The sequence below is a fragment of the Planococcus citri genome, chromosome 5 (genome assembly GCF_950023065.1).
Source record: "Planococcus citri chromosome 5, ihPlaCitr1.1, whole genome shotgun sequence".
Classification (NCBI taxonomy): domain Eukaryota; kingdom Metazoa; phylum Arthropoda; class Insecta; order Hemiptera; family Pseudococcidae; genus Planococcus; species Planococcus citri.
The window spans coordinates 27,894,909-28,138,701 of NC_088681.1; the positions used below are offsets into that span (position 1 = coordinate 27,894,909).

The 243,793-nt window shown below is 33.5% G+C and overlaps 18 protein-coding genes, 2 long non-coding RNA genes and 1 other non-coding gene across 23 annotated transcripts; 16 read left to right on the forward strand and 5 right to left on the reverse strand.

Moving 5' to 3' along the window:
* The first annotated feature begins 41,860 nt into the window (after positions 1 to 41,860).
* Positions 41,861 to 45,608, forward strand: LOC135847996 (maltase A2-like). Its single transcript, XM_065367760.1, has 9 exons — positions 41,861 to 42,056; positions 42,842 to 43,021; positions 43,092 to 43,255; positions 43,366 to 43,500; positions 43,590 to 43,783; positions 43,912 to 44,569; positions 44,696 to 44,894; positions 45,008 to 45,148; positions 45,347 to 45,608. Exons 1-6 carry the CDS (start codon positions 41,906 to 41,908, stop codon positions 44,123 to 44,125), a joined length of 1,038 nt encoding a protein of 345 aa, XP_065223832.1. The 5' UTR covers positions 41,861 to 41,905; the 3' UTR covers positions 44,126 to 44,569; positions 44,696 to 44,894; positions 45,008 to 45,148; positions 45,347 to 45,608.
* Positions 44,407 to 45,467, forward strand: LOC135848344 (maltase 2-like). Its single transcript, XM_065368242.1, has 4 exons — positions 44,407 to 44,569; positions 44,696 to 44,894; positions 45,008 to 45,148; positions 45,347 to 45,467. Exons 1-4 carry the CDS (start codon positions 44,407 to 44,409, stop codon positions 45,465 to 45,467), a joined length of 624 nt encoding a protein of 207 aa, XP_065224314.1.
* Positions 45,609 to 48,132: 2,524 nt separating the features above from the next.
* On the forward strand, positions 48,133 to 51,182 carry LOC135848345 (maltase 1-like). Its single transcript, XM_065368243.1, has 10 exons — positions 48,133 to 48,283; positions 48,384 to 48,563; positions 48,655 to 48,826; positions 48,975 to 49,107; positions 49,201 to 49,394; positions 49,515 to 49,710; positions 49,893 to 50,121; positions 50,253 to 50,451; positions 50,569 to 50,712; positions 51,062 to 51,182. Exons 1-10 carry the CDS (start codon positions 48,133 to 48,135, stop codon positions 51,180 to 51,182), a joined length of 1,719 nt encoding a protein of 572 aa, XP_065224315.1.
* Positions 51,183 to 52,921: 1,739 nt separating this feature from the next.
* LOC135848956 (maltase 1-like) lies at positions 52,922 to 56,035 on the forward strand. Its single transcript, XM_065369065.1, has 10 exons — positions 52,922 to 53,141; positions 53,244 to 53,423; positions 53,519 to 53,682; positions 53,802 to 53,936; positions 54,016 to 54,209; positions 54,319 to 54,514; positions 54,747 to 54,975; positions 55,097 to 55,295; positions 55,394 to 55,534; positions 55,796 to 56,035. The coding sequence occupies exons 1-10, from the start codon at positions 52,991 to 52,993 to the stop codon at positions 55,914 to 55,916; spliced, it is 1,710 nt and encodes a 569-aa protein (XP_065225137.1). The 5' UTR covers positions 52,922 to 52,990; the 3' UTR covers positions 55,917 to 56,035.
* A 1,427-nt stretch (positions 56,036 to 57,462) lies between these two features.
* LOC135848346 (alpha-glucosidase-like) lies at positions 57,463 to 59,392 on the forward strand. The gene is made up of 7 exons (XM_065368245.1): positions 57,463 to 57,517; positions 57,626 to 57,805; positions 57,899 to 58,062; positions 58,438 to 58,666; positions 58,784 to 58,866; positions 58,980 to 59,086; positions 59,293 to 59,392. The coding sequence occupies exons 1-7, from the start codon at positions 57,463 to 57,465 to the stop codon at positions 59,390 to 59,392; spliced, it is 918 nt and encodes a 305-aa protein (XP_065224317.1).
* A 3,004-nt stretch (positions 59,393 to 62,396) lies between these two features.
* LOC135848347 (maltase 1-like) lies at positions 62,397 to 65,245 on the forward strand. Its single transcript, XM_065368246.1, has 9 exons — positions 62,397 to 62,640; positions 62,742 to 62,921; positions 63,033 to 63,196; positions 63,324 to 63,458; positions 63,763 to 63,959; positions 64,087 to 64,282; positions 64,453 to 64,681; positions 64,813 to 65,008; positions 65,101 to 65,245. Exons 1-9 carry the CDS (start codon positions 62,490 to 62,492, stop codon positions 65,243 to 65,245), a joined length of 1,593 nt encoding a protein of 530 aa, XP_065224318.1. The 5' UTR covers positions 62,397 to 62,489.
* Positions 65,246 to 69,989: 4,744 nt separating this feature from the next.
* On the forward strand, positions 69,990 to 72,999 carry LOC135848348 (alpha-glucosidase-like). Its single transcript, XM_065368247.1, has 8 exons — positions 69,990 to 70,091; positions 70,566 to 70,700; positions 70,882 to 71,078; positions 71,261 to 71,345; positions 71,804 to 72,032; positions 72,143 to 72,221; positions 72,452 to 72,592; positions 72,891 to 72,999. The coding sequence occupies exons 1-8, from the start codon at positions 69,990 to 69,992 to the stop codon at positions 72,997 to 72,999; spliced, it is 1,077 nt and encodes a 358-aa protein (XP_065224319.1).
* A 557-nt stretch (positions 73,000 to 73,556) lies between these two features.
* LOC135848349 (maltase 1-like) lies at positions 73,557 to 76,040 on the forward strand. Its single transcript, XM_065368248.1, has 9 exons — positions 73,557 to 73,647; positions 73,738 to 73,821; positions 73,926 to 73,989; positions 74,040 to 74,092; positions 74,213 to 74,376; positions 74,468 to 74,602; positions 74,792 to 74,988; positions 75,071 to 75,260; positions 75,753 to 76,040. The coding sequence occupies exons 1-9, from the start codon at positions 73,557 to 73,559 to the stop codon at positions 76,038 to 76,040; spliced, it is 1,266 nt and encodes a 421-aa protein (XP_065224320.1).
* Positions 76,041 to 77,939: 1,899 nt separating this feature from the next.
* On the forward strand, positions 77,940 to 83,561 carry LOC135848639 (maltase 1-like). The gene is made up of 10 exons (XM_065368590.1): positions 77,940 to 78,340; positions 78,939 to 79,118; positions 79,202 to 79,365; positions 79,452 to 79,586; positions 79,826 to 80,022; positions 81,776 to 81,971; positions 82,225 to 82,453; positions 82,591 to 82,783; positions 82,973 to 83,116; positions 83,315 to 83,561. The coding sequence occupies exons 1-10, from the start codon at positions 78,190 to 78,192 to the stop codon at positions 83,430 to 83,432; spliced, it is 1,707 nt and encodes a 568-aa protein (XP_065224662.1). The 5' UTR covers positions 77,940 to 78,189; the 3' UTR covers positions 83,433 to 83,561.
* Positions 83,562 to 85,861: 2,300 nt separating this feature from the next.
* On the forward strand, positions 85,862 to 87,571 carry LOC135849526 (uncharacterized). The gene is made up of 5 exons (XR_010559558.1): positions 85,862 to 86,008; positions 86,127 to 86,322; positions 86,553 to 86,781; positions 87,135 to 87,327; positions 87,437 to 87,571. It is a non-coding gene; the product is annotated as an uncharacterized LOC135849526 (long non-coding RNA).
* Positions 87,572 to 108,682: 21,111 nt separating this feature from the next.
* On the forward strand, positions 108,683 to 114,667 carry LOC135847988 (uncharacterized). The gene is made up of 5 exons (XM_065367750.1): positions 108,683 to 108,891; positions 112,000 to 112,150; positions 112,260 to 112,469; positions 113,547 to 113,780; positions 113,882 to 114,667. Coding segments are annotated over exons 1-5 (1,062 nt in total). The 5' UTR covers positions 108,683 to 108,890; the 3' UTR covers positions 114,348 to 114,667.
* Positions 114,668 to 116,628: 1,961 nt separating this feature from the next.
* LOC135848274 (mpv17-like protein 2) lies at positions 116,629 to 117,668 on the reverse strand. The gene is made up of 4 exons (XM_065368154.1): positions 117,438 to 117,668; positions 117,113 to 117,348; positions 116,882 to 117,010; positions 116,629 to 116,799 (listed from the first exon to the last, which is right to left on the reverse strand). The coding sequence occupies exons 1-4, from the start codon at positions 117,580 to 117,582 to the stop codon at positions 116,779 to 116,781; spliced, it is 531 nt and encodes a 176-aa protein (XP_065224226.1). The 5' UTR covers positions 117,583 to 117,668; the 3' UTR covers positions 116,629 to 116,778.
* A 2,394-nt stretch (positions 117,669 to 120,062) lies between these two features.
* On the reverse strand, positions 120,063 to 121,860 carry LOC135847458 (mpv17-like protein 2). The gene is made up of 4 exons (XM_065366990.1): positions 121,621 to 121,860; positions 121,313 to 121,548; positions 121,050 to 121,191; positions 120,063 to 120,930 (listed from the first exon to the last, which is right to left on the reverse strand). Exons 1-3 carry the CDS (start codon positions 121,769 to 121,771, stop codon positions 121,057 to 121,059), a joined length of 522 nt encoding a protein of 173 aa, XP_065223062.1. The 5' UTR covers positions 121,772 to 121,860; the 3' UTR covers positions 120,063 to 120,930; positions 121,050 to 121,056.
* A 6,241-nt stretch (positions 121,861 to 128,101) lies between these two features.
* Positions 128,102 to 191,474, forward strand: LOC135847454 (uncharacterized). Of its 3 annotated transcripts, none has more exons than XM_065366984.1 (8): positions 128,102 to 128,500; positions 161,612 to 161,742; positions 171,247 to 171,374; positions 185,373 to 185,542; positions 188,194 to 188,384; positions 188,705 to 188,815; positions 188,910 to 189,127; positions 191,277 to 191,474. In XM_065366984.1, exons 1-8 carry the CDS (start codon positions 128,434 to 128,436, stop codon positions 191,329 to 191,331), a joined length of 1,071 nt encoding a protein of 356 aa, XP_065223056.1. In that variant the 5' UTR covers positions 128,102 to 128,433; the 3' UTR covers positions 191,332 to 191,474. The 3 variants fall into 3 exon arrangements, with proteins under 3 accessions (XP_065223056.1, XP_065223057.1, XP_065223058.1); XM_065366985.1 differs by having other exon boundaries at positions 128,104 to 128,500; positions 185,373 to 185,539; XM_065366986.1 differs by lacking the exon at positions 128,102 to 128,500 and adding an exon at positions 143,434 to 143,456.
* LOC135847455 (uncharacterized) lies at positions 191,181 to 192,546 on the reverse strand. The gene is made up of 2 exons (XM_065366987.1): positions 192,028 to 192,546; positions 191,181 to 191,896 (listed from the first exon to the last, which is right to left on the reverse strand). Exons 1-2 carry the CDS (start codon positions 192,439 to 192,441, stop codon positions 191,648 to 191,650), a joined length of 663 nt encoding a protein of 220 aa, XP_065223059.1. The 5' UTR covers positions 192,442 to 192,546; the 3' UTR covers positions 191,181 to 191,647.
* A 3,926-nt stretch (positions 192,547 to 196,472) lies between these two features.
* IntS11 (integrator complex subunit 11) lies at positions 196,473 to 212,302 on the reverse strand. The gene is made up of 3 exons (XM_065366983.1): positions 210,644 to 212,302; positions 210,311 to 210,568; positions 196,473 to 197,204 (listed from the first exon to the last, which is right to left on the reverse strand). Exons 1-2 carry the CDS (start codon positions 212,173 to 212,175, stop codon positions 210,322 to 210,324), a joined length of 1,779 nt encoding a protein of 592 aa, XP_065223055.1. The 5' UTR covers positions 212,176 to 212,302; the 3' UTR covers positions 196,473 to 197,204; positions 210,311 to 210,321.
* A 160-nt stretch (positions 212,303 to 212,462) lies between these two features.
* Nup205 (nuclear pore complex protein Nup205) lies at positions 212,463 to 222,981 on the forward strand. Its single transcript, XM_065366982.1, has 32 exons — positions 212,463 to 212,669; positions 212,772 to 212,920; positions 212,989 to 213,157; positions 213,224 to 213,442; positions 213,515 to 213,695; positions 213,767 to 213,903; positions 213,980 to 214,156; positions 214,229 to 214,626; positions 214,697 to 214,881; positions 214,967 to 215,106; positions 215,181 to 215,419; positions 215,487 to 215,696; positions 215,767 to 215,949; positions 216,020 to 216,267; positions 216,357 to 216,537; positions 216,618 to 216,774; positions 216,851 to 217,093; positions 217,170 to 217,349; positions 217,432 to 217,553; positions 217,673 to 217,822; positions 217,893 to 218,075; positions 218,143 to 218,604; positions 218,682 to 218,864; positions 218,940 to 219,067; positions 219,145 to 219,274; positions 219,364 to 219,496; positions 219,566 to 219,759; positions 219,832 to 219,949; positions 220,026 to 220,195; positions 220,280 to 220,505; positions 220,599 to 220,714; positions 222,611 to 222,981. The coding sequence occupies exons 1-32, from the start codon at positions 212,663 to 212,665 to the stop codon at positions 222,692 to 222,694; spliced, it is 5,802 nt and encodes a 1,933-aa protein (XP_065223054.1). The 5' UTR covers positions 212,463 to 212,662; the 3' UTR covers positions 222,695 to 222,981.
* Positions 222,982 to 225,496: 2,515 nt separating this feature from the next.
* LOC135847197 (uncharacterized) lies at positions 225,497 to 231,969 on the forward strand. Its single transcript, XR_010559107.1, has 3 exons — positions 225,497 to 225,922; positions 230,834 to 230,923; positions 231,004 to 231,969. It is a non-coding gene; the product is annotated as an uncharacterized LOC135847197 (long non-coding RNA).
* On the reverse strand, positions 227,773 to 227,964 carry LOC135849565 (U2 spliceosomal RNA). The gene has a single exon (XR_010559580.1). It is a non-coding gene; the product is annotated as a U2 spliceosomal RNA (small nuclear RNA).
* Positions 231,970 to 234,160: 2,191 nt separating the features above from the next.
* LOC135846632 (uncharacterized) lies at positions 234,161 to 236,087 on the forward strand. Its single transcript, XM_065365834.1, has one exon. The coding sequence runs from the start codon at positions 234,435 to 234,437 to the stop codon at positions 235,743 to 235,745; it is 1,311 nt and encodes a 436-aa protein (XP_065221906.1). The 5' UTR covers positions 234,161 to 234,434; the 3' UTR covers positions 235,746 to 236,087.
* Positions 236,088 to 236,202: 115 nt separating this feature from the next.
* LOC135846634 (trypsin-like) lies at positions 236,203 to 242,633 on the forward strand. The gene is made up of 7 exons (XM_065365837.1): positions 236,203 to 236,566; positions 237,151 to 237,265; positions 237,548 to 237,710; positions 238,405 to 238,619; positions 239,351 to 239,553; positions 239,957 to 240,017; positions 242,132 to 242,633. The coding sequence occupies exons 1-7, from the start codon at positions 236,510 to 236,512 to the stop codon at positions 242,251 to 242,253; spliced, it is 936 nt and encodes a 311-aa protein (XP_065221909.1). The 5' UTR covers positions 236,203 to 236,509; the 3' UTR covers positions 242,254 to 242,633.
* Positions 242,634 to 243,793: the final 1,160 nt, after the last annotated feature.

Below are 243,793 nucleotides of genomic sequence, written 5' to 3' on the forward strand. Positions count from 1 at the left end.
TGAACTTACGAGAAATTGCCACCGAAATCGACAACTCCAAATATACAAAGAAAAATGTTTTGATCTCGCTCGGCGACTACGAATTGAACAATCAATACATGAGTGTTAAATTTGTCGAAAAACTACTCGATAAAATACTCAGTATTTTAGTCAACAAAAAATTCAACGACATACTTGTTCTCTTCCCAGTCACCAAGCCTAGAGCTGACTCGACATCGACAATCCCAGTCAACCGCTGGTATGAGTTCCTGTGCGTATTCAAAACAATCTGTGATAAACATCATGTTCGGTTTTTAATCAACGTTGCACTGAAGTTTTTGTATTACGACTTAAATTTCAAAGAAGGACATCAACTTATACTCGCCAAAGATACCGACGATATGGTTATTCCGGATATGGACTGTTTTTATTTCAGTAACCCTGAAAATACACCGAAATTCAGCTTATACATACGCAACGCCATCTTATACACACTGAATGAATATTGCAATCCAGATTATCGACTCAACATCGAACGGGAAGCTGTAAACATACCAGAAATAACGGAAAAAGAATTCGATGTCTACGTATCGATTCCGCAAGGAAACACCCATCGAATACCAGTCAACTCTATGCAGATTATACACGACATACTTTCGTTACCGGATAAGGAAGCTGCGCTGCAGTACATGGAAACAGTCAACCAAACATCGAAGGATGAGTTAATCAAATTGGTGCTACCACTTGAAATTAATGAAATTCCAGCCTCCGAATCACCTGATACCGACTTCTTATCAATTGAAGAAATTTCATCTAATCTGTCATCGCTAACAATCGGCTCCGAAGATGAATCTCAGCGACCAATGGTTTTAAATACCATAAACATCGTCAATCGAATCGACACATCGACAGCTGAATCATCTAATAACCTCGACCTATCGATTTTACCGAAACCACCTACAAAGGAAGCAGATGCCGATATTAATGTAAAATCTCAATTATTTTCACCGAAAGAGAAGCCATTTACCTGTGTGATTCCCTTGCGCCTTGGAAAAGTTCGTTATCCTGCCCAATTGGACTCTGGTGCTACGCTGAACGTCATCTCCGAGAAAACTGCTCTCCAAATTATTGCAGACCATTCCGATGAAATCACCTATATTCAACTTGATAATCCAGTTGTTTGTGTACTTGCGAATAACATCGAAGCCAAAACGGAAGACTACGTCATCGTTCCAACTTTATATTTCGGAAGTCATGCGCTAAAGATTCCATTTTACGTGCTGAAAGATTGTAATCAAACATTCTTAATCGGAACTCAATCTATGCGATACTTGGGAATTGACTTACGTATGAAAGAAAATTTCGCACTTTGTCAGCCTCATAAGGATGCAGAAGTTGAAGTACTCGAATTTCTCAGCCCAGATCAATATAAAGACAAATTGATCATTTCGCATGCTCATATGAAGAAGGAATATCTCGATGAAATGGATCACGTTTTACGACGCACAAACACCTGGATTAAGTACGATAAATTACCTAAAGGAGTTCATGATGATGGACCCGAAATATTCGTCCAACGACTAAAGGAAGATCTCGCCGAAGCTGTCACCGCTAATCGACTATCTCAAGCTCAGGCCAACGAAGCTTTCGACAAACTATGGGTTTTCAACGACGTATTTTCGAAATTTCCTGGAAGATATACCGGAGATAAAATCGAACTACTTTTTAACATCCCAACCGACGATATACGCTATCGAGGGGCAAAATACAACCCTTCCAAGAAGCTAATGGACGATTTACGAAAGGAAATCCAAGTTATGCTTGCCACCAACGTCATCGAACCATCTAATAGCACCTATATCAACCCGATCGTCGTAAATGTTAAAAAATCCGGAGAAATCAGAGTTTGCCTCAATCCAGTCGACCTCAATCCAATCCTAATGGAAAATTACAACGAAGCCGGATTACTCGACAGAATCATCACCGATGAACCAGATGCTAAACTATTCAGCAGCTTGGACTTCGTAGCGGGATTTTGGCAACTTGTACTGAAGGAAATTTCGAGAAAATACTGCGCCTTTCAAGTGGACGGAAGAGTCTACCAGTTTATACGACTACCCTATGGTTTGAAAGTTTCATCTGCCTATTTCGTCAATATGATCAACGAAGTAATACCTGACACTCCGGGGATAACGAAATACGTCGACGATTTACTCTTGCGCGCTGCATCATTTGAAAAAATGTTGGAATTGATAATTCTCGTATTATCGATCTTACGAAAGCACAATTTACGATTGAACGCGAAGAAGACGATGTTTTTCAAGGACAAGACGGAACATCTCGGATTCGACCTTGGACCAGGAAAAATTTCAAAGCAATCCTGCAAAATCGAAAAATTCAACAGTTACATTGCGAAACACACGTCCAGGGGAAAATTCAAGTTGAAGAATCGCATTGAAATATTGGAATTCATTGGACTCACCGGCCTATACCGCAGATTCATTCCAGCATATCAACAAATTCTCGCACCTCTATACAAATTAACATGCGAAGATGTACCCTTCGAATGGGGCACTGAACAGGAGGAGGCGGTTGAACAGCTACGAATCGAATATATAAAGAATTTTTCACTTCATGCAGCAAGAGACAAGATCGACCTATATCTCGACACCTATACTTCAGTCGACGCAATGAACGCGGTATTATATCAGAATTACGAGAATCAAGACGAAATTGTGATGTTTACGAGTCATAGTTTTAAACCTCATCAAAAGAAATACACTCTTTTAGAAAGGGAGATGTATAATCTTGCGAAGAGCATCAAGAAATTACAGCTATGGCTACACGGACGAACGATTCACGTGCGCAGCGATTTATTGTCGATAGTAAATAAATTCGAAGCGATAGCAGAAGTTTACAGAAAAGCAGCCGGTTGGATAACTCTGTTCAATTGTTATCATCTTATCTACGACATTCGAAAACGACACAAGAAATGGTTCGGAATACAAGCTCCCGAATTGACGATAAATTCAATCACCATATCCAGCTCTGTAAATGAAGATGACGATTTACCAACACGCATCAAGAAGCAATTACACGAATATTTACAGAAATTGGATCAGATTCAACGTCGAGATGCCAGATGTACAAACATTATGCGCCGCCTGAAGACACCTGATAATGAATTGACGCAAACAGCTAGAGCTATCAAGAAAAACCTAGCTAAAAAATTCTCGATCGACAAATTCAACGAACGCGAAATTCTGATGTATAAATACCTAGACGACACGAAAGTACCAGTTATCCCAGACGAAGTATTCAAAGACTTGATACTATTTTTGCACGAAATATATGGCCATGTTGGAGCGAACAAACTTGAGACGATTTTTCGACGATTGTACTATTCAGCTAATGCAAAATACTACATACGATTCATCACCGGTGAATGCTTACATTGCAAAGCGAACAAATCCTATTCGGAGAAGAAACCATTAGAATATGCGCGAATAGTATCCTATGGACTTGCTGACGTTGTATCAGTCGACATACTTGGACCAATAGCGAACTATTCAGATCAACCTCGATATCTGCTCGTTTCCAAAGACGTTTTGACTGGAAAAACTTGGATCAGCGCTTTACTCGACATCAAACAGGAGACTGTTGTCATCGCCATGGAGTCAGTGATTTCCTATATAACATCAAGAGGATTAAAGATCAAACGAATTGTTACCGACAATGCTACACAGTTTACGAATGCCTTATGGAATAATTTACTTATGAAGCATAAAATCAAGATTACTCACTCCACAGCTTATAATCCACAGTCGAATCTGGTAGAACGAGCAATGAGAGATATCGGTCAGCGACTTCGAATAAAAATGAACACGAACTCAGACGGAGCATATTCTCATCATGGTTGGAGCGCTTTCATCGGTGAAATCGAAGCTGAAATTAACAATACTCCGAATGACGTCAACGTTCCTCCAAATGAAGCCTGGGGCATAGACGATTTTGACAACGAATTACCGGCTGAAAAATATACGATTAATGCGAAACACGAACTACGCAAATTACGTGAAACGAAGAATCAGCGGAAATTACCTTCGGTGACGAGCGACGAATTATTCATCAATAAACTCGACCTTGTAAACGACGTATATACTTCTCCAGATGGATTCATCCACATCTCGATCGATGGTGCCTGTGCTGATAATGGATCACCGAATGCTATTGCTGGTATTGGGATATGTTTTCATCCTGAGGGACAGAAAAACATCTCACAAAGAATCACGAGTTCAAATTATCCATTAACAAATAATTTGGCTGAAGCTGTAGCTCTACTTACCGCAATGAAGATAATGTTATTTAACGATATTCGGAAGCTGCGCGTAATCTCGGATTCTTTCTACCTGACATCGTCGATCAATGACACTGTTGCGAAGTGGTCTGAAAACAAATGGAAAAATTCAGCTAATAAACCGGTTCACCATCAGGATATTTTCAAAGAAATAATCGACCTAAAGAGCAAATTTGAAGAATTTCAACTTATACATGTATATGCTCGACAGACGGATTTTGGAAATTTCACAGCCGACGAATTAGCCAGAAAAGCTGTATACAATGATGACCTCGACATTTCCCGGATTGACGTATTAACCAATCGACAAGCGCTGATTAAATTAATCAAAGAGCGGAAGAAAATAAAACATCAATCAAACGAACAGAGACATAACAAACGATACGGCGACCCTAGAATATTTCAGCCAGGAGAATTGGTCATGATTACCAATCATCAGCAATCATCAAGCGATAAAGGAACCTCAGCGAAACTCTATCCGAAGCGATATGGGCCATTTGTTGTTGTAAATCATGTTGGTAGAAATTGCTACGAAGTGCAGAAAGTTGGTGATAAAACAGACAAGCGTCTGATTAATGTTCGACAAATCACAACTTATTTAAATCTCTACCACCTGAAGATTCTACGCAAGGAGCCGAAACTGCGATCCAAATTCGACGATAGATCCTTACGTAGAAGAATTTATCAATTTGCTGAACACAAGGACATCCTGGAGAAATACCTAGAGGAAATCGAAGCGCCGAAAAAGAAGAGAGTTCGTAAGTTTGATGAAATGAACGAAGGCGAAAAGCTGGAAGAATTTGATGAAATTCGCAAGAAATATCGCAAACAAGCTGATGAAAATCAATGCAAACAATTCAACATCGTTCTATCAAGAGTAATTCCAGATCAATCAGCACGAGAAGAACTTGAAAAAGAAGCTGACAACAGGATGCGCATGCGCAAAAGAAGAAAAAGGATCGACTATAACGAGAATACCGACCTACCTGAAGATACGACAAAGGTTCCGAAAAAGAGATTCAAAAGCGTCAATTTCATCATTTTGAACATGTTGAATTTTGCAGAGCGCATGCGTTTTACTCAATTATTCTCTACACTTCAAGATTGGTCTGTCGATTCTCCCACCACTCAAGAATTAGTTTGTAAAAATCATTTTCAGAACGATATTTCAGCGAATATTCATTACTATTTCGGCTCTGAAGCAGTTCAATCATTTCTTCCGGAATCATCAGCGCAACCCAATTCAGCTGAATCCAACTAATACGATCGAGCTGAACTTTACCGATTTTGACAATACTATCCTGGACAGATTTATACTTATTATTTCAAGAAGATTTTTATTATTTCAACTTATATTTTTCCGAGAGGATTTTATTTAAACTTATAATTTTGAGAAGATTTTCCATTCTCAACATATAATTTAGCAACTTATAAGAAGACTACATCTTATAGTTTTTACACGAATTTCACCGATTGGGAACCCCGTCGGGTGTATATAGAAACACCCACCGAAATTCGTTTATTTTAATCGACATGTTTCATCGAATTGCACCTAATATGGAATTACCAGAAGTTCCTGACGTGAGAGTTATCAATGAAGCCGAGAATTTAGTTCGTATTCGACGATTCGACGGTACCTACCAAGATGTCATTTTGCCGATCAATTTTGAAAACATCGAAGACAAATTGAGAGAAGAAGGATGTCGATGGGGACCAGCTCTACCTGCCAGCGTACCAGAATATTTCCATTTCGTCAATCAGCACTTATTTATCAGTCGATATCGCTCAATCTCTCGATTTGATGGCACTAACATCGTACACGCATTTATCAACGGATGGTGGATAATCGGCGACGGAGTTGCACATGGAATTATACGTGAATTTTTCAAGAACGACGCTCGACTTAGAAATGCTTGGGATTATTCGAAAGTATCCGGTTCCAATTTATCGGCACGAAGACTTCTATTCAACCTACGTCGACATAAGATAATCATTCCACCAAGGATTATACTCGCTATGGCTAGCCACGATTTGCTAAAAGAACCATTTCAACGAGCTTGTCATAATACGAAAGAGCTAGTATCATACCTGATTAGCGAAGGAGCCGAAGAAATTCTCATATTGCCGAATATCAACTCATCTATGATTCCAGACCGAACGTTGAGAAATAAATACAGAAAATTCCTACGACACGAATTGCCGAAAATCGACCCGAATACCGTTGAATATGCACGTACCTATTGCGAAGTGATGGATAAAGCTGATCCTTGTTACAAAGACAGATTTGGGAACTATTATTGTCATCCTCTGATCCACGCTGAACTGGCTTACCGAATTGTTCGTCATACGCAGGAATTCTCACCATACTATCGACAAGCTGAAGATGCCTACGAAGATCGACATTGATTAATAATCAATAAATTATCATTGTTTAACTCTCACATTAAATTGAACTTACCCATTTTTATAGAGTTGTATTCGTGTATTTTTCCATCATGTACTTGAAAGTAAAATTTCACTCCAAAACTCGTAGTTATTTACTCGGTCGAAACACACAGCGCTTGCAACAAAGAAACCAAATTCATCGAAATAGCACCGCAGCGGAGAGGGGAATTCAACACATCACCCCCGCCTACCCATACGCTCGCTCACACAAAAGCCAACTCCTTATCTGTTCCTGGAACTGACTGCGCAGATTTCATCGATTAAACCGATTGCGACACCGCTGCTCATTATTACTGTGCTTTTAATATGAGTATGTTCGTATTTGCTATTTGCTTGTGTCTCGTGCGCCTTTTCTGACTTTAATTTGCGGTTTATTCGAATTTATTCGAAAGGTAAGGAGTTCAACTTATAATTAAAGCGTATTTACATCTTATATAATTTCGACGACCTCGATTAATTGAATTAATCCTGATTATTTTTGTTCGATCGAATAGTGCTATTTTCGTTCCGCCATCTTTGAAGGGAGAAGAATTTTATTCAATTGGTTTCTATTAGCGTTGATTTTCGATTTGAGTAAGTAATTCGATTTATATTACAACTTATAATCACCTTATATTCGGAGTGTTTATTTTATTTATCGATTGATGGAAATTATTTCGAGTTAATTCGACACATGTGTGTTTTCGAGCTGATTGAAATTCTCGCCTTTGTGTTTTGATATCGACTTTCATAAACACCCTGTGTTTACATCGACTATCGAAACCTATTTTCTGTACATATTATTCTAATTATTTGGCGATTTTTTCGATTCGAAATCAAACGTGTTGTGTTTTTCATCTCATAACCAAATGATAGTTCGATACTCAGTAATTCCATATACCTGCATGAAACCTACGTACGTGTAATTCGATATAACTAGTGAAAATGCCGATTCCTAATCGATATGTTATTATAGGTCAAGATTGATCCATCTCCGGAAATCAATCATTCCTTAGAGCTTTTGTTCGAATACCTTCGCTTAAGAAGACGACGTCCTGTTAATCCACCTCCAGCAGCGTGAATTTTTCGTATTTCAACTTATAACCCAGCTTATAAGGTAAATTTCGACCACTCTATCGACCTATCTCATATCGAACCGGGAATTAATCGTGTTTTCATCTCATAATAGTTTGCTGTCAATTTTGAATTTTCGTGACCTGCTCAAGTGTTCTTGTCGACGAGGAAGGTATTTTCGGCGTTGTTTTATTCGTTGGAGGCTGTACGTCTGATAATTGGTAATTATTCATCTCATAACTATTATCTTATAGTGTATTTGTCATGTTTACTTTCGATGGTACCGTTTATACGTATAAACGTTTACCATACGAAACAAATACTATGAATTTCCTACGTACACCTGTCTTTACGACTAAGAAACCCGTTAAGTCACCTCGTCAGCCACTCTCGTCTGGGTATTCGTTAGTTTCATCTTGTTCGACATCTTGTGAAGACATCATTATTCGACCCGACAGTCCTGCATCTGATACGACATCTAATAGCTCGGTTACTTTATCGGAAAATTCATACGGTCATCCGAATGCTGATCATTACAAAGAAGTTCGACAACGACTCGAAGAACGTGGACGCAATCGACCTTATTCATTCGACCAATATTGCTACGACTACTGCCGGAAACTGTATGGAAGAAAAGAAGAAGCGGAGAAGAACAAAGCACTCGCTCTCGAAGAAATTATGAAATTTCCAAAGACTGAATACGACATGCCAACGACGGATCAGTATTTCGACATTGAAGAGAAGTTATTTAACGCTAATATTGACATCGACTACGAATATGAAGATTATCACGATGACTACCTCCGCCAGCATCCATTTGATAATAGAAAAGTACTCAGTCGACCAGAATCACCAATTACGAATGATATTTTGGAACAAAACCAATGGTATCTCCCGAATAAATTTACGCATGACAGAATCTTCCAGAAGTTGGATAAATCTGGAGATTTATCTCGTGGCAATTTCGCTAGAATCTACAATCAAGAAATGGGACGCTATGGACCAAACGATATCGATAAACCGCCACGTGACCGACCTGTTTCGCCCAATTCAATCGACTTTAATTTATCCGAAGGAGAAATGCCTACCGAAGTTACATTTGATCGACTTATTCATCAATGGTGGCTGCGCGGATGGGATCGTGAATACGACATCGATACCTACTATGAGCATCATGAAATTCGACATCCTGAATTATACGAACACGAAAGAGAATGCAGAGAAGAAACTAGAAGATTGGATTTAATGTATCGACTTAAACAACTAGCGAAAATTCAACGTCTAGAGAAGATGGGCTGCCCACTAGCTTGTCAGTTCCCAAGTTGTATCGACAATGATCATTTCTGTCCTCGGTTCCAGCTCGATTACCAGAGACTTATGAAGCTCGATCGAGAAAAACACGATGAATTCAAAGAAGGCTGGCTAAAATTCGAAGAAAGAACAATAAATGATCGTCGAGAAGGTGCTTCAATGCCGATGCAGAAAAAATACGACAATTTGATGAAGAAGAATTATCCTGAAATTGTACGAAAATGGAAGTCAAAATCGAAGAAGAAACCATCGATTCCAACACCATCGAAGAATCGACTCCTGAATTGTGCAGTTTCTGGCTGTGAAATCGACGACGCGTATTTTCCATCTCATAAACATTCATGGATTGATATTTTCAACAGTATCGAGAAATCTCATCGACGACATCTTACCAAATCAGATCGTGAATTTATTCAAGAATGCGAAGATCTTCAAATCGACACTTTTCTATCTGAAACCTATCCCGATGATGACAATTATTCCAACGAAGATGCGATGAGTATCGACACTTCGCTCAAGATATTTATTGAACTACTCGAAGACAATAAGGTTCGCGAAAACGAACCTAGCAATTTTGAAACTGTTCCTGAAGTATCTATTTTGAATCGCGAACTCGTTGAACCTACTCAACAGCCTATTCAATCAACTAATAATGATACGTCGGAAGCTGTGAACAATATTGCAAAGTCCATCAAACGAACGAGAGGAATTTCTGACGAAATTTGGAACTCTTTTCTGTCTCATATCGAACGTAAAGAGAAAGCCATGGAAGATACTACGACGTCATCACGACCATCTTATAACTCAAATAATACGACTATTGGACATGCTACGTCGATTACATCGCTTCCCAACATCATGATATCAGCGGCGAAGGAAGAACTAAGAGACGCTCTCGAAAAAGTTGATAGTGACTACTATACAGTTCGAATGTTAGCTCGTGGACATTTTCTCGAAGGTCTGTCAGTATATGATTGTTTGAAATCTGATTATAACGAACATTGTACCAATGGAAAATCCAATCCAGAATTACTCGAATTTTGCATGAAATCCAGAGACGACCTTCATGAGATGAATCAACAACGACAAGAAATTCTCAACAAACTTCGACAAGTATATCACTCGACTATCAGACCAAAGATGGAGAATTTGAAGCTGGCTTCCATTACTGGAATATCAGAACTCATCAGAATTTACAACCCTTCACCGTTTCCCAGCGAATACGACTTCAAGCGTGAAGAATGGTTTGACCCAGACTTAGATGGCGATTATCGTTCTGTCAAGATTCGTACCGACTCTCCAGTTATAATGCCTGAAGAATTATTGGAATTTTCATCGATATGCAGAAACGCCATTCAAGAAATTCGAAAAATTGAAATTCGACATCGACGAACTTGCGAATCAATAATCAACAAATACGAAGAAAATCTATGTCGACGAGCTGAAGCTAAAAAATTGGCTAACGAAGAATTGACTTTAGAAGAAAAATCGGCATTACGAGAAAGAGAACTCCAATCGACTTCGACTCACCCGCTGGAAACATCTCATACTTCAACAACTCATAACTCATCGAACAACAATAATCCAAGTACATGTTTACATTCTCGTTCATCTAATAATTTTTCATCTGATAGTTTGGATTCGTCTCAATCGACTACGATACCTAAAATTCGACTTATTCCTGTTAATTTAGACGAATTCGTTGCTGTTCCAGCGAGAATGTTTGACGACACCTTAAGCTACCACTCCAGCGAACCGGAACTTGAAGAAATATTCGACCCAGATGAGCGAACCTACTGTTGTTTAATCGAAGGAAACCCTGACGAGAGGTGGCAACCCGTAGACTCCCCCTATGCTTGGAATGAATATTTATATCCTAATTCTAACTCTATTCTTAATCTTTATAATTCCAGCAATATGGAAGTCGACAATCCACCCCAGCTACGTGCCATCTGCCAATTCTGCAGCTTACCGTTCGCTCATGACCACCAGACGCTGAGAAATCCGACGTGTCACCATGTCTATCACCGTGGGTGTCTTCGTAGCTTAGTGCTAGCACCGGACTTTCGTGGTAACATCAAGAAGACCGGCAATCGCTGCCAGCACGCGGACTGTGATGCGGTTTTGGAATTCACGGAAGAATTCGTCTTGGAATTTAGATACGAGCCAATCGACACCGACCCTCATCGTGATGAACGTCAGCAGCGGATCGCTGTACTTGAAGCGCACGTGACGGCATTAACCGACGAAAGAACCGTACGGAACCGCGAGATCGACAACTTACGAAGAAATATTGATGGTACTCGACGAGCTCATAACGAGCTGTACGACGAATCCGAGCAGCTCAAACAACGAATCCTGGACCTTCAACGTGATCTCGAAACTGCTGATGCCCGCGTCAATGACTATCAATTTATTCAAGCACAGGCTGACGTCTCAGAAAGAGAAATCAATCGACTCCAACGCGAGAATCAAGACTTCACTCAAGCGCGTGAACATAATTATCGACTGACACGAGAGGTAGCTGATGCCAACAATCGCATACGGGAGCTAAACGAAGAAATGGGTAAGCAACTAATAACATCTTATAATAAAAACTATACCAATTTTCCATCTTATATTAATTATCATCTTATACGTTCCCTTAATAAAGAACACCGAGTCGACGAAGCTGTTTCCAATCGTCTTCGACAGCTTGAACGAGCAAGAAGTAACCGAGGTCAAGTTACTCAACGTTACGTACCCGAACCCGACTGGCCGCTTGACGACGACGATGTAGCTCCTGTTCCGGTGTTGCAACAACCTCATCTCGGTGCAGTCGAACCAATCCGTAGCCGAAACGACCCTCGACTAAATCGAACAGCTCATGTCCCTATTGGCCGTGGTTTCGCAGTTGTCTTACCAATAGTACAATACGACAATCGACCAGCTGGTAATCCAAATGAAAACCAAAACGTCCAACGAAACGAACCGATGGCTATTCGTGGTGCTTCTAGACGACGACTTAACCAACCTGCTAGACAGGATGTAATTCTTGGACACGATGACTTACGACGAATCGGCGGTATTAACCCAGTTGACGACGAAGCCCGCATGGTGGTTGATCAAGCTATTGACGAAGTAATCGACGTTCCTGATGATAATTCCGACTTCGACAATGGGTATCAATCAGACAGTTCGAATTCAGGTGTAATGGTTATTAGTGAAGAACCGATTCCAAGCGACGACGACGTAATTGAAGTACCTATCAACAACGGTGACGTAATGCAAGTTGGAGCTCCGATCGCCGGCTCATCAAATTCGACCATCGACAATGCCGTCATTCCAACAAACAATGGAACAAACTATCGTCTAGTCATTTCAAACATTGTAAGTCAAGCACCATCTAATCGACCTGAAATTCTACCAGCAATCGTCGAACCAGCGAATGAACCGATCGTCGACCATCCAAATCCGATACCCGCCATCGAGCCGCAGGAAGATCCGATTGTCGCCGATATACCAGCTGCCAATGTTGCCGAAGAAGTCGTAAACGTACCAGCCGCCGATGTCCTCGAAGAAATAGCCGATAACGATGATATAGCCGATCAACAACAGCCAGAAGCGCTTGCCGACCCTGCTCCTGCTGCCAATGCGGCAAAAGAGGAAGAAAGGGTTATTATAGTCGACGAAGATAGGCATTTTTGGCGCAATTGGAATATTTTGAATTTCAGAGACGACGATGATTTTCCCGGTGAAAATTTCACTGATCGCCGACCAATCCTACGCTACGCAAATCTAGACGATGAACCCTACCAATATGGCGTATTCCCACATCGACTTACCAACACGATGGACGATTTACGCGAGCTAGGATACGATTTTAACACCCCATTAAATCGTGAATCGGCCCGACATTTTGAATTTAGATTCCAATTCGACTACACGTCTGTTTTCCGAACCCGTTCTAAAGACAAGGATGAACCCAAGATGTGGATTTACTGTGCCTTTCTAAACGACTATCTAGTAATCGGTGACGGTGCGGCGCATGACGTCGCCGGAGAACCGCTCCGACACCATGAAGTACATCAGAAAAGCTGGGATGCCAGTAAACTTTCCGGATCTTTCATGTCGGAGCAGCGTTGTCACTATAACATCTTGACTCATCTATCGTATTTACACGACAAGATGATAGTTTCATTCGGCAATCACAACATCATCAAGAAAGAGTCAGAGGAGACCATTCGACTTCATACGACATATATCTTACGAAACCTGCTCCGACAAAACGTTATTTCGATCCTTATCCTACCACCAATAATCGCTCCTCAACGTACGGCCGATAATGAAGTTGAACGACGTCAGAATTTCCGAGAATGGTTACGAACCGAAGCTCCATTGATCAGCAAGCAGGGAGTAATCCGATATTTGCACGAGGCCGAAGAAGTTATCGACAGAATGGAGCCCTATAGAATCGACCGTTCCGGCACTGTTTACTTGCATCCCTTCATAAATTTCGACCTGATCCATCTGCTCGCTCCCATCCTTCACGACGATGAGGAATCTGACGACGAAAACGACCAAATCGACAATCATCCCGAAGAAGACATCTAATCGACCAATATCCACCTTATATCGACGAATTCGACCCAATACCTAGTCATCGACCTCTCGTTCTCAACATCGACTCAGGCTCTCGATATATGCCTGCAGATTTTCAAGTCGACGAAGAAATTTTCGATCACCGGCTGGACTTCGCCTGGAAGCAGCCAATTCATCTTATAACACCGACGAGAGGTCAACAACCTTTGTAAATAATTGTTATCGTGAATTTTTCGTGTTTCGATTAGGTTAAATTTTTTGTTTTTTCGTGAATTTTTCGTGTTTATATCGCTCTGTGATTTGTTAGGATTAAGTTATCGCCCTGCGATTAATATTAGTTAGATTAGGTTAAGAATTTATCGACCTCTCTAGTCTTTTGCCCACTCTGTGGATGTATATAGTTTAGGTTTAGACGCTTATTTGCGTATTTTTTGACAGTCTTTTCTTGTATTTTTGACTTTATTTCTATAAACCTAATTATTAATAAGTCGACCTGCGATGTAAAGCTTCCGCAGGAAATTTGACTTAGAATTAAAATTTTGAATTTTTGGTTATAAGTTCAATAAACTAGGTTTTTTGTCTCTTTTCACGAAATATAAATAATACAATCGTGTCGAGTATCAATCTTATTTACATCTTATAACCATCTCATAATACAGGTTTCAACTTATAGATATATTTGTGATTTCGAATCAAAATATATTAACCTGCAAATTTTACACGAATTTCATCGATAGGCAACCCCATCGGGCGCTCATAGAAGTACCCACCGAAATTCGTTTTATTCCAAAGTTCACCTCAAGAAGAAGAATTTTGCGTTAATTTCAAGAAAGAAGAATTTTCGATCACGTAAGTACCAGTGCATGAATATTTATTCCAAAGTGCTCGATTTCAACTTATATTTCCATTTTCGACCACAAGTATTCATGATATCTACGTATTTCGACAAACTTTCCAATTTCGACGACTTTGCAAAGTTATACAAGTTTCAATTATTGAACGTAGAGCAGAGTGCGCAACTGTCAATTTGGCAACATTCGACCTTTTGTTGAACGTTCCGCCATTTTGTATCGACCATTCAACCCATTCGCCTAACGACGCGCGCATATCAGCTATTATGTAACTATTTCAACTCATAACCGGACGATGCGCTATTATTATATCGACTTCTTTACGAATTGGTTCTCTCTGTATACTTACGCAACTGTTAAGCGTTCAAAATACTTACGTGATCTCGACTTATAAATTCACCTGAATTAATGCACTCAGTTCTCGCCTAAGGTGTTACTTTCAACTCATATCTCAACGAAGACTTCGCTCCTACTCATCTCATAATGACTTCCAAAATGGAATATACGGGAGATCTAGCATTGACGATTCCAGCTTGCGTTGGATGTCAGAGTTCATTGGCTGAATTACCGAGCAAGAATGCCAGCACGAAAGCCGTTGTTGCACTACGATCTTGTCGACATACCTATCATCTCGTCTGCCTGAAACTCATGATACACGGTAAGGAAGAAACTTTTATTCCGACATGTATTTACGTGAACCCAGATACGAAAGTGAAGTGTGATTCACCAATCAACATTAAGAAATCGATCCCGATCTCGATCTTTCCGCAACCGATCAGCGACTCACTACGACTAATGGTAAATAATTCAATTCGACAGAAAATCATTGAATTACAAGAAGAGAAATCGTTTTATTTCAATCAGAACCATAAGTTACATAAGTTAAACTTAGAATACTTAAAAACTATCGACAAATTGGAAAACGACGTTCTTCGCAGTAATGGTATCGTATGTGAATTAATCGACAGCTTTCATACTAAGCCAGAAGTGCAGATTTCATCTAATATTCTCGAAGATAAACCGGACGAGTACGACGACCCTGACACTATCGATCTCGACACTTCATCCCTCGACAGCGACGATGATTCAGCAGTGACAGTAATCGAAGCATTTTCTAAGATAACGACGACTACGAATGCAGATTCAATGTCGACTATCTCGGATCTAGCATCATCTGATAAAACTCCGAACGTGACAGCAATTATGAACGATGGCACTCAACGTACGAATATTGTCGAAAAGATCACTGATAGCGTAGTTACTGGCAGCGTAATGATCCATAACGCGACGATTGTAAATGAAAATAACGTTAATCACAATGTTACTCATCATATTCCGGAACCATTATCGTCTGGGACTTCTGAAGATCTTGATACTCCTTATACGGCAGTTTGCGATTCAAAACCATCAACCAGTTCTCGCTATGTGATTCCAAAAGTTCGTCGCGATGAAACCAGTAAGGATAAAAAGTCATCTGATAACATTACTCCGAAAATTCGACGCGAAGAAGCTCGTGAAGATCGACGATCATCTGATAACTCATTCATTATCAAAGGAGTACCTAAACACGGAGATTTTGTTAAATTATCGACTCGTGATAAAGCCATGCTGGATATCGCTGAATATCATCAACTTTTACCGTACTTACCGACTTTCATCGATCGACATGTTCCAGATGAGTTACGAATTCATTTAACTGAAGTCTATGATGCCGAGTATGCGTTAGCTGCGACTTTTAATCAAGAAAAGACGACGAATACAATTTTAAACGAACCAGTCTTCTTCATTCAGCAATATTTGGTTGTTGGCGACGGTATGTGTTTTGATCTTGTGAACCATATCCCCAAAATCAACCTCAAGAAACGACCCAGCGTATTCCTAAATCAAACACACACCGCATTATCGATATTGGAAACATTCGACAAACACGTTGTTACATTTCCGAAGTTTATATTACTATCATGCGAAAACATTGGAATTGCTAGCACTAAATCAATTTCATTGATTAAAATTGAAGTAATGAGACTTATCAACTACTTACTCGACGCTGAAGTGAAGAAGATCGTCATTCTACCTCCTTCATCGACTTCAAAATATCTAGACCGATGCATCCGTCTTCGGCAATTCTTCCGGAAAGAAGCTGTAACTCTCAGTAAATCTGGGAAGGTGACTTATCTGCGAGAAGTTGAAGAAATCATCGACCGACAGAAACTTGCTGAAGACGTAGACTCTATACCGACGCATTCATTGCATACTATACTGGAAACTGCACTTGGTTTGATCACGAGTTTAGGTTCAAATCTGGTAATCCGACGACGCTGTGTTCCAGTTCCAAAATCATCTCGACGAAGTCCAGCTCATAGTTCTCGACCACCATCACGACAAGTTCCAATTTCATCTTCCATCAAACGAATTTTGGATTCGAAACCGACGGCACCTGTGAAAAGACAACGAAGAAATTAATTCACAAAGTATCGACATCGACATTCACTATATCATCGGCGAACAAAGCTACTTCCCGTGTATTCCATCTATTCGATCAGTATCATTTTGACTGCCACGCGGTAAACATCTCATAAAACCTGAAACAGAAAGCAGATAAGAATACGATTATTCATCAAGAAATATCAAATTCTTCTTCTTCTACCTAATCGATTCGACGTCACAATGAACCAGACCAATCACATCGGCATCAGCTCATAAGGAGATTTTGTTTTTTATTTTATTTTAGTTCCTGGAGAATTATTCTTATTTTTTAAGAATTAATTATCGTTGTTATATTTGAGCAGTATTATATTTTGTTGAGTTGAATTATATTCTTCCAAAATGAATGTCATCTTATATCATGGTATTGCACATAAGCTACTCCTAGCTGCTGCGAATGAACAATTATTGATTTGGCACCAGAATTCGGCGATGGCGATTTGGAAAGCAAGTGTTATGCACTCTTCCATTTCCCATAATCCAGATTTGATTTCGTCGATTCCAAAAACATGTACAAATATCGACTTAGGAATTTATGATACCAGTGCTCGAAGATTTATCGTCTCACCTAATAACTACGATCATAAATATGTACATGATGGCGTAAATCTGATACCATTCGACCAAATCCATCTAGACTCGTTCCAGCCACAGTCGAAAATAGTCGTTGTTACTAAAGAAACTCAAGTACTTGGTGACTATGAATTATACTTTACGTGCAAGACTTTTGTTCTGGATTTCGACCGCATACCATTCATCAAAGTGGTCCAAGGAGTTCCCGGATGCGGCAAGACAACTTATATTTTGGAGAACCTTCACTATACCAGTTTAGACTTGGTCCTATTTCCAACACGTGAAGCATCAATCGACTTTCGCACACGATACTGCGCCAAATTTGGAGTTTCACCTGATACTGCCTGGCTGAAATATCGCTTCCGTACCATCGACTCATATTTAATGGGTACTGACAAAAACATCTATAATCGACTATTTATTGACGAGGCATCGATGTTGCATTTTGGGCAAATAGTATTTGCAATGTGCAAAAGTTTGGCGAGATTCATCATCATGATTGGAGATACCCATCAGATTCCATACATTAATAGATCACCGATTCCAGCGATTTTTCACAGTTCGATTCCAGATAACCTAATAAATGAAACTGAATATTTATCAATTTCACATCGGTGCACGGCGACGGCTTCATTTTTACTGTGTCATTTCTACAAACATGGAATGTTTACGACATCGACAGTCCGCCGGGAAATGAAAGCTCACCCATATGTAAATATTCGACAACTTCCACTTATCGACGGAGCTCATTACCTGACATTTACCCAGCAAGAAAAGGAATTTCTGTCGAAACATGGATTTCCAACGAATACCATTCATGAATTCCAGGGCAAGCAAAATGAACATATCATCGTCGTGCGTTTCATCAAGGACAAAGTAGCTGTGTTCGAAAGCCTACCTCATCTAATAGTTGCGCTAACACGACACCGGGAAAAACTGGATTATTATACCTCCGACTTCGAAGATCCATTGACGACATTCATTAAAACATCTTACAACTTAACTGATGCTGATTACGATGCAGTCCAGATACGAGTCACGGACTCTCTTTAAAAAAAAAAAAAAAAAAAAATATATAATTATCAACAATATACAGTAAAAATCCTTTTTATTTTTCATTTAATTTGGACAAAATTAATGTCATGTATATTTTTGGAAGCTCTTAATTCACAAACTTTTCATTTGTAAATTTTCAATTTTTTCTTTTCATATTTTTCATAAGATTTATACTTATTCATAAGATTGTAATTTTTCACTTACTATGTACGGAGGTTATTTGACACATATTTTATAATTGTCCTTCCTACTTCTCTACGACATTAAAGGTCACTCTTCGTTCCTGAAAATACGATACGAAAATCGGGGCAGGGGTCATACATCGGGTCATTAAGGTCATTAATTCATCTTATAAATATTTCGATTATTCAACTTATAATCAACAGATTACGCCGATTCGACACATATCATCGATTTCAACTCAGACTTCACCGATTCCAGTACGTCCCATCGACACCAGTATAGACATTCAACTTATAAAGGATATTTTCCCGCTGTTTCCGTTTGGATTTACGATACCATATTTTCTACACTCATATGTCACCCTAAATCGGGGCATTTGTAATGGGAGAAAATTATCACTTTTAAGTCACCTATACTGGGAGAAAACTAATCAATTTCTCCCACTTATGTTGACAGAAAGCTGTTAGAATTCTACTGCCTATACTGGGAGAAAACGTAATATTTCATCTTATACTGGGAGAAAAATATGGCTTTTCTCCCACATACACTGGGAGAAAATATCGACCTCGAAATAATGGAATTAATTGTATTTTATGCCGACTACGTGGGAGAAATATTATGTCAGAATCTGTCAACTTATACTTGGGAGAAAAAACATTGTTATTTTTCTCCCTCCATACACAAAGAAATATTTTGCGGATCCCTGAGACATCGAAATATTACGCGATTTTAATGACCATTTAATGTACATTGACCCCGTTGACCTCCCTGCCTACCTGCTTAGTCGATTTACCTACCTTTAAAAAGATGACGCAATTCTCGGAAATATTACATAAGATTTCCGTATATGATGCAATCGTACGTGAATATTGCGTCATTCAATCGACTTCCTATCCATTTCTGGGGGTAGCGCTTTAGCCAATCACAACATTCGGCGCGCGCACAACTTACTCCTACTCTTTTCCTTAAAAATACACATTTTATGTTAACAAGCGGCCTGAAAAACTCTAAAAAGTCAGTCTTGTTGCAGTTTCTCATTTGGCTTAGTCTAGTCTTAGTACATTCCTTTTCCTGTAATTCGACTCCCGATTCGTTATTGACCCCGGGGAGAGGCACCTACACTCATGGGCAAGTAGCAGTCGGTAATATTGGATCCTGTGTTGTTTTATATGCTGTCGTTTCCAGAGCTATGCTTGGGACTAGCTCCCAACATAGCAGGCAGTTCCGTTCCGGTTCTTTTCGACGCCGAAATATTTTACTAAGCTTCAGTTTTCTAAACTTAGTAAAATTTCCAGATCAAGTTGATGTATTCGACCTCTCATCTTATAGTAACGCAGCTTATAATGGACCAGTCCAATTAGGAATTGTAAACCAAATTCCATTCGTGAGTGTTCCCTCGGGGGTCGTTGGTGTTTTCTTTATGTACTCAGATCACCTTCGTATATTTATTGTGGAGTTCGTCTTATTAGTTTCCTTATCCTTATTATTTCCTTATTGACCTAAGTATCCTCGTGTTATTTTCCTAAGTTTATTGACCTAAGTTTTATTGACCTAAGCATCCTCGTGTTATTGACCTAAGTAATCCAAAAACCAGTCCTAGGCTTATTCTGATAAGTTTCCCGTGTTATAGACCTAAGTTTTCCAAAATCTATTTTTCCACAAAGTAGTCAAATAACCTTCAATTAACCTCCCTTAAATGGTGAGAAAGAATTGGTATTGCGATGCGTTTCAAACCAATTAAATCGTGTGTTACGAAGTTATTTGTGTGTTCTCGATTTATTCCAATCGTAATTAGTTCGAGTGTATAAGCCGAGTAAATGATTTAAATGTTCAAAATGATTATTTTGAACATCGAATCGTCGAAGTATTTTCACCTTATAATGGTATAAAACGTAAGTATAAAAGTCGAAAATCTTTATTTTCGACCTATTTTCCAGCAATTATCACTGATTTCGGCCGACTCAAGACATCTTATAGTAATTCATCTTATAAAAACACGCCCAACTCCATTTAATTATTTTTATGTCGTACCAACAATATCTTAAATCTGTCTGCGATCTATCACGACCCTGAAGATTCTATGAGCTAGTTAACAGATCGCAAGAGATATCACCTTATAATTCACAAGCTATTAATTCATCACAACCCAGTGCTTAAAAAGATATCCAGAACAGGCAAAGTGGTATAGATTAGTCTATATTTCTATACTTCAACAGATATCTCGAAATTATTAACCAAAAATTACTATTTTTGGTAATTACGCAATTTCGATGGTTTATTTCGTACGCTTCAATCCCTGAAGAGGACGTATTTTCAGATCCAGATGGTTACGCCAGAGTAACAGCTGATGGAGCTTGCTCCAAAAATGGAGACGAAGATGCCGTAGCAGGCATAGGTATTTGTTTTTCACCAGATTGCACTAAAAATATTTCACAGAAATTAGAACTAGATGGTGAATTTAGCCTATCAAACAATTACGCTGAATTAAAGGCAATAATAGTAGCACTAGAAACAATGCTAAGAAATCACTTCAAAAAAGTGAAATGCTTTTCGGATTCAAATTATGCGATAAAGGCATTAAACTATACCGTCAAAAGATGGCAACAAAATAATTGGCTAAACTCACGCAAAAAGCCAGTACACCATAAAACTCTATTCGAAAAAATTTTGAATTTAGTGAAAAAATTCACAAGTGTACAATTTATACACGTATATGCTCGCAAAATAGAGTACACTAATGTGATCGCAGATCAATTAGCTAAGAAAGCAGTATATACTGTCGACCATATGAAGTCCAAAGTTGACTCGATGACACCTTCTCAAATTATTGAGAACTACATACGCGAAAGGCGTAGACTACAACGTATTGAAGAGGAATACAAATACAACAAGGAGCATCCTGATCCTACAATCCTGCAAAAAGGAGACATGGTTCTACTAACGAACCACAAACAATCCAGTAAAGATAAAAGTACTGGAGAAAAATTCTATCCTAAAAAAGTGGGTCCCTACCTAATTATAAAACGAACAGGAATAAATTCCTACCTAATGGAGCCCACAGACGACTCAAACATTAATAGAGTAGCCAACATAAGGCAACTCACATTATTCCTCACTCAAAAGGAAATCGATAGAATGCAAAGCGATGATAAGTTGCACTCATACATAGACCAAAGAGACATGATCACGAAGATTAAAGATTTCTTAAATAAACATAAAGATGACGATAAAAAATCAACCACTGATTCGGAAGAAGACATGCTGGAAAGGATTCAAGGTATACCATTGGCCACAGATGCTGATAAAAAAACATTACATGAAGGATCGAAAATGGTCATCAAAAAACTCATAGATGTTGCCAGAGAGCAACGATTACAATTACGAAATAAAAAGAAACTTGAAGCACAGCTTCAACCTAAGCAAACACAAAATGAGGAAAAAGAAAGCACTCAAGACAAAGATACAACAGACGAATCAACTGGGGCACAAAAAGCCCGTAGACTTCGTAAAAAACAATACAAAAAGCGAAAGCAAGAGAAATCAGACTTAGAGAAAAAGAAAGCTGAAACCAAACCCAAAAAGCGAGTAAAACTCGCAGCCAACTTTACAAACAAGCCATCTAAGGCAGACGACGAAGCGAAAAACACAGAGGTAAAAACCCCAACAAAAAAGGAAGTGAAATTACCTACGAACACACAAACTACAGGGGCACAGCTCCCCCTACCCTCCACAAGTGGAATTCACCTGAGTCGATCAGAACGTATGGCTGCCTACAGGCAGAGAATGGGCCCTACAAAGCCTAAAAAGCTCAAAGCTTTACGTGACGTCATTGATGTAGACGCGATTAACGCGGTTGATTACACAGATGGAGAATACATCAACTATTTCGCACCAGACCCAAGCGAACTACTAAAAAATGAGACGGAAATCTCATCTGACGAATCTGAAATTGACTGGAGTAGCGACGATGGTCAATCGATTATAATGTCACTCACAGATGACGACGACGAAATTCAATCAATCATCGAACAAGAGAAAGTTTATGACGCATCTTCGGACAGCAGTTCTGACTCAGATTCATCAAATAATAACAATAAGAAACGCAGTAAAAAAGATGCTGACCTAAAGAAAATTACAATATTAAAACGACCTTCACAGAAGGAAATAGAAAATATGATTAAAAGAGATCTTGACTTTGACCCAACAGAGGTCTACGATAAAGCTAATGAAGCTGAAAAAAACAAAATTAAGCAAAAGTTTATCGAAAATTATACAAAATTGTCAAAGAAGATGAAACCACGCCTAAACATGTGCGTACAGAAAATAGTTGGCGATGCATCTATGAAAAGATACTTTAAAATTCAGGAACAACTCGAAAATTTAAAAAAGAAGGAAAATCACGAAAAATTACGCCAAGATATGGCAGATAGACGAGAAAAACGAATTCTAATGGAAAAAGCTAAGAAAAAGTTCGAACAATTACAAAAAGATGATTCAACGTAATTTATTACGAAGAAATCGGTAAATTTTCGACTAAATAGGTACCATACCTACCTAACATAATTGAGAATAAAAAATTTTCTAGACAATTTTCATTTATTCTTGAATTCAAAACTTGACTAACACAGTTGGAATTTTTCAAATCGGATAATAATTCGCAAAGTTAATTTTTCCCTGTAAATTCCCTCAAGGGAAAAAGGGAAAAATCTTATCTATCAGCTTTATACAGACGGAAAGCATTTCAATTTTGACTAGATTTTTCGTGAAAAAACGAAACGTAAACTTTAAGTAACCAAAGTGACAAAGTGCGATCGCGAGTAATTCGAACTATTGGTAAAATTTGGCTAGTAAGCTATACGTACTAATTAGTGTGACGTAAAATTTTCCGATTACGTGAAAAATACGACAAAATGGCAAATCCAGCCCAACAATTTACATTACGAGTGCTCAGACGCCGCCAAGAAGGCACAATTCGAATCAGTTTCTCAAACAACGATGATTCTGCCATAGAATCCATACCGATTCCAATGTTTTTACGATGGACCAAAAACCTTCGCATCTTCCATGAAACAGAAATTTCCAGAAGTGGAGGATATTCCATCACGATCGAATACAATGATGATCAAAATGAGGACTCAATTCCGATTACGGTAAAAATCGACGGACAAGTACGCCGAAGACTACGAGCTCCTATCACGACCATCCGAGAAATTTTCCTAAATTTTGGATTTGAATGGATCTGAGTAAGTAAGCGAATCCCGAATTTTGAGATATAAACTCAATGCATAAGCGACAACTCTATATAAAAAAAAAAAAAATCAGCCGCAGGCTTAGCTTATGTAGTAATAAATTTATAATAACTAGACTTTAAGTTGTGAATTTATTTCCCAATAAAAAATTCTTGACACAAAAATAGACTTGGCTACTTATTAGGTAAAGAACTTAGAAATATGGTAACTAAAGGTAACGTAATTTGACTAGAATAAAACCGAATTTGAAATTCGCCTCAAAACTACAAGTTCCAGATACGTAAGTATTAGGTACCCAGAGGTAAGTACTACCTACTAAGCTACAATTATCGCATAGCGATACTTAAATTCGAAATGAAAAATTTTGAAACACATTTTGAAACCCAAATTCATGTACTAAATTTGCTACAAGCATTCGTATTCGAGTTCAAAGTCAAAATTTTCACATTTTAACAAACTAGCAAAAACAGACAGGATTTTTCTAAGAACTTGTCGATCACGACGAATACCACACTTGGCAACATAGCCAACAAAACACATATGCACTCGAGCTGATTATATCAGCCGATTTTTTGACTAGATTTTTCACATAAAAACAACAAAAAATAATTAAAACTAGACAACATTAGAAAAATATTCTTATACTAAAATGATCACAGATTAATTACGAAGACATCTATCGAAGCAGAATTTGAAAAAATTGCTTCATTCTATTAAAATTTACGCAAAAATGTGTTCAACAAGCACAGTTTGACAAGTTTTCGATTGAAAAGCAAAAATTCCAAGAAATCAAACGTAGTTACAACTACAACGACATCACTTACACGAACGGCTTGCAACCAGCCGCCTGACCGGCGCCATTTTCGCCAACCGAACGCTACGAACGTAGAGAGAACGGGTGGTGGGGTACAAAGATAAGCCAACACAACCGGCTGCATCGAGCGACACGCCGTACAAATCGAGCCATTAGTATTCGTTCTCTTGTGTGCGTCGCATCGAATTTTTACGCCTGTGCCTTTTTTCGGGTATTTGTATGGGAAATTTATTTTCAAAGCGTTTAATTTGTGCGAATTATTGCAAATAACAATCGTGAATGTGAAAATTCAAACATTTTCGGGTAATTTTCCGTAGAATTTTTCATTTTTTCATGATCACGTGGTCGTCGGTAGTGTATCGTGCGATTCAAGTCACGAACCGATTTTTTTTGGTGAAGTGCGATTAATTTTTTACTTTTGAGCTCGAAAGCTCTCAAATCAATCGCGAGTGCGAATGTCGGAAGGTGAGAAAGTTTACGAATTTCCACCTATTGAAAAGCGACTCGCGGACATAGACCCACAGTGGAAAGTATCGAAAGATCCTAACGTACCGGATTCTGACGTACTAGCCACTCAGGACCGCGAATTCTGTGCCTATCACACACAACGGTTCGGGCTTGCCACTAAGCCTGGTGATTGGATCAAGGTATCGCGAAAAATCGTGAAAGAGGCCAAACCTGGACCAGACGATCCAACTTCGAGTACTCAAGGTACAGATAACGACAAAAAAGGTAAGCTTTAGTCTTAATACGATTACTTTGCTTTTAAATTGCATGAAATTTTTCAAAAACCGATCGTATCGTGTTGAAGTGCCGTTCTTATCGCAAATTTTTTTTTTCTTTTGTTTTTTGGCTATTTCAGATGTCAGCGTATCCGGCTCTAACTTGCGAAAAATGCAAAAAGGTAATCTACCACCCGTCGCCGTCCGGAAACCTTCAAGTTTCAGCCGCCGCACAGTGGGCCACAGACCCCCCAAAAACGGCGATAATTCGGATTCAACCCTCATCGATGTGCAATACGTCGAGTAATATGTTTTCGAGGTCGTAGAATTCGAATCTGCGCTTATTTTTTTTTGTAGGGGTGGGGGGTGAGGCGTGGGGAGGGGGAATTTCAAATTTTGCTTATATTATTGTGTGATATATCGATTGATATGTTTTCGAGGTCGTAGAATTCGAATCTGCACTTATTTTTTTCGTAGGGCTGGGAGGTGAGGCGTGGGGAGCGGGAAAATTTCAAATTTTGCTTATATTATTGTGTAATATATCGATCAATATGTTTTCGAGGTCGTAGAGTTGGAATATGGAGTTACTTTTTTGGTAGGGATTAAAGGTGAGGCGTGGAGAGGTGAAAAATTCCAAATTTTGCTCATATTATCGCTTAATATGCCGTTTGTCATGTTTTTGAGGTTGTTTATATCGTTGATTTGAAAAAATCATTTTGTATCTCAAATAATGTATTTCAATCAAAATTGAATCGATTATATCATGTTTCGATCTTAAAATTGCGATATATCCGCAATTGTGAAGAAAATTGATGTATTTTTAATAGAAAAATGAACCTGCAAAGTAATGGGGCAATTTCGGGCAAAAAATTGCTAAAACATAGTATACACTACTCCCAAATACACATCACTATGCAGAAGAGAACACACGATATTGCGCGATTATATGGGTTTTGTTCCAAAATGTGTTCTGATTTTGTGTAAAAAACTGTAAACTTTAAAAATCATTGGTATAAGAAAACACCAAAAAGTAAATTTGGAATTTTTCACTTCCCCACGCCTCACCTCCCACCCCCACGGAAAAAATAAGTGCAGATTCGAATTCTACGACCTCGAAAACATATCAATCGATATATCACAGAATAATATAAGCAAAACTTGAAATTCCCCCTCCCCGCGCCTCACCTCCCACCCCACCAAAAAAATAACTCCAGATTCGAACTCTACGACCTCGAAAACATATTAATCGATATATTACACGATAATATAAGCAACATTTGAAATTTTCCCGCTCCCCACGCCTCACCCCCCACCCCTACAAAAAAATAAGTGCAGATTCGAATTCTACGACCTCAAAAACATATTATTCGACGTATTGCACATCGATGAGGGTTGAATCCGAATTATCGCCGTTTTTGGGGGGTCTGTGGCCCACTGTGCGCCGTGCTGTCCGTAAGTGACTGCAGTCACTGCTTTCACAGCGATTGTGTCGACGATATGTTCGTAGAAGCTCGGGCAAACGGATCGATGATGGTAATTTGCCCACACAATCGATGCTCTACGCGTCTATACAACAGCCAAATCAAAGTGTTGCAACCTTCGCTCCAGGCGATCGATTTACGTACACTCGCCGATTCCACCGTGCAATGCGAAGCCCAATATTGGGAAGACCTGCACAACGTTGAAAAACAAACCAACGTCACTCTCGAGAGCCAACTTACGCGTTCGAATCAAGAAATCGAAAGATTGAAAACTGCACTCGCAAAAAGCGAGAAAATGTACCAATTTGCCCTAACAAAGGACAAGACCGACCGCTCTCAATCACGATCTACAGGATCGAATAAATCAGCGAATATTGCTGCTCAGAACGTAGTTCCACCAACCGGAAGTTCAATTCCAGCATCTGGCGCAGCCAGCATTTCAAATGTAAACGCTGGTGCTTTGACGTCAGCAGCATCTACAGCATCATATGCAGCGGCAGCTGCCAAACCGCAAAACACTTTCGAGGATATCGCGAGGCCGAACCATGAGTACCGTCCACCTCTAAACTCGACGCAAAATCAACCATCGGGTTCGACTGGGCGCCCAGCGCCAAATTTCACACCGAATCCAGCGATTCGCGGTCCACCCCCGACTCAAACTTACTCATCTTGGCAACAAATGCCACCGCCTCCGCCACCAAATCAATCAACTGGACCTCGAATGAGCCGAGCATCATTATTTCGTACTCGGCAACAGCAACCGCAACCGAACGACGATTTAGCGGCGATGAGACCACAACCTGTACCGCTAGGAGTACCTGTATTGGCGCAACAGCCACAATACGATGACCAAGGTGCATTGCTAAATCCACCGGAAAATGCGCCGCCGGCAGCCGAACCACCTCAAAATCGCAGTATTTTTAGAACAAATACGCCACAGGAGCGTAATCGACAAGAACGAAGAGGACCGATGGAGCAAAGCGCTCGCGGTCACAACAGATTTTTCAGACGATACGGCATCAAATCGACAATTTTTAAGCCATTTTTCCCACTAACGTTCTATCCGGTTAGATATACCCTACTCGGTATATTTAATCGTCAAGGTGGCACGAATACGGCGATAGCCGCTCAAGATATTTTAATGATGGGTGATGGGTACATTTTCGGAATGACTCAATATATCCTACGACTACGAGAAGAAGCGTTAAATGCTTTAAACCCAAATATGTACAGACGTAATCTCGACATAGTCGATCTAATCACGTATTTGACATTGCTCAAAATGCTACCGCCTCGTATCATGGTATCAATTGGTACCTGGAATATGATAAACTGCATGACAGCGGAAGTATTCCGAGCTCACTTTACAACATTCCTACGACTAATACGTAAATACAACGTAAGAGAATTATACATTATGCCGATGGTAGTGTTCCCAGAACAAAACCCACAACTTGTAAGAAATTACACCAAGGTCTTCACAGATTCCTGGTCACGTACTTTCAATGGTATTATCGAAGTTCTCGCTCCAGAGAATTATTTCGGCTCAGTCCGACCTAACATGGATGGACATGGTCCATATTTTAACATTAACATTTTCGAAGACTATGTGATTGCACTACGCAACGAACTTATCATGGTACCAAAAGATGCGAAAGAACGTCAGCAAGAAGAGGAGGATGAAGACGAAGGTAATGACTATTACGATCGATACAGCGACACAGCTTCGCATCACTCAGAATCATACGAAAGAGGACCTGGAACCGGAGATGAAGGATACACTACGTATCAAAATACATTCGAAGATGTAACGCCGCCAGGATCCAAAGTTCAACAAGAACAAATTGATATGGAAACAGACGAACACGTTAGCCCAGCTAAAAATCAAACTGTACAGCGTTCGGTACCTGTACCAGGAGGAGCAGTGTTAATGAATGTTTCCACGAATTTGTTTAATAAAGCATACGACGATTTAGTGCAAACAAATGCGCAATACGCGAATGTAGGAGATTCATCACAGATGAACGTACCTGCAAATCAGCAGCAATTGTTACCACCGATCATCAAGGCACCGGAAACAATTGAAACTCACGAAAATAATACATTAAATAATACTGACGGATCAATTCCGAATACTTCGACTCAAAACTTGCAACAGCAAGAGCAAATGGAATTTCAAACGTCAGAAAATACGTCTCAAATTGGATCTACTTCATGCCCACCGTTGACGCCAGGTACACCGCAGGCGATTGACAATTCACGTTTGCTACATGCAGCAAATTTTGCAAATAGCACACCGCTTCCTCAGCGCCAACAAGGCGCAGCTACCACCGACGATAGCAGTAGTAATGATAGCTCAAAAGTCACCATTACAAACGACGTCGCCGAGAATGCGAAAAACTAACTCAATTACAATCGTAAGTTTTTAAAATCAATTCTATTTTCTAAAACTGGTGAACATTTGAAAAATTGTTACAAGCAAACGACTCACAAAAAAAGAAAAATCATTTTGGCCATTTTGAAACACAGTTTCAATTCCAAAATTGTAGGTACCTATCTGAAAAAAGTAGGTACTGAAAAATTCAAAAAAGGTTTGAACCTAGGGCTAAAATCACCAGTATAAAATTTTCTAAAATAACCCACTCGAAGTCTATTTCATTTTTCGTAGTTTCGATCTTGTTTTAATTTTAAATTTTTCAAATCGAGTGGAATAACGTAAATATTTCAATCACGAGTCTGACTACTTATAACCAAATTTCACAGTGAATTCCAATTTTGACATTTTCGAAAAATTTGAATAATTTTACCCACAGGGTATAATTTAATCTACTTATTAATCTTCTTTGTGTTCAACAGTGAAAGCGAACGAGTATCAGCGAAAAATCAGCGGCTATTCGGCCAGAGTGTCTTATGACTGGCGCATCGATACCAGGCGAGGCAAAATTCCGCCGATCTGATCATTTTCCATTGTCGTCGTCGTAATTTCTCGATTATCAACTTTAACACTCGACGTTATAATGTGGTTCGATGAATATCTGATTACGTTGTATTTTTCTGCTTGATGTTTTGTACCGATTCATTTGTTGTTCGTAGAGATTAGCATGTTGTTTTCGGCCACAGGCTGCATTTTTGTTTATTTTTCATTTTTATTTTTCGTTGGACTGATTATTTTATAAGTTTGAATTTTGTGTTTATTTTTAGTGATCGATGTGATATCGAAAGATTGTCCAACTTTTATGTTTATTTTTCTATTTGTAAATTTTGCATTCTTTTTATTTTATATATTGTTTACCCGATTATGTACGAGACATGCTACTACAGGTAGCCACAAGCACGCGTACTCATTGGTTCACAGTAACCAGGCGTTCGGTTCGCAGCTCGCTCGCGTCTTGTTCAGTGTGAAGTCTCGTAGGTGATTTTGATCGGGAGTTTGAAAAAATTGTTAGATTAGGGAAAAGTCTTTATTTAGATTACTTTTGGATTTTTCGTACGTAGTTACGCAATACATACCCGATGTCTGAGCTTCGTGTATGTTGTACTTATTGATTGTACGTATCTTCGGATTCGGCAGTGGATGGTACGATGTAGCGAAGTGAAGCATTGTGGGAGTGTTGCTGACTAGGTACGAGGGGCTAAAATGTCTTACTCTGCCTCGATTATTCCCACAGTGGAACACCACGGGGGGCAGACACTGTTCCCACAGGGACCAGCCTTACAGTTCCGAAATATCTTCTCTATCTTTATCCGTGCTTTCCCCGACTGGTTCTACTCGTTGAGTAAAGCCACGAAGGGGCATATGATAGAGGGGAGATATGCCAGACCTGTAAGGGAATTGTAGGGCTTAATAGTAATTGGTAACACTGACGAGCGTCACGATTAGGGGCTACAAGCCCAAGGAGCGGCGCTGCGGCCGATGTTATATATTTTGAGTGCGAAGCGTACGGTCGTGTTCGGGTATATAATCGTGGTGAATGTATAATAGCCATAATTGGCATGATAAAGTATAATATAGTTTTAGAAGTTTTATATTAATTTAGTGATTAAGTGGAAATTGTGTACGTGTATAACGTAAGTCTTATGTAAAGACATTTTTGATATTGTTTTATATTATTTGTGTTTTCTTGTAATACATCTTGTTACACACGTGTCTTCGCGTATCATTGAATCTCTCACACTCGTGATATTGTGATCCTTGCCGGGGTAAGTCTATGATCTTATAGTTAATAGCTTTTGCCATACTACTGAGAGGTATAGATCGTCATAATATTTACAGTAGTACATTCAATGAATACACAGTAGTACGTATATTAAACCTTGAAAGAGCATTAAAAGAAGTCACATGTTTAAGAAAAAAGTTCACAAAAAAGTTGCGCCTTAAGCTCAAAAAAGCTCAATAATAGATGTTAACTCTATACTCAAAGCCTTCAACGTACTATATAAAGAAGTACGTACTATATTATATACTTTGAAAGAGCATTACAAAAAGACAAATCTTGAAGAAAAAAAGTTTCAAAATGTTCCAGGTCAAAGCTAAGTGAATGCTTGAAAGTTTTGAATTATGACCTGATTCTTTTGTCTGTGAGATCTTAGCAACTGCTGAACCAATTTTGATAAATCACATATCGAGAAAGGCTTTGAAGTGTAGATGTGCAGGTTTATGTTGAAAGTTCAAACAGTTACACTATAAGCTCAAAAAAGCTTATATTGATTATGCCATATTTGGTGGGTACACAAAAGTACCTAGATTGTACCTCAAAAAGTCTCCGCGGAAAAAAAACTTATGACAAAAAAAAACTTTCAAAAGTTGAAAGTTGTGGTCATGCAGTATTTGATCGTATTTGATGTGTAACAAAAATATACAGATTGTACCTTGAAAGAGCACAGTGAAAAAACCATTCTAGACTGTAAAAAGCTTTTAAAAATTGTCGGCAAAAGTTCAGTGAAAGTTTAAAAGTTCATTATGAGTCAGTTTTTTTCACAGCAAGATCTCTGCAACAGCTGAACCGATTTTGATAAACAGCCGCTTGATAGAAAGGTTTTGAATAGTACATAGATATGCAGGTTTATGTTGAAAGTTCAACAATTTTCACCATGAGCTAAAAAAAGCTTGAAAACCATTTACTAAATTTTGAAATGTGAAACGAAGTTGCGACAAAAAGTTGATTTTATAATAAAAAAACATTCAGGGTGCATCGTCAACATTACCTCATGTCATGAACTTTAAAGCTTTCACTGAACTTTTACCATAAACTTTTGAGAGTTTTTTTCTGTTAAAAATTGTTCTCAACTTAGATCTTTCAGGGTACAACATAAGTATTTTTGTCTGCCCATCAAATGTTTTTACAGCTTACTACACAATTTTTTGTACTTTCAACATAAGCTTGCACATCTACACTTCAAAGCCTTTTTACTGAGAGGTTGTTATTTTAGGTCAAATACCACATGTCAAGAAGTTTTGAGCTTTCGCTTAGCTTTTTTTCAGAAATTTTCAAAAGTTGATGGTAAAAGTTGAGCGAAACCTCAAAATTTCTTGACATGAGATATTTGACCAGATCAAGTCATATACATATATGCAAGATTGAAAGTTTTCACCAATTTATGCAGAGGGTGCAGCAGATTGAGTCATTTGAGTCGAGACTTTGATAATCTTAGCAAACAGAAAAAAACTACTGAAATTTTTGGTAATTTCTGATAAAAAATGATTTTTTCAAAACTAAAAAACAAAACATTTTTGTAAATTTAAAAGAAACAAGATTGTTGATTTGGTAAAAAAAAAAAGAAACTCTGAATTTTAGCAAAAAGTAGCAAGTTTGGTAGTTATCGACAAAAAAATTATGTAGTTTACATTTTTTGCAATTATTTTTGTTGCTTTTATTAGGTAAAACTATAGGGTAAAAATCAAGTTTTTTTTTGATATTTTTGGTAAGAGTTTGCAACGTTGCCAAAAAGTTTTCATTTTTTTAGACTTTTTAAGAAATGAAACCAGGACTTTTCGGCAATTGTTGGAAAGAGTGATAATACTTTTTCGCAACTTTTATTGAAAAACTGGACATTATTTTGATTTTTGATGAGTTTTTAGAATACATTTGGGGAGAAAGCGACGCCGACACTTTGGGGTAAATTTTGGACTTTTGGTGATAAAAGTTGAAATTAAGTACATATTGGAATTTTTTGCGTTAAAACAATATTTTTTTCTGTTAATTTTTAAAAAAGCCTCATCAAGAATTACAATGTTAGCCAAGAGCGGAACTTTTTGAGAATAAGATATAAACAAAGAAAGACCCTTTCAAAACTTTTCAATAATTATTATATACATTGCGAAAAAAGTAGAACTTTTTAGTAGGTATTAACAGTTTCTGGCAAAACAGGTAGATTTTTGAACAATTTTTGGAAAAAAGGTAGGCCGCAGATTTTTTACATAATTTCATTAAAAGCAAAATTTTGATCTGTACTTAAGAGGATATTCTCAATACATGGTAGTATATCTGTCCACCTGCCAAACTTCAAACACATAATTCAGAGCCATTTGTGCATGGAATAGCTTCAAATTGGGTATAATACGTTTTTCAAAACATTTTGAACAATCCTGTGCATGCATTTGTCGATACGTTGTGTACTTTTTGAAAAAATACGATTTAATGAAATGTTGGACTTTTTGAGAAAAAAATCAACGTTTCTTAAAACTGTATTATTGAAAAACTATTCAACGTATTGACAAATGCATGCACAAGATTGTTCAAAATGTCTTGAAAAACATGTATTTCAAATTTGAGCCCATTCCAATGTTCCATGCATCCGCGGCTCTAAATTATAACATTAAACTTTGTCCCATAAGACCAATGTAAAATAAGGCATTTTGGTTATACTACATACATACTACTATGTATTGAGAATATCCCCTTAATAGGAAAAAAACAAGGCTTTTTGACGATAATTGTCAAAAAAATTATACCTTTTTGCAATTCTTTTTGAAAAAGTGAAGCTCATTTTTTTGAATTTTCCAATAACTAACAGTGAAAAAATTGTGATCATTCTACATATTAGCTAATGAATTTTTAAAATGTTCATTGAGGTTTTGAAGAATCGCGCAGTATGCGCGATTAACGGGTTGGCTAGTTATAAATTAAAATTGCCCCAAGCAAAATCTGTTGACCATTTCTTTTCCATGATTACCTACTACATCCAAAGTAGGTATCCGCGTTCTTCACTGAGGTCTGTGAAAATTGCTTGTTCATTAGACATACCTACAGATAATAATATTCAGAAAACCCTGCAGAGTATTGAGTAAATGCTACATTTAGAAAGCTGCGTATGCCTATACCTACAGAGATTTCTTCAAAATACATAAATAAGTACATATCTATTCGTACCTATACTTTAAAGTATTTGGATCTTGCTCTAAATAAATAAAAGTGACTACACGGAAAAAATTGTTAACAAAAATTTCCAAGTACACGTATACATAGAAATTTTCAAAAATATGGAATATTCAACTTGCAAAAAATATACCTACAAGTTTGAACTTGTCACCTCCGATTTGAGATTCACCTTGAAAATATTGAACTCATGATACCTACCTATAGGATTACATTTTAAGCTAGTGAAGTTGATTACATTAGGGGTGTTCGAGCACTCTTCAGCAAGTTACAGAAACCTGCAGCAAATACAGAAAACGTTAAATTTTTTCACAGTTTTTAGTTCTATTGCATTACAGCAGTCTATAGTCCATTTTGAGTCTATCATGAGCGCTCAAAAATCCTAATTTTTTACGTTTTCTGTAAATTCTGCTGCGTTCTGTAGAGCGCTCGAACACCCCTATTGCCTTCTGAAGCCTACTTCTGGAGCAACTCCAGTGAGCTGGAGGAAAGCAAATTTCTGCTGGATGCTTTAGATCTACTCGGAAACGTTCGCAATCAATTCGAGAGTTTGATTTTAGATATAGTATACCTACTTGAAACCAAATTTCAGATTTTTATATAGGTACCTACCATTTTCCTTTAATTTTACAATCTAAGTTTAATGTAATACCATTTATCTATTTTAATAAAACTATCCCAAGGCAAATAATTTTCAATTTCCTTCAATGCAGTATTTATTTCTCTCCCCTCCTCCTTATCAAAAAGGAAATTTATTAGGTTTTCGATTTTCGAATTCATAATAAAATTGAAATAACACACACATTGCTAATTCATGGAAGTTTTGATTTCATTTACTTGTACCTACACCTCCTTGAAAAATTAATGTGAAATTTAAAGCATTGCTATGCGATGACAAACGAATATATTTTTTCAATGCCCCAACTGTTGACGTGTACCTACTCATAGCGCGAGTGGTCAGTATCCCCATGGCCCATTATAGGTAGTTAGGTGACGGATTTTTCCTAGGAAATGATGAGCAGGAAAAATTCGGAGCGACCATCATGACGATGTTGCAGGGAAAAAAATGAAATTTGAACCCTCCTTAAAGTTAACCCCTCATTTTAATTTTTGAAAATTGAGTTTTTAAATATGATATCATTTACTGAATGAATTTTTATTTTATTTATTGGAATACTTTCTACTATACCTAGCCATGAGTTTTACGCAATTGGATCATGTCATTTTTACTATTGGCATAGTAAAATTTATTAAAACTGGATAATTTTTACCATACAATTACCTACAGTAAAAATTATCATAATCGGACAGTGAGAAATACTGAGTTTCGAAACAAATTTTAACATATTTTTGAATGGGATCCGGTATACTAAAATAATAAAAATTACCTATATTTTTTTTCCGTACATAAATCATCAGACGTCAATGCATGAAACATCACAATATCTTCAAGTACCTACAATGATGCCCAGTGAACCACTTACCTACTGCAAAATTATAAGATAACTTCCCAATTGGTTAATGGCCACTCGTGCTCACATTCGACTACTTTGACCTAACAAACTACCGGTACGTATTTTAATTTACTTCAATTCAAATGTTGTGTAATATTTTTTCAATAAGTACCCTACTTACCTGTATTTTGAATTCACGATAAATTCCTATTTTCTAGTAATTTTATGTTTATTTCATGTCAAATATTCGAAGAACGAAGAAAGTACTTTTTTTTTCAGAGTTCCAAGAAATTACCTTAGGTAGATCAACATCTGAGCACATTCAAGTGGGAAAATGTAATGAAACATCATTATTTATAGATATTTCAATGAGTACACATACGTTCATAATAAATAAAGAAGAAAATTTTAATAGCACCCAATTAATTTTCAACTTGGTTGTGATTTAACTAAAGGTGGTTTCACATCGGGAAAATATGAAAATATTAACGTTGTATCTTTTCTTTTATTTTTATTCGAGTAGTTTTGCAAAACTAGATACAGAATGGTGGAAACATACGATAATTTACGAAATTATTCCGCATACTTTCAAAGATAGCGATGGGGATGGAACTGGCGACTTTAAAGGTAAGTAAAATTTAAGTTAACTATATTCACGAGTGATGAAGCATTCGTTCATTTAAGCTTTTATTGTTCATTTGTAAGTAGGTACTCATTTATGGCACAAAAAAAGTATCCCAACCCTACGAGCAAAACAATTTTGAACCGTAGAAAAAGGTCCAAAGGTTGTCAAGAAATACCCCCTTTGGCAAAATTTCAAGCGGCGAATTTCTTTTTTTGATTTGAATTTTTGAAAATTTAAATTTGTGTAATTATAGCTTTTTTTCATGAAAAAAAAAACAACAGAATTTAGATCAAAGTAAGGTAAAAAGCTGAAATCTCATTTATACATACTTACCCTATTTATGACCTAGAACATCGTTGTTGATAGTAATTCTGAGCCGTAAACCTCAAACGAGCCTGAACAGTTGGGAGGCCGATGAATGCGAATTCGTAAACATTTTCCGGAGGCTTCAGAACAACTCAGAACTAACATCAATCGATTTTGCGGGTTAAATATGGGATATACAGTAGGCACCTAGTCCTACATCCTAAATATGAAATTAAAAAAATGCGTCAAAAATCGAAAAATGAAATTCAGTACGGTAACTAACCATAGGTACTTGAAATTTGCCCTTTTGGTGTATTTTTGGATGCTCTTTTGATTTTTTTTTATCATCCAGCCTGAAATCCCTTTGTCTGTGAGGATACTGCCATTGTTAAGTAAGCACTTAGGCTACATATGTCACCTACACCCACCCGAATGAACAATTTGTTTTTAAATTATGTCACAGGAATCACATCAAAACTGGATCACCTTGTCGACCTGGGTATAGAAACAATCCATCTAACACCAATGTTTGAAACGTCAGAAAAAGACATGGGATATGACGTAACGGATTACTATAAAGTTGATCATAGGCTTGGTACAATAAGCGATTTGGAAGAACTCATCAGCGAAATGAATAAAAGAAGTTGGTGTCCAGGATTTTATGTTGAACCAGCGCATTTTCAATTTTGATTTCAAAATTTGTTCATCTTACAATAATTGATGACTGATATATACGAAATGATCTTTTTCAGATATGAAGTTGCTTCTAGATATGGTGATCAACCATAGTGGTCATGAACACGAATGGTTCCAAAAATCCATCGATCGAATCGATCCATACACTGATTTCTACGTTTGGAAAGATTCCAAAGGCTTTAATACTAAAACTAACAAAGAAATACCACCAAATAGATGGGTAAGCAGAAGAATTTCAATATTTACATAACCCATAAAATTATTCTGTGAAAGTTGTATGAGATACGTAGGTATACCATGAAGGCCTGAGCACGTTTCACAAATAAAAGAATGAGTCTTCCTCATGGAAAAAATACTTGAATTTGTTTCAGACAAGTTTCTTTAAAGGTAAGAATGGTTATTCTGGTTGGGAATGGAATGAAAAAAGAAAACAATTTTATTTGCATCAGTTCTTGGCGGAACAACCTGATCTTAATCTCAGGAATGAAATTTTGAAGAAAGAATTATGGGTTTGTAGATCTACCTACGTAGATTTTAATGATATCTATGAAAATGTAACTACCTACGGGTTCAAGGAATAAAGTTTGCAATATCTATATTACTTACTAGAAAATAATTGAGTTTTGGCTCAACAAAGGCGTAGCTGGGTTCAGACTTGATGCCACTCCAAATTACTTCGAAGATAAAGAATTTAGGGACGATGACTACAGGCGCCAGTATGATCTACCTGAAGTTTACGAATTTATACACGAATTCCGGACGTATTTGGACCATTATAATAAGGAGCATGGTGGTTTTGAAAGGTAGGTACCTATCATGTGTTCAATATACAATACAGGAGTTTTGATTTTGTTTTAATAATGATGGGGGTGATACCTAATATTACAAATTCAGGATTTTCATTGCCGAAGCACATACCGATTGGAACACTGTGATCGAATACTATGACAGAGAGGATTATCCAATCACACATTTCCCCTATATGTTTCTACTCGAATATATCGATGAACCTTTGGATGCAAAACTTTTGACTCGTTATCTTTCCTATTGGATGAAGATACTACCGAAAGGAAAGGTATCAGCTTGGATGGTATGTGTTTGAAATTAATAACGCAACTTTCTTCCCCACTCCTTCCCTAAATATGTACATAATTGAAAAAATTACCGTACCTATAATTTTGAAAGTTTTTTCCTTCAAGATAAACATAAACTCATCATAAGTAGATACTCCTATTCAATTTGCATTAGACTCAAGATCACGATAATCGGAGAGTAGGATCGCGAATTTTACCAGAATATGGTGATATTTTTACAATGATATCAATGATGCTACCTGGAACGGTATGTGTGTATTATGGACAAGAGATTAATATGATTCATGGTTTTGTCACCGAAGAGCAAATCAAGGATTTCTCAGGTAAAGGTACCAGAGATCCTTGCAGACTCGCAATGCAGTGGGACGATTCCATTAATGCTGGTAATTTTTTTTAAAAATAGAAATAGGTGTAGGTATCTAATGAGCAAAGTTTACTAATAAGTAAGCATCTATGTATGTACATCTATCGAAAGATATAGGCTTTTACTATTTCTTATATGTAAATGACAAGAATTTCAATGTTTTTAGGATTTTCAACCAACATTACAACGACGTATCTACCAGCAAATTCTGATTACTTTGAACGAAATGTTGAAATGCAAAAAATACAGTCAGTCAGTCATTATAACTTGTTGAAGGATTTATCAACGTTAAGGCGAACGAACACTTTTAAATATGGAAAATTTAAAAATGGTGCTTATTCTGAAGATATCTATAGTTTAACCAGGTACATTATCTATTGTATCATACACAACATAGGCTTACGGACATGTATGATTATTTACCCACTTTTAATATTTTCCCCCGTTTTCCAAGTTTGTCTGCTAACATTTTTTCCCTCTTGCATAGATCATATGAAGGTCACGCGCTCACAGTGGTAGCCAATCTTTATCGTACCTCGTCGTTTCGTGTAAATTTAACCGAAATATTGAAAAACCATCCCGATGAGATTATCATAGCTGCTGCATCTGTAAACTCGGGATATATAAAAGGGTTAGTTTTTCAGATCACATGCTATTGTACTTAAGCCTACAATAGGTACTTATTATGCAGCTGAATCCATTATTGAGATGTAAATAAAGTACCTTTGATTTTAGAGTTTCTATATAAAGTCGTGCTGTAATGTAATGTACCTACCTACTAATTCGTACCTATAAATAAATTTAAATTCCAATTCATTCAGTAATTTTTTAATTACCTACCTACAAGGCTCAGGAAAGAAAACGCACTGTTATTTCGTGACTTTTAATCAAGCAAACAAAAATCACAGTCCCATTCAGGTATTCTTGAAAGTGATGAAAGTTTATGATTTTCATTTCAGGTTTAATATAGAACATGAATCACGAGAAGAATTCTACATGAGACCATTAACGAGTGTGGTATTGGAAACCTATCAACCTCATACTGAAGATGAAGATAGCAGCCCTGTCTTTTAGAAAAGGTATAATATACGTTATTGGATTCAGACATTTGAGGCACTTTTGTGTTGAAAAACGCCAATTTTTTAACTAAACTGTATGTATAAAATGAAAAATAAAATTTGTCACCCTTCTCAAATTTAAAAGACTGTGGTATATTTATCGAAGAGCACTGTTATTTAACCACCGAGATATACAGCAACTACGTAGGCACCTACTAATAATACGTATCTACTACTCATGCAATATTTGTAAAAACCAAACCTTTTTTTCCCCAAGAGTTCTTTTCGTAAGTAGGTATGTTGTAGATAAACTGATGGTGAGTTTTTTTTCTGGTTGAAATTGTTTTAGGTACTTACCTACAATCTACATATTATAATTCCCAAAATTATGAATTATAATTATAAATTAAAATTATCCTAAGTAAAATTTTTTAATCATTTCTTTTCCATGATTTTTACATCCAAAGTAGGTAGACTATCCAAGTTTTTCACTGAAGTCAGTAAAAAGTACTTGTTCATTAGACATACCTAATACAAAATAATAATTCAGAAAAATCTGCAGAGCATTAAGTAAATGCTACATTTGCGAATGCTGCGTAGGACTTCCTAATGAAAAGCAGTAAAATAAAAATCATTATTCGCAAAATTGTTAAGACTGTTTGTTAGGTACTTACCCTATCTTCTACACCTGTTTGCAATTCTTGAGGGAAAAAATTGATATTGATTCAGCGCAATCTTATTGAGATTTAAACTGATGATAAATTTTGTTGGCCACAAAAATGTTTTTGAAATCTTCTTTCTATTTTTCAGGTACCTACCTATCCACCTACCTATTTAAAATTGTCCTCAATCATTTGGACTTTTCAGTTTTCTTATTTAAAATTGTTTTTAAAAATGTGTGGAGGAATTCATAGTTGATATTGCAATTTTTGACTTCGGTTCTTTCATGAAGAATTTTTTTTCAAATTTGGAGAAATCTTGTTTTCTCACCGTGATAATTCGGTAGGTAGGTAGGTAGGTAGGTAGTAAGTATTCGAATGTGAAAGAGGCACAAGCTTATCTATAGGAAAATTTCTGAAGCGAAATTTTAAATCCAAAATTCTCAACTTCCACTCCACATATTTTCCAAACACTCAAACTAGTCAAACTCAATCTTCATTCATCACGAACCTTCCTATTTTTTTTGGGAAGGGGAAGGGGAGGGGGCTTCAACGTTTAAAATTTGTCTGACATATAGTCTTTATTCTCGAAAATTCAAGAGAACTTACACAATATTTATATAAATCATGAACCTGATGAACCACGCTTCCATCAATTTCCAGATTGAGATTTCCAAAGCAAAAAATTGCGAAAAAAAAATTATAAGCAAAAATGATTAACATTTATATAGCCGCGCAGTGCACAGACACGCTCAAGTACATAAATGTAGGTATGTACTTACATAATTTAATAGGTATGTATTTGAACATTTAGTGACTCAGTTGTTTTCAATTTTGAAAATGGTTCTTCTTGTTAAACAAATGACATGTGCTTGAGTATAATAATACATAATACGAAAAAAAAATCCACGACTTCCCAGAACCTACAACGTGGTATTTCGACATCTGGACACTTTGAGAGTGAAAAAGTAATTGAGGCATGTCACACCTGGTACTTACCCACATAATTTAAGTAGGTGGGTATTAAAAACAACTAGGTATGCGATAAATAAAGAATAAAAATCACAATTGAATCCATTTCTTTTCTGTGATGGTAGGTAATTAAGTATAGCCTACGCCTGCAAAGTAAACAAAATGAAAATATTGGTGTTTTATGTTTGGTTTCACTTTTGTTGGAGCTGTTTTGCAAAATTAGATACAGAATGGTGGACACATACGATAATTTACGAAATGATTCCGCATACTTTCAAAGACAGCGATGGGGATGGAATTGGTGACTTTAAAGGTAGGTGCAGAATATAAATCTATAACTAAACTGCTCATGAGTAATGAAGGATTCGTCCATTTAAGCTTTTATTGTTCATTTGCAAGTAATACTGATACTTACTTATGGTACCTACCAAAAAAAAATATTCCAACCAGCAAAAAAACTTTTGAACCGGAGACAAAAGTCCAAAGTGTATCAAAAAATACCCCCTTTGGCCAAATTTCAAGCGGTGAATTTGTTGTTTTGAAAATTAAAATTTTTTACCAAGAGTTTTTTTTTTTTTTCATGAAAAAAATCAGAATTAGATCAAAGTAAGGTAAAAACTCAATTTGGTTTAGGTATACTTACCATATTTAGGACCTAATACATCGATGTTGATATCTAGTAATTATTCTAAGCCGTCAAACGGCCGGCCTGAACACTGAACAGTGAATGTGAATTCGTAGGTGCTGATGCTGGATAACATTTTGGCATTTTTTGCGACAATTTTTCAAAAACTGAAAAATTTAAAAATCTTGTAGCAGTTTTAGAACAACTCAAAACTAGCATCAATCGATTTGGCAGGTTAAAAACATGGCACATTATACAGTATATCCAAAATCAGAATTTTTAAAAATTCGTCAAAAATCGAAAAATGAAATTTAGTGTTTGAAATTTGGCCTTTTGGTGTACTTTTGGACGCTCTTTAGATTTTTTTACATCTGGCCTGAATTTCCTTTATCTGCGAGGATACCTTCATTGTTAAGTATTTTACCCTACACTTACATTAATGAACAAGTATTCATTTTCAAATTACGCCACAGGAATCACATCAAAACTTGATCACTTCGTTGACTTGGACATAGAAACGATCCATCTGACACCGATGTTTGAAACGACAGCGAGGGACATGGGCTATGACATCACAAATTACTATGAAGTTGATCATAGGCTTGGCACAATGAGTGATTTGGAAGAACTCATCACCGAAATGAATAAAAGAAGTAGGTGCCCAGGGTTTGGTGTTGAACTGACATATTTTCACTTTTAATTTCAAAATTTGTACATTTGCAGATATGAAGTTGCTGCTAGATTTGGTAATCAATCATAGCAGCCATAAACACGACTGGTTCCAAAAATCCATCGATCGGATCGATCCATACACTGATTTTTACGTGTGGAAAGATTCCAAAGGCTTTGATAACGAAACTAACAAAGAAATACCACCAAATAAGTGGGTAAGCATGATGAGAATTTCAATATTTACATAACCCTTGAAATGATTCTGTGGAGGCGTAGCATATATTTCACAAATAGCAAAATGAGTCCATGACAAAATCTGTTTCAGGTTGGTCTCTTTTTAGGTTTGCCGGGTTCTGGTTGGGAATGGAATGAAAAAAGAAAACAATTTTATTTTCATCAGTTCCTAGCAGAACAACCTGATTTTGACCTGAGGAATGAAATTTTGAAGAAAGAATTATGGGTTTGTTCTTTGTGTATTATATCTACGTAAATTTCAATGATATTACCATGTATAGATTCAAGGAATAAAGTTATTGGTGACATTTCCAGAAAATAATTGAGTTTTGGCTCAACAAAGGCGTAGCTGGATTCAGACTTGATGCTACTCCATTTTTCTTTGAAGATAAAGAATTTAGAGATGATGATTATATGCGCCAGTATGACCAACCTGAAATTTTCGAATTTATACATGAATTCCGGACGTATTTGGACAAATATAATCAGGAGCACGGTGGTTTTGAAAGGTAGGTATCAATGTGTTCAATATATTATGTATGTACCTACTTACAATAAATACTGGAGTTTCGTTTTTGTTTTAATAATGATGCGCTAATAATACGTCTTACCTAATTATTTTTTATAATCAATTCAGGATTTTCATTGCCGAAGCACATTCCGACGATGACACTGTAATCGAATACTACGACAGAGAGGATTATCCAATAACACATTTCCCCTATATGTTTCAACTCGAATATTTCGAAGGGTTTCTTAGAGCAAGAACTTTGGCTTATTACCTTTCCTCTTGGATGATGATACTACCAAAAGGAAAGATATCAGCTTGGATGGCATGTATTTGGAATTAATATTGCAACTTATTTTTTCAACTTCTGTGACGTAAATACGTACCTTTACGTACAATGTACGAGTATCTAAAGTTTTATAACACAAAGACTTATTCTCACTTGATTTAAATATGTAAGAACCATGGGATTGAAAAAATGACCATTTTGTAAAAGTTTTCCTTTAAGTATAAGATAAACTCACTATAAGTAGGTACACCTTATTCAATTTTCATTAGACCCAAGATCACGATGGTTCGAGAGTAGGATCACGATCTTTACCGGAATATGGTGATATTTTCACAATGATATCAATGATGCTACCTGGAACGGTGGGAGTGTATTATGGACAAGAGATTAATATGATTAATGGTTTAGTCACCAAGCAGCAAATGAAGGATTTCTCGGGTGAAGGTACCAGAGATCCTTGCAGACTTTTGATGCAGTGGGATGATTCCAGAAATGCTGGTAATTTTTTTAAAAATAGAAATAAGTATGAGATGATCAATTTTACAAATCTGTAAGCAACTACATCTATCGGTAGATAGGCACCTACTAATATTTTTATAAATGACAAGAATTCTGATGTTTTAGGATTTTCAACCAACATTACGACGTATCTACCAGTAAATTCTGATTACTTTCAAAATAATGTTGAAATGCAAAAATTACAGCCAGTCAGTCATTATAACTTGTTTAAGGATTTATCAACGTTAAGGCGAACGAACACTTTTAGATATGGAAAATTTAAAAATGAAGGTTATTCTAGTACAAATATCTATAGTTTAACCAGGTACTTATAATATCGATCATACGTATGCAAAATAGGCTTACGGACATATAGACTGTACCTTACTTACCTACCCACTTTTTGTCTGCTACCTAACATTTTTCCCTCTTGCATAGATCACATGAAGGTCACGTGCTCACAGTAGTAGCCAATCTCTTTCGTACCTCGTCTCGAGTAAATTTAACTGAAATATTGCAGAATCACCCCGATAAGATTACCATAGCTGCAGCTTCTGTAAACTCGGGATACAAGAAAGGGTTAGTTTTTCAGATCACGTGCTACTCATATCTTAGATTTTTAAGTTTTTAGATCTACCTACCTACCTACCGACCTACCTACCTTACCTATACTATAAATTTCAATTCCGATTCATTCGGTAATTTTTTACTTAGAACGTTCAGGAAAGTAAACGCCTTTTTCATAAAACTGATGAAACTTTATGATTTTCATTTCAGATTTAATATAGAACACGATTCGCGGGATGAATTTTACATGAGACCATTAGCAAGTGTGGTTTTGGAAACCTATCAACCTCATACTGCAAATGAAGATAGCACCAGCAGCCCTGACTTTTAGAATTGGTACTTTATTGAATGCAGATATTTGAGGCATTTGTGTTGGAAAACGTCAATCTTTTCATTACTTAAACTGTACATATAGGCCCTACATATGTATGAAATTAAAAATAAAATCTGTGATTCTTTTCAAATTTAATAGACGGCGTATTACAAAATTCGACTTTTTTTCCAAGAGTTCTTTTCATGGTAGATATCTAGTTGTAGATAAATTGAATTGTTGATGAGATTTTTTTCCTGGTTGGAATTGTTTTATTAATTCCCAAAATTATGAATTATAAATTAAAATTGTCCATGGTAACATTTTTTATCCATTTCTTTTCCATGATTAGGTATTACATACATCCAAAGTATGTAGGTATCCAAGTTTTTTAGCGTGGTAAGTAAAAAGTGCTTGTTCATTAGACATACAAATAATAATTCAGAAAAATCTGCAGAGCATTAAATAAATGCTACCTACATTTGAGAAAGCTTCGTAGGCTTGTACGAGAGAGATTTTTTCAAAATAAATGCATCCTTTAAAATATCTGGATCTTACTCCAAATAAATGAAACTTGATTAAGATGGAATTTTCTTAAACGCCGCCGCACAATAGTCCGGTAATTCGAAAGCTAATTTCAAATTTAAAAATACCTACCTATACCATTTCAGTCTTTCATTGGTAGGTCATTTCGCTACTACATATTTCACGACTCTTTCTTGGGAGGATTATAGAGGTGGGGAGGGGAGAGATCAACATATACTCGTATACTTTTTTTTTTTTTTTTTTTTCCTGCATTGTTTTCACTGGTTTTGTGTAACTGCGGCCTCCTCGCTCACCTTCGTTGGTATAGAGGGGCATTTAATGTATCTAAATATTGTTTGTAAAACACAAAAGCTAAAAATATAAATATTCTGTTCTGTTCTGTTCTGTATACCCACATTACAATTTTTTGTTTCCCCGACGTCTTCAAATAATCCAATATTTTTTTGGAAGGTACGTAGGTACGAGTAAAATATTTTTACAATTTTTGATTTTTGGTTTTTAAAAATTTGAACTTCTTTGGAACAATTTCAATGCAATTTTCGAAAAAACGAAGGAAATGCTTTTTCACGCGAGCGAAATAAGGTATGTACTAAGTATTAAGCTATTTTTTCAAATGTTCAGTCTATTGTCAAATCAAAATAAGGAACACTTTATTATCATACTAGGTATTTAAAATGATTTATTAACAAACAAAAAAAACAACAAATGATGTTGGCCTTCTTCTTCGAAATTAATTTGTAACGTGAGAAAGGAAAGTTTACAGAAATTTTTTTGTAATTTTCCATTTTGTCACACCAGAATGAAGTTGTACTGGGAAATAGAAAGATTCGCAATGAAATTTCTTCAAAATCCTTCAAAGGGGAGGGGGATATGAATTTTAAAAAGTTCAAGTTTGATGAAAAAAAGAAAAAAAAAACAGAATTTTCTGATGAAAAATAGTACAATAAAAACCATTATTCGCAAAATTAGTAAGATTTTTTGTTAGGTAGATCCTTACCCTATCTTCCACACCTGCTCTCAATTCCGGAGGGAAAAAAATGATGTTGATTCAGCGTTCATTCCGGAAATTGAGGAATTCCTCAGACCGAGTTATCTCATTTTCACGATGAAATTTGAAACAAGAAATCGAGAACCACAATTCACATTGAGATTTAAACTGATGATAAATTTTGTTGACTGTAAGAAAGTTTTTGAATTCTATTTTTCAGGGATTTAAGAAATTGTTCTCAATTATTTGAACTTTTCAGTTTTCTTATTTATTTTTTATTTTTTTTTAAATGTGTGGAGGAATTCAAAGTTGAAATTGCAATTTTTGAGTAGGTGCCTTCTTGAAGAAGAATTTTTCTTTTCAAATTTGGATACCCATGCTTATCTTGTTTTCTCGCCGTGATAATTCAGTAAGGTAGTGTTCGAATATGTACGAAAGATCTTTTTGCTATGGGAATTTTGATGCTGAACAGTGCAATTTTCAGTTGAATTTTTGAAGCGGAATTTTAATTCAAAAAATTCTCAACTTCCATTCCACATATTTTCCAAACTTTCAAACTCAATCTTCATTCTTATTTATTTTTTGGTGGGGAGGAAGGGTTCCAAATTTTAAATTAGTCTCACATTGTCTCGATCCTCAAAAATTCAGGAGAACTTGCCTTAGATTTATTTGAAATCATGAAAACACACTTTCATCAATTTCCAGATTCAGATTTTCACAGCAAAAAATTGAAAAAAAAAACTATAAAAATGATTAACATTTTATAAAGCCGCACTAGCTGTGCACAGACACACACAAGTATGTATGTAGGTGTAGGTACATACTTACATAATTCAATATTTGAACATACCTAAATAATCTCAGGTATTTTCAATTTTGAAAATGGTTCTTCTTGTTCAACAAATGGCATGTGCTTGAGTACAACGATGGCTAATACGACGAAAAATGTTCTCATTTTCCTAGAACCTATAATGTCATCGTATTTCAACACTGGACACATTCGAGAGGTAAAATTAAATTGAGGATTGTCGTGCCTGGTACCGATTCGCATACCTTAAAAACAAGCGTGCAATAAATAAAGAATAAAAATTACAATTAAATCCATTTCTTTTCTATGACGATAAAAGTACGATTGCCTACAAAGGGAACAAAATGAAAATATTGGTGTTTTATCTTTGGCTTCAGTTTTGTTGGAATTGTTTTGCGAAATTAAACACAGAATGGTGGACACATACAATAATTTACGAAATGATTCCATGCACTTTTAAAGACAGCGACGGAGATGGGACTGGTGACTTTAAAGGTACCTAAGTAAGCAGGAGAGTAAGTTTAGGTTGTATAGCCATGAAATTAGAAAAATATTTAAAACTAATGCACCATAATTTTTAAAATCATTAATACAGGAATCACATCAAAACTTGATCACTTTGTCGACCTGGGCATAGAAACAATCCATATGACACCGATGTTTGAAACAACAGCAAGGGACATGGGATATGACATCACAGATTACTATAAAGTTGACCATGGGCTTGGGACAATGAGCGATTTGGAAGAACTCATCAGCGAAATGAATAAAAGAAGTAGGTTGATGTTGAACTAACGCATTTTCAATTTTTATTTCAAAATTTGCCATTTATATACGATGATTGACGTATGGGGTGATTTATGCAGATATGAAGTTGCTGCTAGATTTGGTAATCAATCATAGTGGCCATAAACACGAATGGTTCCAAAAATCCATCGATCGAATCGATCCTTACACTGATTTTTACGTGTGGAAGGATTCCAAAGGCTTTAATAACAAAACTAACAAAAAAATACCACCAAATAGATGGGTAAGTAAGTACTTAAGCACGACAATTTCAATCTGTACAATGTACATAGCCCAATGTTATACTACACTGTATGAGATACACATACATGCAGAACTGACAATGAGCATGTTTCACAAATAGCAGAATGAGTCTTACTCATGAAAAAATCTGTTTCAGATCAGTATCTTTTGGTTCGTCTGGTTCAGGTTGGGAATGGAATGAAAAAAGAAAACAATTTTATTTCCATCAGTTCTTGGCGGAACAGCCTGATTTCGATCTCAGGAATGAAATTGTGAAGAAAGAATTATGGGTTTGTAGATATCTATATCTACGAGTATGTACGTAGATTTTAATGATATCAAAATGTAACTACCCACCTAAATAAAGTTTGCATTATTACTAGAAAATAATTGAGTTTTGGCTCAACAAAGGTGTGGCTGGGTTCAGACTTGATGCTACTCCATTTTTCTTTGAAGATAAAGAGTTTAGGGATGATGATCATTCTCGCCAGTTTAATCAACCTGAAGTATACGAATTTATACACGAATTCCGAACGTATTTGGACAAATATAATCAAGAGCATGGTGGTTTTGAAAGGTATGTAGGTATATTAAGGTATAAAGTGTTCAATACACAATACCTACTGGAGTTTCATTTTTGTTTTAATAATGATGGGGTAATAATAATTACCTAATTATTTTTTTATGATAAATTCAGGATTTTCATTGCCGAAGCACATTCTAAGGCGGAGACTGTGATCAAATACTATGACAGAGAGGATTATCCAATAACACATTTCCCCTATACGTTTCTACTCTCATATCTCGGGGGGCCTTTGAAAGCAAATAGACTGATTTATTGTCTTTCCTATTGGATGACGATACTACCGAAAGGAAAGGTATCAGCTTGGATGGTATGTACCTATATTTGGAATTGATAACGCAATCTTACATACCCCCCCCCTTTTCTCACTTAATTTGAATAAAAATCAAGTGATTGAAAAAATAACCATATTATTGTTAAAGTTTTTTTTTTACGTCGTATCCATAAGAAAAACTCATTATAAGGTAGGTAAACCTATTAAATTTTCATTAGACTCAAGATCACGATGGTTCGAGAGTAGGATCGCGAATTGTACCAGAATATGGTGATATTTTCACGATGATATCAATGATGCTACCTGGAACGGTAGGAGTATATTATGGACAAGAGATTGCTATGATTGATGGTTTGGTCACCAAGGAGCAAATCAAGGATTTCTCAGGTGGAGGTTCTAGAGATCCTGCCAGACTCACAATGCAGTGGGATGATTCCATCAATGCTGGTAATTTTTTAAAAGTAGAAATAAGTACTTATCTGATGATCAAGTTTACAGATAAGTAAGCATCTACATCTACAGGAAGATAGGTAGGTACCTACTAAATCTTATAAATGACAAGGATTTTTATGTTTCAGGATTTTCAACCAACACTACAACGACGTATCTACCAGCAAATTCTGATTATTTTGAAAGAAATGTTGAAATGCAAAAAATACAGCCGGTCAGTCATTATAACTTGTTTAAGGATTTATCAACGTTGAGACGAACGAACACTTTTAGATATGGAAAATTTAAAAATAATGTTCATTTTGAAAATATCTATATTTTAACCAGGTACATATGTATCTATCGTACGCAACATAGGCTTACGGGCATGTAAATTATTTACCAGTTTTCGTTTTCCCCCCGTTTTCCAAGTTTGTCTTCTAACATTTTTTTCCTCTTGCATAGATCATATGAAGGTCACGTGCTCACATTGATAGCCAATCTTTATCGTACCTCATCTTTTGGTGTAAATTTAACCGAAATATTGAGAAACCATCCCGATGAGATTATCATAGCTGCAGCTTCTGTAAACTCGGGATATATAAAAGGGTTAGTTTTTCAGATCACGTGCCATCGTGCTTACATTTATATGTAATACATCTTGTTATGTACCTACCTAGCTTAATCCATTACCTATTAATATTTTTACAAAAGTAGATATCTTTGATCTTCAAGTTTTTAGATCTACCTTGTACATACCTATACCTACCTTACTGGTATATTAATAATTTCAATTCCGATTCATTAGGTACATAAGAACCTAATTTTTTAATTAGAACGTTCAGAAAAGTAAATTCCTTTTTTATAAAACTTGTAAAGGGAGAACCACGTAAGGTGACAGGAATGGAGTAATTTTCTCCCACTACAAACTGATGAAACTTTATGATTTTCATTTCAGATCCAATATAGAACATGATTCGTGGGAAGAATTCTACATGAGACCATTAGCAAGTGTGGTTTTGGAATCCTATCAACCTCATACCGAAAATGAAGAAAGCACTAGCAGCCCTGACTTCTAGAATGGGCATTGAATTCGTACATTTGAGACATTCGTGTTGAAAAATGTCAATGTTTTGACTAAACTGTATGTACTACCTACTTAATATAAAGTGAAAAATAAAATCTATAATTTTTTCAAATCGAAAAGACGGTATATTCACTGATGTCCCTATCGGGTGGGGGGGCGAATGACAATTTTTCGCTTTTCCAACGTCTTTATATATTTCAATATTTTTTTGGAGGTTAGATATAGGTAAAATGTTTTTACAATTTTTGATTTTTGGTTTTTAATATCTGTAAACTTTTTTGGAGCAATTTCGAGTCAATTTTCGAAAAAGAGAAAAACGTGTTTTTTCAGTATTGCAAAATCGAGCCTCGTGAAAAGTTGGCAATTTTTTGAATTTAGAGATGCGTGCTGGGAAATAAAGAGTTTCGCAAAGAGAAAATGATATCAATTGAAAAATTTCAAGTTCGATGAAAAAAAGAAAAAAAGCAGGACTTTATAAAGAAAAGCAGTACAATAAAAAGCATTATGTATTTGCAAAATGAGTACCTAGCTGACGGTTAGGTACTTACCCTATGTTCCACACCTGCTCACAATTCTTGACGACAAAAATTGATGTTGGTTCAGCGTTCACTTTGGAGAATGAGGAATTCTTCAGACCGAGTTATCTCATTTTCGTTGTGAACTGTGAAGTTGAAAGAAGAAATGAAGAGTCACGAATCATATCGAGATATAAACTAAATAACTGATGAAAAATTTTGTTGGTTGTAAAAATGATTTTGAAATCTTATACTTTTCAGCGATTTAAAAAATAGTCCTCAACCATTTTGGACTTTTCTTATTTAAAGAATTTTAAAAAATTGGAGGAATGTACTTAGGTACGTAGTGAAAATTTGTAATTTTTGAATACCTACCTACTTGAAAAAAAATTGATTTTCAAATTTGGAAAAATCTTGTTTCTCACGGTGATGATTCGGTAGTATTCGTATATGAAAAATGTTTTTGCTATGGGGATTTTGATGCTTCATATTTCAGGATTTGGTGAAGGAGGTACAAGCTTAGATATGTACTATGTATGTACTTTAGTACCTTCGTATTTTAAATTTCTGAAGCGAAAATTAAAATCCAAAAATTCTTAACTTCCACTCCATACTTCCAAACATTCAAACTCAACCTTCATTCATCAAGAACCTTCTTATTTTTGGAGGGGTTTCCAAGTATAAAATTATAGTCTCGCGTTATCTTTATGATCAAAAATTCAAGAGAACTCACCTAAGATTTATTTAAAATCATGAACTTCACTTTGATCAATTTTCAGATTCAGATTTCAAAAGCAAAAAATTATTTTTAACAAAAATTAGGTATAAAAACGATGAACGTTTAAAAGCTGCGCAGTGCATAAAAATGCATAATTATGTAGTTCTAGGTACATAGGTATCTACTTTCATAATTTAATATTTGAACATTGTGGCTCAGGCATAAAACAAGGTAATAAGTAATAACTAAATAAACTCAGGTATTTTCAATTTTGAATATCGTTTTTCTTGTTCAACAAATGACATGTAGGTACTTAAGTATAATGATGGATAATACGAAAAAAAAATCAAAGACTTCCTAGAACTTATAACGTCGTATTTCGACATCTGGACACATTTGAGAGCGAAAATGTAATTGAGTCATGTCAAACCTGGTACCTATCAACATAATTTATGTAAGTGGCTATTGAGTAAAAACAAGTGTGCAATAAATAAAGAATAAAAATTACAATTAATTCCATTTCTCTTCTGTGACGGTAACAGCATTAGTGCTTGCAAAGAAAACAAAATGAAAATATTAGTGTTTTATCTTTGGTTTCATTTTTATTGGAGCTGTTTTGCAAAATTGGACACAGAATGGTGGACACACACAATAATTTACGAAATGATTCCCCACACTTTTAAAGACAGCGATGGAGATGGGATTGGTGACTTTAAAGGTAAGTAAGTTGGCTGGAAAATAAGTTTAGGTTGTAGCCATTTATGAAATTTAAAAAATATTTAAAACTAATGCACCATAATTTTTAAAATAATTGATATAGGAATCACATCAAAACTTGATCACTTTGTCGACCTGGGCATAGAAACGATCCATATGACACCGATGTTTGAAACAACAGCAAGAGACATGGGATATGACATAACAGATTACTATAAAGTTGATCATAGGCTTGGTACAATGAGCGATTTGGAAGAACTCATTAGGGAAATGAATAAAAGAAGTAGGTGCCCAGAGTTTAGTGTTGAACTAGCGCATTTTCAATTTTTATTTCAAAATTTGTCATTTGATGATTAACGTATGGAGTGATTTATGCAGATATGAAGTTGCTGCTAGATTTGGTAATCAATCACAGCGGTCATAAACACGAATGGTTCCAAAAATCCATCGATCGAATCGATCCATACACTGATTATTATATGTGGAAAGATTCCAAAGGCTTTGATAACGAAACTAACAAAGAAATACCACCAAATAACTGGGTAAGCATGAGGATTTCAATATTTTTCATGATCCATGAAATGATTCTGTACAGCCTCAGCATGTTTCACAAGTAGCAAAATGAGTTCTACCGTCCTACCCATGAAAAAATCTGTTTCAGGTTGGTCTATTTCGTGGTATTCCTGGTTCTGGTTGGGCATGGAATGAAAAAAGAAAACAATTTTATTTCCATCAATTCTTGCCGGAGCAACCTGATTTTGATCTTAGGAATGAAATTTTGAAGAAGGAATTATGGGTTTGTATAGTAGATTTCAATGATACCTATTACCATGTACACGTACAGGTTTGAGGAATAAAGTTGGCAATATTTCCAGAAAATGATTGAGTTTTGGCTCAACAAAGGTGTAGCTGGGTTCAGACTTGATGCTACTCCATTTTTCTTTGAAGATAAAGAATTTAGGGATGATGATCCTTGGCGCCAGTATTGCCAACCTGAAGTTTTCGAATTTATACACGAATTCCGGACGTATTTGGACAAATATAATCAGGAGCATGGTGGTTTTGAAAGGTATCAAGTGTTTGATATTCGAGTACAATGCTCGAGTCTCTTTTATGTTTTAATAATATCAATCGGCGAGTAATAATTATCCACCTATTTTTTTTAATGATATATTTAGGATTTTTATTGCTGAAGCACATACCTCAGATGACGATGTGATCAAATACTATGACAGAGAGGATTATCCAGTCACACATTTCCCGTATATGTTTCTACTAGAATATTTCGATAAGCCATTGAATGCACAAATGTTGTATTTTTATCTTTTCTTTTGGATGATGGCCCTACCGAAAGGAAAGGTATCAGCTTGGATGGTATGTACCTGTTTTGTATTTAATAAGTAACACAACTTTCTTCCTACCGTCCATGACGTGTAAATACGTGTGTAGGTAAAGGTATTAAAGGATCTATAAAGTTTAATAACACAAAGGTTTATTCTCGCTTGATTTTTAAACAAAGAATCAAGGGATTGAAAATAACCATATTGTAAACGTTTTTTTCTTCAAAAAAAGCTCATTATGTACGCCTATTTATAACTTTCATTAGACTCAAGATCACGATGGTTCGAGAGTAGGATCGCGAATTGTACCAGAATATGGTGATATTTTCACAATGATATCAATGATGCTACCTGGAACGGTAGGAGTGTATTATGGACAAGAGATTGCTATGATTGATGGTTTTGTCAGCAAGGAGCAAATCAAGGATTTCTCAGGTGAAGGTGCCAGAGATCCTTGCAGACTCACAATGCAGTGGGATGATTCCATTAATGCTGGTAATTTTTTTTTCAATAATAGGTATCTGGTGATCAAGTTAACAGATAAGTAAACATCCACATCTATAGGAAGATAGGTACCTACCAATTCTTATAAATGACCTGAATTTTGATGTTTTAGGATTTTCAACCAACATTACAACGACGTATCTACCGGTAAATTCTGATTACTTTCAAAAAAATGTTGAAATACAAAAAATACAGCCAGTCAGTCATTACAACTTATTTAAGGATTTATCAACGTTAAGGCGAACGAACACTTTTAAATATGGAAAATTTAAAAATTATGCTCATTCTGGAAATGTATACAGTTTAACTAGGTAGGTATCTAATTATCTATCATACGCAACATAATGCTTACGGACGTGTAGATTATTTACCCACTTACTTTCCATATTTTTTCTATTTTCTTGCGCAGATCATATGAAGGCCACGTGTTAACAGTAGTAGCCAATCTTCATCATACCTCGTCTCGAGTAAATTTAACCGAAATATTGAAAAACCACCCCGATGAGATTACCATAGCTGCAGCTTCTGTAAACTCGGGATATATAAAAGGGTTAGTTTTTCAGATCACGTTCTATTGTGCTTACTTCTATAATATTTATTAGTTATGTATTACGCAGGTAGCTTAATCCATATCTACTCAATATTTTAAAAAAATCATCTTTGATGATTTTCAAATTTTTTGATCTACCTAGCCTACCTACCTTATATTAATTTCAATTCCGATTCATTCGGTAATTCTTCAAAGTAGAACCTTCAGGAAAGTAAACACATTCTTCATTAAATTGATGAAACATCACGTTCTTTATTTCAGATTTAATGTAGGACAGGATTCGCGGGAAGAATTTTACATGAGACCACTAACAAGCTTGGTATTGGAAACGTATCAACCTCACACCGAAGATGAAGACAGCACTAGCAACCCTTTCTTTTAGAATGATTAGTGATTACTTTATTGAATTCAGACATTAGGGGCATTTGTGTTGAAAAATGCCAATTTTTTTACTAAACTGTGTGTATGAAATGAAAAATAAAATCTTTGATTCTCCTCAAATTTAAAAGACTGTGGTACATTTATCGAAGAGCACTGTTCATTCAACTAGCGCGAAATATCAAGAAACTACGTAGGGACCTACTAATAATACTACTCATGCAATATTTTGTATAAAACCAATTTAAAATTGCCTTACCTAAGTGAAATTTTTTAACTATTTCTTTTCCATGATTTTTACGTCCAAAGTAGGTAGGAATCCAAGTTTTCCAGCGAGATCAGTAAAAAATATTTTTTCAATTTTTGATTTTTGGTTTTTGAAATCTTTTAACTTCTTTTGAGAAATTTCAATGCACTTTTCGAAAAAGAGAAGGAAACGTTTTTCCGCTCGAGTGAAATGAAATATAAGCAGAAAATAACATTTTCAGATTGTAATTTTCCATTTTGCCAAACTGAAAGTTGTGAAAAAGTGGGAACTTTTTGAATTTAAAGATGCGTGTTGGGAAATAGAGAGTATCGAAATGAAATTTCTTCAAAATCCTTCAAGAGAAGAATGATATGAATTGAAAAATTTAAAGTTTTATGGAAAAAAGCAAAAAAAGCAGGACTTTCTAAAGAAAAGCAGTACAATAAAAAGCACATGTAAAATTAAAAGAATTGTTACGTACGTACTTACCTCATCTGTCCACACCTGCACGAAATTCTTTAGGAAAAAAATTGATGTTGGTTCAGCGTTCACTTTGGAAATTGAAGAATTCTTCAGACTGAGTTATCTCATTTTCATTGTGAAGTTGAAACAGGAAATCAAGCATCATAAAAACCAAATTGAGATAAACTGACGATAAATTTTGTTGGCCGCAAAAATGTTTTTCAAAATCTTCTATTTTTCAGGTACCTATTTTAAAATTGTCCTCAATCATTTGGACTTTTCTTATTTTGGAAATTCAAAAAAAAAATGCGCGGAGGAATTTGAAATTACAAATAGGTAGGTAATTGAATACTTGAAGAAAAATCACATTTTTTTCAGTGCGCACACAGGACATACACACATTAGTCATAGTTACGTAGGTGGATACTTAAACATCGAGTTACCTAAATAATCTCTGGTATTTTCAATTTTGAAAATGGTTCTTCGTGTTCAACGTATGACATGTGCTTGAGTAAAATAATGAGTAGGTAATACGATGAAAAATTTCTTCGACTTCGTAGAACCTAACGACTTATTTCGACATCTGGACACATTTGAGAGGTAAAATGAAATTGAAGATTGTCGTACCTAGTACCTATTCACACACCTTAAAAACAAGTGAGCAATAAATAAAGAATAAAAATCACAATTAAATCCATTTCTCTTCTATGATGGTAAAAGTGGCAGTGCTCACAAAGGAAACAAAATGAGAATATTGGTGTTTTATCTTTGGTTTCACTTTTGTTGGAGTTGTTTTGCAAAATTGGACACAGAATGGTGGACACACACGATAATTTACGAAATGATTCCACTCATTTTCAAAGACAGCGATGGAGATGGGATTGGCGACTTCAAAGGTAAAAGTCAACTGGAAAATAAATTTATTTTATAGCCAATGGTAAAATTGGAAAAATACTAATTTTAAACTAATGCACCAGGATTTATCAAATCTTTAATACCTACAGGAATCACATCAAAACTTGATCACTTTGTCGACCTGGGCACAGAAACGATCCATATGACGCCGATGTTTGAAACAACAGCAAGGGACATGGGATACGACATAACTGACTACTACAAAGTTGATCATAGACTTGGTACCATGAGTGATTTGGAAGAACTCATCAGCGAAATGAATAAAAGAAGCGGGTATTCTGAAAGCTTCTGGTTCATTTTCTACTTTTGTTTCCAAATGCGTGTTTCTCGTTTCATAATCGATATTATTTTTTCAATTACAGATATGAAATTGGTACTAGATTTGGTAATCAATCACAGTGGACATGAACACGCATGGTTCCAAAAATCCATCGATCGAATCGATCCATATACTGATTTCTATGTTTGGAAGGATTCCAAAGGCTTTGATAACGAAACTAACAAAGAAATACCACCAAATAACTGGGTAAGCGTGAGAATTTCAATATATTGATACATAACCCATGAAATGATTGAAATGATTCTGTGAAAGTTGAATAATGAGATACGTACCTAGGCTACAAGCAGCCCTGAGCACATTTCACAAAAAGCAAAATGAGTTTTACTCATGGAAAAATCTGTTTAATAACGCAACTTACTTTTTTTCTTCTACTCGTATGACGTATGTTAAATATGTACATACCTACCTAAGGTTTCATAACACAAAGATTTACTTGATATAAACAAGAATCATGTGATTGAAAAAATAACCATAAATTGTACCTAAAAGTTTTTTTCTAAAAGAAAAATTCATTACCTATACATAATATGTAGGTAAGTATATGTATTCAATTTTCATTAGACTCAAGATCACGATCGTTGGAGAGTAGGATCGCGAATTTTACCAGAATATGGTGATATTTTCACAATGATATCAATGATGCTACCTGGAACGGTAGGTGTGTATTATGGACAAGAGATTAATATGGTTAATGGTTTTGTCACCGAGGAGCAAATCAAGGATTTCTCAGGTGAAGGGCTCAGAGATCCTAACAGACTTTTGATGCAATGGGATGATTCTATGAATGCTGGTACGTAAGTTTTTATAGAATGAACGTGAACATCGAAATGTACATATAAAGGCATCTAACCTACAGGTACTTACTTTAAAATTCCTATATCATTTGAAAAAAACTTTTTTGTTTTAGGATTTTCAACAAACGTTACAACCTATTCACCTGTGAATTCTGATTACTTTCAAAGAAATGTTGAAATGCAAAAAATACAGCCAGTCAGTCATTATAACTTGTTTAAGGATTTATCGACTTTAAGACAAACGGACACTTTTAAATATGGAAAATTTGAAAATGATGCTCATTCTAGATATATCTATACTTTAACCAGGTGGAAACTACTGCATCCGTTAGAGTGAATTTAACCAAAATATTGAAAAACGGACACGATGAGATTACCATAGTTGCAGCTTCTGTTAACTCGGGATATATGAAAGGGTTTGTTTTTCAGATCACGTGCTATTGTTCTTACATCTATAATACGTACCTACTTATTATGTAGTTGAATCCATCATAGAATTGTAAAAAAAAAGTATCTTTGATTTTTAAGTTTTTATGAAAATCTACCTACCTACTTAGATTATTTCAATTCCGATTTATAAAACTGATCACTGATGAAACTTTATGATTATTTTTCATATCAGATTTAATATAGAACATGAATCGCGGGAAGAATTCTACATGAGACCGTCAACAAGTGTGGTATTGGAAACCTATCAAACTCATACCGAAGATGAAGGTTGAAGGTTGCATCCCTGACTTTTAGATCAAGTACTCGTACTTTATTGAATGCAGACATTTGAGGCATTCTTGTTGAACAACGCCATTGTTTTGACTAAACAGTATTATGTATAAAATGAAAAATAAAATGTGTAATTCTTTTCAAATTAAATAATCGGTATAATTATGTCTACTCATCGAAGAGCACTGTTTATTGAACTGGTAAAAAATCCAGCAACTGTAGGTACCTACTGATGAATAATAACTACTCGTGCAATATTTGTAAAAACCCAAACAAATTTCGATTTTTTCCAAAGAGTTCCATTTTTGTGCTTGTAGTTGTACATAGATAAACTGTCAGTATGGGATTTTTGTTCATGTGGGAATTCTTTAACCAATTCCTAAAATTGTAAATCTGTAAATTAAAACTGTCCTAAGTACATATAATTTTTCAACAATTTCTTTTCCGTGATTTTTATACCTATCCAAAACACCCAAATTTTCCACTGAGATGAGTAAAAAATTGCTCGTTCATTCTAGACATAAGTACACATTATAATTCAAAAATCTCTGCGGAGCATTAAGTAACTGCATTGCTTTATTTGAGTAAGCTGCGTATGCCTATGAAGGAGATTTTTTCAAAATAAAGACCTATGTACTCTAATATATCTGAATCTCGCTCTAAATACTTAAATGAAAGTCATCAAGTTGGAATTTTCTTCGATGATGGGTAACAATAGTCCGGTAACTCAAAAGGTTATGGTTGTAGGCGAGTCCATGGAAATTTGAAATTCAAAAATACTTACCATTTCAATCTTTCATTTTTAGATTATTTTGCCAACATTTCGTGACTGTTTTTTGGGCGATAGGGGTTGGGATAGGTCAGCATTTTACACGAGGGTCATTCCACGTCAATTCGACCAAGAAGTGGTAAAAGAAGGGGGGTATTGGAGATTTTTTTGAAATTTTTCTTGTGGAAAGACCTTTTAAAACATGAAAAAAAGTTTTGATTGGTGAAGTTGACCCATTTGACCTCTATTTATACGTATCCGTTGAAGAAGTTGAAAACCCCTATCACTCGACGATAAAATAAACTCATCACAAAAACATCAAAATTCAAAAATTCCAAACATTAAAAAAAGTTTGAATTTATTCTGTTGTCTTATTTGGACTTCTTTCTGACGTATTTCATAAAAAAGTTGATAAAAATTTACACTCGTAGCAAAAAAATTAAAGTTGTTTTATTTTTTGAATTTTGATTTTTTTTGTGGTGAGTTTATTTTATCGAGTTAAACGTTTCATTTTGTCCTTCCACAGGAAAAATCTCAAAAAAATCGCTGACCCCCCTACCATTTCTTGGTCGAATTGACGTGGCGTAACTACCCACGACATTTTTTCACTTTTTCTGCGTCTTTAAAATAGGTAATAATTATTCCAATTTTTTTTGGAAGGGAGATACAATATTTTACCACTTTGATTTTTCGTTTTTAAAATCTTTAAACTTCTTTTGAGCGATTTCAATGCAATTTTTATTATAAAATTATGAATTAATTCTTCGAAAATTACTTTCGAAAAAGAAAGAGGAAGCGTTTTCTCGCCTGAGCGAAATAATTTATAAGGTAATATTTTGAAATTGTCAGTTTATTGCCAAATCCAAAGGTACCAAAAAATGTGGTCTTGTCCTTCGAAACTAATTTGAAACATGAGAAAGGAAAATTTTTAGAAAATGTTTGTAACGTTCCATTTTGCCTAACCAAAGGTTGTGAGAAATTGACAACTATTTGAATTTAGAATTGCGAATTGGAAAAAAAAAGTTTCACGATGACATTTTTTCAAAATTCTTCGAAAGAGAAGAAATAGGCATTGAAAAATTCAAGGTTTGATGGAAAAAAGAAAAAAAGCAGGACTTTCTGATAAAAAGCAGGTTAGGTACCTACATTACATACAATAAAAAGCATGATTATCAGAATTTGTAGAACTGATAAATACGTACTTACCCTGTCTTCCACACCTGCACCCAATTCTTGAGGAAAACATTGATGTTGGTTCAGCGTTCACTTTGGAAATTGAGGGATTCTTCAGACCGAGTTACTCGTAGGTATCTCATTTTCACAGTGAAGTTGAAACAGGAAATCAAGAATCACAAATCACATTGAGATAAACTGCGTAAATAAATTTCGTTGGCCACAACAACGTTTTTAAAATCTTCGTTTTTAAGACACTTTAAAATAATTGTCCTCCTTCATTTGAACGTTTCTTATTGGGGAAAAAAATGACTGGAGAAATTTAGTTGAACTTGCAATTCTTGAACACTTGAAGAAAACTTACATTTTTCCAAATTGGAAAAGTCTTGTTTTCACACCGTGATATTTATGTAGTTCGGTAGTATTCGAATATGAAAGATTTTTTTACAATGAGAATTTTGATGCTACCTACGTTTTTTAGGAGTTAGTCAAGGAGACGCCTGCTTTGTACCCTATTCTGAATTTTCGTATCTAAATTTCATATCCAGACGAAATTCTGAACTGCCACTCCGCACTTCCATCAAACATTCAAACTTATTTTTTTGGCGTTCTAATTTTAATATTAGTCTCACGTTGTCTTGAACATCACAAGTTCAAGAGTAGGTACTTACATACTTACGTAAGATTTCTATAAAATCATGAAACCACAACTATCATCAGTTTCAAGAAGAATTAACGTTTTGTATAAAACTGCGCAGTACACAGACACACATAAGTACATACCTACATAATTTAATATTTGAACGCAGTGACGCAAGTATAAACATCGTGTTACCTAAGTAGATAATTTCCAGTAATTTCGAGTTTGAAATGGTTCTTCATCATGTTGAATAAATGACATGTACTTGAGTAAAATGATGGAAAATACGAAAAAAAAACAATCCTCGACTTCGTAGAACCTAACGTCATATTTCAACATCATGGACACATTTGAGACCGAAAATGTAATTGAGTCATGTTTTATACCCAGTACTTCTAATTACCTAATGTAGGTGGGTATTAAAACGAGTGTGAAATAAATAAAGAATAAAAATCACAATTGAATCCATTTCTCTTCTGTGATGGTAAAAGTATTAGTGCTCCAATAAGGAAGCAAAATGAAAATATTTGTGTTTTACCTTTGGCTACAGTTTTGTTGGGGTTGTTTTGCAAAATTAGACACAGAATGGTGGACACACACAATAATTTACGAAATGATTCCACACACTTTCAAAGACAGCGATGGAGATGGAATTGGTGACTTCAAAGGTAAGTTAGCTGGGAAATAATGGTTTAGTTTGTAGTATTGGTAAAATTAGAAAAATATTTTAAACTAATGCACTAAGCTGATTTATCAAATCATTTTACAGGAATCACATCGAAACTTGATCACTTCGTCGACTTGGGGATAGAAACAATCCATTTGACTCCAATGTACGAAACGTCTGCGAGGGATATGGGATATGACATAACAGACTATTATGAAGTTGATCATAGACTTGGTACCATGAGTGATTTGGAAGAACTCATTAGAGAGATGAATAAAAAAAGTAGATACCTATTGGCTATTCTGAAAGCTTCTGGTTCACTTTATGCTTTTGTTTCGAAAATTTGCCTGTTTCTCGTTTCATAATCGATATTATTTTTACCTATAATTACAGATATGAAATTGGTACTAGATTTGGTAATCAATCATAGTGGCCATAAACACGAATGGTTTCAAAAATCCATCGATCGAATCGATCCATATACTGATTTTTATATGTGGAAGGATTCCAAAGGCGTCGATAATGAAACAAATCAGGAAATACCGCCAAATCAATGGGTACGTAGGTGTACTGTTTTCTCAAAAACCCATTTCATTTTATAATCTATTAGATGAGTATACGTATTCAAGATTTTAAAAATATCAAATCAGCCCTGCATGTAAATTACACATGTATTTGTCGCAGGTGAGTCTGTTTTTCCGTAAACCTGGTTCGGGTTGGACATGGAATGAAAAACGAAAACAATTTTATTTTCATCAGTTCTTGATAGAGCAACCTGACTTCGACCTGAGAAATGAAGATTTGAAGAAAGAGTTATGGGTTAGTAGACATAATTAACTATGTAGATACAAATACTTACTGTACTACTGATATGTAGAAATTAGGAATTTTTAAAGCGTTTAATTTTGAGTACCTATCTAGCTACAATTCGAACATTTTTGGCTAAAACGAGAATCGATAGGTACCATAAGATCGAATAGGTAAGAAATAAATTATTGTGTCATCAACTGGTAAGTATGTAAGTCTAGATAGGTGCTGTCGTTTTTTTGAGCATAGACCTATTTTGAATCCCATTTTTTTCCTATGAGTTAATCTACTTTTTTTTAATCGTAAAATTTTTCAGAAAATGATCGAATTTTGGCTCGATAAAGGTGTGGCTGGATTCAGACTAGACGCTACTCCTTTTTTCTTCGAAGATAAAGAATTTAGAGACGATGATATATATTTGCGACAATTCAACCAACCAGAAACCATCGAATTTATACACGAATTTCGGACGTACTTGGATAAATATAATGAGAAACATGACGGTTTTGAAAGGTTTGTAGGTTGAATATTCATTACCTATTGAAAACATTAAGATGAAATTTATTTTTCTATGTACGTAAGAAGTTAGTTAGCCAAATAGGTATTAGTCATAATTTATTTTATGTTCTAATTGATACAGAATTTTTATTGCGGAAGCACATGCTCCAGATGACGTTATAGTACAATACTATGATAGAGAGAATTACACAGTAACACATTTCCCCTACACATTTTTGTTTGAATACTTCCGTCGACCTTTGGATGCAACAACATTGCAATTTTATCTCCTATTTTGGTCGTTTTATCTACCTAAAGGAAAAATATCAGCTTGGATGGTAAGTGTTTTAAATTCACCATGAATATTATACTTATTATTTTCGGGCCAACAGTGGTTCAACATCAAGATTTTTAAATTAAAATGAGCGCAAAAAAGAAAAACATACCTGGTCTAAAAGTTTGTTACCATTCAAAGAAAAACTTATAGAAATCTTTCGATTTTCATTAGACTCAGGATCACGATGGTTGGAGGGTAGGATCACGAATTGTTCCAGAATACGCCGATATTTTCACAATATTATCGATGATGTTGCCCGGAACAGTAGGAGTTTATTATGGACAAGAGATTGCCATGATGAACGGGTTCGCTACAGAGGACCAATTTAAGGATTTCTCTGGTCGTGGAGGCAGAGATCCTGGCAGACTTTTGATGCAATGGGATGATTCTTTAAATGCTGGTATGTAATTTTTTAAAGAATAAACGTGAACATCGAAATGATATGAGAAGTAGTAAAATAAGTACCTATTGTAGGTATCCTACTGTGTACCTTGAAATTTTTATCATTTAAAAAAAAACTCTTTGTTTTAGGATTTTCAACAAACGTTACAACCTATTCACCTGTGAATTCTGATTACTTTCAAAGAAATGTTGCTGTACAAAAAGTACAACCAGTTAGCCACTACAATTTGTTCAAAGATTTAACTACGTTGAGAAAAACAAACACTTTCAGATTTGGAGCATATAGGACTGATGCATATCCTCCCAATATTTTCTGTTTGACAAGGTCTCTATAACCTATCTCAAAGAACCTATTAAGAATTTGATAGAATTTTTATTAGTAATCTATTCCAACTCGTGAATATCATTCAATTACAGATCATACAAAGGCAATGTCCTTGCAGTAGTGGTCAATTTCGACAAAGAATTTTCCAGAGTTAATTTAACCCAAATATTGCACAATGGTCCGCATGAGATTTCAGTTGTTGCAGCGTCTGTGAATTCCGGATACACAAAAGGGTAAAATAAAAGTATAATTTTTTTCTCTAGGTACCAATGCATTGCATCATTATGTTCCCGGCAATAAATATATAATATACATGTAAAAACCATACATTACGAGATCCGTTTTATATAAAATCGGGCATTGCGAGATCCTGAGATCCTTTTGCCGGATCTCGCAAGTTCTCTCATATGCCATGGTACTTGTGAGATCCGGGGGACCCTGTACACACATTTTCAGCCGGATCTCGTTTTGCCTACTATTTATATACTTATATACAATTTTTGAAAATAGATAAACGACGCATCTTGCGAGATCCACCCCCAAATCACGTTCGGGCCGTTAGTGGATCTCGGTTTATGCGGATCGCGAAATTGATGGCGGCAATGCATAGAAAGGCACTGATTACACACTGGAACGTGCGTTCGAACGAAGTTGTAGGGTTATTATTTGAGTTTTTAGCATTTTTCGAAATTTTTTGGGTCGGATCTCGTAATGCCTGTGTATATGTCGGATCTCGCAATGTACTTTAAGACAGTATAATATAAATATTCTAGGGGGTAAACTCGTAACTTTTTTATAGATTAACCAGCAAACTCATAACGTTTTGGCAAACTCGTAACCTTTTTAGGACGTGACTTTTCGATGAGGTGCCATATGAATCTAGAAGGTGTGGGGAGTCTACTGGCAAAGTTTGAGCAGGGACGTGAGATTGCTGTTTATACACTTTCTCTTTTGACTCAATTTTCAAATGAGTGCATAGCCTAATTATTATGTACTAGGACATAAGGAAAAGGTGTTTATTGCCAAGAATGCCAATAATCATTTTTTAAGTTCTGTTTGGTGATTCTGGTGGTTGAAGGTCTCCTCTTTCACGTCGCGTGGTCAAAAATCGCCTAAAATGAATTTTTGACTGCTCAATTTTAATTTAGAGCTGATTATACAGGTCCGAATTTTCGTGTTTTTCAACATTAACATGGATTTTACGAGGAAAGTATGAGCATAAAATTTCCTTTCTGCTCAGAGCTGGTTATTTTTTTTTAGGATGCTTTGTTAAAAAGCTATTTGCGAAAAACAGAGATGTATGGGACTTTTAAAAAAAAAGCTTTTCTAAAAAATTGATGTTTCGGCAATGAGATACCTCTCCACAGCCTCCACAGGTCACCCAAAAATCAAGTTAACGAATATAACGCGGCCTAACATCGAGTACTATCAGGCCTATGGGGTGACGCGTCGAGCGCATGCACAGCAACGAAGTTACAGGTGGGACGTGAGTTTGTATTTTATACAAAACGTTATGAGTTTACCTGTATGCGGCTATATATATATATATATAGATATGCAAACGGTACCTCTATGTCACCTTTTATATACTCACGCGTTCTCTTGGTCACCGAAATCGGTGACGGAGGCGTTTTGCCGGTGACGAAGACGTTTCCCTGTGTATACCAAGTCCAAACGGTTTGTTTTCCCCTGAAACGTAAAAGGGGAAAAGTTTGTCTGGTGACGAAAAGGTCATGTATACACCTACTGTATACAGATTTTAAAAATTTTGTTCCATCAACACTGACATACCCTCGACGTCACCGCATATAAACAGTACCTTTTGGTCACCGCTTTTTAAATGCTTCCAGTTGTGTTATATTTTCGTATTCGTAGCCAGTGTAGTTGTAATCTATTAGGCAAGGCAGCAGGTGACAATTTGGTATAGTCAATATCTTTTTAAATGCACAAGGTCACGGAAGAGATCAGTTTATAATCGGAGGCAAATTGGTACCATTCTCGTAAATTTTTTTTGTATAAACTTAAAGCATGTAAATCAAGTGGGGAAAAGAGTATAAGCACTATTACCACTGTGCTGGTTACGAATATGAAGTAAATACACCTCCGGAGGCATTTAAAAGCCTGGTGACCAAAAGGTACTGTTTATGTACGGTGATGTCGAGGATACTTAGGTCCATATATATATATATATTTGCTTGCGACCAGACATGTCAACTATGCTTGGCATATATGCAGAAAAGTGAACAAAATTTTAAAATTGGTATCATTTCTGTTCTAAATCACTTATTAAAATTTTATTAGCAGATTCAGTCTAATATTAAAAAAATCTATGTTTTGAAAAAAGTAATCAGATTTTTAGACTAAATTTTGAAGAAAATTTTTGAAAATGGAGTCTAAGTAATTTGAATTTTGAGAAAGTTAAGACACCAAAAGAAAGCTTAAACAACATACAAATTTTTGATGTTTTTAAATTTTCCATAGGCCAATAAAATACTGAAAAATTTCAAGTCAAATTTGTTGTCATGTACACTCAGGATCGATGTATTTGCATACATCTCCACCAGCACATCACATTCTACTCACTACAAATTGACTGTAGACCCTGCGTTCGTCCTCGCGCCTTAATTTCTAAGCCATGCGCCCTCTGGTGGAAGTTTCTGAAAACTCATAGTTGACTTGTATAGTAAAATTAACCCATGACTTGTCAACTATAGTTGACAAGTTGGTCAGTCCACTTGTATAGTAAAATTAACCCATTCAATAGTTGACATGTCTGGATACTAATACCTATATATATTATACTATTATACTATAAAGCTGCAAGAAAAATAAATACCCAAAAAATACCCGAAAAATTCCCAGCCCGATCTATGGCACCTAGAGAGCTAATTTTTTTTTTAATCGACAGCTTAACTTCTCCAGAATATAGGAAAAATACGCGAGGGCAAAATTTTTGGAATTAAAGGGCCCAAATTTTGAGTTTAAATGGGCTGTTTTTGCCATTTTTTCGATTATTCTCTTTTATCAAGAACGAAAAAAGCTAGAAAGGCGGTCAATATCTCATTTTGAAGAGGATTAAATACTGAACATTTCCCTCGAATTATATTACCACTCTAGGGTTTTTAGTTTTTGAGCTATTTTGAATCCAAATTTGGATTACCGGACATTTCCCCGAATCCACTTCCCCGAAAGACATTTTCCCGAATGACAAAATCCCGAATTTTTTTATCCCGAATCCATTTTCCCGAATGCCGTGTACCCGAATCTGTAACCCGAACGTCCAAAATCCCGAATGCCCTTAAACCGAATCGGTGTATCCCGAATAATAGTACATTTACCATGGAAATAGAAATGATGAGGTGTAATGGTTACCGTCCGGCATATGACAATAGGAGTAATTGCACCCCCCCCCCCGCCGATCCTCCGGGACAACTTTTTTCTTAAAGGGGACATCCTAAGGAACATTTTAAAGCAAAGTTGCCAAAAAAAAAGTTGGCCTTACTTACAAAATGGCGGCCATTTTGATTGACAGGTCAGCCGAAATCGCAGATTTTGCGTTTTAACATAGGACTTGCACGAACTTTTTCAAACTTTACAAAGGTGGATCGAAAGATCATGCAAACATTTATCACCTGTCAAAATTTCAAGTGCTAAAGTGCGTTTTTCGATTTTTGGTGAATTTTTGAAAATCGAATTTAGGCCAAAAATGAGGGAAAAAATCAAAATTTTACCAAATTGACTTAAAAAGCTAAAATTTGGGATATACCCTAATGTTTTCGACATGCCAAATCGATTGGAAACGGTTTCAACCCGTTTTGAGCAGTTCTGGAGCCTCCAGCAGATTTTTGAAATTCGAAATTCCCACAACATTCCATCAAATTGGAGTTGTAAAGCTGAAATTTATTCTAAAAACTAATTTCAATACGCTACGAAGTACTACAGGTGGGTTCAAGTCATTTTAGGGCCTCCAGCGACTTTTTTGGAAATCACTGGAGCCTCCAGTAGATTTTTAAAACTTGAAATTTCCCCAAAATTTTATCAAGCCAAGATGGAAAGTCGAAATTCATTCTGCAAACTAATTTCAATACGCTACGGTAGTTGACTGCTGGTGAATTTCAAGTCGTTTTGGAGCCTCCAGCAACTTTTTGAAAGGTTGTATGACGTTTTTTTGGAAAATTGAAATTTCCTAAAAGTAGCTGGAAGCTTCAAAACCATTTGAAACCACCATGTAGTCTGCTAAGTAAATTTCAGCTTGCCAACTCCATTTGATAAATTAATGTTGTGGGAAATTTCAAGTTTAAAAAATCTACTGGAGGCTCCAGTGATTTCCAAAAAAGTCGCTGGAGGCCCTAAAATGACTTGAACCCACCTGTAGTACTTCGTAGCGTATTGAAATTAGTTTTTAGAATAAATTTCAGCTTTACAACTCCAATTTGATGGAATTTTGTGGGAATTTCGAGTTTCAAAAATCTGCTGGAGGCTCCAGAACTGCTCAAAACGGGTTGAAACCGTTTCCAATCGATTTGGCATGTCGAAAATAGGGTATATCCCAAATTTTAGCTTTTTAAGTCAATTTGGTAAAATTTTGATTTTTTCCCTCATTTTTGGCCTAAATTCGATTTTCAAAAATTCACCAAAAATCGAAAAACGCACTTTAGCACTTGAAATTTTGACAGGTGATAAATGTTTGCATGATCTTTCGATCCACCTTTGTAAAGTTTGAAAAAGTTCGTGCAAGTCCTATGTTAAAACGCAAAATCTGCAATTTCGGCTGACCTGTCAATCAAAATGGCCGCCATTTTGTAAGTAAGGCCAACTTTTTTTTTGGCAACTTTGCTTTAAAATGTTCCTTAGGATGTCCCCTTTAAGAAAAAAGTTGTCCCGGAGGATCGGCGGGGGGGGGGGGGTGCAATTACTCCTATTGTCATATGCCGGACTATATGTTACTCATATGAAAATTGAATTTTCTATCAGAAAAAAAATGGCCGCCATCAGTGACGGGAAATTATTGTTGCAAGGGTACGTCTACGTGAAGTCAAAGAAAAGTCCAGATGGAACGAAAACGTATTCGGATTGCCGAAGAGTGAGGCTGCAAGAGTGCAAGTCAAGAGTGATAACTGCAGTTTGACGAAACGGGGAACTGCTTGTTCTAAAAGGACCAGATCAGTCGGCGCACCAGCACCCGCCGAACAAAGACGAATGTCGCGCTGAAGTAATAACATCAATCTGTAAGATTAAGAAATTAAAAAATTTTTTTACTCAATTTTTTTTTCAATTTTCGGGTGTAGGTCTTTCGGGGAAACGGATTCGGGGAAATGGATTCGGGATAAAAAAATTCGGGATTTTGGAATTCGGGAAAACGTCTTTCGGGGAAGTGGATTCGGGGAAGTGTCCGGTTACCAGATTCCAAAGGCATTGATAATGTAACTAACCTGGAAATACCGTCAAATAAGTGGGTAAGCAGTATGTAATACATAAGTACACTATACTGTCTCATTATATAATAAATATTCTAAAAATACAGAAATCAGCCTTGTATAAAAATAATTTTTCGCAGGTGAGTATTTTTTCTCATAAACCTGGCTCAGGTTGGACATGGAATGCAAAACGAAGGCAATTTTATTTCCATCAGTTCTTGGTAGAGCAACCAGACTTTGATCTGAGTAATGAAAATTTGAAGAAAGAGTTATGGGTTAGTAGATAGGTAGATTTTAAGATAGCTAGGTATTTTAGGTCGTTAAAATAATGTTCAGCTCCTACTTTGCTACGTATACTTTAAAGTAACATTTTAGGTTGAAATAAAATAGGTAAGATGGAACACCTATAGGTAAAAACGTAAGGTAACTTTTTAAAAAAAATTGTAAATTTTTCAGAAAATGATGGAATTTTGGCTCAATAAAGGTGTGGCTGGGTTCAGACTAGACGCCACTCCTTTTTTTTTCGAAGATAAAGAATTTAGAGACGATAATATATTTTTGCGACAATTCAACCAACCAGAAACCATCGAGTTTATACACGAATTTCGGACGTACTTGGATAAATATAATAAGGAACATGGTGGTTTTGAAAGGTTTGTAGTTGAATATTCATCATTAAAGATTTGAAGCTGAAATTTATTCTTTTCTGTTATAATTTATTCAGAATTTTTGTTGCTGAAGCGCATGGCTCTAGTAAAATTGTAGCACAGTACTATGACAGAGAGAACTACACTGTTACACATTTTCCCTAAACATTTGTTCTCGAATATATCAGCTTTCCTGTGGAAGCAATGACGTTAAAACTTTACATCATATTTTGGTCGTTTCTAAAGGATGAAGGAAAAATATCAGCTTGGATGGTATGCGTTTCAAATTAGATATACGTACCTACTTTACTTACGATTAGATAAATAAGTAAGCAGGTAGATATATTTTTTTTGTTGGAAATCATTCAAATTCAGAAATGAAGCCTTGAAATGCATATACCTACTTACTCGATTTCTTTTCATTTTTATTCATTGAAGCTGTCAGCTATGCTTTCATAATACCTATCCCGTCTGTTTGAGAAAGCATTCAAAAAACGTTGAAAAAATAGACATGAACTCTTTGAGTTTTGAGAAATAAGTCTTGATTTTGATAACTCACTCAATGGATTCCCTTTCCTTGAAAACTCACCACTTTCAAAACAATTCGCCATTTTTTTCAAACCAAATCATTTTAATTAAGATTAAGGCCCAATAGTACAGGTACATATACCAACCCATTGTTTAAAAGTTGACATCAAGAAGACTTGTGAAATTTTTTCAATTTTCATTAGACTCAAGATCACGATGGTCCGAGAGTAGGATCACGAATTAGTCCAGAATACGCAGACATTTTCACAATATTGTCGATGATGTTGCCTGGAACAGTAGGAGTTTATTATGGACAAGAGATTGCCATGATGAATGGGTTCGCTACAGAAGACCAATTTAAGGATTTCTCTGGTCGGGGTACCAGAGATCCTAACAGACTTTTGATGCAATGGGATAATTCTCTAAATGCTGGTAAACTATTAAAAGTAAACATAGATATGATATCGAAGTGTATGAAGGAATAAAATGCTACCCCACAACCTGAAAATTCACCTCCATTAAAAACGGTCTTTTTGTTTTAGGATTTTCAACAAACCTGACAACATATTCGCCTGTGAATTCTGATTACTTTCAAAGAAATGTTGCTGCACAAAAAACACAGTCAGTTAGCCACTACAATTTGTTCAAAAATTTATCCGCACTGAGACAAACAAACACTTTCCTATTTGGAAAGCATAAAATTGAGGCTCACTCCGAAAATATTTTTAGTTTGACGAGGTCTCTATTACTTACCTTATACGTTATACGAACCTTACTAGTACTTAAAAGCAATTTCTCTGAATTCTTATTATCAATCCACTTCGATAGTCATAAATATCCATCAATTACAGATCACAAGGCAAGGTGCTCACTGTGGTGGTCAATTTCGAAACTACTACATCTTCGAGATTAAATTTAACCGAAATATTGCAAAATCGTCCCAATGAGATTACAGTTGTTGCAGCTTCTGTGAATTCTGAATATTTGAAAAGGTAAGTTGAACGTACAATTTTTCTCTACGACAAGCAATGCGCCATTTTGCTTTCGCATAGGTATATAGGTACATATTACAGTCAAGTTTTGAATCAAGTTTTACGTTAGTGTGTAATGTAGATAAATGACAAATTTTTCAATTATTCTCCAATGAATTTGATTGTGTTTCTACTTCCAATTTTTTCAGTAAAAAATTTTGAGAACCATCAAAGAAAATTGATTTGAATTACCTAAGTATGACTGATTTGAAAGAAAAAATGTTTGGCTACTCACAAAATCTCTCGATGTTTATTTTAGATTCAATATAGAATTTGAACGGAGTGAAGAATTCTACATGAGACCATTATCAAGTGTGGTATTGGAGACAGATCAGCCTTACACTGAAAATGAAGATGTCATGCTTTAAAATAATATGTAGTACCTACTTACCTACTTGAGTTGAATGTATACAGTGTTGTGGATCAAGAGTTGATAATAAAATTTGTTTTCAACTGTAAAATCAAAACTGTAAAAATTGAAATTTGTGTTGACTAATCCGTGATAATAATTATTTCTCTCAGTTTCAAGTTATGTGAAATTAATTATTTTTGGTTAAATTTATTTACGTTTTAAAAATGAAGAGTGATATTCCAAAACTCGCTTTGTCCATTTTCACAACTTTTCAGGAGAGAGGAAAAACAGTTTCCCTTTAAACGGGTAAATTGGCTTTTTAGGCGAGTTTAGCACTTTATTGGGAACTGTTTGTTTCGCAGCGGACGTTTCGCCGCGGACGTTTCGCCGCCGCCGAAAAAAGGCCGTAATTTCATGTTTGAAATGGTTCTTTACATGTTCAATAAGTGACACATATACTTACTTGGGTAGAATTATTCGTTACTTATCATATAAATACAAAAAAAAAAAAAAAAAAAAAAAACATTTTCTTGAATTCCTAGAACATAACTTATTTCAACACGTTAACACGTTATGGACACATTCGAGTGGAAAAATATAATTGAAGCATCAGGCAATTCGAATGAAATTCGGTTACAATTAGTTCCACTTCTGCATTGTGAAAGTAAATGTATTAGAGACATCAAAATGAAAATATTGGGCTATTATCTGTGGTTTCATTTTTATTGGAGCTGTTTTGCAAAATTGGATACAGAATGGTGGAAACACACAATAATTTACGAATTGATTCCGTATACGTTCAAAGACAGCGATGGAGATGGAATTGGTGACATTAAAGGTGAGTAAGTTTGCTTGGAAATTAAAGTTCAATTTGTAGTCAAGTACCTATAGTACCTATGCATTGGTGAAATTTGTAATAGTATTTATCGAATCATTTCGCAGGAATCACATCAAAACTTGATCACTTCTTCGACTTGGGCATAGAAACAATCCATTTGACACCAATGTATGAAACGTCTGCGAGGGATATGGGATATGATAATTATAACTTCATAGACTTGGCACAATCAGTGATTTGGAAGAACTCATCCGGGAAATGAATAAAAAAAGTAGGTATATTTTAAATGGCTTATGATGATGTTCAACTGACGAATTTTTTATTTTAGCTTTAGACTTTGTTTGATGCATCAAAAGTTGGGTACAATTCATAATCGATATTATTCATGCAGATATGAAGTTGATACTGGATTTGGTAATCAATCATAGTGGATATAAACACGAATGGTTCCAAAAGTCTATCGATCAAATCGATCCCTATACTGATTTTTATGTTTGGAAAAATTCTGAAGGCATTGATAATGTAACTAACCTAGAAATACCGCCAAATAAGTGGGTAAGTATGTAATACGTAGGTATCACTTAGGTACTTATTAAATATTCAAAAAATACAGAAATCAGCCCTATATAAAAATAATTTTTCGCAGGTGAATATTTTTTCTCAAAAACCTGGCTCAGGTTGGACATGGAATGAAAAACGAAGACAATTTTATTTTCATCAGTTCTTGGTAGAGCAACCAGATTTTGATCTGAGTAATGATAATTTGAAGAAAGAGTTGTGGGTTAGTATGTAGATAGGTAGATTTTAAGATAGGTACTTTAGGGCGTTAAATCATTTTCAGCTCCTACTTTCTTAGGTACATACTTTGAAAGTACCTAACATTTTAGATTGAATGAAAATACGCAAGATGGAACGCCTATAGGTAAAAAGTTGAGGTTACTTTTTTCAAAAAATTTTAATTATTTTTCAGAAAATGATCGAATTTTGGCTCAATAAAAGTGTGGCTGGGTTCAGACTAGACGCTACTCCTTTTTTCTTCGAAGATAAAGAATTCAGAGATGATGTCATGTACTTGAGACAAATCAACCAACCAGAAACCATCGAATTCATACACGAATTTCGGACGTACTTGGATAAATATAATGAGGACCATGGTGGTTTTGAAAGGTTTGTACATATTATGTAGTTGAGTATTCATTATTAAAGATATGAAGGTGAAATTTATTTTTGTATGTTATAATTTATTCAGAATTTTTGTGGCTGAAGCACATGGATGGGGGATTTCAACACAATATGACAGAGAAAACTATACAGTTACACACATTCCCTACGCATTTCTTTTCGAATACATCAGCTTTCCTGCGAATGCGATGATTTTAAAGAATTACCTCCAATTTTGGTCGTATTATGTACCTGAAGGAAAAATATATGCTTGGATGGTATGCGTTATAAATTGGATATACGTACCTACTCTACTTACGATTAGATAATTATAAGTACAAGATACCTACCTATGTATATTTTTTTGTTGGAATTCGTTCGATTCATAAATGAAGCCCAGAGAAAGACCAATCATTATACCCAGACTTGAAATGCATACTCAATTTCGTTTAATTTTTATTCGTTGAAGCTGTTAGCTATATTTTCAATAATATCCCGTCTGTTTGAAAAAGCACCCAGAAAAAGTTGAAAAAATAGAAATGAACTTGAAAATTTTGTTTTATTTGAGTTTTGAGAAAGAAGTCTTGATTTTGATAATTCAATGGATTTCCTTCCTTGAAAAATCACCACTTTCAAAACAATTTGTCATTTTTTTTCAAACCAAATCATTTTAATTAAGATTGAAACCCAATGTACAGGTACCTATACTAACACATAACTTAAAAGTTGACACCAGGAAGACTTGTGAAAATTATTTCAATTTTCATTAGACTCAAGATCACGATGATGCGAGAGTAGGATCACGAATTGTTCCGGAATACGCCGATATTTTCACAATATTGTCGATGATGTTGCCTGGAACAGTAGGAGTTTATTATGGACAAGAGATTGCCATGATGAATGGGTTCGCTACAGAAGACCAATTTAAGGATTTCTCTGGTGGAGGGCTCAGAGATCCTAACAGACTTTTGATGCAATGGGATGATTCTCTAAATGCTGGTAAACTATTAAAAGTGAACATAGATTATGATATCGATGTGTATAAAGGAATAAGATGAGTACCTATTGTAGGTAGTAGGAATCTACTCTACACATATAATCTAAAAATTTACCTACCTACGTTAAAAACGGTATTTTTGTTTTAGGATTTTCAACAAACGCCACAACCTATTCACCTGTGAATTCTGATTACTTTCAAAGAAATGCTGCTGTACAAAAAGTACAGTCAGTTAGCCACTTCAATTTGTTCAAAGATTTATCTGTGTTGAGAAAAACAAACACTTTCAAATTTGGAAAGCATAAGATTGAGGCTCACTCCAAAAATATTTTTAGTTTGACGAGGTCTCTATTATGTACTTACCTTATACGAACCTACCTAGTACATACTTGAACCAATGAAATTATATAATAATAACGTAGTACAGCGCTTCAATTAATATCCATCAATATTGCAGATCATACAAAGGCGATGTGCTCGTTGTGGTGGTCAATTTCGGAACTACTGCGTCTTCTATAGTGAATTTAACCGAAATATTGCAAAATCGTCCTGATGAGATTACAGTAGTTGCAGCTTCTGTGAATTCTGAATATGTAAAGGGGTAAGATAAACGTATAATTTTTTTCTGCACCAAGCAATGCGCTATTTTTCTTCCTTATACCTGTCACAGCCAAGTTTTGAATGACATTAGTTGTACGTATACCTAACTACCAACCTACCTATCTTTATCTACAAAGCTGCAAGCAAAAATTTTTTTAACAAACTCTTGATCTCGATCTAAGTATGCAGCCCAGAAGGAGCCCTATATTTTCAAATGTATGTACCTACCTACATATAGTACCTACCCACGTGAAAAATATAACAAATTTTTTGTCTCTCCAACAAATTTGATTGTGTTTCTACTTCCGATTTGTCCTCCGATTTTTGCAGTAGAAAATTTTGGAAAACTAAGCAAATTAATTTTAATTATATGACTGATCTAAAATAAACAATTTTTGACTTCTCACAAAATCCCTCTATTTTTATTTTAGATTCAATATAGAGTTTGAACGGAGTGAAGAATTCTACATGAGACCATTATCAAGTGTGGTATTAGAGACAGATCAGCCTTACAGTGAGAATGAAGAAGTCATGCTTCAAAATATTTAGTACCTAAGTACATAACTTACTTGAGTTGAATTTATATTATATTGTGGATCAAGAGTGTTACTAAATAAAATTCGTTTTTAACAGGAAAATCAAAACTGGAAAAATTAAAATTTGTGTTGCATGACCAATGAAATGTGTAATTCTTTCAGTTTCAAATTCTGTAAAATTTTTCAAATCACTAATTTTTGTTTAAATTCATATTTTGAAAATATTTTCTTCTTGAATATTTCGGAATGCAGCGGTACCCAATTTTTAGCTACTGCAGCCAATTTCAAAAACTCTAAAAAATGCGACAAATTTTTGCATATACATATTTCTCAATTTTTGGAATCAACAAAAATAAGAAAAAAATTCGCACCATTGCATATACATACCTACCAAATAAACGATTGAGCAATGAGCGACGTCAGTGCGCCAAAAAGTGAAACGATATCAAAAACTGGAGACGAATAGAAATCGGAACGTGAACGTGATCGTGATTCAATTGGATTCAATTCCTCCAACATGCTAAACTGATCAATGGAGAAATCTCATGGAACATTTTGTTGAAACTGCAATTCGTAAGTACTAAGTAGGGTACACTGAAATTCTACATTATAGGTAGGTAGGTGGTTCAAAGCAAAAAATACTTCTGCTATGGAAATTTTGATGCTGCATCTTCTAGCATTTAATGAAAGTTGTTTAAATTTATGTAAGTCAGCCGTCTAAATTTCCGAAACAAAATTAATTGGAATCCAAAAATCCTGAATGTTGATTTAAATAGCATAATCTTGATTTTAGGTAAGTACACTCGTAAATGACGTAGGTATGTACTTGAGTAGAATGATCCTTTTGTACGAGGAAAACACAACTTATTTCAACATACCTTACTTGGATACATTCGAGTGGAAAAATGTAATTTGCATCATATTATGTAATACGTACTTTTAGAGTGTAGTATATACCTAAATGAGTGAGAATTTGATAAAGAATAAAATTACAATTATTTCCATTTCTACTCGTAGTTGATAAAGGTATAAAGATACAACTATAAGGTGATACTTTCGTGCTTTGGAAACAAAATGAAAATATTGTTGTTTTATGTTTGGTTTCACTTTTGTTGGAGCTGTTTTGCGAAATTGGACACAGAATGGTGGGAGCATACAATAATTTACGAAATTATTCCGCATACGTTCAAAGACAGCGATGGAGATGGAGTTGGTGACTTCAAAGGTAAGTAAGCTGTCTCATCTTGTACATAGGCCAGAACGCCGAAAAAAAAATTGAATTTACGTTTAGTTTGTAGGTATGTAAATAAATATTGGTAAAAAGGCTATTAATATTATAGTAAGTACTTTATACTGTTTATCATTTAGTACTAGCAAACGATGAAATCTGAAGAAGGTCAAAATTTGTTTTAAACGTTTTTCAGGTATCTTCTACCACGTGCGAATTTTTCAAATATTTTTGAGTGGATGGCTGCTGCTTCATAGCCATAAACAGGGCTCGGATTTTTATGCTGGAGCATATTTTTTGTATGCATAGGGGATAGGGAATTTTTCAATTATCTCCACGATTCATGAAATTTCAAGTAAAATGAGCCCACTTTGTTAGAGCATATTTTGGCATATTTCACCATAAAAGCATATAAAAGCATATTTTGCGTTTTTAGAGCATATTTTACGTTTTTTAGTGGTTTTTAGGGAATATTTTGCTCAATTTCAAATTTTTGTATCAAATTAGTATTTGGCTATTTTTCATTTTTCCTCCGCAAAATTTATTTTAGACTGTAGGCTAATAATGTACAAAAATCTACGAAATCATTTTACAGGAATCACATCGAAACTTGATCACTTCGTTGACTTGGGCATAGAAACGATCCATCTGACACCTATGTATGAAACTACAGCACTGGATATGGGATATGACATAACAGATTACTACAATGTTGATCATAGACTTGGCACAATCAGTGATTTGGAAGAACTTATCCGGGAGATGAATAAAAGAAGTAGGTGCATTTGAAAGCTATTTTTCGTGTTCAATTGGTGAATTTTCAATAATAATTGTGTATTTCATGCATCATTTATGCAGATATGAAGTTGATACTAGATTTGGTAATCAATCATAGTAGTCATAAACACAAATGGTTCCAAAAATCCATCGATCGAATTGATCCGTATACTGATTTTTATGTTTGGAAAGATTCCAAAGGCTTTGATAATGTAACTAACCAAGAAATACCTCCAAATAAGTGGGTACGTATGCGTATTAATTACTCAGAAACTCATAGATAAGTGTTTAATATTTTAAATCTGCCTTGCTTAAAAATTATTTGTCACAGATCAGTGTTTTCCTACAAGAACCTGGTGCGGCTTGGACATGGAATGAAAAACGAAAACAATTTTATTTGCATAACTTTTTGCCAGAGCAGCCAGATTTAAACTTGAGGAATGAAAATCTGAAGGAAATATTATGGGTTAGTACACAGACACATTTCAAAATTGGATAGGTACCTATCTAGAAAATATGCAGAAAATGTCGAGTAGGTATACTTAGCAACTTTCAAATAACATTTCAAGTTGGAAGAAAAATCTTAATTGAAATTCTGTGTCATCAGCTTCATGGAGCTTGGTAAAAAGTATCTGCTCGGGTTTTTCCAACCAATTTTAAATGCCTCTTCAGTTAAGATTACTTTTGAAAAATCAAAATTTTCAGAAAATGATCGAATTTTGGCTGGATAAAGGTGTAAGTGGGTTCAGACTAGACGCTACTCCTTGGTACATTGAAGATGAAGAATTTAGAGATGATGATTTAAACTTGCGACAATGCAATCAACCGGAAACATTTGAATTTATACATGAATTTCGGACGTATTTGGATAAATATAATGAGAAGCGTGGGGGTTTTGAAAGGTAAGCTACGCCATCGACTGAATGATCTTTGTTATATGTAGATAAGGTAAACTGCCCAATAGCCGTCACTTTTGTCAGAAAAACACGAATAAAAGTTTTTTGTTTGGTCATTTTGTCATTTGGTAAAACTGATCCGGGCTCAATGTTTTGCCAAGGTGAGCTCGGTTTGAAAATGAAACATTTCAATTTCGGGTTGGTGGCAATTGGTTACATACTATAAGGTAAAAAAAAGCAATATTTTGAAAAAATGTTTAAAACAGTGTTGCAAGAGTGGAGTAAGAGTAGGAGTAAGGAGTGCAAGGAGTGAGATTTTTTGAGGAGTATATGCTTGGAGTAGGAGCACTCCATGCTGTTGTGTGGAGCCATACTCCTATGCTGGAGTACTCCCACAGTTTCAAAAAGGAGTAGGAGTGGAGTTGGAGTGTTGCCAAATCAAAACTCCTTACTCCTCCTTTTTTTCCCAATTTTGTGACTAATTACATCGAAATGTTGCTGTTACTTGCGTATTTTTAATTCTTTTATTTGTTTATTTTACTGTTTTTCTCATTCGTTATCGCCAAATGATACTATTTTATCAATTATTGATATACTTTTACCATCTTACACCTTTAATTCATGGATATAAACAATCTCTCAATATCTGTAGAGTCAAAATTCCTGAAAAATAATGAAAAATGATAGGAGTAAGGAGTGGAGTAGGAGTGGAGTAAGAGTGTTGACAGTTCCTTTGGAGTGAGTAAGGAGTGGAGTATAATGAGTAAATTCTAAAACTAGGAGTGGAGAGTGGAGTTTGGAGTATGATGAAAATGCTTGGAGTAAACACCACTCCTCCGGAGTGCTGAAACCAGCACTCTTGCAACACTGGTTTAAAAATATGAAGGGTTCCTTTCCAAGTCGGCCTAAGTCCATTTTTATCATTTTTGAGTTAGCAGCGCCATCTGCTGGTACAGGTCGGTTAACACCTTTATCACCTTGTCCCAACACCTGGCGTTACTTTTTTCGCTCAGGAGCGCTGTTTTGCCGGCTCGAAAAAACATCTGATTATTCCAAAGTGGCCTAAATCATACATTTTTTAAGAATTTGTATAGTACAAGTGCGGTTGTGCCGGTTTTTTTTTCAAGTTTTTCAACGATTTTCGAGAGACGAAATTTGAAGGTGCTTCGAATGAAATTGTTTCAGAAATGTATTAAATTAATGATTCGTGAATTTTTTTTTGAAAAAACGCGTTTTTCAGCTCTTTTTCGAAATTTTTAACATCAGATAATTCCAAATGGGCCTAAGTCCACTTTTTCTGACTGTTTGACGCGCTCTGGAGCTGAAAATACGCAAAATTAAAAAAATACCAATATGGTACTTTAAAGCAGAAAGATCAAGCTTCACAACCATATAATCACATCATTTATTATTGAAGCGGAAGGGCGAGAAAAACACTTATTTGTGTTTTTCTCGAAACGAAAAAAATGGACTTAGGCCGACTTGGAAAGGAACCCTTCATATGTAAATTCACATTTTAATGAAAATAAACAGCTTCACATAACTTCAAGTTGATGGTTACTATTATCACCTCAAAAATATTCAACAGGTAAAAAGAAAAGCCCGAAAACTGCAGACAAAATAAGTGAAAAGTGTCTAAATAGGTATCTTGGCGTCTATTGACAGTTTACCGTATTTAAAACTACAATTCTTTTATACATGTATTATCACTTATCAGCTAATACATACTCGTATTTACTCTCTGTTATAATTTATTCAGAATCTTCATTGCGGAAGCACATGTTTGGGGTGAGATTTTAACACAATATTATGGCAGAAAAAATTATTCAGTCACACATTTTCCTTACTCGTTTTTGTTGAGATACATCAACTGGCCCATAAATGCAAAAACTTTGCAATTTTATTTAAATTTTTGGATGTCGTTTCTACCAGAAGGAAAAACAGCAGCTTGGATGGTGAGTATCTATAGCTACTTTACCTTAGATAGGTACGTGTTTGAAAATTGACTTTTTGAATCGAGTCTCATTAAAAAATATATATATTATATTTGGTGTTTATACTTTCAAAAGAACTTCGGTAGGTAAATATACCTAATTATTTTTCAATCAAATGACTTCCACTGAAAATCAAGGCCGAAACACATTCGTTATTTAAAAGAACCCTTTATAGAAAATTTGCAATATTCTTTCAATTTTTGTAAATATCTAGACTCAAGATCACGATGGTTCGAGAGTAGGATCACGAATTTGTCCAGAATTCGCTGATATTTTCACAATAGTATCGATGATGCTGCCCGGAACAGTAGGAGTTTATTATGGACAAGAGATTGCCATGATGAATGGATTCGCTACAGAAGATCAATTCCATGATTTCTCAGGTGGAGGTACCAGGGATCCTACAAGACTTACAATGCAGTGGGATGATACAATAAATGCTGGTAAATTTTCAAAAAGTTAATAGGCAATTAAAATTACGAATGGATAAAATATTGAGCTAGATGCCATGCGACTAACATAGACTATGATAATACCTATTGCATCAATTCTCACTACTAAGGAGGGTTTTGTCTTCCAGGATTTTCAACAAACGTATCGACATATTCACCTGTAAATTCTGATTACTTTCAAAGAAATGTTGCAGTGCAAAAAGAACAATCAGTTAGCCACTACAATTTGTTCAAGGATTTAGCCACGTTGAGAAAAACAAACATTTTTAAATTTGGGAAATTTAAAAATGCCAATTTTGGAAATATTTATAGTTTGACAAGGTCTCCATTACCTATTATACATTCGAACCTTACGTAATATCTACTTTTAGGCGATTTGTCGGAATTTTGTTTATACCTAAAGTCGGTTTATTCAATTTCAACCCAGACCAAAAGCCAAAAGTGAATTCATAAATAGAGCATCATTCTACTCATTTATTTAAATGTTGAATTTCATTTACTTAATTACAGATCATACAAAGGCAACGTGCTTACAGTTGTAGTCAATTTCGAAATTACTGCTTCCTCTAGAGTGAATTTAACGGAAATATTGCAAAACCGTCCTGATGAGATTACAGTAGTTGCAGCTTCTGTGAATTCTGAATATGTAAAAGGGTAAGTTAAACCGTGTGTAAAGTATGACAAATTTTTCGCCTCCCCCGTGAATTTTATTGTGTTTCTGCTACCGATTTGCCCTCCAATTTTTTCAGTAAAAAATTTTGGAACCCATCAAAGAAAATTAATTTGAATTATAACTGGTTTAAAAGAAAAAATGTTAGGCTACTCACAAAATCCTTTGATGTTTTTTTTTAGATTTAATATAGAATTTAAACAGAGTGAAGAATTCTACATGAGACCATTATCAAGTGTGGTTTTGAAGACAGATCTGCCTTACAGTGAAAATGAAGATGTCATGCTTCAAAATATTTAGTACCTACTTACCTAGCTTACTTGAGATGAATTTATATTGTAGTGTGGATCAACTGATCAAGAGTTGATAAATGAACTTCGTTTTTAACTGAACGATCAGAACTGGAAAAATTAAAATTCGTGTTGACTAATGTAATGCGTTGTTCTTTTTGTTTCAAATTCTGTTACATAGCAATTATAATTATTCATTTTTAATCACAGATAAGGTATGTATAAGCAAACGTTGAAATCATCTCGTAAAAAGCATTGAAATATAGGAACAATATAGAGATCACATGCATACTTACCTACATAAGTACAAACAAATTTTGCTTACCTATCATCTGAATTGAAAGACGTTTGAAATGATGACTCGTGTGTTAAAAAAGCTGATTTATTATACGAAGAGGATACTTTTTGACTTCTGAGAATCTGGCTTATTTTAATATCTGGACACATTCGAGTGGAAAACTGTAATTGAAACATACCTGATAATATTTTTGCGCAGGTACCTAAGTATGCCGTGATACCAATTTTTTAGCTGCTGCTGTCTATTTTAAAAACTCTAAAAAATTCGATAAGTTTTTACATACCCTACCTATATCTCTATTTTTTGGAATTGGCAAGAAATGAGCAAAAAATTTGCACCACTGCATACCAAATAAAACGATTGATCAATGAGCAACGTAATGTCAGTTGGATTCAATTCTTCCAACATGCAGAACTGATGAATCAATGGAAAAATCTCATGGAAAATTTAGTTGAAACAGCAATTCGTGAATTTTAGGTAGGTACCTAACTCTTACATTTTTTTCTTTTTTTGGTAATTTTTTCCTACTAAGCATACGAAGGTGGTTTAACTTTTTGTACGTCGCAGTCATTTAAATTTCCGAAACAAAATTTGAAATCCATTAATCCAAACATTTTGAATGTTTATTTAAGTAATCTTGATTCTGCACTCCTAAATGAGACGTATGTACTTGAGTATAATGATTCGTTTTATAGGAAGATAACATTATTTTTCTTGACTTCCTAGTACGCGTAGGTAGAATCTAATTTTTTCAACATCTGGACATTTTCGAGTGGAAAAATGTACGTTATTCATGCATCATACGCAAAATGTAGGTATAGTTTGTAGTAGATATATAAGTGAGTGCGAGTTGATAAAAAATTAAATTACAATTAATTCTATTTCTAGTTGATGAAGGTATGAAAATATTCATACCTATCAATATTGTAAACAAAATGAAAATATTGTTGTTTTGTTTTTGGTTTCACTTTTGTTGGAGCTGTTTTGCGAAATTGGACACAGAATGGTGGGAGCATACAATAATTTACGAAATTATTCCGCATACGTTTAAAGACAGTGACGGAGATGGGATTGGTGACTTCAAAGGTAAGTTGGCATGAAAAAAATTTTAGTTTGTGGGTAGGTATTGGTAAAATTAGAAAAATATTAAAAACTTTAATGCATCATAATTAATTATCAATTAATACAGGTATCACTTCAAAACTTGATCACTTTGTTGACCTGGGCATAGAAACGATCCATCTGACGCCAATGTATGAAACGTCTGCGATGGATATGGGATATGATATAACTGATTACTACAAAGTTGATCATAGACTTGGCACAATGAGTGATTTGGAAGCACTTATCTGGGAAATGAATAAAAGAAGTAGGTATATCTATTGTAAGCTATTTTTGGTGTTTAATTGGTGAGTTTTCGATTGAAATGTCAGAATAATTGTGTGTTTCATGAATCATTCATGCAGATATGAAGTTGATACTAGATTTGGTAATCAATCATAGTGGTTATAAACACGAATGGTTCCAAAAATCCATCGATCGGATCGATCCGTATACTGATTTTTATGTTTGGAAAGATTCCAAAGGCGTTGATAATGTAACTAACCAAGAAATACCACCAAATAAATGGGTACGTAAGCGTATTCGATAACTGAAGAGCTCATAAAATATAGGCAAGTGCTTAATATCCTGAATCTCTGCCCTGCTTAAAAATTATTTGTCACAGATCAGCGTTTTTCTTGGAGAACCTGGTTCGGCTTGGACATGGAATGAAAAACGAAAACAATTTTATTTTCATCACTTTTTGCCAGAGCAGCCAGATTTAAACTTAAGGAATGAAAATCTAAAGGAAAAATTATGGGTTAGTAGATAGACATACCTATTTCAAAATTGAGTAGGTGTCTAGAAAATTTCGAGTAGGTGCCTACCTACTTTTAAATAACATTTCAAGTTTAAAGAAAAATCTGAAATTAAATTCCGTGTCACCAGCTTCATGGAGCTTGAACCTGCTGGTTTTTCCAGCCTGTTGTGAATGCCAGTAAAATGTATATTACTTTGGTTAAGTTACTTTTAAAAAATTATAATTTTCAGAAAATGATCGAATTTTGGCTCAATAAAGGCGTAGCTGGGTTCAGATTAGACGCTACTCCTGGGTTTTTTGAAGATAAAGAATTGAGAGACGATGATATATATTTGCGACAATACAATCAACCGGAAACAATTGAATTTATACACGAATTTCGGATGTATTTGGATAAATATAGTGAAGAACGCGGGGGTTTTGAAAGGTAGACTATGTGACTGAATGCTCTTTTTATATAGATACATTATTTAAAACTGAAATTCCTTTTTATACGTATTAGGCTATTAGCTATAAATATTTACTCCTCGTAATAATTTATTCAGAATCTTCATCGCGGAAGCACATGTTTGGGGTGAGATTTTAACACAATATTATGGCAGAAAAAGTTACTCAGTCACACATTTTCCCTATACATTTTTGTTGAAATACATCGACACGCCGTTGGATGCGATAACTCTGGAATTTTATTTATATTTTTGGATGTCGATTCTACCTGAAGGAAAAAAATCACTTTGGATGGTGAGTACCTATCTATAGCTACCTACCTTAGTTATGTGTTTGAAAATTTACATGAATATTGTATTTTTTGGATTGAATCTCATTCAAAAAATTCATATTTAGTACAGTAAATACGCATATTGATAATTTTTCTTGAAAATCGTAAAAAAATAATAAGTGAATCAGGTGTTGAGAATAAAAACCCCTCAAAGAAAATTTGCAAAATTCGTTCAATTTTCATAAACATTTAGACTCAAGATCACGATGGTCCGAGAGTAGGATCACGAATTTGCCCAGAATACGCTGATATTTTCACAATAGTATCGATGATGCTGCCTGGAACAGTAGGAGTATATTATGGACAAGAAATTGCCATGATGGATGGATTCGCTACAAAAGACCAATCCAAGGATTTCTCTGGTCGAGGTACCAGGGATCCTAACAGACTTATAATGCAGTGGGATGATACAATAAATGCTGGTAAATTTTTAAAAACCTAATACATATAGGCAATCAAAATTATGAAATAATAAAATGAGGAGCTTGGTGACAAAGTTAGACAAACGCTACGGAGGGTGCATACGGAAAGGGACCTAACGACCAAAAAAAAAAAAAAAAAGTTCTCCGAAATTGTTGTAGGAACTCTGTAAAGGTTCCTACAACAATTTCGGAGAACTTTTTTTTTTTGGTCGTTAGGTCCCTTTCCGTATGCGCCCTCCGTGGCGTTTGTCTAACTTTGTCACCAAGCTCCTCAAATACACATGAAGCCAGATGAAATGCCACTGACATAGACTAGATAATACCTACTGCTCTGAGAGAGTTTTATGTTTCAGGATTTTCAACAAACGTATCGACATATTCACCTGTAAATTCTGATTACTTTCAAAGAAATGTTGCAGTGCAAAAAGAACAACCAGTTAGTCACTACAATTTGTTCAAGGATTTAGCCACGTTGAGAAAAACAAACACTTTTAAATTTGGAAAATTTAACCATGCCTATTTTGGAAAAAATTATTGTTTGACGAGGTCTCTTTTTTCAGAATTTTTATTATTAATTTCTTTAAGTTTTCATATAGAACTAAAAACAAACCATCCACATTTTTTTTTTTCATGCTGAATATCATTTACCTTACAGATCATATGGAGGAAACGTGCTCGCAGTAGTGATCAACTTCGAAATTACATTTTCTCGAGTGAATTTGACCCAAATATTGCAAAATCATACCGATGGGATTAAAGTAGTTGCAGCTTCTATAAATTCAGGATATTTAAAAGGGTAAGATCACCTTTTAATATTTTATCCCCCAAGCAGTCTATCATGTGTACTCGCTCATACATCCCTACTCATGTAAGTATGGTAAACAGGTATGCGAATTTTCCCGAGAATTTGCAAGGATTTTTTTATTTAAAATTTTGTACATTTTTAAGCTTTTTATCTGTATAAATAGGTGCCTAACGATTGATTTAAAAAAAAAAACCTTAAGTATGCCGTTCACAAAATCTCGTCATTTTTATTTCAGATTCGATATAGGGTTTGAATCGAGGGAAGAATTTTACATGAGACCATTATCAAGTGTAGTGTTGGAGATATTTGTAGATCAGCCTTACACGGAAAATGAAGATGTCATGCTTTAACATCGTCGTAATATTTATTTCTATGTTTTAATTGGATTTATTTTCTGGATCTTAAAATATTGAATGAATCAATTTTTAACCAAAAATACAAAAAATCGCTCGTAATACACCTTCGTTGAAAATTTCATTTTTTTTGCACTTGAATTTACTGTGGTAAAAAATTCACTTTTGAACAAATACTGTTGGAATATTTCACAGTAACAGCCTAAAATGGTTGTGAGGGTGCCCGATAAGCACCAATTACAGTTTTATGTTCTGATGTTCATGTTTGGCATCTCCAGATCGATTTGAAATTTCTGGAGAAAATTGAAAAATCGCTGGGGGCTCCAGAATGATCCAAATCCAAAACTGGCAGTTGTTATCTAATACATGGGAGTTAAATTGAAATTTTATGACGAAAAAATCTAATTCACTCGTAAAACAATTTTTTTGAATTGTTCAAATTTTCAAAAATTCGCCAAAATCCAAAAATGAACTTCAGGGCCTGACGCCTGAAGACTGAAGTTTTGGTTACGAGGATTTTAGAACATACTGTTTTGATCTATCTTGGTTCCGTTCAAATTGGAGGAACGGGAAGGTCCCCTTGTAAAGATGGATATCCATTACCTATCGTACATATCATTTAATGGGAAATAAATTAATGTACAATTTCACATTTTAAAAAAAAAAGGTATACCCCCTTGTGAAAATCATACTCGTACCTATAAAATATCAACTTGTCGTACAACCACAAAAATGGCTAACGCTCGTAAATCTTCCCTGAAAATGATTTAATGTTTATTACATCGTTGAATGATTTTTGTCACGACGCGTTTGCCATTTCGTGACATCACGTGCAAGGAGGCTATGAATTCTCTAGGCTGAATATTCTCGGATGGAAATATTTTTTTTTTTCAAATTACCAAAGTATTAAATTGCCTCCTACAAATAGGTAAAATTTTAACCATTATCATTATAAACTGCTGGATACGTCGCGACTAAAGAAAAATTTCTAGACAGAATGGATGGGTCTTTATAAGTAAGATATAGAATTTTACCTATAAACCAAGGTACCTACGTGTATAATTTTCACGTGGTATATACAATGTAGTAGGTAGATAAGGCACATTTAAGTTTGAAATATGGGTTTTGTGTTGTTTGACATATGGCACAAGGCGTGTAACTTGGTGGAAAAGTAGGTAGATTCTATTTCATTTCCAGACCAGAAGTCGATTATAATTTGACTAAAATCACACGAATGTGATTTTAATATTATTTTTATCCGTATGTATGATAATAAGTTTTGAATAAAAACTAGCCATATTTTGGGTTTACTTATACCTGCAGTGTAATTAATAAAACTCGATCGGAATAAAATAGGTAGAGGTACCTAACATAAGACAGTAAAGGTAGTTTTTTACCACTATTTGACTGTAGTGGGAGAAAGTACCGTTTGTTTGATATTTTATTTTATAAATCGGTTTCATTCGAGTCTCCTGGGGATCTTCGCGGGGTATCTACTACAAATTTCAAGACGATTTTTGATAGGAAATTATTTATTCGTGAACAAAATAATGCAGAAATGAATACCTATTTATCTACCTATATTTTTATAGATGATGGTAGGTGCATTTTTATTTCTTGAAGAAAAGCGAGGAAATTTTTTTCAAATTACAAATTCTCCTTTTGGAGAACCTAATATAATTGTAATTTCTGTTATTTTTTTCGCGAAAGGTAGGTAGTCTACCTATCTTGACCAGGAAAAAAATTTGTGAACCGAACAAGACTAAATCGTGAGAGAGTGCAAAAATACCAAAATCTCTGGTGCTAAAGTGCATCTTTGGATTTTTAGTGAATTGTTAAAAATCAAATCTGAACCAAAAATGAGAAAAAACTCAACATTTTACCAAATTGACCTGAATACTTGAAATTTGGTGTATAAGTACCCTATTTTTAATTGCTCAAATCGATTTGGAACTGTCCCCAGGCGCCACCAGATTTTTAAAAGTTCAAATTTCTTCAAAATTTTACCCAATGAATTTAAAAAAAAAACTAAAATTTACTTCAAACTCTAATTTAAACTTGCTGAGTCGATTGGAGATGGATTTAAGCCGTTTTGGAGCGTCCGGTAACTTTTTGGAAATCCCATATTTACAAAAATGCCAAGGAAAAATTCCACATTAGAGTAGGCAAATAGCGGTTTTAAAAAGGAAAAAATTGGCACGTAAATTTTTTCTTTGGGAATGTGTTCAGATGAACTCCCTGAACTACCAAAAAAAACCCGAACTTCCTAACCCTGGAGCAAATCTTTTTAGGGGGCTAAAACCGGTTCCGATTCACGTTTTTTGCGATTTACTCCGAAAATATTAGGTTTACGAGAAAAACTACCATGACTAAAAATGTTCCCCTTCAAATTCTCGACAATTTGATACTACGCTCGATACCCATCCCTCAAGAGGGGTGTCTGAAAAAAGGGGTGGAAAGAGTAGGTGTTTCAAAAAAAGTCGATCCAATAAATTGATCAAAGTTACCAATTAATATCATTCGTTTTCACTGAAATTTTTTTTACAAAGTCTACTCACCCAACTACTTTTTTGGGGCACACAGGGACACTGTGGGGTGGGACGCAAAAAATAAATTCATATTTGTGCTTGGCGACCTCAAAAACATTCCATTTGATATATCACTCGACTTTTAGATGATATCTTGAAATTTTGGCCCCCTTGTTGGGGAACAGAGGGACATTTGGGGGATGGGACACAAAAAATAAGTTCATATTCGTACTCAACGACCTCGAAAACATACCATTCGATATATCACTCGACTTTTCACGATTTTTCAAAATTTTAACCCCCTTTTTGGGGCACAGAGGGGCTTCGAGGAGTTGGAACCAGAAAATAAGTAATTATTCGAATTCAGCGACCTCGAAAACATACGATATATCGCATTTCCAGAATCGTTTTTCAAATAATTATATGATTCAGTTGTGTATTACTTGAAAAATCAAGCATCCCCCACCAACCCCTTTGGAGAGTTGAAGACCAATCGAGGGTGGCGTAATTAATAGTTGGGTGAGTAGACTTTGTAAAAAAAATGTGAGCGAAAACGAATGATATTAATTGGTAACTTTGATCAATTTATTGGATCGACTTTTTTTGAAACACCTACTCTTTCCACCCATTTTTTTAGACACCCCTCTTGAGGGATGGGTATCGAGCGTAGAATCAAATTGTCGAGAATTTGAAGGGGAACATTTTTGGTCATGGTTGTTTTTCTCGTAAACCTAATATTTTCGGAGTAAATCGCAAAAAACGTGAATCGGAACCGGTTTTAGCCCTCTAAAAAAATTAGCTCCTGGGTTAGGAGGTTCGGTTTTTTTTGGTAGTTCAAGGGGTTCATCTGAACACATTCCCAAAGAAAAAATTGATGTGCCAATTTTTTCCTTTATGCCCTCGCTTTTTTACATTATTTTCCCTCTCTAGGTACATGCTTCGTTCCGAGCAATATAGGAATTAGGAAAGATGGTGAAAAAAATCGTGAAGAATTTTAACCAAATCCAGTAGAGTACTAGAGACCTTTATGTTGAGTTGGTTGAAAGTCACTCAGAAAAAATGTTACGGTCAGAGGTGTCCCTATAGGGATGAAGGGAAGGGTCCATCTTTTGAAACGGAACAGAAGCATTCTTCCCAAAAGAGGTTGGGAATGGGCTGGAGCAAAAACATTTTTTTTTTCGAAAATGTTCATTCTTTGAGCACACGTATTTCCCCTCAAAGGGTACTTTTGAAACTAAAAATTTTTCCAAGTGACTTTTTACTTAAAATGAAGGTCTTCATTGAATTTGGTCAAAATCGTCCAATATTTTTTTCTCGATCTACCCTAAAAGAGTTATTTAATATGTATTATGCAGCAGGTATTTTTTTTTCAAAATGTTGAGAGGAGAAAAAGGAGGAGGACACAACAAACATACCTAAGTTATTGGCTTTTTGGAGTACTTATTGTACAGCAGTACTCGGGTACTAATATTTTTTGACCCCTCCCCCCCTTTCCCTTCAGATTATGTAAAAAAAGCCCCAAGCTCACGTTAATATTCTCGAGCCTCAAAAAAATTATACAAAAAAAAATGAAAATAATATGGAAATAAATACCCAAGCGCATAAAACACCTTCAAAACCTCCCATAGGCCTACATTTCTCACTTTTACGACTATTTCCCGTTAATCCGAGGAATTCTCGACTTTTTTCCTCAGCAGAGACCATTATTTAGAAATAAATCATTCAGCTACGCACTTCCACAGTCGTTCACGAAAGACTCCTTTATTATTTCTCGATAGAGCATCAGCAGGTTGAATAAAAATACGCACAGAGACGACTGACCAGAAAAGATGTAGATATATCGGAAGGTTTGTTTTCAACATGCGATAAAATTAGTACGGTGTGTTATATGTATGTCATAAATTTCAGCTGCTGAGAGACCTGTTAAGATGTTACCATTACGGGCGTTACATAAGTTTTATTACTGGTAAGGTGAGTTTAACGTGTAATCATTTCACTTATCATATTTCACGATGGAAAAACTTACGAGCTAATTTTCACCTAGGTAACGTTAGATATAGGTAAGTATTTCTATCTCTGGATAGGCATAATATAAAGCTAAAGAAAAAATAATATTATGAACTTCGAATGGGGTAAAGTTCGTGTACAAGATTGAGTAGGTATTTTGGTGTATGAATTTTCTCGAATAAGTCGTAGAGCATGAAGGTGGAAATGGGAAAAAGCGTGGCCTTTCAAAGAAAAGAGGTAGGAGGCAGGGTAGTTGCATCGAATATGTTACACATCTTTAGAATAACTTTATCCAGCGTATCATAGTTGATGCAACACGTGTTGTTGTTACCATTAAGGGAGACACGTGTCCGGACGCGTGTCTTATTTCGCTACGGTTTTTGTGATTAAAAACATCCATCTTTTGGCGCAGGTAAAACCAGCATGAGCCTAATCTGCGGTTTTACAGCTATAAAAAGGTCTGTCACATGGAAACATTAAATTATCTATAGCTTTTGAAGTTTGAGGATTAATGCACATCATCGTGATTTGCACATCGCAGCTCTCATGTACCTTTAACATAAAATATAGACCTACCTATCTAGAGAGAGTGCGATGAAAATAGGTAGACTAGACGTAAAAATATAGGTAGCTGAGTTTTCAGATTCAATTAAATATACGACGATCTTTATATGTACGTAGAGATGATCACCACACATGGTTGTGTGTTTTTTCGTGGCTCGAAAGTTGAAAAAAAAAATTTCAAGAAAAATTATCCGCATAATCGAAATATACCGGATTGTTAAAACGAAACTCAAGCTGTTTGATTTATGAAGGACATTAGAAAATGTTATTAGAAATATAAACCGTAATTAGTCTCCTTATTAAAAATCGTTATACAGTTCCGTTGGCCAGGAAGAAAAGATTAATTTTATTGTTTTAGTAACGCATAAGGTGGGACCTGATAAGACGCCCGAGGGATGCTGCATGGTGTAAAATTCACAACCGGTACATTCATCACTTATCTAATAAGAACGCACACGATGTGGTCTCCAGCGATAAGACTTGGGCGCTCGTTTACTCTATGCTCTCTGCCTATAAAAATCCTTCCACATATTAAAACATGATTTATTTTGTTGTTCTCACTTTAAAATGTTTAATTGACGAACTTGACCACCAACTTGGCCCCGAGTCTGGTCGTCAAACTTTTTCAATATTTATCGAATTAGTTCGATTTTTCGATACCGATTAATCGCCGAGTAATTAACCTTTTAATTTATGGGTAATTGTAGCCGGAGGATTTCCCCCCTTCCTTTTTATGCTTATAACTACACAGCCTGGCATTTGTATGCACTCGTATAGTGTAGGTATTTATTATTTTTTTATTTTAGTGGTTTTTATATATTATAAATTACATATTTTTTTATTAATTTGTTTTTGGTGATAAATGATTACAATTTAAAATCGTGTTTTTTCCATCGCCTCTATACGCTTCTTTTTTATTAGCTGCTGTGTTGGTTTTTTCGTTTTGTTGGGATTAATGCTTAAAATGTATGTGTTTTGACATCTATGCCATCGTGTGGCGGTTGTAACAAATTGAAATGTAACTTCGCTCGTTTATCTTTGGCGTGAAGTAGTTCGTTTTGCGCTAATAGACGTTCGTGATGGGTCACGGCTGTGTGACCATAGTTTTTGGCGCCTTACGAAGGTCGTCATAGATGACCTGTGGATGTGGAAGAGGGGCTTTACCTTATTCTTGGATTTATTATTGGTAGGTGCCTACAAGTAAAATATGAGGCGATACATTTCCTCATTTGGAAATACCTATCGAATTAATTTTAAGGTTTGTATACCGCCCTCTAAACTACGAAATTTTAAATGAATTTTTAAATTCGCTGCTGTTGTATAAACTAGAAAATTTCAATCTAATTTTGAAAAAGGGATGTATGACTAGCAGCTACCAACTGTGAAATTCCCAATCAATGTCAATTGTCAATGCTTCAAACTGTAAAATTACAAAAAAATAAAAATCAGAGTTTGCAGCCATTCCAAAATTTTGAAGTTAGTGGTGGCTCCAAACTATGAAATTTCAAATCAATTTCGGAGTTTGTAGCAGCTCGAAAACTACGAGATTTCAGCCTAATTTTTAGAGTTTGCAGCACCTTTTAAACTTTGAAATTTTCGATACATTTTGAATTTTGCAGCAGTTCCAAACAAAAAACATCTCATTAGCTTCGGAGTTCGCAGTGGCTACAAAATAGGGCCGGACTGACCTATAATTTTGACTGGCGATCATCAGGGGCCCCAAGACACCAAAGTACCTCCGACCCCAGGGCTCCATGCTTAAACCAAAAATATACTACTCAGGGTTGTGCCGTAGAATACACCATGTAGAATACATAGACATTCTACGCGTAAAATAGCGTCTGTAGAATAGCCTGAAAAAAATGTAGAATGCGTAGAATGCGTAGAATGCGTAGAATGCGTAGAATACGTGTAGAATAAACGTGCAGATTATTTTTATTTTTTCGAAATACTTATCTTTTTTTCATTTTTTGCATCATTTAATTCAATGCTGGTATGTAAAAAAATGAAATGGTACCTAATAGTAACTAGTAAGGTTAAAAAAACAAATTTTCAGTTCGTACCTAAGTGTATTAGATAATTTCTTTTCTCAAATTTTCAATCATAAATTAAAATTATAATTTATGTTATAATCAATTTATATAATTAAAAAGAAGAAAACCCAAATTCCTATTTAAAATTTAATTTCCTGAACAAAAAAGTTGAACTTTCATTTTTCAAAAGTGCATTTTTGGTAAATAAACAATTTTTTGGCTTTCAAATGGGTGATTTTGCTGCATTCTACGCATTCTACACGCATTCTACACATTCTACGCGTATTCTACACATTCTACGCATTTTACGCATTCTACATCAAATTTTACGTATTCTACACCAAAATGTAGAATAGGCTATTCTACGCGTAGATGCCCAACCCTGATACTACTTTCACTCTATCTAAAAATACATTTTTGCAAGCTTTTGCCCTCGCTTCGCTCAACTCGAAAGCCTGTTTGTTTTTCTTTCATTTCAAAATTGAAATTTTTATCAAGTAGGTACCTACTTATCTAATATTCAAATTCTGAAATTGTGGAGTCAGAAAGATGGACTCACTCATCATTAAAAAATTTATTATTTGTCTCTCAGAATACGAATTTTTGAAAGCTTTTGCCCTTGCTTCATTTGAGCTTCTGTGTGTTTTTTTTAATTGAACTTTTAAACAAATATATCATTCAAATTTTCAGGAATGTTTAAGCCAAAAAATGTACGTTTTACCTGAAAAACATTGTTTTTATACATCTCGAATAAAAGCTTTTGCTTTCGCTATTCTCTCGAGTCTGTTTGCTTTTCATTTTCAAAATTAAAATTTTTAAAAACTCATCATTTAAATTCTAAAAATTAAGAATCAAAAGAAATGAACTAATTTTTAAAAAAATTGTTTTCTGTCTCTTGAAACCCAAAATTTTAGAAGCTTTTGCCCTTTCTTCGCTTGGTCCAATTCTTATCTCCAAACTAAAAAGTCCTGTCTGAAACTTCCATAAATTCAAAAATGAAAATAGCAATTTTATAACGGACCTTACTTAAGGCTATTCTCTACCCCCTGTTATCAGTAGCGATTCTTGATGAAAACTACAAACTTATGGTAGGGGATTGTGCGAAAACTATTGGACGGATTTTTGTGGGGTTTGGTTTATTTTACTCAGAAAAGATTCAAAAGCGAGAGTATGTCGAGATCAGGGCTTAAAACCACCAAAACCAAAACCAAATAAAACCACCATAACCATTGTTTTTAATTGGTTTTAACTTTCAACCACTACCACAACCATTTCAACTTCTTTTTGTAAATTTCAAAAACAACAACAACAACAAAAAACCAATATATTTGAAAAAAATGAAAACCAATTCATTTAAAAACAACCATTTGGGAAAAAAATTTGAATTGAAACAACCAAAACCACCAAAAGTTGTGTTCTTTGGAGAAAACCACAACCACAACAACCATTTCAATTTTCAAATGTAACCATAACCAATTACAACCAATTCATGAAATGGTTCTTTTTGGTTTTTGCTATTTTTTTTTCAATTTTTTCAGACCTGTGATGGAAATTTTCTGGTTTTTTGTCTCAAATCATACTTTTAGTAGTCCTGAATTAGTTTTTGTATAAATTTATTTGAAAATCAAAATTGTTTTTGATATCAAAACCACCACAACCACCAAAACCATTTGAAAATTTGAAATGGTTTTTGATGTGAAAAACCACCACTACCGCAAAAAAAACTATTATTACAGAACCAAAACCACATCCACACCTTATTAAAAAAAATTGAAACCATTTCAAAACCAGAACCAGAAAAACTTTGAAACCTAAACCTTAAAACCAATTGGAACCGTTATGGTTTGTGATTGGAAAACCAATTCAGAAACCATAACCAAAAACCATTTATTTTTGAGTCCTTTAAAAACCACCTACCACAACAACCAATAAAATCCAAATGGTTTTAAGCCCTGGTCGAGATACTTTTGATTTATGTCATTTTGTGGCTGTCATTGGGAATTGAATGGAGGTGCTATTGATGCTCAGATCTCCTTGGAAAAGCTAAATTAGAGAATATGGCACATACCCTCCCCTTTCAATGATAAAGTATTAGCATTGGTGAAAAAAAATTGAAAGAACTTTGAAAATTCACGAAGAAATCTCTGCCCAAAGTTCTGATGGGAGCGGGTTGTGGGACATAAGTACGCGTGACTAAATTTGTTCACTCGATTACACGCAATCTTATGAACGAATGATGAAGATAACAAACAAATCGGCTTCATATTTCAAATGTTTTTGCAAAGGTAGAGAATACCCTTAATGTGAATATTATATCAAGTTAGCAGGCATCAATTGACAAAATTTTCATTTCATATTAATATGTTTTTTTTGGTTTTGTGTTAATTTTCCCCTTTTTTTCTCATTTCAAACTTATTTTCTCACAAAAGAGTATTTCTTAATACCTATCTTGTATAATTTAATTACTTATCTGTATTTTCGATTCCCACACCCCCCCCCCCAGCAAATATTGTAATTAATACTATTGACATTGTAAATACAGCAAAAGCTGTCTACTGCAATAAACGATTTGATTTGATTTGATTTGATATTTGTTATTCATCTTAAAAACTGGTCATTTTATTCAACAAAATTGGTATTGTTTTCTCATACCTAATACCAGTCGGCATATTTTCATTCAGCACCCCCTCCCTTACCATCCAAAAAAAACTTCATTTTTTCTTGACTGGTTGACTGAGGAGCAATATTTCAAAACACCCTATGTCCATTTTTTAAAATTTCATTTTCAATCTGGTAAATTGGCTATTGGTGGGTTTAAACTTCATTTAGGTGGATTTATAATGTAGGAGTGTAGCTATACACTTCATCCACCAGATACCGCTAAAAAATAATTCAATAAAAATGGACAAAAATCGTTTTGGAACACTTTTTTTAAAAAAACGTAACTCAAAAAAAAATGGACTAAGGGCATTTTGGAATATTGCTCCTCAATTTTCACTAAATTAAGACATTGTCAAACTTAAGATATGCGGATGACATAACCCTGCTTGCACAGACACCAGACGAGATGAAGGAAATGCTCAGGAAAATCAAAGAAGCCAGCAATGAGGCAGGTCGAGGGTCAACAAAGGAAAAACAAAACTAATGATAATCGACAGGGAGCAAAAGAACAGACCTGAAATATTGGAGATTGATGGTATAGAGGTTGTACAGGACTTTGTGTACCTTGGTTCATTAATAATGAATCAGGGAAGCTCAGCTGGAGAAATCAGGAGAAGGACAGGCATAGTAAAGACAGCAATGGGAAAGCTCAACCGGATATGGAAAAGCCACAACATTACAAAGGCCACAAAGTTGAGAATTGTAAGAACGCTAGTCTTCTCCACCTTCCTCTATGTGTCAGAATGGTGGACAGTAACTACGCAAGGCAGATCAAAAAATTGACGCATTCGAAATGTACTGCTACAGACACATGCTAAGGAATCATATCATGGGTCCAAAAAAGAACAATGTGTCAATACTTCAACAACTGGGCATAAAGGAAAGGCTAAGCACAGTCATCAGGAGACGAATACTACGCTACTTCGGACACATCATGAGACAGGACAATCTGGGAAAATTGACAGTCCAAGGCCACATAGAAGGCAAGAGGGGAAGGGGAAGATCACCCACCCAATACACGGACTTAATCAAGAAAACTGCCAAAATGTCACTGGGAGAAGTGGGAGAATGCACGAGAAAGACCGAGGACAGAAATAGCTGGGGAACTGGTTGCGGGGATTTTGTAGTCGCAATGTCCGGATACGGCATGTGAGGAAGAAGAATAAGAATAAAAAAAGTAAAAAAAAATCAATTGTACAACTCACATTCCAGTATCAGAATCTGAGAAAAAAAAAACAGGAGAAAGATTCTGAAGGGGGTAACATTTTGAGGGTCCTATTCGGTGCATCTGCCAGGGGCCCCCAACCAACTTAGTCTGCACCAGGTCACAAACTATGAAATTTCAAGTCAATTTCCGAATTTTGTTCTTCACAGAAGCTTCAAACTATAAAATATCTACCAATCAATTTCAGATTTTGCAGCAGCTCCAAACTACAAAATTTTAGACTAATTTTTGGAGTATGGAGCAGCTCCAAACCATAGAATTTCGACTTGATTTCAGAACTTGCAGCAGCTTCAAACTACGACATTACAAATCAATTTCGGAGTTCGCAGCAACTTCAAACTATAAAATTTCAAATAAATTTTGCAGAGTGTAGCAGCTCCCAATTTAAGCGAATTTTCAAATAATTGTCAAAGCACCTATATGACTCAGCAATCGACATATTTTGTGAGTCAAATATTCACACATTAAGATACCCATACTGGGTATACTATAGAAGTAGGTTCCTACCTACATCTCACACATTAACACTATCAACACTTCATCTACACTTTACATTTTCAAATTATCACTGCACCAAGTGCACACATTCCCTCAAAACGCCACCATAAACACACCAGTGTATTAAACAGCCTCTGCATCTCCATGATATCAATCACATCGGCGCTATACTTACTTAGATATAAAAATGTTTGAAAAATGAAACTAGACGTCGGTGGTAGCGCAACACGCATATAATGAAAGAGTCCAGCATGCACAAGATGCTCGATCGTGCATCTAGTTTATCAAAGTCTCTTAGCTGTTTGATTTATTACTAGTTAATTAGTACTTTAATACCGGGTCCCGAGATAATTATTTGATACCTTTACCGGCCGCTACACGAAGCCATCCGAAGCGCCTATAAGAGCGCTAACGGCCACAATATTCACTGCTCGTAAAATAAATTACTAGATCTTTTCAACGTGATTTTTATGGCGGATATTGTTACAATGTACGCGATCATTGCTCGTTTATAGTTTAATTAATTAATAAATTTATTAAATATTTTCGTATAGTAAGATTAACGAGACTATAACAGATGTTTAGGTAACGATTTTTTACACGAATAAATCAACGTCTCGGGTAATTTATCATGACAACGAGATAGGGTAAAGTACACAGCATATTTTATATGGTCTCATCAGCACGAATTTCATAAGTTTCCAGTAAATAGGCAGTCCTATATCTACTATAGGTGGTTAATAATATGATTTTTTTTTCGTTTAAACTCCACCGCGAGATTAATATCTACAAGTACAAGCAGTCAATTTTTAGTTGATATTAATTTGTTTTAAAATAGGCAAATAAACCACCGACGCACTGAGCACCAAGTATAAGTAGGTACTTATTCAAGTTGAAATACATAGTATTTAATACCTATCTCGCAATACCATATCGAGTAAAGTAATTAACACCTTTACGGGGGCGTATATAGAAAATCGCTCGGTACCTCTGTCAGCGTGTAAATTCATTAACACTACATGCATTTGAAAATGATCAAAACATTGTAGTATAGCGTTTCAATTACACATATAGAAAAAAAAAGTGTGTAAAGTAATACTTACGCGTTAACACGCTAAGTGATACCTTAAGAGGAAATTTCGGCGGATCCCATCGTCTATATGTATAGTGGATATACCTCCATGAAACGTACATGTAGGTACCTTATAAGACAGTATAATAACCTATATGGTAATTACTCTAAACATTATTTATTACTCCGAAGCGTCCGTATATGAGCTGGTGTTTTAATTTATGACGTATAAGCTATTAATTATGAAAAGAAGTGAAAAAAATTAAGAACGGCGTGTGTTGATTGTTGATTTACTGGCTATAACGTCTATCTACCTTATAGTCGAGTTGTTATTATTTTTTGTATTCAATTTTCTTTCAATGTAATGAGCAGAAACTAACATTGTAAATTATACACTGTAGCCGGAAATATTTCGAAAAAGTGCTATAAAAAATTCCTTTTTTCGGTCTAATTTTACACAAGAATTAATTTTATACCGGGCTTTGCATATGCAGGTAAGTATAGGTAGGTACCTATTTAGGTATGAAAACGATTAAAAATATGTAATATTGTGTATAGGTACGAATTAGGAATTCTTCAGTTGTGGAATAAACAAATTCGCGGATCGTAACGGTTAAAAAAGCATTCGAAATGGATTCACCCATTACAGTTCCCCAAACAATGTTGGTCTCTCTAAAGGGAGCTCTCATTGTTGATAAAAAAAATTAAATGAAACAAAAGTTGGTGACAATTTTTCATCTATGGTACGGTGCCCCCTTATCTCTCAAGTTACCTAAACTGAGAGAACTAAAAGTAGAAATTACTGTAAAATTTAGTAAAGTGGCCCTCTGGTCACCATTTTTGTAAAATTGACTACATTTTATAGTACATACTACTAAAAAATGTAGTAGAAAAAGTAATTTTTACTATATTTCTTAGTAGTACGTACTATGAAACGTAGTAAATACTACAAAAAAATGACCAGAGGTCTCCTTTACTACGTTTTCCAGTAATTTTTACTAAAATGATTTTTCTCAGTGTATGTTATCCTTTTGTGTACAGCTAGCCCCAAAAAATTTGAGGATGAAGTTGAAAAATTGAATTATAGGTAACTACAGAAACTTGTTAAAATGTTCCATTCTGTTTCAAAATTGCTCTATAAATAATAAATATGCAGTTGACCTTTTTTTGGTCAAATGGTTTTTTGGCTTTTTATCCTTGAGAATTTTTTTTCCATTTAATATGTATGTACCTAGTTATCTTTTCCCCCTTGTTCTAGGTAACGTTGGTACGGAGGTGCGTGCCATGTGGTGGCACTCCTGAATCGCATCCCCTTCAATCAAGGTAACGTTGGTACAGGAGAACCACAATTACGTTATTTATAAATTATTTATAAAATAGTGGGTGTTTTTTTCTCGAAAAGGGGAACATTCAGATCAACTTTGGCACAGAAATAAAATATTTAAAACAAGCTTTGAAATTTTTGGTTTTTTTGTTAGTTTGTTTTTTTCAAACTTTTTGGGACTCTGTGCGAAAGACTTACGACTCCATAACTTGAGGAATCAGGAGGATTTTCAATTTGGAGGTATGATGATGCATTACATTGAGAATCTTTGAACAATAAGTATTCATTGATTTCTGTTCCATTTAATTTTTGATTTTTTTAACATATGGTGGTGGGGGTACAAAAAGGAGCAATATTATTTGGAGTACGTATTCGGAAAAATAACGAAGGTGTTTTTTTTTTTTTTTTGTAAAATGTTTATATTATTTAGAAGAATCCTGACAAAGAAATTGAGGTGTCAATCTAAAAAATTTTAAGCACATTTTTTTGATTTTTTTTCAACTTTGCTGGTTACAAAAATTTCTGATAACTTGAAGTGATTTTTAATGTTTTTCGTGATTTTTTTCATCATTTTAGGCTTAGTAAGTTTTCAACACTTTTTCATGCAATTTTTGCCAAATTCGACTAAAACATCTTTTCTTTATTCTTTTTGTTGATTTGCTGATTTTAGTGCTACTAAATGTCATTATTTTTTTATATAAGAATTTCTTTTTCGTATTTTTATATCATTCTAACGCATTTTCAGTACGTACTTTTTCACAAATTTTGGAAAATTTCGTTAAAATTTCATCTTTTTATTTCTTTTTTTTTTGGTAATTTTCAGTGTTTTTATTGCTTTTATGAATATTCATTTTTAGTAGGTACCTACCTCATTTCAACGCTTTTTTTTGGGCATTTTTGTTAAATTTTATCAAATTTAACTAACCCTTTTTTACTGAAATGTCATCATTTCTTTAAGTAATTTTTAGTCATTTTAATGGTTTTTATGGATTTCGGTTGAATTTCACCAAAGTTTCGTCACATTTTGGTAATTTGTAATGGTTTTAATGCTTTTTGAGTATTTTTAAAAATAATTTCAAAACGTTTTTAACACCTTTTTATACATTTTTGTCACATTTTATCAACATTTCTTTCACTTTTTGGTTATTTTTCATGCATTTTGAATCGTTTTCCATTATTTTAACTCATTCTTAACGTACATTGTCATGCATTTTTGGAAATTTGAAAAAAATTTCATTACTTTTGAGTAATTTTTAATGATTTTAATCTTTTTCGAATGTTTTTTATACAATTTTAACACTTTTCACTTTTTTGTAGTATTTTGACAAATTTTACTGAATTTTACTAGATAATTTTTGGAAAATTTTGATGTTATTTAAACGATTCTAATAGGTACTTTCTTAATCGATGCATTTTGAGTTTATATTAGTCTAAACATAAATTTTAGCCCCACAAGTCACCCGAAAAGATTGCCAGGGGTTCCCAAAATTATGCGATTCAATTCTATATAGATCGGAGCAACAAACCATAGCTCTCTGTAAGGTCAAAATTACAAAGTCAAATCGAAAAACAAAATTTATACAAGCAAAACATAAGTAAGTATAGATTTCCCAATTAAAAAGGTAGGTAAACACAAAAAAAAAGATGGTAGGTAAAAGGGAAAGCTCCTCGATTACATCGACGATTTAATTAAACTATAAACGAGAATCATGCAGAGACCTGCGGAGCTTCCAAAATCCAAAGGAAAAAATCCTTAAAACACTTGAAAGCCAAACTAAATAGGTACCTACCAAACCATCTTGATGAAATATTATCCTAACGAATCCTTTGCTGCGGAAAATCCCCAGCTTAAACGTTCAAGTGACCAAGAGAAGTAGTTCGTTTTTCAGTAGGTAAATCTTGACCTTGATGAAATTTTAATTAATTAGTAATCAGTCAAAGTGAACAGATTTGAACCAAGTATAATGAGTAACCGAAGCTACGATACAAATGGGTAATTTTAGTAAACCCGCGTGAAATAACCCAACTACCAACCTGTATCTATCTTATAGTATTTCATTTTAATGATATTACTTTTCGCAGCAGCGAAGTATGGAATTTCGAGTTAGAAATTCGGTTGGTTTATGATGAAATCGCGTAATTAACACGAGGTATAAGTTTTCATCAATACCAGCGGTCAACACCTTCGCGTAGCTTACGTTAGGCTTATCCACGTATTATTTTTTAATTTCACAAAAAAAAACCAATGCGGTGCTGGTGTTGAAGGGAAAAAAAGATACAGGCACGAATTAGATTTTTATTTGCTAATATTGTAACCGATGATTACGGATCATTAAACCGAAGATGGGATTACACCTTATAGTGAAATGTGTCGAATTTAATATTAAGACTGTGGCGTCAAATCGAACACGTTTTTCTTTATTGACTAGTTGAAGAACTGGATCTGAATCAAAATTAATAAACCGGTGTAAGTGTTATGTTATTATTACGCTGGAGCCGATAATGTCCGCCATTTAATAATGTTGTACCTAAGTACCTCTACGTGGGCATAGTTGATTCTTTTTTTTCATTTTCACACGATTTTGAACTCATTGTGCGTATATTGCTTTAACCCTTGGCATATTTTACTCGTAGAGGTTATTGCCAGAAAAGAGCATGAGCCTAGGTATAGTCTGTATCTTGGTGAAAGTTACCTTATGATGGATTTTGAAGTAGGAGATGATAAATATGGACAATTTTCATCGTATGAGCAGTAATTGAAAACTGAAAATTGTCCTTTTTAAGGTTGCCAATGCTACGTAAATTTTATTTCCAACTGTTCTATAATTTCTTCCTCTGCATTTGTAAAAATTTGTGTTCTGAGAAAAAAAATCACAATTTCAAATTTTTCAACTTGCACGATATTTTAAAAAATTCAGATTCCGGCAGCTTTCAACTTTTGGCGATTTTGAAAACAATTACATTTTTACACATTTGAAAGAGAGAAAAGGTTTAATTTTAAACATATTTTTGTATATTTTTAAAAACTAATTTTTTTTTAAATTGCAATAATTAATGCAAAGTTAATCAACAAAGCAAATGATTCTTTCAAAAAACTGCATCCAAAATTAATTCATGTGAAATGTAAAATATGAAAGGGTAGAAAATGACACGAGATAACATTTGAAAAAAAAAAAACTTTCAAATTGAATAATTTGCTACTTGATCAGCTTTTTATGCTGAATTGATAAATCTCTTGTAATTAAACACCTCTTTTTATTCATATTAGAAAAAAAAGAATGATATTAAGCATTATTTTTCCTTTTATTTTTTTCAATTAGGGTCTATTTACTATCCAAAGGTTATGATAATAAACAAGGCAAAGAACACGATAAAATTACTCATGTGCTTATCGTATTGCCTTTTTAAAAGTAACTTATACTACTCAAATTACTTCATTGAAAGAAGTTGCATAAACTACAAAAATAAGGCGATTTATTAATGTTAATACTGAAAATTGATTTTCTTCATTACGTAGGTAGGTAAGACTAGGTATGTATGTACTAGGTAGGTCTAGGTACTTTATGGATCTTCAGGTTAAAGTCAGAAAGGGGTGCGGTATGATTTTTATGCAATTTTTCAGAGTTCCAAGGTTTAAAAAAATTTCTCATTTTATTGACATATGCTGCAGAAACCCACAAAAAATAAACCAGCATAAATTTCTGTCCGGTCAGAGCTGTATTTAAACATTCAAGATTTTACTCGAAAGCTTATGGGTTAATCTATGGTGAACATGGTCAAATTTTAAAGTAGATAAGTAAGTATTTAATTCAAATTTACAGCATTTCTGAAGAAAATTCGTTAGATTTGAATGCATCAGATCATTAATTATATTATTTTTTAGATGATATATATTAATAAATGTTCCATTTCCAATCCAAAAACGCATTGCATTTGAAATTCATTCACTGACCACATTTACAACTTGGGTATACCGGAAGAAACCGCATCAAAAAACTCATTCACATCGAAACCATCTCCAGAATGTTTTCTCAGTAACACGAGACGAATTTATTTCACAATACACTACAAATTACGGAAGTTGAACTTGAAGCGTATTTAAATTTTATCAATGAATTTACTCGTATTTATACCTACCTACCAACCAAGATTTTTTTTATTAAAAACTGCCATAAAATTTACATTATTGTGGTATAATCGACTAACAAGTAACGACATTTCAAGATCCATTGATAATTTACAATAATACCGCTAAAGATAACCATCTGATGCGGATATCAAATTATATCCAGTTTTAAAAACACGATCAAATCTCATTGATTCATTGTTGAAAGCATTGTATATGCGAGTTGCGGTTAGAAGTATAGGTTTTAATTATTATGAATGAATTTATTTTTTATTTACTTAATAAGTAACGATCAATGGATAAGTATGGTAGACAATAGACAAGTGGCAAAATAAAACTTTCAATTACAAATTAAACACCAATGGATAATAGGCATAGATACCTAAACCTAATTTAGAAAAATTATTTTTTATATGTAATAGTGAGACCGTGCGATTTTTTTTATTGGTATTTAATCGTTATACATATTATGAAAATATAAGCATCGGTAATTATATTGTCGCGAGCTCACGAGTGAGTGAGATGAGAGTGAGATTTAAAAAAGTGAGATTTTAAATTAATTTGATTTTATTTAGTTTAGTTACGTACTTTAAATGAATTTTATTTTTAAGTACATAAATTAATTTAATTAATTGAATTTTAAATCAATTTAATTTATTCAAGCAATTTCTGATCATTCTATTCAATTTTATTCAATTGTTTTTGATGCGCTATATTTTGAAGTACCTAATTAAATAGAGCCTTAATTTATTTTAAAATTCAGTTTAATTCAATTTTACTGTTCCTTTTAAATTAATTTAATTTAGTTCAAGTGTTTGTAATTTGTAAACAGTCATTTAATTCAACGTGAAGTTAAATTTACTTCAATTCAAGTTAATTTGATTTATTTTATTTTAATTTTATTATGCTTCAATCAAATTTATTTTTCAATTTTACTTCTACATAATACATAAAACTCGACCTTGTCAGATGGGGAAAATGATACTTAACCAAATATAAAAGCGGTAGTTCTATTTTACAAATACCTTTATAGAAACAGTTGCAAAAAGATGATAAAAACCAAAAACGTTTATAAAATTGATGAAAATAAAAAATGAAAAAGATTTTGGAAGCATAGTTAAAGAAATATCGAATTACTGAAAAACAAAACAACTAAAAGAGTCTAAAATTGTAATACTTACTGCAAAAATGGTCAAAAATAAATCATTAGACAATTGAAAAAAAATTGAAAAAATTGACAATTATCTGAAGCAAAAGAATAATTACTTTTATTAAAATTGGGTACTTAATATTGAAATAGACACAGCGTTCGAATAATTATAGATTTTTCATATTTTGAATTTAATTTTGACTTCAAAGAACCAAATAAGTTGAAGTTGTCGATTTTTTTAAAAGTGATATGAACATACCGATACAAAATAAAATTATTAAAAAAAATATCTTATCACTGTAATTCAAAGTCTGCTATATAGACATTGAAAGTGGACAAGTTTGAGATAAAAGTATGATTATTTATTGGTATGATTGGAGAACAACGTTAAGTTCATGAAAAATAATGCCGTATAAGATGGTTTTTTTTTTTGGTTTTCTCACATGACGCTTCATAATTTAAACACGTTCCATTGCTTTTCAAAAATCCAATTTTTGAATACAGACTGATTTTTATGCAGGTTTGCAGTTCATTTCGTTTTTGATTTTTATTCATTCAGTTTTCGCTCCCTTAAAATTTAAATTCATATCAAGTTTTCGTAATTACCTACGTTAGATAAGAAAAAATCTGCGCAAATTATTTTTGCAAAGATGTAGGAAGATTGTGGATCAGCAAGAGATCATTTTTTGCCATTTCTTTAGTGAGTGTCGAGAGGTGATTTTTTCAACTTCATTTTTTTCGAAATTCTTTTCGTACATACCTATTTTATTGCTTTTATGAATTTTTTGATTTTTTTACCATAGCAATTTTTCGTTTTCACATTTAGGCCCTGTTCAGAAAAATTTCACCAAAATTAAGAAATATTTGTTTTACAATACCGGTATTTTATAAAAATTTTAAAAAACACGAAAAAATTAATTCTCATGCAGTAGGTACCCGTGAAAAATCGATCAGAGGAGGAAAATGAAAAAAGACCTACAGTAAATCAAATTTTCAATTAAATTTTTTTAAACAAATTTTTTGTAGAATTTTCAAAATCTATGGATAGAAAATCAGGGGGATAAAAATTTCCAAAAAAATTTCAAACGTTTTATAACTCTGTAGATCAAAAACCTTCGCACATACCTTTACCTACCTGTGTACACTGTACATAAATATGTAATAAAAATAAAAACGATACAAAACGGATCTATTTGATATTCGAAATGACCATAAAACCATGATAAAACCGAACTCCTGTCACGTAGTTAGGAACCGTACTTATACGATGCCAATTTTATTGAATTTTCCATCTTCAACGAAATTGTGTTGACGTTTGGCGTAAAAGTATCAACATAAAGAGACAGAGAAAAAAAGAACCATCATTTATGACAATTTGAACCACGACTACCACGAGCACCTGCAAATATTCGAATAAATTTTGATTTTTTTTTTGTAAAGTAAGTTGGATCGAAGAACTGGTTATATGTACCTTACCTACCTATGGTTGCGCATAGAATCCCACTTGTATCTACGACTATTCTAGGTATTTGCGGGGCTAGGTGAAGAGCCCATACTCTAATTACATGAAATCAGTTGTCCATGAAGTCACTGATCCTCATGTCTAGTTCTAGTCATTCTAACATTAGTTTAGCCGAGCATGCTAATATATCACGTGCTTGTAATAAAATAATATGTATCAAGAAAAAAATAATGTTTAGAATGTGATTTTTTGAAAATTTTTCGTGCTTTTGTGGAGTACATCGTGTACGAGATCATTTAAAAGTATGTACCTACTTATTTTCAATTTTTTATAAATTCGACTGTGTACTTCAACTTTACTACCTACCTATGTGTGCTGTAACTGTAGGACTGATGAATTCGTATATTTGTAGGAGAGGATGTGATTATACAATATAGTTTTATGATATATATTCTGGCTTTTATTCGAATAATGTCATAATACATTGTTTTAAGTTTTACTATTGTAAGTACAACTACTGGAAAACACGTGCTGTTTGGTACGCTTCTGTGAATTCGTGGGCACGAAATGAGTCGAATTAGTTGAAGTGTTAATTTAGGATGTGATGCGAATTATTAATTGGTTTATTAAATTGAAAGTCAAGTACCTACTATGGTTTGCCGATTTTTCTATGGATGATTTTTTGTTGTAAATGCAACAAGTGTAGGTGGTGTACCTTATATTATGCTGATGAGAATTTTTAATATTTAGATAGAATAACTGGGTAGTGGGTACCTAGTACCTACCTATTTGAATTTTTGATCGGTCAATGGTCAGGGATACCTACAACGCATCTTCTTACTTACTTGATTTTAGATTTTGAGTATGCAGGGAGAATATTGTGCTAAGGCGATTTTTTGGGTACCTTTTTTCCCGAAAACAACGGCAGGCGTAATTATGTAAGAAAAAAATTACATGTGAAATTTATACAGTAACTTTGAAGACGTACTTTTTTCCAACTATAGTGAAGGACATACACATGATTCTAGGTAATATAAGTTACTTAATGCTTCACAAATTACAATTTTGAATACGTATTGCTTATTATAAAAGTAAGTATGCATAGAAAAGTGATATGAAAATAGATAGGTACCTTGATTATAATGAGCGAATTATTCCCGCATTTTCACAAAAGTACCTCTAATTAGCTTAAATTGTTGAAAAAATTGTCTGCTTTGATAACATGTAGATTATTGTTAATTCCGATTTCCAGGGGGTATCAATTTTGCAAAATTTAAGATTGAGAACTTTTGTTTAAGATATTCAAATTGATGTTATTATTTTTACTAACAAAATAATTATGTTGGTACCTACTCTTTTTTCAAGAATAAAAACAGCTTTTTAAAACCAGAAAAGATGTTTCGGGGGGGGGTGGTGGTAGGGTATATAACATTATTCGAAAGTTATGATCCACATTCACTAAAATCAACTCTTATTCTAGATTTTGTTTGACAAAACTTTTTTGAAAAACAGTAGATTTCCACACTTTATACTCAAACACTTCCATTTTTCAACATTTTTTATGGAGTGAGAAAAAAAAGAGAATAATACCTAGGTAAGTATATAAAATACATAATTAAAATTTGACCAATGAATTTAGATCTTTTGAATTGAAAGTTGTACCTACCTACTCGTATTCACATTTTCTCTCAACTCAAAAATTTCCTAACATAGTATCAAAAATGTAAGTATATAACCAAGAGCATTGGGCAGGAATCTCTAAGCAGGTAAAAAATACTTTCCTCGCCAATTTGCTGCCCTTCTCTAGAATTTAAATTTTTGAAGAGTCGGCATTAAAATCTAAAAGGTGCAAGTACATACTTCAAACACCTTATACTCAAGTCAATACATTTTCAAGTTAATTGTAATTCGACCGATTCGACGTGAACATTTCTAAAATGTACCTGCTACCTATACTTATAAACTTTTCTTTCAATACTTGGAATTTTTTAGATGAGTCAGTTGGAAATTTTGTGAAATCTGTCTCCCAGAAATGGTTCTTCACTATGTCCCTTTCTCTCTCGCTAGTGTGTTCCTATATTTCCTACTTACTATATTAAATCACATTTATGAATATCTACACAACATATCAAACTAGCTGGTGGTTTTTGTTATCATTGTTTGATATATCAGCTAGTTCACTTAATTAATCATCTTGGTAATTTTTTAGTGCAAATTCCCATTACCTACCTGTACCTAATTGTTTTGGAAAACTTGGTCAACTAAATAGGGTATTATTGCATTAAACAGAAAAAAAAAATAGGAATTGTTTCGCTACCCGCTACCTTTATCATGGGTTTGTTGTGCTGATGATAAATCGTGACATCTTGAAATGGTTTTTCTTCTTAGGTAGGTAATAATTCTAAGCCTGCATTAACACGTTAACATTAAGTGATCACTTAATGTTACTACAATAAACAAACACATAAGTACACTACAATCAAAAACAAGTCATCATTAATTGAAACAGTAAAGTCTTATCGTCATCTTTACTACAATATGTATTCTAACAAAGCTATAACTCATCAATGAATGTTACACGCTCGTGATAATGTAAAAATCATCCACCAACAACAAAATACAGGGTACGCAGAATATCGAGTATCCCTAAAAAAGTTTTCTGCTAAATACTTCGGTTGGTCACAGTGAATGATAATAACACATAGACCTAATTGGTTGTTGGACTGGAGAGATAACATTCCACCAATCATATGCATCTATTTCACGTTGCCAACCTATATTTTTAATGAAAAACTTTCTTTGGGGTATCCGATATTTCTGGACACCCTGTAGATTTGGTAAAATGTTTGTAAGGTAAAATGGGCTTTGGTTGATTGTTACGTAATTGGAATTCTCTCATAACCAATACACTTTGTGCAACGTCTCCGGCTAGGAGATACGTTTATGGCGAATGGTGTGCCATCTACCTTGTGTAAAATTATTTGTGGTCACTGGTCAGTTTAAGGTAAAGTTTATAGCTCTTTATGTGGATTTACGACGGTCATACCCGCGATGGCCGTTGACACTGCTAAAGCCAGTTCGATCACTACTGACCAAGTACCAAGTATTGTTGTTGTATTTGGTGGGTTAAGATTTACCTATACATATAAATATTCCTACTCGAGTACTTGAGTTACTCTCGATGGCAAATGATCAAGAATGAAACCGATTGTGTGCTATAATTGCATTCATTACCCTAAATACGAATCAGACTGTATTTAGATGTAAATTTCGTCAATTTTAACGCTTCTATATGTAAATGTTTTATGGGATATTAATCTATTGAAAATAGTTTTTAAAAATCACTGAGACTTCGAATACCATTTTTGTAAGCATAATAATTATTCAAATCCGAATTCGTATGATTTCAGTGGTCGTCAGCGTTAAAAACGAAAACAAGTCTACTGACTTGGCAGGCGTTTCAGAATTCCTCCAAAGATTATCAGATGAAGCCGGACATGTTCCTGTCGATTCTGAACCACTCAATGTACCTGTTTGGTTCGATGCAGAGAAATTCAAAAAGTTAGTCACACATGTACTTTATCATCTAATACCATACTTACCATAATTATAGAAAAATAAAAAAAATCCATTCATCTGAACTTTATTTTTTTGAATTTTTTTTCAACAGAGGTCAACAGTTCTTTTTCAAAAACTACTATGCAATGTTCGTAACAAAATTATGCGGTTTAATTGTTGTCCTCAGTGTACCCTCTGTTTTGAAAGTTCTTATCCTGACAGGAAAATCGAATACGCCAGCTAGAGCATTTCGACGTTATATAGATACGATTGCCAATGTCCAAGAGTGGTATTGCAGTGACTTGACTGAAATTAATTCCGAGTAAGTTAATGTATTAATAATTGTTCGAAGTTTTGCGGTACAACTTCTTGAATGTATTATTGCCATTGCCTCTTAAGAGAAATAGTTTCACACTTGATGATAGGGGATGATGCTAACTTCACCTATTTTCCGAGTTGCATTGTTGCATTGATAATTGTTTCTTTTTGGAAATGAATTTAAGTACATTTTTGAATAGGTTCTCAAACTGAAATATCGCGTTTGTGTTTGAGTTTATTTTTTTCAATTTGGTAGGTAAAGAAGATTTGCTGATAGGTGATTATTTTTTTCTAATAATGAGAAAAATATTATGTCATACAATCATAATTAAAATTTAAAGTTCATTCGATTAAACATTTTTTTAAAAATGAAAAAATGATTCTTATGCAGCTTGTTTTTTTTTTGTCAGAAGAATTGTAGGTAGTTATTCTTAAATTGAAATGAAATGTATATTTTTGAAAATTAGAGATGTAAGATGTTCCTTTTAGCTAATAATCGCTCAGACCGATGCTTAAATTATGCCCAAATTTTATTTTGTTCCTTTGAATAGAATAAGTAATTACGATTTGTTGATAAAAAAGTCAATAGAAAAATAATGATGCACATTTTTTTTTTCAAATTTTTCTTTTTTGCAAAAATGAATTTTTCAATTATAGGTTGTTATTTTTATTTCAAACACTAAAACAATAAAATGTAATAAAAAATGCTGTTGCAAAAAAGTTTTCTTTCCCTTCCAAATATGTAACACAAAATGTACCTATACCTATACCTATCAAAAAAAAAAACTTTCTCATCAGACATTAGCTCAAGAATTGAGTAAGTTTTCTTTCATGGGAGACATGATGAGTCAAATGAAATAATTGGGAACTTTTTGATGTTGAACCGCTTTACTCCTTCAAATTTATTGATCAGCAAACATACTAACATATTTGTATGCAATTCAAACAGCCTTGTCAACAACTGGAGGATAGTTGTTAATCAATTCCATTTTCCACTTACCTACTCACTCTTATTTCGATTTTTTTATTGACTATTTCAATTAATTGATCTGCTCTATTGAATTTTTGTTTCATTTTACAGCTCCAGAAAAGCTCTGATAACTGTTCGTGGAAAACATTGTGCTGCAAGTAAAAAAGCTATAAGTAATGGAATCGGTTTCATTAGTCAACGTGACATGGCTCTAACTCAATTTGGTTTCATTGGAATCGCCATTATGAAGTGTAAAAGTCTAGGATTTGTTGGTACTGACGAAGAATTCGAAGGTTTCATTCATTTTTGGCGAACTATTGGATACTGTATGGGTATTGAAGATAGGTAAAGCTTGACTATGTTCCCTAAAATGCATTGGAAATATTTGTATTTTCTGGATGAATTCGAGTATTTAATTTTTAATAACGCTTTTTTTTCAACTTTAGGTTTAACATATGTAATGGAAGCGTCAACCAGGTAGTAGAAATATGCATCAGACTCACCGACGATGTTTTCAAACCATATTTAGAAAAACCTTGCGAAAACTTCAACGAAATGTGCGCGGCTTTATTAAATGGTTTAAAGCCCGTGTCACCTTCCTTAACAGTAAATTCATTCATGGAAGTATGCCGACGAAATATGAATTTTGAGCCAAAAGAAGTCGATGGCATTTACTCCAAGTGCATGTTGGGTTTATTACTATATATTCATAATGTTTTATTATCTGTTTGGTGGGTTGCTGTTATTTTTAGACCATTTTTAAACTGGATGATGAGATTTTCCGTCTATTGTAATATTAAATTTCCTCTCGTTGCGTACTTGACTATGGGTAAAGAGGTCTGGGCAGATAATGAAACTCATCATAATACTAGGGAGTTTCATCATAATGTGGCTGTGGTAAAAGCTAATTAATTTTGTAATATTACGTTTTGTTGTGATATCATTTTTTAAAAAATGTTTGTTATCGAGTCAATTTTTCAATTATTTTTTTTTCAAATTGAAAAAAAAACATTCGTTTACTTTTTAAGTATTAGGTACTTGTTGTTTTCTCATATTTGTGTTAAATGTGTAGGTGTATATCCTGTACTGAAATTAATTGTTTACTTACCAGTGTACGAAAGTATTTTGAAATATTTTTAAATTTTGTGAATTTATTTTTGTTTTTATTTGTTGGTATGTGTATGTTATGTTTATATTTTTGTGTCTTAAAAAATAAAAAGTACGTTTCTTAATTTTATTATTATCATTTTTTTAATGAGCGTTGATTTTTTTCCTTTAAAAAAAATAATAATTAAAGAAAATAAAAATTGGGTAGGTATAGTTACTTACCCTATTTCAGAGGAAGTGAACTATTTTATTAATGAACTATTTTTCTGGTCATAATTAAATTAATTTGGCATAAAAACACAAAAATAATTCTAATTTATCGTAAGATAATACGGAAGAACATGTCTTTCATGAAGCATGATATGATGTGAAATTAGCAAATACCTTTACCTACATGTATCATAATTATGGACAAACATTGTTGAAAAATACCTACAGCCAATTCGCAGTCCAACATTTTACTGTCAGTTTTACTTTCTCTTTGTAGTAACAAATTTTATTAACCATAAACAGTCATCAAATTAAAAGACCTGCTAAAAATCTGCCGAATAATTTAACACAAAGTACCTATACGTATTTATACATGCCTACTTTATATAAAGAAACTACATTGAAAATTTTAATGGGATACTTAGGCACTTGATTAGTCACAGAAATTAGGTTACTGGTACGTACGAGTAGTACGAGTACATAAAAGAAAAATATTTTTCGCGGTTCAATAGTTTTAAACTTAAAGTTGATAAAAGTTTTCTTTGCATTTTTTTTTTTTTTTTTTTTTTGATTGGCTTCAACGCTTAAAAATAACAAATTAAGAAGAGGTTTTGAGGTTCAAAGTGTGCAGAAAAGTTTGGAGGCAAAAGAAAAAACTTCAGCTTTGACCTTTTACTATGGTGTCCATCTGTCCATTTCACATTTCACATCTACCTATCGCAGTTTTCAAAATTCTAAGTAGGTTCCTATGAAAATTGAAGACAAATTTGCTGCAGAATTTTAAAATGTCAATTTTTTCATGCGGAATATTATGTACACACTTAATTCTTTATCTGCATCCTGGAGTCTGGAGATTACAGGCAAATATATCAACACGATCTTAGCAAGAGTAAAATCAAATAATTGAGCCAACTTTCCCACACTCTGATAATAATCCACATGTCTTATCACACTTTTCTTGATTCACTGTAATAATGTCTACGTACCAGTACCTGTAGTTACCTACGTAATTATCTCCAGCAATTATAAGTTTGCAACATTCATTAAATTTCACAACTTAGATAGGAATGAAAATAGATAGGTTCGTCTAGGCACAAGTTGATTGAAAAAATAATCGAGCATAGGCATTCACATTTCACACCTGTAAACTGCAGTGTAAATTCATAAGTATAAGTAGATATAATAACTATCAATCAACAAGTTATTTGCTGGAAGAATAATAATGCGAAGCTTTAGATTATTATGTCGAAGATCTCCGTCCACAATTCCCCATAAGTAGTGAATAAATAAGCAGTACTAAAGGTACTTATGTACTTCTACTTACTAGGTATATCTTCCTAACTATCAAAGTATACTCATAGAAAGTTGGAAACTAAACCTATACCGTATAAAGATGCGTATTTGTCTAGACATCTGATAAGACAGAAGAATGCATTAACATGCGATAGTTAATAACTTGGTTCCTACCGAAGTCAAGTAAGGTACCGACATAATTTAGATGAATTATTGTCATTTAGTGAAACCTTTTGTAGTATTCTCGTGCTTCCTTACTACGAATTAATATAGGTAGGTACCCAACTAAATGATCTGTACTTAGGTTGGCTGTATTCCAGGTAAAGTTGAGTGAAGTATACTAATAAAAAATTAACAAAGTCATACAGATCAAGGTATCCAAGCTACACAAATATGCAATGAGTAGACTACCTAATATATGCACCTATTTTAAATAAGAAACGTATCTTGATTTTTACGGGTATTCTAAATCTGAACCAATCATAAATTCATTTTTTACCAAAGTATTTTATAAAAAAAAAAAAAAAAAAAAAAAAGAGTAAATATATCTTATTCAGATTTCTTAAATAAATAAAATACGAAACAACAAAACAGTAAATTTATTAAGTAAATTTGGAATGGATATGGAAAAATATCACATTTAAATTATTGTCCATCATCGTAAACGTAAACACCTACTTACTGGTCGATGCAACTGATATGGTATAGTTTGAAAAATGAAACATTTCGAACTTCATTTTTCAAAAATTAATCCCTGTCAAACACAACAAAAACGAAATAAAAAAGACCATTGCATCATTATTACACCTATTCTTAATTTATATAGTACACCATACCTGATGTTTAATATAAGATAAGAAGGCAGTGTAAATAACACTTATACCACTCACATACAGGACTCTATATTGTGGCGGTAGATACAAAAAATTGATATATTGAGCGGCCGGCCATACTAATAAATCCACCTAGAAAAAAAATATATTGAATATTCCATCGTCATAGTAATTCGATATAGATGCAAATCTCTACAAGTAAAAATAATATTTAAAAAGCAGGTAGGTAGGTACCTTATAAACGTCCAAAAATTTAGCTTTTATTTCGTCGATACTCTCTTTCGGTTTCTTTTCCCAAACATTACATAGGAAGAAGAACGAACATATGAAAAAAGGCGCAGCTATAGTTTGATCGGCGAAAATTTTTTTAAACACAGTCCTCTTATCAGTCTTTGGGAACACAATATCCAAATTTTTATAAAAGAAATGCTCCAAAGGTCCCATCGTCGCACCGACGAAACCCATTTTATCTGCACCAATAAAGAGCAAAAAAATTATTATCAAAAAAAATGCTATCACGAAACTAAGTACATAGTGATAAAAATACACGCAAACTCACATGTTCTATCCCATTGATGCTCTTCTGGTCGAGTTATTTTTTGAACGATTATATCGCCGGTGGTCATTATCACAGCACTACTGACCGTATTACATGCTAGTAAATGTTTCGCGAAAAATTTATTGATAAATTTTAAGTACTTCATGTTTTTGGTGAGCGAAAATTGCGCGTTGAAATTCACGTTTAGCTTCTTTCACATCGTACTAACGTTTTACTGTTTTGCTTTTGGTTTGAACACGCGTGGAGGCGTATATGGATTCCTTACTTGGAAACTGGTCATGCTAAGAAATACAGCCCTATGATTGGCCAAAATGCCAGTGGGCGTTTTCTAAGCACTTAGCAGTTTGCACGTTATCAATTTATCATCTCGCAGTCGCATTTTTGTGAAGTGTAAAATGCAAATAATTCATGTTTTTTTCCTAATTCCAAAAAATGAAAATCGATGAAAAATCAAAATGTGTCATCTAAAAATCTAGAATATAAACATTGGCAAATAGAGGATGTTTTTTTTTTTTTGAAAAGAGTGCAAACACAACGTAATTATACGATTTCGGCGGCTCGATAAATCAATCATTAATCTCAATTCTCAATCGATATACATATACGAATAATTCTAGCTAATACAAGAAGCATTCTTATTTCTTTTACAGACCTCGTTTATTTTCATATTTATCAACTTTGGTATAAATGTAGTAAGCAAGTAGACTGACCATATTTTAATTTTACGAGTTGCTTTAGGATGTGAATACTGAACAGTGAATCTCAATCTCACTTATTCCATTGCGTTTGTATTGATTGATTCACTAAATGCATTTACCCAAACTTCGATATCGTGCATAGATTTTGATGTTAGAACGTAGCACACATTCGCCCAATTCATTATCAAATTCTAGAATTAAGAATTTGATGCTGAAAGTGCTGAAACTTTAGCCGTTTGCGGCAAATGGTTTTTGTTATTTTGTTCGATTGATAAGAAAACTCTTTCAAATGAATGAGCCATATAAGATAAATCTTCCAAATTTCAATCATTATTGTACTTATTATTCTGATTATTGTTATAATTACGCGGAATCCGAAAAAAATAATATGAAATTCTTAATAATCTGACTGACTGTGACTGATAACAGCGGAGCAGTCGCTACAGCCAATCAGAAAGGCGTATTTTTCAGCATGACCAGTTTCCAAGTAAGGAATCCATATACGCCGCGTGGAGTATGATCGCAGCGTGTGGTATGCAGGTGATGCGCGCTCATAACATTGATGAGTGTACTCAGGTCTGTGTGCATGAGATGAGACAGACTCCGACGTGGGTTTCACTCGACGTTCAATGCTCTTTGAGACTCTTCTATGGCCAATTATTTATGGAAATATTTAAATTACACGTTTGAGAGGAGGTAATTTTCATAAATAAGGAAGGAATCGTGCATTAGGTACCTATGATGCTGGAGCTGGAATGGGTTTTATTGTAATGGGCGTTTAAAAAAATGTTTATTGTTAATGAAACATTGAACAGCTCCATAATATGTAATAAAAAATCAGCCATCTTCTCGTTAAAATTAAGATTTAAATGGTGTATAGATATGTACTCATTATATTTTTCGATATTGCAGTGTAGGCATAATAATTCATCTAACCCCACCAGAAAAAACAAGTACTAAAATTCTAGGAGCAAAATTTCTTTCGATTTTGCCTACAGGCCCACATCACAGAAGAGTACACAAACCATGTGCTCAAAGGTTCATAAAAGCTACCTATAGTAGTTACAATTGACATAAATTAAGTTAGTAACACAATTCAATTTAAAAAAAAAAAAAAAAAAAAAAAATGAATAAGAACAATTTTGCTTTTTTACTCTGCAAATTTCAATACTATACTTATTAAGATTAATCAGAAATTAATAAAAATATTAATTTAATTCAATTTAAAATGATTGACTAAAAATTATTTTTAAATTATTTTTGATTTTTTTTTTTTTGTAATGGGTTCATAAAATTCAAAATATAGGTAAGTACAGAATATTAATTAATAATTATTACGATTCAGCCAGCTCGGATAAAATAAGGCCATTTAATTTATTAATTTTTTTCAATGGGAATATTTATCTCATAATTAGGCCACTTTCTTTTCGGATTTTTTTTCTTCTCTAAATCTATTCACAGCCTCCCTAATTTCCAAGTTGGACAAAAAAAAAATTCTGCTCATTTTTTGATGTATGTAGTATGTACTATTCACTCTAACTTATATCATCCCATAATTAAAAACATACGTTGAATAATTCGTCATGTTTGGAAACATAATTTGTTCCATCAATTCTAAGGATAGGCAACACATTCAACATAAACAACATTTTTCATTTTATTAGTTTGGCGGTCGCGATACCCGGATGTATCCAAATTTGAAGTTCTGCCATTCTCTCGGTGATATGTTGGATAAATTCCAATTATTCAAGTTTGCTGAAATACACCAACTAGGTAAGCTTTGCAAATTACAAATATGAAATACATTAGGTAACTGATTCTTGTCTTGTTTAAATGTTCTAAGAGCATTTTTTTTTTTTTTTTTTTTTTTTACGAAGTAGATTTTCTTGCAGCATTTTATTGAAAAAGAAAAAAAAATTAAATCAAATTTCCTCATCTAGGAGGTAACAAAAGAAATAAAACTTTATTCAATAACAAAACAGTAAATTTATTCAAGAACATAATTAAGAATAAAAATGGTGAGATGAAATTGCCGTTTAGAGCTAGCGAGTGGAAAAACGAAACTTGGGATGCGAGAAGGTATGTAGGTTCTATCGAGATACTTAATTAGATCATCAAAATTTCAGACTTCTACCTTGAGTGGTTCCTGAGTAAGGCAACTTTTCCTCAAAAATAGTTTTATATTTTCAATTTAAAATCTACTTCTCCAATTTTGACAAAACATAGGTCATATTGTAGGTGCTTGCATATGTAAGAACTTTTCCGAATAGGTATGTAACAATAGAAGTTGTAACTTGAAAAATACATAAGTATAAAATTTCTTGCCTCCTCGTCTCCAGCCTACATCTTCACTGCCATACGTCCTCAGGTTCGTTTTTTTTTTTTTTTTTTTTTTTTTAATTGAATATTTGAGAAAGCGATAAAAGTGGTGGAGAGGGGTTGATTTCTTCTTCGGACGCTCTCATTCGCCTATACAATATGGTCTATGTATCATAAAAATGGTCAAAGTAGATTTAAATAAGAAAAAGTGGCCCGATTCCACATAGAGATTCAAGACTTTGACGATAATCGTAATATCTCGACAATACCAACTCATAGCCACAGCTTCATCTCGCTAGCTCCAAAAAGACAATTCAATCGTTCTTACATTTCCATTCTCTTGAAAATATAAATAGGTAATTAAAGGTATCACATCTGAATTACTATTAAGCATCTTGCATTAGTTCATCAAACTGACATGGTATGACATGGCACGAAAATGAAACTTGGAACTTCATTTCTCAAAAATCAATCCTCTTAAACAAAACGAAAGTGAAATAAAATTAGGAAAAAAATAAACGTAAATTTAAATACATATAGGACTTTGTACCATTAATATATATTCTTGATTGTTATTTTTTTTTTTGCACCATACCTGATGTTTAATGTTTATGTTTCATGTAAGATAAGAAAGCAGAGTAAACAACAGTAATACCGCTCACATACATGACTCTAAATTGTGGCGGTACGTAAGTAAAATTGACATACTGAGCGGCTGGCCATATCATTAAATCCACCTAGAAAAAATATTCAACATTTACGTAGGTATTCTATCATAGAGATTCATTTTACACAAATATATATATCTTTTATACATACATAGGTACAAGTGAGCAGAGTATTTTAAAAGGCTGGTACCTTATAAACGTCTATGAATTTATCTTTTATTTCATCGAAACTCTGTTCCGGTTTCTTTTCCCATAAATTGCAAAGGAAAAAGAAGGCACATATGAAAATGGGTGCGGATAAGCTCTGATCAACGATGATTTTTCTAAACACCGTCTTGTTATCTGTTCTGGGAAATAGTTTGTCCAAATTTTTATAAATGAAGAACTGTATAGGTCCCAACATGCCGCCAACAAATCCCATTTTTTCTGCAAAGAGAAAAACATGATTCAAAAAAAACGATGGCAAAATTGAAAATGAAAGTGAAGGTAATTAGTTACCTGTTCTTTCCCATTGGAGCTTCTCATTCTCTGTTTGGGTCATTTTTTGTATGATGGCATCGCCGGTTGCCATTATCACAGCACTACTAACTGTATTACATGCTAGGGGATGTTTCGCGAAAACATTATTAATAAATTGTAAAACTTTCATGATGTTATAGGTGGTAGAAAAAATTTGCGCGTTAAAATAAACGTTCGCATAGTACAAGGTTATGTTTTTACTGTTTTTGTTCAGTTTAATTTGTAGTTTAATAGACACTGGAATCCTGATGCCAGCGCGCATGTGACAATTCAGAGAACTACCATTTATTATTGTGCTAGCTTTGTATTCATCGAGTAGTAGGAAACGTAAATTCAAATTTGAGGAATGGGTATTTTTGGATTCATCTCGACAAGGACAACATTACATCCAGATGCATGATAGGCCTACACATTTTTCATGAGAAGTGCTTATCTAATTGCAAGTTTCTAAAAAATGACTCACGCCTTCGAAGTTCGAATAGCTAGACAAAAATTTTTACAAAATAAGTAGATAGGTATGTACTTCAAACGAAACACAAACTACTTAATTCACCTAAGTCTATTATTAAATTCTACTCAGTATTTCCATTGGTATAGCCTAACGTAAAATTTTTGACTGGGGCAAATTCTCCTACTTAAAATCTGAAATTTACACTATAGGTTTGTAGGTAGATAATACGTATTACTCGTGGTATTACTTAAAATGGATTCTAAGCAACTTCTGGATTAGGAGAAAAAAATTTTTAGCAGGCTAATTGATACGTAGAAAAATTTAGAAAAAAATACGTTGGTGATTTCATCTATCAGTACTTTTAACTCAAACCCAGCCATCTGTAAATCTTTTTTCCGGCTCTCAGTTTTATCAGGATAGACTGTAAGCCTAGCAATGATGCATTATTCGAAATCTTTGAAAAATGCAAAAATTCCTTTTCTTGAGATGAAGAAGGGGTGGCAGAGGAGAGGAAGGAATTTCCGAAACCCGTTTTAAATATTTTCCAATTTTGAATAAAGCAAACCATTTATAGGTATGAAATTTCGAATGATTTTTTTATAATTTCAGGAATTTTTCCAGATTTTTAATGGAGTAGGTACTGAATAATTTATGAAAGCTTTTTGATGAGTTCTTTTCGGTTTTTGCAGGTTTATGATTTTCTGTTTTGAAATTATTTCTTGTGATATCTTGTAGATATCGATTTTTTTGAGTGATTTTCAACTCAAGATGAAGGTCCTAACTGAATTTGGTCAAAATCCTCCAACATTTTTTTTTGCGATCCACCTTGGTGTCCATGTAGGTATTTCACGAACATGCAAACTTGTTGTAGATCAGATTTTAATTTTTTCAATCCGCCTTAAAATCAATGGATAGGCAAGCAAGTGAACATAAAAAGTGAACATGTCGTTTACTGTTACACTGTTAGGAAAACTTGTAGAGTAATAAACTTCAAATTAGGCGTACATATGTATTTATTTCTAGCTACAAGAAATGAAACCTCATTCAGAATTTCAAAAAATGGTAAAGGGGACCGAACCTATTATTTTTTAAAGGTGTGACCAATTCACTCGTGCTCTGCATTTTTATAAAATTTCATAATATTTTAGTTCCATTTTTTTTCAATAGTTATTTTCCCATAAAGATCGGCAAATTATTGCATAGCTTATGCTGCATTGCCTCCACCCTTCCTCCTTCCATCTACTTGACTTTTTTCACAAAATTGTCCGGACATGCCATTCGCATTTTTCCTTCCATTTCATACTTTGATGAATTTATTTATGAAAATATCACCTATTAAAGTCGTTAGTTTTTTTTTGTTGTTTTTTTTTCCAACAAAATAGGTACCTAAGTAAAATTATATTTAAATCATTTGAAAACTGAAAAGTAACATAATGATTTGATTTCTCGAAGTTGTCCAGCAAGTAGATTTTTCCTTCGGGCTTCGTGAGTTTATTTTGTTACAAAAAGTGATTGAAAAAAAGTGTTTCTTGTTCGCTTTTTAAACAAAATGGAAGTGTGTAGCGAACAGTTGTAAAGAAGATATTCTCTCAGCATGATGTATTGAATATTCAACAAAACTTTTCCTTCTAATAATAACATATCAGATATCACACGAGCTTGAAAAAAAAAGATAGAACTAAACTAATCCATGAAAAACATTTACACCAACGTAGGTAGGTATACGTAGGTACCAAGTGTAAATCTAGAATTCTAGATCTAAAGTTGAAATACCTTGGTAGAAAAACATGTAACACCTTACCATCGGATACCAACCTGTTATTTTCTATTTCTATTCACAAAATGCACAATTTTCACTCAAATTAAGGTGTAAAAATGAACTCGTGGTCGTTTGTACGCGGTAGGTGATCGTTTATTATCTGCATAAGTAGGTAAGTAAGTTTCATGTACAATGTACTTGTACATGGTATCACTTGATCAGCATTCCTTTTTGCAGGTACAAGGACCTCATCATGTTGGTCGTTGTTTTAAAAATGGTACCTCCCACGAATTTTCTATATTTTTTTTATCAACTGCCAGCATCGAGTACCCAGTACGTAGGTTCCTAAAATTAGCCAAATTCGGGGTATTTTTCTTTGAATGACCTCGTCTTATCTGTATAGCTTCAAAACGTACCCGTTTTCGTGTGAAATACGAATCCACGATTCATAATAAGTACAATATTGAGTTTGAATGACACCTATGATATCATTGTTTTTAAAAACCGATTCGTAATACCAATCAATTATCGAAAATTTCTACAAATTACCTACTCGACAAGATTGATGACTAAATGAAAACGCAATCGTGACGTAGGTATTTACCTACAGATATCTACGTAATATTACGTATAGTTACTTATAGGTATAAATCAAGAATGCATTACAGCACGTTTGTTGTGATAACGTTAGTAGTTAGGTACTTTAAAAAATTATGTTTTTTTTCTGGAAACCACCATTTTTTAAAAGGTTAAAACCGATTTCTTCCCATTACCAACCTACATCGAATTCAACTACCTATATAACATTTTCACCAACACAATGTAACGTACAGGTAAAAGAACCAAGGGTTTTAACCCTGACAGAACTCGATTCAAGGACGACTGCTTGATGAAACAAAGAAATAGGTTTCGAGATGCAGAGTCTTTTAGAAATCGAAAATAAAAAAAAATGTTTTGTTTGTATGTCCAATTTTTATATTCCTCGTGTACTTAATCGATGGTTCATTGCGAGTCATTACTCCGGCGTGCTTATCAAGAATACCCTATATACCTATAGGTGCCATTTATTGGAAATCTGCAGCCGCAGATTAATAGGTAGGTACCTGGTTATAGGTGAGTATTATGATACGAACACGAGGAGTGTAGTGTAGTTTAGTATAGTATGCGAATACCTACATATGAGTTTAAGAACATTATCGTCGCGTAGTATTTGCCATGTTAATGACCTCTCGGGTCTCTGTTACTTGGAAATACAAAATGCCAATATGCCAATGATCGGTGAGAAAGTCACGTCGAGAAAAGCTTGTGTTATTCAACTTTGTGTTGATCGTATAGGCCTAACCTAAAGATCGTAGATTAAAATGTGATAATAAAAATTTAATGCGAGGTATCGTAGCTCTAGCTATGTGAGTGTCTCTGTTTGGCGTTCTGGACGATCAATTCGTCGGAATTATAATTTGAAAATAGAAAAGCAAGTTACTATACACATGTATTGGATCAGGAACCTAGATACAAATGAACCGCGTAGTTACAGATTCAAAACAAAAAACTTGTGCATTCTGTTCAGACCATTGACCGCAAACCGCGTAAAATTTTTTAAAAATTCAAATGTTTTTATCGCCCACAATAAATAATGTTTCCTCAGCGTATTTCCACAACACGACGAGAGTAAAAATAAATCAGATTTTTATTTTAATACAAAAATATCGCAACTTTTATCGATTACAATTTCGATTAAATATCTACTACAGCACGGAGTACTTTGGGGTATGGTTCAAAATTGTACCTCTATACCTGCAGCTCCCACCTACCATGTAACATCGTGCAAATTCGATAAGATGTGATAAAAGTAGCAAATTTCAGATCATCGAGTAAAAACACATTTTAATGAAATATTCCAAGAATTAAAATCTTAATTGACATAATACCTCTGCAGAGAATTTCGTGTACCTAATGTACTGATATTTTTAAATTCTTAATCGAATACACTGTGTCTATAAAATGATACCTAATGGAAATGAACATAGAGAGAAGAAATCAAGAAAATTCTAGAAACTTGAGTTTGGATGAAAAACTTTGTGAAATGAAATTAAAATAAGAATTTCAGTTACCTTTTCGATGATGGAATGTTCGGCCAAAATTTCATTTTTTGTAAGTACTCGTAGAAGTTCAGAGTTGTATTACTCACCAACATGTTGAAATATTTTGATCAGCGAATAACATCGCTCATGTTCAACTAAAAAACGACAAAAAAAAACAAAAAAATTCACATCGATCCATGAAAGAACATTGACTCCAATGGTTCCAATTATTTGGTGTATCGCTGTCTCCTCATGAAAAAAAAAACTTCACTAAGGTGAGGAGTAATTAAAAAGTAAAAGGGTCAAAGTGGGCGTAATCAGAAACAGGTGTTGGTAATTATATCCACGTTGGTCGGTATTCAGTAATTAAGTCCATCATTCGTAAAAACAAATAACAATTTTAGGGAAGATTGATTCTGAAGTTTGGAAAGATCAATAATGAAAAATAAAATAGGTACCTAATGTACGAGTATACGTATCAAATTCGATAACAAAAGTTATTATTTTTTCAAATTTTAAGGGAAGATGAAAAAACCTGTAAGTGGGTATTTTTTTAATAATTTTTTTAAATTTTTTAGTGATGAAAATTAATATTATCCTAATGAAAAAATTGATTCAAACTGAACATCTTTCGTATACTTAGTTCAGCTTCAGAGTAATTACAAAAAGACATGAAGACACTTCTATTTTCCTTTTAAAAAATTAAGTCATAAGATTTGGCCTTTTATTTTTTTTAAAATAATCCATTCAACTAAAATCAAAAACAATTCAGAACAGGCCTAATTACTTCCTTGCTAAAGATAAAATGTTGATATATCGACTTGAAAATGGCTATGTAAGTACAATAATACCGTTTAATTAGGTACTTTTACCTATAGTAAGTATATAGATTTAACAAAAGGTATCAATTAGCATTACAAACCTAACTACCCGAATAGGATTTTCAAGAGGTAAGTGTAAGTTACAAACTGGATGCAATTAGACACAATTAGGCTATATTTTAATCACTGTCCATTGACTTGAAGTCGAAGGATAAAAGAGGATCAGATCTACCGTTTTCGGTTACTTTCGCTTTTTGGACTTTTACGCATTTGACTGTGAGTAATTATGATTTTCTAAGCCTGTTTGATTCTTTCTCTCGTTAGGCAATTGTTTCCTTAAATTAGACAGTTACAATTGATGATTCTTTATGCCTTGGTTCTCGTTTTGTTGATCTCTTCTTGAATCCTGTGAATGATACACCACCAGCTATCTGTAATATACAAGACTGTTGACAGTGTTGACTATCTATTTTAGATTTCCATATAGTGATGGATACTGTCAAATACTTAATCAGTTGTATATCTAGGAATCAGAATTCAAAAGCAGAATCCTTAGCTTTTCGAACTCGAAGCATCACATCAGATCAGCCAAAAACTTCAAGGTAGGTATTCAGAAATCGTGTCATTCTATTGCGATTCAAGTTTTTTATAAGATGGGATGAATATCAATATGTACCTACCTATGTAACGAATGTTTATAGTGTTTTCTGTTTTACATGATTAGCATGGTAATCCATTTAGTAATCTAATTATCAAAGTGAATGCCTGCCTGTGTTGACCATGTCGTAATATCTTCGTCTTATCTAATGATAGAAATTAGAAATTAATTAACGGCGTTAAATTATCCAAATTATGAGAATCGTTTCTCTCATCGACGGTATGTCACGCAGAACACGTGATGAATAAACCGAACAAAATCACGATAATCAACGTTGATGTACGTTCAGTCTGAAGCAATGGCTTAAAAATAATACAATTTTTTTGTTGGTAGGATGCAAATACATTGTCGTCGGTGTCAGTCGTCTACCTTTGGAGGAGCTTTGGCTTTGTCCTTTAATGACACCTCAGCCCCTCCTGGCGTCCTGCATCCTGCTTATTGTAGTAATAGTGTAGTAGATTAGTATAAACTAAACTATAGTAATAATAGTAATGGTTCAATAATAGTAAAACGAAGCTGAAAAGATTTTTCAAAACTGTAATTCGTTTTATTGTGTTAGTATTGTATCGCCGTCTGTGTGCATATGTACGTGTGATTATGATAGCTTGATTTGTAGACTAGAAATTGGCACGTGGAAGGGGTAAGCAACCGGTGAACTAAACGGCTTTGGCCTCCACATAAACGTCGCTTCTCCTCGTTTACTTTACCGTTCGACTTGACGTTTTAGTGCAATGCCAACGTCGCGCTTTAGTGGATGTTTCATACCGCGTCTTTCTCGGTGTAATATCAGTGACGCTGTCGCTAATATGACCATCATGGCTTTAGCTGAGACTTTTTCGGAACACTTTTTTCTCTAATACACATTCGTGTATCGTATCATTTTTTTCTTAATTAAAACCGTGCCTTTTTTTACCGCCGTTTTCCCCTCCCTCCGTCACCATTAGTGAATACATAGTAGTTCGGTAGTGTTTGGTTTTTCTCACTCAACTTCACCACAACAACAGTTCTCCAGAAAGAAAAAAATGGATCCGAATGAAGAATCTTTACTCACCAAGAACCAAATTCCTATCATCGATTTATCTCATATTGGTAAGTGTAATACTATACGTGGACAAATATTAATTTACGTAATACACACTCGTAATCTCATCATTACACCTCTGTCGCTAGATGCAAAATGTACGTCATTATGAGCGACCTAATGTCGGGTCAAACACGTACATAATGAGCGTATTATATCCCTAGTGTTATGTGGCAACGCCGCGAAACTCGCCATTACGTACGTGTTACGTTTGGACATAATTTAACAAATTTAACCGGTGAAGTTTGGTCACTCATAGACGCACATTTTTTGCATCTAAACAACAGAAGTGTAAAATGGTGAGGTTACGAGTGTTTATTATGTAAAGCACCTTACACTACGCGATTAATAAAGTGTGTGATTATGAACTCTTGCAAAGTTACAGCGCTCGTCTTCGACTCGCGCAGTAACTTTGCACTCGTTCATAATCACCCACTTTATTAATCTAGTAATGTAATGTACTATTACTTCATCGTAATTCTAGTTTATCCAACTCGACTTGGACGACGCTTCCAATCTATCCATACCCGAGGTGATTTACACTAAAGTCTAAAATCGTGTTTTCTCTTCGTAATGTTGTTTGATCAGCTGTTCAGTGTTCGGCTTCGAAATACGTTACGGTTTGAATTCAATTTGCAGTTTGGCTGGCTTTCTAGAATCATTACAATCGCACTGAATACTAATCTATGTACGAATTTTTTATATTCCATTCGTTTTAGTCGATGAAATTTATTAAAGGGAAGTACTTCGGGTATTTTTCCGGTTTTATTTGTGTATATTTGCCTTGGAATTACCGTAGCGGAACGTTTTAATAGGAAATCATTTATACGCTATGGCGAATTATTTTTAGCGATTAGCTGGTGTGTTTTTTCGCATTCTACGTATACGTTTAAGTCAATTGTTCAGCAATTTGATGGTGTATTCTGAGCAGGGTTGAGAGAACAACAAAATTTTGTTCCCGTTCTCCGTTCTCGACGTTCCTGACGCCAAATGAACCATATGATCTTTCCTTCGTTCTCACAATCGTTTGTGGAATTTGTTCTTTCGTTCCCGTTATCGTTCTCCTCTGACATGTTCGTTCTTTGTTCTCGTTCCCGTCGTTCGTTCCCACGTTTTTTTTATGCAATGTAAGGTAAAAAATACACAATTTTTTTTAAAAAAAGGTAAATAAAACGTGCATATGCTTCCAATTGCAATTTTTTTTACATAGTGCATCATTAAACGAACGTCAAATAGGTATTATCGATTTGCCTTTGATAAAAAATTCAGCATTTATAAATTATAACAACGTTCAAGACACTTTTTTGACAGATGTACACTCAAAAAACACAAAAAGGTCGGAGAACGAGAACGCCATTCAAAACTAAGTAAGGGAACGGTTCTCGTTCTTCTGTTCCAAAAAAAATCATTCTTCGTTCGTTCTTTTGTCCTCTGTTCTTTTCAAAAAGGCTTCAAAACGTTCGTTCTTTCGTTCGTTCTCAGGAAAAAAATAGCTGTTCTTTTGTTCTTCGTTCTCGTTCTCTGTTCGTTCTCTCAACCCTGATTCTGAGTACGGTTTGAGCTTGAGTTTTGAAATGCTCTGTATAGAGTACCTATAAAATGAAGCTATTCAATATTCATGTGTTTAGATACGAGATGGAAAAAAAATTAGTTTGCATTTAGTCGTGACCATCTTATCATACTTTCACTGATTAATAAAATAATTCTATTAGGAATATCGTTTATTTCGTTATCTTTTTAAATTTAACCCGATGATGTAAAACTAATTTGATTCTTTTTACAAATTTTCTCGTTTGCAAAATTCCACTAGTTTATGGATCGATGCAAAAGTTGAGCAGGCGATGCATAAATTTGAAAATGCAGCAATCAAATCGATCGAGTTATTAGCTAATGGATTGACTATGGAGCATTTTTACGATTTTCTTATCGAAATGATTAGTTAGCTCTGTAATGATATTGTTCGGAGAAACTAATTTTATGAGTTGATTGTGAAATTCCTGTTGTGAGGATGTCATTTGAATGCGTCAGCTTGAAAAAAAAAACTGAATGTGAATAATTCATGTGCTGGAGATTTCATATCTTTACATACTAGTGATAAAACTAAACTAGTGCTGCAAAAAAATTTTTTGTTGAAAACTCGGTTTTAAACGTGAAAATTCCAGGTCGTTTAAATTTAAAACACGTTTTCAGTGTGTTTAAAACAAACGTGTTTTAAACATTTTTCAAGATTTATCGAAAAAAAAAAGCTCAAAAATACAACGATGGAAGTTTCAACTCTTTTGTTTCAATTCAAATCGCCTCAAAGCTTTGGTATGATTGAAAATGTTGTGTAACTCATTAGGTATCAGCCAATCAAATGGCGAGCCTTTTTCAGCCGTGATCAGCTGATCAATCGTTCCAACCTCGTGAAAAATAAACTGCCAGTCACTGATTTGTTCCTCAAGCAAGTTTTAAAAACTTGTGTGATTGTGATTGGTGTGTTTCTTATAAAACAAACAAAACTGATCCAATCAGTGCTGCTGAACTTTGAAGCTTACGATTGGTTTGCGAATGACGATTCATACTCTTACAAAAGGACATTGGACATGGAATGAAGATCAGAATTTATCAAACCCAGGCTTAAATTTGAGCAAGATTCATTTTCTTCAGAAGTTTGGACTTTGGGGGCTCTAGCTCTGTGTTTCAAGTAGTGTTAGCAATCGACTTTTGGATACAAATCGTGAGAACAAAAATTAATCTCTGAATGAGAAAAAAATAAGTAATCGTAATGGTCCCAATGTCCCAATGGTAGACATTCCTAAAATTTCCAGTCGTGAAAAAATTCACCATCATCGACTATATTTACGGAAGTAAGAGAAATTCTAAAATTTCTACGGGTTGATAACTCAAACGAGAAAATTCCGATCGAATTTTTATCGAAATTTTATCTCAGCCAACACGACTGGTCAGCTAATCGAAAAAAGTTAATTAACCTTGAAAAATCATTAGAAATTTGAGGAAATGACCACGACGATGGCGCATTACAAAGATAACACGGTTCGAGATGAATTCACTGATGAATTCTGATAACCTTTCAGTTTGAGCCTTTTTTGTTATCATTTGCAAAAAAAAATCACGCGATTTTTTACGAACACCCTGTTAGTTTTGGGATAATCTCGTGTTAATTTGCGACTCTGATTAGAGCGTAAGATAATTCGACTCTTCTGGATTTTCTGTTCCACTTGATCTTGGTCGGTTTCCATTTCATATACGAATGGAAAAGGAAAACGAAACGACCAACGAAGTATACATTTTAAAATCGAATAAATGCAAAAATATCGATTTTTCCAGCACGTGGCAAGTGGCAACGTTCTGAAATAAGGCAACGTTTTGTTTCCTGGTATTATATATTCCCCTTTCTCATTAATTTACCACATCGCGTTGCTATTTTGCTATATACCTTTATGATTATAGGCGGCCGAGCTTCCATCGTGTAAATTCTGCACCCTGTAGTACGATGAATTAATAAAAATTCTGCGCCTGAATCGCATCGTTCTCCAATCGAAACGAAACGTGTGTTTGAAAAATTAAAAAAAGGGTTATCAAATTACACCCTTGGATCGGTTCAAAATCACGTTTTTTTCTTTCTCGAATTGCCGTTACGTCACGTCTTTGATTCGGTACCATAGGTTTTTTTTGTATTGATAAATTTAACGGTGAATAATCATCGATGATGATGGTTACTACATATTTCGTTGGTAATAACACGATCTAACAAGTTTTTTCTTACTCGAAATTATTGCTGTATAATTGATAACCTGATTTGAAATACTTTGTAGCACTTCTGCCTATACAATTTGTGGTTCATAGAATAATGATTCTGTACATTTTGTAGAAGGCCATATCTGTACAGGCATTCAAAGATGAAAATGGTGTGAAATTTTATCGAATCTGATTAATGTAATTATAAATTTCGAAGGGAAATCCCAATTAGGATTGATAATGCATTCAACTCGTGATCATTTTTAATTTTTATCTGGTAGTTGTATAGCAGATAGAACATCGGTAAAAACGAGTAATGAGTAATACTGGACAAAAAAGTTGAAATTTCTCAGTAATAGGATAAATTATTAATTTTTTTCGTAATTAGTACCTATACTTTTAACTAAGTTACCCATGTGCTCGTTATCAGTTTATCACGTTTGCTGCAAGATTAGTTTTTAAAATGAACTCCGTTCTGTGCAGCAGCCAGAGCCAGACTAAAAAAAAATGACTCAACAAAAGACTTCACTCTGGAGTACGATAAAAATAAAATAGATCGAATATGTGTCGAAAGCGTCGTAGTTTATTTTAAAAACCAAATGTTGTAATTCAAAGTAGTACGAATTAATCACCCGGTGCACTTCTACTAATACAACCATAGCTAACGGGATTACAGAACGGGGTCCATGCGATTATTTGCGACCTCAATATTTCGGTGTAGGTTGATCCTATACACATACTACATGTAGTCGACAAAAAAAAAATGCTTTATTCGATCGCTTCTCGCCAATTTCTCGCCAAATATTTGACCAAGTTGTGTACACATAGAGAAAAAAATCAGCTGATCCATCACACTGCAGAGCACTGTGTAGGGTGTTCGATTTCCATATCGATGTGTTTACTTTATTTATCCTGTGAACTGATTTCGTTACGATTGATCGTCGTCGTCGTCGTCGTCGTTTTCTTCGTTGCTGTGCTAAATTAGAATGCGATTTTTTTCTTTGCTTATTTAATAAAGCAAACAAACGCCCTGTTATTTATTGCCAAAGGGTTAAGAAGACAGGTGCTCGAGCTGGAATAGCCCAAGTCACGTTAATACACGCGAACGTTATGTAAATTGGAGAAGAAATGTGAAAGTTAGTTGTGTATTTGTGGTGATATTCGATGCTGTTAAATGGGGTTTAAATATTGAAAAATTTTCCATATTTGTTTTCTACTTTTTTATGGGTGTTTATTTTTTCTAAACCCATCGATTGAAGAAGATTTATGTAAAATTAAAAAAGAAAGAATTCGTTTACTTTCAAGAATCCCCTACTGATAAGAAAAATGTTCAGAAATTGGAGATTTATCAAATGGATTTTATTTTCAAAACTAAAATCATTTTTCAGGGGAAAAACTCACGAAAAAAATTGTTGAGTTACAAAATGTGCCTATGATCAGGCAATTTTTTGTTAGGTTTTTTCACTTTTTACATCATTTTCATTGATTTTTCTGCAGATTTGGTCAATTTTTCAAACATTTGAAAACATTTTTGCATTTTCAAAAATTTCAATCCTCAACTTTCAGAACAATTTTGAAGATTTTCCAGTAATTTTGAGCAAAAAAAATTGTTAATATAGGTAGTTTTTACAATTTTTGTATCAATTTTGTCAATTTTCTTTCAAATTTGAAAATTTTTGATGATTTTATGTGCTATTGTTATGAATGATGCTTCATATGAAAATTGAATATTTTGGGTAATTTCGTTGACATATTGCACAATCTTACGTTATTTTACTTTTGCTCAGTTTTGAAGGGAATCAGATCAAAGATTGAAAATCCGTATTTAATTAAAATTTAAAAAGCTTAAAATCCAGGGTGTCTAACAGGTACTGCAGGTACTGCAAGTACTGTAAAAGTACTGCATTGAAATCCTCGGTACTGCAAGTACTGTAAAGTACTGCATTTTGCCTGAAAAGTACTGCATTTTTTCTCAAACTCATTTCATTTTTGGCGAAAATTGTGCTTAAAATGGTTAAAAACCACTATTTTTCAAACAAAATTCCACAAAATTTTTTTTCGCCCTCGCTTTGCTCGGGCAATATTTTGATTTTCTTTTCATATTTCTGAATTTTGAAAAAACTCATAAAAATCACATTATGTTTGGTCAGTTTTCATCTATGTGTATACCTTTCAATTTTTCCAACGGACCACCTACCCAAAGTTGTCAAATTATAAAAAGTCAGCAAATTTGCCCAAATGTGCTGATCGTGCTGGGACTCGTCAATGTCAATAAATTTTGAAAATTTTTAGTCTTAATAAAGAGGTTTGATTACCAACTTTTGTGAGACTTGAATAGCACATTTTAAGAATTTTTCGCCCTCGCTTCGCTCGGGCTGAATGCAGTTTCTCTTTTTCTGAATTTGTAGGTCTATTGGTTTTTCTTTTACAAAATCAAACTTTCTAAAAATCCATCATTCAAACTCAAAAAGATGTTTAAATCCAAAAATAAACTCCTCACATGAAAAAAATTTTTTTTTATTGCTCGAAATATGAAAATTTTGAGAGCTTATGCCCTTACTTCGTTCGGGCTTTTTTGCTTTTCTTTTTTGGAACTGAAATTTATTTTAAAAAATTGTTAAAATTCTGAAATTTTCAAGCCAAAAAAATCAATCTCTTCCCATAAAAAACCGTGTTCTTTCATTTATCAAAACAGAAATTTTCAAAAGTTTCTGCCCTCGCTAATACGCTCGGGCTACTTTCTTGTTTACTTTTATGGTTATTATTTTATTTTTTTATTGAAAAATGAAAACGATTTTTTTTCAGTCATAATAAGCTATGAATATATACCCTAATTGTAATTACAAATTATAAATTCAACTATTCGGATTTCTTCATAATTTTAGCGTTTGAAATTTCAAGTTTTTGCTGCCAAGTGGCAAATTGATGTTTGAAAACTCCTGAAAAAATGGAATTCATCTTTTTTAAAAAATTTTTTGAACCTCAAGATATGATAGCTGAAACTGAAAACTGAAAACTGAAAACAAACTGAAATTAACAAGTTTTTCCATGTAAACTAAAAAATTACTGCTTAATTCCAGCTGTTTCAAAAAGATTATTTTTGGGGGGGGGCGTGTAAGCTGGATTAAAAAAACAAGGTACTGCAAAAAGTACTGCAAAAAGTACTGCAAAAGTACTGCATTTCTTCCGAGAAATTTTGTTAGACACCCTGAAATCGAACTTTCAAGTTGACGAGCCAAAATTTTATAATGAATGCAAAAATTAGAAGCCACATGACAGTTTGAAATTTTGAAAAAATGAGTCAGGAGGGGATACAATAACCTATTACGTATCGATTTTTACAAATTTGAAAGTACCAACTTCGAATCTCAGTTACTTTTCTTTATTCGATACGTTTGAGCTCCTACCCCCTCCCCATCACCTTTAACGTGGCCAAAATATCGATAAATTGAAAAAGACTCCAATTTTAAATACAATTTCAGGTCTCGTACTCTGTTACTTTTTAAGTAATCAAATCATTTTTCCATTTTGAAGGGAAAAAAAATGTTCAAAGTCGCCTTTTGCTAAAAATGGTAAAAAATCCCGCCTTTGGAAAAATTTTGTTTCTTGCTAACTGCGACGGCTAACTGTCACTTTTTCGCAACAAAAATTCAAACAAATCTCAATTTTTTTCCAAATTCCCCTGAAAGTTTCCCTTTATTGCCAGAAATTGACAAAATGCACAACTTTTTTGCCAAAAATGCCCATTTTTCGCTAAAATTATTGTCAACGTTTTGTTTTCTGTAAGCAATAACAAAAAGAACAGTCTTTCGTTTAAATAGCCAAAAAATCTCATTTTTTGCTAATAATTCCTTTAAAAAAAAGTAAAGTTGCTTTTTGCAAAAAATTTTAGAATTTAATTTTTTTTCTAAACGTGTTCAAAAGTTTTGCTTCAATTTAGCAAAAAAATTCCTCTTGTTAAAATCTGTAAAGTCCCGTTTTTCGCCAAAAATTAGCCTTTTTGCTGGAAATTGCAAACTTTTTACTAGTTTGCCTAAAATTGCTGAAATTTATCGCTTTTTTATCAAAAAGTTGCAAAATGATCCTATTTTTTTTACAAAAATCGTTGCCAATTGCTAAGTCCTGCTTTTTGCTAAAATTGTCAACTTGTCTATACCCAGTTCATTATTAGATTTTAATTTTATTCAGAACATTTCATTTGAAATGCTCTATACTAGTTTTTTTCGTGATTTGCATTAAAATGTTTTGCTCACGTTTTGTCGCTTTTTTGGTTCCTTTTTTCCATTATATTCGAGCTTATTTTTAAAACCTTTTCAAGTGCCCCCAATAAAATTGAAAAATTGCTGTCTTGAGTGATGATTGCCTCTGATTTTGATTTTTGGACTGCTCCATCTGTTGAATTGTTGGGTACCCGGCGAAACCTGTATAATCAAGCAAATAAGAACACATTATCTGTTCTGAAATTCGAAAAAATGCCGTTAGAAATTATTTAACGGCGATGCTCGTAAACTTGGAAACATAATGTTAAATTGAATTGACAATTATATTTTAATCACGTTATAATTAACGATATTAATATGCCTAATTATCGATAATTATGACCCAAGTGGTAACATTTCGTTTAAAAATAATTTCATTGGTCGTCGATTCAGTCAGCAATCGCGATGGATTCATTTGACAGCTCTAATGGGCGTTCTACGTTGGTGGAAAATTATGAAGAAAATATGATTATGCTGTTACTATACCCATAAAGACAAAAGTAGGTATAATGTCTATGGTTATACCCAGACTTACGTTTCAAAGCTGCGGTATTTTTGGCATAAATTTCGATTCGGTCATTTTCTATAGATGGTCTCGATGTCAAGGAAAATCCTATAAACGCGAGAGTACGTTAATTAATCTGAAGGATGATAAGTTATTTAATATTTTTCACGATGGATTGATGGATTATTACTCGTATGTATTTTTTCATTGAGACCTTTATCGATCCATTAAATTGAAAATGAAAATCACTCGCTGGGTTGTCAACTTTATACTTGGGTATTGTAAAGTTGAAATTTTATTTTCCAAGTAAAAGTTATGTATCGATATTCTGGGGTTTTTAAGGTTATCGGTCCTGAGACATTGTGTTGGTTTATCAGTCGACGTCGTGTACATTGCGGGCACATCCTTTCGAAAAAATTGATAACGAAAACCTTTTTTTGACATATACGATCAGGTGGTTTCGAGGATATAAAAATGATTTACGACTTTTCGATAAAAACAATTATCCATCCGTGTAATTGGATCATTTACTCTTTGAAGGCGATAAATGTATATCCGGTGTCGACCGTCATATTTTTACAATGTGATAACGACCTTGTCAAAGTGTTCGATGTGTGTGTTTTTCCATTCTTGAGGACATTTTATACAGTATGGGTGCCATGGTTCGATTTCGTGCACGTGAAAGTACACGAGTTGAAAGGTCGACGAATAGAGGACGACGAAAGGAATTGCAGTTTTTGGGGAAGTTTTTTCTTCAAGTGTTTGAAATATTGAGATAAAGTTGACGATATACAGTACTCGTATTATGCGTCGTATGGAGATGAATCTGCGGTATAGGACGCCTACGATCATCATTACGCAATTTAGTCGACTGAAAGATGTGTTATGGCGCGTTTTTTTCTTCTTTATCAGAGGATTATTCAATGGGTGGTATTGTTTTACGTGTCAACTTTTATAATGTATAATATGCCTGCGATATTTATGACTTGGAAGTATGTCAGTGAGAGGTACTTTTGGTTTGAGGGTATGTCCTCTACATGCCCGGAGCATATGAAGAAATTCAACATGCTGGGTGTTGATGACAAGTAGACGAGGTTTTTGTGCATCGAGGACAGTTGTGGTGGGATTTTTCCATCGGGAAATGAAATATAAGGTGATTGAAATTCGAACGTTTATTTTCTATACGAAAGTAATCGATGAGTTAGGGGAGAAAAGACAGAATGTTTGAAATTCAAGAGTATAAGTATTTGAGAATGTCATCGAAAGTATGGTTTCGATGAACAGAAAGCAGAATTGAGCGTTGAAAATTGGAATATTTGAACTGCGTGGAGATGTTGATGACATGAACAAGTTCCCAAAAAATGTTATAACCAATTCAAATTATCCATATTTTGAAAAAATTCCGCGAATTGTGACTAGTTATCATTTGTTACATATGAATCAACTGTACGCTATCAATTTTTTTTTTAAATTTTCACTCTCGTTATCTATTCAAACAGAATTTCCGCCTTCGCGTTTTTCTGATTATGCCCTCCCCTGGCTCGTCGTCGGTGGCTTTCATTTTTTTTTCGAGGAACGAAATAATTCTGAAAGTAAACCCGCATTATTAAGTAAATTAGAAGTTGAAGATTGGTTAAAAAAAATACCAGGGAAAGTACAAAGATATCGATACAGCAGGCAATACTGGGAATGGAAATGGGAAATGGGAATTCTTGGTAGACGGTTGAAGCTGATTTTTCGCAGAAATCAATGAATCACCGTTTGGCACGCAAATGATTTTTATTCGCTGATCAAATTAATGATAATGAGATGAAAAAAGTAATTTTCAATTTTCCGTTATGTGTTGAATATTTTTTTTTTTGTGTTTAAATAGTTTTCTTCGTGATTTTTGAGCAATTTTAGGACGAGTTTTCCAAAAAATATTATTGGCATTTCATTTAGTTATTGGTGATTTTCGGTGTTTTTTTTTACTAATTTTTAGATTTTTTTGTAATTTTTTCGAAATGATTATGTCATTTTGTTATTTTTATTTTCAACATTTTTTTCTTAGTTTTACAATATTTTGAACGCGCGCCCCGCTGAACCATTAACATTTTATTTCAATTTAGGAAAATTCGAGTAAAGTGTGCAAGAATCTGTTTGGAATTCTTAACCTCCCTCCCCCCAGACGTTTTTTTGAATGAATTCAGTTACGATGGCTGATTTAATTATTTTCTGAACACTTGAGAATTCAAATTCAAATTCAAATTCAAATATTTATTGCAGGTCACAGCTTTCGCTGCATTTACAATGTCATATAAAATATAGGTACTAATACAGATAGGTATCAATAACATGTAGCATACAGGCCATTTTTTCAATGTTACATACATTTATAGAAGGGTTTAAAATGATAAAAATTATTGAAAATGGAATTAAAAAAAGAAAAGAAATACATAAATGAAATAAAATAATGAAAATAAATGAATAAAAAAAAAGCAAAAAGAAAACAAAGAAAACAAGTAAACTTATGCGTTTAGCTGCAGCATTTCTTCAACATCATAGAACGCATATCTCTGTAGCCAATTTTTTAGTTTCTTTTTAAAAAGGTTTTTGGATTGTATATTTTTTAGTTCTTGTGGTATTTTATTATAAATTTTTGAGGCCATAAAATCAACGTTATTTTGCATAATTTTTGTTCTTAAATTTTCACCTATTGCCAAATGTTTGAATCTTGTTTCATATGTGTGAGAAGGTACCTTGAGATTTATTATTCCATTCTTTATCATAATACACAGTTGAAGTATGTACTCACACGGAGCTGGCAGTATGTTGTTTTCAATAAAGACTGGTTTACAGGATTCTCTTGGATGTTTTCGAAACATTATTCTTACAGCTCTTTTTTGTATTAGTAGTACACGTTGGAGTATACTGGGATTACCACCCCAAAGTGCTATTCCATAGCTCAGATTAGAATGAAATAGGCCAAAATATGCAAGTTTTAAAGTGTGAGAGTGTGTTATTTCACGGAGCTGTCTTATTAAGTAGGTATAAGTGGAAAGTTTTTTGATTAAATGGTCCACTTGGTTATTCCATTTCAAGTCAGAGTCTATTAGAACTCCTAGAAATTTAGTTGAATCTATTATTCTGTAACTTTCTGTTATAGAAGAAGGTACCTTACCAAATCCCAAGAAATGTGTTTTATTTAAATTTAGTATCATTTTGTTTGCCGAAAACCAAGCTATCAACCTATTCATAATGCCCTGAACATGACTGCTATCAACACCCTCATCTATTTCTAGAAGAGCTGTTGTATCATCCGCAAATTCTGTGAGGCTGTATCCAAAATAAGGTGATAAATCATTGATATAAATGATAAAAAACAGTGGACCTAAGATGGATCCTTGAAGTACCCCTTGCTTAATAGGTTCCGCATCAGAAAATGTGCTATTGTTGATTTTTACAATTTGGGCTCTATCAGAAAAGTAGCTCTTGACCCAATCTAATAGTATACCTCTAAGGGGAAGGGCAGAAAATTCATACCCATAGTACAAAATATTGGCTTTCACAATGAAGTCTCGCCTCCTCTAATTTCGGGTAAAAATGAACTGTTGTATTAGAATTATTTAAAATAAACCTTGTGGCCTACCAAAATAGATTGAAATTTCGCGAGAAAACCAAATATTTTGTCGAAAATGGTTTTTGAGAATTAATTAAAATTAATTTTGAGCCCAAAATTGTACCATAATTTTTGAGATTTTTAAAGTGTCGTGAACTTATCAAAATGAGTTGAAATTTCGCAAAAATTTTCAAATTCGATCGGAAATGTTTTTTGAGCATTTTTAAAATTAATTTTGAGCCCAAAATTAGACCATGGTTTTTGAGATTTTTTTTAATGTGTCGTGTGGACTTATCAAAATGGGTTAAAATTTCGCGAAAAATTCTCAAGTTCTATCGAAAATGTTTTTTGAGCATTTTTAAAATTAATTTTGAGCCCAAAATTGGACTATAGTTTTTGAGATTTTTAATTGTGTCCTGTGATTTATCAAAATCAGTTAAAATTTCGCGATAAATTCTCAAGTTCTATCGGAACCTTTTTTGAGCATTTTTGCAAAATTGCTGCTTGAATTTTGGTCGTTTTTTTATTGTCATAAGCGCTCTTGAAATTTGATCAATTTCTAGCTCAAAATATTCTGAAGTGCTTTAAAAAGGTTATGTAGATAAGAATTTGTAATTTTTGGTCAAAATTTTAATTCATTTTGATAGGTTACATACCTAACAACTTTTTCAAAAATCCAGAAAATTATAAACCTAATTTTAGGGTCAGTCAGAATTCTTAAAATTGGTCAAAAAACATTCTGACTTAATAATTAGTCAATCTCTCAAAAATGATCTACATTATATCCATTTGATGATCGATCATCTTTATCATTAAATCACTGATTGACTCATTAAAGTAATGAAGCAATTAAAATTGATCAATGTCCATCAAATAATCTGTTATTTGAATCATCATCTAATAATACATCTACCGATCTAATAAAATGATCGAATTATCACAATTGATATTCAAATCATTTCCTTTGCTTTGCTCGTTTCAAATCATCAAGTTTTATTTACTTATAGCTGATTCCGAATTTTCCGAATTCGATCTCCTGAATTTCAATCATTTCCTGTACGGAAATTGAAAAAACAATTTGTTTATATTTCCGATTTCACTGCGTCAGCACATTTGACGTACCTACCTTCTCGAAATCGCCTCCAACTCTCGAATATATTTTATAATCGAAAGCTTTCCCGCAGTAATTGATAAAAATAATAAAATCTTGGAAAAACGTTAACTTGGCATTCATTCAATACAACTTTTCTTTAATTCCTCGAATTCCCAAATGGTTTTTTTGGCCATCGTGTTCCACGCGTGTTTCAATTTTTCTTATCATTATATGAAAAAAAAAAAAACCTTACGAAATCCCCAAAATATAGAAACACGTTTTTGAAATCAACCCCATAGCTATGAATTCGTTTTGAAAATTTAATTTTTCATTGATGGGGTTCGAGATTTATTCAAGTAGGTATCTGGCTCGTATCTCCATTGATAACTCTTCAATTCCGTTTCAAATCATCTAGTTTCTTATCTAATCAGTACTCTATCCACATCTATCTGTACTTGTATCCGTATGCCAACCATGACGCAAAATAACTGGCATCAGATCGAATTGCGGAAAATGTAGGTATTGCTCGCCACAGCCACATTCGGCTTTATAGAATTATAACTGTTCGATTCGACATTTCGAAAATATCGCACCATATCGACACATTCTAAGGTCACTGCAGCCGTGAACAACTCACTGTACATATATCGTGTCGTGTACGAAGCTACTACATGTACAATACTATAACCGTATGTATGTGCAAATCATGAATTGAATGTTTAAAATACAGGAAATCCAATAAATCGAGAAAAAAAATCGTCGCAATTCGCACTACCCATTTGCCAATATGTACAAAATACGTGTTACGTAATATGTAATCGTAAGTAGGTATACACTCGACAGGTTAATACGAATTTTTCTTTACACGAGCTAATAAAAACGACTGTGTAGTAGGGTAGAGGTACTAGGTAAAATACTAGGTACCTCTACCTACTTAATAAATCATCCTAGTTAAAGATACCGATAAAGAGAAGCGAGTTGGTAAATAAAAACAATAAAGAATCTTATCTGGCTAAGTCCTTGGCGAACTATAAGCGATTTTCGTACTGTTGGTGCGATTGTTTTGACGAAATGTGCATAAGCGACCTGTTAAATATTATGAAAGGAGAATCAGCTGTCTGTCTGAATTTCCAAACGGGTAGGTAATGGTATCTTACCTACTATAACTTTGGACACCTGTGCTATTTGCCTGAAATTTACGTACGTACTACGTATCGTTTTTCGTACGAGTTAACGAACTTGCAAGATGTATGATTTTCAGTGTTGAAAATTTGAAAAATTACATCATTGCGAGAATGGCCGTTATTAAAATAATAAATTTCCACATGTAATCGCCTTGGAAATAATCCAACATGCGAAGATAATATTTGTAAACATATGTTTCGCTTCTCGTCGCATAAAAACATTCGCAGCTAGAGACACAAACGTGTGAATCTAGAAATTATATTCCAAGTAATCGTATGCATCACGAAGCTAACTCGATGATGAGTATGTGTGAATTAGCTGAATTGTGACCATATTTGATAACTTTATCGATATTTTAAAGCTTCGTGAGAAGTCTGATGTCTGATTTCCTTCATGAATTTAGATTCTACATTGATAGATTAGAAAATATCCCAATTTCTTGACATTCCAACGAAACATCGAATGACTTTTTTTTTGGTATCGAGAAATGCTTCAATTTTGAGTGATTTTAACTGATTTTTTTTCTGTTTCAGGTGAGTACAAATTTTTATCATAAGAGCTACAGAAGTACAGAATATGATAAGTGAGTTAATTTTAACAAATTATCATAATATGTATAATATGTGAGGTAACCTAAATTTTTCCTGGGTTTATAAAAATTGCTAATTTCTCAAAGAGAACAGCGCTGGCCGAAGAAATGAAATTTTTTCGCAATTTTGCCAAACATCATGATTGGAGATTTCCCTCATTTGATGAAAGAAAAGAGTCGCGAGTAAATTTCGTGGAAATTTTTCTAAAAATACAAATACGCGAAATCATCGAACATGTCCCACTGGTCCTACTTACATATTTTGTGTATACAAATGTGTAAGTTCAGCGCACTTGAAAGCAGCTCAATACAAATATTATGGTGACTCAGCGAAAAAAATTCGTTTTGACATCGATACATTCAATACAGCGCAAAGTGTAAAACAACAATCGCGGTAAATAAATTTTCATAACTATTCGACCGATCACGTGCTAGTAATGGTAATCGTACGAAACAAATGTATCGCTGCGTCGGCCATCGACCTGCCTACCTGTGAATGGCACATAAATTGGGAAAAATACCTCTACAGAAGTACCTGATGACCGCACATTGACGGATGCAAGTATTGGCGACCGCAATTTATCACTTTTTTGTATTATACCTGCCCATACATGAATTTATCTACACCTAATGATACGTACGAAATTTCGGATGTGGTGAATAGAACTCGAGTTGAACGCTTATGAGTTCGCAGAATGGAATAAAAATTGACGAATTACCAATGGAATTGTGACTTTTTTCTGTTGAAATGAAAATTGTTGGGGTAGGTTATGATTTTAGTAGGTACTTTTGGCAGAATCTCGAGACAGACAGAAGTGACGAGGGAATGAAGGAAGAGCCCCGATGCTCGATACTGAAACCCAATTTAGATCTTGTCGAGTATCTTTGGTTTTTATTACTTTATTGCTCGCTCGAGGTATATTAATCCTGTGTATAGATTTCGAACTTCCGTCGACATCGTCGTCAATTGCTGCTAGACTCATTCAGCACATTGTTTATCAATTCTCGAGTGATTCATTTTCTCGACGAATAACAAATTCGTATAATAATTTCTTTAAAAATAACCCGAGCATCATGATACGGAGCATCGAGGTCACTGAATTTTATGATTTCTTCACGTGACGTGGTATTCGATCGAATCGAGTGAAATGATTCGTAAGTGCTGGTGCCGGGATTTTTCTTTCGAGGGGGATAATTGGGTCCAAACCGAGTAATTTTGTCGATTTTTTGGGTGAGGGGGAGAGGGGCAGAATCGAGTTCCCGAGGGGGCAAAAACCAAATAATTATGTCATTTATTCAATTTCTTTCTTTTTTTTTTTTTTAAAGAAGGAATTCCGAATTCGAGCAACTGAAATTTGTCTGGAAGGTAGTATTTCGAGTAAATAGTGTACGAAAATACCAAGAATGTAGGCTTGAGAAGAAAAAAAAGCCTCATGTGCCCAAGTGACAAAAAGACATAAAATTTTGACGAATTTCTCAAGTTTTTTTTTTTTTTAACAATATTTTAGAACAAGCTAGACGTAGACGTGTTATCTGCATCTGTCCCAGTCACCACTTTTTGCCATCAAAAATTTTTTCGAAAAAATTGTACTCTTGGGAGGATTATTGCCTAAAAGCCCCTTTAAACCGACACTGATTTGAAATATCGAGTGCCTGAAGTAGTTAGTAGTTACATGCTCTTATCTATCAATAAATAACGTCTTGTGGTATCATTGGATTTTCATCTAAAATTATTTGAAAAAAGAAGTACGATTCTCAATTGAAAAGATCAGTTTCATTTTTGAAAAATCTATCTCGATACTTACGTATTTACTTGGTTCTCAAAATCGAGTGTAATCGTTCAAAAATAAATATGTATCATTCGTATCGTTGAAATATTAATCAGTAAATCTCTTTCACTTCGATATAAGAAATTATTACAAAATACTTTGAAATCCGAGTCCACTCATAGCACTTATGAGCTATGTGTTAAAATATCTGGCATCTGATGGTGTAATAATTCGCAACGTACAAGTTTCTAGCAAAAAAAAAAAAAAGGGGGTGCAAACAGTTGATGGCCGATTTGAATTTTCATAATAAGATTTTCCATCTTTTTTCAGACCTCTACAATACGAGTCGAAATCCCCCTCTTTCTTTACTTTCTGAAATGAGGAAGCAATTTTTTGAATTTCAGGGCTCGTACTTGGTCGAAAAATTGTTGCTTTTTCGCAACAAAAAAAATCCAAAAAGTCTCAATTTTTTTCAAAAAACACCCTAAAGTTTCATTTTTTTACCTGGTACCTACGTAAATTGTCAAAATGTATCACTTTTCTGCTAATATTTGTATCCCCCAAAAAGTCCTGATTTTTTTCTGAAATTGTCAGTCTTGCTTCTTGCCAAAAATGTTCAAAAATTCTTGTTGTTTGCTTTTTTGTCAAAAAAAATGCTTGAAAAAAAACTGCCAGTGCCATTTACTAAAATTATTGTCGTTTTTTGCCACTATTTGCTAAAATTGTTCAAAGGTCTCGCCTTTTGCAAATTTTTTTTTTTTGGTAAAATTTACACTTTGGGGAAGCTTGAGAATATTGAAATGCGAAACTTTTCCTTCCCGAAATATTTGACGAACAACTCTTTTTCTCCCATGAGTATTAAATTAAAATCAATAAAAATTCTTAGTGCAAAGGTCTTCGAAGATCAGTTAATAGAAATCGAGTAATCGCCTAATGACTCATGATTTACCATTCCTTTATTTTTTTTTCAGTGCTGCAAGGAAAATCATTCGTTGAATAATTGATTAATTAATTAAGGTCACATTATTCGATGACTGGTTGATTCAGAGTTACCACTTTTTGAAAAAATAAAAAAGTCAGAAAGCTCAAAGATTTTTTTTTAGAGTGAATACGACCTTTTTCAAACTTGATGGTTGTACAGGGGTCGGCATAAGTTAGTATTCCTATTCGAAAACTGATGCGTTCTTTTTAACACCCTGTTGTGTGTAATGAGTAGATAGAAGGTCTTGTAGGTAGTGCGTTGTGTTCGTGGAAGTCCCACCAACACTTTGGTAATACTAGTTTTTTCCCTCGCTATGTCACTACAGAAAAAAAATTCATTTTCATTTGAAAAAATTTTCGTTTATGCAAATCGGAATACTAACTTATGCCGACCCCTGTATATGGATCATTCAATAATTTTTGCACGAGGGGTCTTCGATTTTTTTCAAAATCAGATCATGTGTAGAGGTCATCAAACGATGACGAATGACGCAAACCGGACATTTTTTCGATTTTTTTGGCGGAGCTGTGGGTGGCCGAAAATGGGAAATTTCAGTTGCAAATTGCTCCAGTTGTACGTGGTATAGAATTTTGAACTTTTTTTCAAATTGTAGTACTTTGAGAGGGTAATCGTCGAATTATGTCAAAATCAATGTTGCCACTTTCAAAAACTTAAAAAAATTGATTTAAAACTTGTAATTTAAGTATAACCATGATCTTCACGAGTAAAAATTCTGAAAAAATTCTCAGTTTTAGTCCTTTTCGTGTAGAATTACATATAAAAAAATTGGACTGACGTTTTTTTTCATTTTCGAGAAAAAAAATACAAGTTTTACACTTATTGCAAAAATACCATCAGAAACCTAAAAAAATGAAAATTTTTGTATTTGTGAAACATTTTACCAATGTGTAGTCGAACATGTGAAAAAATCCCCCTCCCCCTCAATTTGTCAACGAGAAATACCATTTTTCGTGCTATTTTAAAAGTGAAACATTGAAAAAAATTCGCCGCCGTTTTAAACAAAAGTATTAGGAACCTAAAACATGAACATTTTTTGCATTTTTGAAATATTTCACCAATGTGAAATTCATTCAATTTTTGTTTAGTTTGGCAAAAAATGATTCCACCTAGTCCCTCCCTCTTGTTTGAATTACGTAATTAGGTAAACGAATTTGTTCTCATTTTTTTTTTTTTTTCTCATCACTATACATATAAGTCAACAAAAACAACACCGGACATCGATTTTCGATTTATTTTCGTGAAATTGCGAATAACCGATGGAAAATTGAAAAATCCAAGGTCTCGTATGAGAGAAAATTGGCCACATTAAAATATCATTGTTTTACTACTATAGCTCGATCATCACATCGCAAATTTTTCTCCACCAGCGATACTCGGCTTTATAACCCCAGTACTCGACTCGACTGGTACGGTGAATGGCGACTTAGCAAGACATTAGAGTCGTTCAAGTGATCCCCCATCGAGGAAGTAAACCCGCGTAGGCCATCTCCGGTGAATTTTACGAGCGTCGCGAGGCGCGATGGCGCGAATTCGGTCACCAGGCTACTCGGCACACAAGCGTACCCAAGTCACGACGAGGAGGTAATTTTCTAATTTAACACGCTGAGTGAATCGCGCCATAGCCGAACTCTTCGGATGTTGAAAAAAAATCGTCGCCGAAGAAGGCTAACCTTGGATGTAGGTATATCCAATTACCAGAGACAAAAGCCCTGCTTTATCGTGTTACGAAATTTCGACGTGTTCGAAACTCGAGACTCGAGAATCGACTGCAAGCCAATGAGAAAATATTCTTTTGCCGAGTAGAAAGTCTCCAAGGTTGGTAGAATTGTATTGTTTTCCAAATTAATCATCATACCAGTCGACCAGACAGTTGCAGATTTTTTTGTTTTTGTAATTCTGACACGCAGAATAGTAAAATAAAAAGACAAGACTGTCAATTTAAATGCACGTCGCTCGTGGCTGTCGTCACCGCTTGCTCTCGAATGGCAAATTCGTATCACAATTATTATTGTGTGTACAGTTAGTGAAACCTGGCTATGGATTTTTTCGCGTATTTCTGCACTCGTAGACCTACCTACGAGTATACCTACCTACGTATCATAAAAATAACGTGAAATTGGCTGACGACGAATCGTGTCCGGAGAGTCAATTTGCTCGAGTGTGTAAATGTAACTCATCAGAAGAACGATTTCGGTGCTGAGTAGATTATGGTGAAAGGGCTCGGTTTATTTGAATCCGTATACATTTTGGATCCGGAAATGCAAACTTTACTTTGGTCGAGTGCACGATTAATGGCTTGGCCTTGTTAAAATTTAGGTTCGACGTTGACTAAGCGAATAATTTGTATCTTCGTGGTCGACTAATGTCTATGAAGTGTGTATTAGAGATGGTTTCGATACATTCTTTGTTTCGTATCGAACACGTAAATTTTACTCGAATAGAATATTACTGTTTTATTACCCATTCTTATTTTTTTTTGTTGCGGTGAATACCGCGTACTTGGGCAAATACGTATATTTTGCTGTAAATCTGTGACGTAATCGGTTTAACGACTGAATAATATAAATTTTCAGCACAAAAACAATCGATATATTTTTCGAAATCGTCGAGCTATAAATTAAGTATAGAAAAGACGTATTATGTTGAAACTTCTGTCTTCGGGATTATAGTAAACTTTGATAATTATCATCGTAAGTTTCGACTAACTCGAGTATTAATAGAATTAAATGTCTATTTATTAATCGAGACATAATGACGTCAAATTAGGGTAATTCGCGACTAATGATGAAAATTCTAGGCGACAAATGGTAATTATGGTACATTATATTGGAGCTTACAGAGGAGCGAATGCATTGTGTGTTATTATTTTTGCTATAGACAGTCCAACTGTCTATTTTCAAATACTGAATAATCCCTCGAACCATTGTCGATTGTTTGGAAATTCGAGACGTAGTATTGTAGTTTTATTTCTCGAAAATGACCATTATGTGCTTTTATAAAGTCATATTCAGAATTGTGTATAGAACACTGTTTGAAATGTTTTTTCAAACATCGACTAATGATGTGGGTGTTTTTGTAGGTAGTATTTTTTCGCAGAATTACATTCACCAAAGAGAAGCTTGAATTGGTCGTGAAAATTTAAATTATATTGTAAGTTGATTTTCGACGAACTTCTGAAACAAATAGAATCATTTTCAAGGAAGTTTTTGGATTTGAGGTCAAATAAGTCATGTGGAAGTCAAAATATTACCTTACTTTCAATTTCAAAATACGAGTTGACCATTTTTATTCAGTAAATCAGAAAGTCCAAAATTTCCAATAAAAAAAAAAAAAAAAAAAAAAACAGAACAAAGTTACCTATGAAAAAGTCCAGCGTATTAACAAAGAGGGTCTGACAATCGAAAAAGTGTTAAAAAAGTCCTGCAATATTTTTCATTAAAAATTCCTGAAATTTTTTTTTCTTGCATTTATTTTTCGAAGTCAAAAATTTCAATTTGGTGCTTTAAAATCTTTGAAAAGGCTCAGTTTGGGAATCAGTTAAAATTCAACGAAGGAAAAAACGCTCTCTGGATTTGAAAGAGCGTTAATGAGGAAATAGGGAGGGGGAAATCTGGAAAAATACTCCAAAATTTTGAGTATATCTTTGTGTAAAATCTAAAAAACATACTTAGTGCTCCAATAAAATTTTTAGAAATTTTTATTTGAAAATTGTTTTTTAGACGTTTTGAATTGAACATTTTTTAAAAATCGACTCGAATCTCGAAAAATGATTTTTTTTTTGATACATTTTGAAACCAAATTTCTTCAAAATTTCAGATATTTTTTCGATACAACCAAATCTTGAAAGCAATTTCAAAATACCTGTTGCTCAAAAATTTTAGATTTTTTCCAATTCACTTTCCAAGATCAACAATTTTATTTACGGTATTACAATTGGGAGTATCGTGCTGAGAAAAACCGAACGTTCATGAATGATTCAGTTAAGGGCTAAATTGGTCGTGGTCGATCCAATCTCTCAAAAGTTGGCCGTTTGCGAATGATTTTTTTTTTTGAAATGATTTGATCTGTACTTTTTCTCCTTTTTTCCTGAGATCTGTGAAAAACGTGAATCAGTGTGTGATTGATTCGTTCGCGAACGATTGATACAAATTGATCATTTTTTCAGAAAAATCAAAGTTCATTTTTTGTTGTAAGGTGAAGGGTGCCAATCCAGATGATTATCTGGTTGTATGGTAAGATCGGTCGCGAACGATTCATCGCTGAACGAACATTTTTCAGGAACAATCTGGTCCTTGAACTGATTGATCGATGATCAAATGGAAAAATTCACTCTAACTAATAAAAATTATTATTTTCGCGAGATTCGTTCAAGAAGTACCTTTCTCAGCTTAGTCGTTTGCGAACGATTCATTTTCAAATTCGTCGTATCACTCGGAAATAACTTCTAGCTACGTAAATTGAACGATTACATATGATTTGTGCGATGATTGATGTTTCGTTCAGCGAATTGTATAATCATGTGTTGACGATTGGTCATTAATTCCATTTAAAAATCAACGTAACTTGTGCGAATAACTTTGAAATGTTTTTAAATCAAAATAAAAACTACAAATTCCATCGTCGTTCAGTATCCCATATCAAAAATGCTCAACAACAAATTCGCTGGAATTTGGCAAACGCGTCGTATATTTTTAGGTTGTGATACAATTTTTAAACCACTCGTGCCATCGATTACCTCCGATTCTCGAAACGAGGAATTTTTACGAATTTGCAATTTTACGCTTGAAATTTACTCGCAAGGACGTACGTCGTGGTCGTGGTCGCGGTCGGTTTGCCAATAATTTATAGCTGGCGGTGTCGCGATCACACTTGTGATGTTTTTTGTAAAATAGGTATGTACTTGGATAGGCCTACCTACCTGTAGCAGTCGTGTAATTTCGAGTATAATTCGTCAGAATGACTTAGCAGCTCGCAAAGACGATGACGACTCATTCAACGGGTAATTACGCGTATAAAAAATGCATTGTGTCGGAAAATGTGAAATTAATTGCCATCCTATTTGGGTCATCTTGTCGTCGATTTAAGTGATAAAAATTTTACGAAATATCATGATTCAGTATCACCGAATACCTATGCTATGTGTCGACTATTCTCGCTTCTCTTCCTCCGGTCCCCTCTTAGCTGTATAGGTAGTAACGCGTAATAATTGTCGAAAAATTATACGAGTACTTGAACACGAGAATTGAGATTTTCGTCAAATATCGACAGTTTATTGTGGTTTATTCTACAGTATAATACGCTCGAGTATTTTTGAGTAAAATTTAACCGAAGGTCAGTTTTCAAAGAAGACGTTCTTCCTGTACCTACCTACGAGTATATTCGCAGCTCATAACGTACTGTATTATCGAATTTACATTGTTCGAACCGTCGCGGGAGGGTTTAAATTCATTTTTGGTGTAATTAACTAATGTAAAAAGATCCTTAATTACGAATTACATAGAATGAGATATGGTTCGAGGTGTTTCAGATACTGTATGGAAAAAATGACGTAGTTGGACAGACCAGGCAGGCGCTGAGTGATTCGCTAATATACTCGATATGTAAATTATCAACTAACCGTGCCAGTGTATCCTGAAAATAGTGGAAAAAATTACCCGATACGACGTAGTATAATGTGGCATTGTCTGTTTATGCAATTATCTGTGTAATTTCCTCATGTTACGTGTGTGGCATAATTTACGTGTAAATTTTCATTAATTTTTTTTTCGAATACGCAATTTTCATATGGGTTGGTGGTTGATGATTTATGATCTTTTTTGGGGGGGGGTTGCGATTAGTTGAAGTGGTTTAGTGACCTAGTTGGATGCAAGGTGGCCAGATTCGAGATGTAGTTTATTTTTTTCTGCGTATTAGGTGGGTTTCTTAGTTGATTAAGAGACGGTTGTGTTGAAAATGCCATTTTTATTGCTAGAAATTTCATTTCAGAATTTAATAAGAAATTTATATTCAATTTTTTTAACTTTTTTTTTTGGAAAAAATTTACAAATGAGTATTTTTAAAAATTTTTTTTTGCTGTCATATTTCTTTGAAATGAACCGAGACTAAAGGAGAAATACTTGGCTAAAAAATATTTTCCAAACATATTTCAATATGTACATCAACTCAGACAACATTTAGGTGCCCAATACTCATTTTTCCATAATACATGCTATGGAGCCTTGAAAGTTGAAAATCGAACCAGTTTACATGCTATTCCACTATACATGTGTTATGGAGGTGGTACAAGTGTAGTAATTAAATGAATGCAAGTGTTGTAATTGAGAAAAATAATATTCCAAGTGTAAAATTTCCATTCGTGTTATAGATTTTCTCTACAACAGTCACTTTATTTTTTCAAGAATCGTGAAATCTCCGGGTAAAACATGGTTTTGCATGTTCGTACGTTGCACGTGAGCAATTTTGAATGTATAAAACACACGTTTTTGCATGTTATTTACCTACATTTTAGGTCACTACTGCGTATATTTCCTTTTTCTTATTTTACCTACTAATAGTATTTCCAGGTTTTTATCGTGTTTTCCTATTGTTTTTCCATTACTCATATACTTAGTTTATTTTCTTCGAATTCGTGTTGTACAAACAAAAATATTTTTGAAACCTATTCTGGGTAACACTGAGGTCATAAAAAGCAGTCATCGTCATGTTTCACAGCTATCTGCGATAAATTTATCAAAAACAGTTCTTTCCATCGGAAATGTGTTTTTGGGGGTTTTTTTGTTTGTAAAAAAAAACGAATATCTAGATTTTTGACAAGTATGCGTGGTTAAATCTTACTGAAGCCTCATTCTGAAACTTTCCGTTCCTTTTCCCTTCTCCTCTCACTCCATTCAAATGAATCTTATGTATGTTTGTGGCAGGTGTTTCAAAAAAAAAAAAAAGGTCTTAAAGTTTCTACAGGTATTTCATTAATTCAACCTTCACATTTCCATCGCATTTAAAATCTAATTGCGTTAAAAAAATTTGAAAATTTCCATAAAAAAAAAGTTTCAATTTAAAAAATAGGTACAAATATGTATGTATTGGTAGGTTTGTGAAAACTCATTTTTTTTTTTTCAAACTTACATTCTTATGTGTATTTAGAAAAATCAGAGGATGAGAAGAGATGAAGAATTAGCTGGAAGAGTGCAATGACACCACACTATTTTAAGGATGTAGAGATTGTAGACACAATTGTTCTACCTTCCTCCTTCCCTCGCCCTCACTTTTCACCCATCGTTCAACTTTCGAGAAAAAAATGTGAAGTGACAATCCTTGGCTGGGTAATTTTTCCACCGAGAAGTTATACGCGTACGACATTTTTCAATATTTTCTTTGTTCTTTCATTTTCAAACATTTCAATATTTTTCTGAAAATGTGGATGCCCTTTGGAAGCTTACATATTCTTCATTGTGATGGAAATTTTTTTTTAGTAATTTTCTCAAAAACTGCAATATTTTATTAGTTATTTTTTCTTTCTTTTCTTGGAGTGAGAGAGGGAGAGAGGGAGGGAAGAGATGTAAGTGGCTTCATAAATTTAATTTAATTTTTTTTTGAAAAAAGTTTTGTGAGGGTTTTTTGAATTGAACAATTTTTTAATATTCTGTGTATTTTCAAAGGAAAACAAAGGGGAAGGGTGGAACATAAGTTTGAGTATAATTCAGGTGAAAATGGCTTCAAGTTCACTCAATTTAACTTTCATTCGCTTGAAATCACTTTTTTGTGATTTTTTCTGGTTTTTTGAAAAAAAAACTCTTCCGGTGGTTTTGAATATTTAATTTAATTAAGTACATTACATACCTACTAATAATGAAAATCAGCTTAATAATCATTAATGAATTGTTTATTGAAATGTTCATTAAGGCTTGCCTGGCTTATTTTTGCGTCCTTGCTCGGTCAAAGCTCTAAATATGAGGGTAGTACTATCAAAGGGGGACCATATTTTTCAAAATTTGATAAAAGCTCAAGAGAAAATTACTCTGAAAGATCTTGAAAAAAAAACCGAAAAATTCAAGCTTTTCTGATCAATATTTGACCGCTTGTTTATCCTCACAAAAATTGAGCATTTTAAAATCATTTTATTCTAAAAGTTGCGTTATGGAAATGGATTCGATTTAGATTTTGTTGTTATTCGAAACATATTTTTTGATTAGCCTTCCTTTTTCGGTTTTATTGTGCAGAAAATGTTAATTTTTTTGTACTTTTTTCGATCTGAAAGATAGTTTATGTGATTGTACGCGTAGTTTGATAAAGAGGTGGTGGTGAAGAGTTCGAGAGGTACAGAAAATGTTTTCACTAGGTTGGCACAACTGTGGTGTGATAATCGTATTAATTTTTTTCGATTTTAGGTAAGAATGTTTCTGAAAGAATGTGAAAACTTATTTAAAAATTGTCTTGAGCTTACCCCCTTCTCTTCCCTTCTCATCTCTCTCCTTCACATCACATTCCTTCTCTTTCTGCTTCAAGGGAAAAATGAACGTGCAAATTGATGGTAACCTAAATAATTGTTTTTCCCTCAAAATTTATTCGTTTTGAAAAAATTGAAATTGTACGTTGTATGGAGAAAAAGGTGAGGGAGGGGGGAGGGGGTGATTGAAAAACTCGAATTTTATCACATATTTTTTTTAGATGTTTAATCGACCTATCTTGTTTAAGCGAATTTTTTCTACTTTCTTGTCTCAATTGTCGGAGCTTACTTTCTTACAAAGAAGTATTTCGCGGGATTAAGTGATCAAGTATGCACTTTTTTTTAAACAGAACTTTAAACAATGCTCTCGATATAATAAGCTTCGTGTACCTTTTCTTTCAAACGGAAGCCATATATTTGGTGAAATTTTCGACAAATGTCACTTCAGGGTTGAATTTAAAGTGAAAAATTCGCAATTGATAGTAGGTCTGGGTATAAAGGCATAAAGGCTGTATGCATAAAATTCGTCGTAGTTCGTGATATGTACTTTTACGTGGTAGGTACAGGTACCCAGCTGCGTATTGAACATCACGTCGTACTATAATAACTTTAACGAGCTGCGATGTGTATACTTCATTAAAGATGGCGTCTATTGGTCGCGTCCACGATGAAATGAAAATCGCTATTCGATAATTGAACTTGTGACAATTATACACGCTCATTAAGTATAAACACGCAACGATATACATCATTTACGTATTATATTTACATTACATTTTAAACGTAAAAAAAAAAAAGAATGAAAGAAAAAGGACAGAAGACGTTTCGACGTATATTTAGAATTGGTTTGCTGTCTCTGTTCAACTTTTAATTCTTCGGTTGCGTCAGTCGCTCAGTCCGCGGATACGTATCGTAGACACAGGAAGATCGAGCGCGCGGTAGGAGAGGCCGGGCTAGAATGTAAATTTAAAGGCCATTATATAAAAGTACCTCCTCTGTCATTGGCTTTTCTAATCTTAGCTACTGGTTGTATGTAATGTATGTACGATGTGGTAATTTCACGCTAAAATGTGTCGCCAAAAAAAAAGAGGTACAGATTTTATGTAGATCGATGCGAATCATGGGTCATGTTTCGGGTAGTATAGACATCGCGATGGACACCTACGATCATTGCAACTGTGTGTATAGAGCATTCGTTATATAATAATGGAGTAAAATTTAGCGACGGTGTGCTTATATAATGCTCGAGGTGGAGGTAAATTTTGCCTTATAGAATATGTTGGCGACAGTGATGGAAAAATTTGCCTCGAGTGAACGACTGAAATTGCTAATTAATTTAAATGAGATGTTCGATTCGCAGACGGGACGCCTATAGTGTTAAATTATTTAGCCATCGGTGAGGTGGCGTAGGTACGATGACTTGAGAGAGAAATAACACGAACCAAGATGGTGGAAATGAATAGAAATGTAAGCATTTTTCATTTAAATGTCATGTGTGTATGCGTGTGTGTTTGAAGAATTACTCGTATTTAGGTTACGTATAATATTATATTATATCGCACACGAGTTGATTGCAAAATTACCATACAGTTCCAGTGTACTGGAAACGAACAGCTACGTGAGTGATAAAGAGAAACATATTAGTACATTTAGCATAGGTGTAATAGCTGTAGGTACCTGCACGAGTGGAAAAAAAATTGGTTACCTTGAATTTTTCGCAGTGTTGCCAATGTACGTGGCACTATACAACATGTGTATGTGAAAATTGGTCATAAATTTAATTTTACCACACGACTCTATACTCGACTCGATTCGCCTGCAAGTAACCTTAACCCTTGGATAAAGCTACCTATACTGGAAAGTTCACTGTTCACCTCGCTCGGTCTCTCAGTGTTGGCGAATTCTGCAAAATGTCGTCGTCTCTCGTCTTATTCGTAGGTATTGAGTTGTCATTTTAGAGGTATATGGTGATATGTGCCAAGCTGTGTAGCACTTTCGCAAGCCCTTGACTGTATTTCATTCGAACTGGCAAAGTATTATTCTAATCTATTGACGACCTCGTGTAATACGTTTAGTTTGCGAAGTAAACTTGTCCTATATATTTCGATATCGTGTCGTACGTGTGTGAGTAGTATTGATAAAAATAATGGTCGTAGCTTTGTCTACAATGTGGCCCATACAAAGATACCGAATAGTGTATGGAAAAGTCACCCATACAAGGTGTCCCGTCAAACGTCAGCGATGCCTACTTCAGATCGAGGGATTGCTGACTGCCTGTTGGACTTTTGAGGGTAATTTTTTGAAAATTTGTTGAAAAATTGATTTCGAGTTTCAAAAATCATTTGATAATTCAAAAAGTTGATAACAGTACAAATTTGGACACCTTGTGAGCCATCTTGTTTCTTCCAGCGACTAGTTTATGGTTACACACAAATCTAAAGTACGCTGACAGAGGTTTGATAGGACACCCTGTATGATTAATTGATGATACGCGACGCGAATACGCCATGCTGGCGATGGCTGTAAAACTTGGCAAAAATAACTAAATTTTCGTCTGTCGTATGATTACAATCAGCGTGGCAAAACTGACTCGAGTGAGGTAGGTGAGTTTGAGGTATATACTACATGTACTGTACGTACATCGGACATTGGCTTCAGTTCCGGTGCTGGCCGTTGTTGAATTTTAGATGTTGCGAACTAGTTCACCTCGACGAGGCTTCCGATTTCGTCGACCATAATTAGGGTTTTTCGTCCGCCGCACCCACATAATAATCTAAACGAACGCGGGGTGCTCTTGTCGTCTTGTTACGGAGACACGTGTGTGTGTGACTCCGTCTACTCGCCGTATATCTGCGTAAACGCGAATTAAAAATAAAATTCTACACGGTGCAGTGCCTAACTTTCTTTAATATTTATTTGAACAATCGCGTCTATCAAAAGACTCCCGATGACGCGACCAACTTTTACAGACGTATAGAAATCGTGTACTTTCTAACCCGTAAGAGGCCCGACTCTCGACTTGGTTGCAATATGCGAAATCTTTTGTAATACGTGATCGTTGATCGATGAGGGAAGAAAAGGTCTACGGTGACACTGAGACCGACAGTGTCAAGTTGAATGGTAACGTTGTTGGCTTCATCGCGTCGTCGTCGTCGTCAAATCACCATCTCATCTGGGGAGTGCTCGTTTTTGAATTCATGGTCGAGATTGTTGTGTGAAGCTGACAATGTTTGCATAACGTGCAAGGATGGATGCGTAGATGAAGGCGGATGAGATAGAAACCAACTGATAGCAGATATAGCTCTTTCAATGGCGCCAAACCAGCGGATGTGCGGTGTTTAGATACAACCCTGAGTATATACGGGAAGTATGAGTACTTGTACGTAGTATACATGTGTGGGCTAATGTACTCGTATCCTTTTTGCCGTTATACGAGAGTAATCCTGCAGGAATTGGTTGTGGTGTGCAGGACTAAAGATGTGAAAAGATACGAAGATTGAGGTGTGTTCCTCATAACAATTGGCCGGTGTAGGAATCACTTGACCAAAGCGGTGGATTGAGGAAATGATCGTATTAAATTGTAGATAAGGTAGGAACCAATCGAAGAAAAGTTCTTGGAGATCGAAGATTCCTCATTTTCCCGACATTTTTTCCAACTCAATGTATCGTTTTTTCAATAAGTCTAAAGAAAAATCGTCACTTTTTAAAATCTTTCCCGATTGGGACAAACTTTTTTTGACCCCCCCCCTCCCCCGGCTTCACGCTACACATATCCAAGTAACCTTGTGCAGCAAAAGAAATAATGAAAAAAAAAATTGTCAAAATTGATTACAAATTCTCGATTAAATTTTATTTTCAAAATGTCTTCATCAATTTGGATCCAATTATCCAAAACATATATTTTGGTCTAATTATATGTTTTTTTCTTAGAAAAAATCATTATTTAGTCTGTAAAAATGCGTAAATTAACGTTCAAAAAATAGTTTATGCTTATTAAAATGTGGTGTAAAGTAACAAATTTTTTCTGTAGTGGATGGGGGAGGGGATAAAAATGTTCAGAAAATTCTCCACCCTCGCCAAGAACACATTCGTTTCCTTTTTTTCCTTTGTTGTAATAAGTCATGGAGGGGGGGGGGTTGAAAACAATGATGAAAAGCGCTTTTTTTGGTTTTATAAATTGAAAATTTTCCAAAAAATTTTGTCTCGCGTCGTTTTTTAAAGTAGTTTTTGATGAATTGATTTGCATTTTTTTTAGAACAATTCCGTTGAATAAATATGCTGATAATCTCATTAAAAATGCGCAAAAGAAGTTGAAAAATTTGAAAAACGAAAAATCGCGATGGTAAAAATATTGTCAACTTCCCCTTCCCTTCCCCTAAAAATACTAGAAACCTCCATAACATTGGAAAAGTGAAAAATTTTGGTGTAAAATTAATGACATAATGACCCTTCTCCTTATCTAAAAAAAGTTGTAAAGTGATGCAGAATGCTTCGCCCTTGAAGAATTAAAATGGTAAAGGTATTTTTGAACAGTCCCTTCCCTCCGAAAAAATCTTAGAATGTCATTAAATTTTTTTTTGTTTGGGATGAAAAGGGTCGAAAATTAGTCAAAAATTTGTACATATAAGACTCATGATAGCCAAATTTGTTTAAACATTGTTGAAAATATTGTAAAATTTCATGAAAAAGATTACGAAATTGTTTGAATAAATTGACAAAATTACCCTAGATTATAGGAAAATGGACAAATCTGTAAAAAAATTTTTTAACCCCCCCCCCCCAAAAAAAAAAAAAAATTAACACCCGAAATAAGTTTTACTCAAAATTTTTTTAATTGAGAAAAATATTGCTAACATTGAAAAAATTTCCGAAAAAATTGAAAAAGTTTATGTAAAACTCTGTTTATCTCTTCTTTCGGAAACTCCAAAATTACAATATTTAGTTCTGTTCGTTTGTTGAAAATTCAACTCCTCCCCCCTCCATTACCTCAAAAAATGAAATATTTGAAACAATGTTTTCAGGGTATCTAACAGGTAGTGAAAATAGTGAAAAAGTAGTGATTTTAAAAATGAGTATTTGAAGTAGTGAAAAACTAGTAAATTTAGTCAAAAAGGTAGTACAAAAATATAAAAATTGAAACGGGCAACAAAAACTATCAAATCATTGAAAATAAAAGTTTATTTTTGATGAAATTGAAAAATATTTTGTAATATCTACAAATTGTCTTCCAATTTATATATTTTTTAAAAATTTCCTGTGAAAAATTTGACTGTTGATTTTTTGTGTATATGGGTGGGGGGTGGGGGTGGGGTTGAGTGGAAAGCTATCTGAAAATTGGGTTGAAAAAAGTAGTGAAAAAGCAGTAATTTTTTTCAAAAAAAAATTCCGTTTTAGATACCACAGTTCTGCAAAAGGAGTCCTTATTTTGCTCTGCGTTTTTCATGTTGCTGAAGCTGAGGAATTAATGTCGTAAAATTATGCTCTTTTGAGAAGGTACCTATTGGAATTTTGACAAAGGTCATTACTTTTTCATCTTGACATATTTTTCAAGAATGACCTACCTAGTACCTACACATCTCGAATAGACTTGATTCGTTGAAAGAAATTGGTCAAGAGATGGAAAAAAATTCGGAATTCGAGAAATGTAAGTTTTGATCAAAAAGTTGGAAAATCTGTTCAAAAATCGAATAATTATGGTCCTCAATTTTTTTTTTGAAGAAGGGCCTGTGAAACGGGGAGGTTTTAAAAATTCTGTGGAAGTGTTATCAGTTCTGAAAATGAAGTTCAGAAACTATCGAGAAATCAAATTTTGCAAATTAGATAGCTATCTTGATAATTCAATGTTGCGAACATGCTAAAATTTCCACTCTTTTATTCAAAATTTATAAACTTTTGAAGTGGCGAAACATTTTTTTCAAATTTTGAAGCATATGAGTAGTAGATTCTCAGGAATATCGTTTCAATTTTTCTGGTTGAAGATTTCTTGATGAGATGAAGTTTCGCTCAGAGTCAAAATTATCGTCGTTTAAAGATACAAATGATGAAGAATCTTCGCTCCTTCTTCCTTATGAAGAAAGTATTCGTTTTCAATAGTCCAGCTTCAAAAAGTATACCAAACGATCTATATAGCAACGGGTCATTACGAGGTATTAAGCAATATTCTATTCGAGTCCTTTGTAGAAATTAAGAAATCAACTATCAGCATTGAATGGTAATTAAACAATGGCCATTTGTGCGTATATGGGCACGTAATATCATCTAAATTGCCACAATCGATTAGCAGTACTTCCATTACGGAACCAATTAAGCGGTTATATGTTAGTATTTTTACAATAGGCGTTTATTTATATTTACGTATTAGTACATATTAGTATTTCCAACGTTGCCAACGTGTCATAAATGTAGAAATTTCTGAAATTATACTATTCAGATTCAGCCTTACATACATTTAGTATATGAACGACTTGGTATCTTTCACCAAAGAATGGTGGGTCGTCGAAACACGATCAGGTTTTTATAAGTGTGGAGACGAAACCATTGCCAGTCCCGTCACCTCTTTGCTGCTCTTCGCTATGTTGTGCCGCAGAGCCAAAGCGAGTTTCCCCGGAATTTTATGCATTCTTCTTGGCGCAGCTGAGAGCTGAAGTAAATGTAAATAACCCTGAAAAACGAGCCTGTTCTTTTCTTTTGTCACATGTGTAGTGTGGTGACTGGCGAGGGTCTCCTGTAATAGCTATACATATAGGTAGAGATTTAAGCTGCTACCTATATAAATAATAATGCTGTAGAGGTAGACATTAAAGTATAAATACTCTCTCATTTATCATGAATCTGCGTCGAGTTGAGTTTTATAATACACTACATATGTACATCGTGTAGTCGAGTAAACAAAAGAATATATCAGATGAGCTAACCATTGATTATATATTTACAGGTATAGCTTCACTGATTGATCCACCGAAAAATTGTTGCGTTACGATGAGAAAAATTGCCAGTCAGTTAGAAAAATGTCTCAGAGAAAAAGGACTGGCGTTACTTGTCAATCACGGAATACCACAACATAAGGTAATAATTTTTTTTCAGAAAAAGGTTTATACATACCTACTTTGTTTGAAACACTTTTTCGAGTGGTTCTTTGTATACCTAAAATTTATATTATGTGTAGCTGGTTCTTTCCATTTATCAGCTGACCAAGCCCAGGTAAATGGTAGTACCGGTTTTTGATTAAGTAAAACTTGATTCGTATAGGTCCATTGTGAATGCACTCGATTTACAACATGAGTACCTACCTTTGATTTGTATAACGTTTTGATCAAGTTTTTCTTCGCTGATTGAAAGATACCATTTTGCAGGTACCAATTTCGGAATGATTTTCGAGATTGTGGTCACGTTCATGTAGTTTTTTTTTCGTATGTTGGCATATCGTTTATTTTCGGGTTGATAACGAGTTGCTGTTGGAGTTGAATTGATATTGAACCGTTAATTTGGCAATGGTTTGAACTCTGGCAAATATTTTGCTCATTGGAGGAGAAGAGGAGAAAATGAGAGAACGTAGCTTGTAGTTCTTTTTTTTCGTGATGGAAAATGAAAGGTGGTTTGATTATCGGGGCCGAAAGAATGAAAGACTGTCTTGATACAAATTGAAATCGTGATGATAGAAATGTTGTTTTTGAAAGAAATGAAAATTTGATGCAAAAAATGAGCTCAGAGTTTGACAGTTCAGTGATTAGTAGACTAGAGCCTTTTGTGATTAATTGGTTCAGTTCTAATCTAGATCAATTTTTGAAGTTGAATGTGATTGGCTATGAACAGGATAGGAAAACGCCATCTGTGATATTTCACTCATTGCAGCGTTGCCATTTTCTGAAAAAACAAAAAATTCAGCAGACTAGAAAAAATAGAAAAATTTTGAGAATTTCGCCTCAAAATTGACCAATTTTTTCAGAATGGTGAGCTGATGAATGTATTGCGTCGGTTTCAAAAGATTTCTCAGTAATGAAGTGTTTTGTTCTCATTTTAAAAATCTCCTCTTCATTTTCCCCACAATTTACGGGAAAATAATCGGTCAGATTGAGAAAAATTAATTTCGAAAGAAAAATGGTGATAACCTCGTCAAGGATTTGGCAAATTTCACTAAAATTGTAATAATTCAGAGTCCTGCTTTTTCAAAAAATGTTTTAAAAAGATGAGCTATGAATGTTGAAATTTTTCAAAGAGTTTGAAAATATGTTGAGGTTTGGAAAAGGTCACCGTGTGTGTTGATAATTTTCAAAAAATGAAAAACGAAAGTGAGATGTACCTAAAATGCTTTTTTAAAAACTTTTTCTTTGAAATTACGTAAAATCAATGAAAATCAGGTCAATTTGTTCAATTTCGACTTTTTAAAAGAATTTTCCATAACTTTCGGAATTTTTAGAATTGAGAATACGTAAAAACGACACCCTATTTCAACTTCTCTAGCTGATTTCTGATGCTTAAAAACGTGGCAACACTGATTTTCATCACCAAAATTTGCTCCATTCGCAATTTTCAAATTGACGCCGCTTGTTTGTCATATGCCATCCTCAAAACTATGAGCACCCCTATCTACGTATCTACCTTGCGAATGAACTTTTAGAATTGCAGTTTCGATTTGATTTGGAATAATCCTCACACAGTTTTGATGCTTTTCATTTTTTTTCATAAGGCTCTTGAGTTTTCCTAAAAATGTATCTTTTCTGGAAAAATTGATAACTTTGAATTTTTTCTTTACAAATATGTACCTACTTATCTTGTAAAAAATCAAAAATTCCACTAAAAAAGTGAAGGGAAACATAGCAGAACATTGTATTAGTGCAATTGATTTTTTCTTGGTGTTTTTTCTCTGAGTTATTTTGACCAAAAGAATTAATTTGAATCAATTTTGTATGGTTGATTTTTTTTTTTTTTTTTTGAAAAGAGATGAAATTGCAGGTCACAAAATTTTCCATTTTGAGTGATTAATTCTCCATGAAGCTTTGGTAATGTTGAGAAGTAATTTTTTAGAGTATAAAATTTCACTCCTGGAAAGTGTTTCATTGATTTTTTTTAAACAGACTCCAGTTTTGCATCTGTTGCTTTTGTCTTTTTTGACTTCAATTTTTTTAACAAAACTGCCAAGTCCTGTTTTTTTCTTTTTTTAGTCAAATTTTGAAATTTTGGAATCTCTGTTCTCCAAAAAAAAAAAAAAAAAAAAAAAATGAAAAAAAGATCTAAAAAGGCTTATTTCTTGCTCCAAGTCCTGTTTCCTCAAATTCTGCCTTTTTTCAAAAATTGTAAAAACAATTTTTGTTTTTCATTTTTTTAAAATAAAGTTTCAAAATTCCCCTTTTTTTCTGTTATTTTAAATTTTTTGAAAATTTTCTCCCTCGCGGTTTCAAAAGTTTCATTTTTGGAACCTCCAACTTCTGACCGTTTTATTCCATTTTCAAACTAAAAAAGTTGAAAAAACGCAAAAATGTGATGTGTAAGTGAGCAAATTGTCGTCTCAATCGACAATGTACTTCACTGACCGTTCCCTTATAATGCAAACTACCTCATGACTGGTTGGTATTCTGAAATAGCTGACAATGAAAAAAAAAAAAACCAACGAGGTGTTCGTCAGAGAGATGACCTGGTGACATTGAAGCTGCTTATTACGAGAAAATTGAATTCTGAAAAGAAAAAATACACATCCATCGATCTAATTGTTCTCAATCTGCTGCAATCGAAGGAATCGTATACAGTGAGACGCCCTATGCCCAGTAATGGATATCTATGCATCGAGAGGAAAATATCTAGCAGCGGTATAAGGTGTACAGCATGTCCTATCCAATATCCACGTGTAATCGACAACTCTATAAGATGAAAACAAAAATGCATAGGTAGAGGTACTACTGACTTGAAATCAAGCTGGTGGAAACAATTCTCGGCCATTAAGTCGAGTACCTCCGATAAAAAAAAAACAGGTCATATTGAAACGCAAAAGACGCTCGTAGCGGAGATTTTTTTTACATCTTTTATAATATTAATGGTGGAAATATAATCTATTATATGTGTAGCTCTCTAGCTACACTTCTAGAGAGCAGGAGAACTCGCTGTTGAAAAGTGTACCCTGTATACAAGAGTGCATACATAAGCTGATTAGAGCAGCCTTCGAGGTAGAACTAGCAGATTACATAAGGTCTCTATCTACGTGTAATATGTATAAGGTCAAATGATACTTTTTGTAAAGAGTCGCACTCGCAGCCATAGCAGCCTCATCGTGTATCTGCACATTGAGGGTATCAGAGAAAGAGATGATGATGAGACCCATCAACAGCTCATAAAGGAAACCTAGATTTTTTGACGACAAGTACCAGGAAGAATGATGTATAAAAACATTGCGGTTTGGATTATAGCTAATACATGTTACTTACAAACAATGGTAAATCGATTACCCGTACGTCAGGTATTTACGACGCGAGACCGATGGTAAAATACGCGCAGAGTGTGATTTATCTCGGCGATGAATTTCCACGAAGAACAATACTCCGAAGGCGATGCCGTAGTCACGTGGACGAGTTATCGATAAACATTGTTTGGTTGTAAATTAATTGAAGAAACGTTGAACCCGACTGACTCGAGAGTGTAATTAAGTCTCCAGTTTTTCAATGAATTTATTAGCCTGCCTTTTTTTTTTACATAAGCCTTAATGAAATTTAAACAAAGCTGACGAGGACAGTTTGGAAATTTTCAGTGGTCAATCGACTTGTTGTGGATGTGATAACACAACATATTGCTTTGTGTGTAGTAAAATGGGTTGCTTATCATCTTCGATTTGAATTTTCTTCGAGTTGTTTTATGGGGTTGAATTTTGTAATGCTTTGGAAACTACAGGATTTGGCATAAGTACCTATTCGTACATTGTTCAAAATTCGTCCTATTGAGAAAAAAATTGTGCTTGGGTGCAGATGGTTTTTTTTAATTATTATGGCACAATTACTGGTATGTTCGTACGTCATATACTCGTTTCGTATTCGAAAACGTTGACTTGTTACGTAGATATGAATGAATGTGACAAAGAAAATTTATTTTGTTTCCATGTATGTTTACCGTAGATGGGTATAATGGTTTCGAAAATATACCTAAATGGTTTTTCGCAGTTGTGAAAATGACGTAAATTGAAATCGAGAGGATTTTTCTCGAATGCGTAGAATTTCAAGTTGTGACGTTTTTCTCATCATTGGATTAGCTAGATGTTTGGAAGGTCGCAAAAGGTCACAGGTCAAAGTTTTCATGGCAAAAAAAAGTCAAGACAAAATGTTCATTAAAAAGTAAATGAAATTGACGAGTAGATCTAGCTTGTTTAGGAATTCTGAATGAAACAGTAAGGAAGTCGAAGTAATAAAAAATTATTTTAACAGGTTCAAAAATGGATAAAAATGCCGAAAAAGTAGTTCATTTGACTCTAAAGTCCATGCATTTTCAATGAAAATTCCTTTTTTCTCCGACTTATTGCTCTTGAAGTGGAAAAAATTGGATCATTAGGTATAAGTTTGAAATTTCGCAAAAAAGGTATTAATCTCGTTGAATTTTTATTTGACGATTTTTTTTCTGAATTTTAGAAACTTGAGAGAGGGGAGGGTAACGAGTTGGTTTACAAAATCACGACTAGAAAAATGCATCCTGCAATTGATTGATTCTGAAAATCGGGATAGTAATGAAAAAAATCTGCATTTTTCGTTGATTTTTTTTTGAAAAAATTGAGTTACATTTCATGTGCTTCACGTTGAAAATGGCTACTCTGATTTTCTGGCAGAAACACACTCAAAATTAGTGCATTTTTGAGGAAGAGGAGTCTGGAAAATACTTCTGAATGTTGGGAGTAAATTTTTGAAAGGGTAAATCTATACAGTCTCATTTTCATTTTATTTTTCTTTCGGTGTTTTGAATAAGAATTCTTAATTTTTTACTATCCTTACATTTCCATATGGCCTGAAGAACAAAGATTATACATTTTATCAACCGTTTCGATTAGGTAAATTACACTTGTGCAAGATTTACTTATACCTATTCTACCGAAAAACCTTGAAAAAACTAACCATCTAAGAGTCATCTTGAGTTAGTCATATCATCGCATCTATTAACCATCAACGATCAAGAAGACATGCTTGTTTAGTTGTTTACATACTGGTATTATTCAGTGGTTCGTTTATGTATGTAAAAAACAAAAACCTAATGAATTTATCGCCTGCTGAAATATGTGTCGCAGAAGTACCCTACGTACGTGTGTACTGTGTACATTCATCGCGAAAAACCCCAACTCTGGATGAGAAGAATTTGAGAAAACAAAAACACAAATCATTTTCATTTTTCAGTATCACGATTATGCTCACGTGTTAGACACGATTAGAGGTCTGGTCTTGTTTACCTATACCTTAAAAAGGTTAAAGCTGGTTTATGGATGGGATGTTGTATGTAGTTGGACATTGGCCTAATAATACGGATTGATTTTTTTTTTAATCTTAAATATTCTCATTGCGAATACCGTACGTAGTATACGTTTTTTCCTTCATTGCGCCATAAAAGTTAATTGATTCTTAATTAATATTTAAATGTAGCGTAATACTAGAGACGAATTTCACGTGTTTGTTACGTGTTACTACGTATGGTTTTAGTTTGACTATCCAGTAAAATTAAGCAATTTTTTATACCTTCGTAGACGAATATGTATTGGACAGAGATTTTATTTCAGCGTACTTATGTATGGCAGAAGGGTAGAAAATAATTATGTCAGTGAGAAAATTTCAAAAATTTTCAAAACCAATGAAGTGAGATTACCAGATTTTGGTGTTTTTGTTGAAAATTCTTGTTCATTGAAACCAAAACAGCGCAAAATTTATGTAACCTTTTGTTTTTCGGTCATCGACTCTTTTTTTTTAGGTTGTTGAAAGAGTTCTTTGCGCAGTTATTGGAAAATATATTTTATCTACGAGTATTACGACTCTCTATGTTGAAAAACATTGTTGTAAACATTTTCCTCAAACAACTTCGATGAAAAACTACAACTAGAGAAGAGAAAACATTGCAATTCTCGATTCAATTCGAATAAAAATACCAAAAACTTACTACTATTTTGAAATCATTTTTTTATGCTTTACCTGAAGTGATAATTTTCAAAAAAAAAAATTATCTCTCGTGCAGAACTTATATTTTACAAAGGTAAAAAGAACCTTTTAGCGAGAAGTTTGTTAGATTAGGAAGAAATAACTCTTGCTTCTCAGTTTTTACTATTTATTAGTGCAAAGCTTTTCAAACACCAAGTGTTCATCATCAGGCTTAAATCACTATTGAACAAAATAACCAAGTCTACAAGCTTATATACTAGTGTACAAGGGTGTGGTAGTTTAACAGTACAAGGGTGTGGCAGTACAAGGGTGTGGTCATGTGGAAGAGGGTGTGGTTGTAGGTGAGGATGTGGTAGGAGTCATGTCTTCAAGAAAACCAAACTTGAAGACATGACTCCTACCACATCCTCACCTACAACCACACCCTCTTCCACATGACCACACCCTTGTACTGCCACACCCTTGTACTGTTAAACTACCACACCCTTGTACACTAGTATATAAGCTTGTAGACTTGGTTATTTTGTTCAATAGTGATTTAAGCCTGATGATGAACACTTGGTGTTTGAAAAGCTTTGCACTAATAAATAGTAAAAACTGAGAAGCAAGAGTTATTTCTTCCTAATTATATTTTACAGCTTTCCTCATTCAACTACCATCCCCTTCCCCTCCCTTTCCATTTGCCTTAACGTGGAGTTCTTTGAAATCGAATGGTTTCCTGTGATTACTTCGAGGACCTCTGACACCCCTCCCCCGCTCAGGTAAAAGAAAGAAATTGCCACTATCGGTGACACTTTTTCTATGAAAAATGCTGGAAATTTGACTTGTTTTCCAAAAATGATTACAAAACGGCTAACATTTTTCAAGAATTAGAAAAGTATAAAAAATTATAAAATTTTGCCAAATATTGTAAAATATAGAAAAATTTCTCAATTAAGTATTTAAAATTACTTTGAAAAATAACAGAAATAACTGTATGAATTTTGAATTGAAACACAATATCGTAAAAAAAAAGTATTCTTCAAGTATAAAGTAGAAAAATATTACAAATATGCGAAATTAATTGAGAAACGTTAAAAATTGCGAAAAGATTTATGAGACATTGCCAAAATTTTGTGAAGTACTGAAAAGTTATAACAATTTTTTTCAAATTTTTAAAAAATTACCATAAAATAAATAAAAGATGGAAAAATTACTTGCAATTAAAACTGATGTAAAATAATGCAAAATTTGTTTTTGAAATGTCAGAAAAAATGCTAAAATTTAACAAAAAGATTTAACCAAAAAGCATTGAATATACCGAAAAAACTTTATGAAATATTTCGAAAATCTGATGAAATGTTTGAAAATTGCACAAAATAAGTAGGAATCGACAAATTTTTTTGGAATTGAAATTAACCATGAATCAGGAAGAAGAAGTCAGAAGAAAGTGTTTTTGAATTTTAAAATGAATTTAATGATCTTGAATCAGTTGCCAGTCCTTTATTTTTTTTTAAGGAAAACGAATTTTTGAAGTGATTTTTTTTTTTTAATTTCCAAGTTTTTCACTAAAATTTCAATGAAAGTTGGATTTTTGAAGAGAGTGCGTTTTATCAAAATTTCAGCAGTCCAAATCTTTCCAATTTTTGATGAATTTTTGAAAATTTACAAATCAATATTTCATATTTTAATTGACCAGTTTTCATGTGAGTATCTTTTTGTGAAATAGATAAAAATTTGTTGTGTGTAATATTTTGTCAAGTGCCTGTATTTTTTCAATCTTTTTAGATTTTTTTTTGTTTTTTTGGGGTGGCTGATTATTGAATTGTATGCTGCAGCGCCGGCGTTAGCACTGTCGCATATGTCGCAAAGTGCGACACAGCAGATTTCTGGTGTGTCGCATTGCGACATACCAGAAATCTGTCACCACGTAGGAGAAAATTTGAAAAATTGAAAAAAAAAAGTCAATTTGGTAGCAAAATTGTTAATTTGCCGACAAAATCACCGATCTATCCTTAAAATTCTCATTTTTTTCAAAAGCTTTTGCCCTCGCTTCGCTCGGGCTAAATTAATATTATTTTATATTTCTCAAATTCTTCATAGTTGTGCTTGGAAAGTATTTTTATTTAGACTTCTAAAAATGTCAGTAGTGGAAAACAGACTTTTCACATCAAAATTACAACTGTTTTGCTTCTTGAAACTTCAAGCTTTTGATAGCTTTAACCCTCACTTCGCTCGGGCCAATGTTGTTCTATTTTTCAAAACACAAATTTTCCAAAACTTTTGCCCTCACTTCGGTCTGGAATTCAAGATACTGATTTCAAAAATTTTAAGAATATGAAAACCAAATAGAAAAATTCTAGAAATAAGAACTCATAATACTCAAATCACATGAAAAATGCAAATTTATCATTTTTTTTTGAACAGATTCATTAGCTTTTCAAATTTTTTTAACACAGTACGTTCAAATTTTGATTATTGCCGGCAAAATTACAATTTTTTGTCGGCAAAATGTCGTGATACACCCCCCTCTCTCCAAGTATGTTAAATTGTTCACAAAAAGTGAATAAAGAAATGGCGAATTGAAAATTTTTTAAATTTGAACCCTCCTCCTTTTTTTCACACGTGAAAAACTGGCATACCCTACTGGAAGGTCCAGTTACGTCTATGAGGGGGGGGGGTCTTGTCTACGCTTCTCATATGTGATTTTTTTGCGACACACCAGAAAAATTTATTTCGCCGGCTCTGGCCTATGCTGAAAACATATTCAAATGGGCACAAATTTTCGGCAAAATATTTTTCGTCAATTGCAATGATTCTGTTTTTTTTTTTTTTTTCAGTTTCAGTTATTTTTTAATTCTTTCTCAAAGTCAGAGTCTTAAAAACAATTTCAAACAGAGCTCAAAGTTGGAAAATTTTAAAATAATTATGATAATTTTGTGATTATTATTAAGGACATCAATAGATCACCTGCACCAAAAAAAATCGAATTTTTTTTTTTAAAACATAGAAAAACAGTCAAAATTCCCGAAACTTTGAGCTTTACCGATAGGTGGGGGAGGGGGACAAATATTAATTTGAAATTTCTAATTTTTTCCAAGTTAATCTGTGATCATTTGGTTATAATTCGTTGCTGGGCTCCACGATCAATGTCACAAAAAGTTGAAACACGACCCAGCCTATTGACAGTGTACATTTTTGACCTCATGGTCCTCTTTTTCACTGAGTTTTTGTGGTATTTACTGCAAATGGGTATCTAATCATTGTGAAATGCCCAGATGACGTGAGAGGGGGGTAATTGGCTGAATTTTTTACCATTGAGGTCAATTTTTTTTCTTTTTTGATAATACGAAAGCAGCCTTCCACTGACTCATTTTTTTCTAAATACATTTCAACATGCTCAATCAGAGTGAATTTTATCGACCCTTACTGTGTGTTGTTTGTGGACATGAATTTAAATGCGCTGTATTTGAATTTGTTGCAGTTGACATCCGCTTACAGGGAGATGGAAACATTCAGAAAATCATGTAAAATAGACAAAGATACGTTCCAGTATTGCAGCGACGATATTATCACTCACAGCCTTCCTCATACTTGTCCGCCTTATGGATGGTGAGTTATGCTTATTCTCGTACATTGGAATTTGTATATGTAATAGAACGTATAAGTACGAGTATTTAGATTAATCAGATTATGTACATAGAAGCTGCAGCCTACGATGGCTACTCTCAGTCTTTCAATTACGCTTTATCGACACAATTAGCTTAGACTAATTGGAATCCATCGCTTGTGGTGTACTTATTTATGATTATTATATGTACGAGATGACGCATAGCATCTTTGTCATCGTCGTTATTTTTTGCTGCTGTAGCAAAGCAGGAAAAAAGACGTGATGAAGAAGGTTTCTAGCATGGTCAAGCATACCTACCTACGACTCATATTTCGATTTTGATGCTTTTGCATTGTAAGAATACTGCCCCGGATGACTGTGAACAAAAAATTTGGTCGTGGGTGTGGTTTGGTTAATGTATTTGCATCTGGCAACGATGTCATAGGGCAATTTAATATAATATGATGAATATTACGTCAACGTGTAATTTGTAGGTATAGGTACCTACCTACACCTAGTGCCTATATAATATGTTTAATTATTGTTAATTGTACCAGCCATGATATGCTAACAGATTACGTATAGTTTTGATTGGATTTCACGCGTGGGTGCTTTCATAATGGTATTAAGTTTAAGATCAGGTATCACGTAGCGAAGCCAATTACACTGCTCGGCAATAAATGCAGAGAGGTCGGACAAAGAATGCTAGATTAGTCGCACTAAGCGTTATTGTACCTGCGAGATTACGTTAGAGTAGCTACGAGTAGGTACCTATTTTCTATCCTTTCGTTTTTTGCCCTTTTGTGTGTGTTTGTATTTGTGAAGGGATTGTTTCTTTTAAAAAGGTACCTGGCAATGGTGATTTAAAAGAACGTCTCCACTTCTCCAGTGTACCCAAGTTAGAAACTTCTTTCATCGTCCATTGTAGGTATACTTTTGTGCTGGGGTTACCAAACCGCAGCAACAATTTATGAAGGTTTAGGTCGACTTTGTTGTATGGATATTGAATATGTGCAATGTGATCGAGCTTACCGCACGTACTAATTGCTGTATTATCCCCTACCTACCTACCTACCTACACCTGTGTGCAATGTACAATATTACACATTTTACAATGTGTACACTTTATACCCACAGATCCGAGCCAAAGTATTGTTTTCCGCATACGTAAGCAAAACCACATCAGGATTGGCGATTGGCATTAAACTCGTGTACGAACAACTCGATCGCATCGATTATTGAAATGTTATTATTATTTTTGTTGAATCGTCTTGTCGCCGCGTGTTCGCTGTTCAACTCCGAGTCCATCGAGCTGAATTCGCGAGTAATTTATTCGCCAGCTGGACGAAAACGTATATTCTTTCACGTTATTTATACGTGATTATTGGTCTACTAATTCCGTATTTACGCTGATTAACGTCGATTAAATCGTACTTTTCATGATCAATAATGAAGCCTAAGCTGTTTTTCGTTATTTTTTTTCCTTTTTTCGTCTAGGTGGTTTCATTGATGCGAACTAAGCGATTGTATTTCGATTTTTTTTTTCAATTATGGTGTTCCATTAACCGAATTATAGACCGAGAAGTCACGTGTATATTTGATGGTGTGTATGATATGAATGAAGGTTTACCTGGATTTACTTATTTATGCATGAAATGTTTGCCTGGACAAAGCGATGTCATGTTTAAATTCATAATTTTGTTTTGATTAAGCTCCTTCTATACCTACGTACATATGTACTTATATGAAACGATTTGAAAAGGAATGGACTGATCTCGATGATTGTGAATGTGGAATTATTTTAAGTTTGGGATTAATGCATTTTACAGGGGTCGTGGCCCATCTCTCATGAAAAAAAAACAAATTGGATCAAATTGTCATAAAAAGCTGAAATTTGTTTTGTATTCTAGTTTGGAGCTCTCGAGTCGATTGGAGAGGGGTTCCAACTGTGCTGGAGCTTTCAGTAGATTTTCGAATTCAATAATAGTTTTCGAAAAAACGCTCCGAGTGAGTTTGGTGAAAATGAAATTCAGCACCTATACACTGGGAATTGCCTTATTTGTGGCCTTTTTGATCGGTTTAGACATCATGTTCAAAATCTCTCTGTGTCAGTTCAAGTCCCAAAATTTTCTCTAGCGATTATTTTTAAGAAGAATTTGAAAATTTTATATTTGAAGTGGTATGAACGGATTTTGAAAATATATGCCTAAATCGATCGAAAAGGTCTCAATGATGGTAAATTCGAGTTTGTAGTCGCTGAATTCCATTTTTACCTCACTTGCAGCATTTTTTTGAAAACTGGAAAATCTGACAATCCGGTAGAGTCGCTAGAACGGTTCGAATCCATCACCAATCGACTCCAGGTACAAACCAAATGTCAGCCTTACGAGTCAATTTGATCAAAGTTTGATTTTTTAAATGACAAATAAGCCAAATTTGAATTTTCAAAAATTCACCAAAAATTGAAAATTGCCCCCCCCCCCCGCCGATCTTCCGGGACAACTTTTTTCTTCAAGAAAAAGTGGCCCAACTTGCAAAATGGTGGCCATTTTGATTGACAGGTCAGCCGAAATCGCAGATTTTGCGTTCCAACATAGGACTTGCACGACATTTTTTAAACCGTACAAAAGTAGATCGAAAGAGCAGGCGAAAATTCACGACCTGTCAAAATTTCACGTGCTAAAGTGTCTTTTTCGATTTTTGGTGAATTTTCAAAAATCAAGTTTTGGTCAAAATGTGTGAAAAAATCAAAATTTTACTAAATTGACCTACGAAAGCTGAAATTTGGGATATACCCTATTTTCGATCTGTCCAATCGATTGGAAATTGTTTCAAACCGTTTTGAGTAGTTCTGGAGCCTCCAGCAGATTTTTGAAACTCGAAATTCCCACAAAATTTCATCAAATGGAGTTGGAAAGCCGAAATTCATTCTGCAAACTAATTTCAATACACTATGAAGTCGACTGCAGGTAAATTTCAAGTCGTTTTGGAGCCTCCGGCGATTTTTTGAAAATTACTAAAGCCTCCAGTAAATTTTTGAAACTTGACATTTCCCTAAAATTTTATCAAAGGGAGATGGTAAGCTGAAATCAACTCTGCAGTCCAATTTTAACACCCTCTGAAGACGACTTCGGGTGGGTTCAAGTCATTTTGGGACCTCCAGCGAGGTAGTCGAAATTTCACGCGCCAATTCTTCGTTTTTCCAGTATCTTCGGGGTTTTGAGGGAGGAGGGATGAGGACGTTGACAAACATTTTTCCATTTCTGTTTTTCTTTTTTCAAATTTCTAAACTTTTTAAATTTTGCTCACACTTTTTCAACGTAGGTATTTGTTCTGAAAAAAGGCGAATTGATTCTTTGAAAATTGCTTTTGAAAAAGAAAAAGGATAACATTTTTGAAGAAAGTTTTGAACTGTTTGGGAGGGAAAGAAGAGAGACGTGAAAATTTACACGTCAAGTTTTCGTTTTTTACATTTTGATCTTTCGAAACAAATTTAACCATTGCTTTCTTCTTCGCAGTCTCACCTCACCTTCTTGAATTTCTAAGCGATTTAATCATCAAACGAAGTCAACTAAAAAATTCAAAAACTGAGTAAAAAAATTTCCATTATTGAAAAACACCTAAAATTGATCATAATACTCGTACAATGAAAAATTGACGCAATTTTCAAAAATCGTTTCAACACACTCGTTTTTTGAAAAAATTGTCGAATTCATAGAATTAATTCAGATTGTTTACCTTCGAAATCTACAAGTCAAAATTTTTTTTTCGGCAAATCAGTCGAGAAAAATTTGAAAAATAAACGCGTCGTAAAATTAAATTGAATTGAAACGAAACGCTCGAAAATTTTGTTTAAAAAATTTAATTAAAATATATTTTACGATTCGAAATACGTCATCGCAAGCTTATAATAGTAAATTGAAAATATCCAGCACTTGACCCGCACACGCACATCGTATATCATTTGAATAATTGAGGGGGAAAAACGATCATCAAGTAGTTTATAATATAAATGTCGGGCAAGTGGTAATTAAACCTATTCTAGTTCATTTTGTGCTTCTTGAACATAAGCCAGCGTTGCTAGGTGAACAATACGTGTGTACTCGTATACTTAAGCTTCAAAAGTGTGCCATTTTTTTCCTCATTACCTCGATTGTATTTTTTTTTTTTTTTTTTTTTTTTTTTTTTACAAGTATTTAGCTCTCGTAATTTGTCGACCCAATAAGAGTGGTCGTGCTACTCGAAGAAAAACACAAAGTCGTTTCGAAATCAAAAACGAATACGTTGAATTCGTATTTGGGAAATTTAAATCGAAACTTATTAAATATGAATAGGGTACTGTATAGGTGAAGGACTAGGGTAGTAGATGATGAAATGCTTCTTTTCCTAACTCGATCTAATTAAAAATTGATACTTTTTGGAAAATTGGTTAAAATATAGTCGTACGAATTACGAATAAAATCCATAATACCCGACGCGAAAAGTTCCATAAACCCAGTTGAAATATGCCTTATCTATATATTTATTAAAAGATTTCTTCGTATTACTCATTCTTTTTTTCACTGGCGAGCGCGATAAACCTATAAGACGATTGTCTGTACGCTATTAATCGTATTAAAATTTATCAAGTTCACGGTTATTATAATCACGTTTTTCCTCTCCTTTTTTTTTGCAGAAGAAAAAAATCGTATATGTATAATGAAAACAATACGAGACGATTTGGAATTTCAAAGAGATGAGCCACTGATCGTGGCAACCTTGTCGTGATATTGAATTTTTATGCGATTATATCGGCGAATTTTTTTTCTCTTATTCGATGTTTTATTCGTATATAACATGGTGTTAATGGCGGTTTCGTGATTACACTTCGAGACGACCTTATATGAGACTCGCTCAGGCAACGTGATACGAGTATCTGCTGCGAGATAAATCAGTCTTTTATTGTAAAGATGCGAAAAAAAATGAGGCGCAAAATTGGGTCGTGAAATGGTGCTGGCACTTGAGGTAAAAAAAAAATCATCCGAGTAATACCTGCCTATATGTATGTATGCTTATCACAATCAACTTACATAACTTTTGAACTCTTATTTTATCAGTAAATTTTTAATTTGAATTATTCGAGGTGCGAATATCACGAGATTCTCACTAAGTTGTTATTTTGTTCGAATTTTCAAGACACGTGCCTCCTAGAACAGCATTTCAGACTTCGGAGAGAGAGAACCGGTGGTGAATTTTTCCTCGTTTGATTATTGTATGTCGTAGTTGTTAAAGTTAACGTGAGAATTACGTCGAAGCGCGTGTGCACTATTTCCTCGGTGACTTTCCAGGTGTTGTAGGTAATTTTTAATTACTCGACAATTATTGTATCGATGACGTAGATGTCTCTGTCTGCAACACGACCAAGTGCACGATAGCATTCCCACGCGTCAATCGTTTTGTATAGGTGGAATATTTGTATTTTTTTTATTCTTCTTGGCATGATCATATCGTGTCGATATATTATCCAGCTACTATTTGTAATTATTACGTAGCTAATGAGTAGTTATCGATAAAATCAGCAAATTTCATATAATCGTGGCTTCGTGGCATCAACCAGTTAATAAATACTTGTAGATAGGTGTTCGAATAATCACCGCATAGCGATCGTGTTGATCATAATTTAATAATTATTGTACAATTGTACATCTACCAATCTAGATAGATATCTACAACCTACGAGTAAAACTTTACAACCAATTGTCTCCGATAGAATTTGAGCTGGAATTTTGTGCATTAAAAGAACATGCCACCTCACGTATGTACGAGTAAGTACACCTGAGAACTAGATTTTGAGCCACCGAAGTGAATTTTTTTTATTTTTAGCGAATTTTTAAAAATGGCAGAAATGGACTATTTATATGATATTACATTTTTACAATGAGTAAATCTCAAGATAAAAATCTGGAAATCTGTATCTGTATCAAAATATGAAAATAGACGTGTTTCTCTCCATTTTAAAATCAATTACAACGACTTTTGTGTCAATCTGGAGGCTCCAACAGCAGTTGACTTTTCTCTAGCATGTATAAAATTATTCCACAAAGCGTCGTAATCAATTCTGGCTGCAGTTGAAAATATAATCCTGTCATTTACTTGATATTGTTAATCGACATTCGAGCTTTCCTTCGTTCCCCAAAGTAAACTCCATTTTCTCCAAATTCTTAACCCCCCTTTTATCTGCCCAATAAATTTTTTGATTTTTGAAGAATTTTTAAAAATCAAAAATTAACCATTTATTTTGGTGGAGACTGAAAATCTTCATTTTGAGCTGAAAATGGGCCAGAAAAAATTTCAGCTTCGAATTTCATTTGAAACGTTAAAAAACAAGTTTAAAAATTTGAGAAAAAAAGTGGTAAAATTGTTGTCAGTCTCCCCCCCTTTCCCCCTCCAAGAAAAAAGTGAAAACATTTGGAAAACGAAAAATTCGCGTGCAAATGTTTAGATCCCCCCCCCCAAAAAAAAATAAATGAATTGAAAATGTTTACAAAATATTCCCTGACACCCTTCCACTCCCCCCCCAAAAAAAAAAATCTGAAATAATAGGCATGTAAAATTTTAACATCCTCTCCCCTCCAAAAAAAGAAGCCGTGAAAAGTGTTTGAAAAATGTCCTATCTCAAGTCCTGCTTTTTCATTTTTGACATTTCCATACTTAACCCATCCCCCTCCCCCAAAAGCAAACATTTTTGAAGTATAAATTTTTTCACACGAAGTAGGTAGGAACAAAAAATATTCCAAATTACACCAGCATCAAAAATTTCAGAGGCTGAAATTCGTTTTTCGATTTTTGGTGACTTGTTGAAAATTCAAATTAGTTTAGGTTCATTTCTCATGGGAAAAAAATCCAAAATCTGATCAAATTGGCATAAAAGGCTAAAATTAGGTTTTGTATCTTATTTTTGATCTTTCGAGTCGACTGCTGAAGGTTTTCGAACCGTTCTGGAGATTGTAGCGAATTTTTGGATTCTCCAGTTTTTGAAAAAATGCTGTAAGTGGGACGAAAATGAAATTTAGCACCTATAAACTGAGGCTTATTACCATCTTTGTAACCCATTCGATCAATTTAGGCATATATTTTCAAAATAGATTAAAATTTTCTCCAGCAATTAATTTTTGAAAAAAAATTTCAAAATTTTGGATTTGAACCAATACTGAAGGATTTTGAAAATACATCCGAGTTTACCTATAGTTGCTGAATTTAATTTTCATCCAATTCGGAGCATTTTTACTAAAACCGGAGAGTTCGAAAAATTGCTGGAGGTTCCAGAACGATTCGAAACCATCGCCAATTGTCTCGAGAAGTTTAACAGCAGGATATACAATCCAAATTTCAGCTTTATTTATGTCAATTTTATTAATTTTTGATTTTTTTCATGAGAGATGTACCAGATTTGAATTTTTAAAATTCGTCAAAAATCGAAAATGGATTTTAGCTTCTGTAATTCTTGCTGCTGGTGTATGTCAGGGATCTTTTTCAATTGCTCCTTGTTGGGTTCAAAAGGCATCAAAAAGTCACCTTTTTGGACTGTAGATCATCAAAATCATCATCCTTTTGGCCAAAAATTGAAGGCAATTACCAAAATTAATCAGATATTCTCAGAATTGAATGTTAATTTGTGACACAAAATACCTAAAAAAAAAGGTGCGAAATTTAATTCAAGAACATAAAAAAGCACGAAATTTTATCGTTAAAATTTCGTATACTAGAAATGATTTTTTCACCACAAAAATTGCACATTTTCAAAAGCTTTCGCCTTTGCTTCGCTCAGGCAACAACAATTAAGTATGTTCTTTTTTTTTTATTCAATTTTCAATTTCAAAGTATAAATGCCAGGTAACAATAATTGATATTTTATTTTTTACTCAGAAAATAATGCAATAATGAATTTTCTTGGGAGAGAGGATATGAGGCTAAAAAAAGGAATAATTCTATAAAAATTATCCGTTTAAGTTGAATTTTAAGCCTACATTATTTTAATAAAAGGTCATTAAAAAGTGGAAATTTGGTCGTCTAAAAGTCACCAAAAGGTCATCCTTTTTCATTTTTTAAATTTGGTGGACACCCTGTTCGTATAATTTTCTTGTATGTAGTTGGAGTCCTATCCCATTACATTGTCGTGTCGTCTCAATGACATTGACTCTCCAGATGTTCCAATTTAATCCGTCACAAAACCGGAAACATATGTAATCTATTCGAAGTGTAGAGACAAGATTTTTTCGCTCATCTAATTTGAAAATTAGTCTAGTAAAACCTGCATTATGAAGACATGTCTTCGTAATTGCCAACTGTTCTTTATGCAGCATTTCTCTCACATATAAAAATCCAGCTGAAGTCTGGTGATGGGTAAGGAGAAACTTTTTTGGAAATTGGAATTTATTTTACTGATTCGTGTTGATTTTAGTAAATCAGAATCTAAAATTTAATCATGAAGTATATTTACAAAAATTAGAATTCAATTTTGTTGATTGGTTAATTTTGTTTGGAAAATGGCCATTTCAGTTTTGAGTTGGAGTATTTTTGATTTTATTATTTGAAAACAGCCCCCCCCTCATCGTCACCTTTCCTACCAGTTCCATTGCTAATGATTTTGGCTGCTGTTGCACAAAAGGGAAAGAATAAAACCTTTACAATCAGTCTGACTCTGAACATACTTATATAAGACCGAAATTGTCGTGTCGCGTAATTACTCGAATCAAGGCAACTTCATCGAAAGGACATTGCTTAAAAATAAGCCAAACAATCGAGTAGGTATATAGCATTGCTTATAATATTTATGAGCTCAAAAAAAAAAAAAAATACACAATCGAAACCCTAATTGGTTGATCATTCGAGACTGGTGTCAACGTTGCAATTCTCATTAAAAGTGTATACCTATATTTGCACGAAGGTTGAACTTCTTGTTGTCTCGTATACTTATAAGTATTACTCGTACGTATCCTAACACCTTAAGAATCGTATGTACTCGTTTATTTATCTGTAAAGAAAACACCACAATGAAAAATTATACTTCCCGCAAATCATTATACCTAGCGATTTTGGCGTGTTGATAAATGGCCAAATAAACAACACAAAAAACAAGCAGCTCAGCACGATTTGTGTGTAGCATGTCCATGTATCGCTAGGATTACTTATTACCTACCTACATCTGCACTATGGCTTGTGATTTGAATGCAACAGCAACACAATATGTATGTAGTCGAATGAAAGGCCACACGAGGACGTTTAAAAGAAAGGAAAAAATGACGATCGTTCGATGCATGCGTTTTATGTACCTCGCATTAAAAAACGTCTGTTGGGTAATTACGTTGGTAGATATTTTTGGCTTCTTCGGACTCGGAGAAGTCGTACTTCACCTTTTCATATATGAGAGGTGTATCTACATATATCTGTGTAGTGTGTACGTATACCTATACTAGAAATACTACTTTCAGAACTGTGAAATCTTCATATACGATAGGTTATAATATACGATGACCAGATCTACATATACCCACATACATATTAAAAAAGGTGAACTCGAGATGAAGAAGCTGCTGATGAGAGTTCAGATGATGACCAGCTTATCGAGACAAGTCACTCGATGAAGATTATGCACGTATTTCGTGCTCCTAAGTCCAAACTTGAAACTATGTACTGATCTTTGCTATACAATGACGACGATGATCGAGAAATTAGTAGGCATATTAGTGATATGTATTAGATGAATTTTGTTTTTGCGGAATTGACAAAAACAACCTGCTGTGACGAATTTTTTTTCACAACTTCGGAATACACGATAGTCGTAGAAATCGAATTCGTTCCAAGAATCGATAGGTACATAAAGTTCCCTCGATGACGTTTTTCCTTTTTCGCACGTGAATATAATTAGCTCGCTAACCTTATTCATCAAGTTGCGATTTTACTGGTACAATTTTTTGTTTGGTATCCAGGGAGTAATTTGTTTATGGACATAGAGAGTGGTATAATATCGATTGTGTATTTATTTATATACGAACTCGTTGGTATAATCTTGAGCATTATACTTGTACTGCGAATATGGACATTAAATAGGCTTGACATTGTTCTAATTACGAAAATCATTATTGCATATATCAATTTAAATTCACAGCGTGGACGAATACGAGCAGCCGGTGCTGCTGCGTGCGTTGTTATTCGCCGGACAATTAATATGAACTGGGCATTAAAATCATATTTGTAATTTCGTATTTGTACAGTACGTATTTTATTTAATTAGGGGCATATATTTACGCGATTTCGATTAGTATATACTGAAACCGAAACGCGGATATTAAAAAATATTCACCTTGAGAATTTTGAAATGGAAATTAGAAGTAAATACGTTTCGATGTTTTACAAAAAATAAAAAAGAATTAAAATGGCCGAGTCTTGAGAATTATTTTAATGCTCATGTCGTCTTGAAAAGTTGGAACTTTAAAATCTTTAAATTTATGTCTGTTTCTCGCAGAATTTTGAAAAAATTTCTCTGCAAAATCCTCAACTCAACTCACCAACTTTTTAGAACTTCCTATTTCAGCACAAAACTTTTCAATTTTCATGTTTTAAACCAAAATCTTTCCAACAATTTAATTTGCAATGCATTTTTCAAACACTGAAAAGTTGAAGAATTTTAAATTCGAAATGAAATGAAAAAATCTTAGAATGGAATATTGTGATGAGGAAATGACCTTTTATTGCTTATTTTTAAAAAAATTTAACGAAACAAACATTGAAAAGTTTTTAGTAAATTTACATCATGTGTCTTTAGAAATTCCAAAAAAATTGGTCCTGGGGTCAAGCCTCTTTTCCCCTCCCTCTAATTCTCTTTACAAATCGAAAATTATTTGAGTGCGTCTGTAAAACTTAAACTTCAAAATTGTCAAATTATTTTTTGAAGGTGCATTAAAGGGGGGGGGGGGAATTGCCAAATATCACATCAACTGCTTTTTGCCAAAATTTCCAAAAAATTTCATTTCATCCAATTTTTTATTTTTTAAATCAAACATTAAAACTTTCTGTCCATTCTCTCATTTTTTTTATCTTTTTTTTCCTGTCAATCTTTGAACTAAAAAAAATTAACCCTGAAAGTTCTTTTTGAAAAAAAATGAAATTTTTCGAAATTTATGACATCAATCAACTTTTTATCGTCTGTGAAAAGTTCAATGGAAAAATTTCAAAAATTTTCATGCGATAAATTGGACTGAAAAATTAAATTGAAAAAAAATCAACGTGAGAGATCACTCATTTTGGAAATTGAGGATTTTCCTGGAGTTTTTTGCAACGATTATGCCAATTTCCAATAAAGCCTTTAAATAAATGCGAATGGAAACAAAAAATCACGTTGATAGAAATTTGCTACATTATTTCATTATGGAAATTTTTTCGATTTGTTTTCTCAAGTTTTTTTATAAGAACAGCAGATTGCTCAAGTCACAAAATTTCATTCACTTTTTTTTAAAAAAAGAAGCTTCGACATCTCATCAAGGGAAGCTTTTCAGATAACGACAATCTTAAAATGAAACAGGGTCTGGCGTTTTTAATTTCAATATCCTAATATTTAAATTTAAAGTTTTGAAAATTTTTGATAATTAATAAAAAAAATTTATCTTTCATTTTGAAAAAAAATGAATTTTTTTGGAAAAAAGCAAAAACTTTAAAAATTGAATTTTTTTGGAGTTTGAAAAAGAAAATTGAATTTCAACAGCTGATTTTAGTGCCAACATTGAGAAGTGTTCGAATTGAAAAAAAAAAAAAAAAACCAAATTCCAAAAATATGTAAATTATAAAAGATGATCGAAAATTGTAACTGATATTTCCACACAAGCTCAGTACCGTAGTCTAATAAAATGAATATTTTTTCTGTAAGAAAAATACCTAAATGTTAGTGCTGAATATCTCCTGAAAAAATTCCAAAATGAAATTTTTCAGAATCCATAACACTGGAGTTCCATTCCAATTTTGTCGTGATGTGATCATTTTTCCTTGTGAGATGTCAAAGCTGTTGAAAAATGGAAATCAAATTTTGTACTTTGGGCCATTTTAATTTTTTGAGAAGCTGATAGTTTGGTTTCCAATTACTTTTGACCAGTTTTATTGAAAATAAGACACTTCCAGCAAATTCCAGTTGAAGGGTAGTAGGGAGATGTGTTTTAGAAATTTTCGAAGAAAAGTAATTTCACACTGGAAGCTCCAAGTCGTCTGGAATTTGCAAACTGGATTCGTGAAAGATTCATTTTAGTTCGTATTGCCAAAATTCCAGCCCTTAATCCCAGTTGAACCATCCATTTCAAAAATTTTATTTTTTTTCGAATTTTTGGGTCAAAATCCTTAGAAAATTGAAAAATGAATTTAGGTCGCTGCATGAAATTTTGAATTTGAAGTTTTTTTGGCATTATTTTTCTAAATATCTGAAAAATTTTAAAATTTGAGACGGAGGGTTGCTTTTGACAACCAATTCGATGTGAAAATGTCCAAAAATTCGATTTTTGAAGCTTCGAAAACAGAAGAAGGAACTGAAGAATTGAAATTTTTGAATGATACTTGCGTAAATTTAGATTTGAGACCACTTCAGGGCATTGAATTAATTCAAGAAGTTTTTGCACCATTTTTTGACTGAAAAAGTTTGCGCAGTGATGTGGATAGGTTGTCCTTTTTCCTACCTCCTTCGAGCAGTCAACCTCCACTCGATCCTCCAGTCGAAATTTTCAATACTTCGAGTAAGCTCAAAATACCCTGAATGGTCTGATTTGATTAATTTTCTTGTTTTTCGTCTGCTCTCTGTCATTTTTTTTATTGTTTATTTTATTGCCGAGTACCATACATATTATTATCCACGTGTGGTATTATTGAGAAATTTTTTGTGATGTGTTTTCCTAGTCTCATCATCGCGCAGATTGAACTGGTTTCAATACGTTATTTCATTTTCACTTTCATTTCGTATGGGATAACTTTCGTTATATGCATTATTTGTAATCGCAATATTATATGATTTTATATACGTATGTTCGCAACCAGAACTCATTAATTTGTAATTCAGTCGAACTAACGATTCGATTACCTGTGTAATCGCTTTCGCTGCTTTGCCAGTGCCACCATTTTTAGTGAACTCGTGTCGACGACTACTCGCGATCATCGAGCGACACGACGTGTTGAGCAAAGTGATATCGAGGCTATGATGAAGATGTTTACCATATAGTATTAGTAATGTTGATGATTTGGTTTCACTACGTATTAGAATGACGATTGTAAATTGGAATTGGCGAATGATCGAAACGAAATAGCGAATAAATAGAGTTAAATTGACGATCTACGATGTTAGTTCGTTGAGCTTAATCGAAAATTTTTACAGCTGTAAAGATTTTTTTGTTTCGTCGTTATAGAGTCGTTTAAAAATTGGACCACATCAATTCGACTCCAATAAACATGACAATATAATCGTACTACTCGTATATAGTTTAGTTAAAGAGTTATATAATGAACCCCCTCGTTTCAATCTAACGTTCATTATAATTATATTCTGTAAAAGGATTCATTGAAGTTGACCAGCAGTAATAGAAAAGCGTCGTAGAGATAATTTAACTACCCGTACAAGTTGGCTGGTATCTCTTTGCGGTCGAGTTGACTGTAATGTAAACAATGTGTAATACATTACTTCCGGTCTATGTGTGTAGCATATCTTCAATGACAATTTAACACTTTGGAAAAGTATAGTACATACTACATAAATGATTGTAGTATGTCGTCGTATGTATTAAATACGATGAGTACGACGACATCAGCGACGACGATGACAGTTCCTATGCGTCATACTTTTTATGAAGAAAAAAAGTTTTGTACTTAGTTAATATACTTGTACTTGTGACTCTACTTGAGAGATAAAATTGCTATTAGGTATTGGTTAATTACGAGTGTAGGTACCTACCTTAACATATATCTAATTTTTTGCATTCTTTTTTATGTTACAGCTATACTGATTGCTACAAAGAAGAGTATCACTTATTGGATATGCGCTGGTTGGATGATAAGTTACCGGAGAATGAAGGATTCCAACTGCGAGATACGATGCAGTCGTTGTCAGCTGATTTTCAGAAAGTTTCTCTGGTTATTTTACAAGCACTGGCGATGGCTTTAGGTGGTTAGTTTTGGTATTTAATTAGTTTACGATGGAAGGGCAATCGTTTTCGAAAACAAATCTAAAATTGAGCGAAATTTGATCAGAGAGTTTTGTCCAATTTATTTGCAAATTGAAATAGCTACAGAAGTACAGATAAATTTTCAAAAAAAAAAAAAAAAAAAATCAAAATGATCGAAAAATTTGATAGTGCTGACACCTTTTTCAAATTTCAGTCCCTGACGAAAATTGATCAGAAAACAATATGTGCACTTTTCAATGTGCTATTTATTTTATTGGTCATTTTTTCAAATCAGAATTTTTCATAAATGTATTTCAAAAACCTCTATTTTTAATCTTCTTGATTTTTAATTCTCTTTTTCATTATTAAAAAAATGCTTCGATTTTCCATAATTCCAACTGAAAATATCGTTTTTTTTCTAATGAATTTCTCTTTACAATTTTTCCAATATTTTTCTCTTTTTTTTTTTTTTGTTTAGAGTTTATTACTTCTAATTTTACGTAGTTTTCTCATCAAATTATAAAAATTCAGGAATCTTTATTTTTCATCCATTATTATTTATTTCTATCGTGTTTTGTTTTCGATGGTTTTTGGTTTTCATTATTTTTTCAATTCTACAGTATTTTTCATTCGTGTTTTGAATTTTTTTTCGCCAGAAAATATGTTTTTCAACATTTTTTTTTGCATTTTCTTGGTCGAATTTTCTTTTACATTTTTTTTAGCTTTTTATTTTCAGTTTTGAATTTTTTTAATCAAAAATTACCTAAGTATTCTAATTATTGTCTTTGATCATTTTTAAAAAATTTTCTCTGCAATTTTTTTTACATTTGTTTTTTGTTTCAAGTTTTTTTCTTCATCAAAAGAATGCTTGAATTTTTCAAGGTTCAAAAATTATAAAAGTGCGTTTTAGTTTTTCAATTTTCAGATATTTTTGTCCATTTTTTGATTTTTATTCCAAGTTTTGCATTTTTTTCCATTAGAAAATTTTCATTCAATATTTTTTTTTCGTTGGCATTTTTTTCAGAATCGAGTTTTTGATTTTGACTTGTATGTAGTTTTCAAATTTTTTCACCTAAAAATATGTACTTTCTTCAATTTTTCTTCAATTTTTTTTTAAATTTTACTTCTTGAAACTTGAATAATTTTATTATTTTAGTTTTTGATTTTTATTTTCAGTTTTAATTGTTGTTTTACCAAAAAACACCAACTTGCCTAGGCATTTATTCATTTTTGAAATTTTTTTAATAATGTATTTTAGTTTTTGACCTTTTTTGCATATTGTATTTGATGGCTTTTGGTTTTTATTTCAATTCAAATTTTTTTCGTTACCAAAAAGAACACCTCAAACTTTTCAACGTTTCCAAAAATTATCACATTCTTATCCAATATTTTTCTTTGTGTTTTACATTTTAAAAAGTAATATTTAAAATGATTTATTCATAATTTTTTTCATTTTATTTTCAAGTTGTAATGTTTTTTTTGTCATCAGAGAAATACTTTATTTTTTTCTCTACTTTTTTTATCGGGAAGATTTTTTGACAATGGTTGGTTCTCAGCGTTTGTTTTCAATTTTGATTTTTTTTTACCATCATCTGTGAACTCTTTTCCAAAGTAACTGAACTGAACTGAAAAAAATGTTTATTTAAAGACGCCCAACATCTAGGCTTTTAGCGTCTGCAGTGAATTACATACATTAGAATACACAGATTTAAATTTTTAAACTAATCAACAAAATCACCAACATATACAGAAAGAAATTACATAACAATGGTAAATTTGATCCTTATTTTCAGTTAAATTTTTTTTAACATTTTGTGGAATATTTTTCTTTATTTCGATAGGCTTTTGATTTTTATTCTCTATTTCTGATTTTTTTCTTGCTCAGTTATGGGTATTTTTCTTCATTTTTTCAGAAATATCTTTTTAATATAAAAAAAGTACTCAAAAACAAAATGCAATCCTGTTGCAAAAAAAAAAATCTTGAATAAAATTTATAAAATGCATTTTGGGAGTCATTTTTTGTTAAGGAGATGGAAAGAAGTTACCAAAAATCATCTTCAAACATTTTGGAGCTATTTTGCCAATTTTACTAATTTTGTGTTAAAAAACATTAGGAGGGAAATTATAGTGACATTAAAAAATATATATGGGTAGAATGATGATGTAATGCATCACGCTCTATTTCAATGTAATATTGAGAAAAATTTTCATTGACTTTTCATTTTATTACTTTTTTTTTTTGGAATTTCTGAATTTGGAACATTATAATATATTGTGGGAGTTTTGTTGAAATTTCAGAAGCGTTGATTTTGTTTTGCTGAAATCGAATTGTGTTTTCGTTTCTTTCATGCCATCGAATTTTAATTTTTTTAAATCGTAAATTGATGCAGGTTACAATTTTGATTTTTTTCTCTTCGAAAAATGCTATCCCAATCATTTTCATTTCAAATTTAATTTTTGAATATTTTTCCACTTTTTCGGATAAAGTTATATTTTTCCCAAATTGTTTTTCAGTATTTTGCTAAATATAGGAATTAAGGAACAGTTGAGAGTAAAAAGTCTGTAATTAATTTTATATGTAAATTAAAATATCGAGTAATAAAAAAATATTCCTAAATTTTATAATAATTTGCGTTTTTTTTTTCATTTGCAGATGTCGATTCGCATCTTATGGTTGGCGTTCATAATCGAACAATGGATGAGAAAAATCGTACCGGTTTACAAATACTTTACAGTCTTCGACAAGGCAAGGAAAATGAATCTGCTAATCCTGTCCAACTTCCTAAACCAGAAGATCTCAATACTTTTACCCTTTTGGCGCAGGATCCAGATTCAAATTTCGAGGTACATATTTCGAATAATCGAATTATACGTAATATCTCGTTCTCTTCGTATCGATTTAATTGAATAATAAAAATACGCCACGATAAACGGTGATGTACATATTTCTCGAAATTATTCATGATGCGACTGTGCTGTACGTTTAACTAGGCGCATTTACATAGATGCAGTTTATTTATATCTCTAATTAGCGAATAAAATAGGTCACTTGTATTTGTTCACTGTTCACTGTATATGTATTCTTTCGTTTATTTATCGTACCGATTCACAAATTACGAGTATATATCTAAGAAAGTAGATTTACATTTTGTATTATTTCGTAGGTCCAAGTCTCAGAAAACAAATGGATGAAAGTTGGACATCTTCCCGGAGCTATTTTATTCCACGCTGGACAACATTTACAAAATTGGACCGCTGGGAAATATAAGTTTTTGGTACGATTGACAGATACATGTTCTAAAAAAAAAAAGTACAAGTGGCATGACACGACGTGATATTAATGAATGAATGTTGTTCTGGAATTTACAGCAAACTCGCATCATGACGCCGGAGGAAACGCTTTTACAACTGAGAAGCGGATATTGTACCATGTTTAAAGTTCAGCCTGATACAAACGCCGTTTTAGATCCGATTCTGTTTCATTTATCTCAAATTCCCGAATCGACCAATGAAACTAAACATTCCCATAAACGTTATATGGCTTTGTTTCACGCTGTCCAGCAAATCCAGCGGCGTCTTAAGTTAACGTTAGTATCAAATTATTTCAAAATACATGTTTAATATTGGCGAGATTATTTTACGCTTGTGTTCGTAGTGGTAGTTTTTTTTCTTCGTACTGAAAAATTTTATTCGTTATTTTTATTCATTTTTTTTGCAAAATTATTCATTTGGTATTGTTTTTTGCTCATTTTATAAGAAAAAAAAATACTGGTCATTTTCTATTTTTATTTTTTTTTCGAACTGAATGATTTATTTTCTGGAATTATTTTGAGTAATGTTTTCACTTTAAAAATTGAAATTGAAAGATTAATGAGTTGAAGTATTTTTTTTGTTTTTATTTATTTTTTCAATATAAAAAACATGCCATTCCCTCCCCTATACTTTAAAAAAATTACTTCACTTTCACTTTAAGCCTATAAACCTAAATTATCGTTGTTTTTTTTTGTTTGTTCATTTTTTCTGTTTGTATGTATTTAATTATCTGAAGTAACTTGATTTTTCGCGTTTTGTGGAAATAAAAAACCAGAAGTGAATTATAAATAAAAACGTCTAATCATGACCATTAATCCATTTTCATTTTTTTAAAGTTGAGAAAATGTTAGATTCCCTCCTTTCCCCCGTCCATCACCCCCCCCCCCTCATTTGCGCCAAAGTAATAATCACTCATTTTTCTTCTTAAAAATAAAAATTGGAGAACGAATTACAACAGAAAATTCAAATTATTACGATGAATCCATTTCGTTTTTTTTTTTTTTTTTTTCAAATTGAAGAAGCTCTGAATTATTTTCCCTCCCTTCTCCTCCACATATTCCTGAAAAGGTCGAGAAAAACTTTGATTTTTGCTCTTCTTGACCCAGAAAGTTTCGATTATTATTTCATGTTTTTTTTTTTCATTCATTACCAAAGTATTTTGTTTTGAAATTATTTTTCATTTTTTTAAAAATTTCCTTTCGAATATTCTAGTTTGCAGAATTAAAATCATGAGAAAATGTCGAATTTTATTTTTTTGAGAATTTGAGGTTTTTGGAGCTTTGAAATTAATACTTGATGTAGTTTTTTAAATGAAAATTGTCTCGTGGTTCGGAGGAAAAAGCTCCTTTATTGTTTAATTTTATTGAAAAACCTGTTGATTTTTATTATTATTATTTTTATATGAGATTGTGATTTGGAAAAACCTCTGTTCGAAAACTAAATGAGTAGATAACTCGAGAGAAAAATGGCAACACTGCTATTGTTACTGCAGGTGATCAAAATTCGTCGTTTTTAGTTAGAATTATCAGTTATTCTGTTCTTTGAAATTATACATTTTTGAGTCATAGATTTTCGAATAGGGTATGGTTGAAAATTGATTTTTATTTCGTGTTCATGTGAAATCACTTATTAGATATAGATATGGTCATTTTATTTCATGTGCTCGAATACGGTGAATTTTTTTAGTAGTCAATGGTCATGTTCTGAATAACGTCTGACGTCATAGGAAATAATGAGTCGTGTTTTAAAAAGTAATTAACAGAGTAGAAAAATTGACCGGAAAAGGTTCTAATGAAAAAGTTCTAGAAAATTTGTAGTTTTGATTTTAAAATTCATTTTTTTTTTTTTCAATGAAAAGTGATTTTTTAAATGAGATAAACGCCTTATTTTTCGAACAGAAAGCTTCATTAATTCTCAAATAAAATAAAATAAGTAAAATTCGACACCAATAAACACTGTGGAAAAATCAGAATGTCAAGTATTCTGTAAAAAATATTCATTCATTCAAAAATAGTAAAAAATTTTGATTGTGCAAAAATGCAAAAATATCAATATGTATTATTTTTAATTTCGCTCAGGTCTTTTTTTTTTATAAATTAGTCGTAAATTTTCCCACTTTCTGATGTTGGATGTTCAGAATTTGTCCCCCTTCCCCGTTTCCTCCCTTCAATTCTAGGTTTAAAAAATCCAGAGTTAAGACTGATTTTGACTGAACCTGTATCTTTTTTTATTTCTTTTAATTTTTTATTTGTCCATTTAAAAATTTTAATAGAATTATTTCTACTACATATTTAAATTACTAAACATCGAAACACTAACAAAAAATAATACGAAAACGATATTGTTTATTTTTACGAGTATAATGTACGTATATTATAAAATTCAATACGATATATTAATTAATAAATTTGTTATTTATTACAGAAAAATATCGGACGCTTTCCATTTCGTAAACAGTACTCGATATTGGCCGCACTAAAAAAAAAAAACAAACTCTGACGCTCCCAAATATTCATGATCAAATCTTTCGTTGATCCGTACTGTAATAATTGCAACAAAGTATTATTTTAAAAATGCATTTATACGATTTTTTGATTCAATATAAATTGTTTATAATGAAAATTTTTGTAAGTCATTTTTTATACCTATTTTATGTTATAATGAATAACGATGTGATAAAACTATTTGTGTAAAGATTTGAATTTTTTCAACAAAATATGAGCAATAAAATTGAATTTAAAAAGGTAAGCTTTTTATATGAAAAAGTCGTGTCGATATATTTACCTTTTTCTAGGTCATTTTTTCTTATCGTTAGGTATTAAACCTGTATCGAAGGCGTAGTATGCTACGATCCAGACCACGAAGGCGAATAGAAAGAAGTAAAAAAATACTGTCTTTTTGATATCCCAGGTTATGAGTTGGGATTTTTGTTGGGCTCGTGATAATGAAGGTCGAGTTGGTTCTTCTTTTAGAGGTAAAATTGCCACCTCTTGAAGTGTTATGATTTCGTCTGCTTTTAATTCTTTCGAATCGTTGAAGTTTTCCTGAAGTGAAATTAAATCATAATCGATTAGATATTTTGAAGTATTCCAAAGTGCCTAATTCTTTTATTTTTTTTTTTAATTTTACGAAAAAATAGCCAATAAGCCTAGAATAATATAAATTGAATGCTTACTTTGACTTGTATAACTTCGAAGCTTCTGGTAATTTCATTATCACCTTCTTCGGCCTCTTGGTTAATTTTGGACGATTCGCTTTCCTCCTCTAAAAACGTTTCAGTTACTTCTATTTCTTCCTTAATTACCTCGTTAATGATATGCGAATGTGGTTTATCTTGCCTAACTTCAATATCCTCAGTACTCGGGCTTGGAGTTTCTTCATTTTCTGCCACGTTTGAATTTTCTTCTACTTTACCGTCTTCTTTTTCCGCTTCATCGAGGGACGACTCTGGTTCTTCGGGGATTTCCTTAATAGCTCCATTACCCAAATGAGGTGCTTCGGGTACGCAGTCGCCATTTTTAGTGTTCTTTTGATGATCGATTTGAGGATTTTCTATTATGTTGATGACGGTTTTCGAATTTTCAGCCATCGTAACGCGATATTATCGACGTGTAACTCTCGGTGTAATTCGAACTTGTGCGCTTACGAGGACTTGTTCAGATAAAAAATTTGTCATAAGTGCTTATTATATTATACTTTTGATAATGATAACATAATAAACAATTCAACATGCATTATTCTGTACTCGAGAGATTAAGGTTATTTTGAATAATTATTAAAAAATTCGATGGAGTTGACTTCATAAATGTATGTAGGTAGGTAGTAGGTACTAGGTAGTTAGGTACGTGGAAAAGAGGATTTTATTGTAATTGTCAAGTTGAAGGTGAATATATTGTAATGGATTGATTGATGGATATAGGTGAAAGTGGAGAGTGAAGGTACAATGACGCAGAGATAAAGACGATGGGTGTTTATTAAAATTATTTTCAAAATGAAATTCAAAAAATTATTTGATAAAAAAGTACTAATTTGAAATTAATCGATATGTAAAAATATATTTCCAACTAAATAAAACGCTCAATAGCGATTATTTCTAAAGATATTCAATAAATTACAAAAATAACCATTTCATTGAATTTCTCGAGTCAAAAAACCCCTAATTTGAAACTTTTTGGCTAAATTTGCTTGAAAAATGACAATGTAGATAATCCACTTCTAAATTCGTAAAAATTGAAAAAAATGAAAAATTCAAACTGGAAATTTTTTTTGAACCTTGAAATAGGTAGTAGGTACCTACTCGACATAATACAAGATTTCATTCTTCTCACTCTGGATTAAATTTATCAACGATTTCTCGTAAAATAAATTTTAAATTTCGCTTTAAAATTAAAAAAAAAAATTGAAAAAATTGAAGTGTACCTACGTTTTTTTGAATTTTTTTGCCGAACGTCATTTCTAATTCAGACCCCAAGATTGGTTGTTTCACAGCCAATCAGAATCGTTCAAATTGTTACGAATGATCTATTGTGTTTAGAGTTGCCTATGGATACTTTTGCAGGCATTTTTGGTAATGCTTCTCATGTTTGCAGATTATTCTCGCATATTTCATTGGGTTTGTGTTTGTTGTTTAAATTGCATTCGTGTATTTTGAAGGCGATATTTTATAAATTACGAGTGATTCATGTTTCCAGAGTTCGTGATGCTTGTATTACAGGTTTATTTTTGTTTAAATTACATAAGGGCTAGTTTGTCAAAAATGAATGGTTGCTGTACTGAGTGAAAACTTGGACCATTTTTAGACCCCGAAATGTGTGTGATGCCCCAACATCAGTTATGGTACATCAGTCCCTCATAGTTCATTGGCAAAACTAGATTTTGGGTCAATGAGAACGACTAGTTTGTCGTTTAGGGGTGGATGTGGTTCCGTAACTGAACTCTGGACATTTTCACTTTTCAGGCTTGAAAATATCTGAATAAGTTTTTTGTACAAATTTGAGGTCGATGATCATTGATTTAAGACCATAGAGAGTTTTTATGGTAATTTGAGTTCGCCATGATTATGAATTTGAAGTAACTTTTACATTTTGATGATTTGAGCGAGTTTCTATATTGATTTATGGTCGATTAATTATGAATTTAAGGTAATTTTTCATGTATGTAAGTATTTGAAGGAGTTTTTATAGGTACTAATTTGAGGTCAATTTATCATGCATTTCAAGTACCTAACTAATGTATGTACTTATTTCTGAGTGTTTTTATAGAAGTCTAAGTAGGTAGAAATTTGATGTTGCTGATTACAAATTTGAGATAATTTTTACATATTGAAGGAATTTTTATACCAGTTTGATGTCGATTGATTATGAATTTGACGTAACTTGTGTACGTATTTCAATGTCTTTTTTTACTCATTAATTTGAAGTAAATGATTTTTGATTTTGATTAGTAAGGTAAAGTGACCTAATTCCAACCACTTTTTTTCAAACACATTTTTGGGTATCTCAATTACAATTTTTTTTAAAAGTTGTGTAACTATTCGATAAAGCAACTATTCAAGATACATTTGCCATGATTACCTAGTGGAAATAATATCACCAGAAAAAAATATTTGAGTTTTAGTGAGATGAAAGAAACGGCAAATTTTCAAAATTGGGTCCCTAATTCCAACCACCTACTTTTACTATGAAAAAAAGTAGCGTAAATTGCAAAAAATACAAAGTTTATTGATTAAAATACAAAAGTAATTAAATCTTCATTTATTATTAAAGTGTCACATGCCAAGATTTGCATATTTAAGGGCAGTAAAAAACAAAATTTCAAGATTCTCCATCATACCTGAATTTAAAGACTCAAAAATTCATTATGTAAAAAGAGGTGTATCTGACGTCGTTTTTCCCCTCACAGGCCTTAATTTCACTCAATAATGATGACAGCAGCTCTTTTCTCCTACCTACCACTAATTTACTGGGTATTAAAAATTTTTGAAAATGAATTATCATGTTGTACTTGCTGGTGGTTGGAATTAGGACCCCCACAGAGATTTGAAAATTGTGAAATTAATGGGCCTTCCGTGAGTGGTTCTTACAAATGAATACCGCACATATGTTGAAAACTATCTACTTTCAAGATATATTCATCAAACTTGACGAAAAACTTATTTAAAAAACGTCCATCAGCATTTTTCTAGGAGCTTCCCTCAAACAGGCAATTTTGGAATGTTGTTTTTTGGGAATAATTTTTTTCCCATTCGCTTTCAGTTCTTGGCGTTTCATACGTCATCATTTATCACTTTGGGCAACATAATTTCACAAACACTCATTAGGTAGCGTCATCAACAGACGAGATATTGAAAGTGGTTGGAATTAGGCACTGGGTGGAATTTGGGCACTTTACCTTACATATTATGAATGTCGTGTACAGGAATGAAACTCCTACTGGACCCTCCCTCCTCCAAGTTGTGAAATTTTGAAAAAGTCGGTAAATTTCGGCAACTTTTGATAAAGCTGGCAAATTTTTATAAATTCTAATTCTAAAAATGTTTAGACTTATTAAAGAATCTATTTTTCCTACTTTTTTGAAACTTGAATTACACATTTTTTAAAGATTTTACCCTCGTGTTGGTATATATGTAGTTTTTTTATTTCTAAATTTTTGCAAGTGGCAATAAATGTCTGTTCTAGATACTTACTTATTGGATTTCAAAAATTCCAAATGTGAAGAAATTAACTTCTTGTAAAAAGTACCCCATAATTCAATTCTTGAATTACAGTACCTACTTTGAAAAGTTCGGTTCTCGTTTCACTCAAGCCTGTATTGCCTGTTATTTTTTTTTCAAAATCAAACTCATTTCTAAAAATCTATTATTCACACTCACAAATTATTTAAATCAAAAAATTAACTCATAACATGAAAAAAAAATTTTTTCACTTCTCAAAACTCAAAATTTTGAAAGCGTTTGCCCACAGTTCGTTCGGGCCTGTTTGCTTTCCTTTTTCAAAGTTTAAATTTCTAAAAAAAAAAAAAATTCTAAAATTTTGAAAACAAAAAATCAAACTCCTCACATGGAAAAAAAACAAAAAAAACTCTTTCACCTATCAAAATACGAATTTTCTAAAGCGTTTGCACTCAGTTCGTTCGGACTTTTTCACTTTTTTTTTCGAAGTTGAACTTTGAAAAAAAATCATTCAAATTCTGAAATCAAAAAATCAAACTACTCACATTTTTTTTTTCAAAAAAAAGCTCTTTCATCTATAAAAATACGAATGTTCGTCTTTCGAAAGCTTTTTGTTCGCTTTTTTTTTCAAACTGGACTTATAAAAAAATCATCACTCAAATTCCTACCTTATTTATGTACTTATTTCAGAGGGTTTTTATAGGTAGAGGTAGTAATTTCAGGTTGCTGATTATGAATTTGTTCTTGTCAGATTTGAACAGATCTATAATACGATTAAAACACTGATCTATCCTGATCTCATTAGACCTAGGAAAGGAAAATTAGATCCATGGAATATCTGGATCTGATTACACCCAATCAGTGATCAGATTCGATCATTTTCCCCTGGGTAATTTTTTCTCTCACTCCTTCCTTCCCCAAACTCGAATCAAACGATCAAAAAAATCATCTTAAATATACACGTACAAATTTATTTTCAACAATACAAAAAAAAATTAATTTCAATAAAAATACTAGACATCAATGACAATAATAAATTCGCAAAAAAAAGAGAAAAAAATTAATAATAATCCGGAACATGGAAAAATAAAATAGCTATGTACAAAAAAGTAAGAAAAAATTACGCAACGAGAAAAATTCATTTTTTAAAAAAAATAAAAATTCACACTCCAAACTTGCTCCGGGTAACAACATAATAAATCATTACCATATCCGTATAAATTATCTATAGTACTTATGAGAAAGATGACCATTTCATTTCACACATTCATATTATCATCATATTTTGCGGTTACAAACCAAAAAAAAAAAAAAAAATACAACGCATTCGCATATCCGCGATAATAAAACCGATATAACCACCGAATCACAGCCACGCTACGCCGCGCGGTATTATAATAAGATGAATTTAAATTATCTGATTATGGAGCAGGCAAAAGTAGCCAACGGCCCATACCAAGAATCCGATCAAAAATATCAATAAAAACGTCGTCTTCAAACTATGCCACGGACCTTCGGTTTTATTCTGGGTAGCGCAGCATTTATCCGTATCGCAGTAATAACGCGAATCTACTTTATTATTATTTTGAGCCGATGAGGAAAACGGTATACATTTCTTATGATCGTTGGATTGCTGCATTTCGATGACTTCGCTGTTTTGAAATCCGGCGTTCTCCATCGTTCTATTCGAGATCAAACAGACAAAAAAAAAATGCTAATTAGATTTTCACTTATGTAATTTCAACAAAAAAATAGCCTAAGGAGTAGGTAGTGTTTTTTTTTTCAAAGTGTATAAATAGAATTGGGAAAGATTTCTCTCGTGTCTATGGGGCTAATAACAGCGGTGATCCTCCATATGTACTTTAAACCAAAGAGAGAGAGGAATGGCAAGAGATACTCTCACAGTTAGCTCTGAGCTCGTTGAGGCGAAAGTACACAACACATCGATACGTTCATTTCATACCTATCTATCTCTTATCATCTTTATCATTCAAAGAATAGACTCAATTTCGAAAATACGTCCTCTAGACAAAGATAACCGAACCTATCCAATTACAAAACCGAAGCTCGTAAATCGTTAACTGATAATTCGACCACGTTAATTAGGTTCTATTAAGTGAACTGCATTCTAACACTTTTTTTCCCTCACCAGTACATCGAACCGAACGATGCAATTGACTCGGGTCATCAGATAGGTAGGTAAGAGGTATGGCGAACCACACCGAAATTTAAATATTCTGAGAATTCGCCAATTCTGCAGAATGGATGACGATGACGACGTCGTCTAGCAGGTACATTAGTCGAATAATAATAATACCTTCGTAACTACACGAGACCAAAGGCAAAAAATACAAAAAAAATCCAGCCAACGACGATATTTTTTAACGCTCTCATTATTCTTTCGAGTATCCAAGTTACGTGTTTCTAACATGCTTCATTAATTATCAATTTAACTTTATAATACTGCATTACATTTAAAACTATAACTAGAGGAAAAAATACCGAGTATGGAATACGAGCGAGTTGAATCGTCGCATCGGATCATCGATTTTTCCGCGTTTCCAGTGAAAATTCGATGAAAAAAAGTGATCCAATGATCTAATAACATGCAAATCTACATCTAATGGTAGCTAACTTGACTCGATAGGAACTCTTAATTAGAAAATCCAATCGTATTATGGTTTTCAGGTTATTATAATATCAAATATGCATCGTGTAGTGATGTGAATAATGGATTTTCTGCGCTTGGAAATTACGATTACATATCTGGAATGACCATTAACGTGAGAAGTTGATTAAGGATATGGGTAGATAAGCAATGCATAGATTTGTACGTTTACGTTCGCATATTAATTACCCACAATGAAGCATGCTGCTATTTGTAGGTATGTTATGGCCATGTACCGCAGATGAATGTTTTTAATACAAATAAGTTGTTAATATTTCATAAATTGTATCTCGAGTTATTCTAATCACGATGGCGCCATAATTTCATATTCATTTTCACAGGCATTCGTACCTACTTTGTAGATAGAGATAGAGGCAGTGATTTTTGCTTTTTTTTCAATTTTCTGAAAGTAAGAGGCTCAATAGTAACACCAAAAAAGTTTGAATAAACATAATGTAGCAAAAATTCCAAACCTTCATCCCTCACTTACACATAAATGAGCTGGGATTCACATCCTTCAAAATTTCAAAAAAAATACACACCCTGAATACTAGCAATGCCAAATTTTCAGCTGCTAAAGACCATTTTTCGATTTTTGGTGAATTTTTGAAAATCAAATTTGGACCAGAAATGTGAAAAATGAAATTAGAATTTTACCAAATTGACCAAGAAAGCTGAAATTTGGTACGTTACCTATTTTCGACCCTCAAAATTGATTAAAAACTGTTTCGAATCGTTTTGAGTAGTTTTGGATACTCCAGCAGATTTTTCGATTTTTCGCGTATTTTTGAAAATCCAAAATTGACTATTTTGGTGATTTATGATTTTTTTTAAAAAAAGTACGTACTTGATCAATAAAAATGTTCAAAATAAGTCCTAATACTGATATTAACCCCCCAAATCTAAATTTCGCCATTTCCAGCCATTCTGGAGCCTCCAGCACTATTTTTCAATTTCTCCAGAATTTTGAATTTGCTCCAGAAGGCGTGAATATGAAGTTGGGCAGCTAAAAATCGAGTTGTGTATTATACTCGACCTGTTTAACGAATTTATCCACATTTGAGCCGATTCTAGAGCGGACACCTCAAGAGTGGTTTTTTGACCAACTTTTTTTCAAAATAAAAATATCCAAAAATCAAAAATTTCTTGTATGTGAGAAAATTTTTGAAATTTGCGCGAATCGCTGTATTTCGTCATTAATTAACCACACGAAGAGCGAATTTCGCCATTTCCAGCCTTTAATTCTTGGGCCTCCCTTCAATTTTTGGATATTTTTATTATGAAAAAAGCTGGTCAAAAACCCAATCTTGAGGTGTCCGCTCCAGAATCGGCTCAAATGTGAATAAATTCGTTAAACAGTTTGAGTATAACACACAACTCGATTTTTAGCTGCCCAACTTCATATTCAGGCCTTCTGGAGTAAATTGAAAATTCTGGAGAAATTTCAAAATTGCACTGGAGGCTCCAGAATGGCTCTAAATGGCGGAACTCGGCCTCAGGGGGTTTTTTATGTTCAAAATACAGCGATTCGCGCAAATTTCAAAAAAATTTTCGCAAACGGGAAATTTTTGATTTTTGAATATTTTTATTTTGAAAAAAAGCTGGTCAAAAAACCACTCTTGAGGTGTCCGCTCCAGAATCGGCTCAAATGTGGATAAATTCGTTGAACAGGTCAAGCATCACACAACAAGATTTTTAGCTGCCCAACTTCATATTCACGCCTTCTGGAGCAAATTCAAAATTTTGGAGAAATTGAAAAATCGCGCTGGAGGCTCCAGAATGGCTGGAAATGGCGAAATTTAGATTTGGGGGGTTAATATCAGTTTTAGGACTTATTTTGAACATTTTTATTGATCAAGTACGTACTTTTTTTAAAAAAGCATAAATTGCCAAAAACAGTCAATTTTGAATTTTCAAAAATTCGCCAAAAATCGAAAAATGAACTTGGGCAGCTGAAAATTTGGATTTGGGGGTTTTAGAATATGCTCTTTCCAAAAATCGCGGTCCCGTTCAAATCGGAGGCGGACACCTCAAGAGGTTCCCTTGTTAGTTTACCCATTAGGTGCTCATCATGCTTCATTTTTCGCATTCTAAGTCAACTGAAGATGGTTTTAGACTGTTTTGGAGCCTCCAAAAATTTGTAAAAAATTCAATTTTTCCAAAAAACGCCCGAAAATCTGTCGAAATGATCATTAAAACCGATAAACGTGTTCAATACTCGCTAGTAACCCGATTATGTAGGTATCAATTTTCCAAAATTGGTTTCTGCCAGTTCAGAATCGTGCATTTTTCAAATTTGGGGATTTTATGAAAGTTTCTGCTTTTAACAATCTGCTGGAGGCTCCAAAACTATTCAAAACGGTCGGAAACCGTTTTCAATAGATTTTTGGAGTCAAAAATAGGTAACATACCAAATTTTAGTTTTCTAGGTCAATTTGGTAAAATTTTGATTTTTTTCACGTTTTTGGCCCAAATTTAATTCTTAAAAATTCACTAAAAATCGAAAAATGAACTTTGGCTATTTGATTCGAGATGAAAATTGATTTTAAAAAATGCTTATAACCTTTCTCTACTCTGTCCCACATGCAAAAAAAAGAAATGTTCGTGTTGACGTGAAGTAATGCTGTTTTTTGGGGTGCGGGTGGAATGAGGAAGGGGGGGGGTATTTTCAAATTTTGAAACTATTTTTCAATCCGATTTACGTATTTCCTTTTCTCCGTAGCGCCACATTAAAAAATTCCAAAAAACGATTTCGTTTTTTTTCATTTCAAATTTTTTCAAAAATTGCATTTTTAAAGGGAAGGGAATTGAAAAATTTGAAAATTTTCAACATTCTATTTTTCACACAAAATTGATTTTCGGGGAAAATCGAGGGTTTTTAATGAAAAGAATCGAGATCGAGAAATAAAATTATAATGCATTGGCACCCCCCCCCCTAACCGAAAAAAATCATGGTTATTATTATTTCATTTTTCAACTTCTTACAATTTTTCCAAAATTAAAATCTAGCCATTTTAATTGAAATCTGATCAAGTTGAGGTACATACATATGTTTTTTTTTGTGTAAATTTTAGAGTTCAAAAATTCACTGAAGACTTCGAAAAGACTCAAAATCTCTACCAATTGAGTCAAAAGGTCAAAAAAAGAGTGAACATAGAAGCTCAACATTCCATCTCAATTTTACTAAATGTAAATTCTTGATTCGTTTGGGAAAATGGTCACATTAATTTTTTTTTAAATGTATCAAAAATCAAAAAATTGAATTTTGCACTTGAAATTTTGTTTACAAGGAAACCTTTTTCAAAAAAAAGACCACGATTTTTGAAAAGAGCATACTTAGTCTGAAACCTCCACAACCATAACCAAAATTTTGACTGCCCAAATTAATTTTTCAATTTTATGCGAATTATTAAAAAATGACCATTTTCGACAATTTATGTTGATATACCTAATATAAAAAAAAAAAAAAAAAAAAAGACGGAAAGTCCTGAAACTAATATCAACTCTATCGAATTAAAGTTCGCCATTTTCGACAATTCTGGAAGAAAAAAAAAGGGATGAAAAAAGTAGTGAAAATTTTGATTACAAAATTATTCAACCCTGTGTGATTAATGAGAGAAGAGGAGAGGGGGGAGGATTAAAAACCTCAAATTCTTATCACAATTCTTCATCCTGCAAGGTGACTCATAACTTTTTTCATCACCTTAATGATGGTTCAATCATCCTCACTCAAATCATTTCAGTATTTTTTCAATTCAGGTCTGTATTTACAATTACCAAGTGTACTTATCTAGTGATAAAAATCCACTTCTATTTTCGTGGGAATTCAGGGCTTTTTTTGTGGGGGGGGGCGCAGGGGGACACCGTCCCCCCAAACAAAAGTTTGAAATTATCGAAAAATTTCCATAAAAACTAAAAAAATGAACAAATTTGAAAAAAAATGAAAAAATGAATACATTTTGGTAACTTTTTAAAAAAAAGTTGAATTATCGGAATAGTAAAGTGCGAAAACGAGATCAGAATTACGATGAAAATTCGTAAATCCAAAATTTAGCATTCAAGTTTGTACCTCAGTACTTATCTTGCACGTCGGGGAGCCCGCTCAAGAATTATCGCACCCCCCCCCCCCCCCGTCGATCCTCTGGGACAACTTTTTTTTAAAGGGGGAGTCCTGAGAAACATTTCTAAACCTTGTACTCAAAAAAAAAGTGGCCCTACTTACAAAATGGCGGCCATTTTGATTGCGCCATTTCGATTGACAGATCAGCCGAAATCGCAGATTTTGCTTTCCAACATAGGCCTTGCACGAAATTTTTTGAACCTTACAAAGGTAGATCGAAAGATCAGGCAAAAATTTTTCGCCTGTCAAAATTTCAAGTGCTAAAGTTCATTTTTCGATTTTTGGTGAATTTTTGAAAATCAAATTCAGGCCAAAAATGAGGGGAAAAATCAAAATTTTACCTAATTGACCAAGAAAGCTGAAATTTGGGATATACCCTATTATCGACATGCAAAATCGATTGTAAACTGTTTCAAACCGTTTTGATCAGTTTTGGTGCCTTCAGAAAATTTTTGAAACTCGAAATCCAGTTAGAAAGACAAAATTTATTCTGCAAACTAATTTCAATGCGCTACGATGAAGTACTGCAGGTAAATTTCAAGTCGTTTTGGAGCCTCCAGCAGATTTTTTAAACTTTGAATTTTTACAAAATTTCATCAAAATATGGAGATGGAAAGCTGAAATTTACTCTACACTCCAATTTTAACACTCTCTGAAGACGACTTCAGGTGGGTTCAAGTCATTTTGAAGCCTCCAGCGACTTTTTGAAAATTACTGGAAGCCCCAGCAAATTTTTTCAACTTTAAATTTTTACAAAATTTCATCAATGGAGATGGAAAGCTGAAATTTATTTCGCAGACTAATTTCAATGCGATATGAAGTCGACTACATGGTGGTTTCAAATGGTTTTGAAGCTTCCAGGTACTTTTGGGAAATTTCAATTCTCCAAAAAACGTCAGACGACCTTTAAGAAAGTCGCTGGAGGCTCCAAAACAACTTGAAATCCCCCTGCAGTTGACTTCGTAGCGTATTGAAATTAGTTTGCAAAATAATTTTCAGCTTTCCAACTCCATTTTGATGAAATTTTGCGAAAATTTCGAGTTTCAAAAAATCTACTAGAGGCTCCAAAATGACTTGAACCCACCTGAAGTCGTCTTCAAAAGGTGTTAAAATTGGAGTGTAGAGTAAATTTCAGCTTTCCATCTCCATTTTGATGAAATTTTGTAAAAATTCAAAGTTTGGAACTTCGATTTTTTTCTCTAAAAATTCAAATTATGTACAGTGGCGGGGGGGGGGGGGGTATGAAAATTAGGGGCTTGCAACTTCAATTTAGCGTCTCCCTCAGAAAAGAAATACAAAAAAAGGCCTGCGTGGGATCATTTAACGGACCCCCCTTTCCTTCCCAACCTGTCACTCTTCAACAGTAGGTTGATAGACAAATTAAAAGTGGGCTGAGCAGATTAAAATCACAACATTGTTTTTTTTTCCAATTCCTTACCGAAGAAAATATGAAAATAGAGTAGTTGTAGAAATCAACATTTTGTAGACGTTTTAGAGATTTTACAAATAATTCGAATCATTTCATTTCCTACTCGATCAGTAAATTATTTTGCCTCCCCTCCCCATCCTCCGTTTATTGTTGAAAAATATTATTGCAATTTCGTGACTATTAAAGCTACGTACCTACAATAAAGTTTCTTCGAAAACATCGAGTTCATCATCAAAATTTAAATTTTAAATTCAAATAAAATTCAAAACGTGCTCGAAAAATCACGTTTGAAAAGTTTTCTTCAATTTCGACGAACTATGAAAGAAACATAAAAGTACATCGTAAATACAAAAGTTTACTCCTCAAATAGGACACTTATCGAATCGAAATCAAGTACAAGAATTTCATTACCTATAATGATAAAGAAAAATCCAAGCTATCGACGAGAATTCCTCGATATTAACCCAATTACGTGCGAGTTTTACAAAAAAAAATTTCCTCAAATTGAATAAATTAAGTACACCTTGACATAATAAACCTGATCGATCAAGTGATCGATTCGCGATCGAACACTCGCAATTACGAAAGAATTAATGATACAGTGTACATTAAATTCATATACTTAGTACGTATTTTCAAACACACATTATCGCATTTTCAAACAACAATCGAAGTAAAGAAATGACTTCATTTCATTTTACCGGGTATGAAAATATGAACTCGTTATTACCCAAGTCTTATCACAACGTTAACTAGTAAATATAAACTGTAGGTATACAAAATAGGTATGTATTTCACAACCGCAGAACGAATAGATTATAGGAAATTGAAACCAATTAACCATATTACCTTTCTGTAGGATAGATTAAATTGCATTTAGGGGTCAAAAATTATGATACAGGCGGTTTCTCTCATCAGTTTTAATGAAAAACCATACACAAGCTTAGGTAGGTAGTACCTACTTGAATAAACCTATTCACACAGGAGATATCAAAACCAAGCAGGGTATCTCATTCGAGCGTCGAGACTTTCAATTAACACAAAATAATGAAATAAACTAAACCAAATAAATGAAAATGAAAACTTACAAATGAAATCACAAATTTCTCGTTTGAAAAAAGCTATCGCAAGTTGTTTCTATTCCATTCACCATACAGATATATTATACAAGGACGATTCGTTTGGAAACGACTGACTATTACGCGAACACATTTCATAACTGATCTTCCATCGCGTCGAGTAAAAAGCTTATCAAACCGAAATTATAATTATTAATCAACGGGTTAAGAAGTCCAACATACGAGTAACTTTTAAGTTCCAAGCTAACAAAATGTTCACCACAAACCGAGATAACGAATAATGACAACAGGTTCCCCCAAACCCAAACCCAAACGGCAAACGCAGGGATACGCGACAGCCAAGCGAAACCACACCGTTCAGACAACTACACTTACTACACTAAACATTACAGCAACAATATTAGAGTACTCCGCATGATAGATTGCATAATTTTTACTGTATACGCAGTGATTACTAAGCTGGTTTTTTCCCTAATAAACTTTTCCAAACTTTACTACGCATCGTTTGATTGTCCTGCTCGTCGGAATTGAGAAGAAGGCGCAGCGAGGGCGAGCCGAGGACACGTGCTAGAGCGAAATTTTTTCCTCATACGTGCCACTTTGCACTTCGCAGTCAATCGTTTATAGCATTAGCACCCATCTCGTAGCCTAGGTGACGAAATATCTAGATAGGTAATAGGTACTCGTATATATTTACGCGGACAGCCTTTTACGTTTTCATCAGAAAATTGTATACGCAGAAAACGAAAACCTTACCTACTCTACCTAGTTACATTATAGGTAAACCGGTTCGATAATTATGAGATTTATATGTATGTATCACATTAAGTTTAGACACTAGATAAAACAATGTTTACACCTAACCCGACTAATCCCACCAATCAATGACATGTGTAATTCCAAAATAATGACAGTTTTGGCCAAGATTTGTGTGTTAAAGAAGGTAGGTATCTTATCTCGAGGAGCAAAACAATAGGAATCTGAAGGCCGGATCATTTTCCTCGAATCATCTGTATATTCTTTAATGCAATTTAAAATTAAATCGTGATTTCCTTAACGAAGCGAATATTGTGAATAACGAATGAGGATTCACGTTACCTACTACAAATTCAACCATATTTTACGTCATTATCATTAAGGTCATTAGATGTAATTTACAATTACTCATATTTTACACAGAATTAATGTACCTCCCAGGTTCTTTATCGCGTACTTGTTCTCCTAAGTTTATGTGGATAAAATTCTGATAAGTCTAATCAGAAAATATGGTTTTGAAAAAATATCCATCTCAACCAACACAAAAATTTTTAGGTTGCACTATACATCACCTTGTAACAACATTTTCAAAGCTGCATTTTATTTTTACTTAGATTTCTAAAATAAATTCTCCACCGTTCAACTTTGGCTCATTTCTAAATGAGAAAAAAAAATCAAAATTTGATCAAACTGAGGCAGACAGCTATACGAAATAAAAAATATAAAAAAGATTGATGTTTGAATTATTTCTTCAACAAGCAAATATTACCCATAACACTTCATTTTGAATAAAAAAATTAATGAAAAATTGCAATGCAAAGTTTCATGCCTAAGTGCTATTTTTTTTTTTTTTTTTTTTTTTGGTATTTTCAACGTGAAAATTACTATTAGCATGAAGAATGCGCGAGAATAGGAAAATACCACGTGCCATTAGTACCTTGGCTTGAAAGTAAAAACATTTCCCTCGCTTTCCTCTTTTACTAAAATTTCTATTTTCATGTATTTATGAAAGGCTAGGGATCCAACCATCCAGAAAATTAAATTCAGCATCCTAAAAAACCAATACATTCATACCCATGTTGAATTTTTATCCCCCTCCCCCCTTTGAAGGCTCTTTTAATTTTAGGAAACTGTAGCCTTTTGAACTGAAATGTTAGTTCACTCATAAACAATTTTTTTTTGCTCAAAATTGTTATATTTCCACTTTGAACGCTTCCCTTTTCTTCCTATACATAGGCTGAAAATTTTATAGTGAGTCCACCCTGGAGTGTCTATACATACATAGAATGTGTCATCGTTACCGTCACTGCGTCCGGCGTCCCTCTCAGTTTTCCACAAAAAAAATTCACTCAAAAGTGCTATATTTCCACTTTTAACGCCCCCCCTCCTCTCATATGCTTAAAAAATATTATCGTAAGTCTGTCTTGAGGTGTACTACAATACATCATTATCACCACACCCTTCTCCGTTTCTCATATTACATTCCTGAGCTTCCTCCCCCCAAAGTTGTTAATAAATCTTGGAAACGTTTTGCCAGACTCAACTAACTCGTTGAGTTTTGTAAATTTTTAGTGTTAATACCTAAAGGAATTTATTTACCAGAAAAAAATGTTTTTTTCACTTCTTGGAATACAAAATTTTGAGAGTTTTTTTCCCCTAAATTTGATTGGGTGTTTTTGCTTATGTATTTTAAAACTGGAATTTCTACATTTTGAAATTTTCAAGCCAAAAAATTGAATTCTTTCTATTAAAAAAACATCGTTCTCGCAATCTTAATTATCAAAATGAAAATTTTTTATAAGTCATAATAGGCTATGAATATTTGCCCACATGGATGGATCAAGTATCAATTTTTAGTTTTAATAAAGGGATTAAATTGCTGAATTTTTTTGAGCTTTAAACACATTTTTGGCTCAGGCCTGTGTTTTTTTTTCAAAATCAAACTTTCTAAAAATCTATTATTTATTCAAATTAAAAAAAAATAGGTAAATCAACTTCTCACATAGAATTTTTTTTTTACTTCTTGAATTACAAAATTCTGAGAGCATTTCCCCTCACTTCGTTTGAGTCTTTTTGTTTTTGTTTTTTAGAACTGAAATTTCTACAATAAATCACTTACATTTTGAAATTTTCGAACCAAAAAAATCAAATTATTCCCTTAACAAAAACATTGCTCTTTCAAATTATCAAAATTAAAATTTTCAAACTACATCTTACATCTTTTCTGCCACCTAAAGCAGTGCACCTATACATAAGATGAGTCCAAGATTACCATTTTACTTACATACAACTTAGCAATTTTTGATTCAAAATTCCCTGGATTTAAACTTATTTTACACTGGAGATTCAAAAAAAATTAACCATTCTGGATGTATGTATTTATCGAAGTTATTGTTTTTAAACTGATACGAAACTATAGGGGATATTGGTTAAGTAAATCACCCCCCTCCCCCCCCCCAGTTGTCAAATCTTGGAAACGTTTTAACTGACTCGACGAAGTCGATAAATTTTGTGAGTTTTCAGTCTTAATAAAGAAACTTATTTGCCAAATTTTTTGGAACTTGAAACACATTTTTGGCTCAAGCCTGTTCGTTTGTCTGTTTTTTTTTCAAAATCAAACTTTCTGAAAATCTATTACCTATTTATTAAAATTTTAAAAAGTGTTTAAATTCAAAAATAAACTCCTCACATGGAAAAAAAATGTTTTTTTACTTCTCAAGATACAAAATTTTGAGAGCTTTTGTTCTTAGTTCTTTGGGGTTTTCTGATTTTGTTTTTAAAACTTGAATTTCTACCCAAAATCACTCAAATTTTGAAATTTTTCAACCAAAAAAATCGAATTCTTCCCATAAAAAAAAAACATTGTTCTTTCAATCATCAAAATGAAAATTTACGAAAGCTTTTGCTCTCGCTATGTCTGGCTCAATATGTTTGATTACATATTTTATTTTTTTACAAAATGAAAATGGAATTTTGAGAGCATTTACTCTTACTTCGTTTGGGTCTTCGAGCTTTTGTTCTCATTTCATTTGGGTTTTTCTGATTTTGTTTTTAAAACTTAAATTTCTACCAAAAATCACTCAAATTTTGAAATTTTGCAACCAAAAAAATTGAATTCTTCCCATCAAAAAAACATTTGTTCTTTCAATTATCAAAATGAAAATTTACGAAAGCTTTTGCCCTCACTATGTCTGGCTCAATTTGTGACTAAGTGAAAAAAAAATGAAGTTCAAGAGATATGATTGGCCAATAAGTTTACCCATACTTTTCGAGTTTCTTCAGGAATAGATCCACCTTCGATCTCCTATTTTCTAATTTGATGATTTTGTAAAATGCTTAGCAAATCCGAAATATTCGGTTTCGAAATGAAAGCTCTTGATGACGTCATCTTCGTGACGTCATAAAAAGTTTGAAGCTCAATTATAGCTTTTTGAGGCAAAAATTTGCAAATCGAATGTCCAGTGGACCATCTACACCATTACAGGAGTCTATGGTCAAAATTTCAGCCGTTTTTATCCAGCCGTTTAGCCGTGATGCTGTGAAAAAGAATTTCGAACTTCCCAAACAATATTTTCGATTCTTAGGTATGCTCATTCACTCATAATTTTGGACAGAACGACCCTACGTCTTTGAAAATTTTCTTCACCTCTTCCCATTCACAATTGTCAACTTTTCAGAAGCCTTGACCCAGAAAAAAGAAATTTCACAGTTTGACCATCACTGACGCGTGTCAACAACAATAATTCTACCGTCTACCACACTATTTCCAACCTAAAAGAGGAAATACTTTCAATTAGGAAGCGCTTAAATACACCGCTATTATACAATCCCAACATTCTTCGGCCTTCATATGTACGAAATCTAGGTGGGTATACGCGTGTAACTGCGCTCGGTAGTTGTAGGTTGCAAATCGACAGACAACTCGAGCTCTCGAGACTACTTGACTGACTCGACTTAACGCTTTCACATTTTACAAAACGACGTTACAACTGTATACGTAGTATACGAGACGAGTATACTATACGATGAAGCTGTGGGGATTTGCATTACAACAGACAAGACAAGTCAACGACTCTTGAGTAAATCGGTCGACGAGATCTTGTTTTCAAATACGACTCTAAACAACAGTAATGAATAATTTGGAAGGAACGATATGTTAGATAATATAGCAACTTAAATTTTAAATATTTTTCTACAACGAGATGATACGTTTAGGCTACAAGTATTTATAGAATGAATAAGCCAACCTTATCGGGTTATTATGACGAATAAAGCAGTGGAACATTTTTTCACAGAATGGCCCCTTCCTTTAATAGCAGTTAATTTATCAGTTGAGAGATAAAGCTTAATTATACTTTAAGAGTGGTTCGGAGGAAACATTATAATTAATATTATTTAATTTTTACCTAAATACGAAACGAGATTCCATCGTCGAAGTTGAAACAGCGAACAAAATACAAACTCATTGAACGAATTGGCGAATAATATAACTAATCGGTTTCGAATGGTTTGCAAATAAGTAAGGCAAACTGTTTAAATATAATTGCTCCGAAAACACGAAGGCGTCATTAACATATGTTTCGGTTTTCGAAATGAAAATCACCTGCTTAATTTTGCAGAAATTACGCTACATTGAGTTCATTATGAGAGAAGAGATAATGTTAAATGGCCATGAAAACAATCGGAACGTAACAGATACATCATTGCGCGAAGTATTAATCGAATATTATACTCACGTTTGAATCATTTAGCCAATATTTTGCAGCATGTCTAAAATAGTGGAACCTAGTAATTCGTCTTGATTGGTCCACGATACGTAAACAGATTTTTGTTCGTCTTCACCGCCAACTTTAACGAGTACAGATTCAACAGATATGGAAGTTTCGGTTACTTGGACGTTCCATCCTTCTAATTTATCTTTGAGCAGTTTTAAAATTTTTTCGCAGGTTTTCGAACACGGGCCAGGATCTTGTAGTTTGACTGTCGAGGTAAATCTGCGGAGGAAAAAATAAAATATTTAAAATAAAAGCGGTAAGTATTAAAATGATGGAAAATATTATCGAGCGTACCTAATAATATGAGGTTTGATTCCAACTTCTTTACAAGCGTCGTCTACATCCATCAAAGTCATCGTATCTTTATTCATGACCAGGACACCGTGAATAATACGAGGTCTTTTAGCAACAGGTCCCAAAGCGTTGTACTTGAGAGCTTCGTTTTTAAGTAGACTAGAAACAACATCGATAGGCACCGGATGTTTAACTTCGATGATACAAGTTTCACCATTAGCTGGCATATAGCATTCGAGATTACATTCTTCTTTGATTTTTTTCTTGAGAAATTCCATCTTCGTAGCTTCACCATGGACTAGTAAGACGTTTCGAGGTTCGCAGTACTGTATAAGCCGCATAATACCTTTGGCATCAGCGTGAGCCGAAAACGACATGTATTCGATGTTGATTTTAATCTCTACGACTTGTTTGTCGAATTCGATTTTCTTAGCTCCTTGTAAAACTTTATAACCGACTGTACCTTGGACGCAGAAACCCGGCATGATGAGCATGTTGTTCTCATTGTTGGCCCATTTCTTGAAAATATACAACGACATGCCACCGTGTAACATACCGGGACTAGCTAATACAACCATCGGTCCTGGATTATTCAGGTATGATTTTTCAAACGGTTTGATGTGTTTGAAATCGAACATGTTACGATGCACGAACGTCTTCTTGATTTTCTGATTGGTCCACGTGATAAACATTTTGTAATAATTGTTTGCTTTTTCTGTTAAACCAGCTGCGAAGAAGACTGGCACTTTTAAATCCATTCGTTCCCAATAGGTTTCTAATAAGATACAGATTTCTTGAGCTCGACCCAAGGCGAACACTGGTATAAGTACTTTACCACCTCGTTCCACGCATTCGTGGACTTTTTTCAAAAAATCACGTTCTCTGCATCGTTTTGAGTCTCGAATCGTGGTAGCGTAAGTTGATTCGGTGATTAAGACATCCGGACGACATTTATCGATCCAGGCTGCGCCCAGGTGACGATCAGGAGTCATGTTGTAATCTCCCGTATACACTATCGACTGTGATCCTACTTTGATGTAGAACATGACAGCGCCAATTACGTGACCGGCGTAGTAAGCTTTTATTTCAATATCGTTGTTCACTTTTATATTCTGGTGTAAATTGACGGTAATCACTTTCTTCATACAGTCTTTGATCATCTGCGCCGTGAAGAAATTAATTTCACCTTTCCTCTCGACTGAATTTTTCCGCATATCTTCGAGCAGTAAAGGAGCTATGGCTTTGGTAGGTTGAGACATGTAGATCGGACCATTGTAACCGACCATTTCTGTCAAATAAGGTAACGAACCGCAATGATCCAGATGGAAATGAGATATCAATACGCAATCTATGTACTTGGAGATTGGCTCGTCCGCTGTAATGAAACTGAAGTCGGGAAATTTTGTTTCATCTTGAATACCCATGTGGATTCCACAATCCAACATTATTCTTCTGCCTTCCATCGTCACGATGATACAACTTCGGCCTACATCTTGGCCTGCTCCGAGAGGTGTGACTAATATTTCAGACATGTTTGAAATCCAATATATAGAAAAATACTACGTTATTTTATTAATTTCTCCATTAAATACACGAAAGTTCAATTCATTTTCATATTTTTCGATCAAAAAAAGAAAAACCGGCGAGTGTTTTTGTTTATTTTGCTGATAAGGTGGTTGAAAATACAACGTTGCCAAATCATCATCAAAATAAAAATGCAACGTTGCCGATTCTTTTTTGAAAAAAAATGCTATTTTTCACCAAACGACGTGGCATTAGTAATGCGGAGGTTCCTGTAACGAAAAAAAACCGGCGACCACGCGATTTTCTGTTTGCCTTTTTCCTTCGCATTTCGGTGTTAGAAAATTTCAAATCATTGATAAAGGAAAAACGACATTTTCTAATTGTTTTTCGTATGTTCGTATGTTCGTATGTTCGTGTTGAAATAACGATTCAATTCATGTAACAGAGTGAATTATTATTCTCGGTTTCGCTTGTCGTTTCCACGAAACCATTAACATGGAGGGTACGTTGTTATAAAAGATGGAATCATTCATCTCTAGTGTTTCTTCTACTTGTTGATAAAGAAGTAATCGACTCAGAGCTAACGAAGTACTTTATTTTTCAGATTGTGTATTGGATATGTGGACTCCATACAAGCAACTATGCAGCACCGTAGAAAAATGTATCATCGAAACGAGCGACGCTTGTTTTGGAACGTTGCAAGCTACATTCTCCAAATACAAACAGAATTTCCTCAATGTGCTGAAAAACCCAGTAAGTTCTTTAAAAACATTATAAGCGAAGGAAACCTCCGCATTTCTGATTGATGATGTTTTTTTCAGCCAAAAAATGGAAAAAGCAGATTGATAGTGAAAAAGAGCGAAAGCGAAGGGATCAGAGTGGCCGGAATCGAATACCATACCGTACCGAAGGATATGGTCGAAGAAGCTCTAATTTTATCTGATATGTACGATTTAGACGAATTAATGGCATTAGATTTGCTTACAACAGGTAAATTATGACCTTATCACTGTTTCAATTGTTGCAATTTTGTAACGCAAGTCGTATTTTCATCAGCTCAACATCAAATGCCGAGTTATCCCGGATTACCTCGTGGATTAGTCGCCGTTTTATTATATTACGACGGTCATAAAGCATTGGCTACAACTTTGAGAACGATTATGCAGGCTCGTTCGGGTTTCCATTGGACAGTTGATATTTCTAGCAATATACCAGATTATCTGGCCAAGTATAGCGATGAATTAATCAACGAAGGGTTATTAGAGAAAGTTATCAGTAAGTCGATGAATTCATTATCGTTCGTATTGTTTGATTTCCAGTTCTAATATTTTCATCGAATGTTTACAGCTGCGTTGAAAAATTTAGATTTACAAAAAGAGATAGAAATGCTGCAGAGGAATCGTGCTTTAGGTGGTCCTAAACATCATCATACTGTGGTTGTACTGTTTGAAGAAATTAGGCAAATTTTAGCCGATATTATATTTTTATATTCGGCTCAGGCCGGGTTATATCAACAATCTTTGTTTATGTAAGTTGCATTGCGAATATCTTGCGTAGAAATTCAGCGTTCGATAGTTAATATTTTGTTGAATTTTTCAGGCTGATTAATTTCCTAAGAACTTTGAAAATCGAAAGCGACGTTAGTGGAGGTATCGATAACGTAACGTTGGCTTTGCAAATGGCTCTATTATTTGCCATCGATGTAAATGATGTAATTAAACGAGAAGATTCAGAAGGTTGGTGTGATTGAATTACTTCGATCCTGATTATTGAAATGTTGATATTCAATTTCTGGAATTTCGTCTGTTTCAGAAATAATTACAAAAGTACCACTTCTCTGCGAGAATGGATTTTTAGAAAATTTAATCCACGAAGCTAAAAATCCGAATAAAAAATGGGAATGTACCGGATTACAAGCTATGATGCAATTCGCTTTGGGTGTTACTGTTGCTAGTCTTCGTAATACTTCGGTTGCAGCGTTCCCTAGAGGTATTTTTTCCATACACCTTTGACCTTATGATAATGTAGTTCTTTCGTTAATACTGATTCGTATTTGATTAGGTATCACTGATGAAGACGATTCGTTAGTTTCGTTGGCTCTAAACAACGGTGTATTCTCATTCGCATATTCGACTTTCATCCGTAACGAAGTTATTCAAAATGAAGAATTTTACATGCGCCGAATTCACAGCCTATTCACTGATTTTATCGTATTGATGCCACTGAAAGTAAAAGAGCTCAGAGTACGAGCCGAAGAAATATCCAGAACGACTCAAATTTACCAACAGGAAGGTTTAAATCCTCCTGGAAGTCTCGAACATCATTTCGAGCTCATGTTAAAAATCATGATTAGACTGTATAGTCGTGATCCTTTGGGATTAAAGTTACATTTAGATTTTTGGTTCGACGATAGTATCAAAACGTCGAAATCCATTTCGATTAAAAAATTCTCGCAGCAGGTAAAATATTCATCAATTATTTCACATTTCGTTATGAAATCAGAATTGTGAAAATGTAATGTGATTTTAGGTTTCGTTGTTTAAATTTTTGAAACAAACTGGAGATTCGTTACCGCCTGCTTTATTCGTCGCCTATTTAGAATTGATTAGCTCTTTAGCAGCGTGTCCTGATTCGGCTAGGCAGGCGTTTAAATTATTCAAGTGTAGCGATGTTTCTACCCTAACTTGGGATCATTTTTTCAAGTCCTTCCATAAGTATGCACCTATTTGACTGCGTTAAAATTATTTTTCTCTCATTTTTCATCAATGGTATCATTTTTTTTTTTTTTTTTTTTGGCAGATACTACAATAATTTGCGTCTTGAACAACCAGCTATCTCAGATACGATGTATAGACACAGGTCATTATATCCTAAAGGTATCAATCCGATGGAAATCCAAGGGTTGCAAGCTGTGTTATCAGTCATTCGCCATATATCCGGTAATTCAACATTATTTTCACAGTTATTTCTTCTAAATGTATATTGTTTACTGAAAATTTTTATGATTTCGTAGAACACGACGATATCTCCAGATTGGCATTTTGCGAAAACCTAGAATGGTCGTGTATTTCAATCCTACTCGGTTTAGTTACCTGCTCAATCGATGTCAGTTTGAAAGCTGATATCGTATTGACTCTTTCGGCCTTAGCCAAGTCGCCAGAAATCGGTAACATTATTTGGAAGAATTTAGAAACTACTCAAGTCATTCCTACCGTTCCAACAACTAATAATTATCAACCTCGAGGAGTTCAGGTAAATAGAAAATTCAAGCTTTATTTTTTCAATGAAATAGATCCTATAACTGATGATTTTTTTTTAGGCTGAACTGGAAGAAGTAGAAAGCAAAAACGAAGAGTTCCCTTTAACCAGAGCTGTGCTAAATTTAATCAACGTATTGATCGATAATCCCATGCCTAGATTGTTGGGTGCTGGCTCACGAACTCCTGGATTTGATCCTTACTTGAATTACGTTTTGAGAGCTGTATTTTTAAGGTTCAATTCCAGATCTTATAAAAATCCCAGCGAAAAAGTACGTTTTTTTGATAGTAACACTTTTAAACTCGATCGAAACCTAAAATAATTTTGTGTATTTTTTTCAGTGGGAAGTTGGCAATTTGTGTGTGAAGCTTGCATTAAAGTTCCTTAAACAATATGACCCCAGGGTAGAAGATTTTACAGGACTGTTGGTCCAAACCGAAGATGGAGGCAGTATGCAGATTTGCCCTCACCCTGGATTCCATATAATGATCAATTTATGCTCATCTTCGGAATTTTTCCGAGTGGTAAAGTCTTCGAATAACTCACTCGTGCGGATAAATATATTCGAAATTAATTTTATCATTTTTTTCGTAGATTATGTATCTCGTTGACGAAGGATGTCGTATGCTCGACGCGTACAAAGAATTTGCTGGCAAAAAATCCTTCGAAACGTTACTCCTGAGTTGTTTGGAATTGCTTTATAAAGGATTGGAAATGCAAGCGAGATTTTTAGACCTGTTATCTCTTTCGAATTCTGACCGGATCTTGATACCGTTGCATCAGCTGTTGAGTGGAATCAACGCGAGAACGGGCAATCCGGATCATTTATTGAATATTGCCAAGTACGTGTTGAACTTGTTGTGAAGTATTGAGTGATTAGATATTCTGAAGATAGAAGTTTTGTAATTTTATACATTTTCCCCAAAAATAGATATGTCACATACAACTCTTGGCTACCGATGCATACGTTGACGGCGGTCAATATTTTGCTGGCGGTTACGTCTTATCCTATCAAACACTCGACGTTTTTACCATTTTTCACTTCCACTATTTCGCTTCAAACAACCATTAGGCATGGATTCGTTGAAAGTCTAGAAGCTGAAGAAAATCAGGTACGCGAATTCATCAAACTTCGATGATTATTTCACAATGACAGTGTTTTTCAACTCGTGTTTGTTTCTTTTTTTCGCAGTGGAACGATGGAAACGAATTGTCAGTCACCGGTAAAATAAAAGAAGCCATCATGAAATTGCTAATTCAATGCTTACCAGCATCCGGTGTGAATTTAGCGCACTACTTGTTGGGATTCAATTTGAAAAACATCAAAAAGACGATTCTTCAGACACCTGGTGATTATTTTTATTCTTGGAAGATTTTTTTCGAGTACTATTCGTCGCGAATTACACTAATTGTTTTATTTTGTAGGACCTGGATTTCCTAGAACTTGTTTCCATTCGATATTGACTCTTCTGAATACGTCTCTGCTGTATCGTAAAGATAAAGCTGTACTTAAAGTTCATCCGCAACTCGTTCAATTAGCCTATAAAATTATTTATACGTTGTGCGCCAATCCAAACACCTCCGATTCGGTGCTGCGATTTTTGAGATTGACTCAAGATTTCGTTCAGCAGCATATGGCTTTGTTTCCGTTCAAAACGTATGATAAAGGTGTGTATCGATGCTCTAAAATCAGTGTGGAATCTTTTTTTCAACAGAGATGTGTAATTTTCATAATTGTTTACAGTGACTGAATTCATTTGCATGGCTTGGATATTGAAAATATTCGCCATCGAGTTGAGAGTCATTTCGAGCATGGGTCATAATAACAAACTCGAAGATTTGATTAAATTATTCCTCTATCATGGAACCGGTGACTTTTTCAAACCTCGAAAAGGACCAAATGTTAGGAAATTGATTAATGGAGGTATGTATACAGCTTGATTCTAAAATGTTATTCTTTAAACAGACATTTCAACGTTGATTTTATTCAATTATGATTTTCGTAGAAGAAGAAGTCACGTCGTTGATCAGTACTCGGCTTTTCCAACTCATGAGTGTAATAGAATTTGAAAAAGAACCGCCTACGATGCCGTCGTGGCAGTTTTTCGACGCTGCTCAAGTACAAGAAGTAAGTTCTGATATTGATTATGATGCAGTACAGCAGAATTAACTAGAAATGAAATGGAATGTATTTAGAAATGTGTATTTTACTTGGAATAAAATTAATAATATTGATTTGTATTTCAGGTTTTGGCTCAATGCGAATTCCCAGTCGCCGGAATGTCTCCTAAGCATATAAACATCAACATGCTGTTTTCCATTTTACAAGAAGAATTAGCTTCCATTCAAGGCAGTTCGACGTCCGGCCAAAGACAACTAATACAGCAAGAAGTCCAAGTAAGTACATACTATCAATGCTAAAAGTGCGTCGTACAAGATCGATTTCTAAAACTGTATTTTTTTTCAGGAACTTTTGACGTTCACGATGAAACTGAACGAATATAGAAAACTTGTCGGTGCACAAGTTCAATATTTCGACGCTTGGCGTAAATTGTGCAACGTTTACTTTATCGTTGCTCCTGCCAACATCGTCCCATTCCAGCTGCGGTTCTCGTTACTCATGGAATTGATTCGATCGCTCCTTCAAACCGTAAGTATCAATTGTACGACTGTAGTGACCTATTTACGACGAGTTAACGTTGATAAAATTTCCTCAGGTGAACGAAACCGAATCGCCCAGCGAAGAAATGAAGATCATAGCTTCCGAAGCTATCCTGCTGCTGGTCGTTGACATCAGGCAATGCGTCAAAGCACAGAAACGTCTGCTCAACGAAGGCACTCGTAAATCAGTCTTGTCTCAGTTGCAAACGTTTGAAAATTACTCTAGCGAAATCCTGAACGTCTTGAAGAATTGGATCGTACTGGCGGGCAATTCGTCCAAAAAAGTCAAGATCAATTTGTTCGCCTGTTTTTTGACGTTCTTACACTTCTGCACCGATAAAGATGAACCAGAGGTGGAATGCTGGCTGGAGAATATTAAACAGGAGAGTGGCGATGTAGATTATTCAAATATCAACTCGTCGCAAATGTTCCGCGTCAAATTATTAAATAGCGATTATAAGGATCAACTTTTGAAGATATTCTGCGAAGATGCGACCGCAGCTCATGATATTTGGAAGGTAAGACTAATAATTGTGGCGAGGAAGAAAGTGAAATTATTCGTTTACGTATTTATTTGTTTTATTTGTGTTTTCAGATGACTGCCTTGTCAGGATTGCAAATGTTGGTCGATGCTGATCCCAATCATATTTCGTTTATTGCCTCGCACGGATATTTGAAATGCTTGATACAGACTTTAGTCGAATCTGATATCAAATTGTGTAAATTATTCAATCAGGATTGCCAGCTGGCTCCTTTATTCGTATACGAGACTGAAATGGTAATTATTTTCAATCGTTCTGTTTCGATTCGAGTTGAATAGAGAAGCTAACTCAATGATTTTTATTTTTGGCAGACTTTCATGTGTAAAATAGCCAGTTACCCAATCGGAGCTGAAGCTTTGCTGGATGCCAAAATCTTGAGCGCTTTGTCCACCATGGATGTGTATAATTATCATCCCACCGTCGCCGTTTGCGATACGAGGTATTGTGTCTTGAATTCATAGGTCGAAAAACAAATTTTATTTTGATATAATTATTCTGTTTTTATTGATTTTTCAGCAACTCTTCTCACGTAGATTTTATTCCTGATGTCAGCACCAGATATTTACAACTTTTTACGCCGGTTTTAACATTATGTAATACGATAATCACCTCCGTTGGGGTCGAAAATGAAGATGCTGTGGTTCAGGTAACCAAATATCATTTTTATGGAAAGGAATATACGATTTGTACTTTGAATGGGAAATTATAACGATTTTACAATTGTTTTGATTACAGATAATGCAACTTTTGTTCAGCCTGAATGAAACCGTCTCTTTGGTGTTGAGAAGTGCTTCGCCTAACGTTATGCCTCAATTTATTAAAGAATTAGCTGATCTTACAGCGGTGATTTCGGCTGTTTTTGGGCATGGTAGGATAACGCTAATTTTAATACATTTTTTTCATATTCGAAATATTCATGTAGATTTGTTTCCTGCAGGATTAACTCAGAAATTCAAAGAAGAATATCATTCCGAACGAGCTGTACAGATACATAAAATACAAAAACTCATGTTATCGTTATTCACTACGTTCCAAATATCAGAATCGGCGGTCAAGAAAGTCGGAGATAACGTCGATGCCGAAAATAAAGATCCTATCGCTCGTTCTCAAACAATAGTTCATTATTTCCAGGTATGTACTAAAAAAAAGTGATTTACGATTCGATTCGATATTCGACGATAATAATATTATTTTTTTGCGTAGGTTATAATCAATTCGTTGTTCTACGCTCAAAGTATCGTATCCGGTGCGAAAATGGATCGCTATATTTCCATCAGTATATTCCAACCGACGTTGAACGAATTAGCTAAAAATAAGAAAAGTACGACTTTTTACGATCGAATAAGTATGTTTGGAATATCGAATAAATTTTTAATTATGTCCCATCTCATGTTCAGGTACCAGTAGTATCATCGGTGTAGGAAATACTCAAGAATTGGATCTCGGTATAGCTGTCAGATACGTTCTAGATGGCGTCACTTATTATACCACGCAACTGGATTGCATATCAAAGTTGAAAAGTAAATTGGAATGTATTCCTGCCATGACGACTGATGAAGTAAAACAGGCAAGTGTGCGAATATCCTTCAATTTTTAAACCCACCTTCAACGAGATGTTCAAATATTCAACTTCGATGTCCTGATTTTACAGATAATGTTCGGCGACACGATACGCGTACCGGAGACCGAATACAAGAACGAAGTTTCTTTACAACTAATGAAATTAATTGTCGAAAAGAAACGCGAACTCGATATGTGTTTCGTAATCATGGAAACAGCCCTTTACCTGCTTTGGGCTCATTTAGATTACTTCACTTTACAATGTATTCCCACGATAGGATCTAGTATGGCTGACTCGAGTCGTAACGTTTCGTCTTGTAAGTCAATTGTTTATTTTGCCGAAATCGCTCAAGATCGGGCTGCTTTTAGAGGTGTGACTAATGTTGAATTTGTGTGCTCATTTTTTACAGCCAAATTTGGAGAAAGTGGTCGAGTATGTACGGTCGAACAACTCAACGAAATCAAGCAAGCTTTAATACCCACTTTCAACGAGAATTTCTCTAATAAACTAATGGAAATTACAAAGGTTCGTAGCGGTATAATTTTTTTTTTTTGAAGTGTTTATTTATTTTATCGTAGCAATTCGAATATTTCTCCCAATGTCATTGGAATCAGTTTCTGAATAGAAGAAAAAAATATTCTGAAATTATTTAGTTTTTAGGAATTCGTCGAATGTATCACTTTTTTTGGAAGGCTTAGAGAGGGAGAGAGGAGGATTGAGGATTACCTAATGAATTAAATCAAAACTGTTTTTTCTTAAAAATCAGAAATATGATTGAATAAAATAAAAATATGTATCAGAATTTTGTTTCGTGAATTTCGATAGTTCAAAGTAGGTATCAAATTAAAAAATAATTTTGATTACATAATAAAGAAATGAGCATAATTTTTAATCCTAAAAAAAAATTTAACAAAAAGAGAAAATGTAAAAACATTGATGAAATTTTTAGAAAATTGAAGAATTTTGATTTCTCTAATTCATGCTGAAAAAGAGCCAAATTTTGTTAAATTTTGAGAATTTAAAAATTGTAAGCTTATGAGCTTGAATTTTTTCCAATCATTTTTTTGTGAGGAGGAGGAGGGGGATTATAATTGCCTGGTTATCGTTCGATAAAAAATTGAATATCATTTTCTGTGGATAAACTAATTGAAAAAATTGAGAGGAATAATTAATGATCTTTTTAAAATTCTGTAGACGTTAAAAATGAAAAAGTAATTTTATTCAAATGAATGACAAGAACTTATTGATCCGAAAATTCTGTTGAAATATCAATAATTGCACTTTATTTTCCTAACACAACCAAAAAAACTAAATTTATTTCGATTTTAAAAAATTGAAAAATTATTTTATTCAAGTTCTGTAATTTAAAAAATACCTCCTCTCTTTCCCCTAAAAATGGAAGAATTGATTTTGATTTGATAACAATAAATCGAAGCATTTCTCCCATTGTGATAAATCATGAAATTTCTAAAATTCGAACACTTTTCAAAAGGAATGTTACAAAACAAAGAAAAAAATTATCCAAAAAACTGATTTTTTTTCACAGATACTTGATGTAAAAAAAAAATGAAAAATAAAACAAAGATTGAAAAATTTCTGCAACGTTGGAAAGAAAAACTCGAATAAATTTTAAAATAGAATCATTTTGGTGAAATGAAAATTATCTAGGGCTACGTATTTTTTACTTTCAACGCATCAAAAAATTTGAAAAGTATCTTTAAAAAAGGTTACTTTACCAACATGACTGGAGAAAGCTGAATTTATTTGTGGTTGAAAAATTGAAGAAATTATTCTGTTTTGTATTAGCATTATCAAAAAATTTCATCTGTTGAAAAATCCCCTTCCCCTACCCCTCCTGAACCCAGAACCCTCCATTAGAAGAGAAAAAAGCAAAAATTTTATTGAAATGTCAAAAACTGAAGAATTCTTTCAACACGAAAAAACAAAAACAAATTTGAAAAATTATTTTGGTGAAATAAAATAAAATGTTTTTTAACATTTTCTAACATATCAAAAATAAATTTTAAATCACTAAATTGATTTCTTCCATTTATTCATGTTGGAAAATGGTGAATTTTGTTAAATGTGGGAATCAATTAAAATGTCAGAAAATGAATAATTTTAAAAAAGAAAAAAAACGACGAAAACAAAAGTTAATTTTTATTAAAAATTGGACAATTCCGGCAACACTGCGAAAAACACGAATAAATTTGGAAAATAATCTCTGTGAAAAGAAAAGGGCTTTTTACCATTTTTATTTTTCAACATAATATCAAAAAAATTGAAAATGAATTAAAAAACGCCATTATTATGTAGTTGTTTTTTGAAAATCAAAAGTTTGCCCCCTTCGTCCTCTTTAAAGTTGTTTGTAGAATACAAAATATTTTTCAATGTTGGTAATTTTTTTATTTCAATTTTCAGAATCAGACAACATCCGAAAAAGGCTACGTCGAAGCTTTGTTGAGAAGAATAAAAAAACTAATTCAATTTGTACCAAACAAGTGAAGAGAAAATATTCTAAAAATAATGTAAAATAAAATTACTAGGTATCATATTATTTTGTTCGTGACGTGTGTGTAAATTTTCCAATTTTTTTTTCAATTTTTTAATCCAATTTTTGTACATTATTTTTAAAAACGTTTTTGTTCTTGTAAGCTATCTATCGTACTTATTATTTTATCAGTGTAATTTTTAACGATTTTTTTTTTTTTGTAATACCTGCCGTATTCGCGCATTCGTTGTTCAGATTTTATTTGATTGTAGAAGTTACGAAATATATGTATGTTTTTCGACTTGTGTTCTGTATTTCGTCGTTATTCGAGCTCATTTGTTATTAAAGTAACATTGTTATTGACACTACGAGTGATATTTAAATTATAGGTATGCTTCGAATATACCTCGACAATTTATTAAATTGAAAACTGAAAATATCCATCTCTAAGAAATGGACGTTCGATGAATTGGGTATATTTTGAAACGAACATAAGGAAGTAAGTTTCATTCGATATCGACGGTGGTGTTCGAAGTTTAAAAAAATGAAAGATTTAGCTAGACTTAGATCGTTGACTTTCGCTCCTATTTATTATTTCGGTCTCGTATTCGGAGTGTTCCCTTACAAATACGATAAAAATCTACTGTATCCGAATGGAAACTCAGACGGTGAGTTTTCTCGCCGATTAAAAAATTTAAAAGTGTAATTTTCTATACATTAATGGCGATTTTAATATTACAGAAGACGCATTCGCCAAAGGCAACATTGGCCTGATGTTCGTCGGTATCTTTATATTCGTCCACACTTACGGGATGGGATTCGTGGCCCACGAATCATACGACGCGATGGTGACTTACACAAGTTGCTTCGCTGAGCTCTGCTCAATGCATGTTTGCAGAAACGTCTGCGCTCATTTTATCATATTATGGATGAATTGTTTGGCCAACTTGACCAGCACTTGTACGGTTTTATTTCTACGATGGGCGAATACAATAAGGTGTATCAACGAGGCAAACAACGTTCTGAAAAAAAGCACTTATGATTACAAATTCACATTATCTCATTGGATCGTTATGCTTTTCATGACCGTCCACGTGACTGCTTTCCTTCTACATTGGAGGAATTCCGGCTTCAGTCCAGTCTTCCTTTACACGTATATGCCTCTGCATCTGACTCAATGTTTACCCATCGTCACTGAAAACGTTATATCGGTCTTGTTACTAATTATGGAGAATTGTTACAAATGTATCAATACGAAAATCGAAGAGATGTCTGATCGTAGATATTTTCTTCGGCAAGAGATTACCGCCGATACGTTGGATTATTTGAGAAAATATCATTGGCGTGTGACCGATATGACCGAATTGGTATCGGATACCTTTAGCTTGGATTTTACCATCGTTGGAGTCACAGCGTCGATCAGATTTATTTATTTTTTGTTTATAACGTTGCAATATGCGGCGAAAAAGAGCGTTATTAACAAAAAAGGAGGATTGATGCTGCCCAGCTACGATGCGGTGGTTTTTTTCATTTCGGTGGTGGGCAAATTTGTGTATTTGTGCGCACGATGCGATAAGGTTGTTTTACAGGTGAGATTTATTGGATATTTTTTAGACACAGATGATAGAACTAGAAGCCATTAAAAAAAAAAAAAAAAAAAGGTAGAAGATACGTTTTTATTTTTCAAGTTTTGGATTAAAAAAATTAAAGTTTTCAGGTCTTTTCTGAGATACTTAGGTAGGTACCTAGTTCATTAGAAGCCTGTACTCGAATTGATTCCCAAATAATTTTTCGAAAAAAAAAAAAAAATAGTTGAATTGATTCCTAGTTTTATTTTATTGTTACATGAAGATCAATCCTCTCTGGACATTTTTTCGAGGAAGAAATTGATAAACATTGCTTCAAGCATTCAATCATAATAAAGTCTACTAAAATAACCTCATTAGTCATTATTATTCTCATTTCAAAGAATTCGAAATACATTTTTGAGATTTATAGCAGATGAAAAATATTGAAAAGGTTTCAATAAAATATTCCTAATAAAAAGTAAATTTGATAAATTTTCATTTCTAGATCTGTATAAATATTGGGAAAATTTTCCAACACACATAATAAGTACCCATAATTCAGAATTTAAATCAAAAATATAAATTAAACTCCGATGTTCATTCCGATTTTCGACAGACAAATATTTTGTTGAAAAATATCACTATGAATAAAATTGAAAAAAAAATCAATTTCTATGGAATTTTTGGCATACAATTTTTTATATTTTTTGAATGAAATAAAAATAGTATATATGAAAATAGAACTGCAATAATAATCACAGAACTTGAAATAAAATAGGTACCTAATTGCTCAAAATTATTTATAGAGTCAACGGAATAATATTTATTTTTAAATTTACTCATTTACAGGCGAAGAAAGTGGTATCAAACTTGTACACTTTACAAAATAAATATCGAACAGAATGCAATAAAGATGCTGCGAATCAAGTAAGAACAAAACCATTAAATTTACTCTTATGACCGACACTTTGATGTTGATTAGTAACTGATATTCATGTATCGAAAGAATATAATTAATCAATCTTTTTTTGCGGAAGAAAACAAAAAGAATTTGTATTGACAAAACTGAGAAATAAAATTTTTGAATTGCCTGTGTAAGGTTAATGACCTTGTGGAATAATTAGATAAGTTATACTTTCAACTCTCGAATAACTGAATGAGAATAAACTTAAACTACACTTTGCCTTTGCCACAACGTAATTCATTACAGACATCAGCTTTTAAATTTTAATGTATAATTTGATCGCATGCAAAATGCAACATTTGTTAACTTTGAAGCTTTCATTCAACTTTCAAATTTTAATTTCGATCGTACTGGTCACCCCTGCACACTCACACACACACACACCGCACACACGATATGCAATGGTAAGAATTAAAACAGGTGGCGGGACGTGTACACTCGAAGTCCTCACGTCAACCGCCCCGCCAAAGAAAAGTAATCATAGAGTTGATACTTACTACGAATGAAGAAAGCGAATGCTTTTTACCTTGTTACCAACTAACGCGAGATACCCAGAATTTAGTTTAAATACGAACCAGTGCAATACTTCATCTGCGAGTAGTAAACTTACCCGTTTTCATCAACAACGTATAACGTTGAACGTACATCTGCATACGTACGATTTTTTATAAACGAAAACGAAGAATTGGTGTTAATAGATTTATTTTGCAGTAAGTATTGATTTATTTTTGAGAATTTTAATGTTTTTATTTGAAATTAAAATTATACATACAATCTTATTTCTTATCACTGTTTTATAACTGAGTATTTTGTTCTATGTAGTTAGTAAAGTGGAAAATTGGAAATGTGGAACTGGAACGTATTATTTATTTTACTTTTTGCTTTTCTAAAATCAATTTAAAAAAAAGTACCTAGCATCCTAAATTTTTAATGTTTATGTACGCATACTAATACTATCAGGTAGGTATTGTATGATTTTTGATATTTTATTTTTAATTTAAAACTGATAAAATAAAAAAAAAGTTATTGTGTTGGTATTATACCTAACTCATTTGATCAATGAAAATGAAAATCAACTTCTGAAATACTTATTTAGGTAATAATTTCAGGGTTTCGTTGTTTCTTTAATTTTTTTTTCTCTTTCAAGCGTATAATATGTAAAGGTTGAATAAAATAAGTAAAATAAAGTACTGAAAAATTTAGAAAATTCCTTAATTTTTCATTTCGGATTGGTAATGAAATATTGATAAACTGAAACTGATGAATTTTCAAGTTTTCATTCTTTTCATTTTATATTGTATTTTCACTTATTTATGGAGTAAAAATACTGAATTAATAAAGCTTGAATAAAATAAGTAAATTAAAGTAGGTATTGAAAAAAATTAGAAAATTCCTCAATTTTTTATTTTGATTTGGTGATTGGTGATGAAATATCGATAAATTGAAACTGATGCATTTTTGAGTTTTCATTTTATATTGTATTTTCACTTATTTATGGTCGAGTGGAAATGCTGATTGCTGAATTAATAAAGGTTGAATGAATTTTATATTGTATTTTCATTTATTCATGGAGTGAAAATGTTGAATTATTAATAAAACTTGAATAAAATAAGTTGAATTGAAGTAATAAAAAAAGAAAAAAATTAGAAAACTCCTCAATTTTTTATTTTCTTTTTCGTTTTTATTTTATAAGTTTATTGTATTTTCACTTATTTATGGAATGAAAATCCTGAATTAAAGGTTGAATAAAATAAGTAAATTAAAGTATTAAAAAAAATTAGATAATTTCTTAATTTTTTATTTTGGTGATGAAAACTAAAACTGATGCATTTTTGAGTTTCATTCTTTTCATTTTATATTGTATTTTCACTTCATGGATTGAGTGTATGTAAATGCTGAATTATTTTCAAAACCACAATTGAAAAAAATTCAAGAATATCGGCATTGATAGCATTTTGAATGTTTAAAGATACCTACAAAACTCCGGCTGTAATTTCACCCTAATTTGTTTCAATTGAGTTAACATTTATGCAACTTTTATGAAAAATGAACTAACAAAAGTGAATTAGTATTTTATTTGAATTTTTTTTTTGAAATTTGAACTTTGTTTTATGCACTTGTACTTAGTTGGTACGAAGTAATTAAGTAGGTAAGGTGGGTAGATACTAGATAGATAGATAGATAGATAGGTAGGTACTTCCCTATTTCATAATAATAAAAGTGAGTATTGATTTCAATTTAGTTGGTAGGTAGGTAGGTAGTAGGTACCGATTCGATTCTAAAACGAATTTATTTTTGATTATTACAATACTGTGATTTGTAATAATAAGTAATAGGTGTTATAAATTTTTTTCAGTGCAAAATTTTCAAAATTTTCGAAAAAGAAGTTCCAAAAATTAAAGAACGGTGTGTTTGATACTCACTTGAAATGAATAATGATTAAAGTAATAATGTCAATTGTCAATTCATCAACGTACTTAACGTAAGCGAATCGAGTTAACTGAAGAGACTTCAATTAGAAATAGAGTAATTGAAATTTCTCATTAGTGTGATATGGTAATAAGTGTGGGCCGGTCCCGGAAGTACTGCAATACCGGGTCGACCCGTGGCAGAGGAGGAGCAAGCCCCATCCATCCGCCCGGTTCCAAAAATAAGTTTAACATTCTGGAATCCCAATGGAATTCGTATCAGATGTTAAGCTGATAAGAACAGATACTACACTTTGATCTTAGCCAAAAGGCCGAGAAGCGATACCTGAAAGATGCGAACTTTCAGCCTTTATGCAACTTGGTGCAACACTTCATCTGCGAGTAGCAAAACAGCACAGTTGTACACACAATAATGTAGCAACGTAGGTACGTACAACCACAACGTACCTACTACCTACGTAGGTCAGGTACAGTCAACTCGTTTCACCAACGAAAAGCACGTTAAAAACAACACTACAATCATAATTCATTTGTTTGATCATCAAACACACAAGAACCTACCTTTTTTTAATTTTTAAAACATCTGTTCAAAAATTTTGAAAATTTTGCACCGAAAAAAAAATTTAAAACACCTATTAACACTGTACGAACAAATCAAATCACAGTAATAATCAAAAATAAATTCGTTTTTGAATCAAATCGGTACCTACCAACTAAAATTGAAATCAATATTCACTTTCAATATTATTAAATAGGTAGGTTCCTATCTATGTATCTATGTACTATCTATCTACCTACCTACTTAATTACTTCGTATGTAGTTCGTACCACCAACTAAGTACATGAAAAAAATTCAACAAAAAAATCATTTTTAAAATTTTAATTTTAATTCAAATACGAGTAGGTATCTACATAGGTACTACCTAACTAGCAACTGAAAAGTGAAATTCAAAATACTAATTCACTTTTGTTAGTTCATTCAAAAAAAAAAAAAAAAAAAATGCATAAAATTTACAGTTTTTATACCAACAGGCTAGGTACTCAAAAATTTTAAAAAGAAACACGTTATTCAACAACGTTACAATAATAATAATAATAAACAATTATTTGTTCCGAAATTGAATACTGAAACCGTAATAAGTAATTAATATTTCATTTAGAAATTATCAATAATAATTCGATTTAAAAAAAACTCTTGATATCAAACTTTTAAAATGTCACAAACTAAATAATTAGAAAAAAAAATTGAAACATTTCCAAAAAGTCATCATCAAAATTTCACAAAAATATTTTTAAAAATGTTCTGACTTTAAGACTTGGTAGTTTCATTTTAAAATATTAAATTCACGTTGAAACATTGCAAACAATATCTAACAATAAAATTATTTACAAGAAGTTTGATTTTCAACAATATCAAAAATTTTGGAAATTTGCTTCTTTGATGTCACATTCTTTCAATAAGTCTCAATATTATCAAATATAAATGCTCCTTCACTCCTCCTGTAATCCTCATTTCTCAAAAATACACAACTCCCTTTAAAAAAAAACTCATTTTAAAACTTTACAATTTTTGGAGATCTACATACATTCTTCTTTCAACGAAAAACGTTTAATCGCTTCGTTAATTCTTCATAATGTAAATTGCACTTGACTTTAAACTTCAATGCAACAAACCTCACCATTTTTAAAAAATATAATCGCTTTGGTAATCATCGAAAACCTTACTTCATTTCTTCAAAACAAATCTTACCATTTAAAAAAAAAAAGCATCACTTCGTTCAAAAACTAAAACATAATTATTATTGTGACCTTATTTCTTCAAAAAGAAAAAAAATAAGTGATGTAATTTATTATTTAAAAATTTGCAATAAAAAATCTAGAAAATTATTACATAATACTGTTTTTTGAAAAACACTCACATTTTTAACAATATTACAATTAATACTTCCCTTTGATAATAACCTAACATATTCTAACTTTATTTGTGCTTCCAAAAAAAAAAAAAAAAAAAAAAAAAAAAAACTTTAAAAAGCACACATGGTAACATTATTTTTTTTTAAATACATATAATTATTACAAATTACAGAGAAACCCTCAGAGAATTTCAGCAACAATTCCAAACCAGAAAAAAACACACTTCACTTCTAAAACAACACTAAAATAAAAATTGATTTTGATTTTTAACATTTAAAAATTGCTCAAAAAAATCTAAATTCTGAAATGTTGAAGAATTTTAAACATCTAAAAATTTTACATCATCGTGGAAAAGAGCATATAAAATTCTAACTTTAAAAAACAAGACAATTTACAGAATTGAAAAAAAATAATAATTAATAATAAAACGAGATGAACAGAAATCAAACAATTTCAGAAACATTCTCAGCACCACGATACATCAAAATAACACTTTTATAAATGAATCATATTTTCTAATGAAATTTAAAAAATGCTTTTTTTGATTTGTTAATGTCAAACCGTTATTTACTATGAATAAAATAACTAGGTACCTAAATGAAATAGGTAGTTACTTACATACTAATACCACATCAAGTTTGAAAACATCATTTTTATTCTCTGTAACATTAAATAATTGCTTTGTTATCGTCAACATCTTCATCAATTTATCATTTATTACTCCATGAGAAAAATGAAAACCCTTGGATAAAATTTCATTTTCATTATTGAAAATTCTTCATCACTTTACCTCAAGCTAAAGTGTTTATTTAAAAAAAAAAAAAAAAAAAAAAAAAAAGTTTTTAACATTATTAATTATTATTGAACTACCTACGCTTATAATAAGTTTGAAGTTTGAACGATTGTACAAGTACTACATTAAAAATTGAAAATGAAGTATAATATTTTTAATCAAGTACCTGCAATAACTAGTTTACTTCTCAAAAAAAAATAGTTACTTAACGTGCATAATTTTTCAATTCTATTCACATATGTTCTGTTTTTTTGTTTCATCATTATCATTGAAATATTAATTAAAATTATTGAAATTAAAAAAAAAAAATTAAACCAAAAACACTCAATTTAAAGCTGTTCTACGTACCGATATGAAATTTTAAAACAAATTGAATTAATAATATAACTGTACTCAATACTTTAAAATTAAAAATATTTTTAGACTACCTATGTTTTCTAATTAAGAATCGTGTCATTTTTATTAAAATTTTTTTTTGAAACCAGGTTGAAGAATTCCTAATGCAAGTAAAATGTCGCGAGGTTTCTTTCAAAGCTTACGAATTTTTCACTCTGAATCTTCACCTTATATGCAAAGTAAGCAAATGAAAATAAAAAATTGTTATTTCTATCTCAAAAAATCTCAATGTTTACAAACACCGCGTTTATTGTTGCAGGTATTCGGATTGACCATAACGTATTTCATCGTACTAATGCAATTCCAAGCATCACACGCAAACTAGATACAAAATATAGTAAAAGGGAAAAATTAAACCATACGGATAAAATTTTTCAACGAATAACTGATATTTTTTTCTCTATCTTTTAATATAAATTATATAAAAACGTCGAAAGAATTCGATTATTAAAATAAAGAATTGCGTTATTAAAATTCATAGCACGTTTGAAAATATTTCAAAACCATCGTGGTACGGAGCAGGTGCCCTGTGACTACGAGCCGGAGCCGGAGCCGGAGCAGGAGTGGTGGGCAAGGCAAATTTACATGCCACCGAAAAACTTCGATTACATCGAAATTACCTGCCAGTCGAGCCGAATAGTTGCAAATTCGCGCCAATAAAATGTAAATTTTATATTAAACTTTGATAGAATCAAAGCAAACCCCAATAATAAATACGAATTTTCAATATCAACATATAAAAAGCGCCGTCAGCAATGATGTAAATATTTAACGGCGGTATTTCGATATAGCTAGCGTGTTTTTTCCTCCATATTCGATGCGCTTATACAGAGCGAGAAAAAAAATAACACTAGGGATAGGAAAGTAAACCATAATATAAAAGCAGCGCGAAGAAAACAAAAACAAAAACACACGTAATTTCGCCTTGTGACAGAAAATTTAAACTTGTTCATTTCATTTTGATGACAAGCGATGTAATCTATTTAGAAAGTTAAGAACTTGCTGTAAACTTTCATTTCCCTGGTGAACGACGCAAAACGACGAAGGCGGATGTATGAAAAGTGGTTATTTTTAAATGCTTTTTTCGCACCTCGATAGATACATTTATAATCCGTAAATGTAACGTTGTTTCATACTCGCGAATGTGATTTTCATGAATGTAGGTACTTGTAAGACGTGTACGTTACTTGAAATTAAAACCAATTCAATTATACTATTGCGGAGGCATGGATTTATTTATTTTTGAGCGACGGTTGGAGAGAATTCACAGGTTGAAAAAGACTTAAAATTATGTACATATACGTAGGTACCTAATTTAGAGGAAATGTGAATTCCTAAAAGTACCTAATGAAAAATTAATCATTTGGAAGCAATGTAGAATTCTGACAATCAGTTTGAAATTTTAGAATTTGATAGGAATTCACACTCAGAAAATTACATGTATAAAATTCAAAAATTGTGTATCTGATTTAAAGGCAACTTGAATTCCGAAAAGTGATTGAAAATTTAAAATTTGGAAGCAATGGAGAATTTTGAAGATTGATTTGAAATTTCAATGCACATTTCAATAATTTGAAGACAATGCGAATTTTGAAAAACAATTTGAAATTTCACGATTTAAAGGCAATGCGAATACAGAAATTATTCTGAAATTTTGTAATTTGGAAGATATGTGAGCTCGGAAACTTTTTTTTTGCAATTAAGAGGCAACAAGAATTTCAAAATTTGGAGAGAACCTTGAAAATGATTTAAAATTGTGTAATTAAGAGGCAATATGAATTCCAAAGTTAAGTGATTGGAAATTTAATAATTTTGAGGTAGGTAATGCAAATTCTGGAAAATGATTTAAAATCTTGTGTAATTTGGGGAAAATGTGAATTCTGAAAATTGATTTTAGATTTTGTAATAATTAGGTATGAAGATAATGTAAATTACAAAGTTAGCCTGAAATTTCGTAATTTGGAGGCAATTCAAATTCGGAAAATTATTTGAAATTTCATAATATTTCAAGGAAAGTGTGAACTCTGAAAAGCAATTTGAAATTAGGTGTAATTTACAAACGATGCAAACTCTTTATTTTTCTGAAATTTTGTAATTTGGAGTAAATGAAAACTCTGAAAAACAATTTGAAATTTGATTTGAAATTTTTTAATCTGAAGGAAATGTGAACTCTGAAAAACAATTAAAAATTTCTTAATTTAGAGGCAATGTGAATTCTGAAAATTTATTAAACCTTTTTTTAAGGTACTTGGCGGAATAAGTTACAAAAATTGGTTTGAGATTGCCTTCTCAAATGGCCTCACGAGGTGACCTTTCGAAATTTCTGCCTTCAATTTGAACATGACCTCAATTTTTGAAGAAAAAAAAGGAAAAGTGGTTTAAAAGTCTTATTACTAACACATTCGGACGCACAAAATGATTCTTCGATTTCTGGCGATTTTTTGAAAATTCAAATTAACCATTTTCGGAGATTTTCGCTTTTGAAAAATCCGTATTCATTTAGTAAAAATGAGGATAATTATTCCTGATTTTGATAGGTACCTCTACCTACTAATTTTCCCGAACCAAATCTCGCAATTTCCGGTCATTTCGAGGCCTCCTGCGTGATTTTTGATTTCCACTGAATTTTAAAATTTCTCCAGAAGAAGACATTGGAAATGGATTTAGGCAGCAAAACTCAAGTTGTAGCTTATTTTTGACCTCATTGGACAAGTTCATCCATGTTTGAGCTGATTTCTATAGTGAAAGGTTCGGGAGAGATCATCATTCTTATTGTTCATTAAGTATGTTATAGGTACCTACTACCTACCTATATTTAAGAAAAGGCGAAAGATAAGGATTTCTCGAGAGGTTCTCTCATAATTCTCAAATTATTTCCTTGATGAGAAAAAATTCTTCAGGAATTTTAGATCCCTACCCTGCTTTTGCCGACATATGGTATGGTATCGCTGGTCGCGTCACATATAGTGATTCAAAATTGCTGGAGAAATTAAGTATTTGATCTTAGTTTCTTGGGGTTCTTATTATTGCTGAATTCGTTTTCTGCGTCTTCCCGGATTTCTGGCCATTTTATTGACGTAAGTATTTTGTATGTATTTCTTTGAACATTTCTTCATTTTGATGAAAAACGAAGGAAATTTTTTGTACTTTCGCACAATGTTACATCTCTTCCAGGGATATTTACTGCGAACGGAATTTCTTTACATAATTGTCAGGTAATTTTTCTGTCTTCTTGAAAAAATCGTCCAAAGCACTTTTGCTGCTTGTGTTCGAGACTAAAAGTTGGATGTTCTGACAATTACCCGTACAAATAGAGAATCAGAACCACCGTTTTTTACAGCTGAAAGAACCTGAACATTGAGAGTAAGGAGAAATAAAATAGGTACACAATCAATTATTGGTAGGTTGTTGTAGCGTTAGCGTTGTGTAAGTTGCGCCTTAGCGCATTGCAGTCTATTGGACTCCTGTAAAATATGTTATATGCACGTTGATAAAATATACTCAAGTTATGGGTTAAATTAATTCATTCGAGTTATTAATAATTATCCTGCTAAAGTTATAACAGTTGGCGACGAGGATTGTGCGTTTCTACGCGTATTATATGGAACAATGTGTTCGTACAGTGTATCAGTTCGCGGAGTATTTTTTCGTGGATTTCGTTGCTGATAAATCTCCGTGCACGCCTTCGCCATGACGAGAAGCGGAGCAGCAAAGAACGGCGAGAATGACGAAGAAGCCAAAGTATCGGAGGTAGCTGCTTCATCTACGGTAATCAATAATTATACAACTACGCAATCGATGTTCCAATGTGAAAAATTCGATGCTAATACTATGATATGGGACCGGTGGATCCAACGAATCAAAGGTGCATTTGAAACGTTCAGTGTTCCTACGGACAAACATACACATTATTTAGTTCACCATGTTGAACTTGATACGTTTAATTTACTGGCGGACAAAGTATCGCCAAAAAGTCCGTATTCGTTGAAATATGACCATGTCAAGCAGCTCTTATCAAATCATTTCAGTCCAGTACCGTTGGAAATAGCTGAGATATTCAAATTTAATCATTGTGTACAAAAGGAGAACGAATCCGTACGTGACTTTGTAGCATCTTTACAAAAGTTATCAATTCACTGCAATTTTGGTGATTATCAGAAGAAAGCTTTACGTAATCAGTTGGTATGTGGTTTACGCGATATAAATACGCAAAATCGTTTGTTGGAAATTTCCGATCTTACCTTCGAGAAAGCATTAGAAATAGCTACGTCTAGAGAGACATGTGCTCAAGGTTCAGCAGCTTTACATAGCGACGTGAAAAAATCGACAGCTGAGGCCGAAGTAAATGCTCTCCATACTGATAAGAACAAGAAGCGGCATCCTAAAGAGTTCATCGATAGAAAGAAGTTTGATAACGATTCAACTTCTAAGAGATGTTATCGTTGCGCAAAAACTGGTCATTTACCGGAGGATTGTTATCATATTAACGCCACATGTAATTTTTGTGAGAGAATTGGCCACATCGATCGCGCTTGTTTCCACAAAAACAAGGAGAAAGAAGCCCAGACATCGGCACTTGGATCGAAGACAGCTCATGCATCGGTAATTGAAGCTGTTGAAGAGTTCGTCGATATGTATGTGAACGAATGTGAATCTTCGAGCAGTCTGCGCAGAAAAATCTGGGTACATCCTACAATCAACGGTGTCGAGTTAAAAATGGAACTCGATTGTGCAGCGGCAGTTTCAACAATAAATTATCGAGAAGCGCTCAAATATTGGCCGAAAGCTGAAGTAAAAACCAGTCAACTTACCTTGTTATCGTTCAACGGGCAGCCATCCAAGGTTCATAGTGAAATTATGGTTCGTGTAAACTTCGAAAAATGTACCAAAGAGCTCAAGTTGTTTTTAGTGAAAGAAGAGCGACCCCCGTTATTTGGTCTCGAATGGATCTACGTATTCAATGTCGATTGGAACAAGTATATTCCTTACATGGATAATTAATTTGGTTTAATTTCGTTTTCGTTTTTATTTTTTGTTTACGTTTTGTCGATTTTGCTTTATTTTTCGTTAACTTCGACGAATTTTTCTTATTTTTTACTTGATTAATGTTTCGTTATTTTTAGTTTTAGTTCGATCTATGTATCGTTATTCTTATTTTTATTTATTTTTTTCCATTCTACGTGAATAGGAATCTTTTTTTTTCTATTTTTTTTGTAAAAGTAGAAAGTGTTGTAGCGTTAGCGTTGTGTAAGTTGCGCCTTAGCGCATTGCAGTCTATTGGACTCCTGTAAAATATGTTATATGCACGTTGATAAAATATACTCAAGTTATGGGTTAAATTAATTCATTCGAGTTATTAATAATTATCCTGCTAAAGTTATAACATAGGTACTGGTTATTAGGAGTTGATTGATGGTTAACAATGGACCGTTTAACAAAGAAGTGTTTGGTATGTCTAGGAAAGCAGACACTATTCTCTTTTTTCGAGAATTGAAATCATTTTTTTTCAAAATGACACATAAAAATACTGGAGTAAGGCACCAGTCTGGAACTTTGAAATTCACTCTCCGTCAAGTTCTAATACTTACCACTTCGCAATTCTGTGTTTTTATTTACTTATCTACTTGGAGTGCATTTTTGGTTGTTAGTGCACTTAGGTGCATTGTGATATTTATTTGTTAGTCTATTTTAGCTGTATTGAAAAATTTTGGATTTTTAATTTTTTGCAACATACTACAAGTCGTGTCGAATACTTATTTTTCATCATGTTTCTCGCATCGGTGATCGTATTTGTTAATGTTGTCATGATTCAATTGCTACAGGTGAGTAAGTACAATTGGACGTTTTTTTTTCATCCCTAGTGTTTTTTCATGTTGAATCTAAATTCAATAATGAGTAGCGTGGAATCAAAACTCACCTTTACAAACAAACAAAAAATGGAAAAATACTTACGAGTAATGTAGGTAGTGTGTGAAAATTGGATTCTAAATGTGTGTGCCACTAGGCGTTTTAATTGTTGGAAACCATGAGTGAATAATTGTGGGGAAAAGGCAGTTATTCAAATAACGAATTTTAATCGTACGAAGTAACCTACTGATGAGTTGGGAGGGAAACATGGGTCACAATTTAGCAGAAAGTCAGAGTCAAATGTTCTGATAAAAAATTTGGAAGTTTTGATATGAAAATTCGGTTCAAAATGTACCTATAAATTACAGGATACACTTTATCTCAAATCATACAACTGATAAGTTAAAATGAAAAACAGATCTCCAAAAAGTACCTCACAGATTACAGACGATCTACTGATCAATGAAATTTCATACCTATAATCATTATGTAATCAAGTTTCAAACAACTGTTTACAAAAATACCAAATTTTCACACTTGGATATTAATATTGTTCTAGATGCCAACAGCTGAAGGCTTAATCATCAACTCGAAATTTCCTGCGACAAATATTCTTTATACACCACAAAGAGGCATAGGAACAGGAACGGTGGTTTCAAAGTGTCCTAAATGCGGTGAGATTTCAAAGTTACCTACTTAATTTTTTTAACACCTACCTATTGTACAAATTTAGGTCACATCGTATTCACAGCGACAAAAAATAAAAAATTAATAAATAAACGCAAAATAATTTCAAGATTTTTAAAATAGGTACCTACCTACTTTTTCGAGGAATCAAAAAAAGTTATTCGATGATTTTCAACGTTTATACTACATAGTACACAGCTTAGAATTTTTTGAAGTTTATTTCTATCTACATAAATCAACAATAATCAACTAGCTATGCTTTTTTTCAGATTGTAGAATATTTACTCGAAAAAAGAGGGTCGTTGGAGGAATAGAAGCCAAACAAAACGAATTTCCTTGGATGGTAGGCTTGAGAACACAATGCCAGTTTTTTTGCGGAGCTACAATTATCACAAAGCAGCACTTATTAACTGCTGCACACTGCGTGGAGAGGTGAGGAAATTGTCAGCATTTCAGCGAGAAATCCAGTGAAAATTGCTAAAAACATTACTAAAATCTTCAAATCGGCATAATAGTACATTACGTGACAGGAGCGGAAAGTATGCGATTAACGAGTGCGAAGTTTAAGGAGCGAGGCGAAGCCGAGTGACTTAAATCGCACGAGTTAATCGCGTTACTGTCCAATCCTGTCGCGTATACTATTTTAATTTCATATGAGAGGAAAATAAATGCTGAAATTTTTAAAAATGGCTAATTTCGAATTTGTAAACATGTGCGGAAAACAGTTACTTTCCTCCCTAGGGAGGAAAGTAACCACTTTCCGCACTTGTTTAGATACATGCGTTAAAGACGTATTTTCCAACCACAAAACTGTACAGGAAACTACTTATTTTCCGATCATATGAAATTAAAAATACTTACAAAAACATTATTCAATTCATTACATAAGTATCACCGAAATGTGATGAAATCATTTCAAAATTTGGAAAAACTTACCAAAACTTGCATAAAATAGGTACCTACCTAGTACCTACCCATGGTCAAGGGACACATAAAGAGTCGCCAATGAATTTGGTCATTCGATTCCGAATCTAAGATCATAAATATTTTGTAATTTGTATCTACAATACTACATAATTATTATGCAGTACTACCTATAATAAAACCGAATTCTTTACATTCACAGTTTAACTGCAAAAGAAATTGAAGCATCTTTGGGTGAACATAATCAAGAACTAACATATGACATAAACAAAAAAACAGTAGGTATCAAAGAGATAATTCGACACCCGAGATTTAATTTGTCATCTTCATTTGATAACGACATCGCAATTTTGAAATTAGACCGCACATTATCATTCAATATCCCTCAAATTCAACCAGCATGCCTACCAAATTCTGGTAAGAAACCATGTTTTAGTTAGTTAATAAATTAAGATATGTTACTACTTGTATTAATTTTTCAGTCAAAATCAACTTTACCCAGTTAAAATTGACTTTACCGATGGTCACATTTACTCAGTTGAAGTATGATTATTACAATCAAAGACAGGTTGTTGTGGCATTTCAAGCAGTATAAAATAATTTAATGTTTTACACAGAAACAGCGTTCCAAGTTAAACTTCTTGATACAAATTGGGCAGATAATTGGGAAATATATTCACTTTTCTTTGGTAGATAAAAATTCAAGTATATTACCTATAATATGCATTTTTCTTCATTTGATTTTTTTTTTCATTATTACTTATTTAAAAATCCATTCAAAATTTCGTGCAAATTTTGTAAATTTTGTATATTTATGACGTTTTTTGTACTTCAGTAGGTTATTTTTTAATTTCGTATCTTTTTTGTAAATTCGTAGTTTTTTGGGCAGACAATCTGGAGTATTTCAAAATTAACTAACGAGAAATTAAATTACATTCAATTTAGTAACCCTTCATTATTTGATCTTTAATCAATTTCATGCAATTTTGGATAAGGGAAGCCCTACCTGAAAAACTTTCACTACATCACTTTACTTCCTACGTTTTTAACTCTTCAGATGAAATTTATTAATCGTACTTATGTATTACTTGCATTGTATGCAATGTGTATATTTGTAATAACGATTTGTGTTCAACTGTTCGATGTAGAAAATCGAAATTATGCTGGTTACTTTGGCACCGTTATTGGATGGGGCTTCACTGACGAAAAGGAGTCTGTATCACCTAACGTAATGCAGAAAGTACAAGTTCCTATCATTCCAACTGAATATTGTAGGATTTATTCTGGTTATCCAATAACTGATAACGTGATGTGCGCTGGATACTATTTCAGAGGACAAAATGCCTGTAGAGTAAGACCCTTCACATAATCACACTAACGCGTAAGAAGAGCCGAGCGATTCCGAATTCTTTGGAATCGAATTTTTTCAATTTGATTCCTCAGTGGAAAAGAATCAGAACTCGGAAATATGTATTACCTACCCTTAATTTATTATAAGAGAGAAAGAAACCAAATAAATCGCTTAAAAAGACAAAATTACCAGAAAGTTTTGTCAATTTTTAAAAAAAGATCTGTATCAAAATTTTGATAACTTTTTGAAAAAAATTGCCGAACCTTTAAATGATGAGGTTAGGTCACTTTTTGGTTGGTTGAAAAAAAAATTAAATCGTCAAAAGTAAGTAGGTATAATTGGTTACAATTTTGAAAACTTAGCATAGGAATTTAATAAATAACCCCATTCAAATTCGTTACAGGGCGACAGTGGCGGACCTTTACAAATCAACCTTGATGGATATGGAACCATGGAAGTTGTTGGTAAGAAAAAAATAAATGTAACATTTCTATTTGGAATTGGCACATTCTAGCGAAATAGATGTTTATTTTGTGTAGGTTACTATACTTAAAAGGGGATAATTATTTTGTTTACCGATTTATCAAAGCTCATTAATCTTATGAGTACCTTAGAATCAAACCCAGAATTCTTCAAATTTTTCAAAAATGAGGTTATAGTAGGTACGCATTGATTACCATTCTCCGTTTTTACCTATCTGACACAATGACCCAGTCAGCGGGGTCCAAAAGTACCGTGGTCCGAATCAAACTCCGAAAAATATCCACAATTTTCAAAAATGAGATTATGATCGTTTTGGGTACAGTTAGTAGGTTCCTACGTATCAATTACCATTCTACATTTTACTCCATCCGATACCATGATGGTTAGGGGGTCCAAAGTACCGGGTCCGGTCCGAGTTAAACTTTGAAAACATACTTCAAAAATGAGTATTTTTTTCACTCCAGTCGACTGTAAACAACCTTGAGAAACTTTCAACAGACTTGAATATAGAATTATTATACCTCATTTTATCATGACTGTGAAGGGCAATTTTCCAAAAGGGAATAAGTCAATTTTTTTGAAGATTGAGTTTTTCACGCCATTGTGTTCTATACGTAATCTCACCTATTTAATGCCTAACCTACCCGAAATACCTATTTATCTACGTGCAATCTATGGCTTTTCTGTAAGTTGCAGATTGCAATCAGTTTTCCAAAATGCAATAAATCAGGATTACTTCGTTTTCGTTAATTTTATAGCCAAAGTAGAGCTGTGAACATTGTTTTTTTAAATAGATACGTGGTACTGTAATAGGCACTTTATTTTCGTTTTTATTTTATTGCCAAAATAGAGGTAACATTTTTTTAAATGATAGTGCTGTAGGTAATACCTAATTTTTGGAATTTTTTTGCCAAAATAGTGGTAAACATTTTTTTAAAATCGATAGTACCGTACCTAATACTTAATCATTTTGTAAATTTTATCGCTAACATGGAAGTAAAACAAAATTTTTTTTGGTAATTGTGTTCCCAAAATAGTGGTAAGATTTTCTGTTTTAATCGAAAATCTTTTTTTCAATTGATAGTACTGTAATGCTTAAGTAATTGTTTTCAATTTTAAAGCCAAAATGGAAGTACATAATTTTTTTTTGATCGAAAATTTTTGTTTTGGTAATTTTGTTGCTAAAATAGTGGTACGATTTTTTTTTAAATTGAAAATCTTTTTTTTTCAGTCGATAGTACATGTAAGTAACACTTAATTTTTGTCAGTTTTATCGCCAAAATGGAGGTAACAAATTTTTTTTCAATTGAAATTTTTTTTTGGTAGTTTTATTGCTGAAGTAGTGGTAGGTAAGATTTTTTTAAAAATCAAAAATCTTTCTTTTCAATCCATAGTATTGTAATACTTAATTTTTGTTAAAAATACAGGTAAAATTTTTTGTAATCAATTTTTTTTGGCATGTAGTACTTTTGTATTGTGAATTAGAGTTGACTTACATCAATTTGCAACACCGGTTCTATCATATAAATGAAAACATGAAAAATCATTTTTTCCAAAAGGGGATAAGTCACTTTACTTTTTCTGCCGCAGAAGCGCTGTAAACTCGAGTTACACCGTGACCAACACGTATGTGTTGAGGTAGATCCAATGTAACATGCAGGATAGGTTGCATACTCCAAGTGCATCACGATTTCAAATGGGCACTAAAAACATCATTTATCTCAAAATCATAATTTTTGACTTATTGCTTTTTGGAAAACCGCCCTTCAATGTAGGTATTTTCGACATTTTTTTGCGGACTTGGAATTATAACCAGAATTCTCCAAAATGGTATCGTGAATTATTGCTGTGAAAGACTTGAAAAAATTTTTTTTTGTTAATTCGATTGCTACCTGAAGCACTATATATATATAGGAGAGATCAGAAACCTGCTACTACTGATACCCACCTTCCATCAGTTTTTTGAGTTTTTCTCAAAATAGTGAAAATTGGAGAATTCTGGGTTTGATTCTAAGGTACTCTTATGCTTACAAGGCACAGCATTATGTTTATGATTTTCAAACTCCAACTCCACCAGACCTTTTTCTTGTAACAGGGATTGTTTCTTGGAGTTATGGCTGTGCTCGTCCATATTACCCTGGCGTCTACACTCGAATTGATAGATATAGACGTTGGATACATGATAACATAGGAGAAGAATGTTTATGTGAAATTTGAAGACAACATTATTTAAAAATGGTCATGTAGGTATTTTTTTTTTTCATGCAAATGCAGTGTTTATTATAAGATTAAGTATGTACATACCTAGGTCTAGGTACCTATCGAATTTTATGTAAGATATCGCAGAAAATTTATGTAAAACGATTTTACGTATGTAAGCTTTTATGAATTATTAATTTTTGATGTGATCTTTGAGTTAGGTACGTACATGTACATATATTGTATACTGTATACCTAAGTACCTATACTCAGTGTGCTAGTGGTAAAATTACAATTTTTGTACTACTTACTATTCAACAGTTGGATCACGGTGAAAAAAAAAATAACGAGACTTCCTGTGAATAGTGCATATTTCTCAAATACACGATTCAAGAATACTTTGTGGCGTTTTCATCTTAATCTATTAAGTTAATAGTGTAAAAGACTAAATAAAAGTCCAATACTTTATGTTTTGAATTCCAAATTCAAAACAAATCCAACAGAATATCTGAAAGCTGTTTTTTGGAAGTTTAATATGTAGGTACTGTAGTTACAATTTCGTTGATTTTTCTTCCCAAGTCTCGCATAATGTCAGAAAAATAAGAAAAAAAAATCTCCCCAAGCTCTTAAAAGTCTGAGATAATAATCTCAGAAAGTGAACAATGCGTAATACGAAAGGCCTGGGTATTCTCTCTTCTAAAAAACCGTAAATATGGGCTTTAAAATTCCCTTGAAAATGACAAAAATGCTCTAAAACGTAAAAATAGGTACCTAATACTTATTCTTTATCGATGTATAATTAGTGTTGTTTTACAGGTAAGCGCAGCATCTTTAAACGATACCTAGAAAAAGGTGTTCGCACGATATTTTTTTTTCATTGATAAAGTAAGGCATTAACGCAACTTTTTACCAAATTCGCTTATAAGTTTCTATTGTTTTTTTTTGTTGCCAAATTTGCCCAAGTCAAAAAATGTTGATTTTTGGAAAAGCTGTTAAAAAGTGTCCATTTCTGATAGAATGGTCCAAAAAGGGCAATTTTTGTCAAAATTGTAAATAGTCTTGTTCTTGCCACGATTGCTAAAAAAATCCTGTTTCGCTAAAATTCTCATAAAATTCCCATTTTTCATCAAAATTATCAGAGAATGTCAATTTTTCGCGAATTTCCGAAAAATTGTAATGTTTCTTCATCGAAATTCTCCGGAAGTAGTTATTTGATAGAATAGTCAAATGGTCGTAATTTTAACCAAAATTGTTGAAAAATTTATGCTTTTTTTGCCAAAACGTCCAAAAAGCACTGATTATAAGCTATCGTGGTCGGACATCACCTCATTTAACGTTCATTCGGTTAAAAACTTCTCGTGGAAATTTTAAAATTTTCATCATTCTTTCTACGTACATTGTGGAAATCCCCTGATTTGTCCTTCGTTTTTTATTGTATCGTGTCGTGTGATATTACCTATGTACATTTTTTTGTAGTGGTGCAGGCCAAAAAACATCCTCGAGATGTCCGCCTTGAAGCTGGCTCAATAAATATGTAATTGTATAAAACCTTCCGGTG

Excerpts from the sequence above, each read along its gene's own strand:
- LOC135846632 (XM_065365834.1), top strand. The coding sequence starts at position 234,435 with ATGACGAGAAGCGGAGCAGCAAAGAACGGCGAGAATGACGAAGAAGCC.
- LOC135848347 (XM_065368246.1), top strand. The coding sequence starts at position 62,490 with ATGAAAATATTTGTGTTTTACCTTTGGCTACAGTTTTGTTGGGGTTGT. Across the intron at positions 64,682-64,812 it reads GGATGATTCTTTAAATGCTG|GATTTTCAACAAACGTTACA; the intron begins GTATGTAATTTT and ends TCTTTGTTTTAG. Across the intron at positions 65,009-65,100 it reads AATATTTTCTGTTTGACAAG|ATCATACAAAGGCAATGTCC; the intron begins GTCTCTATAACC and ends ATTCAATTACAG.
- IntS11 (XM_065366983.1), bottom strand. The coding sequence starts at position 212,175 with ATGTCTGAAATATTAGTCACACCTCTCGGAGCAGGCCAAGATGTAGGC. Across the intron at positions 210,569-210,643 it reads ATCAAACCTCATATTATTAG|ATTTACCTCGACAGTCAAAC; the intron begins GTACGCTCGATA and ends TTTCCTCCGCAG.
- LOC135847454 (XM_065366984.1), top strand. The coding sequence starts at position 128,434 with ATGGATCCGAATGAAGAATCTTTACTCACCAAGAACCAAATTCCTATC. Across the intron at positions 188,385-188,704 it reads ATCCAGATTCAAATTTCGAG|GTCCAAGTCTCAGAAAACAA; the intron begins GTACATATTTCG and ends ATTATTTCGTAG. Across the intron at positions 188,816-188,909 it reads CTGGGAAATATAAGTTTTTG|CAAACTCGCATCATGACGCC; the intron begins GTACGATTGACA and ends TGGAATTTACAG.
- LOC135848348 (XM_065368247.1), top strand. The coding sequence starts at position 69,990 with ATGGCCGCCATCAGTGACGGGAAATTATTGTTGCAAGGGTACGTCTAC. Across the intron at positions 71,346-71,803 it reads GAAAAATATCAGCTTGGATG|ACTCAAGATCACGATGGTCC; the intron begins GTATGCGTTTCA and ends AATTTTCATTAG. Across the intron at positions 72,033-72,142 it reads GGATAATTCTCTAAATGCTG|GATTTTCAACAAACCTGACA; the intron begins GTAAACTATTAA and ends TTTTTGTTTTAG.
- LOC135847996 (XM_065367760.1), top strand. The coding sequence starts at position 41,906 with ATGAAAATATTGGTGTTTTATGTTTGGTTTCACTTTTGTTGGAGCTGT. Across the intron at positions 43,256-43,365 it reads AAATACCACCAAATAAGTGG|GTTGGTCTCTTTTTAGGTTT; the intron begins GTAAGCATGATG and ends AATCTGTTTCAG. Across the intron at positions 43,501-43,589 it reads TTTTGAAGAAAGAATTATGG|AAAATAATTGAGTTTTGGCT; the intron begins GTTTGTTCTTTG and ends TGACATTTCCAG.
- LOC135848346 (XM_065368245.1), top strand. The coding sequence starts at position 57,463 with ATGATTCCACTCATTTTCAAAGACAGCGATGGAGATGGGATTGGCGAC. Across the intron at positions 58,667-58,783 it reads GGATGATTCTATGAATGCTG|GATTTTCAACAAACGTTACA; the intron begins GTACGTAAGTTT and ends TTTTTGTTTTAG. Across the intron at positions 58,867-58,979 it reads AAATGCAAAAAATACAGCCA|GTGGAAACTACTGCATCCGT; the intron begins GTCAGTCATTAT and ends TACTTTAACCAG.
- Nup205 (XM_065366982.1), top strand. Across the intron at positions 215,107-215,180 it reads AGTCATTCGCCATATATCCG|AACACGACGATATCTCCAGA; the intron begins GTAATTCAACAT and ends ATGATTTCGTAG. Across the intron at positions 219,497-219,565 it reads TTCGGCTGTTTTTGGGCATG|GATTAACTCAGAAATTCAAA; the intron begins GTAGGATAACGC and ends TGTTTCCTGCAG.
- LOC135848349 (XM_065368248.1), top strand. The coding sequence starts at position 73,557 with ATGGACACATTCGAGTGGAAAAATATAATTGAAGCATCAGGCAATTCG. Across the intron at positions 73,990-74,039 it reads ACAATCCATTTGACACCAAT|ACTTGGCACAATCAGTGATT; the intron begins GTATGAAACGTC and ends ATAACTTCATAG. Across the intron at positions 74,377-74,467 it reads AAATACCGCCAAATAAGTGG|GTGAATATTTTTTCTCAAAA; the intron begins GTAAGTATGTAA and ends AATTTTTCGCAG.
- LOC135846634 (XM_065365837.1), top strand. The coding sequence starts at position 236,510 with ATGTTTCTCGCATCGGTGATCGTATTTGTTAATGTTGTCATGATTCAA. Across the intron at positions 236,567-237,150 it reads TCATGATTCAATTGCTACAG|ATGCCAACAGCTGAAGGCTT; the intron begins GTGAGTAAGTAC and ends ATATTGTTCTAG. Across the intron at positions 239,554-239,956 it reads GAGGACAAAATGCCTGTAGA|GGCGACAGTGGCGGACCTTT; the intron begins GTAAGACCCTTC and ends AATTCGTTACAG.
- LOC135847988 (XM_065367750.1), top strand. Across the intron at positions 112,151-112,259 it reads GATGCAGAGAAATTCAAAAA|AGGTCAACAGTTCTTTTTCA; the intron begins GTTAGTCACACA and ends TTTTTTCAACAG. Across the intron at positions 112,470-113,546 it reads TTGACTGAAATTAATTCCGA|CTCCAGAAAAGCTCTGATAA; the intron begins GTAAGTTAATGT and ends TTCATTTTACAG.
- LOC135848344 (XM_065368242.1), top strand. The coding sequence starts at position 44,407 with ATGATATCAATGATGCTACCTGGAACGGTGGGAGTGTATTATGGACAA. Across the intron at positions 44,570-44,695 it reads GGATGATTCCAGAAATGCTG|GATTTTCAACCAACATTACG; the intron begins GTAATTTTTTTA and ends CTGATGTTTTAG. Across the intron at positions 45,149-45,346 it reads AACTCGGGATACAAGAAAGG|ATTTAATATAGAACACGATT; the intron begins GTTAGTTTTTCA and ends TTTTCATTTCAG.
- LOC135848274 (XM_065368154.1), bottom strand. The coding sequence starts at position 117,582 with ATGAAGTACTTAAAATTTATCAATAAATTTTTCGCGAAACATTTACTA. Across the intron at positions 117,349-117,437 it reads GCATCAATGGGATAGAACAT|ATAAAATGGGTTTCGTCGGT; the intron begins GTGAGTTTGCGT and ends TTATTGGTGCAG. Across the intron at positions 116,800-116,881 it reads TATCTTATATTAAACATCAG|GGATTAATTTTTGAAAAATG; the intron begins GTATGGTGTACT and ends TGTGTTTGACAG.
- LOC135848956 (XM_065369065.1), top strand. The coding sequence starts at position 52,991 with ATGAAAATATTAGTGTTTTATCTTTGGTTTCATTTTTATTGGAGCTGT. Across the intron at positions 53,142-53,243 it reads TGGGATTGGTGACTTTAAAG|GAATCACATCAAAACTTGAT; the intron begins GTAAGTAAGTTG and ends TAATTGATATAG. Across the intron at positions 54,976-55,096 it reads GGATGATTCCATTAATGCTG|GATTTTCAACCAACATTACA; the intron begins GTAATTTTTTTT and ends TTGATGTTTTAG.
- LOC135848345 (XM_065368243.1), top strand. The coding sequence starts at position 48,133 with ATGAAAATATTGGTGTTTTATCTTTGGCTTCAGTTTTGTTGGAATTGT. Across the intron at positions 49,395-49,514 it reads GAGCATGGTGGTTTTGAAAG|GATTTTCATTGCCGAAGCAC; the intron begins GTATGTAGGTAT and ends TGATAAATTCAG. Across the intron at positions 50,122-50,252 it reads GGATGATTCCATCAATGCTG|GATTTTCAACCAACACTACA; the intron begins GTAATTTTTTAA and ends TTTATGTTTCAG.
- LOC135847458 (XM_065366990.1), bottom strand. The coding sequence starts at position 121,771 with ATGAAAGTTTTACAATTTATTAATAATGTTTTCGCGAAACATCCCCTA. Across the intron at positions 121,549-121,620 it reads GCTCCAATGGGAAAGAACAG|AAAAAATGGGATTTGTTGGC; the intron begins GTAACTAATTAC and ends TTCTCTTTGCAG. Across the intron at positions 121,192-121,312 it reads AATTCATAGACGTTTATAAG|GTGGATTTAATGATATGGCC; the intron begins GTACCAGCCTTT and ends TATTTTTTCTAG.
- LOC135847455 (XM_065366987.1), bottom strand. The coding sequence starts at position 192,441 with ATGGCTGAAAATTCGAAAACCGTCATCAACATAATAGAAAATCCTCAA. Across the intron at positions 191,897-192,027 it reads TCGAAGTTATACAAGTCAAA|GAAAACTTCAACGATTCGAA; the intron begins GTAAGCATTCAA and ends ATTTCACTTCAG.
- LOC135848639 (XM_065368590.1), top strand. The coding sequence starts at position 78,190 with ATGAAAATATTGTTGTTTTATGTTTGGTTTCACTTTTGTTGGAGCTGT. Across the intron at positions 79,119-79,201 it reads CCGGGAGATGAATAAAAGAA|ATATGAAGTTGATACTAGAT; the intron begins GTAGGTGCATTT and ends TCATTTATGCAG. Across the intron at positions 81,972-82,224 it reads GAAAAACAGCAGCTTGGATG|ACTCAAGATCACGATGGTTC; the intron begins GTGAGTATCTAT and ends GTAAATATCTAG.